General features: G+C 34.0%; 3 protein-coding genes and 1 long non-coding RNA gene across 37 annotated transcripts; 3 read left to right on the forward strand and 1 right to left on the reverse strand.

Annotated features, from left to right (window-relative positions):
- The first annotated feature begins 54965 nt into the window (after window positions 1-54965).
- On the forward strand, window positions 54966-55376 carry LOC125812205 (nuclear transcription factor Y subunit B-5-like). The gene has a single exon (XM_049491729.1). It carries the CDS (start codon window positions 54966-54968, stop codon window positions 55374-55376), a length of 411 nt encoding a protein of 136 aa, XP_049347686.1.
- Window positions 55377-86940: 31564 nt separating this feature from the next.
- LOC125812192 (cullin-1-like) lies at window positions 86941-90978 on the forward strand. 2 transcript variants are annotated; one of them, XM_049491715.1, is made up of 7 exons: window positions 86941-87179; window positions 87404-87503; window positions 87589-87774; window positions 87863-87910; window positions 90158-90361; window positions 90440-90517; window positions 90729-90978. In XM_049491715.1, the coding sequence occupies exons 1-7, from the start codon at window positions 87037-87039 to the stop codon at window positions 90804-90806; spliced, it is 837 nt and encodes a 278-aa protein (XP_049347672.1). In that variant the 5' UTR covers window positions 86941-87036; the 3' UTR covers window positions 90807-90978. The 2 variants fall into 2 exon arrangements, with proteins under 2 accessions (XP_049347672.1, XP_049347673.1); XM_049491716.1 differs by lacking the exon at window positions 87863-87910 and having other exon boundaries at window positions 86972-87179.
- Window positions 90979-103464: 12486 nt separating this feature from the next.
- Window positions 103465-228179, forward strand: LOC125812177 (cullin-1). Of its 33 annotated transcripts, none has more exons than XR_007441977.1 (22): window positions 103465-103560; window positions 105594-105793; window positions 105877-105976; window positions 106691-106876; window positions 107342-107389; window positions 107470-107673; window positions 107797-107874; window positions 108032-108121; window positions 108199-108279; window positions 108361-108423; window positions 112029-112064; window positions 112138-112224; window positions 112327-112476; window positions 112584-112639; window positions 112729-112849; window positions 112922-113083; window positions 113252-113395; window positions 158908-159126; window positions 187284-187316; window positions 203654-203788; window positions 227737-227955; window positions 228049-228179. XR_007441977.1 is itself a non-coding variant. In XM_049491674.1 (22 exons), the coding sequence occupies exons 2-22, from the start codon at window positions 105660-105662 to the stop codon at window positions 218212-218214; spliced, it is 2457 nt and encodes an 818-aa protein (XP_049347631.1). In that variant the 5' UTR covers window positions 103465-103560; window positions 105594-105659; the 3' UTR covers window positions 218215-218377. The 33 variants fall into 33 exon arrangements, 23 of the variants coding, with proteins under 23 accessions (XP_049347631.1, XP_049347632.1, XP_049347642.1 ...); XM_049491674.1 differs by lacking the exons at window positions 227737-227955; window positions 228049-228179 and adding exons at window positions 212758-212976; window positions 218104-218377; XM_049491675.1 differs by lacking the exons at window positions 227737-227955; window positions 228049-228179 and adding exons at window positions 217792-218010; window positions 218104-218377.
- Window positions 112325-211830, reverse strand: LOC125812213 (uncharacterized). Its single transcript, XR_007441987.1, has 2 exons — window positions 211738-211830; window positions 112325-112400 (listed from the first exon to the last, which is right to left on the reverse strand). It is a non-coding gene; the product is annotated as an uncharacterized LOC125812213 (long non-coding RNA).
- Window positions 228180-250140: the final 21961 nt, after the last annotated feature.

Here is a 250140-nt window from a genome sequence, read left to right on the forward strand (position 1 = left end):
CTTGTAGTTTGTTTTTAAGCTTCAATTTCGTGTTTTGGTTTTATTTTGGACCTCAAATTCCTTGATTTTAAAATTTTAAAATAGACTTGTTAGACTATTTGAGGTCTGAATTCACTTTTATCTGCACCCAACTTTGGAGCATGTGATCCTCACTTAGAGGAAAATATAGTGACAAAATTAGTAGGAATCGACTGTGCCATTTAAAAAATTTTCTAATACTTGACAAGTTGCATATTTTTTACACGAAAGAAGCACATGAAGAATTTAAAGTTTTAATACTTTTTATCATTTCCTTCTTCTTCTTCTTTTTCTTTATTGTCAAGCCCCGAGGCTACCCCCTAGACGTAACACGAGACCTAGAATCACAAGTGACCCCAAGTTAACCCTGAGTCTAGCATATCACAAGCATACTTAAAATATAACTAAGCAAGTGGTTGCATAACTGTAAAATAGTCAATACTAAAAGGACTCCAAATGAAAATATAACTGAATAACTAGGGGAAATAACCCCAAAACAACTTAACACTGACTCTATGTCTGAAAGCCTCTAATATTGATGAGTTGTTGGGACAAGTCCCAGCTAACTCTAAAAGTATTGAAAGACTGATAATAAGCTAACTAAACCAAAAGCCTAATGAAACGTCCTTGAACTATGAGGACTCACCATTAATGTTGCTGAGTATGGGCTGGAAGTCAAACTAATCGTGATATGGATGCTAAGCACCTGAACCTACATCATACAATGATGTAGCGCAAAATATGTGTCAATACTTTGAATGTACTGAGCATGCAGGATATGGATACTAAGCTGGGCAATATAAACTGAACAATATAATACTAAACAGTATGGATTGGGCAATGAAATAAGTTGTACTGAAGTATAACTGAAAACTAAACTAGATGCAAATACCAAGTACTAATCATGAAGATAACATGCTGACTAAATATTGAAGTGAATGTTGATAAAATGGTCAATGCAATAAGAGTATGACTGTTGGAGCTACTATTAACTGACATAAACCACGTGAGCTAAATATGGGCCCAATGTATATGCCCCAGCGAGAGAACCCAATATACCTTGACAGGGATATAAAGGCATGATTGTGGTATGATCAGATGCCCAACATAGGGGACTCATAAACCTATGCGGGCACGTAGTTTAGGGACGTAAGGGTACGCTGAATCCTAGTCTAACTCGGTGCTAAGTCTACTCCCAACTGATCAATATATGAAACTAAAATGCATGAAATATTGAGTAGCTCAAAATATTGACATGCAGACTGAGAATGCAACATTTATATACTAAGGATATGGCATTTGAATACTGAAGCATGATTTTCTGAATTATCTACCTAACAAGTATAATTCATGAAATATCTATAAATTTACACAAGCTAGAGTTCTGCATTCTATGCATGGAACTATACTAATTTACCAAGAAACATGTTATTTAGATCAAGGGAACTATAGTAACTAAAATCAAAATGAATCTTGAAAATCTAGAAACCCTAGGTCTGAACAATTTATGGTAAATTGAAGAACTGACTGAATTATAGGGACCTAATGAGTGAAAGAAACCCACTAGTGAAATCCCACATACCTGGTGACAAAAACTATGGAGAACTCCTTTGGATTTCGGGGTTGAACTTGAAGAAGACCTATGTTTGTTCTTGGAAAAGCTATCGCCTCTTTTCTCTTCTTTTTGTTTTAAGTTAGATGATTTTAGGATAATTAGGGTTCTGGGTAGTTTCTGACTAGATTATTAGGCTTAGACTGAGTAAAACAATGTAGTTTAGGCGTCAAATGACGTAGTTTAAGTGCCCAACACATAGGGGGAAAGACCAAAACGACCCTGATTTAAAAGCTGACAGACCTCTCATAGGGCCCATTCACGGAATGTGTGAAGCACCACGGGTCATATGAGAAACTGTGGTTCCTCACAGAAGTCGTGAAGGTGCTGGGTTATTTTTCATGGGCCACTTAACGGCCCGTATGAGGTTCCACGGACCGTCTAGTGGTCCGTGTTTCCTCCCAGAGGTTGGGGTGGTACTGGGTCTTTTTGACGAGACTCTAAACAGATCGTATGGAGTCCCACATACCGTTTAGTGGTCTGTGGTTCTTTACTCTTGGCTGGGGGTTTTTGTGACACTTTGTGTAGAGGTCTGTTGTCCTCCAAACCCCAAACAACCACGATGAGGGTGATGGGTCGTGGTCCTATTCATGACCCGTGGACCCCTTCGTGGTTCCCCTATTTTCTCTTGTTCAATCCTAGTTAGATTTCTGAGGTGTTACAATATCTCCCCCTTGAGATCATTTGTCCTCGAACGAAGACTAAATAAGCTAAGTATTGAGTGGAAAGTTGCAATCCCTACCAACTGAGTACTAAAAACTGATATCTAACTGAACTGAGCTCCATTGACATGTAAAAAGGCTGAAATGCAATGATAATAGAGGGAACAAGATACTGAGACTGAATTTTATACATGATTAACTGAAAGACTGGAGAGGAACTATTATCTCTAGCTGAAACTGGGTCAGAAGGAAATCGGTTAGGATACTTGGCCATCATGGTTGCTTCTTCTTCCTAAGTAGCTCCCTCTACGGACTGACTCTTCTACAAAACCTTTACTGAAGCGACTTTTATTTCTCAACCTACGAACCAGACGGTTAAGAATCTCAACTGGGCCTCTTTATTAGTGATACTATCCTTCATCGCCACACTCTCTAATGGTAGTATCGATGCCGGATCTTCCACACACTTTTTCAACAAGGAAATGTGAAAGACTAGATGAACCGCTGCTAGTACTGCTGGCAACTCTAACTCATAAGCCACATTACCAACCCTTTTCAGGATTTTGTAAGGACCTACATACCTGGGACTGAGCTTTCATTTCCTCCCAAATCTCATCACCTCTTCATGGCTGACACCTTTAGGAAAACCCAATCATCGATTTCAAACTCTAAGTCCCTTCTCCTCACATCTGCATAGGACTTCTGACGACTCTGATCTATCTTTAGTCTATCTTTAATGAGTTGAACTTTCTCCATAGCCTCATGAACCAAATCTGGCCCAATCAAGGTCGCTTACCTGCTTCAAACCAACCAATCAGAGACGTGCATCTACTCCCATACAATGCCTCAAAATGGGCATCTGGATATTGTAATAAAAGTTGTTATTATAGGGGAACTCTATGATAGGTAGGTGATCATCCCAACTACCCTTGAAATCGATCACGCAAGCTCTTAACATGTCCTTTAAGGTCTGAATGGTATGTTGTGCCTGACCATCCATCTGTGGATGAAATGTTCTACTGAGATTTTCCTAAGTACCAAGACCTTTCTGCAACGGCTTCCAGAAATGAGATGTAAAGTACCTATATCTGAGATGATTGACAAATGAACCCCATACAACTTGACTATCTCTTTGATGAAGAGTTTGGCGTAGTCCTCCACTAAATTTGTAGTCTTGACTGCCAAGAAGTGAGCTGACTTAGTGACTCTATCCACTATCACCTAAATGGAGTCATGTTGTTTGCGAGTACGAGGTAAACCCGTAATGAAATCCATTTTTATCACTTCCCACTTCCATGTAGGAATGCTAATCGCTTGAGTCACACCTCTTGGTTTCTGATGTTCTACCTTAACCTTTTGACCGTTAGAACACTTAGCCACAAAATCTGCCATGTCTCTTATCATGTCGTTCCACCAATAGACTTCCTGTAGATCACGGTACATCTTAGTGGCACCTAGAGCCGTCAATATGGGCTAGGCCTGGTGGGCCGACCTGGCCTAACCCGGGATTTAATAGGGCTGTGCTAAAATTTTTGGAGCCCATTTAAAAAAAAGGCTTTTTTGCCTGGCCTGAATAAGCCAACTGGTTTGTGGGGCTTGAGAAATATAGGTAGGACCAGACCGTGGGCCAATAAAAAGTAATTAAAAAATAAAATAAAATATAATATTAAAATTTAAAATTAAAGAGATCTAAACTCAAAATCTATTTAAAGTTTTTTAAGAAATCACTAAGTATAGAAGTTGCATCCACCATGAAAATGTCCAAACACTTGTTGCTACTCAAAACTGGTTACATGATTTTTCTCAAACTAGTAATATATTTTTGTGTACCTTTAAATATTATAATTCTCAATTTAGTTACTTTTTAATATTTAACTAATTGAAACCACATATAAATTGCAGATGAAAATGAAGATGTTAAGACAACCTTCCCACAAGTTGATTCAGATATGCTTGATGAAGATGATCATAAAGTGTTAGATACGCCACAAGTTTCATGAAGTGTTAGATACGCCATAAGTTTCATGATTTTTTAAGGAGTTTATTTTCTACTTTTTTATGGTTGGGATTTTGTCATATTTTTTGTGTTTTATTTGATCATTTTAAAACAGTTAGGTTAATATTTCTATTTAGATATTTATACTTTTACTTGAAAAAAAAACTTAATAAGTATTATAAAGATAATTTTATTTGTGGATTTGATTAACAAGTAGTAACATTAACACCATGTAATATTGTTTTGTCGATATTTATGATAATATTTTAAAATTATAATTTATAATTTAATTTAATAATTATAAAAAAATATATAACTTTTAAAAAAGTGGGCTGGCCCGGCAAGCCTGTAGCCCACGTACTTGTGGGTTGGACCGACCAATTTCTGGCCCACATAAAAAATGGGCTAGCCTGGCCTGACCCGTAAAATGTCAAAGCTTGTACAGGTTAGCCCGGATGGGGTGGGGTAGCCCATATTGACAGCTCTAGTGGCACCCGAATGAATAAAATACCTAGAATTATGGGCTTTTGTAAGGATCTGTTTCTTCAACTCACCCACATTAGGAACATACAAGTGCCTCTGGTAACGAAGTACACCATCTCTCCCTTGGGAGAAAACCTCAACTTTATGCTGATGAACTGCACCTTTCAACTGAAGTAATATATGATCATTATCCTATTTCTCCTTAACCTCCGCTACTAATGAAGATTCTGACCCATTCTGAACTATCACACCACCATCTGACGTGTCTATAAGGCAAAATCCTAAGCGAGAAAGCTGGTGAATATCTTTGGCTAATTTGTTCTTTTCTTCCTTAACATGTGCCACACTACCCATGGATAGTATGCTGAGGGCGCCAACCACTACATTGACTTACCCGGATGGTAGAGCACATTCATGTCATAGTATTTGAGGAATTCAAGCCATCTCATCTGACGAAGATTCAACTCTTTCTGGGTGAATACATACTGGAGGCTCTTATGATCTGTGAACACATTAACATGAACACCATACAAGTAGTGTCTCCAAATCTTTAGGGAAAATACTACGGCTGCAAGCTCGAGGTCATAAGTCGGATAGTTCTTCTCATGGACCTTAAGTTATCTAGAAGCATAAACCATGACCTTACATTGTTGCATCAACACACAACCTAGGCCGACTCTGGATGCATCACAGTAAACCATGAAACAGTCTGAAGTAGAGTCAAGAGAAGAGTTGTAGTCAACTTGATCTTTCGTTCTAAGAATCTTTTCTCACACTCATCTAACCACTGAAACTTGACCTTTTCTGAGTCAACTTAGTCAATAGAGAAGCTATGGATTAAAATCCTTCAACAAACCTTTTGTAGTAACCAACCAAACCCAAGAAACTTTTGATATCAGTCGGAGAGGTGGGTTTGGGCCAGTGTTGTACTGCCTCAATTTTTTGAGAATCCATTCGGATCCCTTCGCTGGATACCACATGACCAAGGAAAGTGACTGACTGTAACCAAAATTCAAATTTGCTGAACTTAGCAAATAACTGACGATCTTTGAGTGTTTGCAGAACAACTCTCAAATGAGTCATATGCTCTCTCTCATTCCGAGAATAAATAAGAATATCATCAATAAAGACAATGACGAACAAGTCCAAATATTGTTTGAACACTCTATTCATTAAGTCCATGAATGTTGCAGGAGCATTTGTTAGTCCAAAAGACATAACTACAAATTCATAGTGACCATACCGAGTCCTGAAGGCTGTCTTTGGGATGTCACTATCGTTGGCTTTGAGTTGATGTTAGTCAGATTTGAGGTCTATATTAGAAAAACAACTAGCACCCTGAAGTTTGTTGAACAATTCATCAATCTTGGGGATGGGATATTTATTCGTGATGGTGACTTTGTTCAACTAACGGTAGTCAAGGCACATCCTAAGAGAACCTTTTTTTTTGCACGAACAACACTGGAGCACTTTATGGAGAGATGTTGAGTCTGATGAAGCCCTTATCTAAAAGGTATTTCAATTTCTTAAGCTCGGATAGATCTATTTCGTAAGGAGGAAACGTAATACATGGGTATCTCGAAGGAGATCTATTTCAAAGTTGATTTCTCTTTCGGTAGAACTCCGGGAAGATCTTCTAGGAACACTTCTGGAAAATTACTTACGTTTGGGATTGACTCAAGAGTTTGGTTTCAGAGTTTGAATCCTTGACCCTAACAAGATGACAGATATACCCCTTAGAGATCATCTTCATGGCCTTAAGTTAAGAGATAAATCGACCTACAGGTACTGAGATACTACCCTTCCACTCTAAGACTGGCTTATTTAGAAACTGAAATCAAACGACCCTAGTTCTACAATAGACTGAGGCATAAAAAGAGTGTAACCAATCCATACCTAGAGTGATATCGAAATCTTCCATTTCTAACTCTACCAAGTCTGCTGAGGTGAGATTCTGAGAAATTGTGACAGGGCAATTTTTGTATACTTATTTAGCTATAACTGGGTCACCGACTGGAGTAGAGACTGAGAAGGGTTCCGAGAGAGTTTCTGGGTTGACAATAAAGTTTATTGCTATAAAGAGAGTTGCAAAAGACAATGTAGCCTCTGGATCCAACAATGCATAAACATTTAAATGCAAGACTTGTATTGTATGAGTTACCATATCAGGAAAATTTTCTTGGTCCTGGCGAGCCTGAAGAGCATACAAATTGTTCTGGCAATGACCAACACCAGTACCAAATGAGGCACCCTGCTGAGTGGGTGACTTGCTGGCACTGCTGAAGTTGTAGCCTGAGCCCTGTTAATGTTACCTCTTTGTCCTTTCATGGCAGTAGGGCAATCCTTTAACCTATGACCATATTAACCGCACCCAAAACACCTCTCTCTACCAGCAAAACACTCGCCTGGATGGTTCTTACCACACTTTGAACTAGATGGAAAAGTCTGGTTACCCGAATCTTTCCCCTAAGACTTAGAGCTTGATGCCGTCCCTTCGTGATCCTGTCAAAACCTGGGGACAGAGCGCTAGCTGATGAAGGCGCTGGGGTCATAGGCCTCTACTGAAATTATGAGCAATTTCCACCGCCCAACCTTTGTTAAGAGTATTCATAATTTCTTGGTCTAGCCTTTTTATTGTCCTTAGCCATTTCCCTAAGCTTATCTTCCTCAACCTACTGCGCATGAGTCCTTATCCTGGAGATATCCATATCTCCTAACACCATAACATTCCTGCTCTCGGTCTTTACAAGATCGGATACTCTAAACAAGAACTTGCTTATTTGCGCTCTCGAATCAGCAACCATATGTGGATCATACCTGGAGAGCTGCGTGAATTTCAGCCCGTACTATTAGGCTAACACTGAAGCCTGCTTCAAATTCATGAATTCTTGGGCCTTAGACTCCCTCAACTCTTTCGGGAAGAACCGGTGAAGAAAAGCTCCAGCAAAATAGTCCCACGTCACCTGAGCTGCATTCTCACCCCTATTTTCTTTCTACTACGTGAAGTAGATATGAGCCACATCCTTGAGTTGATAAAATGCTAGGTCAACACTCTCAGTACCGGTCGTTTTCATTATTCTAAGAATCTTCTTAACTTATCAATAAAGTTTTGTGGTTCCTTACCAACCTTTGACCCTAGAAACTCTGACGAATTCATACGAACAAAGTCTGGAACCCTAGATGTTGTTGATCCACCAGTTGGGTTTGCAGGGACTGGGGCTGCTGATTGGCTACTGTCTAAATCAATAGTTGAATCACATTACGAAACTCTGCATTTGTAACCTCATGGTTCAAGACTGGAGGAACTGCGTTAGCATTGTGTGCATTAGAATTTCGTGTGTTAGCTCTGCGGGCAGACATAATTTGATACGCATAATGATGGATTAGAAATAAGAAGTTGAATCACACCTCACACACGATAAGAATAGCAAAATAAGTGAGGTTTTTCCTAGAACACCTAGTAGTCTCCCCCTCATAAATGTGGCACGCTTCACACCCATTAAAGACATAGTGCAGCTTTGTAATACCCCGAAAATTCTAACAAGAGTCGCATGTCGATAAACCACTGCTTAATTATTACAATATGTTTAATTCTCATTTTGGGAACTTGAAATAATGTTATATTTGCAACCTTGCTTAAAATAATTGTCACCGTAATTTAGTGTATTGTATGGGGGTATTTGCGTAATGTTTTAATTAGAAATATGTATAGCTTTAAAAGGAGGTGAAGGATATATATATATATATATATATATGCATTTGGGGAGCCAAATTTTATAGACAGTTGTGTATATGATAAGCACTTCTTGTGTTACTATATTTTGACACCTCCTCTTAGGAAATTCGTCTCACTTGAAGTATAAGTCCCTTAGAACATTATCTAACCTATTGTTCTTCAAGATCACAAGAGAAAATCTTGGTCCTTTTGGCTGGAAATTGAGTTACACTCTTCTCTTTGGTAAGTGGTAAAACCTGTTTTTAAGCTGGGTAGCGTTTAGTAAATTAAGCATATCTCGTTCTATAGAACTTTGTTTACTGTGAATAAATATAATTTGGAAAGATAATTTGTATATGTACAACTCTTGTGTTTATGTTAAACTCTAATTTAGTTGTTATGGATTCAAAATATGGGACGTATCATAGGACAAGTTCTGTCCAGATTCTGAAGTTTTAAATCCTGTATGGACAACTGTTAGTGTTTTGAATATATCTTGTTATCAAAAATACATTTTGCGGTGATTCTTGGGTATTTGCAACCTTAAGAAAGGTACCTACATCTTTCATGAAGAGTATACAGTCCAGTTTTGCCGTTTGCCATTTCAAATCTTAGTTGCGACATGATGCACTAGGTTGGCCAGAATTTACTATTTGGGAGCATAGTCGTATTTGTACAGGCTAGGCTTACTTGTGATGATAACCCTATTTTATGTCATCATTATTGAGATGCTAGAAAGTAAATAAGTTATTGAATTCGTTTTTTAAGGTTGTATATCCTCGTGTACAAGTTGAAGACTTTGATACACTGCTAGGTCTACGATTTGACTCGTAGAGTTTTGTCGGACTGTTTTTGTGCTAAAGAACTGAGGTTTGTCTATAAACTTATACTTGTACTCTTGTTACCTGCTGGTATAGCTGAAAGTTATCTTGGTACCTTGGTTACCTCTTGTCACTTTGCATTGTCGACTCGCCCACTTGTACGGATTGTTTGATCACTTAGCACTCTTGTTGGGACCTTATCCTTCTTGTGGCTGTGACTTTGTCACTCTTGGTATGCCTCTTGGTTCAGATCATTTGTCAGCTTGACTCTGGATTTTTAGTTCGTCTTAAGAATGGAAGTTGTCCATTTTAAGTACGAACTAGGAAGCCATTTTTTAATATGGTTCTTGGTTCTCTTGATTATTGGGTTTTGGCCCTTCTTGATACCTGCTCGTGCTTGGTGTGACGACATGATGTATATATATTGGTTTAGCCTTGTTATTGAATCTCTTGAAAATTGTGCTCTGAGCATTCTTGACATTTGGACCTTTATATATTGAACTTGATACTCCTTGTATATTGTTTACTTGATTTATTGATTTTGTTTCGATCGTGCTGCCCTTGACTTGAGAATGATAACTTGGTGAATTTAAGGGCTCCAAACCTATAGTTTGTACACCACTAAGTTATATGCTTAGCGATAGTTGTTTCTATCGTAGGGGCTGTTCGCATTGATGCTTGAAGCTGGCCATTGATGATGGAGATTTTGAAAGCCTTAAGGAAGATCACATTTGCATATAGGCATATAATTTTGTATAACCTTGGGACTTGTACATGATCTTTGTGCTGTATATTTACAGGAGATTTTGAGGGCTGATTTGGTCATGTCACCATGGGTTGTAATATAAGTATGGTTATACGTTTTTATCTTTTTAAGGTGTGTAAACCCAAGTCTTGTAATATACTAATTTGCTATATGTCTTGAAAGTTGTGTGAAGCATGAGCCGACTGATTTCGGTACTCGGAAGCTTGTAATATTCTTGTTATTTCACCCTCGAGTGTGAGGTTAACATATGCATGAAGATCTGGTCGGTTAATTGCTTAAATGTTAAATATTTTTTTTGGAGTTCGTTATGAATTTAATCCCTCTACTAGATTAAAATCAGTATGCCCTCATTAATTGGTTTTAAATGTCGCAAGTATTTAATTAGATTTCTTGTTTAAGTAGTGGTATCGTTTTGAAAGGATCGCTACAAGCTTTCAGACACCCTAGGACTCTTGAAACCTGATGCTCTGATACCAAGTTTGTCACGCTCCGAGGCTACCTCTTAGACGTAACACGGGACCTAGGATCACAAGTGACCCCAAGCTAACCCTGGGTCTGGCATATCACAAGCATACTGAAAATATAACTAAGTAAGAGGAAGCATAACTATAAAATGAGTCAAAACTAAAAGGAATCCAAATGAAAATATAAAAGGAATCCAAATGAAAATATAATTGAATAACTAGGGGAAACAACCCCAAATCAACTGAACATTGACTCTATGTCTGAAAGCCTCTAATACTGATGAGTTGTTGGGACAAGTCCTCAACTAACTCTAAAAATACTGAAAGACTGATAATAAGCTAACTAAACCAAAATCATAAAGAAACATACTTGAACTAAGAGGACTCACCACTGATGTTGTTGAGTATGGTCTGACAGTCGAACTAAGCGTGATCTGGATGCTGAGCACCTGAACCTACATCATACAACGATGTTGCGCAAATTGTGTGCCAGTACTTTGAATGTACTAGTATGCATGATATAGATACTAAGTTGAGCAATATAAACTGAACAATATAATAAAGAACAATATGGATTGAGCAATGAAATAGGTTGTATTGAAGTATAACTGCAAACTGAACTAGATGAAAAGACTAAGTACTAATAATGAAGATAACATGTTGACTGAATACTGAAGTGAATGTTGATAACATGGTCAATGCAATAAGGGTATGACTGTGGGAGCTACTTTTAACCGACATAAACCACGTGAGCGAAACGTGAAGTCTGATGTATACACCCCATGAGAGGACCTAATATACCTTGCCAGGGGTATAAAGGCATGACTGTGACGTGATCATTAAAACTGATGCCCAACAGAGAGGACTTATAAACCTACCCAGACACGTAATTTTAGGACGTGAGGATATGTTGAACCTTAGTCCAACTCGGTGCTAAGTGTACTCCCAACTGAATATATGAAACTAAAATGCATGAAATACTGAGTAGCTCAAAATATTGACATGCAGACTGAGAATGCAACATTTATGTACTGAGGATATGACATTCAAATATTGAAGCATGATTTTCTGACTGATCTGCCTAGCAAGTATAATTCATGAAATATCTATAAATTTATACAAGCTAGGGTTCTGCATTCTATGCATAGAACTATACTAATTTACCAAGAAAGATGTTATTTAGATCAAGAGAACTATAGTAACTAAAATCACAATGAATCTTGAAAATCTAGAAACCCTTGGTCTGAACAGTAATGAGAAATTGAAGAACTGACTGAATTCTGGGGACCTAATGGGTGAAATGAACACACTAGTGAAATTCCACATACCTAATGACAAAAACTACGAAGAAATTCTTTAGTTGCCAGGGATGAACTTGAAGAAGACCTCTGCTTGTTCTTGGAAAAGCTATTACCTATTTTCTCTTCTTTTTATTCTAAGTTAGATGATTTTATAGGAGAATGAGGGTTCTGGTTAGTTTCTGACTAGATTATTAGGCTTATACTGAGTAAAACGACGTAGTTTAAGTACCCAACGCATAAAGAAAAATACCAAATTGACCCTGAATTTAAACCTGACGGACCTCTTTCACAGGCACATTTAGGGACCGTGTAAAGCACCATGGGTCGTATGGGCAACTGTGGTTCCTCACAGAAGTTAGAGAGGTGCAACTTAACGGCCCGTGTGAGGTTCTACGAACCGTCTAGTGGTCTGTGGTTTCTCCCAGAGGTTGGGGTGGTACTTGGTCATTTTGATATGCCTCTTAACGAATCGTGTGGAGTCCCACAGACCGTCTAGTGGTCTGTGGTTCTTCACTCTTGGCTGGGGGTTTCTGTGACACTTTCACGAGCCACCTAATGGCCACTGTAGGGTTTCACGGCCTGTGTAGGGGTCCGTTGTCCTCTCAACCTGGCTGGGTGCGAACCACGATGAGGTTGACGGGTCCTGGTTCTATTCACGGCCTATGGACCCCTCCGTGGTTCCCCATTTTTCTTTTTCTCTTTCTTCTCCAAAAAACTTTAAAAGAGACACCACTTACACATTTTAGAACTCACCACCATAATATTTATACACTTAACGCCTATCTTCCCTTGACTTCATACACTTCTAATGCATATTCATATGCTATAAGTTCTCTTAACTATTTCGGTGACAATGTCTGATAGAAATCTTAAATGAATTTCTCGTCATTTTCATTGAAGAATAAAGAATGAATTCTTGCATGCATTCTCTTCAAGAACTTGTTATCTTTGACTTTTTGAAGTAATATTGTTATCTAAATGCATATTTAAAAAATTATAGTTTTTAAAAATATATTGTCAGAAAAAATATCAAGAAAATTCAAGATGTTATTTAAAATTCAAGATGTTATTTTTGCAACCTATGTTCAAGAATTTGTTTTTACTCTATCGGAACTTCACACTCTAGTGGCACATGTTAGAGTAGTCCATCATATTGCTACTATGAATTATCCCGATGACGTTGTCCGATATAAATCCTAAACGCTCAACTAATACTACTTCTCTTCCCATTTTCTTGGTATTCTTCCATTCATTAAGAAAAAACATATTGGAGTTCTTGCATGCATGCTTTTAAAGAAAAAAAAATCAAGAACTTGTTAGCTTTTTGAATTTGTTGGTATTCTTATTTGTTCAGGTGACCATGTCCAATCAAAACCCTAAATCTACACCAATTTTTCCATTGATATTCTACTGCTCTTCTTATCATCTTGATATTCTTCCATCCGTTAAAAATAAGGAAAATTCAGGAAATTGATATTGTATGTTGAATTTTGATATAATATTGATAATAATAAATTATAAGTAACTTTTTTCTTATCAACTAATTGAAAAATAAAAATAACAAAATGAAAAAGGCATTTATTGTATGGAGTAAAATTAAGGTTAAATTCATTGATATAGACTTAAAGTTTACATTATTTTTTTAAACTTAGACATCCAAACTAAGACTTGTCCCACTTAAAAATCTAGAGTAGGAATCGAGTGTCTCATTTTAAAACTTTTCGAATACTTGACAAGTTACATAATTTTTTACACGAATGAAACACGTAAATAATATTTTTTTTTCTTCCTCTTCCTCCTCCTCTTCCTCTTCTTCTTCTTCTTCTTCTTCTTCTTCTTCTTCTTCTTCTTCTTCTCTTCCTCCTCCTCCTCTATAATCATTTTATCTATCTTCTCCAGATATTGTAAAAGAGACATCACATGTGTTGGGTTTAATTTAGGTTAGTTGTTCGTCCTTCCACCAGGTGATTTTGTATGGGTGTCACTCACGATGTTTTGGGCCATGACAATGGCTATAAGAAGTTCTACCTAATCACATAATATAGGATGCCATTACCATTATATATATATATATATATATATATATCAAATTTATAGTTGAAAGTACAAAAAGATATTATTTTCATCCTAATTTATGTGAGTTAGTTTGATTTGGTACCGAATATTATACATATATAGTCGGGCAGTGCATGAGAATTTTTATGACTTGGTCCGGTGAGTTACACCGTGCAGCGCATGAGAATGTTTTTTTCTTAATTATAAGACTCGAGTTCGACCCTGAGTGTAGAAAAAATCCTTGGAGCACTTTTTCCAAAATGGGGTCATACACTTTGCAAATTCAAATGTAGTTGTGCTCCAATACGGATATCAAATACTAAATGAATGTAATAATCACAGTAGTCCCCTCATGAAACCCACACCCAAACTATTAGGGTGTCGGAACGTGACACCCGATCCAATATACATGAGTTGGAACGTGACACCCGATCCAATATATGTGTCGGAATGTGACACTCAATCCAATATATGTGTCGGCATGTGACACCCGATCCAATCTATGTGTCGGAACGTGACACCCGATTCAATATATGTGTCGGAACATGACACCCGATCTAGTCAGCACAATCACACCCATAATGAACAACGTTCATAGTCATAAAATCAAGTATTGATTTCATGGCATGTAATTGTTCATATATACTCATTTGCATTAGATTTGATTGACATTCCCTTATTCACATACACACATGCATACAATGAAGCAATTAATCGGCATATATCACACAAACATGAAATCAAACCATCACCTACCTCGAAACCAAGCTTGAATCCTCCTAAGACACTTGAGCCTTCCCTTTACGGATTCTTTCCGCTTGTTATTAGTCTAAAAATAGTTAAGTAACGCAAGGATCAATAAACAAGGCCTAATTTACCAGGATAATAATCAAACTATCAATCCTAGGCCAAACCTAAGATCCCAATACTCAATTAGGGCTTTTTCCACCATAAGCTTCAGGCCAAAACCCTCCCCCAATGATAATTACTCAAGATTCTAAGTTCTAAGAATCGAATTACGGATTAGGGGAGTAATTATATTACCTTTAGCGTAAAAAATTGTGGAAAACTATCAAAAACACTGCTTTGATTCGCCTCTTAGCTCTCAAGAAGGAAGTTTTGCAGAAAAATAATTATTTTGGGGTTTTTCCCCGACTGTCCCGCCACAGCGGGACCCAACCCACCACAACGTCCCAGTCCTGGCGGAACTAACCCTGCTCTGGCGGTTTTCGGAGACAGAAGCTCGGAATTTGAGTTTCAAGCTCCCATTTCACAACACACCTTCAAACCTGGACGTTCCAAAACTACCCTTCCATGCCAAGATCAGTTTCAGGAGTTCTACTCACTTGAATTTGATTCTGTAAACTCGTACATACTCCTTAACGTCTTGTCTAACCACTCATGTGATCAAATTCATAATCAACCCCCCCCCCATCTATTACCAGATTTCCCTAAACCTCACCTGACTCAAATTTCGTCCAAGTCTGGCCTAGGCTAGAAAATTTCAATTCACTACTTAAAAGTTTTCTGGCTCAATTTCTTTCCCCATTGGCTTTTCCATAACGATGGGAACATGTCGTTACAATAGATGCCAATTTACCCATCACTCATCCCAGAGTGATAAACTAGGAGAACTAGCTAAGGTAAAAGTAGAGTAGTATCTGAATCATTGAATAACTGGGGATACTTGTCTCGCATGTCCTCGGTTTCCCAAATGGATTTCTCAATTGGACGATGCTTCCATTGAACTTACACTGACTTTATCTCCTTGGTCCTCATGATACTTCTTCAACATATACACATAGAACACTAGATGGACTCCAGATAGGCTACACAGTAAAGCTAACCTATAAGCTACTGGCCCTACACAGTCAAGAATCTCAAATGGCACGATGTATCAAGGACTAAGCTTGCCTTTCTTGTCGAATCTCATCACCCCCTTTATGGGTAACACTTTTTAGAAGGACTTGCTCACCAGCCTGAAATGTCATGTCCCTTACCTTACGGACTGCATACTTTTTTTGTCGACTCTGGACTGCTAGAAGCTTAGCTTGGATGCTTCTCACCTTATCTTGAGCATCTTTCACCAAATAAACCCCCTAAGGGTTTCACTTCTCCAACCAATTGAATACCTACACATCCTCATATGCAATGCCTCAATGAAGTCATATCAATACTCGAGTGATAAATATGGTTGTATGTAAGCTTAACTAACAACAAAAGCGATTCTTAATAACCACCAAAGTTGATCGTACACACGTCTGCAACATGTTATCAAGGTACTTGACACAATCATCAGGACAAGTCATTTCTCACATAAGTATGATAAAATTCCAAATCAATATTCACTACAATTAGAAGTGAACCTGAACCAACCAACACACACTCATAATACCCAAACAATCATAGTTCTTCACAACATCTCCATCCCATAACATAAATTTCCATGATCTTAAGTTATAAAAATTTGATCTTTAAACATCAGATACTCATCGAGAGATATGTCCAAGCATACAAACTCCCTAACAACACTATCGAAATGCTAGATTTAGTAATTGTGACTGTAGATTACCCTTAAGAACAGTAGAATTGGACCCAATGATCCCCACATTCTACCAAGAGAACATCGCAGGATCGGTACACTTGATCCACCACTAAGGATCCACCCACCAAAGTGAAAACACACGTGAGCATAGATAGTGAATCATACTCACAACCATGTATAAAATGAAATAGATGGTCACATAAGAATTTATGGAATAATTATTGAATAACACTAAGGGTTTTTCTTCTGAAGAGCCGATACCAATCCTTTCCATTCAATTGACTCCACATACTCTTCACATCATTCCATTGAAGCCTACACTCTCAATACCAGCAACCATCATAAACACTCCGACCATTTACCTTACTATAAACCAATACTTTTTAAATGAAGACCTTTTTAGGTACTTAACAATCAACATTAATAAACTTTACGACTCAACCCAAATGTAGTTCCTTTCTATGGATTAATAGCTGATACAATTGATCAATTCTCAGCTTGCCAATTCATACCTTGACAAAATATATCACCACGAATGTAGACTTACAATGAAAAATGTGAATTGTAAATTCAATCGTATAACACAATCCCTTTATTTATCAACATTAGCTTGTACATTGGAGATTTTTATGAATTCATGGATCCTCACTTATCATTGATCGCGTCTCTATCGATCTTACAATATCTTTCGCTAAAAAATCAATCGTACTCATTACTAAACTCAAAAACAAAAACAAAGCACTTATGATGACACTCGAGCTAATGTATGTACACTCATTTCTCAAGTATTTTTCAATAGTTTTTAAGCAATTTGATGCACCCGTGACATTATTACCATAGCCACGTCAAAATGAATGAAATCACGCATCTATGAACCCAATTATCTACCATTTTGAAGATACCTCTTTAGCCTTTGCAATAAAATAAATTATTCTTGCTCTCGCCTCTCTCTAAAGGTTGTACTGCATCCCACTATTTTTTTATTTTTTTCTTCATTATGACTCTAGGTCTTTCAAATTCTATTCAAATGGTGTCTCACCATCTCTTAAATCTTTCCATACTACCACGTTACTCACCAAATATTAGAAAAGCACAACCTTAGATACTCGCAAGTCGTAATTACTATACAAAATTTGCTTAACCAACAATCTTATTATATAGTTGCATCCCATCACAATCCATCATGAACCCTTATTACCATTATGCTCAGTTAGCCCTGGCTATCACTACAAAGTCAACATTTTCATCAATATGACACCTCAAACTCATGTATACTTGTCAAATTCAAAGGACTAACCCAATTTTATACACACTTTGTTACTAAAATCTTTAATTTCCTTCACCCAAGTATACTCAATGGGACTTTCTTTATCCATAAGCTTGTCATTCCAATATCAATCCACTCCTTTATGGCTTAAGATAAAATTACCAGTCCTCATGCTACCATCATTATTCTTAACAAACAAGACAAGAGCACCCCACGGGGAAGCACTATGAAGAATGAAACCTTTATCAAGATGCTCCTGGATTTGAGCTTTAAGCTCTCTCAATTATGTCGGAGCCAGGTGATAAGGAGGAATGGAGATGGGGCGAGTGCTAAGTTCCAAATCAATGCAGAAATCTAAATTTCTATCTGGAGGCATACCAGGCAAAACGGTAGGAAACACCTCCTTGAATTCAGACACTACATGAATAGAATCAATAGAGGGAGGCTTAACATCAACCTCTTGAATATGAGCAAAATACGCCAAACAGCCCTACCCCCCCAGTTTCCTAGCCCGCACGAAAGATATGACCTTAGCTGGCTTATGCTTGTACACCCCTTCCCACTCTAACTTTTCCCTACTCGAGATCTCTAGAGTCACAGACTTAGCATTACAATTAAGCACAATATAATAGGGGGACAACTAATTTATGCCTAAGATTATATCGAAGTCAGTCATATCCAAATTAACAAAATCAGGCCAAGTTTGAAAACCCATAAATAGAATAGGACAAACACAATATACTTGGGTGACTATGACTGACTCTCCAACTAGGGTAGAAACATAGATGGGGGCATCAATCATATCACAAATTGCATCAAATCCCAAGGTAAATTGAACTAACACATATGAATAAGTAGAACCCGAATAAAACAAAATAATAGACATTCGATCACATACAAGAATAGCACATGTGATCAATGCATCAGACATTTCATCCTCAGTCTTGCTTGAAAAGGCATAAAATTGAGCCATGTCATCTTGACGGGCAACCTCATTGCTTGGCGACACTACTCCCCTACCTGCATTACCATTTCTTCGGCCTCCACAGCCTCGCTAATTTCCTCCTCATATTCCCAGGTTCTCCACAATTGTAACACACTTAATAACTTAACAAAGTAAGCATTGTTTCTATTATAGTAGTCTTATCATGACCCTCTTTGATATACACTCAAACTAGGAAATCGTAGTAGAGATTCGAACCTTAATTGGTGCAACATAATTTCATCATTTACTAAGAAACTCATACATGTTATGACAACAATACTAAATGCATTTTCCAAAGTAATGGTGTTCATTATCTAGCCTTCCCTTACAAAACTTCTTGAATGTTGTCACCTTGGCAAAGTCTTCTGACTTCACCCCCTTCTACCTCCGTTAGAAAATCAACCACTTCCTGAAAAGATTTTGCTAAAGCAACCACCTATAAGCTTGAATCTACAAATCTGACCTTAATCATTTCATAAGACGATGAATTTGCTCTTTTAAACTGAAGCAAAGTGGAGTACCATATTTAGATATAAACACAAACTTTTGAATTAAAGGTTGCAACAAATATATTATGTTGCTTTTTATTCAGGAACTCATGTATCCTCCTATCCCTCAAAGTTCAGGGTTTATACTTCTCCATACAAAAAGCTATAAAATATTTCTCAAGTCACGAGCAGTGCATTTACTAGTCGGCACTCAAAATGAGACCATCATCACATTTAGGTGCCTCCCTTGAACTAGTATATCATAAACTCAACGCCAAATCGCTCTACCGTATCCATCTTATGAAGCAAACCATGAAAATCAACAATAAAATCATAAGAATCTTCATGTTCAGTACCCATGAAGAATGAAGGTTTCAACATTAAGAACATAATTAAAACCTCATGTTTGTCACTAGTCATTACATTCCCACATTGAATCGGGGAAACATGCTTATTTGGAAGGACACATCCTCTCTTGCTAGTGTTGGTGTTACCACTTTTGTTGCTCTAGTTCTGACCATAGAGTGAAGGAGGAAAGATACCAATTTGTATCACCCACATACCAATTGGATTCAAGTAAATCACGAAGAAATAAAGGAATGAGTTTTCCTAAAGTCCTATTGCCTCTTGAAGAAAAGTACAAACGTCTCTGTACCGTTCCACAAGACTCTACTAGTCTCGTTTGGTACAATGAGATCAACGAACCTAGGGCTTTGATACCAATTTTTTCACGACCCAGACCGTCGTGATTGGCTCCCACACTAACCCTCCGGTGGGAGAACCATTACTACAACCCAACTAAGAAATTTAACTTAAAACTAACCATTTACAGATACAGAAACAGGTTCAAATGACTAAATAAAATATGGAGTTCCCATAAACTCTGAAGGTCTAACAAAACAACTAACCAAAACTCTTTTTAACCAACAAGTCTAAGGAAAGGAGGTGCAACCCCAAATTTTAAACAGAACAACCTAAAAAGATAATCTAAGTCTGAAAAGAGTGGACTAAACAAAGAAGGATCCCTGGCAGCCTGAAAGAACTAGCTCACCCTTGAATCCAGTCTCGATCAATAATCTCTTATCTGAGGTCTGCCAGTAGCCGCCTGAAGATGCCCTTTACTCAACAAAGAAAGAGCAAGTGTAGTATCAGTACACAACCACAATGTACTAGTAGGATCACATGGCCACCCCAGTAAGTTGTCACGCCCCGAGCCTACACCCCGGACGTGGCTGGCACTTAAGAACCATTGTTGGCCCTAAGCGAACCCTTGGCCTAGCATACTTAACTCAGCGAAATACTCTATGCATATTTATAATAATCAAAAACACTATACTCACTTGAATAATAAAATACTGAGAATGCTTAAACGTCAAACATTCAACCTGGCCAAAATGGCAACTCAAGTCTTAACATATGAAATGACAATGAAAATACTAAAGAACTAACATATGACTGTCTATGAAGCCTCTAAAACAACTGAGATGGATGTCGGGATAAACCCTCACGACATGCTAATGAACTAACAAAGTAACTGAAAACAATATAAGGAGTCCTTCGAAATGCAAGGAGGCTCACCAACTGACTCTGGAGTGATCACTGGATCAATGATACGCTAGATGCCGATCCTAGTTACTTGTGTCTGTATCATACTAAGATGCAGGCCAACTGGCATCAGTACATTGAATGTACGAGTATGCGAGTTGGAATGCTAAACACAACATAGGCTTGAAAAGAATCTAAAGAACTTACCTGGCTCAACTCAACTCAACATGATTGAACTCATTTTAATATAAAGCAGTTTAAAACAAGTGCAATATAAAGAAAAGTTGTTTAAAACATTATGTCAACTCTGTGTGTATGCAAAGATACATATAACTCTGAAATGTATGTAAAAATACAATAAACTGTGTATATAAGAATACAATTACTTATGTGGGAGTTTCTCTAACCGACAACCATCACGTAAGAGCTATTGTGATGATACAACATTTTGCCTCACGCTGCCATGGCCTCTTATACCTTGTCGGGGGTATAGAACCTAAACTACTAAGTGGATCCACTAGTCTATGCTAAAAAGCACTAAAGGAATCATCTAAAAAGTGTGACCCTTTTCTAGCCATGATGACTACATGGTTTATGGAGGCTGTGAGTTGTCTGAACTCTCCCCCATATTGGTGCTCAATACTACTCCCAAAAAATGATATTAGCTCTTATATTTAAAACATACTTCTTTCTGTGATTTGAGATTAGTGCTCAAAAACTTATCTCAAAGGCTATCTTGGAAATCAAAGTTTCCTCTCTTGCTTCATTTAGAAAGCGATTACTCTTTTCTGAGAATTAGCCTAAAGGCTTTTTGGAAATTGAGTTTTCCTTTCTTGTTTAAATGTGAAAGCAATTTAAACCCTTTGGGAATACATAGTCCTCATATACTTTTGAAGAAATGAACTTCAAACTTTACTCTTTAATCTCTCCTCAACTTGAACTTTAAGTCTTAAGACAAAGTTAAAACATTTGGAAAAGACTTTTTGAAAACTTTAAAGAACTTCTCTTGAATTGCTTCTTACCTTCTAACTTGACTCTTAATCCTTGAATTGAATTATGGATTCAAGGATTGTGATTTGTGATAGGAAAGATCTCATGATGTTTAGGAATGATTTTAGATAGCTAAACATGAGAAAAGATCAAGAAATCACTATTTGACGGTGGGTCCGCGACGCGGAGAAGTATTTAAATTTTTGGTTCGAAAATGACTTTTGAGGCAGAACGGTCAGTGAGTGGCTGCTCTATGATGTGAAAAGATTTTTCCCAAATCTGGGGAGCAGGTCCGCGACACGGAGGCACTGCCCAGATTTGCCTGACGAAAATTCCTTCTTCATTTTCCAGCTCTAAACCCTCTAAACTCCGTTGGTTTTACCCCCAAACACTTACAATCATTTATACCCTCAAATAACATCAGATTTTACTCGAAAACACAACTATAAACGTGAATCAATCTCAAGAAAACTCCAACAACACAACCCACAAGGATTCAAACGAACTTCATCAAGAATTCAAGGGATTTACTTTCAAATCAATATACTTTGCTGAAATTGAATCAAGTTGGGTGCGTGGGTGAACTAACCCAATGCTATGTGATCTCACATACCTTGTAGGGATCACCCTCGACGAAATCCACAAGCTAAACTCGACGATCTTGACGAATCTTGCTTCTCTTCTCCTATCTCCTCTTCTTTTCACTTTTCTCCAAGCCCTAGCGTATTTTGGTAAAGGCATAAACTGATCTAATTCTGATTAGACCCTAACTTAATTACCAAAATCGAAATAAAATAATTGGTCAAGGAAAAAATCAAACTACCCTTTCAAAATCCGGATTGGACTTTCCTTATACCAACAACCCAACTTCCAAAGGACATAATTACCTCATACAAACTCGGAATCACGCAAACTCAACGGTGTTTTAAAGATAATTCCAAGAGCTTTCCTACCATATCTGGAAGTACCTCTAACTCATTCTGAGCTAGAAGTTATGGCCATTTGAAGTTGGCCAAAACTCAACTTATTCTAACTTAACAAAATTTCCAGATTTTCATTCTTTCCAAAAATGACTATTTCCAATTATTAGCTTCATCCGAGTTATTTCAAATTGCAAGATCTTACATAAGCGAAACATAGGCAAGCAATTACAACACAGTAAACACACATATACTGAATACATATATCAATTATCATTTTAGGAGTAACATGCAGTTCCCAATATCAACGACAAGTAGACATAAATATAATAATCATAGTGGTCCTCTCATAGAACCCACACCTAAACTGTTAGTGTGTCGGAACGTGACACCAGATCTAATATACATGTATCAGACCGTGACACCCAATCCAATATATGTGTCGAAACGTGACACCCGATCCAATATATATGTCGAAACGTGACACCCGATCCAATCTATGTATCGGAATGTGACACTCGATCCAATATATGTGTCGAAACGTGACACCTGATTCAATTAGCACAACCACAATCACAATCACACCCTTAATGAAGAACACTCATAGTCATACAATCAAGTATTGGTTTCATGGCATGTAATTGTTCATATATACTTATTTGCATTAGATTTGATTCGCATTCCCTTATTCACAAACACACATGCATACAATGAAGCAATTAACCGGCATATATCACACAAAAATGAAATCAAACCATAACTTATCTCAAAACTAAGCTTGAATCCTTCTAAGACACTTGAACCTTCCCTTTCCGGATTCTTTCCACTTGTTCTTGGTCTAAAATAGTTAAGTAATGCAATGACTAATAAACAAGGTCTAATTTACCTGGATAATAATCAAACTATCAATCTTAGGCCAAACCCAAAATCCCAATACTCAATTAAGGTTTTTTCCACTATCAACTTCAGGCTAAAACCCTCTCCCAATGATAATTACTAAAGATTATAAGTTCTAAGAATTGAATTACGGATTAGGGGAGTAATTATCTTACCTTTAGCACTAGAAATAGTGGAAAACTTTCAAGAACTGCTATGGTTCACCTCCTAGCTCTCAAGAATGAAGTTTTGCAGAAAATAACAATTTTAGGGTTTTTCTCCGACTTAACTCATGATTTCGTCCAAGTCTGGCCTAGGCTAGAAATTTTCAAGTCACTCATCAAAAGTTTTCTGGCCCAAATTCTTTTCCCATTGGCTTTTCCATAACGACGGGAACATGTCATTACATTTTGTGACGAATTTTGAAGGGATTTATGTGCTAGATCAGTTGGGTAAGTGCTCTTAATCCTAAACCTTCATTTTTCTTTGATTACTTATGAGTTTTAACATCAAAATATGAGGGTTTGATCGGTAAATGATGAAGTTTTTCAAGAACCCAAGTTCTTAGCTAAAATGGAGATTTTAAACTGATTTCAAGTTCTATTTCGAAATGATTTTCCCTAAGGATTTTCTAAAGCCTTGATTAGTGTTTTCAAGTATTAAATTTCGAATTCGAACCTTAATTTTTGGAGTTGGGTATTGTGTTGATTGACTCCCCTTTCAAGGGAATTATTTTGGGTGTTGTTGTTTTCAAAAAGTGATTGTAAATACTTGTTTGTGCATAGATTATATGGATTTGGAGGTTATTCGAAAGGGGAAGACTCAACTATTAGAGTAATTGTTGATTGATTTAAGGAAAGTGGCTTCCTAAAGCTTGTATTCAAGTTGAATTCGTATGCTTCCTTTGTTGATTTTATGTTGGGAGTAATGGAAATGAGATGAAGGGTTTAAATTGTCCACTTGTTATATCTAAATGAATAAAAAAGGGTTGAAATGAAAAAGTTTATATGATAAACATGATAATATGAATAGCCTTATTGTGACCCTTGATGATTGATTGATGAAATGCTTGAAAGCGTGGTTTGTGGACTTGAATTGTATGAATTGTTGTCTCTTAATTCCATGTGGGATAATATTACTTGTATGCATTGATTGTGAATGTCGTGATGACACATGTGATGAGTTATTATGTCGAGTTCTTTGTCGGTGAGTGTTATGATGTCGAGGTCTTTACTGGCAAGTGTTATGACGCCAAGGTCTTTGTCGGCGAGTGTTATTATGTCGAGGTCTTTATCGGTGAGTGTTATTATGTCGAGGTCTTTATCGGTGAGTGTTATGATGCCGAGGTATTTGCTGTGAGTATTATTATGTCGAGGTCTTTATCGACGAGTGTTATTATGCCAAGGTCTTTGTCGTTGAGTATAATAAAGCCGATCAGAAATGGTTCCGGCTAGATATTGATCATTGTGACTTGATGAACTTGATGTTTATGCATGACTTACTTGGGGATTGTGATTGATGTACTTGTTATGTGTTGCTAAACTACTTGTCGTTGAGATTAACTTATTTGATTTGTTTGACTATTGAATTATGAAGATCAGACTATGAATATTGGGTATGTGAGCCATGTATTACAAAATTGTTAGGTTGGGTTGATTTTTGTGCAAGTTGTAGTTTGAGAAGGTTCGGTTGGAGTGTAAGGGGTATTCGATTTCTAGCTAGTTTCTTTGTTTAGTAGGTTGCTTGTTAGGTACTGTGTTGTTGGTACTCACCCCTTGCTTCTACACTTGTGTAGGTTCAATGCCCGGGCCCATGTGATCTCTTTCTCCTTCTATTGATCTCGAGGCTCAAGGACTTGAAGAGGTAGTCGTTTGTCAATCAACGACCCTTTTTTTCCGTTTCTTACACTTTGCTCTATTTAAGAAACAAAGATTGAGACTTGTATCTATTTCTTAATTCCGCACTTATGTATTTAGTGGCTTGTATACGTGACAAGTAGATTTTGGGGTTTTAATAGAAGAATAAGTTTTTCACTTTATCTTGTTCTTGTTTTTATTGTGTTTCGCTTTTTTTATTTTCGTTGGGTTGAGGCTGACTTGTCTTGGTGGAAAAAGATAGGTGCTATCACATCCATTTTTTTATCGTGACAAAGGAGCTCATTGTTGGAATGTATGTGTCCACTAGCCTAGATGGGACCAGGTCCTTAACACAGTTACAATAACAGAAAGCAAACTGAATGCTGAAAGTAAAGATTGCACACACAACTTTACATGGAAACCTCCTTGCTCAAGGGAGTAAAACCACGACCTGTCTCACATGACTTTTCAAACTGCTTTTGCTAGTCTTCTCAATCAAAAGTAAAAACCAGTTTACAAAATGAGATTAACGTACTAATCTCCACACTAAGCAATACCTCCTATCACTTAGACGAGCCAAAGCAGATACAACACTGCCCACTATACTAATCCTAACAGATTAATATAGACTTTGACGTAAGACACTAAGTTACTTACAACTTAAGTTCTTACAATGATTCATACAAACTTGAAACATTTCAAACAAAGAGAAATGACTCCTACAATATAAGCACGATTACAAGCAAACGAAGTAGCAGTTGGTACAGGAAGCACTTGAAACAATCTATCAGGTCCTTGCTGTTTTGAAGCTTTAAATATCTCACTTTGAATGAATGATCCTATTGTTGTTCGTGAGCTGAATATATTAGACAAGAATAATTGTTATCCAATGTACAAATACCTTCGTCGCTTCTGATTGGTAGAGTACTCTGCAACTCCACCAACTTTCTGACGCAGACAACTTTTACAGTTGTACAACATATTCAAACTTCCCTTTTTTGACATCATTGAAAAGGTGAAGCAGTAAACATATTCAAGTTAAATCCAAGGCAATAAAGAATTTAGGGCCTTGGGCCACATAGAACATGTGTATGTAAGCATAAAGAGAATATTAAGACATATATGAACAGGGTAGAAACATAAATAGCATTAGATCACAAATACTGACCACTGTAGTCAGTCAAAACAACATAAAGCCACAAGAGTTTTAATCAGGGTTGAAGAACAAAGAGGGAAACTAGGAAAACAAGACTCGTCTAGGACGGAGGGGGAATGGGATTGAGGTGCGCATAAACAGAGACAAACACTCATTTGCATCCTCATGAGCCGTGATAAGTTTCCTGTTGAGAGCCTTAACTTCCTCACATAGTGAGTCATTTGTCTTCAGTAGCATTTCATTTTCATCCCTAAAATTTTGCAACACCTGCTCATTTCCATCACTGGTACCAGGTCCCCTCGAAACCGTCTTCTGTAATTTAGACTTCAATGTAGCAATTTCAACCTCCTTGTCATTCAGAATCTCAATAAGATTAGTAACTTCCCGTTTAAGAGTAGCCTGCTGCTCTAGAACATGTGCCACTTGAGATCTGCCCCTAGCTTTTCTTTGTCGCTCCTTCTCAGACATAGTAGGTTCAGCAATGTGGTCAACTTCAGGAGAATTGTCAGCAGTTTCTAGAGCTGGTACACCAACTGTTAAGGTGTTGGCTCTTCGTACCCCTGTTCTGTTTCATTTCAGGGGAGGTTTTTCCTTCTCCTTTTCAGTTTCAACATCAAAAGACTTGGGAGTTTGGTCAAAAATTGGTTCAAGACTGAGAGGGACATCTTCCTGTGATTTATCATCTGGTTCTAAAGAGTTCGATTGAACATCTCCTCAAAGTGAAGTCAAACTTTGCGCAGCCACTAGTTTATCCCCTGCTGCTAGAATGCTCGACTCAGGACCCCTTCCCTCAGGCAAGACTCCCTCAAAAAGTTTTCCAGACATTGCGGAGGATACACCCCTAGAAGCCATACATCTTCAGTATTAGGTCCGTCAATAGCCTTCGCAACAGATTGTTCCTCTGAGTTTTGGGATTTTTCACTGGACAAACTACAATGGGGGAACAGGGCAGAATTTTCTCAGAAGGAACTGCAAGAGATGTCACAACTTCAGTAAGGGGAGTGGTGGATTCACCCATTTGACCAACTCCACAAACTGGAGTCGAAGGAGTTTCATCTGGAAGGGGTATGGAGAAGTTGAAGGAACTAGGGTTTTCAACTTCTTGGGAGATAGGATTCTGGGAAGAAGAAATGGAGTTAGACATTTTGTGAGAGGAAATAAGATACTTAAAGAACAATTAGAGAATCAGAAGGAAATACTTGAAGAGATTTGAAGAATTTGATTCTCTAGGAACTTAGTTTTAAATAGAGTCAAAAGGGTATCGGGTCCCCAGTAGTGGTGACCTTTGGTTTTTAAAATGAAAAGACACTAGAAACTGACACGATGAATGGGCGAGAGACACGTGGCAGTGATGTTGATAGACATACAGTGTAGCGTAAGTGATACTAACCTCATGGGGACCAGGTCCCATTTAGTATGTAGCCCTGCCAGTATGACTTGATCTTCCCTTTAGCTAACATACCATGAGTGTATACCTACATTAAGGTATCAGAGGTGAATTCCCAAATGACATGCATTATAATAAGTATAGATACCTGCTCTCCTAAACATAATCAATTTGAAGATTTTGTGCAAACTTGTCAAGAATTCAAGTGATCCTGTGCATCCCCAACCTCAGCCTATTTTTGATGAAACACTCTTTAATCAGAGGTTTTGTAAAGATATCAGCCAGTTTATCTTCAATCTTGCAGATCTACATGATGCCTCACATCTATGTGTTTTGTCCTCTTGTGTTGTATAGGATTTTTGGCCATATTCATTGCACTGGTGTTGTCACATATTAGAGGAATGGTGTCTGTGAGAATACTAAAATCCTCCAGTTGTTGCTTGATCCACAGAAGCTGAGCACCGCATAAAGCATCAGCTGCATATTCTGCCTCTGTTGTAGACAATGCAATTGAATTCTGCTTCTTTGTCCCCTGAGATATCAGTGATGATCCAAGAAAATGTGCCATGTATGACGTACTCTTTCGATCAACAATAAAACTTGCATAGTCAGCATCAACATAGCCAATTAGATCAAGTGAGTCACTTGTTGGATTGAAGAGGACCAGGTCCTGAGTTCCCTTCAAGTATCTCAGTATTCGTTTAGCAGCCTTCAGATATGACTCATTTGGTGCAGCTTGAAACCTTGCGTACATCCCTACACTGAAGACTATGTCCAGCCTGCTTGCAGTGAGATACAAAAGTGACCCAATAATTCCCCTATACATGGTCTGATTAACCTCAACACGATCTTCATCCAAGTCAAGTTTCACACTTATGCTCATATGAGTATCAAGAACCTTTGATTCAAGTAAATTAAACATTTTGAGCAGTTTTTTTTATGTATTTATCTTGACATATAGATGTGCCTTGAAAGGACTGTTTGATTTGCAAGCCTAGGAAGAAAGTGAGCTCCCCCATTCACTACTCACCAAATCAGCAAATTCTTTATACAATGAATCTGTAGTGGCTCCAAAAATAATGTCATCTACATATACCTGCATAATGACCAACTCCTTACCTCTGGATTTTAAGAACAAGGTATTATCAATTTTACCTCTTTTGAACCTATTTGCAAGGAGGAATTTTGACAGGCGTTCATACCAAGCTCTGGGAGCTTGTTTCAACCCATACAGAGCCTTGTCCAATTTCAGCACATAATTTGGCAATTCTGCATCTTCAAAGCCTGGGGGCTGTTTGACATACACTTCTTCTTTCAGATTCACATTCAAGAAGGCACTTTTGACATCCATTTGAAATAGCTTGAATTCCATGTGAGCAGCAAATGCTATCAAAATTTGATGGCTTCCATTCTGGCTACAGGATCAAAAGACTCATCATAGTCAATCCCCTCCTCTTGGTTGTACCCCTGCACCACAAGCCTTGACTTGTTTCTAGTAATGGTTACATGCTTATCAAGTTTGTTTCTGAAGACCCATCTTGTTCCGATAACTATTTTGTTAAGAGGTCGAGGGACCAGGTGCCGCACTTTGCTCCTCTCAAACTGATGAAGTTCTTCCTGCATTGATGTTACCCAATCTGCATCATGTAGAGCTTCCTTGATGTTCCTTGGTTCAATGGATGACATAAAGGCTGAATATGCAACTAGATTTCTTGTCCTGGATCTAGTTTGAATTCCAGAGTCAAGTGGAGAGATGAGATTGTCCAATGGATGTGAGGATTGATGTTTTCATCCGAACTTTCTGATCACCTCTTCTTTGATTTCAGCATCAGATTTAGCATCATCATCTTCATGATTTTGAGATGGAACCTCCTAGGTAGTATCAGAGGGACCAGGTGCTCTTGTGAGATCTACAACAATTTCCTTTGTAACCTGTTTGTTTCCAGGGTTTAGGATATCCTTGTCTTCCATTTCCTTGATCAGCTCCTCCATCTCATGGTCTCCCTTTTGATCATAAATTTTCTCAGATTCATCGAATGTCACATGAATGCTCTCTTCGACACATAGAGTTCTTTTGTTAAACACTTTATAGGCCTTGCTGGTAGAAGAGTATCCTACAAACACACCTTCATCACTCATGGCATCAAACTTACCCAAGTCATCATTTCCATTATTTAGTACAAAGCATTTGCACCCAAATGGCTTAAGGTTAGCAATTGAAGGCTTTCTATCGTTCAACAATTCATAAGGTGTCTTATTTATCATAGATCTGATAAGGCACCTATTTGTAACATAACATGTTGTGTTGACGGCTTTTGCCCAAAAATCATAGCAAGCCCTGAGTCAATCAGCATAGTCCTTGCAATATCAACCAATGTCATGTTCTTCCTTTCAACCACTCCGTTTGGTTGAGGAGTTCTTGGTACAGAGAAATTGTGATTGATTCCATTTTCAGCACAAAAACTTTCAATTTGAGAATTTTCAAACTATGTGCCATGATCAGACCTGATACTAGCAATCTTGGAGTTGACCATCAGTTGAATAGCTTTGGCAAAGGTAATCAGAATTCCAGCAGTCTCATCCTTTTTTCGCAGAAACATATTCCAGGTGTACCTAGAGAAGTCATCAACAACTACAAGACTATACTTCTTACCTCCCATGCTTGGAATTCTGACAGGTCCACATAGATCCATGTGGAGAAGCTCCAAAGGTCTGGTTGTGCTCACTCCCTTCTCAGCCTTGAAGGATGATCGTGTTTGTTTCCCTCTTGCACAGACATCACAAACTCTATCATTTGAAAATTTCAGTTTTGGTATTCCGCGGACCATGTCCCCTACAACAAGCTTGTTTAGTAAAGAGGAACTTACATGACCTAGTCGTCAATGCCAAAGATTTGCATCGTCAGCTTGAGCACTCAGGCATGAAAGGTTGTCCCATTCAATAGAATCAAGATCAGCAATGTACATATTATTGACTCTCTTTTGCAAACATCACAATTTTCTTGGTTGCACAGTTTGTAACAACACACCCATCAGACATGAATTTGACTTTATTTCCCTTGTCACAAATTTGAGATACAATTAAGAGATTGAACTTCAGACCATCTACATAGTGTACACTGTCTATGGAGTGATCTTTTCTTCTTCATATCTTGCCAATACCAAGGATAAAACCTTTCTTTCCACCGCCAAATGACACACCACCACCTTGGTATGCTTCCAAAGAGAGGAAGTTTAGAGTGTTTCCAGTCATATGCCTGGAGCATTCACTATCCATGTACCACTGACTGATCCCTCTATTCTGCACAAGAATCACTTATTAGACTTAGGAACCCACTTCAGATGGAGCTCCTAAAAACTGTCAAAAGGCTTAATGAGAAGCGTTCATGTCCATGGGGGTAAAGTATTCTTGCTAAAATGGTAGTTAGGACCAGGTACCCTTTTATGTTTCTCAACAACTTTTCTTGACTTAAGAAACTTCTCCTGACTTTCTTTTACTCTTATCAGCTTCTTACACTTCTCTTTCATATGACCATTTTTGCCACAGTGGGTACACAGAAGGTTGTTTGAGACTGACACATATTTACTATGTGGATTGTAAGGAGGCTCTATCTATCTACAACCTAGCCCCTTTCTGTTGTTGAACTGTTGGCTTGCTAAGTTAGTGAAGATCTTAGATGAGAGAGTGGTTCAGTTCTTCTTTGATCTTACTTAAGTCCTTCATTAGTTGAGAATTTCTTTCTAGGGAGGCAGTTAACTTAGATTCAGAGCCCTTAAGTTTCTCTTCTAGTTCAACTTCAAAGTTACTGAGCTTTCGCTTCCTACCCTTAGAGGTACCAGGTCCATCATTGGGTTCTAGACTCTCAGTCTCAAGGATACCTATCCTAACACTCAGTTCAGACATTTGAGAGTTAAGAGCTGAGTTTTCATCCTCACACAGACTCAACATTTCATTTGTTGTCAGGTTTTCAGAGGTTAGTTCATCAACAGAGTCAATCAATAGAGCATCAAGTTTTCTCAATCTATTGATAGGAAGAGTATCTAGATCATTTTTTAGATCAAGAAGAGTTACCTCATTTAGATCCTCTTCATCATCAGATTTTTCCATTAGAGAAAAAATAGAGTTGTAGACCGTCTCATCATCTTCTACAGCCATCATTGAGACATCCTCTGAACTGTCTATCTTTTCTTCAGACTCACTTGATGCGTTACCCCACACTGCCCAGAGCTTTCTTCACCAGTTGATCAACATGAACTTTTCTCTTGGCATAGTCTAAGACCTAGTCCCTTCTGCGAGGTCTGAAATCTTGAGTTTCCTGCCTCTGACTGGGGCAATCCCTCATAAAGTGACCAGGTTTGCCACATTTGTGACAAAGATCATTTGCATTTGTAGCTCTTCTAGTTGAAGCTTTCTTTTGAAAACCTCTATGCTTCTTGATGATCTTCTGAAACCTTCTTATGACATAGGCCATTTCATCATCCTACTCAGTCACATCATTTTGAGAAGTTTTCAAAGCGATGGATTTCTCATTCTTTCCTTCCTTCATGGTCGTTCCCTGTTGCTTGTTGAGTTCATAGGTTTGAAGATTGCCAATCAGTTCATCCATGGCAAGTGTCTTCAAATTTTTTGCTTCAGTTATAACATTCACCTTGCTTTCCCAAGACTTGGGAAGAACTTTGAGAATCTTTCGAACTTGTTTGCTCAAAGGAATAGGTTCATCAAGACATCTCAGCTCGTTGGTTATAGCAATGAATCTTGAGTTCATCCCGAAGATGGTTTCACCTTCCTTCATACAGAAATTCTCGTACTGAGTCGTAAGCATATCAACATTCGACTCCTTCACTTGTGTAATTCCCTCATAAGCAGTTTGAAGACAGTCATATATCTCTTTGGCAGTCTCACAGGCTAAGATTCAGTTGTATTCATCTGATCCGATTCCACATACTAGAATCTTCTTTGCCATATAATTCTTCTATATCTTCTTCCTATCTGCTTCATTGTACTCTTTTCTGGTTTTGACAATTGTTGTAGTGAGCTATCCATCTTTCACTTCCTTCGTAGGAATGTATGGTCCGTCAAGAATCACGTCCCACAACTCAGTGTCTTCAGCATTGATGTAATCATGCATGCGATTCTTCCACCACCCATAGTAATGTCCATTAAAGCGGGGTGGTTTGGTAGATGATTGCCCTTCTTCCATATTGGGTGGAGCTGTCATTCCTTCAGGATCTTTTCTTTTCTTGGTGTTAACCAAACTGAAAAATCATGCTCTGATACCACTTGTTGAAATGTATGCGTCCACTAGTCTAGATGAGACCAGGTCCTTAGCACAGTTACAATAACAGAAAGCAAACTGAATGCTGAAAGTAAAGATTGCTCACACAACTTTACGTGGAAACCTCCTTGATCAAGGGAGTAAAACCACGACCTGTCTCACAGGACTTTTCAAACTATTTTTACTAGTCTTCTCAAGCAAAGGTAAAAACTAGTTTACAAAATGAGATTGACCTACTAATCTCCACACTAAGCAATACCTCCTATCACTTAGTCGAGCCAAAGCAGATACAACACTGCCCACTATACTGATCCTAACAGATTAATATAGACTTTGACGTAAGACACTAAGTTACTCACAACTTAAGTTCTTACAATGATTCACACAAGCTTGAAACGTTTCTAACAAAACAAAATGATTCCTACAATATAAGCACGATTACAAGCAAACAAAGTAACAGTTAGTACAGGAAGCACTTGAAGCAATTGATCAGGTCCCTACTGTTTTGAAGCTTTAAATATCTCACTTTGAATGAATGATCCTATTGTTGTTTGTGAATTGAATATATTAGACAAAAAGAATTATATATTATCCAATGTACAAACACCCTCGCCGCTTCTGATTGGTGGAGTACTCTGCAACTCCACCAACTTTCTGACGCAGACAGCTTTTACAGTTGTACAACATATTGACAATGGACGAGCATACTCTGTAGAGGACCAGGTCCTTGCACTTGTGAGGAGATCATCAAAACATCTAGGAGCGTTAGCACTTATCACTCCTTAAAACAAAGATTCAAGTTGAAGGTTTCAATAACATTTTTTCAATTTTTTTCAATTATGAAACTACACCATTATAAGATATTTAAACGAGTTGTATCTCATATACAACATTTACAAAAGCGTGATATATATAAACAAGTATAAACATTGCAATAATTTTTAAATGTGAAAACTATCAGGCAGTACGATAATATATTCCAATGCTACAACCTTTATGATTTTTTTTTCTAGAAACACAATACATGTCCAATTTAAACAAATGAGTCATATAAAAGTATAAATTTATGTAATTGAACCCCACATTCGACCCACGTGTTTAAATAACCAATAAATATTTTGATATCATATATCAATATAGAGCCATAAATGACATAAAATAGCAAAATAAAAACTTGCATCAGACAGTCATTTATCTTGAAATCTCTCTCTCAAAATAAATAAATAAATAATCGCTATCTCAAATTATCTCCCCAACTTTCTCAATTTGTAATCACAAATTTCTCAAATCATGTTCATAAAACTTGTTATCAGTCTCGGTATCAATATGTCGATATAAAACTGATTATTTACACTATATCAATATCCACAATTTTCTCTATCAATATTTTGAAGACAAGGACTTGAAAACACCAATAAAATTTTGTCTTGAATTTTTCGATTGGTATTGAAATTTGTTGAAATTATCTTAAGGAACTTGAATATCAATTTTAGAGGTGTTAGGAGATAATTTGAGGTGTATTGAAAATATTCAAATTGAAATTTAGACTACTGAATCTCTGTATCCCATATATATGTATATATAAGTGGATATCACACTGTATACCTAGTTATTTCTTGTATATCATGCATATCTATGTAAATTCATGAAACAATGAATATGATATACATTGGTATACACGATATACAATATGATTATATTAAAAAAATATTTACCATTTATAGCAGTAACATTTTTTTTTTCACTTGATCACTTTTAATACATTTATAATACAGTCTTAATACATATTACAAAGAACAATTTATTATTCACATATAATACAAGTTTTATTGATGGTTAATACATTTACCACACATTTTAATACACTTATAATACAATGTGTCAATTTCTTACCAAACAAGCATAATATATTTTAAAAGACTGTTGTAATACGTATATATTGCATACATAATTCACTTTTAATACATATTGCAGATTTAACATAGTATTGCTATGTATCGCTATAAATGGTAATAAATAAAAAGTATCGCTAAAATCAGTAATTATTTATTAAAAGGTACCATTCCAAGTAATTTTTCCTTCATAATTACAATATGATAGATTCATATCACAGTACAATTAATGAAAATATGTATTTCATATATTTGATATACACATATTGTAAAAACATTTTCTAGGTCTGATTTTCCTCTTAAAACAAATTTAAATTAGCTTATTTTGTATGTCAGTCACACTTGTTCGATCAAACAAAGAAGAAGGGGGTTAAAATCTATGTAGTTTTCAAATTTGAATTCAATTCAAACCAAATGACAACTTTGTTTGAGATAACTTTAATAGAAGAAAATATAATCCTCATTGATTACTATCACAAAGAAAAATATTATGCATTTTGTGTGTCTTAGAAATGTTATACTGAGCGTAAAATTGAAAAAAAAAATATTTACCTTCCATGTAAATTGTCGATCATAAATGTAATTTGCTACACAATACTAAATTTTAGGGTTAATTACTAAACCTAATCCTTAGCTTAAAAACATACTGATAAATACTTAGAATAACACATAAGCCTCAGTTATAATTTGATAAGTTTGTTATGGTTAGAATCTAAGCATATTCAGTGCAAGGTTAATTAAAATAAAAAATCGCCACCTAATTATCTATGGTTAATTAAAACACCTAAAAATTGATCAATATTGAACTTTGTTTTAATCTTCTAAACTTATAAAATTTTAGATAAGAGTCCAGTTAATTAAAAGAGAATATATAGGACATTCTTTGGTGTCCTGGTATAAGAATAAATAGTCTTCGAATAAAAAAAAGTCCTGGGATAAAATTTTAGTGTCTTGTTTAGTTGTCATGTTTGGAATAACTTATCTCACTATTTATACCATAGTGATGGAATAAGTTATCATATATACATAGTGGGATAACTAATCCCAAGATAATTAATCCTGGAATAACTTGTTCCCAAACAAATGACCGATCTATTTAAACGGATTAACCGATTGAACATAAATAAATAATTAAGGCAACGTGTCAAAATATTTAAGCTAGTTTTATCAAGTCCCATTCTAACACCAAATGATAAAGGAAAATGGGCTAAATATAGAATGTATTAAAATATTATTTTATTTTGTAAGTAGGTAAATATGTCTGCTTTGGCAGGTAAGGTCATTTTAGTTATTCCGACGTGGTTTCTTCATTTTAATTTGTTGACTTGTTTTTTAAGTTTTTGTATATTTAAAAATTAATTAAAGTTATTATAAATCACAATAATTAAAAGATATTTAAAAGAATTATTGACTTTTAGAACTTTATCAGTGCTACATAAATTGAAACATAGAAAGTAATATGTATTATTTGAAAATGACGTAAAAAGTATTATAAATCTCAATAACTTATATCTTGAAATGTTTTTGAAAACATATTTTAAAAAAATTGGCTAACTCTTGAAATTTTATTTATGCCACATAAATTGGGATGAAAAGAATAATATATATTATTTAAAAATTACGTAAGAGGTACTATAAATAATAATTAACAACTTCAAATATTTAAAAAATGTATACAAAAATTGATTGACTTTCAAAATGCTATGTGTCATACAAATTGGGAAAGAAGAAGATAGCATATAGTATTTAAAAACTATATAACCGATACTATAAATCACAATAATGAACCACTTAAGATATTTAGAAGACATGTAAACATTCGGTTGACTTTTAAAATTATGTCACTGTTGCATAAATTGAAATAGAGAAGATAACAAATATTATATAAAACGAAACTAGCATTAATATAAATTGCACTAACTAACAAATTAAAATATTTAAAAATTAAGACGACCACATAATTTAAGAGAGAAAGAGTAACATATATTGGGTCCGTGCTAGCACGGGCTCCGAGGTCTAGTTTTTAAAGAAGAGGCTCTCATAGAAAAATGTATTGTTATAAAATATAACATATTAATTATATATTTATACACACTATATACACTTGTTATGTACTTGTTGCCTCCACCGTCATTGCATACAATATATATATATATTGTATTTGTTTATATTTATTGAGTATGCATTGAGTATACAATAATTATACATTATATATTTAAATATATAATCGGGATGCAATCACCTATTCATTCGCAACAAAAAACGTATACTTAAAGCTCCAACCTCAATTTCCAACTATAAACACCATTAAAGTCAATATATCAACAACAATAACATACCCAGTGAAATCCCACTAGGTGGGGTCTGGGGAGGGTAGAGTGTACGCAGACCTTACCACTACCTCGTAGAGGTAGAGAGGCTGTTTCCGGGAGACCCTCAGCTCAAGAACATCAAATCTAAGTGACAGGAGAGCTATATATAAAACATAACAACCAATCCAAAAGATAGTGTATAATCAACAAATGATACAATAACATCAAAAAAGTAATGTGAGGAGTGAAACGCAGTAAACAGCAATACGGCTAGGACTACTCCAAACGCTAATAGCCCATACCCTCGCGAGGGACGGCAACACGCTAACCCTACTAACCTTCCACCTTAATACGCGACATCCACTCCTTCCTATCTAGAGTCATGTCCTCGGTAATGTGAAGCCTAGCCAAGTCCTGTCTAATCACCTCTTCCCAATACTTCTTGGGCCTACCTCTACCCCTCCGCGTATCCTCTACCACCATTTCCTCGCACCTCCTCACTGGGTCATCTGCGCTCTGTCTCTTCACATGTCCAAACCATCTCAGTCTCGCTTCCCTCAGCTTGTCCACCACAGAGGCCACTCCCACCTTCTCCCGGATAACCTCATTCCTAATCTTGTCGCTCCTAGTGTGCCCACACGTCCATCTCAACATCCTCATCTCCGCAACATGCATTTTTTGGACATGTGCGTTCTTGACTGGCCAACACTCCGCTCCATACAACAAGGCTGGTCTAACTACCACTCTGTAGAACTTACCTTTAAGTTTTGGTGGAATTTTCTTATCACACAGTACTCCAGAGGCAAGCCTCCATTTCATCCACGCAACCCCAATGCGATGTGTGACATCATCGTCGATGTCACCACTCCCTTGGATTACAGCCCCAAGATACTTAAAACTTTCCTTCTTAGGAATGATCTGAGTGTCAAGTCTCACTTCCACATCTGTCTCATCCAACACTTAAAATCAATATATCGGTATATACATTATATAAACAATGTACATACACATATTACACAATATATATAGAATATATACAGATTTATACATTGTAAATATACTATATATATAATTTTTATACATTGTATATATATAATGTATACACAACTTTTATACACTACAACAATATATATACACAATCAAAATACAAGCATCGTCCAACTACCATTAAACCACCAACCCACCATCAATATCCACCACAAAAAATCTGTATTCGAGAAATCATCAGTCCCTTAGAGTAGTTATCCCTGGTATTTATCGTTTGTAATTTAATGAATTGTGATACATCAATGTGCTTGGTGTAAGTTGACAGACATCCCCACGTTTCATTTCATTTTGGGTGTGAAATTTATCACATGTAAAGCTTGTTTCGATGGTTGTCATATGGTTTCATAAAATATTGTATCGTATTGTACGGTATTTTTTATAAACATAATGTTTGAATAGATTTTATCATTTTTAAAAGTTAAAAGTGTCATATAGGGGTGTTAAAAATGAGCCCAACTATAGTTAATTCGCTTAATCCGTCCGGAATTTTAAGGGTTGGGCTCAAGATAATTTGAATTGGGTTCAATCTCAATCCATTCAAGTCTTAACCCATTTTAAGAAAAAATTTAATTGAGTCCAATTTAATCTCCAATTTTTAAGACTTTTTATTTGCATCGATGTAATGTATATTTCTATATTGAAGGCATGAATTACTATTATTTTATATCTTTTAGGATTTATCTATCCATTTGTAACTTCTTCTTTTTTAAATTTTCTTTAGTTGAAACTCAAATTGTGGATATAAAACTTATATATTAAAATTATTGAGATAAAGCGGATCCAATTGGGTGGTTCAAGACCCAATCCGTTTTAAAGCCCATTTGAGCCCAAAGTAAACTTGGACGGATTATGACCCAACCCAATTTCTATTTCAACCCATTTTAATATCTCGAATTTCAACCCAATCCGCCCATTTGACACCCCTAGTTCCACATAACAACAAAGAGAAATAAGATACAAGGTAGCGTTATTATAGACGAGATAAGATAGATTATTGAATAAAAAATAAAAAACAGAATAAGAGAGGAAAAGATAAGGTAACAATGCAATCATAATGAATTGGTCATTAAATAAAGGGAATTTTTTCAAAATGTCAATATTTTAACATTTAATAGGACTCATTGTCAATACTTTCAATATTTAGTAAAAATGTCAGAATTTTAGTTCAATATGTATCTTATTTAAGTTTTTATTATTTGTTTTATTTAAAGAATACAATTATTAAATAATAGAAAGGAGAAATTTAGGGGAGAGAAATTTTTAAAAAAGGAATAATTGCTTAAAAGTCTCATCAGTTACAAAAATTCAAAACTAAATACAAATTCAAAAAAAAAACACAAAGAACTCATCCCACTTGTTCATCAAATTTCTAGTATCGATTTTTAAATTTTCATTGATAATACTCAATTTCTGTTGAAATGAATTTGATTAAATCGCGTTTTTTTTATATCCTACCATGGCTTCAACAGATCAGATTTTAGAACCAAAATCGACTTTCGTGAAGAAGAAGAAAAAAAGAGAGAGAATCGGAGAAGAAGGTTGCAAAGAATGAGAGAATGAAGAAGGAGGTTGCAAAAATTGTATTCATATTAATTTTTGTTTCTCAATTGTTTTTCTTTTACTCAACATTTATATTTTTATTAAGAACATTGTAATTTTTTTTAGTTTGTAGTCATTCCAGTTGGTATGCCAAATTGATTTGTATTTCTTAAACATAGATGTATCATATTTCTTTCACAGTCAATTTGTATTTTTTTTAGAATATTGTATCATTAATTCCTCAACAGATTGTATTATTCTTATTATGTATGGTATTCTTTTATCAGAATCTTGTATCTTTCTTTAAACGTATTCATATGTAATGATTAGATTATATTGTGATACAATGAATAATATTTTTGTAATACGAATAAAAGAAAAATATAATTGGCAGTTATGTAATACAATTTTGATCACTGGAATACAATTTTTAGTTTACACTATGAAAGTAAAATACCAATTTTAATTTGAATGGTAAAGTGAGCACATAAAATACAAAAGTTGTTGATATACAATTATGATGAAAACATAATAAAAAGAAATACATACTTGTTGTCATTGAAATTGAGATTGAAATACGAAATGAGCACAATAAATACTCACATCAATTGAAATACAAAATTAACTTTGTTGGTATGTCATTATGATGAACACAAAAAAAGAAAAAATACAAACTTTTCTGAATACATTGTGAGAGTTAAATACAAAATGATCACAGTAAGATACGCACCACAATATGATATTCAATTTTAATTTGAATGGTAAAGTGAGCACATAAAATATAAAAGTTGTTGGTATACAATTATGATGAAAACATAATAAAAAATAAATATATTGTCATTGAAAATTGAGATTGAAATACAAAATGAGCACAATAAATACTAATTTCAATTGAAATACAAATGTGACTTTGTTGGTATACCATTATGGTGAATACAAAAAAAAAAGTAGAACTTGTTTGTAGATAAAGTGATATTGAAATACAAAATAAGCAAATTAAAATACAAAATTGTCGTCATTTGTGTTCTAAGTAGAAAATTGTGATATTGAAAAATAGAAAATTGTTGATTAAGTTGGATACCTCTAGTAATTCTCTTAGATTCTGCCATTTGAGTGTGATTTAGAGTTTATCAAATCCTAAACGTGATTTCAACTACAGACAACAATTTTAAACAATAATAAAATCATAAAATAAATCTTAAAAAACGAATAAAGATGCATACCTCAATAAAAGGGATTGTGTGAATATCTTTATAAATATATTTTTCAATTTCTGGAAAAAAAAAAAAGGAAGAGAGAGGCGGATTTTGAAATGGAGAAGAATTGGAAGATGTAAATATGTTGCAAAAAAAAAGAAGAAAAAAAGAAGAAGATGAAAATATGAGAGAGAGAAAATATTCCCTTTATTTTAAGCATATGGTAGAGGATCAATTGGGAAATGTGTAATTAAGGTAAGATAAAATAGGAAGTAAATTAGGATACACAAGCTTTTCTAAAATAATGACATTTTGACATTTTTACTAATATTTATAAAATATAGAGGTTTTTACTAATTAAGTTAGACTTTTTGACTAGTTTGCTAATTTTTCCTTAAATAAAGGGCAAACCACATAAATCTCACTAGTTTAGGTCTTAATTATTAAGATTCTCAATAGTTTCAAATATTATTTTATGTACCATATTTATGCTTAGGATACATGAGTCTGAATCCATGAGATACATGCAGTATCTGCCGAATTTTAAAATTGAGATACAAAATTTATTTATTTAAATTAATTGGTTGGGACTAATTTCCTTAATTAGAGGAGTAATTGAGGATTTTCAAAATACATAGATAATTAATTTCATTTTATTATTCTTTGAAATAGTAAATTCATTAATATTATTAATATAAGATAAAAACATGTATATCTTGGTAATGCAATTTGATTAATTTCAAATTATTACTCTTAAAATAATAAATTCATTAATTTGATGTATCTATATCAATATATGATGTATCCAACAAACTAAACACTTAGATACATGAGTGTCCTGCAAGTACGTTCATATGTATCATAGAAGTATCTAGCATTAATTTCATGTATTTGTTATAGGTACCTAGTATTAATTTTATGTATCTATTTATATATAATATATAATATTAATTTCATGTATCTTTTATATGTATCTAGTACTAATTTGATGTATCAAGTATCAATTGCATATGTTTTATCCAAAAACATGTATCTCAAATACATAGTAAGCATATACATCTAATTATGTGTATCTAAATATGGAATATACAAAAAGAAGAAGCATATACATCTAATTATGTGTATTTAAATTTCATACGTTATATCCAAAAACATGTATCTCGAATACATAATAAGCATATACATTTAATTATGTGTATCTAAATATAAAATGTAGTTGAATCACATGAATTTAGGAAAAAATCACGACTGTAGAGTATCTGTCGTATCATTAATATCATCGTGTTGTTTAAAATCATGTATCCAAAATTTAATGGTGGATACATATACATGGTCAGACACCCCATTACTAAAAATACAACTCAGCTCTTAATTAAGATTACTACTTATTGGATACACATGTTTCAAGGGCTATATCAAAGTAATATTGGTACTACCAAATCCATGTCACGGTAACCAAAGAAAGCCTTAGAAGAACACCAGCAAACAAAAACTCTCTACAATAGTCCCTTTGATCCTTTTGCGTTGTGGCATAACATAATCAAAACTAAGATCCATTTCTTCCGGAGACAAACAATCAAGACCCACTCTGAATTAATGTTTTCTCTGTAGCAGTTACTTTGATTTGATCTAGTTATAAATGAACAATACAGAATAATATTTAGGTTCAGGAGAATTTGTCGGCCATGGTGATGATATCTTGAGAAGAAGAGAGTAGATTAGCTATTGTTGGAATGAAATTGTACGATGAAATTCCTGAATCATAAAGGAGGAGACATAATTGAGTGATAAATATGGGAGGGGAGAATTAAGAGATAGTGGTTGATTTGGAGTGAAAGAGTTAATTAAGCAGATAATTAATCAATCCTAGTTTTAAGGTATGTGGGTATCTAATAATCTAATTGTATCTTCAAATAATATATTAATATATGGTATAAAATATTAAAAATGGTAATATATGTAATTGTTTGAAAGTAAAGATAATATTAGTATATATAGTAGTGATGTATGTCTAATAAGGTAATTTATCCTTAAATAAAATAAGACTTTTTAACATTACATAATAATGAATTTAATAATATGACAAAGTTTAAGTAACCATCAAAACAAACCTCGTATAATATGCCATACAATACAATAGGCAACAACTACCAAACAAGCTGTTAAACACTTAACTTTTTAAGTCACGCTGAGTTTTATGTTGGTGAATTCAACACTGACTAAGCACTTAATTAGCCACAAAACAAACTTCTATGCATTTTATCAAACATTTAAGAAACACGAAACTTTTTAATTTAAAAATCTTAAATAGTAAGATAGCCTTAACTTATAGTGCAAACTCACCTTTCCAAGCTATAATCACTATGGTGCAAGAAGATAAATAAATAATCCTAATAGGCCCAATAGTCTAATTTATCTCAATAATTCGATGTGAGATATGATTAAACTATGAAAATCACTCAAATCATCAATTTTTTGTTGATTTGAGTATCTAGGCCCTAACCGAGTCATAGAATAGTGTACTCCTTCTTTGTCTTTAAGTTCAAAACATTTATATTGTTTGAACGAGCGCTGAACTGTGCACGGCGCGTTGGCCATCACACTAATTCAATCATCGCGCACTGATCAAAGGCGGAGCTAGTAGGTGCATATGGGTTCGATAGTACTGAGTAAATTTTGTTCAAACAATATATTTGTGTTAATAAGTTCATTAATATATACAAATATATAATTTAGAACCTAATTATTAGAGTATTATTTAAAATCGTTATTATAAAACTTTGGAAACCATATTGAGGTAAGTTTTAAAAGTCAGTTCATGGTGGTCCTAACTCCTTGATTATTGAAGAGGAATACAACTAATGGTAACATAATAAATAACTAAACCCCTTTTATTTAATTGATGAAACAAAACTTTAACACTACTACTAATTGTAGTAGGTAGACAAAACAGTATTGTATCTGATTCTCTAGCAAAACAAGGTTACATATTCAATTTCATCCACTAAACTTTAATTTAAATATCTCTAATCATATTTTTTTTACCGTGAAGTTTAGAAAATATAACTTACTAGATTACTTTTGAATAAAAAAGTATTCATCCATATTAAGTGAAATCCTTAAAATAAGTACAAATTTTTTAGGTAAAACTAATTATTATTTTTAATTCGTAATTAAAACTCTAGCTCACTCTGGCATGAATGATAAATTTATTCTTCTATGTGATCAAAATTATTAAGAATTGTTGAACATGTTTATAAACAAACTATGACTTCACCTAGAATTTCTTAAGCAATAATTGTCAATCGGGTTTGTACGTATGAAATGAATGAATTAATCAATTAACTACGCCTCAATTCAAATTGATTAGAGAGATATGAATATCGTCAACTAAAGATTAATTTGTTGTGTGATTTATTAGTACAATATGGTACTTTTTCCTTCTTCTTTTTTCGTTTTCAAACAATTGGGCCATATTCTTCTTGAATAGATATCTAAGATTCAACCTCAGACAAGAATAGCCATTATATTAAAGGAGAAAATAGTCTCGTGGACCACCAGAATTGTTGAACTTAATGAACCATTAATTTGCATTATATAAATATATTTTTAATTACTTTGCAGGACAATAATGGAAGGATGCTATTTATCATAATATGGTACGTACAACATAACATGTATATATATATAAATAAAAAGTAAAACTAGTGTATGGTATGGTGGGAATAAAAATCAATAAGAATTGGCAAAAGCAGCATCACTATTTGTTGTGGAATTGAGAAGGGTGTGGGCCTCAAATAATGAAATCGTGGCAAAATTAGCAAACTAGTCAAAATCACTAACATAGTTATTAAAAATATCTATACTTTAAAATAATTATTTAAAATGTCAATATGTCAATATTTTAGCAAATATAATGTATCATAATATAATTAATTTCCTTTCCTTTTATTTCTCAAATCAATGCCTCATTGAACTCATTTTTATCACTACCTAGTGAAAAAGTAAAATAATAAAAAAATCTTGTTACCCACTTTCACCTCTTTCTAGATTTTTACTCCAAATTTCTCCTTTCTTTCTCCCTCTCTCTTTGATATGTAACGTTTTTTTTTCAATTATTTTCAAAAATCTGTAAAAATATCTCAAAAGATATACACAACAACCCATTGTTTTAGCCACAACTGAAATGTTCATCATTTTTGTCAAGTAAAAAATGGGCATTTTCTGTTATGATTTAGCACCACGTAATCCCATCAAGTTTTTCTAATTATTGTGCTATAGACTAAAGCAAAATTCATTTTGGAAGATATGTCAAATCCTTGAAAACTTAATTGATAATACTATTTTTTTTCCATTTTTTTTAATCTTGAACAGATCGTGGCTTAATGAACAACTTCATAAAGTTTTGGTATCTTATTTTCATTTTGTTTTCATACTATGAATTGGATACAATTTTTGTAGTTCATAATCTAATATTTTTGGGATTCTATGGAATACAACATATTTTTGTTTTTCTTATATTTGTATGCCTGTTAGTTTTGTAGTTATGTCATCAAATTGTATTCATCCTCAGAAGTGGATACAAAGTTAGTAGTTCATAATAGTATTTTTGCAGCTGATTGTGTGGAATACAACATAATTTTTGTTTAGATACAATTTTTGTATAGTACATAATATTTTTTTGTGGGAATTATGTGGAATACAACATATTTTTTGTTATATTGCTTCTTATTTTGTATTTATTCTAACTGTATGCCTACTAGTTTTGTATTTTTATCATCAAATTGTATTCAACCTCAACAGCGGATACAAAGTTAGTAGTTCATAATAGTATCTTTCTAGTTGATTATCTGAAATGCACCATAATTTTTGTTTGTATTTATTTTTATTTGCTTTCATTCTAATTGTATACCATCAAAAGTTTTGTATTTCTGTCCTCACAATGTATCTCAATATCTCTCTATTTAAATTTCAGTTTAAAAGTTCTTAAATTACTCTCTCCCATGATTTTCTCCTTTCTGTTATTAACTAATTGTCTTCTTTAAAATTAAACAAATGAAGAAAAAAAAAACATAATCAGCCCTATAACAAAAGAAAAATATTAACATTTTTAATAAATATTAAAAGTGTGGCTAAGGGGTCCTATTAAATGCTAAAATATTGACATTTTAAAAAATTTCCCTTAAATCATTGGGTCAAAAAATCCTATTCAAAAGCAGCTAAGACTAGAAATATAACCAAACTCTTTAACTATAGTTTACTTAATTATGATTTGTAGCTACATGTTAGTAGGAAGAGAGGTGCGAGTAAGATCTGGGAAAAAGAGGAGAGAGCTAGATATGATTGATTTGTATATCTGATCGATAATTGTATCATAAATATAGTTGATTTGTATATAAATAAAAAACTAACTACTAGAAGGAGGAGAAATGCGAGCGAGATTGGGAGAGGGAGGAGAGAGGCGAGCAAGGCCTGGAGGAGAGAGAGAGAGTGGAGAGAAGAGAAAGGTACAATTGATTTGTATAGCTGGTCGATAACTGTATAATTGCTATAATTGATTTGTATTAATGAATACATGAGTTGTATCAAAGACTATTGTATTCAATTTGTGATGCAAATCAATTGTACCAAGTGTATTAACGAATACAATTTGGATCAACAAATACAATTGTATTGTTATTGTAATTCGTAATATCTTGTATTTGTATTCAGGTGCATTTGTATTAATTTGTTGCCTTCTGTATTGTATTTATGTATTACCATATGTTTGTGTTACCATTTGTATTTGTATCATTGACCGTTATCATTTGTATTTGTATTGTAAAAAAAGAGGAAGAAGCGAGAAAGAAAGGGTAGAGAGAGGAGAGAGGCCCTCTGTACATCATAATCTATATGATTATATATTATTTATACAATATCGATACATTATACATATATATGACCATTTCTATTAGAAAAAAAATTGTTGCATGTACCGTTACCTAAGAAGCCCCTAAGAATTATACAAACCTAGCGAGGTGCGGAAAAGCAAGAGTTTATTAATTAAATTTAGGGTGTGTTTGGTATGGAGGAAAATCCAATTTTCTCATGTTTGGTTGACTTAAATGTTTGGAAAATGTTTTTCAAATTAACTCATTTTCCTCAAATTTAAGGAAAATGACTTCACTTCCAAAATTAAGGAAACCATTTTCCAAAACTCTACTTCATCCTTCAAATTTTTTTTCTTACCCTACCCATATCCCGTACCCGACCCTCCCCATTCAAAAAAAATTAAAATTTTTAAATTTTCTTATTTTTAAAAATTCAAATATATTTTTATCACTACCACCAAACCAACCCCCCCTCCCACCCACCCACCCACCCAAAAAAAATATTCATTTTATTTTTACGCCCCCTCCCCCCAACAAGGCCACCCACCCAGGCCAACCCCCATAAAAAATATTTATTTTTTTTGAAAAATATTTTATTTTTAAAAAAAATCATTTTTTATGTCACCCCCTACCCGTTACCCCGTCAATTTTTATTTTTTTTAAAAATTAATTTTGAAAAAAGATTTCCTGGGTCAGATCCTGAGTCAAATCTCATGGTCGAATTTTGGAACGGTCAACGGGTCTTATCCTAGTTTGGGTGTCGGGGTCGGGTCCTAGATCAATTATCGAGGTTGATTTTCATATCAGAAATTATTTTCCTAAAGAGTATATTTTAGTCTCAAGCCATAAATAAAAGAAATTTTCTGGAAAATATTTTTCATTCACCAACCAAACATTAAAAAATATTTTTTTACTCACCAACCAAACATGAGAAAATAAGTTAGAAATCAACTTGTTTTCCAAGAAAATATTTTCTAATTTTTTTTTTCATGAAAAACATTTTCCTCCGTACCAAACACACTCCTAATTAAATGAGTTGTCCTAATCTACGCGAAAATACATGAAAAATAAAGATGGACTGGATCAATTATATATAGAAAATAGTTTTTAAAGTTCAAAATAACGAAAAAATGAGAAACATGATTGATTTTCCATTAATTTCTATGACCAACCGAGTCCTTCATTTTTCTAGATTCATTTTGGAGCAGTTTTTAGTAGGGATGTTTATGGTCCTGATAAAAATTGATTTAAACTGAAAAATAAAATCAAGTCAATTTTATTGAGATTTAGTTTGGTTTAGTTTTAGATTTTTAAAAATTGATAATATTTAGTTTGATTTTGGTTTTGTTAAAAAAAAATAGAAGAAATAACAGAACTGAATCGACAAATTATATACATATATTTTATAACTATATATACATGATATATTATTTTTATGAATAATTTTAAATATCTTCTATATTTTTTCATTCAAATTTAGTTATAATTTATTTATGAAAGCAAAAACGCTCAAGACGAGCAATTATCTTATTGGTTTCATGTATATGAGTGTCTATGGTAATTCCTGACGGGGCTAGGAATATCAGTGTCTCTTACTTGTGTAGGCCAAAGTGGTGAATTTTGAAGCTTTATTTACAGTAAATTCAGTGGTCGAAAGATTTATAATGCCGATTATTTTAACTATTTTTCTTTTTGAATGAATTATTGTCTTTTTTCCCGTTGAATGAATCACGTCTTTTATTTTTGTGTATGGTTAACAATTGAATAGCCGAGTTAAAACCGATAGCAATCAAACCACTAAATGTATATTTTATTTGGTTCGATTTGACTAATTGAAAAACTGATTAAATTAATTTAATTTTAATTTTAATTAATAATCGATCTAAACCGACCGGTGAACACCTATTTTTTTAATGGACCCACTCCACGACGAAAATTTTGTGTTGGTATTAACCAATTGAACTAGCCAGCGGAGATAAACGCATTATAAGGAATGGAATCTTTCAAACGCATGAGATACAAGGTACTATATAGAATATTCTGTATATTCTAAAGTATCGATGACTTTAATTAAATTAAAATATGTAATTAAGTACTGTTTAAAGTTGAATTAACTTGAATAATTAGGAAATTAACAAGTAAAGGACAACCACAGGAAGACCAAATTGCTCTAATATAAAATTCCTCAATGTGTGGAATGACAAGTCAAAACCCTAGACGATTTCTCAAAGAATAAGATGAACACCAGTTTGTATTTTTAATATTTAAGCCTGACATTATAATTATTTTATTTAAGATGTTAATCTAATATTAATTAATTGATTAATCAATAGTGCCTTGTCGCTAACCTCATTGAGAAACATAAGTATGTCTTTTCTTTTGATCTGGCATGATTTATAAACGAATCTTTAAGCTATAATTGATTTATAGTTCCGACAATCTTGGATAACTTAAATACTCATTAAACTTATTAAATAAATAAACATGTTATTTTCTAATTGTCAACCCATACTTTGTTATCGAGTAATTAAATAATTTTTGAGATATAGCCAAATGTTGAAAGATGAAAAAAACCAATTAACTACGTTAATGAAATTTGTGTAGAATATAATATACGTAGCCTGATGATGAAAAAGAACAAATAGAAATGAGTATCAAGTCTCACAAACTAATCAACCCCTAAAACTAGTTTATGAGAAAATGTTCAATACACACCAAGACAACAAATCCGCATTCCGCAACTGATGTGGGACAACCCCCGCGGCAACACCCTCACCCCTCATATTAGATTTGTTGAACAACGTAATATGAGGATCTAACATCGAATAAATTAACATTAAGAATTAAGATAAGTCTAACTTTAATCACGATAAAAAATAAAGTTTAAATTCAACTCAACCTCATTCACTACCTAGCTCATATGGTGAGTGTACTTAGTCATGTATTTTAATTTTTCCTACAAAATATTGAAGCACAAAATTACCTACTACTGATTTTTTTATGTATAGATTAGACTCTGACGTCTTATGTACAAAGAGGTCAAAAATGATGTCCAATAGAGAGCAACTGTATAATAAAACTCGAAGGTAGATTTAATTAATTAATCAGTTATTTGTCTTCAAATGTTAGTAGTTAGTAGCCCTCCAAGATAGAAGAATTTTGTCTAACGTTAGGTGAAGTAACTAGGAAATTTTAGTACAATTAGGAGCCACATATTAATTTGAGAAAATTGTTATGATGAATAAGAATTTTTCCCAAGACCTTTGACTGAATTCAGCCAAAAAAGAGGAAAACAACAAGAAGAAGTTTCATAGTGCTACTCCATTAAAGTACAATGTTTGTTGAAAGTTGACAAGATGTTCAAACCCTATATCTCTCAGAAAGTGAGTCAAAGGAAGCATAATTTGAATTTATAATACTCACAAAGAAACAAATAAATTTAGTTATGTCATTTCATGAAATGCCATGGAGGACTCATATTTTATAGGTTTAATACGTACATATATTGCCTCGTGAACTTGTCGCGTATTTCATTTAGACAGTTCAACTAAGTTATATTTTAATTGGTTACCTTAATTCCTAATAAAGGATTTTAATTTTGATTCAATTTTTTTTGCTTTTGTATATTCTCATTGGCCTATTAAGTGGTTAAGTAACTGCATAAAATATGTTATCTCTTTTAATTATATCATTCGCCTCAATAAATAAAAAAAATCATATATTTTCTACTTGAGATTGATATATATAACTGAATTAGTTGATGTCATATTTTATATAGTTATAACATATGAATGAAAACACGCACAAAAGTTTTTCTGAAATTTAAATCGAAAATGTCTAATATTAAATCATTTTATTAGAAATTGAGGTATTCAATTTGAATATCTAAATCAAATTTAAGAGACTGACTAGTAACTATATATTAAACCTATTTTATATGTACTTACAATTTTTGGAAGAGCTTGGAGGAATTTTCTTGCTTAAAATTATAAAGATCCTCTCTCAAGTTCTGAATTTGAAGTGTCAAAATAATATATTAATCTTTGTCAGCATCTAAAATATATTTAGGGCATCCAAATATTGTCTCATGTTTGGATGAAAAGGATTTCATCTTCTTCCCTTCTTTTTTTTTGAAAAAATAAATAAATTACCATTGGATGAAAGATAAATAAGGAGCCGTTTGAGTACCACGTGAGTTATCCACTTCTTTGGGAACACTTCTTTAACGTTTTTTTATTTTAAGGTTTCAATTTGTTTGACTGATTTTTATTTGACAAGAAGTCTAGGTAAATTTTATTTTTTGATATTAGTATCTTAATATATAAAATATTCTTTGATATAATATTAAAAATATATATTTATTTTTAATAGATTAAAAAAAATTAAATTAAAACGAAGAAAATAATTTGTAAAATCGCTCTAGTAGCAGTAGCATTAGTAGCTATTGAATGGATCTGGCAGAAAGGCAACAAGAGGACCCCACCATTACTCTGCCGAGGAGTAGGCATTTTCAGATGTCACAATAATATTCTACAACTAAGACACCACGTGGTCGCTTCATATATACATGTACTTTTTTTTTCATCCGTTGGAGTCTATATTGAAGCTCAGATTAAATTCGAATCATGTATAGCAGGATTCGTTCAGAATGATACTTTCATTAGGATCTTGTCTATATTCATGGCTCGAATTCAAAACTTCTAATTAAGAGTGAAATAATTCGATCACTGCACTACAACGTATGTTAGTAACATGTACATGTACTTCACTTCCATCTTTATGAAATATATATATAACACTATTTGTATTTATTTCGCACATAATATAATTTACATTTGAGCTCTTAATTAGAGTGTCTTCATGAGTCTGAGTCCTCTACGATACATCAGGACTAGTTAAAAAGTTACATATCTTTGAAAATGGAAAACAATATTTTAAAATCATCAATAGATAAATGATACTATCACGCCAATTACTTTTTATTTATTTTGTATAAATTTTATATGCAATGCTTATAAAGAAGGTTGCAAAAGTTTGTATTGGGTGCGACATTCAAAGAAGTCGATTTTGTAACATTTCAAAAATTTCTAAGTTAAGATCTGAATCATTCTTCATTTGTGTATAAGGTCGTATCAAGTGATTCTTAAATTGTTTTTAGGTGTTAAGGTCAATTTTTTAGTGTGAAAATGAATTTGGATATGAATTAAAGGTTACAAGAATCCCTTAGCACAAACTTGAGTTGAAAGCTCCCATATTGATTAAGTTTTGATATAAGATTCCACTTGGGTCAACTCTAAACGATCATATCTCTCAGCACATAATGAATTAGGTTGCCCATGACCTATCAAATTAAAGGTCTATGAGTCTTCTTTCCAACGTCAACAAGTTTGCCCTGGTTTGAGTTCGAAGTAAAAAATAATGCCCATTTTAGTGAAAACCTGTCAGAAAGTCGAAGTTCTACGGATGACAACTACATACAGTGGAATGTTCCACGAACCGTAGAGCCATCTGTGAAGGCTTGTTGCAAATTTTTTTCAGCAACTTCCTGCATGCGTTCCAGGGTTATTTAGTCCTTTCCCAAGCTATTTAACCCTATTTTAAGTCATTTTTAGTGTTTAATTAACGGAGTATATCATTCAACTAACTAGTTTTCCTATCAAAATCATCAATCTAAACATTGAAGTATCTAGAATTCTCTCAAAACTCACCTAGGGTTCCTCTTCTCCATCAAGAACCCTAAAACTTTCATGTTAAAAATTCAATACAAAGAGAAACTTTCCATCCAAGACTTTCCCAAGTTCTTTCACTCAAAGAACATCATAAAAGAGATTCTTCTCTCGTGATCAATCCCAAGATTTCAAGCTCAAAGATTTCCTCCGAGAAGCTAATGTTCTGCTTTTCTCCACCAAAGTTTCTAGTTTAAAAGCTTCATAATCAAGTATGTAAGGTTATTCATAGTGTTGGACTAGTTTGTTCTCACACCCTACATCTCAATTCGATAAGTAGCAAACTGAATCTAGGATTTCGCCCTTAGTTTTACTATGAGATTGTGATACTTTATGCATTGAAATTCTTGAATTATTATTCATGATTGTAGTTCCACATGAATCCTATATATTGAGTTTTACTAAAAGTATTTCGATCCAGTAATTTTCCTAACATTGATTTTGAAAACTAAAGCGAGTTTAAGAGAAAAGTTTAAAGCATTATTTTCAAAAAGAGTTTAAGGCAACTTAAATGTTCCGAATGTATCATTTTTACATTGAAAAAGAGAGCACTATTTTCATAAAAGTATAAAGAGTTTTCAAAAAGATAGTACAACTTCAATTACCTCTTAAAGAGGCCTTTTGAGAAATTATCTCAACTCAGAGAATACTTTTAAATGAGCAAACATTTATATTTTAGGATTAGTATTGATCACCGATTTGGAGTAAGAGTTAAGATAACTCGAACTCCATAATCTACGCCGCCAACATAGATAGGATCGCACTGCAAGACGAGCGACTCCTTTCTTGCCTCAAGAAGCTTTTTTAGTAGATCCATCAGTTTAGTTGCGTTCTATACTCTAACAAGGTATAGGGAGGCTATGGCAACGTGGGTAAGACGTTGTATCATCACGAGGCTCATAGTGATGGTTGTCGGTTAGAGAAACTCCCCAATAAAGTAAAGTAAAGCAAAGCATATATATATATATATATATATATATATATATATATATATATATATATCAGTTTAGTATTTGTTATTATTGCATCATTACAGTAAGAGCTTAAATGATTTTTCGTCATGATATATAATATATTTTTAGTTGAGTTACCTTTAGACTTTTCGTTAAGTTATTTGTTATTCAACTATATTACATACTCGATCATTCAATGTACTGATGTCATTCAATCTGCATCTTTTTAATGATGCAGATTCAAATACAATTCTGTTGAGATCACTTCATCTGCTCGTCAGCTTTTAGTGAGGCCTCCTTGCGTCTGGAGGGCTCCCGTTTTATGAGTTGTTGATAGTAGCTAGCATTTTGAGGTATCGCAGGTCTTGTCCTAACACTCATCTTTATACAATAGATGCTTAATAGATAGACAATTTCGGAGAATCTTTCAGTTTCAAAGGTTTTATTTAAAACCTATGTTTCATACTTAGTATATTAAGAGAGTTTTGAGATTGAGTAAATTATTGTTAAATGTTTCTTTCAGTTTGATACTTGTGTATGCTTGAGTTAGTCTTCCACTTGTAGTCAGCTAGGATGAGAGTTCACTTGGGGACCATCAATGATTCTTGAGTGCCGACCACATCTAGGGTGTAGGCTCGACAAAGATACCCTTCACAATTATGATGAGAAAAATATTAAATAGATTTTGAGGGGCAATGGTCTTAAACCATGCTCATGCATGCATTAAAATCCCTCACATTACTAATACCTAGAAATCCATGATATTAGCTATACACACCTTAATACACAATAGAGTGTATAACTAATAATAACATGAAAAAGTGTACCAAACAAAGTATTACTAATACACAGAGTTAAAGCATGCATTGTTTTTACTAATACACTCTACCAAACGACCCCTAAGTATTTGTCTTATAGAATTTAATTGCTAATAACTGAATCTAATGAGTTAAACTACGACGCGTGTATTTGACCTCATATACAAATTCAACTATACCATTTTCTGGATAAACGAGTTAAATTTATATCCTGAATCCGACTCAATCTAATCAATTGATTGGTTAAAGCAACACCATTATTCAACACTACCTATTTGAAAGTGATGGGAAAATAGATTTAACTAAAATGAAAGTCCAATTGGCCACCTTATTACATACAAACAATACTTGGAAAACCAAGTTTGACTAGAATATAGTTATATATATTATACAGACGTCTCTCTACCATTTGACACAGTACATACAATAATGTCTCAACAAAACATAGGTGGTGCAAGCTCTTCAAACGATGAAGGAGCAGGTAGCAGTAGGGAACAAGACCGTTTGTTGCCTATAGCTAACGTTGGTCGCATAATGAAAAATATTCTTCCACCAAATGCAAAAATATCAAAAGAAGCAAAAGAAACAATGCAAGAATGTGTGTCTGAGTTTATTGGATTTGTGACTAGTGAAGCATCGGATAAGTGTCGGAAAGAGCGTCGGAAGACGGTGAATGGCGACGACGTTTGTTGGGCTTTAGGAACATTAGGGTTTGATGATTATGGTGGAGCATTGAAGAGATATTTACATAGATATAGAGAGAGTGAAGGTGAAAAAGTTAATCAAGAACAAGCAGGAGGAGGATCAGGATCTCATCAACCAAGAAATTATCTTGATTAATTAGGGTTTTAATTTCTTCTTGATTTTTACTAATCTTTGTTAATTAATTACAAAGATTTGAATTTGTTTAAATGGAATCAAATACAATAAACACATCCTTGATTTTCAAAGTTTGATTTCTCTTTTGTTGATTTTCCTAACAAGTTTGATTTCTTTATAAGATCAATTAAAGTTGTACTTTTTTTTGGGTATGGGTTCAATTGATATTATCTACACCTTTTTGTACTATGAACGGAAGCAGGAGAGAAATGATTTTCTAGCTCTTTACAAAAAAAAAAATGGTTTTATGTTCTTTTTTATTAGAGATCTTCGTTTTTAGATACAAGAGATCTGAAAAAGTCATTTTCTTCTATTCAAATTGTAAGAGCGCCAGAGATCTGAATTCCTCCTGAAGTATACCAGGTTAGTAGAGATCATAGTACTTATAGATTGAACTATGTATTTGGTAAAAGGAAAATACTTTTTAGAAATTAGTTTTAATTTTTCTAGTGATTAAATATCCAAAAATATTTTACGTTAAAAGGAGAAAAATGATTTTCTTCCCTTATATTCTCTCCAATAATAATAATAATCTATATAAATGTTTCTAAGTTTTACAAAGTGTTTGATAACAAAGATATTTTCCTTCGTACCAAACACACCTATGGTACTGGTTTTATTTTGTCTCAATTAATTAGAAAATTTTCTACTCTATGTCATTTAAGTGTTGATGAGAACTAATTTGGTCCTTAATTTAAGCTAACTTTCCCTTTCTTCCTTATTGTACTGTTTGTTTTAAAGTAGGAAATAGGAAAGTGAAAGAATACAAGAGCAAAATTTTTATATCTAGTGTTTCGATATATTAACATTTCTTTTCGTTTCAATCCTAATTAATGAACATGTTATTTTCAATATTATAATGAGTCCACATATATATAGAGATTTAATTCAACCACATCAATTATTCATCTAAGAACTTGAAAGGTCATTTTCCAAAATTACGTGAAGGAGTAGTTAAGTATGATCCTCCAAAATTGATATATAGTTGAAGAAATTGGAACTTGGCTAATATTAGACTTAGATACTGATATATGAGATAGAAAGTTTAGTTAAATGATCTGTGGACCCATTGTTAGTGACTCATATACTAGTCGGAGAATTAATATATATCAACATTTATGATCATGCCCTTTAAATGGATCCAAAGAAAAGAAGTTGGATAGGGGTGTGCATATAGTTTTTCAATTTTTATTTTTCTGAATCCAAAACTATACTAAAAAACCAAATCAAATAAATTATTAACCCAATAATAAACCAAAAAATAATCCCAACTAAAATTTAATTTGATTTGATTTTTTGATTTAATTCGAATAGTGCAAATCTATGATGTTAGATATATATTAACACTTCACTCATGTAGCTCATAGGGTTATTAGGGTTTCCCAAATTTTATACATTAGTATATAGGTACTTTAATAATTTGGTCATGACCATTATACTATTCAACATTTTAATTGGAGAATGGAATCAATTCCCAAGGGATTTACTCAAGGTAAATATGATGTTGATTGGAACATGAAGGAGACAAGAAGGTGGCAGACGAGCAAGTCTAGGAATGAAAAACCAATGACAAGAGAGAAAATATTTTGTAGAACGAGAAAGTTGGTCATTATCCTATGTATAGCCAACTATGAAATATAGCTAGCTAGCTAGCCTACAATTGTCTCGTGATAGAGGTGAGTTCACTTTTTGAATTTTTTTGGTCATTTGAATGACTCAGTTGGTTTGGAGGGTGCTCATCCACACGAATGATCTGAGATCGATCCTTCCTCAATGCCTTCTGAGTCGAATATGTCATATAGGGCTTACCTAGTGCGATTTACATCTCCGGTGTGGTTTGCAGGCTATTACACAATGAGGGGTTTATCTAGTGCGCACAAAGTGCTCACAACAAAGTGCTCACCCGAAGGGTAGAGGACAAAGGTTGTTGCGGTTGCGGGTTATCCTGGGGTTCAAAATAAATAAATAAACATTTGAAAGATAAAATTATTGAGTTTGATTGAACTCGTGAAATACTTTATTGCGCATGATGAAACTATAGTCATTAATGACATTCAAATTTAGAGGATATAAATTCTCAATGGTAAGATAACTTTTATTTATATTTGTTTTCACGTATCTATATAAAGTTTGATTCCAAAAATGTTATATTTTCAGTAGGTTACATATTATGAGTTCAAGATACACTCGTATGGTGAAATTGATAGACATGTTATTTTTTAAAAGTGGCATGAATGATGAGTGGCACTAACATTGAATCATTTATAATTTTTCATTAGTGAAACTGTAGTTGACTGTACTTTGAGAATTAATTCATGTGTTAAGATAGATTCTAAGAAATTATTAAATTTGTGGAAAATAGTTATCTGATTCATAGTAATTAATTTTGCCAACTTCAAGAGCTCAAATTTGTATTGCGCGAAAAATTGAGGTACTAAGTTGACATGAGGAATATGCTCTCCTAATTCATCGTGACCTAACGACTTTATCGGTCGCCTCTCAATCAATCTCGGTGATAAACAATCTTCATTTACTTTTATTCAACCACCTTTTATCATTACCATCTCAAGCACTCTTGATACATTTGTCACATTTCAAAATCCTACTAATAATGAAGGAGACCTACAATCTCGATCATCAATTTTATATTATCACAATCTATTAAATTCTAATTTTTTTTAAAAATATCATTGTACCTACACAAGAATATATTGCTTCTATCCCTCTGAGACAGGTAGAATTCATCAATAATGTCTCAGTAGTTACATAAATAAAAGCACAAGTCAATCGTATAACGTAATCGAAAACTTATAATATTACTCTAATCTTCTACTTATTTTTTTCTTTTGTTTCATGTACACAATCCAAAAGCTGGAGTTTCATTTTGGAACTTGTTTGGGCTCAAAAACATGCTCAAGTCAATAATTATTAGGATTGTCATCACAGTAGGAGTCGTCTAAATTAGAAGTCCATCATTCCTTTGCCTTTAATTTCTTTTACCGTTTTGATTATGTTCTCTTGATACATTAACTGATTTTTACATATGTTTGCACATATTTAAAGTTCAGAACAATAAACTAATTCTTTGCCTTTTATATAGAATTATTTGTGTGAAATAACGTTATTTATTAATGAATTCAATAGCGTGTTACAAATCTTCGATAGAGTTTTCAGAATCAAGAATGAAGAAGAGTGTTATATATATATATATATAATGGGTTAATGTTATCAATTTACTTATCAATACCCACTTAGGCGTTTGAATTGAGGAAAAGAGGAGCAAGAAAATTTATAGCTTGAAACTCCCAAATGTGTTTAAAACTAGCTAAGTTTAAGGGTGTGTTTGGTATGAAGAAAAACATTTTCCAAATGTGTTTAAAACTAGCTAAGTTTAAGGGTGTGTTTGGTATGAAGAAAAACATTTTCCAGAAAATGTTTTCAGATTTTCTCATGTTTGGTTGACTTAAATGTTTTGGAAAATGTTTTTCAAATCAACTTATTTTCCTCAAATTTAAGGAAAATAACTTCCCTTAAAAAACTTAAGGAAAACATTTTCCAAAACTCTCTTCTTCTTTTTTTTAAACAATTTTTTGGTGGTTGTTACACCGTTTTATTAATTACCAAAATTAAATAATACAAATCTCAAAAAGCATTAAAAAATGTTTGACCCAATCCACTATGATCAGCTCTATCTATTCCTCTGTATGCTTTCCTAATTTTGGATATCTTTCTAAATTCCTCAACAATCCCAAGGTGTTTCCATTGTCACCGGCTGGCACCTCTCGCCGGCACCTCCATTTCCTCCGCTTCCTCTTGTGGCTTCACCATCTATTTTAATCCATTTCACTTACGGATCTTCACTGAACCAAGGTACAAATTTCATCTTCACTTCTCTATCTTTTTTCTTTCCTTCTTTGTGATACCTTCCTCTTTGTATTTGCAGTTTCTTCGCTTGCATATGACTTTGCAGGGGGCAGCCGTTCGTAACGCAGCTTCTCCAGTTAGTCGCTTTAATGTTTGTGTCTTTGGCATACCTTTTTGTATTTAATACTGTTGTTGAATCTCGATGCGTTGCAATCCCTTTTATATTCATACACTTGACTTTTCTGATATGTCATGGTTGTTGTGCAGTATTCTTTCTTGTTTTTACCCTAATCGTTGGTATTTGATACTTGTCTACATTAAGAATCTTTTTACCTTTGATAGGTAGTTCTTTAAAACTGTGAAATTCCATCCTTCTGCCTTCCTCCGCTGCATGATTATCTAGACAATCTGGTAGTTGATTGCCCTCTCTGAAGATATGTTATGGTTTTATACCTTGTTTTGACACTCCCTCCTTGATCTTCCACCACCTCTACTACTTCTCAATGCACTTTCCAGACTTCATTGATGATATTAATCATCACAAGGGAGTCTGTTTCTATGATTTTCTCTTCTGCAACTATCGTCGCCAAGAATCTTAACGCCTCCAATATTGCCTTCGCTTCTGCTTGCATATTCGTAGCTTGTCCTAGTACATTAGCTTGCTTATAACATAAATCACCATGATGATTCCTTATGCAGAACCCATAAGAACTAAGTCCAAGATTTCCTTTACTTGCCCCATCTGTATTGCACTTGATGCCACCTTGTACTGGTAATTCCCATTTCACCACATAATGGTGCAGCTTGGGCTTATATATCTTTCCAAAGTGTTAATTATCTCCTTCCAATCATGTCATTGTACTCGCAACCATAGATATAAACCATTAAGCATATGGTGTATAGCTGTCTGAATGTGTTGCACCATTACACAAAAAGTTGTGTATTTTTCATATTTCCTAGTGTTCCTTCTCTTTCACAATTCCCAGATAATTAAGGCTGGAATTGCCTTATGCCTCAGCTTATATGTGTGTCCACACTCCACCACACCTTGACCAGTTGGTGTAATTGAAGTCCGTCAATATTTATCCTTGCAAAATTAGCAAACTGCTTCCATAGCCTTACAATTATGGGAGCTGTTAGAAAAAGTTGGCTTATAGTTTCCTGATTGTATCCCTCACAACACCAGCATCTTGACACCATATTAACCCTCATCCTCTGCAGATTATCATCTGTAGCAATCTTCCCCTTTTAAGCTCTCCATAGGAAGAAATTAATTTTAAAAGGAATCCCAGTCACCCATACATGTTTGTATACCTCTTGTACCTCCTTCTTGCTCCTAATAATACCCCAAGCTGATTTTACTGAGAATCTTCCATTCGTATTCCCCATCCACCATGTTTTTCTACAAGTTCCTCATTCTCTGAGGGAGATATGTTTTCACAAATATAGTCCACCATTTCTGATGTCAGATATTGTTCTAATTTTGCTCTATCCCATCCCCCATTATTCACAAACATCTTCACCTCAATTTCCTTCTCTCCTTCCCTATCCATCTCCACAAAATATAAAGCTCCCAATTTTGTCCAGTTATCAAACCAAAAACTAGAATTAACTGTTTTGACTTGCCACCAAATGTTATGTTCAACTTCTTCATTTATCTTGATCATCTTTCTCCAGCTATGTGATACCCCTGACCCATGAGCCAATACTGGATGTCACTTCTTACAATACTTATTCCACATGAATGCACTCCTCAGAGAGTTTGAAGATGTCCTAAAGTTCCACCAAAGTTTTGCAAAAAACGCATCAACAACGTAATGTAATGATCTAAAACCAATTCCTCCCTCCTCTTTGGGTATACATAAATCTATCCAAGCAACCCAGTGTTTCCTTTTAGCACCTCCTGAATACCCCAAAAAAACTTAGCCATATTTCAATGCATCTGATCAATAACTCCTTTTGGAGGGTTCATTGCTGACATTACATAAATTTGCATGGATTGTAATACATATTTTATTAGTGTATATCTTCCCCCATATCTGAGTAATTTGTTCTGCCATGACGTTATTTTGCACATAACCTTCTTTACCATATTCTCAAAATGCATTTTCACTCTTCTCATTCTTGAGTTCACTAGCATGCCTTGGTGACAAATCACATTTATTACATACATCCTTGATGTTCTCATGTATGTCCTCATCTTTTTTTTCATCCCTACACCCTTCTTCCATGTTGTATTGCGAGCTTGCAGTCCCTGCAGTGTCACTCTCATCTACCATGAGTTTTCCTCCTCCCTGACCTTTATTTGGCCCCTTTGGAGGAAGAATTATATTTAGTGAGTCCACTTCCTCTTTTTCCCTATTAAAACTTTCGCCCTGCTCCAAGATTTCTTGGTTTTCCCTGACTACAATTGACTGTTTTTCAGTAACTTGTTGTTCTTCCCCTTTTGTAATCTTCTCATTATTGTGTTGCCCTTCGTTATTACCATCACTGTCTGAGTACTTTTCATTATTTTTTCTACCTTGTCCCGACTGATGTCCTGTTTTCTACCCCTTTCCTCCATACTTTTGTTATTACTGGTATCTTTTTATTTGTGGAATACTTCTGCTACCCATTTTTTTGTATTTTCCTTCTGTGGACATTCCTCACCTATTTGATCCTTATCTTATCTTCTTGCCCCCTTTTAGCATCATCTTCGACATTGAGAACGTCAAACTTATTCCCAGTAGCTAGGATATTTTCTATATGATTCTCTTTTTGATTCCATCTATGCGCCAATCCTCCTCGTTGTATGTATATGCCCCTCCCGTCACCATATCTATGTCTTTGTTCTTGATATTTTGTATTCTTTAGGGGATCCTTTAATCTTCTATCTCCTTTTACCTCTTCCCTCCCTTTTGATTATTTTTATCCTCCTCCTCAATTTCCTCTTGTTTCTCCACCTTTTGCGTACCTGTAAATAACTCAGGGTGTAAGACAAAAGACTCCTTTTCATTGTGCCCCTGTAACGTACAATTTTTACAATATTTTGGCAAATAATCATACTTTATCGTGAACCACTTGGCCAATATTTCCCCACTTATCTTCGTGATTCCAGCGCTCACTCTTTTTGGGAAATCCATCATTAAATCCACTTCTACATTTACTCGTGCACAACTTGGTCTTGTTTTGTTGCTAGTAGCCATATCTACTTGTAAAGGCTTCCCCACTGCTGCAGCAATTGAAAAGATTGTCTCTTTTCCAAAAAAAAAATTTGGAGGTAGTGAAGGTAAAGAAATGCACGCAATTGCTACTGTCGTCTCCTCCTTTGGATCGAAGAGAGGATACCACTTTAAGGTACTCATTGGATAATTCCAATTTTTATGAGCAATGTAGAAGATTGGCTTTGATAACAGATTCACGTAATCCTCCATTCTAGATGCTTTAATCAACACATATCTATTACTCAACAGCTCAATATTCACTTTTCCCTTCAAATCACATTGCTTTGGGATTAGTCTCCTGAGATCCTGTATGTCTGGACATCTGTATGAGAACTTTCCTACCACCGTAAATTCCAATTCTTCATTCATAATCATTTGTGTTACCTCCTCCTCCTCCCATACTACTCTAGGCTCCGCATGCAAATATGTGGTCGACTTTAAGGGGTAGGGGAACATGTTTAAAGGTATAAGGTTGTAATGTTGCTGCATAACTCAGTCCTTTGTCGTTCACTGTTTGAGCAGCCTCCGTCGGAGGCTGCCCAACGCCCGTTAAAGCCATGGTGGTCATCGAAACAAGTAGGCAAAGTCAGGGTTAGTGGCTAGGGTTTTGAGAGCTTTTTTGACTCTCTTCCAATCTCAAATTACAATTTGTTTTCTTACTCCACCCGTACTATGACCCTCCCCATTTAAAAAATTAAAATTTTAAAATTTTCTTTTTTAAAAAATCAATTTATTTTGTCCCTAACAGGCTCCCCCCCACCCCCCCCCCCAAACCATCCCCTCCCCTCAACCAAAAAAATTAACAAATTAAAATTTTATTTTTGAAATATAATTCAATTTTTTTCACCCCGCCCAATCTCTGAGAATTTGGGTAAAAAACATGAGAGAGAATTGTGGGTAATAAAGTCAAACTTAGCCAAAAGTGGACCTCAATGGAGAAATAAAAGGAATTATATTATGATACACTTTATTTGTTATATATAATTAACATATTGACTTTTTTAATAATTATTTTAAACCGTAGTTATTTTTAATAAATATGTTAGGAATTTTAACTAGGTAGCTAATTTTTTCCTTAAACAAGGATGATATTTGGGAATAATATTTTACTTTTCTTATAAAACTAATATAATTGTAGAATGAGTTTAATAGCAGGCCCATTTCAGATTTTCTAAATTGATCCGCTTATCAAAATCTGATTGTTTTTATGTTTTTTTATCAAATCAAATATAGTTCAAGTACTTTACTAAGTTCTTAATATGTTGTCCAAGATTTCAGTTTTTAGCAAACTTCAAAACACAAGGTATATACATATATAGGAAAATTGTGCAAAATAGCAAATATTTAAATCATATTAAATGTTATAGATACCATTTAGGGAAATTTTAATTCACAGTTATAGTTTCCCCCAATCTTGTTATTCGCCTGATTTGTATAATTCACATGATTTGTATAATTCGTCTGATTTGTAAAAGCCAGAATTTAGATAATTTGGTTCCTGATTGTATAAATCCAAAATTTTGTATATACTTACCTCAATTATTTTTATACGATTTATGAATAATTTATAATAAATGGCCATGTTTGTATATTGGCAAGCGAAATATACAAATAGAATTCTAAAAAAATTCATAAATGTATAAATACAGATTTATACTTACCCTATTTGCATATTCACAAGAGAAATATACAAACATGCAGAAATATACAACCACAACCTCCATAGCAAACAAATTTATAGCTATGGACCGCAAATATCGACACTATAGCTATAGAGCCTTATTATGTTTGTTATTTATGAAATTTTCTCAAAAATTGTGTTGAATATCAAACAATTAAATCATATTAAATGTTATAACTACTGTTTAGGGAAATTCTAATTCACAACTATAGTTTCGCTCAATCTTGCTATTCGTCTGATTTTTATAATTTGTCTGATTTGTATAAATTTTGAATTTGTATAATTTGGTTCCTAATTGTATGAATACATAATTTTGTATATACTTACCTTAGCTATTTGTATACGATTTATGAAAAATCATAATAAATTACCATGTTTGTATATTGGCAACTGAAATATACAAATGACGTTTTAAGAAACTCCTAAATGTATAAAAACAGAATTTATATATACTTATCATATTTCTATATTCGCAAGCGAAATATACAAACGAGTAGAATTATACAACCGCAACCTCCATGAAGAACGATACTATAGCTATAAAACTCAATTATCAAAATTATAGCTATAGAGTCTTATTATGTCTATTATGTTTGCTAATTCTGAAATTTCTCTGCGTATATATATATATATATAGTCACACCCCGAACTTACACCCTGGACGTAACTGGCACTCGAGAACCATTGTTGGCCCCAAGTGAACCCTAGACCTGGCTCAACTCTCAGTGGAAGACTCACTAAAAAATAAATGTATATATATATATATATGTCACCCCCCGAGCCTACACCCTGGAGGTAATTGGCACTCGAGAACCATAGCTGGCCCCAAGTGAACCCTAGACCTAGCTCAACTCTCAGTGGAAGACTCACTAAACAATAAATGAACCTTAAAAGTAACTCAACTCATAACAACATCATTACTAAAATCAGTTTAGCTAAATATAGTTTGAAATGTTCAATAACATAATTGTTTAACTTAACTCTTAAACATTTTACAAAGAAATGGAAAAAACTCCTCAAAGCACTACTATATGAAGCCTTTAATGACAATGATAGAAGTGAAGACAAGACCCACGACATCCTAACGAAATTGAAAAGTAAATGGGAATCCTCCGGAAGCAAGGAGGCTCACCAAAGCAACTCTAGAATTGCAAGTGGTATCAACGGTGCGCCTGTTGATGACCCTGAACTCCTGTATTTGCATCATAAAAGATGCAGGCCAAATGGCGTCAGTACATGGAATGTACGAGCATGCAAGGGGAACTCTAAAGCACAGACATAAGCTTGAACTGATAAAAGAAGAAAATACTCACCTCATCTCAACTCAACTCAAGGATACTCAAACAAAGAAATACTCAACTCAGTTCAATATAAAAACAACAATAAAGATGCATTATAAAGAAAGCTTTTAAAACATTATATAATAACTCAATGTATTTAAAAATACAATAATAACTCTTTTACTCTTATTTGGGAGATTCTCTAACCGACAACCATCACAATGAGCTATGTGATGATACAACGTCTCGCCCATGCTTCTAGAATTATCTTATACCTTGCTGGAGTATAATAAATCCTCAAATAAGTGGATCTACTAAGCTATGCTTAAAAAGAAATACGGAATCATCTCAAAAGTATGACCCTTTTTACCCACGGTGGCATACATGGTTTATGAGAACTTTGAGTTGTCTGAACTCGTCCCCATTTCGGTGCTCAATACTACTTCAAATAATATAACTTATCTCATATGTTTAAATCATTTCCTCATCCTTAAAATTTGAGACTTTTACTCAAAAGGTTCTCTTAAAAGAGATGGTGCTCAAAACTCCTCATGAACTCATTTGGAAATAGAAGTTTCCTCTAATTTTAAATGTAAAAACATTTACTCTTGGAAGTACTTAGTTCCCATATATTCATTTTGAAAAAATGAAACTCAACTCTCCTCATTCTCAAACTCAAGTACTCAAGTCTTAAAAGTTTGTAAAAGACTTCTCAAAAAGACTTGAAAGGCTCTCTCAAACTTGACTCTAAATCTTTTCTTGAATTTGAATTGTGAATTCAAAAGTTATGATTCATGATATAAATGATCTCTTGATGATTAGATGCAGTTTATAATAGTTACAATCAGGAAGAGAGTGAAAGTACTTTTTAAAAGAACTCACAAGGGATGAACGATAGAAAAGGACGAGGGCAAGTGACCCTAGCTCACTAAGTGGCACGGGGAGCCAGACCTTCAACTACATAGCACTATTTCTGGCTCACTACTGGTGCGGCGCACCCCCCCCCCCTCGGCGCATCGCCCAACCCCTGCCCAGAAAACCCGAAAAATTTTCCTCTTCAATTTCTGGCCCTAATTCACCTATAATCGAGTGGTTTCTTCAAAATTTCCTTAGATTCATTTACCCAACACAATTTCATGAAAATATACTCGAAATTTCTCAATAACAGTGGCTCATAAACAAGATCCTCACCTCAAGAACTCAACAAAACCCCATTATCAAAAAATGAAGCACAAAACCTCAAGAACTCATCTTGAACTCAAATAATTCAAACACAAGAACAAAATTATGGGTGAAAATCACATGATTGGCGTGTGGGTGAACGAACCCAACACTATGAAAACTTACATACCTCGAAAGGATTGGATCCTTGGCAAAACTCCTCAACGATCGCAAGAATCTTGAAAGAACGCTTGAACTTTTCCCTTTGTCTCCTCTTGAACTTCTCTCTAAAACCCTAAGCGTATTTACGATTTGTAAAAACTGATCTAAGTCAGTTTATACCCCTGAAATATTACTAAAATTGAGTTAGGCTAGTGGGGTAAGGAAAAGATGAAAATACCCCTCTTTAATTCGGATGAACTTTCCTTGGACAGACTGAACTCAAACTGGCATATCTCCCTCATCTGAACTTGGAATTTAGCATTCTCGGTGGTGTTGGAAAGAGAACTCAAAGATCTTTCATTTGATTCCTTACAGGCCACCTATCTCATCCTTTACAGAAAGTTATGATTGTTTGAAGTTGACCCAAAACTCAATATTGAAGACTATCTTGCACAAATCTCAAATTAGCTCTTTCCAATCTAGTTCCTTCTAAAATTAGCTCATTCTAAGATCGAGGTGTTACAATATCTCCCCCTTGGAACATTCGTCACGAAAGGGATTCCTCTAAGTAGAACTAAGGGTGGCAACATCTAACACCCAACATGCAATTTAACACAACATAACAATCAATTAAAATAGTGTTTTACAAAAAATCATTACCTTGGTCTGGAATTTCTCTAGAACAAAAGAGATGTGGGTATTTCTTCTTCATATCCTCCTCAGCCTCCCAAGTAGCTTCCTCAACAAACTGATTCCTTCATAAGACCTTGACTGATGTTAGCTATTTGGTTCTTAACTTGCGAACTTGACGATCAAGTATTTCAACAGGTACTTCCTCATAAGATAGGTTGTCTTTAATACCAATATTTTCAGTAGGTATAATATGTGAATGATCGCTTATACTTTTCTTCAACATTGAAATGTGGAATACCGGATGGACTGCTGCTAACTCTGGCGGTAGCTCCAACTCATATGCTACATTGCCAATTCTCTGGGATATCTTGTAAAGACCAATATACCGGGGACTGAGTTTCCCCTTCTTACAAAATCTCATAACACCCTTCATGTGTGAAACCTTCAAGTAAACCCAATCATCCATCCCAAACTCTAAGTCTCTTCTCCTAACATCTATATAGGATTTCTGACGACTTTGCGCTATTTTCAACCTTTCTTGAATAGTCTTCACCTTCTCCATAGCTTGATGAACCAAGTTTGGTCCTATAAACCCAACTTCACCAACCTCAAACCATCCAATAGAAGATATACATCTTCTACCATAAAGAGACTCATAGGAAGCCATTTGGATGCTAAAGTGATAAATGTTGTTGTATGCAAACTCTAATAGGGGTAAGTGATCATCCCAATTATCCTTGAAATTGATCACACACGCCCTCAACATATCCTCTAAAGTCTGAATCGTACGCTCTTCTTGACCATCAGTTTAAGGATGAAAAACAGTACTCAAATTTACCTTGGAACCCAAACCTTTCTGGAAAGACTTCCAAAACTATGCGGTGAATTGCACATTTTTATCTCAAATGATAGAAACAGGAACTCCATGAAGTCGGACTATCTCTTGAATATATAATTTGGCATGATCCTCTGTTGTATCGGTGGTTTTTACCGTTAAGGAATGGGTTGATTTAGTCATCTGATCTACAATCACCCAAATCGAATCATGATGTCTACGAGACCACGGCAAACCAGCAATGAAATCCATATTAAACATATCCCACTTTCATTCTAGAATATCTATGTTCTGAGCTATACCACCGGGCTTCTGGTGCTCTACCTTGACGTATTGGCAATTCGAGCATTTAGCAACGAACTCTGCAATACCCCTCATCATACTACTCCACTAATAGACTTCTCTCAAGTCACGATACATCTTTGTGGAACCAGGATGGATAAAGTATATGAGCTATGAGCTTCCTCCATGATCCTCTCTTGGAGTTCATCCACCTTTGGTACACACAATCTACCTTGATACCTCAATACACCATCTTCCCCTTGTTCAGAAGCCATCACTTTTTGCTTATGAACATTTGCCTTCAATTCAAGCAAAACAAGGTCTTGGTCTTATGTCTCTTTCACTTCGAACAGTAGTGATGATTCAACCTCATTCATCACCACTACTCTTCCTTCATTGGAATCCATTAACCAGACTCCCAATCGTGCAAGTCTGTACACATCCTTGGGTAATTCTTTCTTGCCTTCCTTAACATGGGCAGTGCTACCCATAGATAATCTGCTCAAGGCATCAGCAACAACATTAGCCTTTCCTGGGTGATAGAGAATACTCATGTCATAGTCCTTGAGTAACTTCAGCCACCTCATCTGTTTGAGGTTAAGCTCTTTATGACTGAAAACATACTAAAGACTCTTGTAATCGGTGGACACATCTACATGAACACCATAAAGATAGTGACGCCATATTTGTAAAGCAAACACTACAACAGCCAACTCTAGATCATGGATTGGGTAATTCTTCTCGTGAATCTTAAGCTGTCTGGATGCATAAGCTATAACTTTGTAATTCTGCATCAATACACAACCTAGTCCAACTCTGGACCCATCACAATACACAACAAAGCCTTGTGTACCTTCTGGTAAAGTCAACACTGGGGTAGTAGTCAACCTAGTTTTCAATTCCTGAAAGCTCTGCTCACAAACTTCGGACCATTGAAACTTTGTTTTCTTCTGAATCAACTTAGTCAACGGGGATGAAATAAATTAAAATCCCTCGACAAACCTCCTTTAATAGCCAGCCAATCCCAAGAAACTCCTAATATCAGTTGGAGCTGTGGGTCTAGGCCAGTTCCGCACTCCCTCAATCTTTTGAGTGTCAACTCGAATCCCATCACCAGAAAAAATGTGGCCTAAGAATGCCATCAACTCAAGCCAAAACCCACACTTGGAAAATTTGGCATACAACTCTCTATCTTTGAGAGTTTGGAGAACTACTCTGAGATGAATAACATGATCCCCCTCATTCCTCGAATAAATCAGAATGTCATCAATGAATACAATAAAAAAACATATCAATATAAGGCTTAAACACTTTGTTCATAAGGTCCATGAATGTTGTGGGCGCATTAGTCAAACCAAAAGACATGACAAGAAACCCATAATGACTATAGCGGGTCCTGAATGTTGTCTTAGGGAAGTCACTTTCTCTTACTCTCAACTGATAATTGCCGGATCTGAGGTTTATCTTACAATAACAAGTAACACCCTGAAGTTGATCAAACAGATCATCAATTCTCGGAAGGGGATACTTATTCTTGATAGTAACCTTGTTAAATTGGCGGTAATCAATACACATCCTAAGTGAACCATCTTTCTTCCTCACAAATAAGACCGGAGAGCCTCAAGGTGAGACACCAGGTCGAATAAATCCCTTATCAAGGAGATCTTTCAATTGTTCTTTAACTCTTTTAACTCAGTTGGAGCCATTCTATATAGTGGAATAGAGATAGGACGAGTTTCAGGAAAAATATCTATACTGAAGTCTATTTCTCTCTCATGAGGGACTCCGGAAAGATCATCTGGAAACTCACTCATAACTGGAACTGACTGAATATGTGGTGTCTCAACACTAAAGTCATTAACTCGGACTAAGTGATAGATGCACCCCTTGAAAACTAACTTTCTGTCCTTAAGGTACAAAATAAAATGACCCTTAGAAACTGTTGAACTACTCATCATCCATTCAATAACTGACTCATTAGAAAACTAGAACTTAACTACTCAAGTTCTACAATCGACTGAGGCATAACAAGCATGAAGCCAGTCCATACCTAGAATAACATCAAAGTCCACTATATCTAACTTGACTAAGTCAGCCATAATGTTCATGCGATTGACAAAAATGGTACAATCACCATAAACTCTCTCGGCTAGACTAGACTCACCAACAGGTGTGGAAACACCGAAGGGTTCAAGAAGTCACTCAGGAAGGATAACAAATCTCATAGTGATATATGGAGTCAAAAAAGATAGACTCACACCTGGATCAAGCAATGCATATACATCAAAAGTAAAGACTTTGATCATACCAGTGATAACATCAGGTGAATTCTCTTGCTCTTGACGACTTGTGATAGCATACAGATGGTTTAATCCTCCGCATATCCCTAAAGTAGCTCCTTTATGTGCAACCCTATCTGGCGGAGCTGCTGAAGAAGATTGGGCATTATTGCCCCTATTACCATTTCCCTGCCTATTCATAGGGCACTCTCTCATGAAGTGACCTACCTGACCACACTTGAAACAACCAGTGGAGCCATCATGACATGCTCTTGGGTGGTTCCTACCACACTTAGCACATGTAGGAGTCCAGTTGGCCCCTTCTGCCACACTACCTTGAGATTGAGCAGGCCTAGCTCTGAAGTTCTGTGAGTTCTGGTTTCTGAAATCACCTATGTTCATTGATGCAGGTGCACTAGCAGATGATGGAGCATGTCTATTTGGCTTTTGTTGAAAAGATGATTGGTTCGCATTACTCTTCTTTTGCCCAGACTCAATACCTGCTGTCTTAGCCTTCTTGTTGTGAAATTCTTCCATATCTATCAACTTGTCCTTCTCAACTTGTTGCACATGGATCAAAAGCCTTGCTATGTCCATGTCCCCTATCAACATCACAGTCTTACCCTATTTGCTTGACAGAAGACAACCCAGACACAAACAAGCTCATCCTGCTCCTCATATCAGCAACCATCTCCAGAGCAAAATGGGACAGTTGAGTAAACTTGAGGCTATACTCATGCACACTCATGTGTTCCTGCTTCAAGTTAAGGAATTCTCTTACATTCGCCTCCCTCAGCTCACGAGGAAAGAAACACCCCAAGAAGGCCTCTTCGAACACAGCCCAAATCACAATTGGTGCCTCTTCAACTCTACTATCCTTCCATTGGTTGTACCAGACTCTAGATACACCCTTCAGTTGGTATGTAACTAGTTCCACACGCTCAGCATCAGCAACATGCATCACCTCAAACATTTTCTGCAACACTTCTACAAAGTTTTTCGAATCCTCAGTGACACTTGAACCGGTGAAGTCTGTAGGATTCATCATTAAGAACTCATGGATACTTGATGTATCAGCCACATCTTGTCGATTCCCTCTCTGTTGTCCAGCTTGGTTGGTCACAACTTGACTCAGCATTCAGATAGCATCTCAGAACTCACCACTAGTGACCTCTTCTTGGGGTTGCACTTCTGGTGCAATGAGTACCCCTTGATTCTGAAGATCAACATTTCTCCTAGCAGGACAACCTCAAACAACTCTTCGTGGAGGCATTATCTGAAAGATACGCACAAGCACGAATTAGAACGAAACTTTTATAGAGCTGAACTCTATCACACGAAAAGAAGTATGAAAGAAATGAGATAATTCTTAAATGTCGTAGCCTCATAATTATAGATGTGACGTACTTCACACTTATAACTAATACTCTATAGACATGGCTTTATAGACACCCTAGGATTCTTGAACTGTGTGTTCTAATACCAATTTTGTCACTCCCCGAGCCTACATCCTGGATGTAACTGGCACTTGAGAACCATTGTTGGCCCCCACACAAACCCTTGGCCTGACTCAAGTCTCAGCAGAAGACTCACTCTACATTAAATGAACCTCAAAAGTAACTCAACTCATAACAACATCATTACTAAAATCAGCTTAGCTCAATATAGTCTGAAATGTTCAATAACATAATTGTTTAACTCAAGTCTTAAACATTTTACAAAGAACTGGAAAAGACTCCTAAAAACACTACTATTTATGATGCCTGTAATGACAATGATGGAAGTTGAGACAAAACCCACGACATTCTAACAAAACTGAAAAGTAAATAGGAATCTTTCGGAAGCAAGGAAGCTCACTAAAGCAACTCTGGAACTGCAAGTGGTATCAACAGTGCGCCTGTTGACAACCCTAAACTCTTGTATCTGTATCAGAAAAGATGCAGGCCAAATGACGTCAGCACATGAAATATACGAGCATGTAAGGGGAACTCTAAAGCACATACATATGCTTGAACAGATAAAATAAGAACATACTCACCTCATCTCAACTCAAGGATACTCAAAGATATTCAAAGATACTCTAACTCAGAAATACTCAACTCAGTTCAATATAAAAGCAACAATAAAGATGCATTATAAAGAAATCTTTTAAAACAATAGATAATAACTCAATGTATTTAAAAATACAATAATAACTCTTTTACTCTTATTTGGGAGATTCTCAAACCGATAACTATCACTATGAGCTATGTGATGATACAACATCTCGCCCACGCTTACAGAATTGTCTAATACCTTGCCAGAGTATAATACATCCTCAAATAAGTGGATCTACTAATCTATGCTTAAAAAGAAATAAGGAATCATCTAAAAAGTATGACCCTTTTTACCCACGTTGGCATACTTGGATTATGAGGACTTTGAGTTGTCTGAACTCATCCCCATATTGATGCTCAATACTACTCCCAATAATATAACTCATGCTCATATGTTTAAAAACATTTCCTCATCCTCAAACTTTGAGATTATTACTCAAAAGGTTCTCTTAAAAGAGATGGTGCTCAAAACTCCTCATGAACTCATTTGGAAATCAAAGTTTCCTCTAATTTTAAATGTAAAAACATTTACTTTTGGAAATACTTAGTTCCCATCTATTCATTTAGAAAAATGAAACTCAAGTCTCCGCATCCTCATACTCAAGTACTCAAGTCTTAAAACAAGTTTTAAAAGTTTGTAAAAGACTTTTAAAAAAGACTCGAAAGGCTCTCTCAAACTTGACTCTAAATATTTTCTTGAATTTGAATTGTGAATTCAAGAGTTATGATTCATGATATAAAGGATCTCTTGATGATTAGATGTAGTTTACAATAGTTACAATCAGGAAAAAAGTGAATGTACTTTTTAAAAGAACTCAAACGGGACGAACGACGGAAAAGGACGGGGGCAGGCGACTCTGGAGCACTGAGTGGCATGGGGCGCCAACCCCTAAACTATAGAGCACTCTTTCTGGCGCGCCAGCCCCTCTGGTGCATCAGTGGCACGTCATCCCAGCCCCTGCCCAGAAAATCTGACAAATTGTCCTCTTCGATATCTGGCCCTAGTTCACCTAGAATCGAGTGGTTTCTTCCAAATTTCCTTAGATTCATTTACCCAACACAATTTCATGAAAATCTACTCGAAATCCCTCAATAACAATGCTCATAAACAAAATCCTCACCTCAAGACCTTAACAAAACCCCATTATCAAAGAATGAAGCTCCAAACCTCAAGAATTCTTCAAGAACTTAAAGCATTCAACCTCAAGAACGAAATTATGGATGAAACTCACATGATTGGTGTGTGGGTGAACAAACCCAATACTATGAAAACTTACATACCTTAAGGATTAAATCCTTGGCGAAACTCCTCTACTATTGCAAGAATCTTGAACGAAAGCTTGAACTTTTCCCTTTTTCTCTTCTTGAACTTCTCTCTAAAACCCTAAGTGTGTTTAGGAATTATGAAAACTGATCTAAGTCAATAGAACCCTAAAATATTTCTAAAAATGAGTTAGTCTAGTGAGGTAAGAAAATACCAAAATACCCTTCTTTAATTCGGATGAACTTTCCTTAATCAGGCAGGCTGAACTCAAACTAGCATATTGTCACGACCCGGGATCACCCCCTAGTCGTAACCTGCGTACTCGACCTCGAAGAGGTCTAATACAAGCCTCTTAGCAATTCATTCATCGCATAGACACTAAAACCGTAAGGAATTAAAAACTTTTTTTACCAAGAAAACATTTCATAAAAAAAGAAACAATAGCAAGCGAAAGACTTTCTAGACTTTATACATGATGTCTCAAAACCATCTAATACTTTAGAGTACAAAATTTGGGACCAATCCCATACACAACTTAAACAATACTAAAAAGACATAAAAGAACATATGGGGTATTGTCCTCGAATATATGAGCACTCACCAAGTCTTCATCTTCAACACTTAGAAACCTATCAAATAGCCATGACATGTCATCATCTCCAAATCCCTACACTTTAGTCCAAAAAGGGAAAGAAAGAGGTTAGCACAATTAAGTACTAAGTATGGAGACCATGCAAAAACATGCCAAAAAGGACATTTTCAAGGAAGTAAATGCTTTCATATCATTTGATAAAACCTTTCATTTACAAGTATAAGAGACATAATGCAAGTCAACATTAACATATAAGACCATAGCCAACCATACATATACTCAACATATGTCCATATACAACCCATGCTTAACTTTAAAAGAACACATGTCATTTCATTACCATATGACCTCTACCTAATATAACCTTAAGACACACTTGAGTGAGACAAGAAGTGACCGCCCATACAACCTCTTCAAGCACACTTAAGTGTTCCTCAAGATTACCTTAGATAAGGACATTTCCTTTACAACATAACATCAATAGACCAACATTCTTTAAGAAACCATTTTGGAGACATTCAAGCACATAAGGGGACTTTCACATAATAGTCGTTAGACTTAGGGAACTCACTTTAGTATCTTCAAAGCCTACTCGTGCCATGTGTAGATAGCATCCCATACTACTACCTACACGTTGTAGAACCTATCCAATAACTAGAGTGCACATCCCACATAATGGGAATAGGCATTAACCGACATAGACCATGCGAGCTAGACATGGAATCCGGTGTCATAAAACCCTACACCGTGGAAGGTGTTCTACTTGCCAAGGGTAGAACTAGGACACATCTCATGTAGGCACATGGTTTAGGGGATATCCAAAGATGTTCATTGTACTCTTGCCTCATACTCGGGAGAGCTACCATCTTAACCATATTCACTCGATGCTTAGACTTAGTTCCCATAAAGTAATTTCATTCACATGTATGTGCTAGAGAGGGCACCATCATTAGGTCTACCGACCCATAGCACATCTACTAAGAAGGGCACCACAAGGATCTACCGATCAAGGTTCATTAAGGATAGCTCATTAAATCCCCCTGGAAAGGTGCCTTAGGCCTACCGATTTTTCATTAAGGGTGCCTTAAGCCTACCGGTCCAAGGTTCATCATTTCACACATGAGAAGGGCTACCACCATTAGGTCTACCGATTTCATGGTTTTACATTTACTTAGGAAAGCTAGACTTACGAAAGGGCACCATTTCTTAGTTTTGCCAATTCAAGTCTTGGCCTAGAATTCCTCTTTTAGCATTTATAGAAAGGGCACCATTTCTTAGTTCTGCCCACTTCACACATTTATGCATTCAAGACTTTAAGTAACAAGGAGGGACAATTTAGTCTACCAACCAAGTCACAACATTATCATCTAAGGATACTTCATAATCCAACATCATTTCATATATACATCATGAGAAGTCATACTTTAACTCACAATGCTACCCACTTTTCATAGGATCATCACAAGATCACATAAAACTCATTCACATCATACATTCACATATAGCTCCACATAAAACTCATTCACATCATACCTTCACATATAGTTTCACATAAAACTCATTCACATCATACCTTCACATAAAACTCATTCACATCATACCTTCACATATAGCTTCACATAAAACTCATTCACATCATACCTTCACATATAGCTTCCCATAAAACTTTACATATAGCTTCATATAGGACTTTACATATAGCCTCATATGTGTATAATAATACAACAATATAATAACATTTATATAATGCCCTTCATGGCCTCAATTCACAATAATACAACAAATAACCACCTCCACCAAAGGTGGATCAAACCAACCAATAACAATTATATTAATACTAAGAGATCAAGCCATCTTACCACCCTTTTCAAAGGTCATAAGCCACAATACTCAATTTCATGCCAATTATACAATATTTATCAAGTTTGATCAACTTACCCTCTTTCAATGGCTATCTTCATCATCCTCATATTCCAACAATTAACAATACAGTAACAATGATAATAACAACATTCAACTATACAAGCTAAGCTAAGCATAAGCCAATAATCAACATGAAGACCAATTCACAATTTTGTCCATTCAAGGCTAACATCCCACATCCTTCAATTCACTAACAATTCTTAACAATTCCACATAGATAAATACATATATGAACAGTCCACAACAATCTACACAATAATCGTCCATCAATTACACAAAATCAATACACCCACTTTAGGCCAAATTTAGAGAATTTGAGAAGACATGGGTTCATGGGAATTTCTTTCTTAAAACCATTAATAATCATTAATAACCATATAAATCATCATTTAAAACCTTTTTATGCAAGAACCCATGCTAGAATCGAAATAGGTTTTTGTGTGTATTTGAAAAACCTTGAAAACCTTTTGATTGGGTTCCTTGAAAGAAAGAATAATCAAGGATAAGGATTCCCATACCTCTAAGTTGAAAACCCATGAAAATTGAAGAAGAAGCACTCGAAATCTTCAATCCTAGCTCCAACTCCTCTTCTTACTTGAGTTAGAGAGAAATATATGAAAGGAGATGGGTTTCTTTTTAATTCTAAGAGGAGTGGCTTAAATGAAAGGAATTAAATCATAAAAAGGTCTTATAGTTGCTAGGAAAATAATAAAATAGCATAGGGTCAATTTTGGAAAAGAACTAAGGACCCATAAAGTCTTAACTTAAAAATTCTGCCCCTTCCCGTCTTAGTTCGCCCTTTTCTTCAGCCTGACAGTGCTTCAATATTACGGGCATAACTTTTTACTCCAAGGTTGGAATTGGGCAAACTCGGTGGCGTTGGAAAGAGGACTCAAAGACCTTTAATTGGATAGGTAAAGGTCCACCTAATTCATTTTGAGCTAAAAGATATGACCATTTAAAGTTGACCCTTACAACTCACTAGTTCAAATGACTAGTTTCCGGACGTCATGGTCATTTCTCATCATTTCATCAAGTTCTCAACTCCAAACTCACATGTGAGGCTCTAGTTTCACTAGTTCGTTTTTAGGGTCGTTACACATATCTCCCTCATCCGAACTCATAATTTAGTAAACTCAACGGCGTTAGAAAGAGGATTGAAAGATATTTCATTTGATACCTTATGGGCCACCTATCTCATCATGTACAGAAAGTTATGTTTATTTGAAGTTGACCCAAAACTCGCAATTGAAGACTATCTTGCACAAATCTCAAATTAGCTCTTTTCAATCTAGTTCCTTCAAAAATTGGCTCATTCTAAGACTGAGGTATTACAATATATATATATATATATATATATATATATATATATATATAATATTGTTTCATACTAGGTATACTTCTTATACTACTTTATCTCTAGTAACACCTAATTTTGGCCCTCCACAATATAGATTAACTATCGAGCTTCTTTAATTGCAAGTGATTTGAAATAATTTATTTAATAAATTCAATGTTTTTCAAGTTATATTTTAAGTAGTTTTGTCACCTTTTATAATTTAAAGACAATATTAATTCTATGTAATTATATATATAAATTCAAAAATTGTTTCAAAAAAATTATTTTTAGTTAAATATTTTGTTTATTATGTTAGTTTAGTTAGTAGATTGTATGTTGGAGTCAATTGGTTTTTAATTAAGTTAACTATTTTATTTCGTTAAGATTAAGAAGCTCATTAATTATATTAATTTGTCTTATTCAATTTCTAGCCGAAATCACTAATTAAACCAATTTGGCTACATTCTTAACTATATTTGGCTATAATTGAAATCCATAAGCCTGAAAGAAGTAGCTCCCCCTTGGATTCAGATATCACGTGTCTCATAGTTGAGGTCTCGAAACAGTCGCATGAATATGTCATGTACTCAATAAAAAAAAAAGCAAGTGCAATATTTGTAACCAATCATAGTATGCTCATAGGATCATCAACTAGTTCAAAAATAAGAAATGTGAATCAGGCAGCCAAAACTTAGTAAAACAGACAACCTACAATTACAACAAAAGTACAACATTGCCTAGACTCCCAGTCCTTATCCTAAACCGTTATGCACAATAAACATGGACAATCACAACACAACAACTCATTTTGATTCTCTCATGGAACCCATATGTAAACTATTAGCATACCAGTGTGGTACTTGATCTACTCGTTAGTATGTAACGACATGGTACCATATCCACTTATTAGTAAATATCAATGTAGTACCCGATCCAATCATTAGTATGTACTGGTGTGTTACCCGATCCAATTATTAGTATGTATCGATGTTGTACCTGATCCAATCATCAAACATACATCACAATCACAATCACAAATAATAGCAACAACACTAGTACCTCGAAGTGAACACTTTCATTACATGCGATGAATAACACCCAATATTTCACATCATCTCTTTTCTTTTTTTCCTAATCATTTATCATGCATGCAATACTAACAAAGCAGTTTAGAAGAAATATAACATAAATGGGAAACAAACAACTATCATCTTCCTCTAATCAAACCTTGGAAAGTCTACAAAACCTGACCTTTCTATCACGATCCAAAGTACATTCTAGACGTGACATGACATATATATAAGACCCCGAGAGATCCTAAGCAAGTCATTTGACATGTATACAACATAATATATGTTATACAAGAAGAGTTTAGGTAAAGAAGACTGATATCATAAAAGAGTTTGAATCATATAGCGGAAATATAACTATGTCTTGACATGCCTTTCTAATACATCATAATAGTGGTTGGGGGCATAACTCATACACCACATTCAAAGTCTATAATAAAAGACATAAAATCAAAAGATAAGCTAAATCATTATGAGACATGTACTCGGAGAATGAAGACTCACCAATCTGTAGGTAAGAGATAACTATCTGAATCTAGCCACGAGCGGGAGGATAAGAAACATCAAACTCTATATCATAAGATAATGTAGACATGAGTATGTATTAGTACATAAACTGTACGAAGTATGAGGAAATGCAATATAATATGAAACATTATCATATGGGGATATAAAATGTGGTATGCATGATCAAGCTAAAGTATAGTAAAAACCTTTAAAGAAGAATTGTGAATCATGAACATGGTTAGTACATCTTAAAATCATTAATGAGAGCCTCATAAAACCTTTCAAGGAAAACATAGTTCATTTTATTTTGTGGGATATGAGCTTTAACTGACATTAGACGATGTGAGCTATAACATGAAATCTGGTGTAACTTCCACACCAAGAAGGGAGAATCTACTTACCAAGGTAAAGCTTCATATCATTCATTCACATGCTATTTGTGGATCCACTATTTAGGTCATTTAAGACAATCATACGAGGTCACGTAGTTTAGAACTAGAGGTTGCTGCTAGAGACTATCCTATTTGAGCCTCCACCTCAAAGTTCTCTCGGTGCTAAGTTAAATTCCAACGGAATAGATAACGTCAATTATCAAAGCATAGCATTAGGATAGACAATAATAAACATACCTATCTGAATCATAGAGTAACTCCTTAAATCATTATTCAATGATGTGTGAGAAAACTTTCACCAATCGTGATTTCCTAATATGTGAGAAAACCTTTCACAATTTCATTGATGCTCATCTTAAAGCAACCTTAGTTCATAAAACATCTTTTTTCATAAATCAGCATTCACAAGTTTATAGCTTTCTTCATAAATTCATAGTCAAAATCATGAATAATGCATGAGTCCATATGAAACCAATTAAAAAACATATAACTGAATCAAATCATGCATAATAAGATTGAAATTAAATAATTGAATCATAACACATAGGACCCATGGAGAATTGAGTGAAACCCTAACTAGTTTAGATGAAATTGAATTGGAAACTTGGATATCTTTTGGGGCCCAATGGATGAATGAAATTCATTGGAAAATTTTCACATACCTTGATGATCAAAGCTCAAAAGTAATGGAGGAAGAGGGAGAGTTGAAGCTTGAACCCTAGATTTATTGCTTGAAGTTTGAGAAAATTTGAAGAGGATGAATGTGGATGAGATTTGGGAATTTGAGAGAAAGGGAGGGTTTGGGTAGATTTATGAATGAAAAATCAGTTATATGGGTATTTATAGGTCCAAAACGACATAGTATATGGTTAATTGGATAAGAAAAGACCAAAACACCCTTCATTAAAACTATCGAAAGTGACCTACGACCCATACTGGTCAACTGTAGAACCAACTTCAGAAACCTAAAAATTCAATATCATTTCCCACGAGACTTTTCTACAGCCCGTCGTTCCATCTACGGTCTGTAGTCCTCTTCCGTAAAACACAAGTTCAAGTTTAAAATTTCATTAAGCTTGGTTTACTTCTACAAAACCTTCTTACGGCCCGTAGAACCAACTATGACCTGTCAAATCCTTTCATAGGTCTGAGGTCTTAAATCAAATCTCTGAATCATTTTTACAAAAACCATCTACGACCCGTTAAATTTCCTACAGCTCATCCTGTCAAGTCGTAGGTCAAACTTCAGAAACATGAAATTTCCAAAGCTCAACTCAACTTCTGCGATAGCCTTTACAATACCCCTAGGACTTCCTACAGTCCATAGATTGGACTCGTTGTTCATTGCTTCAGTGAAGTTTTCTGCACTTTTCCTTTTCAACTTGACTTTTCAATTTTTGAGATATTACACTTTCTCTTTGTAATTATGAACTTCGGCTTGTTCTTGGTCTAAAACAAAAAAAAAAAAAACACAATCAATGAATAATGGCATAACAATACCCGGATTATTACAAAATCCTAAACCCCAAGTCATTCACATGATCACCCCACCCAAAAAAAGGTTTTTCCACTATTAATTCTAGTCAAAACCACCCATAAGTCAACCATCATTGATTTTAGGGAAAAGGCTCAAATATGTCATCGAACTTTCAGAAAATGCTCATTTATGTCATCCGTTAAAAGTTTGGCTCATCTATGTCATTGTTGTTAAAGAAAAGGCTTATCCATGCCATTTTTTTAACTCCGATTATGCAAAACCATTTTTTATATTCGAAACAACTTTTAACACTTTTCAATTGAAGTTTTTGGATCAAATGTACTCTTTTTGCTTGTTCTTCCTTAAGAACACCAAGAACACATAAAGAACATTAACAATTTTCAAACTTCTTTAATTTTTCACGAAATTACCTCAAATTTCAAGAGTAGTTTCCTTCCGAGCTAGATACCAAAACTCAATATCTTTTGAGCGCGAATTCAACCAAACTCAACAAGATCCACTTGAAATTTCTTCAAAGTTTCAAAACTTCAACATTCTTTGATGGTAGAGTTCTCCACAACTTCAAATCATTTGAAATTTTAAACATAGACTCAAAAAATAGTAGGGAACAAAGATTTAATGTCAAAAACAACTACAAAAACATGAAACAAAGCAATTTTTTGAAATTTTGGGACTGATTTTTGTTTTTATGGAATATTTTTTTAAATACGGGTGAATTATTTTAACTCTACAAATAATTTTAGAATTTTAATTTTTCAAAAAAGTAACTAATGATGTAGCTGGAATTTGAGATGATTTCGTGAAGTATTGAATGTGTTGAAAAGTTGGGAGTTATTTATATTTTTCATGTGTTCTTGGTATTCTTAAGGAAGAACAAGCAAAAAAGTGCATTTGATCCAGAAACTTCACTTAAAAAGTGTTAAACCTTGTTTGGGTGTAAAAAGTAGTTTTGCAAAATCGGAGTTAGAAAATGGCATGGATGAGCCTTTTCTTTAACAACAATGGCATAGATAAGCCAATTTTTTTACGGGTGGCATAAATGAGCCTTTTTTGAACTTTGATGGCATATTTGAGCCTTTTCCCTTGATTCTAAGGTTCATGAATTGGGTTACTATATTAGGGGAGTAATGAACTTACATTTATCAAAGAATTTGACGGGAAACTTGCAGAAAATGCCCTAGGTCGCCATTACTCTTCCCAAAAGTGAGTTTGCAGAATAATGGTGGTTTTGAAACGTTTCTACATAAATTCATGACTTATCCCGATCCAACCTGTTATAGGGGTCCAACCCGTTATTGCGTATCCATCATATTGGGACCACCTGCTAAAGCGGGAATTAATTCCCCTCTATAGCGACATGACACCAGCTAAAGCAGATTGCATGGGATATGAATTCAAAATTCTCTTCGAAAATCTCCATTTCACAACACACCTTCAAACTTTAATGTTCTAAACTAACCCCTTCACCCAAGTCCAATATTGAGAGTTCTACTTACCCGAATTTACTTACGAAAAGCCCTATGAATTTCTTAATGTCTTAGATAATAGAAAATCCAATTCAAGCTTAAACATTTTACCCAATTCATTCCCGAATTTTTCTAGACCGCACCTTGCTTAGACTTCGTTTGAGATTAGCCTAGCTCAAAATTTTCAAGTCATTATTCCAAGAGTTTTCCTGCCCAATGTATTTCACCCAAGACTTAACCATATGGACTAGAAGGGGTTGTTACAAGCAAACTAGAAACATTCGAAATCTACCATTAACTTTGATCGTTAGACTTTTTATGAGTGATTCTTCAAAATAACATTTGTGTAAAAGAGAAAAATCGGGCAACTAGGGTTGATTTGTGTGAATTAAGAGATTAAATAAAAGCTTTTGAAAGAAGGTAAATATTAGAGATGGTGCGTACTATTTATTTATATGGACATCCACATCCATCGCATTTCCAGTGTGTCATGCGCATATATACACAATTAATTTAAGCATTGCAGGTGTACACGACGGTTGTAGAAATAGGTTCTGAGAGTACTTAATACAAGTGATAGTTTATGTGTTCACTACATAAAAAGCTACGAGCTGAGGGGGGGAGGGCTTTAGTATTTCTGCCTTTCTTAAATCATCTCTTAGATCATACTAACAAAGAGGAACATAAAATAAAATAAAGATCTAAACTTTACAAACCTCATAACCACAAGCATCCATAATTTGATTGGAGGCTACCAACTTTAACTTGTAATTAGTGACGGATCTAGGATTTTAAGGTTGTGGGTGCTCTGAAAATGGCGGAGTCAAAAATGTAAAAAATACATGTTAATAATGAGATTCGAACTTGGGCTCAACAACACCACCAAAAGAGCCTTAAGCACCCACCCAAGAGTCAATGGGCCAATCAAATCATTTATTCAATGGGTGCTCTATGTTAATTTTATACAAATACCTCTTACTTTCTACATAGATATATATATTCCGAGACGAGGTTAATGGGTGCCACATGGGTCCGCCCCTTTTTGTAGTACATATAATTGTTTACATGCTATACTTTAATTTGGACACAACTCTCTCTCTCTCTCTCTCTCTCTCTCTCTCTCTCTCTCTCTCTCTCTCTCTCTATATATATATATATATATATATATATATATATATATATATATATATATATATATTAAATTATATTAAAATCATGTCTTAAATATTAGAGAAGTATTTAAATGATTATTTCCGTATACTAAAAAAATAATTATATTACTTTTTTGTCTAATACAAACCCTATGCTAAATTTAAGAAATATCACTCATAAAAAAATATTTACAGATATATCTCTCTTATGATAGTTTGAATCTTATTAAAACTACTAAAATAACTTGGAGACATTTTTTCCCCTACTAATGCACGCTAGGAACCAAAATTATTAGTATCCTTACTCCTTAGTTTAATTAAAAAATAAAATTGTATCAACCGAATAAAATTAAATAATTATTTGAGGAAATAATGTAGAAGGCTTTTTCTAATTCTTCTTTTCATATATTTTAGGAATTTATATTCATTCTTTTAATACCTTGTAAGATATATTTTAGTATTTTTATATTTTTTTCTTTCTATATATTTTAGGACTCGATATTATAATCAATACTATAAAGATTTTAACCCGTTCTGCATCACAAAAATCCGTAGATGGTTCAGCGGCCAAGAAGGCTCCTTTCCTTAGCATGGATCAATACCTTATGGGTGGGTTTAAATCTTTTCGGGTTAAAGCCGAAGCGGCCCGCAACCACCTCATTGCCATCTCTATTGAGACTAGATAATTTGAGGTCCGTGATACAGGCCCAATATAATTTCACATATTTTGTTGGAAAACTTACATAAATTCATAACTTAAGCTATTATAATCCTCTCTCGGATACATCTATTCCCTCTCGGATACATACCTATCCCCTCTCGAATACATCCCTCCCCCGAAGTAATATGCCATTTGCAATGTATTGGACAACCAAGGAATGTATCCGAGAGCAATGAAAAATTTGAGATTTTTGTAATTGAGGAAACTTCCCGGATATGATGTAATTAGCCTCCAAAGATATGATATTTTTGTACTTTATACTATTTTTTTCTTTAGTAAACAACTTCAATATATTACTTCATAATCTATTTCAAATGGTCATACGACATAAATGTGTCGTTTACAACCTAAATTAAGAAAGTTGAATTTTAAAAAATTCTATGCAGCAAGGAAATATATAGAGAATTGTGTTAGATTATGAGTTAAAATATTTTGTGTTCGAGGAATATATAAAATGTTGATATCTTTGAAAAAGTTCATCGATCTTCATATATATTCGCAAGTGGTATCTATTTTCCACAATGTTATTATCTTCGTTTTGTAATATTTGCACCATAAGCTTTGCATCTGATAAAATACTAATCATTGATCAATCAATTCATAAAGATCGATTTAAAGTCTTTCAAATCTCTATTGCTTCAACTTAAGTATATTGTGTTTGTAATTGGCTTTGTCGATGAATTTTGTGATACATTTTATTATTGTCTTCAATAAATAGAAATACTTAAAAAATTGATTTCTAACTTCACAACAATAAAAATAATCAAGAAAGCAACTTTATTTCTATATACAATAACAATTATCGTAATGTTATGGTCTAAATATTGAAAGTATTTATTAAAAAATTATGTTTTAACTTTTATCTCAAAAAAAAAATTTATGTTTTAACTCCACAACAATAAAAAAACAATCATAAAAGAAACTTTATTTCTATATACAATAACAATTATCGTAATGTTATATTCTAAATTACGTTAATTTATTTTTTTTATACTACACTCTTAATATCATGCCGTAAAGAAAACTCCAAATCTTACCCCCACAAAATAACCAATATACTTTTTTTCAGGTTGTTTTTCCCTAATTTATTTATTTTTAAGTTTTTTTCTTCCTCTATATTTCTCAACAAAGTCTTTTTCTATTGACATTTTCTTTTGTTGTTCTTTATTTTTTAACTACTCATTTTTCTTTAGTTTGTATTTTAATATTCATTAGAATTTGAATGTTAAATGTTTTCCTTGTCAAATTTTCTCTGTTAAGAAAATATCCTATATAGAAATGAAAATTTTATATTTTTTAATCTTTCGATGAATACATTATCAAATTATTAATTTCTTGATAGTTAAACATTGTTCATTCTTTTAGTCACGAAATTTGATATTTTCTTCAAACTAATTAAAAAATATTGATACGTCATTTTAAAGATTATTTTAATAATTAAGATACGAATTTAGTGGTCATATTATGTAACATAATATTAAAAATACGTTTACGCAATAATCCTTGAAAGTATTTTTAGGAACAAAATATTAACTATTCAAACACATTTTATTTTAATTAGTTCAAAATTTTCTTTCTAAAATATGTCAAAACAAGCTTAGCATTTATTATTGTTTGTAAGAAGTTAACTAATAGAAACTCTTCATTTAAACAAAATTACAATAATATCTTTATGGGCCCATAACAAAAGTTAAGACATGTATGGATTGTTCTAGATTTTCATTTTAATTATTAATTATACAGTTATTATTTTGCCCTTAAATAATGTTAAAATTACTAAAATGTCATTGGTCTTCGTTCTTTCTTCTATATAATAGATAGAAATTTAAGGGATCAATTTTGTCATTTCCCCACCTTATTGCTATCTCTATAAGGACTAATATTGTCATTTTCTTGACTTGGCCAAAAGAAGTCTATAAATCTTCCAAGTTGACTTTGACATTGAATAACAACTATGACAAGTTGTTGAATAATATAAACTCTTTTTGGTATAGTGGCTCCACCGTCATAAAGCTCTAAGTCTAAAAAATTGCAATGTATTGATTGAGAATCAAAGTTGGAACCTTCTCTAAACTTTCCCATTATATTAAAATTTCGAAGTTGGAAACTTCTCCGAAAGCCTTCACATTTTTCATGAACTATAAGTTGTATAATAGCAAAGCACTTTATAATTATTTCCTCATCATCAATCAATATCAAAATATTTCTTAATTGGAGTAAGCATGAGTAATTTGAAGCCCACGTTGAGTTTTGAACAAGGATGGCCTATATTGCAAGATGAAGCTATCAACAAAGTTATCCTCCTTGTTGAAGAAGGCCACACTTCCAACCAATTCACTTCTGAAGAGTATATGCATTTATACACGTATCCTATTTTCATACTTTTACTATACTATCCTGCATTCAGAATTTGAAGTTTATGTGTTCCCTGCAAGTATTTTAAATTTATTCAAAATTGTATATTGGCTAGTAGTATCTTAAGGTTTTATTGTGGGCAACTCCTCTCTTAACCAGAGGTCTCGGATTCTTTAATCCGAGCCTGAGTATGGAAAAATTCTTGGACTTGTATTTCCTAATTGAATTAACCAGAACAGTGTATAGCATGTGTGACAACAATCCAGCTGGCCCTGAAGCTCAAAAACTGTATCAGCAGTATAAGAAAACAATGGAAGGTTATGTCTCCTCAAAGGTAAGTGAAACTTTTGAGAGTTTTACATACATGATTGTTACTTCTTCTTTTTTTCGTTTTCTTGATATGATCATCGATGTTACAGGTAGTTCCATCTATTCAGGGAAAGAAAGACGACGTCTTGCTACACGAACTTGTTAAGAGGTGGAATAATCACAAAATCATAACCAGGTGGCTTTTCAGATTCTTTCATTACCTTGACAGATACTTAGTGCCTAGAAGGAGCCTCCCTTCGCTTCAGGAAACTGGCCATTTGACTTTCTATGAATTGGTTAGTTACGAGTACTTATCCATCGATATGTTGGATCAAATAGACGAATAATGTCAGTGTTTACATGGATTTTAATAAATTGTTGTAGGTCTATGGTGAAATGAATGATGGAGTGAGAGATGCTGTGATATCTTTGGTAGGTTTACTAAAAGAAGTCTCATGTACCTTAACTGGATCTTTGAATTTTGGTATCTATTTAATTTATAATAAGCTACTATGACTGTTAAAATAAGTTAATTATTGCCCATTGCACATGGCTACTTGTGTTAGCAATATGTTAAACTAGTAAAATCACCCGCGCATTGCGCGGTAATTTAATATCATGGAATTTATAATTTAAATTTAAAACATATCAGTCATTAATGAAGCTAAAATACTATATTATCTTATACAAGATTACATAGTAACAAATATTTATAATGTATAGAAAGATGATAATTATAACATCTTATCATTTATCTTTCAATCAATCATCTTTAATTTGCTTTTATAATTTATACTTTTTCTTTTAGGAAGTGTTACTATTTGATATTTTTGGAGAATCAAATTAACTTCAACCAGAGATATTAAATTATCATTGGTGAAGGGATGGATAAATTTTATAAAGGCTGAAAAAAGTGAACAAATATTTTAATTTTAACGTGTAGAAAGTTCAGCCCTACCTTTCACTTTACATCTATCATTTTAAAGTTCTCCATTTAAATGTATCATAAGTAATTATTAAAATGAAACATTAAAGGGAAAATGTATCATATTGGACAACAATTAAACTTATTATATATACTTGAAAGGGAAAAATGTTACACAAAACTATTAAGTTTGTTTGGGTATTTTTTTAAAATCAACATACCAAAGTGATGAAGTTCAATTTGTAACTACACAAACTTGAGAATCTTTGCATACTTCATATTGAATATGAGCTATTAACTTACTGTGTAGTTATCTATGTCTTTGGGATTAAAAGAGGCTCCAGTCTAGTCATATTCCTCTATAGGTCATCCGGCACATCCTTTAACACATGTCATAAGTTTATTAATTCTTGTCTTCTTTTCTAGGTTCACTTTGCACATCAAGGTGTGATAAAGTTTTTAAGGTCTTTATGTCCTTACAATGACATACCAAATTTGAATTTGTCTTCAAGAGAAGGTAGTATAGATCTTTAAGGAATTTTTTTACGGTACCTTTAATAATTTCAGCAGATAAAACTTGTGTGAATACTTAATTAACGTGTGTTATTTAATTTTTACTAACAAATATTTATCACAATAACTTTGCAGAAATATAAACAACAAAGTTTAAAACATGTACTCAAAAACAACAATTAATAACATAAGCATAAATTAATGACTGTAAAAAACATACCAAAATCTGTAACAATAAAATGAAAGATAAAGGAAAAAATCGAGCCCACTAAATGCACAGTGTCCCCTTAAGATATTATTCTTCTCTTGTACCCGAGGTTTAAAGGAATAGATCCTCTCAGGATAGAACGATTCTATTTACAAGTATATTGATACAAAAACAATTGTATAGTGAGCCACTCAACAGGAACAAAGTACACAAATATTTAAATGTGCAGAAGAAGAAGAAGAGGTTTAGAATTTTCGTTGTTTTAAAATGAGAGGAAATCCATCCATTTATAGACAACAAAGGATAGTGTGAACAAATGTTTATTGTGCCTTATCGGAAAGGTCACAACTCTTTGGAAAAGTTACAATCCTTCGAAAAGGTCATAACCTTTCATAAAAGTCACAACTTTTCATAAAAGTCACAACTTTTAATGAAAGGGGAAGGCTAGTTTTGAAAATATATAAATTAAAAGGGAATCTTGATTTGTGGTGGCGCCACATAGGCGGACTTAGCAACTTACATTTGGCTAATGTGATTAGCCTGTAATATTCTTGTTCATTTATGTTCACTAGTCCTTTAAATTCGAATGATCTAGCTAGATCGCCTTTTTCTCGGTCTACTGGTTCTTTCCATACTCCTCTGAAATAGTCTAGTATAACAACGATGTATACTTCCATAATCAGGGGTAGAGCATAGTGCCGAGGGGGTTCAAATGAACGCCTTTCGGCTGAAAAATACACATTTGTATATGGTTAATATAAGTTTTGTGTATAAAGTAGAAGTAGAAGTTGGACCTCCTTCTGCTTCTTCGTGAGTTTACTTCTTCATATTTTGAACCTCCTTAATAAAATTTTTGGCTCTGCCACTGTCCATAGTCCAGAAACACATTTCTCCTGTTCTAGAACTTCTGCTCGATTTCATATTTCTCTGGCTTCCTGAGGCCATATTGGACAGTTCTGTTTTTCTCTTTATAATCAATTCTATGTATTATATTTTACACTTAGTTTCTCTTTTACTTGTTACCATGATTCAGATTAATAGAGAACGCGAAGGAGAGCAAATAGATCAGGCCTTAGTGAAGAACATTTTGGATATATATGTAGAGATAGGTGGAGACACCATGAAGTATTACGAGAAAGATTTTGAAGAATCGATGCTGAAGGATACTGCTGTATTCTACTCTAAGAAAGCCTCAGATTGGATTGCAAGCAAATCTTATGAGGAGTACATGCTGAAGGTTAATTCTATTTCGCTTGCTTTGCATATTGAATAAACTAAATAGTTCCATTACATACCAAATGTTGATGAAATTCAGGTTGAGGAATGCTTGAAGGACGAGGAAAGGAGGGTTCAAAGTTATTTGAAAGACATAAGCAAACATAAGTTATTGGAGGTTTGTAATAGACTGCATCGTCGTATTCTTTATATTCTGATGCATATTGCAGAGTTAGTAGATGTTTTTTTTTTTTTTTATAGTAGATGTTGTTAAGACTATCTTTGACATATCTATAAATGCAATTTTTATCAGCCATTAAGTGTTTTTGGTTCTTTTCTTAGTAAGTGATTTTGATCATGATGTGATTAAGTACTCACTCTAAATGCAGGTTGTAGAATATGAGTTCCTTACTGTACATGCAAGCAAACTAGAAGAGAAGAAACAAATCAATCTTGGAGCTGCTTAAAAATGAAACACTTCTTGAAGAAGAGGTTGTGCCTTTATGTGATTTGAGTGTGACTACTATTTGATAAGTCCTAAATATTCATTTTCACCTAAACAAGTTGTTGTACTTTATTTGCTTTTGCTCTTTCAATCCTTTATATAAATGTACCTTGGGGATAGTGAATGCATTTTAATTGATATAGTGAAGTGTTTTAGTTTGATTGTGTAATAAAGTTACAAGAACGCGAAGAATTTTTTGAATTTTATAGTCTTAAACTATATATAATATATCAAAGTATACTATTTGAATTTTTTGTAGTTTTAAACATGTGTCATGTTATTCCTATATAAGAGTGCCTTAAAGGTGTATTCAATATGAAAGGAAAGTATTTTCCATGAAAAAAATATTTTCTTGAAAAGAATTTCTAAGAAAATAAGTGAGTTTCCTACCTTATTTTCTTGTGTTGAGTACATAAGTAAAAAAAACATTATCCTAAATCTTTTTTAGACAAACACTATGTTATAATATTCTTTTAATATTATAACATGATTGGATCATGAATCTAACACCAAAGTCTTTTCTTTTTTTTTTGCGTTAGGGCTAAATTTGGGCAAATGTCCAATTGACCGTGGATTTTAAATCAAAATCAAAATTTTATCATGGATTTGGAATCTTAAGTTGTGAGCTTTGTAGGTTTGGCGTGGGTTGATCAGAAGTTGACTTGATGACTAGAATTTGGCGTGTGTTTGGGGCAGATTTGGGGTGGGCTGATCAAAAGTTGACTTGATGACTAGAATTTGGCGTGTGTTTGGGGCAGATTTGGGGCGGGCTGATCAAAAGTTGACTTGATTGACTAAAATTTCAACAGATTGAAAATGATTATTTTAGGCCAAACATATATGCACAGTACTTAAACTTGTCTCTAAATTTTATTTTCGCATTTCAACTCAATTTTATTTCATTTTAATCCTTTACCTCCAATTTTCATGTTCCATAGACACTTTTAAATGATGTGGTAGAATGTGTGCATCACACTTTTTCTAAGAGAATAAAAGTCAAGAAAAAAAAATATTTACAGAAATAATAAAAGATTAACCCTTCAATTCTATTTTTTATGTATCGTTTAAATACAAAATACTAATTTTATGATTTCTTTATTTCTATATATGTTCTTCAACTGCAATTTTCCATTTTAAAAATCGGCGTACGTCCGTTATTTATCGTAAAAAATTAAAAATTGACGGATGACCATTGATATTTTTTTTTAAAAAAGTAACAATTTCTTTTTGAGAGATTCTCTATACTTTTGCGTGAAAAATAACTAACGAAAGTGTGTCAATTTTCTTTTATAAAAAAAAACAATGACAACTCAACGAAATATGTCGAGTTTTAGCGTTTTTAAGTAGTGTTATTAATTAGCAATGAACATGAGTTTTTTTTACTCGTATTTAGTTGAATGAAAAATTAGAAAGTTAGTATTTGAGTTAAATCCAAATAGACTGGATATGAAAAAAAATATGTGGTGCTATTTAATTAATTGCTTAAGAAAGAAAATCGACAGACTTTCGTCGGTTATTTTTTCACAAAAAATGTTGAGGAACTCTAAAAAATATTTTTTAAAAAAACAAATAAATTGAAAAAAAATTGATGTTCATCCGTTAATTATTTTTTTAAAAAAAAGTTGTAGTGTTGATTTTTAAAATGAAAAAGTGGAAATGAAGAACATAAATAAAAATGAAGATATCATAAAATTAGTATTCTGTGTTTAAATGGTATATAAAAATAGAGTTGAAGGGTTAAAATAGAACAAAACTAAGATAGAAGAGTGTCAAAATGAAAAACCAGGGCAAGTTAGAGGAGTTGTGTATGTGTTTTTAATTGACTTTTGTGTCATGTCATGGCATGTGAAGTAGACACATTCCACTTTGTTGATTCTTTGGAAATAAGTGTTTAAATGAAACATTGAAGAATTAAAATGGAACAAGATTGAGTTGGAGTGCCAAATGAAACTTAGGGACAAATTTAAGGATCTCAATATATGTTCGGCCATTATTTTAAGATATTTGGTCGTTTGAGTATGATTTTGAATAGAAGAAGATCATTGGATCATTTGGAGCGGTAGCATTTCAAGTGAACTAAAGTTTCGAGGCTAGTGAGGGTGTTTGGAGTGATTTGTTTTAATTGTTTTTTATTTTTAACATTTAAGATAGTTGTGTATATTTGAAGAAGCCACAAAATACGAGTTTGAAGTTAAAAGGTTAACTTTTTTTCTTCAAAAAGTATAAACGGTATATCAATTTTTTTTTAAATCAAAAGGGTAAAATCGATATCTTTTGCACATAATTAACTCTGTCTACTTCGTTAAATTTTTTTGATTAAAATCACTGCCCCAGCAGCGATTTTGTCAAAAAAAAAAAATCAGCCTCCCAGGAAGTCGCTGCCAAAGCAGCGATAATTTTTTTAAAAAAATAAAAATTAGGGAGAATATTTGTTTTCTGCCCGCTAAAGCTGCCAATGATTTTTGTTTTTTTTTTCAAAAAAAAGTTAATCTGAAAATTGGTGCTGGAGCAGTGATTTTAACCAATTTACTTTTAAGAAATCGCTGTTGGAATAGCGATTTTAATTTTTTAATTTTTTTTTGAAAAAATTGCTGCTCCAACAGTAATTTTCAGATTAATTTTTTTTAAAAAAAAATAAAACAAAAATCGTTGGCAAAAGAAATACGGGCAGAAAAAAAACATAATCTCGCTAATTTTTTATTTTTTTGAATTATCACTGCTTTGGCAGCGTTTTCTCCTTTTTTAAAAAAAATTTCGCTACCCCTGAAGCGATTTTAAACAATAGAAAATTTACAAAGGATATCGCTCCTGGGGGAGCGATTTTGCCCTTTCGATTTTAAAAAAATTGATATATCGTTTATGCTTTTAAAAAAAATAAAGTTATCCTTTTGACTCCGGACTCCATAAAATACTGCCGATGAGGAAACACTTGTTAACAATGGGAGCCAAGGAAAAATGAAATTACCCCATGACCAACAACAATTGACTTTCACATGACCTAGAAATTTGATGGACATCTTAGCGACAGAAGTTGATACCATATATTGATCATTATCGTCAGAAGAAGAAGAGCCAAAGTGAAGAAATTTGTTCTTATTTGTTACAAATGCTCAACTATTTTATTTTATTTTATAGGCTAAATAATTATAAACAGTTATAAAAAATGAATAGTTTTTATCCTTTCATCTTCCATTTTCATTTACTTAAATCTATATTAGTGTAATGGATGTTATAAAGGGCATAATTAATCGGGTATGACATAAATACTTTTTTTTAAAATACAAATAAAAAATACAAAACAAAGATAAAATGTCGAAAAAAAAGAAAAAAAAGATGAATAGAAATACTGGTCATAGAGAGATGCCACATCAAATTGTCAATATTCAGCTTTATATATACATATATAGGTTCATGCCCTTAGATGTTATTTTATTACTTTAGCTGACATCGACATTTTTGTAAATCTGATATCTACTTGGGAACATTTTATAATGTGGCATAGGCTGACAATTGAGATCATAAATTTAAAATAATAAAATTTAATTTATTATAATACTAATATCAATATCATAAAGATATATATATATATATATATCATTTAAAAAATATATAAAAAGTATTATAAATTGTAATAATTAACCGCTTTATTTTTTTTAAATCATATAACTAATTTGATTTACACTCCAAAATTCATAGGTGTCACATAATTTACACATTAATTCTTCATTACTTAATATATGTAATTATATCAATGACATATAAATTGAAATAAAAAAATTACATATTTTATTTGAAAATCACGTAATAGTACTATAAGGTATAATAATTAACAACTTAACATATTTTAAAATTTTAGTTGACTCTCCGAATTCCATATGTCTCATGTAATTGAGACAGAGAAAAACATATATTGGTTTAAAATTAATAAAAATATTATAAATTATAATAATTAACAACTTAAAATTTATAAAAAAAAAACCTTTAAAAAAATTTAGTTGGCTCTCCAAAATTAATCGGTATTACAATAATTAAAACATAGAAATTAACATAGATTGGACTCCTGCTGACATTTATGTTTCCTTTTTCTAATTTTTTTCTTTTATACTTTATATAAATAAATTTTTTATGTAAAAAGTATTATAAATCATAATAATTAATAGCTTAAAATATTTCAAAACATATAAAAAGTTTTTGTTAACTTTCAAAATTTCATCTATACCGCATAAATTGGGAGAAATATAGATATATAGATATTTTAAGTTGCTAATTATTGTGAGTTATAGTATGTTTTATGTAATTTTCATATATATTACTCGCTTTGTCCTGATTTATGTGATACAAATGAAATTTCAAAAGTCAATGAATTTTTTATAAGTTTTTTTTTATATTAACTTTTTAATTATTGTGATTTATAATATATTTACGTAAATATATTATAAATCACAATAATTAAAAAGTTAATATAAAAAAAAACTTATAAAAAATTCATTGACTTTTGAAATTTCATTTGTATCACATAAATCAGGACAAAGCGAGTAATATATATGAAAATTACATAAAACGTACTATAACTCACAATAATTAGCAACTTAAAATATCTATATATCTATATTTCTCCCAATTTATGTAGTATAGATGAAATTTTGAAAGTTAACAAAAACTTTTTATATGTTTTAAAATATTTTAAGCTATTAATTATTATGATTTATAATACTTTTTACATAAAAAATTTATTTATATAAAGTATAAAAGAAAATTTTTTAAAAAGGGAACATAAATGTTAGCAGGAGTCCAATCTATGTTAATTTCTATGTTTTAATTATTGTAATACCGATTGAATTTGGAGAGCCAACTAAATTTTTTTAAAGGATTTTTTTTATAAATTTTAAGTTGTTAATTATTATAATTTATAATATTTTTATTAATTTTAAACCAATATATGTTTTTCTCTGTCTCAATTACATGAGACATGTGGAATTTGGAGAGTCAACTAAAATTTTAAAATATGTTAAGTTGTTAATTATTATACCTTATAGTACTATTATGTGATTTTCAAATAAAATATGTAATTTTTTTATTTCAATTTATATGTCATTGATATAATTACATATATTGAGTAATGAAGAATTAATGTCTAAATTATGTGACACCTATGAATTTTGGAGTGTAAATCAGATTAGTTATATGATTTAAAAAATATAAAGCGGTTAATTATTACAATTTATAATACTTTTTATATATTTTTTAAATGATATATATATATCTTTATGATATTGATATTAGTATTATATTAAATTAAATTTTATTATTTTTAAATTTATGATCTCAATTGTCAGCCTATGCCACATTATAAAATGTTCCAAAGTAGATATCAGATTTACAAAAATGTCGATGCCAACTAAAGTAATAAAATAACATCTAAGGGCATGAACCTATATATGTATATATAAAGCTGAATATAGACAATCTGATGTGGCATCTCTCTATGACCAGTATTTCTATTCATCTTTTTTCTCCTTTTTTTGACATTTTATCTTTGTTTTGTATTTCTTATTTGTATTTTTTTAAAAAAATATTTATATCATACCCGATTAATTATGCCCTTTATAACATCCAATACACTAATATAGATTTAAGTAAATGAAAATGGAAGATGAAAAGATAAAAACTATTCATTTTTCATAACTGTTTATAATTATTTAGCCTATAAAATAAAAAAAATAGTTGACCATTTGTAACAAATAAGAACAAATTTCTTCACTTTGGCTCTTCTTCTTCTGACGATGATGATGATCAATATATGGTATCAACTTCTGTCACTAAGATGTCCATCAAATTTCTAGGTCATGTGACTTTTTTAACAAAAGAGAAAGAGATAATATCTCATGATTCTTGTGAAGACATTGATGTAAAGAAAGAGATTATGTCACAAACAGTTCTTTTCAAAATAAAAGACTTTTTGAAAAAATGTTTATTCCTCCTACAAGGAGAGAAAATTCATTGTGGTTGACAAATTTATAAGAAGGCTGATTAGTGTTTCAAAGGGTAAGAAAAATTATTTGGAGAAAAAATCATTCTATTTATGGAATTCACATCAAATTAAGAGGAGAACAAGCAAAAATTGATTTTGTGATTTGAAAAGAGAGAAAATTAGATATTATTTCTTTCAACCTCATTATTCTTCTAATTTCTTTCTTCTTTTATTTTGTCTTGATTTTTTGTATCTTTAAAGTTTTTTTTTCTTATTTATCTTTAATTAAAGTTTATATATATTTTCTTAAAAAAGAATTTAAAAAGATGATCATATTTAGTTCCTTTCCTCATCAATGCTATTAATCTCATAATTAGTGTTATTTATATTATTTTCTTAATTACTTTTTTTCCTTTCATTTAATTATTCATTTGAAGAAATTAGCTATTATAACTTTATAAGAATTACACATGTATTTTTACATAATTGATTTGTTATTTTAAAATTTTTTGGATCATTCTTCATCTTAAAGTTTCTATCTATATGTAATAATAAAGCTAAAATAGAAAATGTGGGATGACACCTTCTTAGCAATAGATACTTATTTATTCTTATCAATGTTTCTGACATTTTTTGTTATTTTTTCCTTAAAATAATTGTTGCCTCGATTTTTAGTTTTTTTTTTTTTTTAGCATTTTCTAATTTTAAAAGACTGAAAAATTTATATTGAAAATTTACAAAAAATAAAAAATGATTTATTTAACTCCTATCATCATCAATATTATTATTAATTTGTTTTACTTCTTTTCTTAATCTTCATTTCATCATTAATGTAATTTATATCATTTTCTTAGATATATATATATATATATATATATTTGTGACATTTCTTAGAAGTTAGGATTATTATTTATTTAATTTTTTAAAATTTTGAACTCTTTTGTCATACTAAATACAACATGTTTTATTATAATTACATTTAATATATTAATGAATATGTTGTACGAATGAAAAGAAAATTATCATTTCACAAAAACAAAGGTTAAAATATAATTTATTATGATTAAGGAAAGCTAAAATTATTATTCCAATATCCATAACCATATATAATACATTAAAAATTAATTGAAAAGCTATAAATGGAAAAAAAATCACCATTTAAGAAATCATTATTTTAAAATTTTTGTATCATTTCTTCTTCTAAAAGTTTCTATCCATATGTAACAATAAAGTTAAAATAGAAAATGTAGTGACACCATTCTTAGTAATAGATACTTATTTATTTTTATCAATTTTTTCTGACAATTTTGGTTATATTTTTCTTTAAAATAATTATTGCCTCGATTTTTTTTTTTTAATTTTTAATTTTAAAAGATTGGAAAATTTATGTTAAAAATTTAAATAATAGAAAAAATGATTTATTTAACTTTTATCATCATCAATACTACTAATTTGTTTGACGTTTTTTCTTAATCTTCATCTGATCACTAATGTTATTTATATAATTTTCTTAAATCACTTATTTTTTTCTTTTTTAACTGTTTTATATATATAAAGTTGGATATGTAAATGATGATGTGACATTTCTTAGAAGCTAAGATTACTATTTATCTAATTTCTCAAATTTTTGAGTTCTTTTGTCATACTAAATACAATATGTTTTATTATAATTACATTCAATATAGTAAACAATATGTTCTAGGAATTAAAACAAAATTATCATTTCAGAAAATAAATGTTAAATTAGAATTTTATTATGATTAAGGAAAGATAAATATATTATTTCAATATCCCATAACCACATTCAATACATTAGAAATTAATTGGATATAACTGTAAATGAAAAATGAATCACCATTTAAGGAAAATAAATGTTTGCAATACCATAATAATTAAGGAGAGAGTAAGATATTATTTTAATATCCTAATTCGGAACTTTTAATCTACTACTCAATTAAAAAGAAAATGCATTTAATAACATTAAAAAGTTATTAGTTTAATATTTTTTCTCATTGTACTAATTCAATTCAATCAAACTTAATTTTAAAGATAAAATAACAACTTCATTTTAATTGTTATCAATATATTTTAAAATATTATCGTGAAAAGGCTTTTCTTGCACCTTATTTTAATTTTCATATACTATTATTATTTTTTCTGTCATTTTTCAATGATTTTTTATTTCGATTTAAAATTTAATGTTTATTCTTAAAACTCTGATGGTACAATTAAGGTGGAGTAGAATATAATAAATGATGATTCTTCTACTAAATAAGAAGATATAACGAAATTGAAAGGGTGAAGTTTTTTTTTTTTTTAAATGGATAGGAAATTCTATTAAGGTATCATTACGTCATCATTCAATATATTTTTAATATAAATTTCATTTGCTGATGCATTTGTTTAGTACTCCCTCTGTCCCTAATTACTTGTTCACTTTTCCTTTTATAGTTGTCTCTAATTACTTGTCCATTTTGACAAATCAAGAAAGAACATTTTTTTTTACCTATTATACCCTCAATTAAATGACTAATTACTTTGAAAATTGCAGAACTTTTCATCAACTTCATAATTAATAGGGGTAAAATGATAAACTCACTATGTCATTAATTGATTTCTTAATAAATGTGTCAATTTAAAAGTGGACAAGTAATTAAGGACAGAGGGAGTATTACAGTGTTATTTGACATTATGAGATATTTCTTAGACATTTAAGGAGAATGGTACACCGAAATATATATTATATATTAAAGGATCAACTTCATGCAATGGAAAAATTTGTTATTAGCAAATATATTTTAACTTATTTGATAAAAAATATATTCTTCCTCATTTAATAGATGTAAAATTTGTGAAGCTTTATTTTTTTCACAATCTTCATATTATTAAAACAAATAATAATATTACGATTAAACAACAGAGTAAATATAAAATTAATCAAAAATATTTAATTTTAATGATCGTGCGAAGTGCGGCCAAGTTCTCTAATTTAAAACAAAAAAGTCAAATTTAAATGGGTCTACTATAGAATTCCTACAAATCCAACTTCAAAAATTATGTTAAAAATGGAAACTAAAAAGTGAAATAAATTTAATTGAGAGTTATCCTTCGTCTGTCCCATTTTATGTGACACTTTTTATTTCTCAAGAATCAAATAGTTTAAGTTTGACCATAAATTTGCGTATGATATCTTCAATTTTTTTAAAATGAAATTTATATATTTGTAAACTACGCAAAAATCAAAACATTATAATTCATAATAAGTAATGATTCAAAATATTTTAAAGATGTATGAAAAATTTAAGATGAAAGATAAACTAAAGAGAGTAAAAGGGGAGAATGGAAAGTGGAAAAAAAGAATAGTTCATCTTTTTGGTGGGCCTCAATGTACAATTTCTATAGCTTTTAGTCCAACTCTTTAGTGTAATATTGGTCCTCCCAAACTCCCATTTCTAAATAGGAGTAAAATAAAAAAAAGAGACAATTAGAATAGTGAAGACATTGAAAATTGTAGGGAATTATTTGTATCTAAAATATTGAAACACATGCAATCCACATGTTGATTCAACAATAAAGTAGGCCAAACATATATAGTACAATTCATGATCCCTTTTGTACAATTTAATAGTGCAATGTTGGTAAACCTCAACTCTCACTTCTAATAAGTCAATAAAGTAGGCCAAACATATATAATACAATTCATGATCCCTTTTGTACAATTTAATAGTGCAATGTTGGTACACCTCAACTCTCACTTCTAATAAGTAGTAAAGTAAAGTAAATCAATAAAGTAGGCCAAACATATATAGTACAATTCATGATCCCTTTTGTACAATTTAATAGTGCAATGTTGGTACACCTCAACTCTCACTTCTAATAAGTAGTAAGTAGTAAATATGAGCAATATAATAGAAAAATATTATATTTCTCAAGGTTTCATGATTGGTAAAGACAATCATAAATATACCAATAACTTGGATGACAAGTTTTTTTTTCTTTTTTTTGAGATTTTAATTTTATTAGTTTAAAAAATTAAGATATTACGGAAATTAAATATGCTTAAAATTTACAAATAACAACAATAGATATTCAATGTAATCTTACAAAATGAGATTTAAAAAAGATAAAATATATGTAGATCTTACTTTAATATACGCAACAACATGTTTAATATATGTTCTTTGAAAAGTTTATTTCAGAAATTAGAACATAAAATCTAGAAAAAATTAAAACGACACAAAAAGAGAAAATATTATCATTTTAGGTGAAGCAACAGTTGCTACTTCCTTTTTTTTTAAAAATAAAATAAATAAAAATACATTATCTACCCACAACATAATTTTCAAAAACTTCCTCATAAAACTGTCCAGAAAATTACAAATTATTCATCAATTAATAATTTGTTGGAGTCAACTACAGTCAAATTTCTCTATAGTGATAATATTTATCTGAAAGTTTTGTAGTATTTGACATGGTTTCTATAATGAAGTGTTATATATATACACAAATACTGACATTCGACATTTAGATCTCATTTAGCTGTTATAAACAAAATTATGCAAGATTATATATATATATATATATATATATTATAAACAAAATTTGTTAAATTTAAATTTAATGTTAATTGATTTTCATAATTCATTCATTAATAATTCAAAAGACTATTACATTACTAATAATCCATATATTATTACCAAAAATAAATAAATTTCCATTACTAGTTACACCATACCACAAAGAATAAAAGTCTAAGAAATATATGCGTTTAAAATTAATTAAAAATTTAAAAGTTTCTAATTTGATATAAGAATTCTATAATTGTAGGTTGTTTCGTAAATTTCAATCTTTTAGTGACAATATATATACCACTTGAATTGAATTGGCAAACTTGTTCAAACATTTAGGAAAAAAGTACATTTTCCTTAAAGACTGTCTAAGAGTTTACTAATTGATCCTTTATATCACCCAAAGTAGTAGTAATTCGAGGTTGTTCATCAAAACTTTCGTATTTGTCTTCTACATCTATTATCTTTTGTTCTTCCACTTCAATGACCTGTACAATTAATATAATCTTTTTATCAGGATAAGTTTCAACTATAGAAAAAGTATTAAGTGTAAAAAAGACAAACATCAACGGGTTTTTTTTAAAGTTATGATTACATTTTGATGACATAATACATAAACATGTTCTTTAACTTGGCCTTAACTGATGTCTATGCTATTCAACTTTGGGTATACACAAATAAGCACTTAAATTTGTATAAAATTAAACAAGCAGACACATGTGTCTTATGTGACACAATACACGAAGGACATCACGTAGGTCGTGAATTGCCACGTATAATACCATGTAGAACACATGCATTTAGTTGTTCAACTTTATACACATTTAATGTCTAATTATGTGCACTTAAAGTTAAAGGGCATAAATGATAGCTAAAGTCAAATTAAAGAGCATTACCATTTATCTAAAGCCTATTTTGATGTACACCATTTAATACATATTTATTTTGTTACTTTTAGATATTTTTACTTAAAATTTACTATGTGCCTAATTTGATGATGATTACATGGTGATTATTTTTTGAAATATTTTATTTTATACCTAGTATATTTCTTATAAAAATATTATTAGATAATATTTGAGTATAACTATAATATATGAGTAATTTTATTAACAAAAGGTTCTACTATAATGAATGACATTTTTGTTATAGGTAGAATGTTGTTATATAAAAATAAAAAGTAATAAAATATAATATGGAAAATCGATTCTAGAGAAAATCATGTCGTTATAGTGAAAAATGTTATAACGAATGACCTTTATAAAAAGGTTTGGCTATATATGAATGAATATGCATTCACTAAAGGGTGTACTCGGTATGAAGGAAAATATTTTCCATGAAAAATGATTTTCTAGCATATATTTCTTGAAAAATAAGTGAGTTTCTTACTTATTTCTAGTGTTTGGTAAGTAAGTGAAAAATGTTATAACGAATGACCTTTATAAAAAGGTTTGGCTATATATGAATGAATATGCACTCACCGTGCTTTATTCACTAAAGGGTGTACTTGGTACGAAGGAAAATATTTTCCATGAAAAATGATTTTCTAGAATATATTTTCTTGAAAAAACAAGTAAGTTTCTTACTTATTTCTAGTGTTTGGTAAGTAAGAAAGAAATTATTATTCCAAAAGAATTTATATATTATCTAGCAAAACACTATTGAGGCGAGATATGATAAGAATAGTGGTTCAGGAGTGGGATGGTCAAGTAGTGGGATGCTTGGATTGGTAAGAGGAGATAATAAAATTGAAATGTCATTTATGTAACTCGTTTTTCTACATTCATTAGAGAACTCATTTTCCTAGAAATTCTTTCAAATATTTTTACCAATCAAATATGAAAAATTGAAAAACATAAACAACATTCTCAAAAAAAGAAAAAACGAAAAAAGAAAAAAGAAAAGACTACTCAAAAATGCATAAAACCCAAAAATAATAGATACAATAACCCACAATAAAATATCAAGAAATTAACACGGTAAAAATGAAAATTGTTAGAAGTGTGAGGGGTTTCCAAGGAAACAAGAAAAAACACATAAAAGGGAAAATAGTGATTCACATCTCACCGAGTATTCTTCTTCTCATCAATGGTTCCTAGCTCCGTCTTGTGCCCTCATCGGGTCTAGATTCTCGATCACCATTTCGGATATTCCCTCGCTCTCAGGTGACATCATAGGTACGTTTTCCGGTTAAATTATGAGCTCCGATTCGATGTAAACAGTTCACATGTATACCTATGATGCATAGTTGATGTGGTGGTTTTGGTCTAATTGTTTCTTCGTTTGCTTCGGATTGATCCTGTTGTTGATTTTGTTTCCAGTGGTTATAGAAATTGTGCTGTTTTATTGTGGTTGATTTTGCGATCTTCAGAGCTGTGATTGATGGACTAGTTTTATGTTGTTTTTTATTTCTCTGTAATTGATTCTGAGCATGATTGTTTTGTCCTTTTGAAGTTAGGTGTAGTGGAGGTTTAGTGTTCATTACTGCGGTTTGAGTTTAATTTTTGGTTCATTCTTTGTTGTACAACTGACGGCATTCATTTAAACTAGAAATTCAATTCGAACAACTGATTCCAGAACTTTGTTTTATTTCGTTAACTGCCTGAAAATTTAGACTTTTCAGCTATGTTGCTCGGACTCTTCAAAAATATCGACAAAAATGTACGGGTGCATGTCTGATCCTCCAAAAATTGTGTATTTTTGAAGGATCCGAGCAACTTAGCTTTTCAGTGTCTTCGATGTGTATTTTCTTTTGGTATTCTCAGTTTAATTTACTTATTTATTTATTGATAGAACCCTGAAAAGATTTTAAGCTCATGGCTTTTAGGGACAAGTGTGCAAATTTGGTAACTCTAGTTTATCTAAATAGAACTTAGAGTAGAATTCCTTATCACCGAGCAATAAGCATGAATAAAAAGTAAGCTCACATGAATATTGTGTTATACTTGTGAGTTGTTTTGTTATGAATCATGAGCTTGGATGATTTGTTGGCAAGTAAATATCAATAGCGGATGAGGTAATTACTCGGGTTTTTATTTTGGCTCAATGTTGGTAGTCTCTACTGCACATTATTGTACTCTTGTGCAGTGTTATCAAAGGCGCGCTTTAAGCGCGCTTAAGCCCTGAAGCAAGGCTCAAAACGTGTTGAGCACTTCGCGTCACTTTATGTGCGCTTCAATGTCGTCATCAAGGTTCTAAGGCAAATGTTTCCTTGCCAATGAGCCTCGTATGAAGAAGTGACTCTAAATAATTGATATTTCACTTTATCATAATTTTTTTTTCAATTTCTTTGGTCATATTTTTGTCATTCATGTTTATAATTATTAGTCTTGGGCTAAACATATATATTTGTATTCTTTTCTCCCTTTGCGCCTTTTTTCATTAAAGCCCACACTTTATTTGCGCTTAAAGCCCTCACGGACCTTAGAGCTTTTTTGTGCATTTCGCCTTTGATAGCACTGCTCTTGTGAAGCTCTCTCGAAGGCTTATTTTTTTGTGACATTTACTTTTACTTTACGCTTATCTTAGCACTTCTAAAATTTTGGAGTTTGGACTTGTTTAGTTACATAAATGGTTCATTTGTCCTTGATAATTCATTATACTGAAAGTCCTATACACCCAACTAAATATCTAATTCAGAATGGTAAAGAATCTTTAGAAGACCAAGATCACACTGAACCAATAAAAAAACCCACTAACTTTTCCAATTGGGCACCTATAACTGCGGTAATTTGGAATATTTCCAGTTAGTGAACTTTGATTCGTTCCTTTATTATCGGATTTTATTCTTGTTCTCCTTTATCTTCTCTCCTCTTTGTATTACTTGAATTTAAGCCTCCAATTTGTAATCCTGTTTCCTGTTCTTGATTTTTAGTCATATTCTACTACCCTTTCTATAGTGAGACCCAGAAATGGCTCAAGGTACTTGCGCGATTCTTAGTATGAATCGCTCCTTAACAGCCCCTCACTTTGAAGCCTTGAAACCCAAGTATTCTGGTCCATATTTCAAGGATAAACCCAAGTTTGTTGCCTGTCCAACATCAGATTTTGGTAATTAATAAGAGCATTCTTTCTGTCATTTGTTTGTTTATTCTTAACAGTAAAGTCAAGCATTAATGTGATTTGATTTTCTGGCTGGCTTAAAAGTTGCTTAATTTTCTTACTAGCTTTTGTTGAGTTTAGTTGGTGATGTTATTTAGTTTGGGAACAGGACCACAGGTGTTTGGAATTTGTGTAGGGTTGCATTCTGTTAAATTGTGAAGATATTGAAATCACAATGAACCAACGTAGCACAATCGATCTGGAACATGGATGGGACTTCATGCAAAGGGGCATTACAAAGCTGAAGAACATTCTAGAAGGGCTGCCTGAGCCTCAGTTCAGCTCAGAGGACTATATGATGCTGTATACGTATCCTTTTAGACTCCCTCACTGTTAGGCATGTAGATAACTTGGATTTGATTCACCTTTCGTTTCCTTAAGTCTACTAACAGGACAATTTACAACATGTGTACTCAAAAGCCCCCACATGATTATTCTCAACAGCTGTATGACAAATATCGTGAAGCTTTTGAAGAATATATCACAACAACGGTAAGGGTAACTGCAGTTTACATTCACATTTCACTTTAGTTGAAATTAAACAAGGTACTACAATAAAACAAGAAAAATAAGAATTGAAGAAGTATTATTCTTAATTTTTCTTTGATGTTTGTTATATCCATGCATGTACCATTCTTGATTGTCTGCTCTCTTTGTATCATTCTGGAATGTTTGGAACTTAGAAAAATGATTTCTTTAATAAAGAAAAGGGAAATCATTAGTCTGGTAAGCCCTTTGTTACTCTTTTATTTTTCAATTTTAGCCATGTAACAAAGAGGGCTTAGTATGGGTAGTTTCCTTGGTGCCCTCTGTGATTCTATTTTGTGCCCTCAATGATTTTATTTAATAAGGATCCATGTGCAAGTATCAACATTTTTTGGGGATCTGAATGTAATTCAGGCATTGCTTTCCCAAGAGACTATATCTTTTAGTTTTATTCCCACTATTATAAGATTCAAATTTAGAAAGGCTGCTTCTTCATCCCATAGAATATTAAGAGAAGGATAAGGGGAAAAGTGGATAGAAGTTTCAAAACACAGCTAAATTACATGGATTTTTTGTATGTTATTTTAGGCATGCAATTTTTCTTAGGAGTTTAAAATGATGTAAACTCAAATTTAGCTTAAAGTTTGTTTACCCAATTTTTGTTTCTCCAAATAATTCTACCTTCTCTAAATTTCACACGGCAATTCAATTTCAAAATAGGTATTGCCTTCTTTGAGAGAAAAACATGACGAGTTCATGTTGCGAGAGCTGGTAAAAAGGTGGTCAAATCATAAGGTCATGGTCAGGTGGTTGTCGAGATTCTTCCATTATCTTGACCGCTATTTCATTGCCCGGAGATCTCTGCCGGGGCTTAATGAAGTTGGATTAACTTGCTTCCGTGATCAGGTAATTATGGTTCTCCTTCTCTTTTCATCAAAACTTTGTTTCTATGGTCATCTATTAAAACATCTCCACCTGATCCCTTGGTTAAAGCACTGAGTTCAGCTGATCGCTTCTATATTTATTTTTTTAATTTTATTTTCTCGGTTTTGCCTCTTTTAGAATTTGGTTTTCAGTTAGACAGTATACTAGTCAACTGCTGCCACATCCTTTTACGAAAAGATGTTATCATTTGGTCCCTCCATCCCAATTATGTGAAGGTGATTGACCGGAGTTTAAGAGAAAAAGAAAGAATTTTGAAACTTGTGGTATAAAGTAAGCTATAGAAACTTAAGTAAAACAAGAAGTTCGAAGTTAAATTGTTACTAATATGGAAAGATGTCCCTTTTTTGGGGACTAACTAAAAAAGAAAGAGTATCACATAAATTGGGACAAAGGTAATATCTTACGGGCAACTGTTTTCTATTTCAGGTCTACCAAGAGTTGAATGGAAAAGTCAGGGATGCTGTTATATCTCTGGTATCCCTTTTGTCTTGCTTTGAGTTCTCACTACCATTTCTTTTTTCCTTTTAATTGAGCAACGACATTCCTCTAACCAGATTGATCAAGAGCGTGAGGGAGAGCAAATTGACAGAGCCCTACTAAAGAATGTGCTAGATATATTTGTTGAAATTGGAATGGGATCAATGGATTATTATGAGAACGATTTTGAAGCTGCAATGCTCAAGGATACAGCGGCTTATTATTCTCGCAAAGCTTCTAACTGGATCCTCGAAGATTCCTGTCCAGATTATATGCTGAAAGTTAGTATACTGCTTATGCAACCCCTTAATTCTGCCATTCTTACCCTGTTGCTTCTTCTGTCTGTCCTTTTTCTGGTTAAAGTCCATATGTTAACCTACATAATCATGTCAATGTTCCTTTAGGCCGAGGAGTGCTTGAAACGGGAGAAGGATAGGGTTTCTCATTATCTCCATTCAAGCAGCGAGACAAAGTTGCTTGAGGTTCTTTCCAGCTCTTAATCTTTATTCTTTACTGGAACTTTAGCCTTCAAAATGGAGGATGTTGCTATCAGTTTTTATTGTTCACATCTTCTTTTTTCTGGATCTAGCCTATCAACTTTAAATTAGCTGCAACTTTACTACTCTCACCTTTCTGCAGAAAGTGCAACATGAGTTGTTGTCTGTGTATGCCACTCAACTTCTTGAGAAGGATTACTCTGGATGCCATGCGTTACTAAGAGATGATAAGGTAGTTAGCAGCATCTTAATGACCATGTTTCTGAATTTTTTTTGCAGTAATTGACACAATCATGATTATTTTATTAGGTTGAAGATTTATCAAGGATGTATAGGCTCTTTTCTAAGATCCCTCGAGGCTTAGACCCTGTGGCCAATATTTTTAAGCAGGTTTGTGATCTCATGACCTCATATTCTTGATTGTATGCCTATAAGTTACTTCATGTATCCTTCTTTTTAATCTGAATGCAGCATGTTACTGCTGAAGGTACAGCTTTGGTAAAACAGGCTGAAGATGCTGCTAGCAATAAAAAGGTTTGTATAATCTATCCCTTTCTCAAATTCTTTGGTCTTGAGAAATTTGGTTCTTCCTTATTTGGCGCTTATACACTTTGAGTTGACTTGGAACCATCAAACTAGAAGTTTTTGCTATTTTAATATGCAAAGTTACTTGTGCTCAAGTGTCTGATCAACTTAATTTCATATATTAACACACCATTTTGTCATCAATTGTTATGAATCTTTAGAGAAGGATCGATTCATAGGGCGATCTGCCATTGTTGTGGGTCCTTCACTTTCATTACATCGATGTGGATTGCCTCGTGAAATAGCAATAGAACTTTTCCAGACATTTGTAATTCGTGGTCTAATTAGACAACATCTTGCTTCGAAAATAGGAGTTGCTAAGAGTAAAATTCGAGAAAAAGAGCCAATTGTATAAATTCAGCTCGTTAAAGGGAGGCTGAACCTTAGAGTTCATTAAAAAGAGAGAACCCCGATCTCTTCAGCTCTTCAAAGGGAGACTGAAACCTTTGAGTTCAATGGAAGAGAGAACTCTGATCTCTTGCTCTTTGCAGACGTATGACTTACTGTTTTATTCATCAAAAGCCCCTTTAAATAGGAGTCTTATTACATCAATAGGAAGTTTAATTCTTATGTAAGTAGGAGACCTAAATCCTGTACCAAACTAATAACTATAGGTTAACCTAATCCTTATGAAACCATGAAACATAAACCCCATTCTAGAATAATAAAGTTACTAAATTATAAATAAATAGTAAATTGATCTACTTAAAAATATAATTAAATACTTAAAGTTAATTGACTTCCTCACATCCACAACATCAATACTTTAAGTTTAAAAGCTATCTACTCTAGCACCCAAGTCTTAAAAACTACAAAATAGTCCCTACCACCAAAATTTTAGAAAATACAAACTAACCACTTTCTATAAATATTTTATATCCCTATTTAAAAATTAAAAAAAATAATCACAAAATCCATTTCTTTCCCTCCAAAACCTCTCTGAGTAAATGATCAAAATGGTCCTTGATGTATAAGGGTTGTTTTAAGTTGATCCTTAATATATTCCACATGATCCATATGGTCCTTAATATATTATAAAAGAGGATCAATTTGATCCTTTGACCTAAAAGTAACAGATACATCAAAAAAAATCTGTTAACTTTAACACTGACCCCACGTGCAAAAATTAAAACACTCAAAAGTTTTCCCTTTCCCCTTCTTTCTCTACATTTTTCCAATCTGTTTCAGAAGAGCTTGTGGATTTTATTTTTTTTGCTCCTCACCCATTAAAGGGAACTTCCCTCTTCTCATCTAACACAGAGCTACTATTTTTTACTGCAAAATGTCAAGAAAGATGAAGTTTTTCTCTTTTTAGTTCATCTCTGAATCCCTAATTGCTACTCCAATTCAAAGATGATAAGTGATTTCTAATAGAAAGCAATTTTGGAGGTCTTTCATTGTTGTGTAAAAAATTGATTGTATTTGAAGACACATACAGAAGATCTAATCAAAGCCCTATTTGAAGGTGACAAAATTGATTCACGATCAATGCTTTTGATTTCGAAATTAGTAAAGAAACTAAGTTTAGCTGAAAGTATATTGAAAGTATTTTAAATTGGACAGTAGCATTATGCGATAGCATTAGTTGAAAAGGAAGATTGAGACAGAGTCGATATCTCTAGATTAGAAATGAGCTTGAAAAAGAAAACAAAAAGGTGAAAAAAAGGAAGAGCAAATTGGTTAATGCCAAAAGTAGAGAGAATGTGTGTTGGTATATTATCTTGTATGACTCTACTCTAGATTTGATATCTAAATGCGACTTGATCTTTTGAATCATGGTGCAAGTCAGTTGCCATAGGTTGATCTGTAATCTTTAGTGTATGTAATTGTATAGACAGCTTCTTTTTTCAAAAATATGGTGCTTTAGCTCTAATAATTGAAGTGCAGATTTTATATTAAAAATTTGGTCCCTTGTAATAGTAGAATCTGGTGCATATTTTATTGAGAATACCTAGTGCATCAATTTTGAGAATTCTAATGTAAATTGAGCATATGCGCTTATAATCAATGCAAAAATTTGGTGCATTGAAACATTTTATTAGCACATCTGGTGCACTTCTAATGAGCACACTCATGTCTAGTGAAGTTTGGAATGGATACGATGTACGTAGATCTTATCCTTACCTTGTAAAGATAGAGAGATAGTTTCTGATAGACTCTAGGCTTAAACAAAAATTACTTCAAAGCAGATACATCCAAGGTGAAATAACTATGATACTTGATGTTGTTGTAAGGGCAACAAACAATGATAACTAACAAGGAAGTGATGCAATTTTTGAAGATTTGTTTGCTTGCAAAACAGTTTACGTAGCTCTGGTGCTTATCTAGGGTTGGGACCATTTGTCTAACTCCAAGATTCTTATTTCAATTTTTATACGAGAACATCTTTCTCATATCGATCAAGGCTTTCTTTGAGTTTGAAATAAGGGGACAAGAAGTAAGAGCATAAACCCTTTAGATTCAACGTCAACCATGCTTCAACCTTAGTAGCTGTGTGAAAGCCGCTTAACTTCTCACTTGGTAACATTTCTTTAATTACCAAAAATAAAGAATGCAAAACATGTAGATTGTTATCCTTCACTAGCTTAAAAGTAAAGACATTAATTCTCCCTCTTCCCCTGTAATCCTATCATCTGGCCATATCAATATTAAGCTGGAGTATACCTCTTTTTTTCTTTTGTGTAGAAAACATAATTAAGAACCTCTGTCAACTGTAATGAGGTTTTCCATAACTGTATGCCAAGCTACAATATTAAGAATGAATAGAGAACAAAAGTTGCACATGATTTTAATTTCAAAGAAACAAAAAGATAGTATGGAAGACACATAGCCACTCAGACATGAAGTACACAACAAGACTTGAAGCTCAATCAAATTTGCAGATAGAAGTTAAAAATCGAAGCATAAGTTGAACTTAGATTGATGGAACAATAGCTGGTGCATATTGAAGTTTCTAATCACAAGTCGCAACTTATCAAAATCACATTACATGAGTTGATTCAAAAATATGAATAATGAGTGCTGACCACTCTATCACAACCCTTGTTCGTAGCATATTGCTATTCTGCTTGTTTTGATTTCCAGTTTGTGCTTTTAATGAGTTTTGTTCAGAGATTTCTTGTTATCATATCTTCTCTTTTGTATCAAAAGCATGAAGTCACAAAGTTTGACTTCATCTCAGTGATTGTTTTGTTTCATTTACTTTATTTGTTCTTCAGTACATGTTCATTGATAATTTGGTGGTTGGGAATGTTACTTCAAAGAGATGGTAAAAGTTTCTTTAAAGCAGAACCCCTCACCGAATTCTGTACTTATCTTAAAGAAAGAGCATGAGCAGTTGCTTAGGGAACCAAGACGTGCTTTTTGTCGCATTTCCTTCTTTTATGTATCTTAAATTCTCCACTTCTGCTGGTTAGAACAATGTCAAAATTAATTCATCTCATCTTTTTAGGGATGATTCTCTAAAAGATGAGACTCGTATTTCTCTGTGAATGCATTTAATATAATTGCTCAATGTCTTGCATTCTTTCTGATCAACTAGTGTTCTTCAACAGGCAGAGAAGAGAGATGTGGTTGGTTTGCAGGAACAGGTAATCCCTTAGTAAATCTGTTATCTGACCCTTGAATATGTTTTCAGTGATGAACTTACTTCTGAATTTTCAGGTTTTTGTTCGGAAAGTGATTGAGCTTCATGATAAATATTTGGCGTATGTGAATAACTGTTTCCAAAACCACACACTTTTTCACAAGGTATGTGTTGGAACGAAGGATAGTTGTCTAATTTAATTGTTCTACTCTGTGCATTAGGGTAGAAGTAAATTGCTAATATTTATCCCCTTTGTCATTTTCTAGGCACTTAAAGAGGCTTTCGAACTTTTCTGCAACAAGGGTGTTGCTGGTAGCTCAAGCGCTGAACTTCTTGCCACCTTCTGTGACAACATTCTCAAAAAAGGCGGGAGTGAGAAATTGAGTGATGAAGCCATTGAAGAGACGTTGGAAAAGGTGAGCTCTTGCTCTATAGATCCCCTTCCCTTCTTTTCCTCTAGAGCATTTACTTTTTCTTCGTACTACTGGAGCAGGAGAAAGCTGATAATAGATCTCACTTGCAGGTGGTAAAGCTGCTAGCTTATATTAGTGATAAGGACTTGTTTGCAGAATTCTATAGGTAGAGTTACCTCTACTGTGCATCTCAACTACTTGAATAGTATCTTCTTCTCTGTTACAAGTTTATGACTTCCTTTTTTTTTTTTTCAGGAAAAAGCTAGCCCGGCGGTTGTTATTTGATAAGAGTGCCAATGATGAACATGAGAGAAGTATCCTAACAAAGTTGAAGCAGCAGTGCGGGGGGCAGTTCACATCAAAGATGGAGGGAATGGTAAGCTATCCAGAGCATTATACTGAATTTGAGGCTATGTTCTCTGGTGACATTCTACTTCTCTTTCTATAGGTCACAGATTTGACATTGGCAAGGGAAAATCAAGCCAGCTTTGAGGAGTATTTGAGCAATAATCCAATAGCAAATCCAGGAATTGACTTGACAGTGACTGTCTTGACTACTGGCTTCTGGCCTAGCTACAAGTCTTTTGATCTCAACCTCCCAGCTGAAATGGTATATCATATCAATATGTTAATTGGCATTATGCAGTTGATTTTATCTTTGTTTGACCCTTATTCCTCTTGCTGAAGTTCTTCTCTTTAGACAAAGAATGATGCATGTTGAATCATTTTTCTTCTCAAACGTCCTGTCATTGATTCATTTTATGCCGTGCATTGTCAGGTTAGGTGCGTTGAAGTATTCAAGGAGTTCTATCAAACAAAAACAAAGCACAGGAAACTTACGTGGATATACTCTTTGGGAACTTGCAACATAAATGGAAAATTTGAGCCAAAAACTATTGAGCTCGTTGTCACTACTTATCAGGTTGATTGCTGTTGTCTTACTTTTTGAAATCGGATAGGCTTAGTTAATTTGAAATATTTCTATTACGTTATTAATGAGAAAACGAGATTGAGACTTCTTCCTTTTCGTAGGCTTCTGCTCTGTTGCTCTTTAATGCTTCAGATAGATTGAGTTATCAGGAAATCATGACGCAATTAAACCTATCAGATGATGATGTTGTTCGGCTTCTTCATTCCCTTTCATGTGCGAAGTACAAGATTCTCAACAAGGAGCCAAGCACCAAAACAGTTTCTCCGACTGATGTCTTTGAGTTCAACTCAAAGTTCACTGACAAAATGAGGAGGATCAAGGTACAATTAATGATGAGTACGGTTAGCCTTTGTACTATGAATTGTTGCACTACATTACTGACCCCTTGAGGATATTGCTGTAATGGGTATGCAGATACCTCTCCCTCCTGTTGATGAGAAGAAAAAGGTAATTGAAGACGTTGACAAGGATAGGCGGTATGCTATAGATGCTTCAATTGTGCGTATTATGAAGAGCCGTAAAGTATTGGGCTACCAGCAACTAGTCATGGAGTGCGTTGAGCAGTTGGGACGCATGTTTAAGGTGGTATCCTTTGTGATGAACTTCTACTTCTCAATTTTAATGTTATTTATTCAAGCTCAACTGAGCTAATTACTTTGTTTTGAATACTCCATAGCCTGATGTCAAAGCTATCAAGAAGAGAATAGAAGATTTGATAACTAGAGATTACCTAGAGAGGGACAAAGATAATCCAAACCTGTTCAAGTACTTGGCATGATTTGTGCAGATCATAGTGAATGAGTGATGTTTATATGAACTTCTGCAATCGACGTAGGAGGAGAAACATGCCCCACAAGATGAGGACAGATTTCTTTAACTCCTACCTCCCTGGACCTTTGATTGCCTTGCACCAGGAGCTTGAAACATTTTGTACAAATGGTTAAGATCTCAGGAAAAAGTAGAATTGCGTCTCAGATACTTGAGATGAGATTGCCTTAACTTCTTCCAATCCTATATGGCCCTTTAGCTTGCTCTATTATGTGTTTTGTCGGCTACCTGTTCGAGTTTGAGTAAATGTAATATTCTAGTCAACAGCAACTTATAGTACATTCTCTGCAACCCGACTTTCTTGGTTCTTTATAGATTGTGATTTTGACCTTGGTGGTCCTTATGGGGCGCTTTCTTTCAATCTTGTGCAAGTTTATTGGATTCGGACCTTCATGACTGGTCCTTATGCTTTCTTTCAAACTTTGTGGACGTGGAAAACTGGTAGCTTGGGGATGGCATTCAGGCCAGAATCTAGATTATATAGCTTTGTAGATTCGAAGATACCAGCTCGATATAGTAACACTCTTAGGGCCTGTTTGGAAAGCCACCTTGGTAATTGGATTTGGTGTAATTGGGTGTAATTACAATGTATGTCCTGTTTGGTTGGACACGTAATTACTTGGTCAGCAGGTAATTTGTGTAATTGGCCGGGGGGTAATTACACTCTCCAATTCACAGGGAGAGGATGTGAATTGTTGGTAGTTACATGGTGTAATTTTATTAGTATTCTAATTTTTAAATTAAAATAGAGTTTATTGTTAAGTATGGTTATAGACTTACGTTTTCTTTTTTTAAAAAAATAAACATAAATCATATTTATGTATGCTATGTTGAAATTTGCGATAAGAGTATTATGTTAAGAAAATTGAATTTATAACTTATGTTATATTTTCAGTTTCATTTGTATTAGTAATATTGAATTCACTTTTTTTAATTAGATTTGATAAATTATCTTCTTGTCAAACATTTTAATGATTTATGACATTTTATTTATATATTAATCTTTTTATCAAACATGCATTTATAATGTTCTAGAAACTTCATACTTTTAGTTTTTATGATCAATTCAATTACAATAAATTAATTTGAAAAAATATAAATCAATTATTTTTTCATAATATTAGTTAAGAACATATGTTTATTAACTAATATATTTTCAAAAAATAATATATACCTTAAATATTTAATTTAATATCATTTATAAAATTTCTTAGTTGTCTAGTATAAATTTTAAATAATTAATTTTTATTTTTAAATTTTAATATAATTTTATGATTCCAATTGTGCATCCAAACAGAACATGTGTAATTACACTTTGACATTCAAACATGACATGTGTAATTACACTGAGACAACCAAACAGGTCAGCGTAATTACTAGACTGTGTAATTACTAGGCTGGTAATTACACCAATTCCAATTACCAGGTGGCTTTCCAAATTGACCCTTAAAGTTACTAAAATATGCTATTTAAAATTGCAAAACTAGCTAGTATTAGAAATTATGAGAAATATCATTGTTTACATAACCTGGATAAGTTTGTTATGGTCTCTTGACACCAATCATCCTTGAGCCTAGAGCCAAATTTTAGGCTTGTGAAAGATGATGATAGAGGCCTTTTAGGTGGCATAATAGCCTTTATGCCCTAGTATCCGTAACTTATTTACCCTTTAAGTAAGCATTTACATGAGAGAAGAAGACATCTCATCTTCACTAATAAAATACAATTTCATTTCTTAGTTTTGAGAATATGGAAAAGATCCTGAATCTTGTTATTTTCTTGCTTTTGTTATTATATCAATTTCATATTCTAGTTCTTATGGGCATAGTCAAAAAATGTTTCTTCATTATTGTTTCGTCGACTTAGTCTCCCCCTCCACCCCCACCCCAAAAAAAAAAATAGAAGGGTGAGATCGATATTAATTCACTTGTTCTTGATCCCCAATTTTACAAATTTAACTATTAGTACAAACACATGTTTAGCTAAACAAATTTCTTCAAACATGTCATTTTTTCTTGAATGGCAATTCAACATTTGAAGGGTAGAGCAATAATGATTAGTATATGAACTGTGAAGGTATGGTGTCTCCTGTCATAATATGTGAAGCTTGGATTAAGAAGATAAATAAATGAAAGTTCTTCCCTATATAATACAATTCTTCCATATCAATTTGTTTGATCTACTTTCCTTTTTAGTCCATTTAAAAAAGATTGAAATTTTCCTTTTTTAACAATTTTTATTTCAACTTTCCACCTAACATGTTTAAGTCCACAAAATTAAAAAGTATTTTGATACATTTGAGAGATCTTTAATTTTTTATCACAAGATTAAAAGGTCACTTAATTTGAAACAAAGAGAGTGCATGTTATGAAATATTAAGATGATGGATATTAATGTCCATATGCACTTGTATTTGGTGGATGTCAATGTTCATTTGCACTAATAAACTTGACTTTCCAAGTTACTTGAGACTTGTAAATAACTTACATTGTGTATGAAAATTGATAGATACAATTGGAAGTATATGAAAGCTCTTCTTTCTTCTCCCTATTTCTATTGCTCTCTTATAGTAGTATTTGTCTTATTTTGCTTTGATTTTATAACATGTTACCAACATGAGTTTCTAATTTATTCTAAAGATATGCATGACATGAATAACAAAAATGTGAGATCTTCCTATAAGTATCTGGGTATGTATTTTACCAATCATTTACTTACAAACAGGATTTATGTCATAATATCACCTTCCCTTGTTATATAACATTGATTTGATAACCAAAATTCTTAAAAGGTTGTCTGAATCTTATTGCTGCTATGTTTAAGATGTTTATGTTTGCATTATTGTTGACATAATTGTTGCATCAATTGTAAATGAATCTTAGTTTCTATTGTCATTGCTAGTAACCTAATTTTTAAGAATTTGTTCTAGGGAGGATCCTCTGATCTATCAATAAAAAGATATCCACGTGTGGGGCGATAAATAATCCTAAAAAAGTTTGATTGAAACTCCCTCCACATCCCACGAAGATCTCTACACACTTGTCTAGGACAAGTGAGATCTTCGATCTGCGTGCCTGAGAGCAGCTCAAGCAAACTATTTGGTGTGGTCTGAATTCAAACATGCTAGTCCGTCTGCTGCTAGGTCAAAAAATGACGTTGTGTGAGGGCGCCTTTATGCCCCTTAGTGAATCAAATGGTCATTTGATCTTTGTTTGATTTCGACGACCTGCATAGATTTCATGAGATCGGTCCACTATTATTACGAAAAAAAATCCTACCCTCTCTTTACAGTTAAGTGACTTTCAGTTCCTTCGCTTCGCTATTAGGAAAGTAAGCAACTTCTATTAGTGTTGGATCTTAATAAGACTGGGCACCACATCGGAACGGGACCATCAGACCGAAACGAACCGGTACTGGATCAGAATGGGATGGTTTGACCAGGTCGTTGATCGGTACCAGAATGAGCCGGACCGAAATTACCGGAATGGAGGCTCGGTTCCGTTCCATCCCACTATATATCAGGATAGAACCGGAACAGACCGGAATGGAACGGGATGGGATAAACAGGACGACACATATAGCTATTTTAAAAAATAATAATTTATTTGAGTTATTTTGAATTACGAAAATATGAATGTTTTTTAAATTTTTCTAAGTTTAATAGTTTTGAAACTTATAAGGTAATTTTACTTAAGTTTATTTTAAAGATATTTTTTTTTAATTTTTACTTAAATAAGTTCGTAAGTTAAGTTTAATAAAAAAAATTTAAAAGTTTTTGAGCTTAAGTTTTCAAGTTTATAAGTTATATGTTATAAGTTATACTTATAACTTGTAATTTAAATAACTTGATGCAGGCCTATTTTTAATTAATTAAAAATAATTTATCGAGACCAGATCATATCGAAATCGAGATGAACCAGTATCAGTATACCGGTATCAAATCATGATACCATTCCATTCCGAGTACCAATTCACTGTATCCCATTCCGTTTTGAATACTACCGGATCGGAATGGAACCGAAAATCTTAAGTCAAATTGATTGTGTCATATGCAAAGTCTATCAATGATGATTCATTAATGTCTATTGATTTCGACTCCTCTCCCTTCTTAATTATGCGCTTAATGTTTCATTTTGTGTGTGTTTTTAATAATACATCTTATGTGTACTTATATAGGAAAATAATAAGGTCAACTTAATAATCCTAATGAGACATAAAAGTACCCCTCATGGGTATATTCAATTTTCCTACATCTCCCACTCACAAATAATGAGAATGTCTTTTCAGTCTGAGAACATATTCTAATCTCCACAATTATTCATATAGGGAAATTAGACTATGAGACCAACAAATTGTGAGAGCTAAGTGATATATATGTTAGGAATATATAACCTCTCTTCGAGTTTAAATATGCAAGTAGATAGTATGCAGTACCTCATGTCATATAAATTACATTTGATATATTCTCAAGATCTCATATATCATTATTTCTTGTATTCAAAATTATAACTCATAGGTTATATCTGGTGCAACGATGAGCACAAATCAATGAAATTTCATTAATGAACTTCCTCTTCTCATGATGGTTTAATTGTTTTTCTAGATATACTCCTCTAAATCGAATATGTATTCATAAGCTTTTAAAAACATATTAAGATAGTAAACATCAAGTATCTAATTAAAGTCACTAAGGGCACATATTTTGAGCCATTACTTTTGGGTCTCATACAACAATACAATTAGAATGGGCTTACGTTAAATCCAATTGGTCGATGTTAGCACACATGATATGAAAAGCATGCTACAACATTTTCTTATTTACCATATGCCGTATATCTTTGTATTTTTAAATAATGTTGTAAATATGATATTTAGACACCATTTATTCAAAGTTTGAGTTCATTGATCAACCTTATCATTTTTCACCTTGATGACCTTATGTCATTATTTATGCGACATTCAAATTTAAGTTGATTGCTTTCAGATTATTTATTTGATAATTTTACTTAAAATTCAATCTTATCTCTACTTATCACTAAGACAAGGAGAAAATTATCTATGTGAGAAGGCTAACATCATGTCTACTCAACATAATTATAAAGAAAAAAACAAATAGCTGAATAAGTAAGGAGTGCTCATAACATTCAATAATTAAAATATGTATTGATACAAATAAACTTTATTGATAATTAAAGAACATCTGTTTTGTGAACATGAGAATAAAAAACAATATGAAGTAACTCAAATTCTGCTAAAGTCTTGAGACCTCGTGTGTATCATAAATGCATCTCCAGTCAATTGATTAGTCAATGAATCTTCTAATATATCTCTTACATTCTTGAGTTAGTATCTGTTTATTATGAAACTTTAAACACTTTATCTTTTGTTATTGCTTTCATATTGGAGTTGAGTTGAGGTGAGTTTGTCTTCCCATATTATCAGTTTAGTTAGCTATGTTTCAGTTTCCCCTTACACGGTTGTACATTCAATGTACTGACGTCATTCGACCTGCATCTTATAATGATACATATACAAGCTGACAAGATTATGAACAAGTGCTTCGTTGAGATCATTTGACATTCCAGTTAGCTTTGGTGAGCCTTCTTGTATTTCGGAGGACTTCATCTTTACCTTACAGTTAGTATTTTTCAGATGCCGTGGGTCTTATCCTGATATCCTTCTATAATACTAGAGGCTTCATAGATAGATAGAGTTGGGAAGTTTTTCAGTTGTTACTTTCTTTGAGTTGTTTTACAAACTATAAGTATTTCTATTGAGTATTGTTCAGACTTTTTGAGTTGAGTATTTGAGTTTAACAGATTTAATTCAATTTTAAGTCTATTATTGCTTGAGTTAGTTTTCTGCTTGTAGTCCGCCAAGACAAGGGTTCATTTGGGGACCAATCAATGGTTCTCGAGTGTCGGTTATGTCTAGGGTGTAGGCTCGGATCGTGATAGTCCGAATACAAAGCACTTGATATATAAAGCTTCTGTCTGTTACGCTAAAAAGGGATCAATCAATTTACAATTCCATAAAACACGCAATCACTGCTAATCAATCCCTCATAATGTGTATCAACTTCAACAATTCAAAATTGTTCAAGCAGATAGTCCAACATCCTTTCAACTTTGATTCAAAATTTTCACAAATTTGAAGAAGATACATCGTGAAATATATATCAATTTTGCTAAGATATTCAGGAATCTGAAAAAATTTGAAGTAAGGTATAAATGATACAAAAGCGATAGAATCGTTGTTGGAAAAATATTTCATTTGTGAATCTAAAATTAGCATTGCAACTGAATTGAGGAAAAAACTAGACATTAGATACATCATAAAAGATAATTTTAATGCATGACCAAACACACCTAAAGACACTTAATACAAAGTTGATATTGAATTCTGATAAATAACCATATGTATTGTGTTAGCTTTGTACTAGGGTGTTCAGTTATGTATTCGATACATAACAATAGGTGTTGTATGTATCAGGCAAAATTAATGAATTGAGGAAAAAAATAGACATTAGATACATCGTAGAAGATAATTCTAATACATGACTAAGCACACCTATATAAATCTGATAAATAAATTCTAATGCATAACCATATGTATTGTGTTAGCTTTGTATTCAGTGTGTTTAGTTATGTATTTGATACATAACAATGAATATTGTATGTATCATGTATTAAAATATAATGAAAGCTTGCATAGTTATGTATCAAATACATAACTATAAACAAGATTCATACTGATTTAAGTTTGAAATAATTGAGGTTATGTATCAACAATAACATTTGTGTCAAATACATTATACACAAACAAAGTTGTAATGTATCTAATAGTTGAAACATAAACATGATACATAAGTAAACACACATCAACCAGTTACATTAAAAATTTGAATCTTGGGTAGAGAAGACGTATAGTAAAACCATCGATTCCCCCCCCCCCCCCCATTTTTTTGAAGGTCAATACTAAACTATGGAGCAGAATTCATATGTATCAGAACTTTAGGATGAAGAACAGAAAATTAAAAAAAGAGTCAAAATCTGATCAACTGAAAGCAAACAAAGGTGATGAAGAAATCCTTTTACTTTTTAAAGAACTTGAGACTAATGGGAAAAAAATCGAAATAATACGGTTGTAATTCAAAAATGGTGACTTGGAGGAAATTGTTGATACATGCCATGATTTTAGGCATTAAATTGGGGAAGTTACATGTGAAGAGTGATGCATCCGAGAATAAGAGAGATGGTGAGGAAAATAGGACATTTTGTAATTTTTTCAAAATGATACGAAATTTTAGAGAATATGGTAAAAAAGTTGCGTAGTTGGATATTTTTTCCTTAAAATTATAAGGAGAAACTACATTAATAGGCTACAAAATATAAAAGGACAAATTACTTAACTACACTCCTTTACTTACCTTAATATTCATTTATCCCTACTTATTTCAAAATTTTCAAAAATCCCTTATTTACCTATGTATCCCGCATGTATTCCGTGCACAACGCTATGTATCCCTCTATGTGGAATGTATCAAACGCTATGTATCCCGTGCACAACGCTATGTATCCCGCTATGTGGAATGTATCAAACCTAATGTATCCCGTGCACAACGCTATGTATCCCGCAAACATCATTTTTAAGGGATTTTTGGTAAATAGAAAACTAGAAAGGATAGGATGTTATTTAGTACTTATAATATGTGGTTCCTATAATTTATACAATATAAAATAATAACAATTTCATAGCCCAATCCAAACTAATTCAGCAAATACTTATTCTCCCAAAATGAATTACAATCCATATCCCCCCTTTAGTTTAGGCCAAATTTCCTTTCAACCCCTTTAAATTTAGGCCCAATTTCACCCTAACCCTTTTAAGTTTAGTCCCAATTGGCCCAACCCAATTTTTTTGTCCTATTATTTTGTTCTTTTTTGGGAAAAAAACATAAGTAGACACTTTTTTTATAAATAATTACATATATATGGCAATATTCAGTGAATAGCAATTATGACATATTTAATATTTACTTCTATAGCCTTTTTACATTCTGAATAAATCATGAGTAAGATAAAGTAGAGATTCAAGGTACCACAAACTCTGCAGTTCCTTTATTTATGCTAACAATAACTACCTTTTATCTATAACAATTCTAATACATCGATGATCTCTTCCTTCTACATATAAAGCGAACGATTATTTACTAAGAGTTTGTTTTTCTTTCTCAAACTGAAAAATACTCATATTAACCAATATAAATTTCTGTCATGGAAGAAGAAATTGTAATTTTGGTTCAACACAGCGGTGGATGGGATAATGAACACAATTTCAACCATTTCATAGTTGATGGCTTGACACTAAAAGAGAGTTCGAATTTGGATACCTTTCTTGATGAAGTAACGAAGATACTTGGTATTTATGCTTCTATGGATACAATTGAAATTAAATATTCCGTGAAGCAGAATTATACTCCAATGAAGATATAGAACGATAGGAGTTTGAGATGGTACTTGGATTGAAAAAGTTGCTTCACTGATTTTTCCTCTATGTATAACATTGAAGGAGAAATTGTGACGAAATTTTGTCAAATTCGATTCCTAATAATTCAACTTCAAATTCTAGCCAAGATATGCAATTGGTACAACGTGTTGAACTCACTCAATCACTTATGCCAGTACATGGAAACTACTCCCTTGATGAAATAGAAATTGACGAGGATGGTATAATTGACAACAAATTTCATAAATACATTAGAGAAGGTCAGTTGTATATGAAAAAGGAGATACTCCAAGATGTTGTAAATCACATTGCCATCGAGGAGAATTTTCAGTTCAAAGTTAAGCGTTCAAGTTCGACAAGGTAATATATGAACTTCAACTAATGGTAACAAGTGTTTTTATAAGTTGGTGTCAAATTCATATTATTACTTGTTATTGTGTTTGTTGTCACCGTACTTAAACTTTAGTATATAATATTTGGTAGCTTAAACTTTTTGGTATAGAGTACTTGGTATCTTAAACACTTAGTATATAATACTTGATATCTTAACATTTAGTATATAATACTTGGTGTAAAGCATATTCTAGTATATAATACTTGGTATCTTAAACATTTGCAGTTCGAAGTTAAGCGTTCGACGAGGTAATATATGATCTTCAACTAATGGAAACAATTGTTTTTATAAGTTGGTGTCAAATTCCTATTATTACTTGTTATTGTGTTTGTTGTCACCATACTTAAAATTTTAGTATATAATACTTGGTAGCTTAAAGTTTTAGTATAGAGTACTTGATATCTTAAACATTAAGTAGATAATACTTGGTATCTTTAACATTTAGTATATAATTCTTTGTATCTTAAACTATTAGTATATTATACTTGGTATAAAGTATATTCGAGTATAAATACTTGGTATAACAAAGTTTCAATTCAGATGAAAAATCTTCTTTCGCTATGTTTCAAATACTCTGTATAAAAATAACCAATGCACATCAGTAAAAATACCAAACTGATAAAACCAAGATCGTCCAAATCCTAGATAAGAAATATGCTATATACCAAGTATTATATACTACAACTATATCAGTTTACTATGGTATCGAAATGTTGACTGCGTATTGATCGATTTGTCCAGCGTTTACCTCCAAGCATATTCCTTGTGTCTTATTCATAATATGTGCTTGCATTAATGTGTTTGATAAGGTATTGTTCTGTACTTAACTTTCCTCACCTACTATAAAAGGTAATTAACATTTGGTCAGGTACAAGTATGTGATAAATGAAAAGCACCAATGTACTGTCTCTCGTTGCAAACTAAAATTTCTTAATAGTAGTTTAATGTTAACAAAACCAGAAAATCATACTTTCATTGGAACTAACATGTTTTTTTCAATTTTACCAAACTCAAGTTTAGTTTCTTTTTCATATATCTAATAACCAGATATACCAGCATAATACATATAGAAATTTGAGTTGGAGAAACTCATCCTTTATAGGTGACACCATATTGTACTGAAAAATAACTTGCAAATAGAACTTCTCAAGTTAAAACATTTATAATCTACTTAAGCATCTTCCTTATGTCTTAGTCGTAATATGTTACAATTACGATATGATACCATTCAATTTTGCAGGTATTATCTTGTATGTGTTGATGATCAGTGCTCATGGTATTTTAAGTCTTCCAGCCTTAATAACTCAAGTATATTTAAGGTAAGAAAATTTTGCAATGTTCACACATGTGGAAATGGATCAAGGTTTTTTACACAACGGCATGCTACTTCAAAGTTTGTTGGAGGATGACAGTATGTGATTTGTTCGTGATATATCATTTTTAATACATTGTATAAACGTTGATTGTTCTACCTCTGATAATTATTTTTAAATTGTAGGTAACTCCATCAACATAATATTTGTATACAGTTTATGATGGCGGAAAACGACATGTGGTGAATATGCGTGAAAGGATATGCACGTGTAGGCGATTTCAAATGGATGTTATGCCGTGTAAGCATGCCTTGGCTATTGTGAGAAAATACTACATGAATGAATATGAATATTGCTCAATATACTACAAGAAAAATAACTTACTGAACACCTATGAAGTTCTAGTGTATCCTATTCCTGATGAGACTATGAGAGTATATGGGAAATTCCTCTCGATGTCATAGCGGATATTGTGCTACCACCCAAAGGAAAAATCAAACCTGGCAGGCCACAAAAGATACGACACAAAAATAGTGGTGAATCAAGGCGAAAGAAATCAAGAATTACATGTGGGTTGTGTGGACAACAAGATCAACAATAGGCAAACATGCCGAAATATTCCACAAGCAACTTAGCTTTTCAAGTTTATTTCTTAAATTTTATATCTGACTTCTTCTTCTAAAACATAGTTGAATCTTATGTTTGGATATTTTTTTTCCGTTTTGTGTAACATTTGTTGTCTGTTAAAACTTATATCATGTATATCTATTAGATGTCATTTGGATAAGACTATTCACTTCCTGATTATACGAAATTGCTATCTTGAAATGTTGATGACAAAGCTCTTGTTCACGGTCATATGAATAAGAGCTGCTAGCATACATTTTTAAAAAAAAATTGATGACACCTCTTTAATTGCCTGCTACTTTGCTAGTTTTAGCAAATTGAAAGTGGTTTACAATTGCCTGCTACCTTGCTAGTTTTAGCAAATTGGGGATTAACAATTTAGTACAAAGAGCTATGTAAGTGTAATTTTATGATTCCACATACTCATACCAGACAATATATACTCCAGCCGATATACAACGTGACATTAGAAATCAATATGGTGTTAATTTGAACTACATGAAGGCATGGAGGGGAAAAAAAAGGCATGATTTGACTATTGTGAGAAAATACTACATGAGTTAATACGAATATTGCTCTGTATACTGCAAGAAAGATAACCTACAAAACACATATGAAGTTTCAATATATCTTATTTCTGTATATGGTAAATTCTTCCGGATGTCTAAGTGGATATTATCCTACCACCCAAAGAACCAATTTAAACACTAAGGCCTTCTGGTCCTAAGGAATTCCCAGTTCTGAAAGTGACACAAGCATCAATTGTCTCGATACACACATCTCGATTTTGAATACATCACTTAACGTTCTGATACATCATGTAAATCTCCTATTAGAGATGGGTGCAGACAAGATGTTGAACAGAACTTCCAATACAGACTTTTTAATAACAGATCGATGATTTGAAGTTAATCTTGAAAGCCCTGAAACAAATGGGTCCTGTAATCATTAGAGTGCTCCTGCTTTATGTTTGTCTATAATATGACCGTGCGAGGAATTGATAATACTCTCATGTAAATTCAAATGAGGTGATAAGAGTTTTGCAAACTATAGAGTGAAGGCTATATTAAGTACACTGCAAACACAATCTGGTATAATTATAAATTTTATTGTTATTTTACCGAATAACTTATACTAAGTATGCAGGATGACGTTAGCTGCTACAATATGCTATTTGAAGAATCTGTGAATCAAATTAAACTTTAAGAGTGAAAAGACATCTCGATAGTAAAAGTCTATACAGTCAACATCAAGTCGCTTTAAGCTAGCCTCACACACTGCTCTTACATAGACTAGATCATCGTGCACTTCTCTATTTCCTCTATGCTCATCTCTTATCATCTGATGCTAAAACAACCCCAAATTTTGTTGCTAACACAACTCACTCTCTTATCCCTCCCTTCAAAGCCTACATAGATACATAATTATCCGAGCCGAAGGGCATTGTTGTAAACCTTGGAAACTACCGTTCAAATCTTAATAGCGACAAAAATCAAGGTTGCTTATTCCATATGTTTAAGATCGGTGACACAAACAGAGGAACTATAATTATATATGCACATAGAAGATAAGTTTACTGGAGGTTTGAACTCCTTTACCAAATTAATTAGTTTGGGTCGATGATTGTTAGATCTATCTAGCAGTTACAACACTCCTACAATTAAGGTACAAACTCCAGCAGATGCCAACATTGGTACTTTTTTTTTTTTTTTTTTACCGTGGTTTCCGGGCGTCGCTTTGCGAACCCGACTATGCCAACATTGGTACTAAAGCAGCATTACGCCAGATGCTGCAGGGTAGGAATAATATTCCTCACTTATCACGTAAGAAACCATTAAATTAATTAAATTAAACAAAGAACTGTACTAGTTCAAAACTTAATTCATAATACCAACTTAACTAGGAAAGATCGGTGAATCAAACACACACAATGGACAAGTCTTAAATTCCCATTCCTCTTAATTTCATAAGACATAAGCTAATTATTATAACGCTTTACACGATCCATTATTTTCATTATTCCCGACGATTAAGATTCACTAGTAATATGTATCTCTAGTTTCAATAGCTTGCCATACTTCCACAACAACGAGCCAAACTTGATGGGATGTGTATTGACATCACATTCATTGTCAACCACATTACTACCACATATGAATCTTTTCTCAAACAGTGCAACATAAATGCCACGATCCCTGTAATAAAAGAAAAAAAAATAACATCAAAGGTTAAAAATTTAAAAGAGCTTATCCATGTGTATTTTAGTAATTTTAGAAATAAAAGGCACTTAAGCAGCTAGTTGTGACGGCAAATCTTTAATCATCATAGCATTGAAAGGATCAACCAATGCCTTATTCTTATATGGTCCATTGTTTAATTGATTATCATTCCTTTTCCCAAAAAAAATCAAAATCAAGAGGAAGAGTGGAATAATAAATCTATACGCATCAACAGAACTGCGAATTTTGGCTCTGAAAGCAGCATCACTCATCGAATCATACACATATATCAATCTATCTTTAAAAGATAATCTTGCCATCACCCATTGTTCATCAACACAAAGAGGAAACAATAAGTGATCAACAGTATGCCACGACATATTAGAAAGCACAAATTCAGCAAGTATGTACTTGGCTATATCATGTTCCGGCTTTACCACATCACTATCTCCATTATTTTCAATGAATTTCTTATAAAGAGCTTGTATCTTGAGATCAAATAGATAATCAGTTGTAGTGAACTTCACTGGAACATCATCATACATTCCTTTCTTTCTTAGATAATAGAGGATAACATCCAAATGTTGTCATGGAATTCCAAATATCACTTATAGTTTATAACCAAATAATCTATCACATAAAGACCTCATTTTTTCAAAACTAATTATACACAATTATTTCATATTTACATACCGAACTTTCCAAAGATTGACCACCAAACGCAAACTTGTGGAACCAATCTTTCTTGTTGATAGTCGTCTTTCCAAATTCAAACGGAGGATTGAGAGTATTGTCCTTTTTAATGTAAGGATACTTCCTATTATTATAAGATTGTATATTAAAACACGTTATAGTATTTAACAACACGAACACCTATAAAAATAATGGAATACTAACTTGTTGCGTGGTTTGTGGCCTTCATTCATCCATTCTCTAAATTCACCCATCTCCTTGAAACAATCATCATCCATGGTAAAACTACCAAAAGGATGAACCCACGTTACAATACTCTTGGAAGAGGCTCCTCCATTCATATTGTCACCTGATCCAATATTATTCAGATATGGAGATTGGTGTAATGGGACGGGATGCTTATTTCGTGTGAGATGTCCTATCATAATGTTTTCTACCTCTGAATAATAAGACTTATCAATCTGTTTACGTGCCACTCGACATGTAAATGGATGAATCTGAGACTCTGGGACATCAATATAATCTGATGATAAGAGTTCAGGAGCTAACTCCATCGTTTCAACTTCGCCAACTGAAATGTATAACAAATAATACTTGTATAATTTTACAATATCGTCAGTAGTTTCTTATTATAAGATCATATATAAAGGATACAATATTAAAATGAAAAAAAATACCTAGTATAGATATCTTATTGGTATAAAGAACCCATCACATTCAAATAAAAGTACATCTAATTTACCTGGGATAAGCTACTATTAATAACATTACTTATACTTGGTATAAGATTTAACATACCAATTTTGGCTTCATTGTTGGAATCTTCATTGATGGTTTGAATATTGTCTAAGTGAAGAGTAACATGTTGGTCACAATTGACATTATTTTTATAATAGTCGTCATCAAAATCAACATTCATGCCTCTGCCTCTAAATTCTTCATACTGATTAAATAAAGATACATAAGTAATAAATAAGATTGTAACAACCCTCTTAGTCGTTTTATGAATTTTTCTCATTATTTTTATATTAGCCCTTTTTAGTAGCTTTTATAAATAATTTATTACTTATAAGAATGAGTGACATGATTTTCAGATTTAATAAAAGATTATTTTGTTGCTAATAATAATAGAAAAGAAAAATAAATAAATAAATAAATAATAAAAAATAAATAAAAGGGTAAATGTTGCTGGCAGTTGTGAACAGCAGCAGTTCACGCAGCCGAGAAAAAAAAGAAAATAGAAAGGGTTGGAATACTCACCTCCGCCGTCGATGCACTTCGTCCAGGTAATGACCATAACTTAATAAGGATGCAATTGTTCATCTCTTTTATAATTAATGAACAGCTATGATTGTTTAGAATTAATATTATTATTAATATTGGCTATGAAAGATAATCAAGGAAGGTGGGTTTGACAAAAAAAAATATATTTGAAATTGGAATATGAGTGAGTGGAAAAATGGGTTTAGAATGCAATCATTGAATAATGATTAGGTGGTAATCATTGTACAGTGAGTGGTCCTTGGGAGATTTAAGTGAGGAATAATGGAATTTAAGTAGTAGACGTACTAGTTGGTTGCTGGACACATATTTTTCCTTCGTTCTTCCTGCGACTCCAATTAAAAATATGGTACCACATTATTATCAAAGTTGTGATATATTGATAGATCTAATTAAATACTATCAGTATTGTATTATTTGAATATTATTAGATTCATGATACTGGAGATTTTAGAATATAATCCTATACCTGAAATTTGAAAATATGAGAGTTGACATGTTAATTGACATCAAGATTTAAGATCTTGCTTATAGGTTTGGGTGAGTTCTTGGGTCTAGGCTAGACATATAATAATATGGATGTTGTTAGTTTTGAAATCTTATTGTGGTCATTTATTTGAATATATGACATTGAGTTGGAAGTTTAACGAAAGGGGAAGACTCAAGTCCCGGAGTTATTGTTCGATAGATCGAAGCAAGTGGATTTCTAAACCCTTGTTAAGTGTATGAAATTCATGTATTTCCTTGTAATATGTGTTTAGGGTAATGAGGCTTGGTGATGGGTTGACTTGTCCACATTGATTAATTCTAATGATGAGAAAGGGATAATAAAAGGCAATGTGATCAAGTGTTTGTGTGATGTGTTGAGAATTGTTTGAAAGGCTTGTTGAATCATTGTTGATGTTGTATCCTGATTGAGTTGTTGTGAATTGTGCAATGTTATGAAAATGGTCATCTCTTCATTATTTGTGTGAACATGTCATTTGCATTGTTCTGAGACATGGTTGTGACAAGTGTTATGTGCATTGAGAAAGAATAAGAAAATAAAGAAGATGTACCATTTCGAAGGACGTATCGCGCGCTGCGATGGATACTATGTTTCGAGGGACGTGTCGCACGCCGCGACGGATACTATATTTCGAGGGACATATCGCGCGCCGTGATGGTTACTATTATCGAGGGTCGTATCGCGCGCCGTGATGGATGCATGGACATATATGTCCCCCATGGATCCCGGACTGAGAGACAGCGGGTGTGTATCATTAGGTCAGACATGCATCACTATACTTGACATTGCATTTCATTACATTGCACTTCTTTATTATTGGTGAACTTGATTTTGTGTGTTGCTGATCTTGCGAGTGCCTTTCTATGAAACTTGTGACTGATAAATATTGGGCTTATTGTTGAAGATATGCAATTGTTAGAGTGTTGTTGTTGAGGATATGAAATTATTAGAGTGTTGTGTTGAGCTATGTGCTTTGTGAACTGTTATGTTGGGCTAGTACTAAGCAGGTTGTAGTTGTGAAGGTAGTAATTGATAAATATTGAGCTTGTTGTCGAGAATATATGATTGTTAGAATGTTGTTGTTGAGATATGTGCTTGTCAATTGTGAACTGTTAGGTTGGGCTGATTTTATACAGATTGTAGTTGTGAAGGTTCGGTTGGGGTGTAAGGAGTACTTGTATTCTATCCCCTTAGCTCGTGTTTAGAGGTTTACTTGCTGAGTACCGTGTGGTTTGGTACTCACCCCTTGCTTCTACAAATTTTTGTAGGTTACGAGCCTGGATTTTTGTGGTACTTGTTATTCTCTTCTTTTCCAAGGCTTCTAGGAGATTTGTGAGGTAGTTGTTTGTCTTTTCAGCGATCCTTCTTACTCCTGTTTATGATCTTGTTCTACTCTAGAAACAATGTCATATGAGACTTGTGTTTTCTTTTGAATCAATTGTAATACTTTAGAGGCTTGTACACGTGACAACCAGATTTTTAGGGGTATTTTTGAGTTGATTATAAAACTTTCGCATTTTATTGTAACGGTTGAGTTTTAGGCTGACTTGTCTTGGTGGGATAAGGCGAGTGTCATCACATCCATTTTTGGGTCGTGACAAAGATACACATAAACACAAACATATTTTGATCTAAAAAAAACTAGATACTAATTGAATACCTCATAATCATTATTTCTTTCAACTTTCTTGCTTAAAGCTTCAATTGCGTTGGAAATTTTTGAATCAGATTCTATCATGAGCTTCTTCAAACTATGAACTTCTTATTTTACCTGATCAACAAATAACATAATCAAAGCACTTCTCACGAATATAGTATATTAATAATTAAAAAAGGGATAATTAACATACTACTTGAAAGTCTTCCCTTAACTCCTTCTGCCCATCAGATATGCGCCTTATCTCATCAATCAAATTCATATTATTCATAGAAGGTATAGATTCAGGTTTTTTTTTTGTTTTGCTTGAGACAGGAGGTGTTGTAGTAAAGTCGTCATCAACTAATAGACTTGCAACTTCGACTCCATTTGATTCATCGTTCACCACAACGTCCTCAAATAAATCATTCAAATTCATCGTAGACTTCTCAAATGGAGTTGCTGAAATATTCCTCACTTTCAACTACATTGTAATTTAACAGCAATACAAATTAAATATATAATTATTCATAATTGTAGTTCATGAAGTATAAAAAAAATCACCTTTGTGGCAGAGAGCATCTCTGAAACCTTGATTGAATTTGGGCTAGTTAACACTTTCCAACTTAAAATTCGTGGAATTCTTTTTCCAATCATAATAGCAAATTGTTCATTTGATTGCGCACAACATTCATAAAACCAATCTTGAAATGCCAGAGGAAATCCAAACAATTTACTAAATTTCTTTCCGATCTTTCCTCTTAAAACTTTTTTCAAAGATGCAAAGGTCTCATGAAATACTAATTTTCCCCACGGATAAGTTTCATACTCACCAGACTCTACCACTTCAAAATGCCAATTAGGTACTTTATTTTCAGGGAGGTCACACAATAAAAACGTGTTGATAAAATGAAGAATCAAAATTTTGACAGTGTCCTGATCAGTTGTCCAACGTTTACCTTCAAAAAAATCAACTATTGTTTGAACAGTAATCTTGTTAATGCCAGCAAAACAACGATCGATCAAGTCATTTTTTTTCCCGTGAAATACAATTTTCTTGTACATTTTAGTCCTGTCATAATGGCAAATTCACCTAACCCCAAATGTATCAATGAACCATTCACTAGTAACCAAATCTCATCAGTTTTTTCTTGAACAACCTCCATCATCAATAAGGAATGTATCAATTGTGTTTGAAGCATCACTGGAGGCAACTTGAGAAAAATCCAAAACATGTATCACTAAATATTTGTAATTGACTCTTGGTCAACTTCTCTTCAAATGATTTGACGAAATCTAGATTAGGAGCACCAAGCTTAGGTTTTTTATGTTTGCCAACTTCAAAATAAAATTCCCAATTCTGCACAATACAAAGTTGAAAACTTTAAAATTAATAGTGACAGTAGTATAAAAGTTACATGGCTGCAATTAGTATGCTCTTATGGAACATATGCTCGTAAAAGAATTATTTGTTCATAAAGACAATTCACCCATATTAAAGTAACATACACTTGTTGGTGAATATTACTAAACAAGCCTCAAAATTTAATAAAAAATTTTAAAACTACAAAATACTTTTCTACGCCTAAGTCTCATGAATACAATACCTTCAATTTAGATTTTTGTGATGCAACTTCAATAAATTTTCTCCTTTTGACGTTGACACTCCGATCTTGATCTTCATGATCAAATGCAATAGATTTTCCCTTTTTGATCTCCTCTAACTTTCTCCTTCTTAGGTACTTCTTTGACCTCTCCTCATTTCGTCGATCAACAACACTATGATCAACTGTCGGTAATGGCAAAACGCTAACACTTTGGATGTTACAACAATTTGAATGAGACACAGGTGTTGGAGACAACAAACGAAAGTTAGGCTCACCAACTGGTGTTACCATCTCAACAAATTCATTGTGTAATTCCATTTCATATGATGAATTTTCCTTCGCCATTTTCAAACTACTGTGTACAAAAAGAAACAATGTACATCAATTACTACAAAAAATGAAGCTTACCGCAAACAGTGTACAAAAATAATTGAATGAAACTCACAACATTGAATACTATTCCTACCTGAAGTATGTGAAACAAGTTTTATAACTGCCCAAATAGTGTGAACCAACCGTATTCTTTTTTATTTAATAAATATAGATAATTAATATATCTATATATATTAATAATTATTATTATTATCTTTTCAACTTCTTTAAACTACTATTTATGTAAAAAAAACTTTCTATTGTAAAATGAGAGCAAAATATAATAATACTAAACAAGTAAGGAAGACAAATTGTGATGAGAAGTATTTCCTTTAACCAAATACGTTAGTACAACTATAATAAATACAATAAATACATACATTATGATAGAGATGAATTAAGAGAAACATCCACACAATTAAGTGGATTTGTAACACTCCCCCTCGGATGTTTATAGATAATGTGCCTCGTTAAAACCTTACTAGGGAAAACCCAGTGGGAAAATCCTAGTGAAGGAAAAAGAGTACACACATCTTGTAATACGCCTTGAGTGTTACCTTATTAAAAACCTTACCAGGAAAACTCAGTGGGACAAAACCTTGGATAAGGGAAAAAGAGTACAACGCGTATTTTACTCCCCCTGATAAAAAAATTATTTGAGATCTTGGAGACGACGCATTCCAATCTTGTATCTTAGCTTCTCAAATGTTGATGTTGGCAATGCCTTAGTGAATAAATTTGCAAGATTATCACTCAAATGAATCTGTTGAAGATTTATCTCACCATTTTGTTGAAGATCATGTGTGAAAAAGAACAGGTGAAATATGCTTTGTTCGGTCTCCTTTGATATATCCTCCTTTTAATTGAGCTATGCAAGTAGTATTATCTTCATACAATATTGTTGAAATCTTCGTTTGCACAAAAAGACCACATAATTGCAAAATGTGTCTAGTCATTGATCTCAACCATACACACTCTCGACTGGCTTCATGAATGGCTATTATCTCTGCATGATTTGAAGAAGTAACAACTATTGTTTGCTTCATGGAACGACATGATAGACATGTACCTCCATATATGAATAAATAGTCTGTTTGAGATCTAGCTTTATGTGGGTCAGACAAATATCTTGCATCTGCATAACCGATCAATTCTGACTTGGATGTATTAGAATACAACAACCCCATATCAATTGTTCCTTGAAGATATCTGAATATATGCTTAACACCTTTCCAATGTCTTCTTGTTGGACATGAGCTGAATCTCACCAATAAACTTACTGCGAAGCAAATATCTGATCGGGTATTGTTGGCAAGGTACATTAGTGCCCCGATAGCACTGAGATATGGTGTTTCATCACCAAGAATCTCTTCATCTTTTTCTTGGGGTCGGAATGGATCTTTATTTATATCGAGAGATCTCACAACCATCGGGGTACTCAATGGGTGTGATTTATCCATGTAAAATCGCTTCAAAACCTTTTCAGTATATGTTGATTGATGGATAAATATTCCATTTGCCAAATGTTCAATCTGAAGGCCAAGACAAAATTTTGTCTTACCGAGATCTTTTATTTCAAATTCTTTCTTCAAGCACTCAACATATTTTGAAAGCTCTTTAGGAGTTTCGAAGATGTTCAAGCCATCAACATAAACAGATATTATTACAAATTCAGATTTTGACCTTCGTACAAAAATACAAGGACAAATAGAGTCATTCTGATACCCTTCCTTTAACAAGTTTTCGTTAAGACGATTATACCACATTCGCCCTGATTGTTTGAATCCATATAAGGATTTTTGAAGCTTTATTGAACAACTTTCTTTTGAATTTTTATATGCTTCAGACACTTTTAGTGCTTCAGGAATTTTCATAAAAATATTGTGGTCTAGTGAGCCATATAAATAGGCTGTGACAACGTCCATTAGATGCATTTCAAGTTTTTCATGAACTGTCATATTTATTAGATACATGAAGGTAATTGCATCTACCACAAGAGAATATGTCTCCTCATAATCAATGCCAGGCCTTTGCGAAAAACCTTGTGCCACAAGTCGTGCTTTATATCTTACAACTTTACCATTTTCATTGCGTTTTCGCACAAAAACCCATTTGTGCTCCACTGGCTTGACACCTTTAGGTGTTTGGACTATTGGTCCAAAAACTTCACGTTTTTCAAGTGAAGCCAATTCCGTTTGAATTGCTTCCTTCCATTTTGGCCAATCATTTCTCTGTCTACATTCATTGACAGATCTTAGTTCCAAATCTTCATCTTATTGCACTATTTCAACTGCAACATTATAGGCAAAAATATTATCCACCACAATATTATTTCGATTCCACTTTTTTCTCGTCAAGACATAATTTATAGAGATTTCCTCATTCTCATGATTTTCAGGTACATGGACCTCCTCTTTGGTGTCATCATTTATTATGTCTCGGAGCTCTTCATGAGCAATTGCCTCCATAATATGATCATCTTGATAATTTATTCCTTTCCTTTTCCGAGGATTTTTATCCTTGGAACCAATTGGTCTACCACGTTTTAATCGTGGTCCAGACTCTTTTGCCTTAACATTTTGTCCTATTGAGACATCAACTCGAACTTGAGCATTAGCAGCTGGGATATATAATTTAGTAACCCGTGAAAGGTTAGTAAATGCATCCGGCAGTTGATTTGCAATATTCTGCAAATAAATTATCTTTTGAACTTCTTGCTCACATTGATTTGTTCGAGGGTCTAAATGAGACAGTGAAAGTGAATTCCAATCTATCTCATTTCCCATATGCTTTTGTTCTCCCCCTAATGTTGGGTATACTGATTCATCAAAATGACAATCAGCAAACCTTGCTGTAAATAAATCTCCAGTTCTAGGTTCCAAATATTTTATAATATAACGAGATTCATACCCAACAAATATCCCCAACCTTCTTTGGGGACCTATCTTTGTGCGTTGTGGTGGAGCAATTGGAACATATACCACACAACCAAAGATTCTAAGATGGAAAATGTTTGACTCTTGACCAAAAACCAATTGTAATGGGGAAATGTCATGATAACGGGTTGGCCTTATGCGCACAAGTGCCGCTGCATGCAAAATAGCATGCCCCCAAATTGAAACAGGCAACTTTGTTCTCATCAACAATGGTCTAGCTATCAATTGAGTATGAACATATGCAACAGGATGTTCAACTGTTATTCCAGTGGACAAACAATAATCATTAAATGCCTGAGATGTAAACTCACCAGCATTATCAAGACAAATTGTTTTTATTGCATAATCTGGAAATTGTGCTTTTAACCTTATTATTTGAGCCAACAACCTCGCAAAAGCCATATTGCGAGTTGATAATAAGCACACATGAGACCATCTTGTAGATGCATCTATCAAGACCATATAATATTTAAATGGTCCATATGCAGGGTGAATATGTCCACATATATCACCCTGTATCTGTCCTAGAAATGCAGGGGATTCCACTCCAACCTTAGCCACTGATGGTTTGATAACCAACTTTCCTTGTGAACAAGTGGCACAAGAGAATTTCTTTGATTGAAGAACATTTTGGTTCTTCAAAGTATGCCCATGTGAATTCTCAATTATTCTGCGCATCATATTATAACCGGGATGGCCCAACCGATCATGCCAAATGATAACATCATTAGAACCAGTAAACCTTTTGTTTACCACGACATGTGATTCAACTGTACCAATATTTGTATGGTACAACCAGAAGAAAGTGCAGACAATTTTTCATGCACAATTTTCTTCTCTGCATTTATTGTAGTAATATAAAGGTATTCAACCTTTCCTTCATTCGCAGTCTCAACATGATAGCCATTTTGGCAAATAACCTTGAAACTTAACAAGTTTCTTTGAGACTTACTACAATACAATGCATTATCAATTACCAATAATGTTCCTCCAAGTAGTAATAAGGCCGCTCTTTCAGAGCCCTAAATCAATTTTGTACTACCGGATATTGTATTAACATATGCCTTTTTCATTACCAAATGAGAGAAATATTTCTTTTCTCTTAGTATCGTATGAGTTGTGGCACTGTCCAGAAGGCACATATCTCCATTACTCATCTTGGATCCAACTGAAGACTGAAAAGCTTTATTTATCATCATAAAAATAAAAATGCATAATAAGAAGTACGAAACTTAACAAAAGAAATCTTAATACATAAATTTTAATTAAGACATTAAAAATACATAAAAACATTATTCATTTCCAGTTCAATTATCAATCTTCAGTTGCGATCCCCAAAGAAGTTCTCAGCTTCTAGATGAGTAATATCATCGAGCCCATCAAAAACATCATCTTTCAATGCTAAATTTGCCTCAACATTCTCATCATATTTTTGAGAAGATCCTTCCTTAACATCATCTTTGAGAGTCAAATGTGACTCTACTCGGGCATTAGAAGAGGAGGTACCGCCTTTATTCCTTTTCCTTTTGAAGGAATTTTGATACAGCCTGACAAAATGCTCAGGTGCCCAACATTCATTGTTCCAGTGACCTTTAAGGCCACAATGATGGCAGTGATCGCCCTTGCCTTTTGAAGGATTATTTTGAGAACCCATATTGTTCTCCCTTTTGTTATGACCACCACCTCGACGATTATTATATCATTTTTTGCCTTTGCCACGCCCGCGCACATTATCATGGCCCCGATTATTTTGTCTTATTTCAGACTGGCCGTGTGCTTCTACCCCGTGTGCCTCAGGTAATGGAGCACTTCCAGTGGAACGAGCTTCATGGTTTTTCATTAAAAGGTCATTATGTTGCTCAGCCACCAAAAGACATGAGATTAATTCAGAGTATTTTTTAAAACCTTTTTCACGGTATTGCTACTGTAATATATATTTGAGGCATGGAAAGTAGTTAGTGTTTTTTCCAACATGTCCTCATCTTTTATAGTTTCCCCACATAATTTCAGTTGGGAAGTTATTCTAAATACAATAGAGTTATACTCAATTACGGTTTTATAATCTTGAAACCGTAAGTGTTTCCACTCATAACGAGCCCTTGGCAATATCGTTGCCTTGATGTGGTCATACCTCCCTTTCAAACCTATCCACAATTCAAGTGGATCTTTCACTGTTAAGTATTCAACCTTCAGGCTTTCATCAAGATGATGACGAAGGAAAATCATAGCTTTCGCTTTATCCTGACTTGATGCCTTATTTCCTTCGATTATACAATCACCAAGACCCTTAGCGGTAAGGTGAAGTTTCAGCATCAAGTACCCATGACAAATAGTTCTTTTCAGAAATGTCAAGTGCCACAAATTCAAGCTTTGATAAATTCGACATGATGAAAACTATCATAAAATAGTTGAGTTAATAACATGATTTTGATTTCTTTATAATGAAAGATAAATTAATATTTCAAATGATTAAGAATTAGTATAAAATATATCATATGCATGAACATGGGATGTTACAAAAACATGTAAACTCATAAAGTATGAAATAGTATATTTAATATATATTCTAATTATTTTACAATATTTATTACTAGTTCAATAGTTATTAACGCCAAAGTTCCGTAAGATTTTTAAGTCATATTTAATATAATATTATTATTCTTTATGACACACCAATATTTATCATAAATTTATGACAAGAAATTAAAATACTTACGATTATTCTAACTAGCATGTTATCATATATCCTAGTATTTAATTTAGAGTTATAAGTTACTAGCATTTAAACAACATAAATATATAAACCTGAAACGTATTGATTATTATGCCTAGTAAAGTATCATACAAATACCTAAAGCAAGTTATATATGCAGTAATTAAATCGTTGATCAAAGACTTATGTAAGTCCTATTAGATATGTTATAAACATATAAATGTATACCTGACTCGGAAAGAAAATTGATTAACTTTTAGGAAAAAGATAATTCCGAATTAAGTATGTCTTAATTGGTTAGAAACTCGTGCTGATAACGTGTTGTAAAATGAGAGCAAAATATAATAATACTAAACAAGTAAGGAAGACAAATTGTGATGAGAAGTATAGAGTGGAGAATATTATTTAAAACTCTTCAAGTGTGTTTTCACAAGGGTGAAAAGACTACCCCTTTATAGGATTTAGAAAACACATGTTTTCATCCTTTAATCAAATACGTTAGTACAACTTTAATAAATACAATAAATACATACATTATGTTAGAGATGAATTAAGAGAAACATCCACACAATTAAGTGGATTTGTAACACTTTCATATTTGTAATACTGAATAAGTACTATTAGTTATGTAGTTAAGTCTTAAGGATGGTCTTTTCACGTAATTTTCCCTTCTTTTTTCTCATTTTTTATTTTATCCTATCATTAATTACTTTTATTCTTTCTCATTTATTATTTTTATTATTTCTTTTATTATTTTTATTCTTTTTATGTTATTCTTTATTAGAGATATCATTTAATTTTTTTTAAATTTTTTTTTGTTAGTTTATCTTCTTTTTAATTTTTTTTCTCTTTCTATAATTTTACCTTTTTAAGAAAATAAAATAAATTACTTTTGTTATTTTCTTATTTATTATTTTAATTTTATCTTTTATTCTTTTCTCATTTATTATTTTTATTCTTTTTTCCATATTATCCTTTATTAGAAATACCATTTGGTAACATTTTTTTCTTTTTTGTATTAGTTTATTTTCTTCTTTTTCTTTTTTTTTCTTTGTATATTTTTACCCTTTTAAGAAAATAAAATAAATTATTTTTGTTCATCACTTTTTTTTCTTTTTATTTTCTTTTTTTATTTTCTCATTAATAATTTTATTCTTTTTTTCATTTTATCCTTTATTAGAGATACAATTTGATAATATTTTTATTATTTGTTTATTTCTCCGTCTTTTTTTTTTTGTCCTTTCCCCCTTTTTTGTTAGTTTATCATGTTTTAATTTTTTGTTCTCTTTTTATATTTTACCTTTTTTAAGAAAATAAAATAAATACAAAAAACTACTTTCATAGTAATAAAAACAAACAACTAGACTACAATAATAACTAAATATGAAAAATACATAATTATGTGATTTTGGGTCTGTATAAACTACATTTGACATTTAGTGTGGTTTTCTTAAAAATACATATAGAATTATGTGTCGTTTTACTTTTCTTCCCACAACATTCGGTATTTGATTTTTCTGCTTCCGTCCTAAATGATACCATATCAGTATATGATATGTTGTGATGAAATCATTGAGAAATGAGTTGGTTGTACATGAATAGTTGTCGGAAACCTTAATAATACCATAACAATATATGAATATATGAAAAGAGTACTCAATGATACCATAACAATATATGAATATATGAGAACAATACTTAATGATACATGTCAGTATATTATATGTTGTGATGGTATCATTGAGGAATGAGTTGGTTGTACATCAACAGTTATAGGAATCCTTAATGATACCAAATAAGTATATGAATATATAAAACAATCCTTAATGATATCATATCAGTATATGATATGTTGTAATGGTACCGTTGAGAAATGAGTTGGTTGTAGGAAACCTCAATGATACCATAGCAGTATATGAATATATGAAATGGTTCTTAATGATACCATGTTAATATATGATATGTTGTGATAGTATCATCGAGAAATGAGTTAGATGTACATGAATGGTGGTAAGAAACCTTAATGATACCCAATATATGAATATATTCTTATGGTATCATTAAGTAATGAGTAATTTTGTAAATGAATGAATGAAATAAACCTTAGTGTTGCCACAACAATATATTCATATACTATAACAATATTATACATGATCTAAGGTGTGTTCCAATATATTAAATAGTCATTCATTCTACATATGTTGTGATGGTATCATTGAGAAATCATGAATTCATCCCTCGAAGGACTGTTCACTAGTCTATGATACCATGCTATTATATATATAATGTGTTGGCCTAACCCATTGATTGCCCCCTAAAGTTGGCACAATGTTTCACTTTGACACCTTAACTGAGCGATATTCATTTTAGACACTTCAGGTAGAATCTCACAGTGTCATTTTGACACTTTTTACTTACATGGCATAATGAGTGTGATACACTCATTGGTAGGCGCGTGAAGTGGTTATTTAGTTACTTTTTAATTTATTATTTCTTTTTCTCCATTTTCAACCACCATTTTTCTCCAAGTTAAATCTCATCCATTGTAAATGAAGGTTTCAACAAAAATGATGGAATTATTCATTAAATTCTTTGTGCTGGGGGCAGTCGGGGGATTATTTGGAGATAAGAAAAAATCAACTGGTTGCACAATGTTCTACAAAAAGGGGTCAGGTATTTGGAGGAGAAAGCGTTGGGGGTGGTTGCAGAAGGCGATCGGGTTTGGGGTGGGGGTGGGCGGGGGGGGGGGGGTTTGGAGAAGACGATGGGGTGGGGATTTGGAGTTGTGGGGGTAGTTTAAATTTTATTTTATTTTGTTATTATTTGGGGTGTTTATTTTATTTTGTAATTATTTGGGGAAAAATAGTACGTGTCATTAATTTAATGGTCAGTTTTTATTTTTATTCAACATTAATTATTTAAAAATTACTTTTGACATAAATGATAAATGTCGTGGTTTAATTCGTCACTTACACATCATCTACGAGTGTAATATATACACATTATATGATTTTGTTGATATTAAAAAAGGTGTCAAAATGACACAGCGGAATCCTACATAAGGTGTCTAAAATGAACATCGTCCAGTTAAGGTGTCTAAGTGAAACATCGTGCCAACTTTAAGGGGCCACCGATGGATTATGTCTTATGGGTTGGTATCATTGAGGAATGAGCTGGTTGCACATGAATGAATGTAGAAAATCTTAATGATACCATATGAGTATATGTATATATTGTTATGGTATCATCAATGAATGATTAGTATAGTGAATGAATGAAGGAAGAAAGGAAATATTAGTTTTACCAAATTACTTTAAAAGGAACTTTCACAATAGCCACTAAAATCATTTTAATTAGGTTTCATAGTTATAGTTTGCTAATTACGATTCGTAGCTAGTAGCTACATATTAGAGGGAGAAGAGAGGTGAGAGATATTGGGAGAGGGAGGAGAGAGGCGAGCGAGAGAGGGCAGACAATGGAGAGAGGCGAGTTGTATATGTATATCTATCAGATAATTGTATATATGTAACCGATGTACAAATATATTTGTATATCTAGTGAGTGAGATTGGGAGAGGGAGGAGAGAGGCGAGCGAGAGAACGCATAGAATGGAGAGAGGCAATTGCATTAGTATATCTGTCATATAATTATATATGTATATGTATAATTTGTATTTGTATTTGTATATGTATAAGCGAGGAGAGAGGCGAGAGATAGGAAGAAAGGAGAGAGACACACGTAATTATAGCTACAATTGAGTTGCGAATCGTAATTAATTCAAACTATAATTATATTAGCTAATTAACTAGTATATGTTTGATCATCCGCGTAATTTCCCCTTAATTTAATCAGGCCATTAGCCCAATCTACAATACTTCTGAAAGTGGGCCTTCTGCCTATTCATTAAGGGCAAATTACAGAAATTACATACTTTTAAGATATAATTACAATCTATCCCTTAAAAGTTTATAATTACAGAAATCTCTCAAACGAATACAATAATATAAGTGTTGATACATTAAACTGATGAGCGAGATACATTAATCGTTAAGTAAGATACATTACATTTTATACATGATACACTAATCTGATGTACATTTTATACATGATACACTAATATGATGCGCGAGATACACTAATCTGATGCGCGAAAATGAGGGATTTTGGAGATTTGTAAAACTTATAGGGGATAATGGTAATAAATAAACTAAAAGGTGAGATTTCTGTAATTTTTCCATTCATTAATGTAACCCTCAAAAATTAAATGGGCTTTAAGCCCAAATGTTTTAATGTTTAATCAGGCCATTAACCCAATTTACAATACTTTACCTTCTGCCTATTCATTATGATAGCCTTCAAACATTAAGTGGGCTTTAAGCCCAAAATATTTATCTTAAAAAAAAATAAATGCATATATGCAGTTGCTTAGGGAACCAACAAGTTTTATGTATTTTAAAAACTTTTCCCCTTGTGCTGGTTAGAACAATTTCAAAATTAATTCATTTTTCATAGATGAGACTGGTACTTATTTCTTTGTGAATTCATTGAATATAACTGCTCAATGTTTTGCATTCAACTAGTGTTCTTCCTCAACAGGCATATAAGAGAGATGTGGTTGGTTTGAAGGAACAGGTAATCCCTTAGTTCCTTTAATATGTTTTCGTTGATGAACTTACTTCTGAATTTTCAGTTTTTGTTCGGAAAGTGATTGAGCTTCATGATAAATATTTGGACTATGTGAATAACTGTTTCTCAACGATAGTTATCTAATTTAATTGTCCTACTCTATGCATTAGGGTAAAAGTAAATTGCTCTATAGATCCCCTTCTCTTCTTTTTCCTCTAGAGCATCTGCTTTTTCTTCATAATACTAGAGTAGGAGAAAGCTGATAATAGATCTCACTTGCAGGTAGTGTAGCTGCTAGTTTATATTAGTGATAAAGACTTGTTTGCAGAATTCTATAGGTAGAGTTACCTCTAGTGTGTATCTCAACCACTACTTGAATAGTAGCTTCTTCTCTGTTATTTGATAAGAGTGCCAATGAGAGAAGTATCCTAACAAAGTTGAAGCAGCAGTGTGGGGGGCAGTTCACATCAAAGATGGAGGGAATGGTAAGCTATCCAGATCAATTATGCTGAATTTGAGGCTATGTTCTCTGGTGACATTCTTCTTCTCTTTCTATAGGTCACATATTTGATATTGGCAAGGAAAGATCAAGGCAGCTTTGAGGAGTATTTGAGCAATAATCCAATAGCAAATCCAGGAATTGACTTGACAGTGACTGTCTTGACTACTGGCTTCTGGCCTAGCTACAAGTCTTTTGATCTCAACCTCCCAGCTGAAATGGTATATCATATCAATATGTTAATTGGCATTATGCAGTTGATTTTATCTTTGTTTGACCCTTATTCCTCTTGCTGAAGTTCTTCTCTTTAGTCTTTAGGCAAAGAATGATGCATGTTGAATCATTTTTCTTCTCAAACATCCTGTCATTGATTCATTTTAAGCTGCACATTGTCAGGTTAGTGCGTTGAAGTATTCAAGGAGTTGTATCAAACAAAAACAAAGCATAGGAAACTTACATGGATATACTCTTTGGGAACTTGCAACATAAATGGAAATTTTGAGCCAAAGACTATTGAGCTCGTTGTCACTACTTATCAGATTGACTGTTGTCTTACTTATTGAAATTGGATAGGCTTAGTTAATTTGAAACATTTTTATTACGTTATCAATGAGAAAATGAGATTTGACACTTCTTCCTCGTAGGCTTCTGCTCTGCTACTCTTTAATGCATTAGATAGATTGAGTTATCAGGAATTCATGGTACAATTAAACTATCAGATGATGATGTTGTTCGGCTTCTTCATTCCCTTTCAAGTGTGAAGTACAAGATTCTCAACAAGGAGTCAAACACCAAAACAATTTCTCCGACTGATGTCTTTGAGTTCAACTCAAAGTTCACTGACAAAATGAGGAGGATCAAGGTATTGATTAATGATGAGTACGGTTAGCCTTTGTACTATGAATTGTTGCACTACATTACTGACCCCGTGAGGATATTGCTATAATGGTATGCAGATACCTCTCCCTCCTGTTGATGAGAAGAAAACGGTAATTGAAGACATTGACAAGGATAGGCGGTATGCTATAGACGCTTCAAGTAGTGGGGGTGGGGGATTGGGTGGGTAAGAGGAGAAAATAAACTTGGAATGTCGCAGTGTCACTTATGCAACTCGTTTTCCATATATTCATTAGGAAAGTCATTTTCCTAGAGAAAATATTTTTCAAACATTTTGACCAATCAAATATAGAAAATGTGGAAAACATACACAAATTCTCACTATTTCCATTTTTGCCAAGGTAATTTCTTGGTTTTTCATTCAGGGTTATTGCAAATTTATCCCTACTATTTTTGGGTTTATGCATTTTTACCTCAACTGCTTGAGTACTCGTTTTCTTTTTTTGTTTCTTTTATTGAGAATGTCGTCTACTTTTACCTCACGACATTCTCAAAAAAGAAAAAGGAGAGTACTCAAGCAGTTGAGGTAAATATGCATAAAACCCAAAAATAGTAGCGATAAATTTGCAATAACCCTGAATGAAAAACCAAGAAATTACCGTGGCAAAAATGGAAATAGTTAGAAGTATAAGGGGGTTTTTGAGGAAACAGGAAAAACACATAAAAGGGGAAAAAGATTCACAAATCACCCTATTCTTTTCTTGTCATAAATGGTTCCACGCTGGATTTACAGGTTGTATTTTTCCCGTTAGTCCATAAGGATCGGACACCCATATTTTGGGACCATACAGGCCTGTTACATGAAATGCACCAAAACCAAAGCAAGCCACCTCTGATAGAAATAAATGAATTCCAAAGATCTTTGGCAAATCCAAAGAGGGTTTTCCTATACATTCATCACAAAATAATTCTAGATCCCAATACACCCAATGCCAGATAGCTGCCAACTCCGTCTTTTTCCCTCATCAGGTCTAACTCTCTGATCACCCTTTTCGGAAAATTCCTTCGCCCTCCGGTGACATCACAGGTATATTTTTCGGTTAAACTGTGAGCTGCGATTTGATGTACATTGTTCCCATGTATGTATATACCTATGATGCATAGTTGATGTGATTGTTTTGGTTTAATTGGATCTCCCTTTGCTTCAGATTGATCCTGTTATTGATTTTGTTTCCGGTAGCTATTAAAATTGTGTTGTTTTGTTTAATTTCAAAAAAAGAAATTGTGTTGTTTTGTTGTGGTTGATTTTGCGACCTTAAGAGTTGTGATTGATTGACTAGTTTTATGCTTTTTATTTCTCTATAGTTGATCTGAGCATGAGTGTTTTGTCCTTTTGAAATCAGGTATAGTGGAGCTTTAGTGTTCATTACTGGTAGGGTTTGAGTTTAATTTTTGGTTCATTCTTTGTTGCAACTAACGACATCCATGTAAACTAGAAATTCAATAGGAACAACTGATTCCAGAACTTTGTTTTATTTCGTTAACTGCCTGAAACTTTAGATTTTTCAGCTATGTTGTTTGGACTCTTCAAAAATGTCAACAGGTGTGCGTCGGATCCTCCAAAAATAGTGGTTTTTGAAGGATCCGAGCAACTTAGCTTTTAAGTGTCTTTGATGAGTGTAATTTAATGGAAGAGCTTTTTCTTATTCCAGTAGGTGAACAATGAATAAATACAATACATAAGGTGCTAACTAAGGAAAGAAATTAAGAGTGATTCCTATAGATCTGCAGTGATCCCTATAAATCTGCTGCCCATATATAGCTATGTATATTACTAAGATTAACACTCCCTCTCAACCTGGAGCATATATGTTGATCATGCCCAGCTTGTTACAAAGATAATCAACTCGAGTTCCATTCAACGCCTTTGTGAGCAAATCAACTACTTGCTCTCCTATCTTTACGTAGCTAGTGGAAATCAAGTTTTCCTGAATCTTCTCACAAATAAAATGACAGTCAACCTCAATGTGTTTAGTTCTTTCATGACACACCGAATTTGAGGCAATATGTAGGTTAGCTTGATTATCACACCAAAGTTTTGCTGGTGTGTGATGTTCCAACCCAATTTCAGTTAGCAGATGATGTATCCACAAAATCTCACACGTAGACTGTGACATAGCTTTGTACTTAGATTCTGCATTGGATTGAGATACAACACTTTGCTTCTTACTCCTCCATGAAACTAGGTTCCCTCCAACAAAGACATAATAGCCTATAGTTGATCTCATGTCAATTTTGGATCCAACATAGTCAGCATCTGCAAAACACTCAACACAAGTATGCCTGTGATTGCTATATAAAGCCCAAGTCCAGGGGCTCCTTTCAAGTAACATAAAATTTGTTCCAAAGTTGCCCAGTGTTTGACTATAGGCGAGGACATAAACTGGCTAACAACACTTACTGCAAAAGCAATGTCTGGACGAGTCATAACAAGGTAGTTTAACTTCCCAACTAACCTCATGTATCTCTCAGGATCATCAAAGGGGTCACCGTCATCTTTCATAAGCTGCACATTGGGAGCCATTGTAGTACTGCAAGGTTTAGTTGCCAACTTTCTAGTGTCTGCAAGAAGATCAAGAATATACTTTCTCTGAGACAAAGATATTCCCTTCTTGTTTCTATTCACCTCTATACCCAAAAAGTATTTCAACTGACCCAAGCCTTTCGTATGAAACCTAGTATGCCAGAAGGATTTGAGGGAAGAGATCCTCGCATAATCACTTCCTGTGATGACAATGTCATCAACATACACAACCAGCGGGATAGCGCCAACTTTTGATTGTTAGTAGGAAGACTGAGTGATCACATTTGCTCATTTTCATCCCAAACTCCAGGACTACCTTACCGAACTTCCCAAACTAAGCTCAGAGACTCTGTTTCAAGCCATACAAAGACTTCTTCAAATAACAGACTCTCCCATACTCCCTGAGCAACAAAACCAAGTGGTTGCTCCATATATACTTCCTCTTGAAGATCACCATGAAGGAATGCATTTTTGATATCCAACTGATGTAAAAGCCAATTCTCAGAAGCAGCTAAAGAAATGAACAAGCGGACATAAAGTTTGGCAACTGAAGAGAAAACGTCTGAATAATCCACTCCATAAGTTTGAGCATACCCTTTAGCCATAAGCCTAGCCTTAAGTCTTGCCACAAAACCATCTAGATTAACTTTAACTGTGAACACCCACTTACATCCCACTAGTTTCTTCGTGCTAGGTAAATCCACCAAATCCCACGTGTGATTTTCCTCTAAGGCGTGTATTTCCTCAAACATCGCATCATACCATCGAGGATGGTTCAAAGCTCCTTCACTGTTTTGGGTATAGAGATGGAGTCTAAAGAAGCAACCAAGGACCTCGACATAGAGGATAAGCAATCATAGAAAACAAAATTAACAATGGGATATGTGGATTGTCAAGTCCTTTTATCTTTGCGAAGAGCAATAGGGAGATCCAAATTCTCTGAAGGATCGGGTGAAGAAAGATTTGATAACAGAGGAACCGGTGCAGAACATGTATCGTCGATCTCTCGTCTCCTCGAATAAACTTGCACAATTGGTGGTCTTGCTGGAGCAGAAGTTGTAGGCCCAATAGTCAATTGGTGTTCAATAGGGGAACTAGGAGATTGAAGAACATTATTTGATTGTTCTGTCAAAACCCAAGCAACCTCATAGACTAACTACTCATCTTCCTCCTTTTGAGTTGTAGAAATGGGAGGTGGATAGAAGAATGGTGGTCTCTGAAAATACCACATCATTTGACACCAAGTATTTACCAAGCTTAATAGAATAACTTCGATACCCCTTTTGAAGGCGTGAATAACTCAAGAAAATAGACTTCAATGCCTTAGGATCCAACTTGGTAACAAATGGCCGAACATCTCGAACATAACACGTGCTTCCAAATACCTTAGGCTCCACCGAAAATAGTGACTTGTTTGGAAAAATAACATTGTAAGGAACATTACCAACAAGAATAGTCTATGGCATGCGGTTAATCAAAAAACAAGTTGTAGAGATTGCATCAGCCCAAAATTGTTTAGGAACCTTCATTTGGAACAAAAGTGCTCAAGCTGTCTCAAGTAGATGTCTATTCTTTCTCTCAACAACTCCATTTTGAGAGGGTGTATCAACACATGAAGTTTGATGGAGAATACCATGTTGTCTCACGTAGGATTGAAACAATTCTGACATATATTCTTTAGCATTATCACTCCTTAGACTACGCACTGAAGTATTGAACTGAGTTTTGACTTCAACACTAAAAGCACAAAAGTGAGTAAACACTTCAGAACGACTCTTCATAAAGTAAATCCAAGTCATTCGAGAGAAATCATCCACAAATGTGACAAAATACTTATGTCCAGTTTTGGAAACAACAGGACAAGGTCCCCAAACATCAACATGAACTAACTCAAAAATCGACTCCACCCGCTTATTAACCCTTGTATTTGTTGAGCTACAATGGTGTTTGACAAATTGACATGACTCACAATCTAGTGAAGGAATGTTCTGAAACTGAGGACAGAGCTTCTTCAACATATGCAAAAAAGGATGCCCTAATCGACAATGTGCCTCAAATGGAGACACGACACAAGAGTAGGCAACAAATCGAGGCTCTCAATATTCATCAAGAATGTAGAGACTATCAGATACATGTCCTTTACCAATAACTTTATTTGTCTTCAGATCACGAAACAAACAATGACCGGCAAAAAATGAGATATAACAGCCTAGGTCTTTGGTAAGCTTACTAACAAACATCAAATTAAAGGCTAACTTTGGTAGATCTAATACATATGACAAGGTAATGGAAGAAGTTGGTTTTACAGTCCCAGATCCTATAATATTACAGATTGAACCATCAGCAACTCTCACAGGAGAGAGTGCTCCATGTGATCGAAAGCTAGAATATATGTTAGGATTACCTGTCATGTGATTTTCGAAGAGGATATAAGATATGCTTTTCCTGACTCAACAAGGGTAGTAACTGAAATAGATTCTTTTTGTAATTTTTGATATTGTGAGAATTTTGCAAACTCTTTCGCCGAAATCAAAATTCTTTTATCCGAAGACATATGAGTCACAATTTTAGTCATTCTCTCCAAATATTTTAGCAACACAAGAACTCATCAACAAAAAATATAACCAAAAGAGTGTATGTGACCCGACAAATACAGATGAACAAAGTCTAAAAATGGTTTTATCAACTAAGAAACCAATTGTCCACCCAAAATAAAGGAACTGAGTACTTTACCAGTAGACAAGAGCACATAGTGAACAATCAAATACCCAAGCAAGTAGTTCAGAGAAAGAAATCCTGAACCGCAGCTTATGATAAAAAAACACCAATTATATGAAATGTAAGTAGAAGCTAGAAGCCACAAATCACAAACCAGATTCAGTGTCGCAGAATAGAAACGAACCTGGAAGTGATGAACGAACTTTCCAGATTGTATTTTAACACCAGAATAGACCTGAGAAGGGACGAACAGACTTTCCAGATCGTATTTTAACACCAGAACAGACTTGACATTCGCCAGAAATACGTTTCTAGATTGTATTTTAACACCAAAACAGACCTGAGAATCGCTAGAAATACATGCCGATGCCGGAAATTTAAGACCCAATCAATTCAGCCAGACACGCACCTTCACGTGCCGGTGCGTGATGAACAAAAGAACTGTATGAGCGGTGCATGGCAACCACTCGCTTCACAACCAGATGCCGGTGAAGACTGGTTTGGCCGGAAAATATACTCCGCCTCCTTCTGTGGTGGTGATAGTAGACTGACCACTTTAAATCAGTGGAATAGAAATCCAAACTTCTTCCGTAACACAGCCAAAACGAAACGATCCTATAAGCTCTAATACCATGTAATTGAATGGAAGATCTTATTCTTATTCCAGTAGGTGAACAGTGAACAAATACAATACATAAGGTGCTAACTAAAGAAAGAAATTAAGAGTGATTCCCATAGAGCTGCAGTGATCCCTATAAATCTACTGCCTATATATAACTATGTATATTACTAAGATTAAGTCTATATACATTCTATAACAATGAGTATTTTCTTTTGGTATTCTCAGTTTTATTTACTTATTGATTTATATACATTATTGGAAAATGTTGTATGCGTTTTTTTTATGCAACCCAGAAAAGATTTTAGAAGTACATGTCTTTTAGGGCAAAGTGTGCAATTTTTGTAACTCTAGTTTATTTAGGTCCTAGGAATCACTTGGTGAAACTTAGTTCTTGTGGAATTCCTATCAAGTCAGGGTCTTGGGGAACCACAGAACCGTGAGGAATCAATCAATTACGTTGAATGTGCTTAGAGATGTATCATATGATACCAGCCGACATGTCTCATGCCACCAAAATGTTGTTACCGTGTGGGTACTGGTCCAATAACTGCAGTTTCCTGAAAAGTGCCTCTTTCCAGGGCAAAAGACGTTAATAGCTTGCAAAACAATTGCTGAATCAATCCCTAAATAGTACTTAGAATAGAATTTCTTTTCACCGAGCAATAAGCATGAATAAAAAGTAAGCTCACATGAATATTGAGTTATACCTGTGAGTTATTTTGTTATGAATCATGAGCTTAGATGATTAGTTGGCAAGTAAATATCAATAGCGGATGAGGTAATTACTTAGGGTTTTTATTTTGGCTCAATGTAGGTAGTCTCTGCTGCATATTATTCTACACTTGTGGAGCTCTCTCGAAGGCTTTTTTTTGTGACATGTACTTTAACTTTATGCTTATCTCAGCACTTCTAAAATTTTGGAGTTTGGACTTGTTTAGTTACGTAAATGGTTCATTTGTTCTTGATAATTCATTATACTGAAAGTCCTATACACCCAACTAAATATCCAATTTAGAGTGGTAAAGAATCTTTAGAAGACCAAGATCACACTGAACCAATAAAATACCCACTACCTTTTCCAATTATCTATAGCTGTGGTAATTCGGAACATTTCCAGTTAGTGAACTTTTATTCGTTCCTTTATTATTTATTCTATTCTTGTGCTCCTTAATCTTCTCTCCTCTTTGTTTTACTTGAATTTAAGCCTCCAATAGTAGTCCTGTTTCCTGTCTTGATTTTTAGTCATATTCTACTACCCTTTCTATAGTGAGACCCAGAAATGGCTCAAGGTACTTGTGCGATTCTTAGTATGCATCGCTCCTTAACAGCCCCCCACTTTGATGCCTTGAAACCCAAGTATTCTGGTCCATATTTCAAGGATACAGCCAAGTTTGTAGCCTGTCCAACATCACAATTTGGTATTTAATAAGATCATTCTTTCAGTCATTTGTTCGCTTATCTCAACAGTAAAGTCAAATATCAATGTGATTTGATTTTCTGACTGGCTTATAAATTGCTTGATTTTCATACTAGCTTTTGTTGAGTTTAGTTGGTGATGTTATTTAGTTTGGGAACAGGCGACAGGTGTTTGGAATTTGTGTAGGGTTGCATTCTGTTAAATTGCGAGGATATTGAAATCACAATGAACCAAGGTAGCATAATCGATCTGAAACATGGATGGGACTTCATGCAAAGGGGCATTACAAAATTGAAGAACATACTAGAAGGGCTGCCTGAGCCTCAGTTCAGCCCAGAGGACTATATTATGCTGTATACGTATCCTTTTAGACTCCCACACTGTTAGGCATGTAGATAACTTGGATTTGATTCACCTTTTGTTTCCTTAATTCTACTAACAGGACAATTTACAACATGTGTACTCAGAGGCCCCCACATGATTATTCTCAACAGCTGTATGACAAATATCGTGAACCTTTTGAAGAATATTTCACAACAACGGTAAGGGTAGCTGCAGTTTTCATAAGCATTTCACTTTAGTAGAAATTAAACAAGGTACTACAATAAAACAAGAAAAAAAAGAATTGCAGAAGTATTTTTTTTGATGACAAGGGAAACCCGCAGCCGCTACCCTTTGGGTGCGCACAAGGTAAAACCCCCGCTCCTATGCAATAGCTCGCAAACCACATAGGAGAGAATTGAAGAAGTATTATTCTTAATAATTCTTTGATGTTTGTATATCCATGTACCATTCTTGATTGTTTGCTCTCTATGTATCATTCTGGAATGTTTGGAACTTATAGAAATGATTTCTGTACTAAAGAAACAGAAAATCATTAGTCTGGTGAGCCCTTTGTTGCTGTTTTATTTTTCGATTTTAGCGATGTAAACAAAGTGGGGTTAGTATTGGTAGTTTCCGTGGTTCCCTCTGTGATTTTATTTTATGCCCTCTATTATTTTATTTAATAAGGATCCATGTGCAAGTATCAACATTTTTATGGGATCTGAACGTAATTCAAGCATTGCTTTCCCAAGAGGCATATTATCTTTTAGTTTTATTCCCTCTATCATGAGATTCAAATTTAGAAAGGCTGCTCTTGCTGCTTCTTCATCCCATAGAATATTAAGAAAAGGATACGGGGAAAGTGGATAGAAGTTTCAAAACACAGCTAAATTTCATGGATCTTTTTGTATGGTATTTTAGGCATGCAATTTTGCTTAGGAGTTTAAAATGATGAAAACTCAAATTTGGCTTAAAGTTTGTTTACCTAATTTTTGTTTCTCCAAATAATTCTACCTTCTCTAAATTTGACATTGCAATTCAATTTCAAAATAGGTATTGCCTTCTTTGAGAGAAAAACATGACGAGTTCATGTTGCGAGAGCTGGTAAAAAGGTGGTCAAATCATAAGGTCATGGTCAGATGGTTGTCGAGATTCTTCCATTATCTTGACCGCTATTTCATTGCCCGGAGATCTCTGCCGGACCTTAATAAAGTTGGACTAACTTGCTTCTGCGATCAGGTAATTTATGGTTCTCCTTTTCTTTTCTCTTTCAATCAAACTTTTGTTGCTATTGTCATCTATTAAAACATTCCACCTGATCCCTTGGTCAAAGCACTGAGTTCAGCTCATGGCTTCTATATTGATTTTTTTTAATTCTGTTTTCTGGGTTTTGCCTATTCTAGAATTCGGTTTTCAGTTTGCCAGTATACTCAACTGCTTCCACGTCCTTTTACGAAAAGATGTTACCATTTAGTCCCTGCATCCCAATTATGTGAAGGTGTTTGACTGGGCATGCAGTTTAAGAGAAAAAGAAAGAATTTTGAAACTTGTGGTATAAAGTAAGCTATAGAAACTTTGTGAGTATAAAGTAAAACAAGAAATGTGAATTTAAATTGTTACTTATTTTGGATAGATGTCCCTTTTTTGAGGACTGACTAAAAAAGAAAGAGTATCACATAAATTGAGGCAGAGGTAATATCTTACTGGGCCACTGTTTTCTATTTTAGGTCTACCAAGAGTTGAATGGAAAAGTCAGGGATGCTGTTATATCTCTGGTATCCCCTTTGTCTTGCTTTGAGTTCTCACTACCATTTCTTTTTTCCTTTTAATTGAGCAATAACATTCCTCTAACCAGATTGATCAAGAGCGTGAGGGAGAGCAAATTGACAGAGCTCTACTAAAGAATTTGCTAGATATATTTGTTGAAATGGGAATGGGGTCGATGGATTATTATGAGTACGATTTTGAAGATGCAATGCTCAAGGACACTGCTGCTTATTATTCTTGCAAAGCTTCTAACTGGATCCTCGAAGATTCATGTTCAGATTATATGCTAAAAGTTAGTATACCGCGTATGCAACCCCTTGATTCTGCCATTCTTGCCCTGTTGTTTCTTCTGTCTATCCTTTTTCTGGTTAATGTCCATATGTTAGCCTACATAATCATGTCAATGATACTGTAGGCTGAGGAGTGCTTGGAACGAGAGAAGGATAGGGTCTCTCATTATCTCCATTCAAGCAGCGAGACAAAGTTGCTTGAGGTTCGTTCTAGCTCTTAATCTTTTTTCTTTACTGGAACTTTAGCCTTCAAGATGGAGGATGTTGCTATCAGTTTTTGTTGTTCACATCTTTTTTCTGGATCTAGTCTATCAACTTTAAATTAGTTGCAACTTTACTACTCTCTCCTTTCTACAGAAAGTGCAACATGAGTTGTTGTCTGTGTATGGCACTCAACCTCTTGAGAAGGAGCACTCTGGATGCCATGCGTTACTAAGAGATGATAAGGTAGCTAGCAGCATCTTAATGACCACGTTTCGAATTTTATATTTGTAGTAATTGACACAATCATGATTATTTTATTAGGTAGAAGATTTATCAAGGATGTATAGGCTCTTTTCTAAGATTCCTCAAGGCTTAGACCCTGTGGCCAATATTTTTAAGCAGGTTTGTGATCTCATGACATCATATTCTCGATTGTATACCAATAAGTTACTTCACATATCCTTCTTTTTAATCTGAATGCAGCATGTTACTGCTGAAGGTACAGCTTTGGTAAAACAGGCTGAAGATGCTGCTAGCAACAAAAAGGTTTGTACAATCTATCCTTTTCAAATTCTTTGGTCTTGAGAAATTTGTTTCTTCCTTATTTGGCATTTATACACTTTGAGTTGATTTGGAACTTGTCAAACTAGAAGTTTTGCTATTTTAATATGCTAAGTTACTTGTGTTCAAGTGTCTGATCAACTTAATTTCATATTTTAGCACACCATTTCTGACATCAATACTTTAAGTTTAAAATCTATCTACTCTAGCTCCCAAGTTTTAGAAAATACAAATACCCCCTACCACCCAAGTTTTAGAAAATACAAACTAACCACTTACCATAAATATTTTAGAAATTTTTAAAAAATTACAAAATCTGTTTCTTACCCACCAAAATCTCTCCTTCCTTGCCAATTTTCTGTCATCCAGCTTGTTTTCCCGCAAAAAATTGAAGCATTTCACTGGAAAATTACTCCACATGAGGAAAATCTCCTCAAGATCAGCCATTGTAGTTCCCCATTGTTGTAGAAGCTCGAAATATTTCATCCATTGTAGAAGAAGCTCATTTTTCTAGCAGCTCTTTCCAGTCGTTCTCCAGCGACATTTTGTTTTTACATTTCACAGCTCATCTGACCTGTAAGAGATCTATCCCCGTGGTTTTCTTTTTTCTAGTATTCTACAATCATCAAGCAGTGAGCAGTAGCATCGACCATTACTGGTTTATTACGTCGTTTGCTGAATATAGTGGTGATTATGGTGGTGAATGGGAGGAGACTTCAAAATGTTGGAAGTGGAACTCTCTGAGTAAGGTGACAGTGTCCATTGTCCTGCGTTGCAATGGTACATATGACGACATGGTTGAGGGAATTATTGAATGCAGGGAATTAAATTGTGAACCGAGCAACTTGATCATTAGTTATGGATGAATGCTAAGGGCAACATCCATCCATCTTTCATAATAAATGATAGGCACGTGGGGTTGTACATGCTTGATGTTGTCCCTGATGGTTCTAGACTAGTTTTCTGGGTTAAAGTTGTTGAGAGGCATGAAAAAGAAGAAGGTTCAACTCCATTAGGGTGGCTTGGGTGGGGGGTTTTGTCCCTAGAAAATGCTTGATATAAATATTAGAGAAAGGGAAATCCATTCATTAGAAAGCTCGTGCTGCTTCACAAAACATCAAGAAAAAAGTGATTGTAAACTCAGTGAAAAAAGTGACAACAAGTTCAGGGAGCTTTCTCAAAAAACAGCAATCCCTTGAAAAGGGGAGATGACTGCTAGAATATATTGTGTATCATATCTTGAGTTGTCAGTTTGTGAGACTAGGTATTTATTGCTGATTAGAGCATTTTGCTTCGTTTTTTTTTGGGGGTGGGGGTTCCCACCCAGTGTTCAATACCCGCATTTGGGGCTCGAGTAAATCCGGATTTGCACCGGAATGTCTCACAGTGGGGTAAAGCGCTCCGTAATAAATGAGACTCGGTAACCAAGGGAACTCGAACGGAGTCCTGATTAAGGAGTAAGGAGTACATAGCACTCCACCATAACCCTTGTTCGTAGCATATTGCTATTCTGCTTATTTTAATTACCAGTGCTTTTGATGAGTTTTGTTCAGAGATTTCTTTTTAACATCATCTCCTCTTTTCTATCAAAAGCATGAAGTCACAAAGTTTGACTTCATCTCAGTGATTGTTTTGTTTCATTTACTTTATTTATCCTTCAGTACATGATCATTGATAATTTTGGTGGTTGGGAATGTTACTTCAAAGAGATGGTAATGTTCTTTAAAGCAAAACCCCCCCATCAAGTGCCTTTTGTTGCATTTCCTTCTTTTATGTATCTTAACTTTTCCCCTTATGCTGTTTAGAACAATGTCAGAATTAATTCATTTTATCTTTTTAGGGATGAGACTGGTATTTCTTTGTGAATGCATTTAATATAATTGCTCAATGTCTTGCATTCTTTCTTATCAACTAGTGTTCTTCAACAGGCAGATAAGAGAGATGTGGTTGGTTTGCAGGAACAGGTAATCCCTTAGTAAATCTGTTATCTGGTCCTTGAATATGTTTTCGGCGGTTAACTTACTTCTGAATTTTCAGGTTTTTGTTTGGAAAATGATTGAGCTTCATGATAAATATTTGGCATATGTGAATAACTGTTTCCAAAACCACACACTTTTTCACAAGGTATGTGTTGGAGCAAAGGATAGTTGCCTAATTTAATTATTCTACTCTGTGCATTAGGTCTGTGCATCAGGGTAAAAGTAAATTACTAATATATGTCCTCTTTGTCACTTTCTAGGCACTTGAAGAAGCTTTCGAACTTTTCTGCAACAAGGGTGTTGCTGGTAGCTCAAGCACTGAACTTCTTGCCACATTCTGCGACGTCATTCTCAAAAAAGGAGAGAGTGAAAAATTGAGTGATGAAGCCCTAGAAGAGATATTGGAGAAGGTGAGCTCTTGCTCTATAGATCCCCTTCTCTTCTTTTTCTCAAGAGCATCTGCTTTTTCTTCATACTAATGGAGCAGGAGAAAGCTGATAATAGATCTCACTTGCAGGTGGTAAACCTGCTAGCTTATATTAGTGATAAGGGCTTGTTTGCAGAATTCTATAGGTAGAGTTACCTCTACTGTGTATCTCAACCACTACTTGAATAGTTGCTTCTTCTCTGTTACAAGTTTATGACTTCCGTTTTTTTCCAGGAGAAAGCTAGCCCGGCGGTTGTTATTTGATAACAGTGCCAATGATGAACATGAGAGAAGTGTCCTAAGAAAGTTGAAGCAGCAGTGTGGGGGGCAGTTCACATCAAAGATGGAGAGAATGGTAAGATATCCAGATCAATTATACTGAATTTGAGGTTATGTTCTCTGGTGACATTTTTCTTCTCTTCTTATAGGTCACAGATTTGACATTGGCAAGGGAAAATCAAGGCAACTTTGAGGAGTATTTGAGCAATAATCCAATAGCAAATCCAGGAATTGACTTGACGGTGACTGTCTTGACTACTGGCTTCTGGCCTAGCTACAAGTCTTTTGATCTCAACCTCCCAGCAGAAATGGTATATCATATCAATATGTTAATTAGCATTATGTTGATTTTATCTTGGTTTTGACCCTTGTTCCTCTTGCTGAAGTTCTTCTCTTTCGGCAAGGAATGATGCATGTTTTTTGCTTGAATCATTTTTCTTCTCAAACGTCCTTTCATTGATTCATTTTATGCTGCGCATTGTCAGGTTAGGTGCGTTGAAGTATTCAAGGAGTTTTATCAAACAAAAACGGACAGGAAACTTACGTGGATATACTCTTTGGGAACTTGCAACATAAATGGAAATTTTGAGCCGAAGACTGTTGAGCTCGTTGTCACTACTTATCAGGTTGATTTTTGGCTTACTTTTTGAAATCAGATAGGCTTAGTTGATGTGAAATATTGCTATTATGTTATCAATGAGAAAATGAGATTGAGACTTCTTCCTTTTTCGTAGGCTTCTGCTCTGTTGCTCTTTAATGCATCAGATAGATTGAGTTATCAGGAAATCATGATGCAATTAAACCTATCAGATGATGATGTTGTTCGGCTTCTTCATTCCCTTTCATGTGCGAAGTACAAGATTCTCAACAAGGAGCCAAGCACCAAAACAATTTCTCCGAGTGATATCTTTGAGTTCAACTCAAAGTTCACTGACAAAATGAGGAGGATCAAGGTATAATTAATGATGAGTAAGGTTAGCCTTTCTACTATGAATTGTTGCACTACATTACTGACCTTTTAAGGATATTGTTGTAATGGTATGCAGATACCTCTCCCTCCTGTTGATGAGAAGAAAAAGGTAATTGAAGACGTTGACAGGGATAGGCGGTATGCTATAGATGCTTCAATTGTGCGTATTATGAGGAGTCGTAAAGTAATTGCCTACCAGCAACTGGTTATGGAATGCATTCAGCAGTTGGGACAGATATTCAAGGTATCCCCAGGATAAACTTCTACTTCTCAATTTTAAAGTTCGTTTTTCAAGTTTAACTGAGCTAATTACTTTGTTTTGAATACCCCATAGCCTGATGACAAAGCTATCAAGAAGAGAATCGAAGATTTGATAAGTAGAGAATACCTAGAGAGGGACAAAGATAACCCAAATTTGTTCAAGTACTTGGCATGATTTGTGCTGATCATAGTAGTTGGAGAAACAGGCCGCCCGAGATGAACTTCTTGGACTTTTGATTGCCTTGCATCAGGAGCTTGAAACATTTTGTACAAATGGATAAGAGCTTGAAACTCTCATATACTTGAGATGTGATTGCCTTAACTTCTTCCAATCTTATATGGCCCTTTCACTTGCTCTATTCTGTGTTTTGTTGGCTACCTGTTTGAGTAAACGTAATATCCTAGTCAACAGCTTACCCTCCCTAGATTCAGCACAATGGTATTTACTTTTAGTACATGCTCTGCAATTGTACTTTGTTGGTTCTCTGTAGATTGTGATTTGGACCTTGGTGGTCCTTATGGGGATATCTTTTAACCTTGTGCAAGTTTATTGGATCTGGACCCTTATGTTTCAACAGTTCTCTCTCTTGAATGAATCACTTCCTAATTTTTAGGTCCATTATCCCAAACTTTGCAGACGTGTAAAACTTGTAGCTTCGGAATGGCATTTAGGTCAGAATATAAATCGTATTGCTTTGTAGATTCGAAGATACCAGGTCGATATTGTAACACTCATAAAGTTAGTTAATTATGTTATATATAATTACAAAACTAGCTAGTATTAATACTATAAGTTTACATAAGCTAGGCAAGTTTGTAATGGTTTTTGATCTGACACCAATTATCCTTGAGCTTAGAGCCAAATCTTAGGCAGGTGAAAGTAAATGAGTATTGGAGTTGACAACCTTTTTAGGTGGCAAAATGGCTTTTTGCGTAGTATCCGTAATTTTTTTACCCTTCAAGTAAGGAAAAAACTTACCCGCACCGGGTGTTTACATCAAGACAATGCAATTTTTATTATTACGTGATTTAATGAAGTAAACACATGTAAATTAATTATGGTTAAGTAAAATGAACTATAAATTTAAACACATGGCATGCATGTATTGGTTTGGTGTAAACACCCGATGCGGGTAAGTTTTAAGCCTTTAGAAGAAGAAGGTATCTCATCTTCACTAGTAGAATACAATTTCATATCTACGTTTTGAGAATGTAAAAAAGATTCTGAATGTTGTGAGGGTGAGATCAATATTTATTCACTTGTCCTTAAACTCCTATTTCACAAATTTAACTTTAACTTTACTACATACACATTTTTCGGCCAAACAAATGTCATCAAACATGACATTTAATCTTGAATGACAATTCAACATTTGGAGGGTAGAACAATAATGATTAGTTGGAACAATGAAGGTATGGTGTCTCCTATGATAATATGTGAAGCTCAGCTCATCAAATTACCATCTGACAAAACTCGGAAGTATGTATTAAGTAGATAAATAAATAAAAATTCTTCCCTATATAGTATAATCCTTTCGTTTCAATTTGTTTGATCTACTTTCCTTCTTAGTTTGTTTAGAAAAAAAATGACTTTTTCCTTTTTTAGCAACTTTTATTTGAACTTTCCACATGACATGTTTAAGACCACAAGATTAAAAGATAATTTTGACATACTTGACAGATCTTTAATTTTACGTCACAAGATTCAAAAGTCTTTTTTACTTAAACTCCATATCAAGTCAAAATAAGTCACTCAATTTGAAACGGAATGAAGTATATATTATGAACTATTAAGATGGTGGATCTTAATGTGCATATGCACTAGTATTTGGTGAATGTCAATGTTAACATACACAAGTTATAACTTACATTGTATATGAAAATCGATAGATACAATTGGAAGTATAAGAAAACTCTCTTTTCTTCTCCCTGTTATTACTCTCTTGTAGTAGTATTTATCTTATTTTGCTATGATCTGTGTGGCATGATAAAAAATCTTTAAAAAGATTGATTGAGACTCCCTCCACGGTTCCACGAAGATCTCTAGATATTTGTCCAGAATAAGTATGATCGATCTACGTGCCTAAGAGCAGCTCAAACAAAGAAGAGTCTGGTGCTGCCTGAATTCGAACCTCCAAAAATGGCGTCGTGTAAGGGCGTCGTTGTACCCTGAATTGAATGGTCCTTCGACCTTTGTCTGATTCTAATGACCGGCTCATATTTCATGAGACCGGTTCACTATTACTTTGAAAAAAATCATGCCCTCACCTTATAGTCTAGAGACATTAAGCTCCTTTCCTCGCTGTAAGGAAAGTAAGAAACTTCTATTAGCGTCGAATCTTAAGTCGAATTGATTGTGTTATGTGCAATGTCCATAAATGATGATACATTAATATCCATTGATTTAAACTCCTCCCCCTTCATGACTATGCATTTAATATTTCATTTTTTGTGTTTTTTAATAATACATCTTATTTGTACTTATATAGGAAAATAATAAGGTCAACTTAATAATCCTAATGGGCCATAAAAGCATCCCTTACGGGTTGATCCGAATTTTTTACGTCTCTCACTCACACATAATGAGAGTGTTTTTCCAATTTGAGAACATATTTTCGTCAACCAACATATTGTGAGAGCTAAGTGATATATATCTGTTAGGAATATATAATCTCTCTTCGAGTATAAACCTGCAAGTACATCATAAAGTATACAGTACTCCATGTCATATGAATTATATTTGATACAATCTCTGAGGTTTTAGGGTATTGTTTGTAGAAGAAGCAAGAAAAAAGAAGAAGTTACGAGCAAAAAAGAACAAGATGAAGGTGGATGGTAAAGACAAGAAGAAGAAAGGTGCAAATGAATTTCAAGTTGGGAAGAAAAAATTGAAGACAAGGATGACTCCATTAGCCAAAGCTAAAGCTACACAAGCAATGGAGATTGAAAAAATAAGATTTTGTTGTAATCAATTCAGGTGTATTTGGTAACTTAAATTGAAGTTGTTTACGTTTTTCTTCTGCAATTTATGAAAAAACATGAAATTTGTTACAAAAAATATCAAAGAATGTGGATTGGGGTGAGTCTTCGAATCCATTGAAAAAAAGAGCAACACCGAAAGATGATTCAGAAATTCTCAAGTCTAAGAAGGACAAATTCTATACCAATTTCATGTCAAAAGTAAACACTGGTTCATATCATATTCGTACCAAAAGAATACCAATTTCAAATCAATTCTAACTAGTAATTTTATTTGTTATATAAATAGTATACCAATTGTATATACATTATTTTTATCAATATCTGTACCAATTTTATATCAAGAGTGAATATAACACCGTCATACCATTATTATGTAAATATTATTTAATAGGAACTAACAATATACCACTTCATACTATTATTATGTACTAGTTTTTGAGAACGTGTGTTGTACATTTGTCTCATATAATTATTATCAAACAATTCTAATGATCAACCATTTCAACAACTTTTTGATCTTCTTCATTCTTTAACCTCTGCATGAAATCTAACAGTGAAAGGTAGAAATGAAGGTAGAATATTGAAGAGGAGCCAATCTTTAGCTGCTTCCAACATTACAAGACATTAGTTAAGATATAGAAACCTGAATTCATTAACAAAATGTTATATCACCACAATAATAATTTTGACAGTGTTTGCTAAGATTAGAGCCAATAGAACTTGGGACAGAATAGCCTTGTAAAAAGAGCTCAAACTATAAAAACAAAAACCTTTTCTACCACTTCATTTAGCTAAGAATCATCAAAAGAATGCAAATATTTTGGGACGACATCCACATGTTCTTAGCAAGAGATTGCACACTGAATATAATAACAAGCCACGAGCAAATCTTTTATCTAATAACATGGCACCAAAGACGCCGAAGATGATGGCTATGAAGCCATAGTAATCTATAGGAAGATCTTGTGGACCAACCAACGAAGGCTTGTACGGTTTCGTCGTCATATTCGAGTAAAAAGATTCATTGAGATTTGAAAATTCAATTGCTCTTTGAGCGACTTAAATAAGGGACCTTAGGTAAGGGAAGATGAAAAGAATCAAATTATTAAAGATTTTTTAGCCAAAAATTAAAAAGGCACATCAATTTCGAACTTAATTGTTTGACCTTTGATCTTCATCAGTTTACTCACAAACAAGAGATGAAGAAGCAATTGAAGAAGTATCATGCCTCGAGAAAAGGAAGAGTCTATTGACTTAAATCATAATTATAAGTATTTTTAATGCAATATTATTAATGTAGAACAAATAATTGCTTCTTTAATATATATATAAAGGGTAAAACGGTAATTCAATTTTTGACTTGAGTTCTTCCCACTTATAATATAATAATATAATATGATAATATGATACTTCTATACCAATTTCATGTCAAATTTAAACACTGATTCATATCAGATTCGTACCAAAAGAATACCAATTTCAAACCAATTGTAACTAGTAATTGTGTTTTGTTATATAAATAGTATACCAATTCCATACAAGTTTTTTGCCAATTTCATACTAAGAGTGACATTAGTTCATACAAGATTCATATCAAGAAGAATACCAAATTCAAACAAATTAATTGTAAACACTCTTTAATTATAAACAAATTTGACCTTTTTAGACGTGAAAAATTTAGAAGGATCTCCACTGCTAATAGAATGTTATGCAGTTCTTTTCGCATAACATTAAAAAATTGTGCCCTTTTTTTTTTTCCATATCATTTTTTACTGTTTTGTTGGTATAAAATTAGAAGGAAAAATTATATGCAATGATGACTATTGTTTTGAGATAAGAGAGAAAAAGACAAATATTGAGTAAGAGAAATATCTGTAAAAAAATCTGTTTTGAAAGATAATTAACAGGTGAGAGAAAAGGCAGTAACTGTTTTGAAGTAAATAAGGAAAATAAATATTCTTTTTGTTATGGCTCTTCTTATTTTTTGCCTATTATTAATTATTATTGCTATTTTTAATTTGTTTGTTAATTTATATTCCGTTTTTTCTATCTTTTTTTTATTTAACAAAATGGTATATCCCCTAATTGCTTAATGTTAAAACTTAAAAAATAAAAAATAAAAAATAATGTCATTACTCATAACTAATACTCCCTCCGTCCCTATTTAGTTGTCCACTTTAGAAATGACACACAAATTAAGGCAACAATGATTAGCATAGTTAAGTTACAATTTTATCTTTATAGTACAATTTATAATTCCAAAATAAATTCACTCAAGATAACTAATCAATGCTGGGAAGTTCATAAGTTTATTTACTTTATTTATGACAACTTTTTATTTCAAAATTACAGCCACTTCTTTGAATTCAAGTGAAATAAATTGGAGGGAAACAACATACACTTTTACAATTTTTTGTAACATTTAAAAATTTCCCACCAAAATATTTTGTTATAAAAAAATGCTTCAATGAAATGAGAAAACAAACAACCAACGGATACAAGACAAAATAAATCAAGTTCAATGAATGAAATAGATTAAATATTTCTGTTGAAGTGGATCTTCAATCAATATAAGTGAGCCTTCTACTTTAATAGGAGTATTAGTTGAAACTTCAACTTTATTTCTGTCCATTTTTTTAGTAAAAAAATTGTTCAAAATTTTTACTCATAAACTAACAAAATGCTTTATGGGTAACTTAAAGGACTGTGTAACTCCCAAGCATAATAGATGTATTGTTTGGTTCCAAAAAGGATGAATTACAACTTAATAGAAATTTTCAAGAAGTTTAAATAAGGGTATAATAGGAAAAATTTTGTAGTCCTTTCTTGATTTGTCAAAATGGACAACTAAATATGGACAACTAAAAGAGGAAATATGGACAGCTAAATAGGGACGGAGGGAGTAATAATTAGTTTTATATATGTCAATTATGTTATAAAATCAAGCTCAGAATAATATATTTATAAAGAGAAGAAGGCAAGAAATGTAGATATAAGAGAGAACTTTTCTTCTTATTCAAGTGTGTCTTTCAAATGGTGAGTGATATCTCTATTTATAGTGTTGAGATATCACTCCCAAAAGTCATCTAACTAGTAGATACATAGTTATCCTAAATGTTCTTATCACCTGGAAGCACCCATACATGAATCCAATTAATTATTGGATACGTCTAATGGATAATTCACATAATACAATGGATTTATAACACTCCCCCTTGGATGTCTATAGATAATGTGCCTCGTTAAAACCTTACTAGGAAAAATCCAGTGGGAAAAAGCCTAGTGAAGGAAAAAGAGTACACATCTCTCATAATACGCTTTGAGTGTTGTCTCGTTAAAAACCTTATTAGGAAAATTCAACTTGGGACAAAACCATGGTTAAGGAAAAGAGTACAACCGTATTTCACTCCCCCCCCCCCCCCCCCCCCCCCGATGAAAGCTTCACTTGATATCTCAGAAACGATGCATTCCAATTTTGTATATCAACTTCTCAAACGTTGATGTTGGCAATGCCTTAGTGAATAAATCAGCAAGATTATCACTTGAACGGATTTTTTGAACTTCTATCTCACCATTTTGTTGGAAATCATGTGCGAAAAAAAAACTTTGGTGAAATATGTTTTGTCCGATCTCCTTTGATGTATCCTCCTTCCAATTGAGCTATATATGCAACATTATCTTCGTACATTGTGGTTGGTATATTCTTTTTCAAAGAAAAATCACACATTTCCTGAATATGGTGGCTCATTGATCTCAACCAAGCGCACTCTCGATTTGCTTCATGGATGGCTATTATTTCTGTATGATTTGAAGAAGTGGCTACCAACGTTTGCTTCATTGATCGCCAAGATATTGCGTGTCTCCACACGTAAACAAATAGCCTGTTTGATATCGAGTTTTATGCGGATCACATAAATATTTTGTATCTGCGTAACCAGTCAGTTCTGACTTGGATTCATCGAAATAGAATAAACCCATGTCTATGATCCTCCAAAGATATCTAAGTATGTGTTTAACATCATTCCAATGTCTTTTTGTTGGGGAGGAATTGAATCTATCCAGTAAATTTATTGCAAAACAGATATTTGGTCGAGTATTGTTATCAAGATGCATTAGTGTCCCGATTGCATCAAGATATGGAGTTTCATCACCAATAAGCTCTTCATTCTTCTTTTGAGATCAAAATGAATCTTTATTTGTTTCAAGCGATCTCATAATCATTGGGGTACTCAATGAATGTGATTTATTCATGCAAAATTGCATCAAACTTTTCTATGTATGTTGACTCATGGACAAATATTTCATTTGTCAAATTCTTACCAAGACCTTTTCATTTTAGATTTTCTTTTCAAACACTTAACAACTTTTGAAAGCTCCTTAAGAGTGCTAATGATGTTCAAGTCATCAACATACACAACTATTATAACAAATTTAGATCCTGAAAAAATTGCAAGGACAAATAGAGTCATTTTTTTTAACACCCTTTCTTCCTTGATTATTGCAATCCATATAAGGATTCTTGAAACTTTATTGAAAAAGTTTCTTTCAAACTTTTATATGCTTCAGGCACCTTGAATGCTTCAAGGATTTTTATATAACCTTCATTGTCTAGCTACTAGACATGACAATTATTCATTATATGCATTCAAGTTTTTCATATGTTGTTAGATCAAAACAAACCTCATTGCATCCACCATAGGAGAAAATATCTCCAATTATGTCAGGAGATCTGTGAAAAACCTTTATGCCCGGAAGGCCGAGGCACAAACAGTACTTGATATCTTACGGTTATACAATCGCATAATAATTTATTTGTACCCTACTAACAATATACCTTGATTTATGGACTATCAGTCCAAAACATCACTTTTCTATGTGAAACAAAATATACTTGAATTTGCACTTTATTTGGCCAATCATTTATTAGTCTACACTATATGACATATTTGAATTCAAAATCCTCGTCACAATTTATATCATTGAGCGCTACTTCACATCAAAGATACCGTCAACGGTTATTTGATATAGATTCCAATATGACATAACTTATCGAGATCTCTTCATTTTTCAGGTACCTGAACCTTTTCCAAGGTTTTATAAAGTGTTATCTCGTGGTGCTCTTTTATAGCACTTGCCTCATTATCATGATCATATTGATCATTTGCTCCTCTCCTTCTTCAAGGAATTTTACATTTGGAATCGATTGGTCTATTACGCTTCAGGCATATCATAGACTTTGTCCTTCAAGGACTTCTCATTGAAGCATTTGTAGCTGAATTATAACACTGGGTTAGTAAATTCATCTGACAATTGATTTGCAACATTATGCAAATGAATTATCCCTTGAACTTCAAGTTCACATTTTCTTTGAACGAGGATCTAGATAATTCATAATTAACCTCACACATAATTTTCAGCTGTCAATATCATCTCTCCCCATAATGTTAGAAAATTTAATATTCATAATTTTCAAGTTCACATTTTCTTTTAACGAGGATCTAGATAATTCATAATTAACCTCACACATAATTTTCAACTGTCAATATCATCTCTCCCCATAATGTTAGAAAATTTAACATTCATCCCAACCTTATTTGGGAATTCATCTTTGTGCGTGGTGGAGCAATTAAAATCATAACCACACATTCAACGTTTTAGATGAAAATTATTTGGTTCCTGACCTTGAACCAATTTTTATAGGGGACCTTTGTTAGCTTGATGCGTACAAGTGTTGCTACATGTTAAATAAATTCATCTCATATCAAATTTCTTTTGGGAGATTTGTTCTCGTAATCATTGGTTTAGTTGTAATTGGAGGCATATAATTTCTGCTAAACCAACCAGCATTATCAATATAATTTCATAGTTTGAAATTGTCCTCTTAATTTAACAATTCGAGCAAATAACCTTACAAACACCAATTTGTAAGTTGACAACAAAACACATGTGGCCATCGCATAGATGTATCTATCATGTGTTGCAAATGGTGCACATGGCAGGTGAATGGGCCCATATTCACCTTTTTATATGTCTCAAAAATCTCAAGGAGTACAATCTCAACCTTAGCTGGTACAATGATATAATGATCAAATTATCAGAGAACAAGCAATATAAGAGAATTCTTGAAGAATTTTTTATTTCTTCATCATATAAGCCAAATGAATTCTCAATTATTTTTGCATCACATTTAAACCAGAATGGTCAACCGATCAGGCCAACTGATCTTTATTTCAATACACTTATAATTTACTTTTGCATGTGATTCCATCAGCATGCCTATGTTTGTGGGCAACAAACAAGAGGAAAAAAATGGGTAATCTTTTACATAAATATTTATAACCCGCTTCGATTGTAGTAATATGAAGATATTAAAACTTTTCATAATTTATACTCTCAATATTTCTTTTCTATTCATCCGAAACTTAAAAAGTTTCTTTTGAGACTTACTACAACCCCAATATTATTACTCTGATAATAACACAACTCGTTAGAGCTTGCAATTAATTTTGTGTACTATCACATATTTCATGACACCATCCGTATTGTGAACATCTCCTTCAAGGAGAAAATTATATTATTATTGTCATGGTCAAAATTATTACTTTACTTTTGTCATACCATAGGTACACAATCAATGACAAATTTGCATTGCCACACAATAATATTAATTTGGTCATGGTCACAACCTTTATAGACAAGAATTATTTCTTTTGCCCTTTCGATAGTTCACAAACATACCATAATATTTATGACGTATAAACGTACACGACCATTGGCTATTCCTGCCAAATAAAATTTATTTATTTCTCTCAAACCTTCCGTAGAGATGAGTTGTGACATATATCCAATCCATAATATTTTTATCATATCTTGACTCATTCACTTTCAGAATAGTCGAGCATTCATGATTCTTATCACAAGTCACATTCTCTTCAAGGAATGGACCAATCATTTGTATGTGCTTCATAAATCTGCATTATAAGCTTATTGTCATACCTTTTGAAATTTTTCATTTTTGCATAACACACCTCAACATCACTTTGAAAGGTCAAGTCTACACACTTTATCTTCCTTTCTTTTGATGCAAAATTTATAAACTTATCAAATTGTTAGTCAACAACCTTTCATACCATTTTGATAATAAAAATTACCTTCACATTTTGAAGGACTATTTGGAGAACCCACAATGTTCTTCATTTAGCCATAGTGATGTCTATCATGATTTCTTTTTTCTCATGCCCATATTCATTGTACAATCACAATAATCATTGTCATCTTTCAGACTTATCATGTACTGCTACCACATTCACATAAGAGAATGGAGCAAATCAATTGGGCAAAATGCATGACTTCTCATAAAAATACAATTAGTTTATCATAGTCATCATTAAATCATCATTATGGTGCATTAGAACTTAAATCCAATGTCTTAGGTCATAAATCAATGGGACATGAACCCAACATATTATCATCATGGTGCATCAAAATTCAAATTGATATCGTATCCTCTTGGTGCAATAGAACTTTAATCTACCGTCTTACCCTCAAACATTTTTTTCATTATGTGCATCCGAACTTTAACCTGATGTCTTACCATTTTAGTGTGATGAGACTTGAATCCATAGTTTTACCCTGAATTAATAAATTATAGTCCAAAATGAAATGGAATTAACCTCTTATGTCCCATCACATCGTTCACGTCACTGCTTACCAGAGACAAACATATGCCTTTCCCAATTTATTTATTTTTTCAAGCAAAAAGAAATTGTTTTCTCCGGTCTACTCCAAAAAAATGAAATTAATCTCATAGTTTAGAGTAATGATTAATAAAATAATAATAGAAACTAGAAGCATAGTTTTCTTCTTAAATGGCAAATTAAAACCTTTTTTTTTTAGACGTATACGCTTAGTGAATGAAATAACTGTGCAAAACATATAAGCATACACAATTTATTAAACTTAGAAAAGGAAAACAAATAAAAAGGATGACAAAACATCATTCATTAAACAAAACATAACAAATTATAAAAAATTTTCTTCATTATTGTAGCCTTCAAACATTAAAGAGCTTTAAGCCCAAATATTTTGATAACATATGAGCAGTTGCTTAGGGAATGGAACCAACAAGTGCTTTTTATCGCATTTCTTCTTTTATAACTTTTTCCCTTGTGCTGGTTAGAACAATGTCAAAATTAATTAATTTCACTTTTTTAGGATGATTCTCTAAATGATGAGACTGGTATTTCTTTGTGATCAACTAGTGTTCTTCTTCAACTGGCAGATAAGAGAGATGTGGTTGGTTTGCAGGAACAGGTATATGTTTTCAGCGGTTAACTTAATTCTGAATTTTCAAGTTTTTGTTCGGAATTTGGGATATGTGAATCTCTTGCTCTATAGATCCCCTTCCCTTCGTCTAGAACATCGCCTTTTTTTTTCTTCCTACTACTGGAGCAGGAGAAAACTGATAATAGATCTCACTTGCAGGTGGTTAAGCTGTTAGCTTATATTAGTGATAAGGACTTGTTTGCAGAATTCTATAGGTAGAGTTACCTCTACTGTGTATCTCAACCACTACTCGAATAGTAGCTTCTTCTCTGTTATTTGATAAAAGTGCCAATGATGAATATGAGAGAAGTATCCTAACAAAGTTGAAGCAGCAGTGTGGGGACAGTTCACATCAAAGATGGAGGGAATGGTAAGCTATCCATATCAATTATGTTGAATTTCAGGCTATGTTCTCTGGTGACATTTTTCTTCTCTTTCTATAGGTCACAAATTTGACATTGTCAAGGGAAAATCAAGCCAGCTTTGAGGAGTATTTGAGCAATTATCCAATAGCAAATCCAGGAATTGACTTGACGACGACTATCTTGACTACTGGCTTCTGTCCTAGCTACAAGTTTTTTGATCTCAACATCCCAGCAGAAATGGTGGAGGATTGGGTGGGTAAGAGGAGACAATAAACTTAGAATGTCACTTATGCAAATCGGTTTCGCTATATTCATTAGGAAAGTAGTTTTCCTAGTGAAAAGATTTTCCAAACATTTGACCAATCAAATATAGAAAATCTGGAAAACACAGATTACATTCTCAAAAAATGAAAAAAGTAAAGAGTACTCAAGCACTTGAGGTAAAATGCATAAAACCCAAAATTAGTAGGGATAAATTTGCAATAACCCTGAATGAAAATCCAAGAAATTACCGCGGAAAAAATGGACATAATTAGAAGTATAAGGCGGTTTTCAAGGAAACAGGAAAACCACATAAAAGGGGAAAGAGAGATTCACATCTCACCGGTTACTCTTCTTGTCATTAATGGTTCCTGGCAGCTCCGCCTTGTGCCGTTATCGGATCTAGACTCTCCGATCACTCTTTCGGCGAATTCCTTCGCTCTCCGGTGACTTCACAGGTATATTTTCCGGTCAAATTGTGAGCTCCGATTCGATGTACACTGTTCCCACGTATGTATATATCTATGATGCCTAGTTGATGTGATTGTTTTGGTTTAATAGCTTCTTCCTTTGCTTCAGATTGATCCTATTATTGATTTTGTTTCCAGTAGCTATTGAAATTGTGTTTTTTTGTTGTGGTTGATTTTGCGTTCTTCAAAGCTGTGATTGATGGACTAGTCTTATGTTGTTTTTTATTTCTCTATAGTTTATTCTGAGCATGACTGTTTTGTCCTTTTTGAAGTTAGGTATAGTGGAGATTTAGTGTTCATTACTGGTAGGGTTTGAGTTTAATTTTTGGTTCATTCTATGTGCAACTGACGACATTCATGCAAACTAGAAATTCAATACGAACAACTAATACCAGAACTTTGTTTTCTTTTGTTAACTGCCTGAAACTTTAGACTTTTCAGCTATGTTGCTCAGAATCTTCAAAAATGTCGACGGGTGCGTGTCGGATTAGTAAATTTTTGAAGGATCCAAGCAACTTAGCTTTTCAGTGTCTTTGATGTGTATTTTCTTTTGGTATTCTCAGTTTTATTTACTTATTAATTTATATACGTTTATTGGAAAATGTTGTGTAAACGGTTTTTTTTATGTAACCCTAAAAAGATTTTTATTAAGGAAAAGTGTGCAATTTTGGTAACTCTAGTTTATCTAGGCACTAGGAATTACTTGGTGAAACTTAGTTCTTGTGGAATTCCAATCAAGTCAGGGTCTTGGGAAACCAATTCAGAATCGTTAGGAATCAATCAATTACGTTGAATATTGTGCTTAGAGATGTATCAAATGATACCAGCCGACTAGTCCAATAACTGCAGTTTCCTGAAAAGTGCCCCTTTCCAGGGCAAAGGAAGTTAAGAGCTTGCAAAAGAATTGCAGAATCAATTCCTAAATAGAACTTAGAGTACAATTCCTTTTCACTGAGCAATAAGCACGAATAAAAATTAAATAGTAAGCTCGCATGACTATTGAGTTATACCTGTGAGTTATTTTGTTATGAATCATGAGCTTAGACGATTAGTTGGCAAGTAAAATCAATTGCTGATGAGGTAATTACTTAGGGTTTTTATTTTGGCTCAATGTAGGTAGTCTCTACTGCACATTATTGTACTCTTGTGGAGCTCTCTCGAAGGCTTCTTTTTTTGTGACATGTACTTTAACTTTACGCTTATCTCAGCACTTCTTAAATTTTGGAGTTTGGACTTGTTTAGTTACATAAATGGTTCATTTGTTCTTGATAATTCATTATACTGAAAGTCCTATACACCCAACTAAATATTTAATTCAGAGTGGTAAAGAATCGTTAGAAGACCAAGATCAAACAATAAAAAACCCACTACCTTTTCCAATTAGGCATCTATATCTCTGGTAATTCAGAATATTTCCAGTTAGTGAACTTTGATTCGTTCCTTTATTATTGTATTCTATTCTTGTGCTCCTTTATCTTCTCTCCTCTTTGTATTACTTGAATTTAAGCCTCCAATATGTAGTCATATTCTTCTACCCTTTCGATAGAGAGACCCAGAATTGGCTCAAGGTACCTGTGCGATTCTTAGTATGCATCGCTCCTTAACAGCCCCCGCTTTGAAGCCTTGAAACCCAAGTATTCTGGTCCATATTTCAAGGATATAGCCAAGTTTGTAGTTTGTCCAACATAGACTTTAGTATTCAATAAGAGCATTTTTTCTGTCATTTGTTTGTTTATTCTCAACGGTAAAGTCAAATATTAATGTGATTTGATTTTCTGACTGGCTTAAAAATTGCTTGATTTTCATACTAGCTTTTGTTGAGTTTAGTTGGTGATGTTATTTAGTTTGGGAACAGGGCCACAGGTTTTTGGAATTTGTGTAGGGTTGCATTCTGTTAAATTGTGAAGATATTGAAATCACAATGAACCAACGTAGCGTAATCGATCTGAAACATGGATTGGACTCCATGCAATGGGGCATTACAAAGCTGAAGAACATTCTTGAAGGGTTGCCTGAGCCTCAGTTCAGCTCAGAGGACTATATGATGCTGTATACGTATCCTTTTAGACTCCCACACTGTTAGGCATGCAGATAACTTGGATTTGATGCACCTTTTGTTTCCTTAAGTCTACTAACAGGACAATTTACAACATGTGTACTCAGAATCCCCCACATAATTACTCTCAACAGCTATATGACAAATATCGTGAAGCTTTTGAAGTATATATCACAACACCGGTAAGCGTAGTTGCAGTTTTCATTTGCATTTCACTTTAGTAGAAATTAAACAAGGTACTTCAATAAACCAAACAAAAAATAAGAATTGAAGAAGTACTATTCTTAATTATTCTTTGATTTTGTTATATCCATGTACCATTCTTGATAGTTTGCTCTCTATTTACCATTCTGGAATGTTTGGAACTTATAGCAATGATTTCTTTAATAAAGAAACAGAAAATCATTAGTCAATTTTAACCATGTAAACAAAGAGGGCTTAGTACGGGTAGTTTCCTTGGTGCCTTCTGTGATTTTATTTTATGCCCTCTATGATTTTATTTAATAAGGATCCATGTTCAAGTATCAACAATTTTTTGGGATCTGAATGTAATTCAGGCATTGCTTTCCCAAGAGGAATATTATCGTTTAGTTTTATTCCCACTATTATAAGATTCAAATTTTGAAAAGGCTGCTCTTCCTGCTTCTTCATCCCATTGAATATGAAGAAAAGGATATGGGGGATAATTGCAAAACTTTTGGCAGAAAGACTGAAAAAAGTGATACATAAGCTAGTGGATAGACAACAAATGGCTTTCATCAAGAATAGGCAGATCATGGATGCAGCATTGATAGCCAATGAAAGTGTAGACTCCAGAGAGAGAGACAAGAAACCAGGGATCCTATGTAAACTGGATATCCAGAAGGCATATGATCATTTGAATTGAAACTTTTTGATGAATCTTTACAAAGGATGGGATTTGGAACAAAATGGCTAAAATGGATTAGACAGTGCATAAGCTCAGTGAAATTCTCTATTCTGATCAATAGAAGCCCATGTGGCTTCTTCTCGTCATACAGAGGTCTGAGACAAGGGGACCCCTTATCCCCTTTTCTCTTTATCTTGGCCATGGAAGGACTAAACAACCTATTTCAGACAGCAAAAGTAAAGGTCTGGATCAGAGGTTTCCAAGTGGGAAATAATACAAGAAATAATCTAGAGATTACTCATCTACAATATGCAGATGACACTCTAGTTTTTTGTGATGCAGTAGAGGAGCAGATGCTGATTTTGAGGGTCATCTTCAATATTTTTGAGGCTTTTTCAGGTCTGCACATAAACTGGAGCAAGAGTTTCATCTATCCAATCAAACACAGTGATAAATATTGAAGACCTAGCCAATACACTAGGAGGGAAAGTGGATGAATTACCAACAACCTACTTGGGAGTGCCTTTGGGGTCTAAGAGCATTTGGGGTCTAAGAGCAAGTCAAAAGAAATATGGAGTGGAGTAATTGAGACATGTGAAAGGAAGCTTGCAAACTGGAAGTGTCAATATTTATCGTCAGGTGGCAGACTAACTCTAGTTAACAGTGTCCTGGATGCCCTTCCCTCGTACATGATGTCATTATTCCCTATACCAGCCAAGGTAACCAAGTGGTTGGATGCGATTAGGAGGAACTTCTTATGGCAGGGAAGCGAAGATAAGAGAAAGTACCATTTGGTCAAATGGGAGGAACTGTTGGTAAGTAAGAGAGGGGGTGGACTCAATATCAGAGAGCTGAAAACCCAAAACAAGAGTTTGATGATGAAATGGTTGTGGAAATTTGTCTCACCAAAAGTATCTCTGAAGGAAGTAATAATAGAAAAATATGGCATGGAGGATAAATGGATGACAGAGGTGGTCACCAACCCGTACAATTGTAGTGTATGGATGTCTATCAGGAACCTATGGCAGCTGGTCAAAGAGAGAACAAGCTGCAAGGTGGGCAATGGAGAAAAAGTAGCTTTTTGGAATGACATTTGGTGTGGATAGGAAGCACTCAAACATGCCTTCCCTGTACTACATAGTCTGAGCCAAGAACAAGAAGCAGAGTTATGGACAAGACAAGGGTGGAACCTGTTTCTAAGAAGGGGACTAAATGATTGGGAGATGACAACCATAGCAAGATTTTATGATACAATGCAAATGGCTACCAATCTGACAGGAGAGGAAGATAGACTAGTATGGAAGGGGGAGAGAGGGGGAGAGTTCACTGTAAAATCAGCATACAGAGAACTCAGGTCTACGGAGGAGCAGCATGCAGGATGGCCCTGGAGGATGATCTGGAGAACAGAAATTCCCTACAAGGTGAATTACTTCACATGGCTCTTGGCAAAGCAGGCAGTCTTGACACATGAGAACTTAAACAAGAGGAAACCCAATCTATGCTCTAGTTGCTATCTATGTGAAGAACAGGTGGAGACAGTCAACCATCTCTTTTTACACTGCAAATGGACTGATCAATTGTGGCAGATGTTTATCCAAAAGAGGAAGATTAAGTGGACAAAGCCTGGGAGTATTAAAGAAGTCCTACAATGCTGGAACAGGGATGGAAATGCAGGAAAAAATGAGAAGAGATGGAGGATTGTCCCAGCTTGCATTTGGTGGACAATTTGGAAGGAAAGGAATCAAAGATGCTTTGAAGGAAGACAGAAGAATATCCAGAAGATAAAGACCAACTGCCTAGGGCTTTATTATTTTTGGTGTAAGCAAGTAGTGATAGAAGATGCTGAAAATGTGTTTAATATTATTGATTGGTTGTAACTAGAAGATCCTAGGAATGATGTAAGTAAAACTTTTTGGAGGGGGACTACACTTTGATGTAGTATACCTGTGGATATATAGAAGTAATGTTACCTTTCTCAAAAAAAAAAAGTGGAGAGAAGTTTAAAAAACACGGCTAAATTTCATGGATGCTTTTGTATGTTATTTTAGGAATGCAATTTCGCTTAGAGGTTTAAAATGATGAAAACTCAAATTTGGCTTAAAGTTTGTTTACCTAATTTTTGTTTCTCCAAATAATTCTACCTTCTCTAAATTTCACTGTGCAATTCAATTTCAAAATAGGTATTGCCTTCTTTGAGAGAAAAACATGACGAGTTCATGTTGTGAGAGCTGGTAAAAAGGTGGTCAAATCATAAGGTCATGATCAGATGGTTATCAAGATTATTCCATTTTCTTGACCGCTATTTCATTGCCCGGAAATCTCTGCCGAACCTTAATGAAGTTGGACTAACTTGCTTCTGTGATCAGGTAATTTACTGTTCTCCTTCTTTTTCCAATCAAAATTTTGTTTCTATGGTTATCTATTAAAACATCTCCACCTGATCACTTGGTTAAAGCACTGAGCTCAACTCATGGTTTCTATATTGATTTTTTTTAATTCTGTTTTCTGGGTTTTGCCTACTCTAGAATTTGGTTTGCAGTTTGAGAGTATACTCAACTTCTACCACATCTTTTTACGAAAAGATGTCACTTTTTAGTCCCTCCATCCTAATTATGTGAAGGTGTTTGACTTGACACGAAGTTTAAGAGAAAAAAAAGAATTTTGAAACTTGTGGTATAAAGTAAGCTATAGAAACTTTGTGGCTATAAAGTAATACGAGTCCGGAGTTAAAAGGGCAACAAAATTGAGTTTAAATTCCAAAACAGGAACAAAAAATAAGGTTGAAACCAAAAGGGAAACATTTGGACGGGAGGTCGACGCCGTGAGTTTTGTGGAAGGATGTGTAGGTTCCCATGCGCCTTATAAGACGCAAGGCTACACAGTATTTGTAAGACGCAGGTCTGCCTGCGCCTTGTAAGGCGCATGGAGCCTGCGCCTTTCTCATGATGCAATATATTTAAAATCAAATTAGATTAGGTGTTTACTTGGCAATTGACATGACTTGATTACCTTAAAAATGATGATATGAAAACTTCTAGAACCAATAAAAAGATAAAGAATATTACTCTCATAGTGTTTTATTTTCATTCATTCATTTTAACATTTGGAAAGAAAATTATTTTTTCATGGTTACTCTTAACATTAGTTATTAATTTTTTAAAATATTAATAATAGTTAGTATAATAATAAAATATACAATTCATTTTTTTAAAGTTAATTACGAATACGTACAAGTAGAGGTGTACACTATTTGGATTAAACCGAAAAACCAAACCAAATTGAACCGAATACTGATTTGGATTGGTTTTTTTGGTTTTAGATTAATAATTTATTTTGTTTGATTTTTTAATTTGGTTTCGGATTTAGAAAAATATAAACCCAAAATCCAAATAATCGAAATATATATATATATATATATATAATCGAGAGTACTCATCATGATGCAAGAAAATATCTCAAAAGTGTTTGAAAACTCAAATTAATTGGACCTGGAAAAGCCCCCATTCTCTTGGAAGCCCAATTGCCTAAGAAAGACCCAACTCTGTTGGAAACGGAACCTTTTGTTGACAACCTCTTTTCGACAGAGAATAGTTCCTTTTCGAGCTCGAGAATATTAGAGATGGAGATGGGGTTTGGAGTGAGAACCGAAGCATCTTTTGCTAAGGATGATGTGGCAACTTTCGATGGATCAGAAGTATTGAGGGATGAAGATAACAACATGCCTATGGTTATCTATGATACCGAGGAGGTAGGAATTAATTCAGTAGAAACTGATAAGAGAGAACTTCATCAGGGCAGCTGCTCTTCTGAGCAAATTACATTATTTGAAGATCCTCTTCTTCTTCAAAGTAATGATAGTCTCTTAGAACAAGAAATTGAAGACAAAGCTTCACTTTGGGTACAATCCAATGTACTTAAACTCACCCAACACTTTAGGGTTGCTTTTGAAGGATGTGATAAGGTGGCTTTTGATCTATTTTTGAGAATTGATCAAAAGAGGAGGGAATTGAGGCAGAAGAAAGTGGAGACAACACCAATCAAAGCAAAGAACACAATCCCAAAGAGGATGAAACGAGGTCCTCGGTAACGCGACATAAAGTCTCCTTATTCTTATTTAGTATTTCGAATGAATTCTTATTTCTATTTATTTTTTATTGAATTTTATTTTACAGAATAAACCTAAACTAAAAGAAATATGAAATTCCATGTTAAGTTTAAAGAAGGGGAGTCAAGAAACAGGGGGAGAATAACAAACACAAATCTCCAATGAAAGTCAAAATCCCTTCTTGGAATGTAAGGGGGGGGGGGGGTAAATGGAGAAGATAAAAGGGGGATAGTCAGGAGATTAATTCAACATTGGGGGGCTGATATTTATGTTCTGGTTGAGACAAAATGGGAGGACCTGAGGTGAATGTATTCAAACAATTAAGGCAAAATAGATGGATGGGGGAATTTCATTTGGATTCTATAGGCAGAAGCGGTGGTATCATAGTAATGTGGGATAAGAGGGTGTGGAAAGGAGAGCTGGTGATAGCAGCAAATCAAATGGTAACCTGCAAGTTTGAAGGCATTAATCAGGCATTCTCATGGTTTCTCTCAGCTATGTATGCTTCCTGTGATCCAATGATTAGAAGAGAACTTTGGCAAGAATTCATCAACATCAAAGAACTGTGTAATGGGCCTTGGGTAGCTTGTGGAGATTTTAATGCCACAAGATATCCAAACAAAAGATCAGAAGGGCACAAAATTACCACTCCAATGACTGAATTTTCTGAATGGATCAATGAGATGGAGTTCATCGATCCTCCTTTATTTGGGGGGTCTTTCACATGGAGAAGGGGGCACAGCCACATGTCTGCCTCCAGAATTGATAGGTTTTTATTTTCCTAGTGGGATGAGACCTTCACACGAATTAAACAGAACATGCTTCCCAGAATAGGCTCTGACCACAATCCAATTATGCTTGAATGCGGAGATTTAAATTTGAAGAAGTTTACTTCAAGTTTGAACAATAGTGGTTAAGGGTAGAGGGTTTCTCAGACAAGGTTAAAGATTGGTGAGCATCTTTCAATATCACTGGTACGGGCTCTTATGTCCTAGCTTCCAAGTTGATGATGCTAAAGGGGAAGCTAAACGAATGGAAGCTCGAGAATAGGAATCAGAACAAAGAGGAAATTTTGAATCAGCTGTCAATTCTAGAAAAGACTCAGGAGTTGAGATTACTATCAGTGGATGAGTTACTTCAGAAAGTACATCTTTCAATGGAGTTTGAAGATGTTGCAAAAAAATGAGGAAATAGCTTGGAGGCAGAGGTCTAGAGTACATTGGCTCAAACACGGAGACAAAAATACCAAGTATTTCCACAGGATGGCTACAACCTGTAAAAGATCTAACACTATTGACAAGTTGATGGTGGAAGGGGTTACAGTATCAGATTCAAAAGCAATTAAAGGATACATAATCAGTTACTACCAAAATCTTTAGAGTGAAATAGAACAATGGAGGCTAGATTTTAATCTACAGGGAGCGGAAAGCATTACACAAGAGGAAAATGAATGATTGCAGTGGCAATTTGAGGAAGATGAAGTTTTTAATTGCATAAAATCATGTGTCAGTGATAAGGCCCCGAGACCAGATGGCTTCCCAATGAGTTTTTTCCAAAACTTCTAGGAGATACTGAAGACAGACTTCATGAATGCAGTGAGACAATTTCACAAAAGACGATGAAATAGAAAAGAGCCTCAACGCCACCTATGTGGCTCTAATTCCAAAGAAGACATGAGCTATGGAACTTAGGGATTTCAGACCCATAAGTCTCATTAGTGGTGTGTACAAGGTTTTTGGTAAGCTGTTGGCCGAGAGATTAAAGAAAGTGATAAGAAGTTAGTGAACAATCACCAAATGGCCTTCATTCAAGGTAGGCAACTTATGGATGCCGCGTTAATAGCTAGTGAGTGTGTGGACTCAAGGATTAAAGGAGAGATCCCAGGAATAATGTGCAAGCTTGATATAGAAAAGGCATATGATCACGTCAATTGGGAGTTTCTACTTAATAATCTGAAGCAAATGGGATTTTGAGACAAATGGCTTAAATGGATAGGTTTTTGCATCAAAATTGTCAGGTTCTCCATAATTGTTAACGGAGAACCTGCTGGTTTCTTTCCTTCGAAGAGAGGACTACGACACGGAGATCCTCTCTCCCCTTTCCTATATATCTTAGCTATGGAGGGTCTTAACAGTAGGATTAGAATGGCCAATCTAAACAACTGGATAAAGGGTTTCAACATAGGTAACCAGTCAGGGGTTGATTTGCAAATATGTCACCTTTTATATGCAGATGACACAGTAATATTTTGCGATGCAAAGGCAGAACAAGTTAGTTACATTAGAGTTGTTTTGGTGATTTTTGAGACTATTTCCGGACTGGCCGTGAACTGGAGGAAAAGCAGCATCTTCCAAATCAAGGAAGTGGCGAATATACAGATGTTGGCAAGCATCTTGCAATGCAAGATAGAGCACTTACCAACTACTTACCTGGGAATACCTTTGGGGAATAATCATAAGGAGCTTGAGATTTGGGATGGAATCATTGAGAAGACAGAGAAGAGGTTGGCTAATTGAAAGGCAAATTATCTATCTCTGGGAGGAAGAGTCACTCTGATCAATTCGGTTCTTGAAGCATTGCCTACATATGTTATGTCACTTTTCCCTTTTACCAGCAAAGGTAGAAGAGAGGTTAGATAAATTGAGACGTGATTTTCTATGGTCGGGGAATAAAGAAGGGAAAAAATACACTTAGTTAAATGGCAAACAACCTTACTAAGCAAGAAGACAAGAGGTCTTGGTATAAAAAACTTGAGGGTCCAGAACAAAAGTCTACTTTCTAAATGGCTTTGGAGATTTGTCGTTGAAAATCACGCATTATGGAGAAGAGTAATTCTCAACAAGTATGGGCAGAACGAGGAGTGGGTGTCTAATGCAGTAGATAGCATGTATGGAGTATCAGTATGGAGATCAATCAGAAATTTATGGTCTAGTCTGAAGGAGAATTTGGTGTTCAAAGTGGGAGAGGGTAACAAAATATTTTTTGGAAGGACAAGTGGATTGGACAAGAGTGTATAAACTTGGTCTTCCCAGATCTCTTTTCATTTTGTACCAATCCTGATGCTAAAATTGATGAGATTTGGTCTCCTCAGGAATGGAACCTCACCTTCAGGAGCAATCTAAATTTTTGGGAAGTGGATAATATTGTTGAACTGCTACTCAAATTGGGTGAATTCACAGGCCTTAGATAGTATAAGATGGAAACACGACTCTGATGGCAAGTTATCTGGGAGTAGACTGTTTAAGAGAGAGATTATGACTCAATCAGGGGGAATTCTTGGTCCATGGAAACAAATATGGAAGGGCAACACTCCAACCAAGGCGAAATGCTTCACCTGGTTGGTCTCCAGAAGGGAATGTCTCACTTAAGTAAAACTCAAGAAAAGAGGTTTCCAGATTGTCTCCAGATGTTTTTTTTGTCATGAGAAGGAAGAAACTAACAACCACTTATTCCTACACTGTAAGATTACTCTTCAGGTGTGGCACATGGTTCTCAGCATTTCTCAAGAGCCCTGGGTGATGCCAGAACATACCGCTGATCTTTTGAGTTGTTGGATGAGGAGGGAGGGGGGGGGGGGAGCAAGACCCAAAAAAGATAGTGGTCTATAGTACCTATCTGTGTCTGGTGGGCTATTTGGAGAGAGAAACCTCAGGTGTCATGAGAATATCACTAACACTATTCAGAAAGTTAAAGAAAGTTGCATTAACTTGTTGTTTTTTGGTGTAAAGAATAAGGTATAGAAGAAGTAGAACAGTTGGCAGATTTCCTAGGATCTATGTAATTATGGATATATCTTGTAACTTTTTGGAGGTAGCCAGCATACCCTTAATGCTGAAGAATACAACTTTACCTTTATCAAAAAAAAAAAAAAACCAAACTAACAAAATTGTAGGTTGTGTAGTTTCCCATTATCATCTTTTTACAAATAATAGAAAGGTCCCCAAAAAAAGTTAATGGTCCTGTTCATTTATGGGCGCCTTTTTTTTTTCTTTTTCTGATGAAGCGCCTTACAAGGTGCAGGCACACCTGCGTTTTACAAGTACTGTGTCGCCTTGCCTTGCGCCTTGTAAGGCGCATGGGAATCTGCACCTTCCTCCACAAACTTACGGCGTCACCCTTTTGTCCAAATTTTCCCTTTTGGTTTTAACCTTATTTTTTATTGCCCTTTTGGAATTTTAACTCAATTTTGTTGCCCTTTTGGCTCCAGACTCAAAGTAAAACAAGAAATGTGAAGTTAAATTGTTTCTAAATTTGGAAAGATGTCCCTTTTTTGGGGACTGACTAAAATAGAAAGAGTATCACATAAAATGGGACAGAGGTAATATCTTACTGGCAATTGTTTTCTATTTCAGGTCTATCAAGAGTTGAATGGAAAATTCAGGGATGCTGTTATATCTCTGGTATACCTTTTGTCTTGCTTTGAGTTTTCACTACCATTTCTTTTTTCCTTTTAATTGACCAATAACATTCTTCTAACCAGATTGATCAAGAGCGCGAGGGAGAGCAAATTGACAGAGCTTTACTAAAGAATGTGCTAGATATATTTGTTGAAATTGGAATGGGATCAATGGATAAATATGAGAACGATTTTGAAGATGCAATGCTCAAGGACACTGCGGCTTATTATTCTTGCAAAGCTTCTAACTGGATCCTCGAAGATTCATATCCAGACTATATGTTGAAAGTTAGTATACCGCGTATGCAACCCCTTGATTCTGCCATTCTTGCCCTGTTGTTTCTTCTGTCTGTCCTTTTTCTGGTTAACGTCCATATGTTAACCTACATAATCATGTCAATGTTACTTTAGGCCGAGAAGTGCTTGAAACGTGAGAAGGATAGGGTCTCTCATTATCTCCATTCAAGCAGCGTGACAAAGTTGCTTGAGGTTCGTTCTAGCTCTTAATCTTATTTCTTTACTGGAAATTTAGCCTTCAAGATGTAGGATGTTGCTATCAGTTTTTGTTGTTCACATCTTCTTTTTTCTGGATCTAGCCTATCAACTTCAAATTTGCTGCAACTTTACTATTCTCACCTTTCTACAGAAAGTGCTACATGAGTTGTTGGCTGTGTATGCCACTCAACCTCTTGAGAAGCTGCACTCTGGTTGCCATGCGTTACTAAGAGATGATAAGGCAGTTAGCAGCATCTTAATTACCACGTTTCTGATTTTACTTTTTGCAGTAATTGACACAATCATGATTATTTTCTTAGGTTGAAGATTTATCAAGGATGTATAGGCTCTTTTCTAAGATTCCTCGAGGCTTAGACCCCGTGGCCAATATTTTTAAGCAGGTTTGTGATCTCATGACATCATATTCTCAATTGTCTACCGATAAGTTACTTCATATATCCTTCTTTTTAATCTGAATGCAGCATGTTACTGCTGAAGGTACAGCTTTGGTAAAACAGGCTGAAGATGCTGCTAGCAACAAAAAGGTTTGTACAATCTATGCTTTTCTCAAATTCTTTGGTCTTGAGAAATTTGTTTCTTCCTTATTTGGCGTTTATACAGTTTGAGTTGAGTTGGAACTCATCAAACTAGAAGTTTTTGCTATTTTAACATACGAAGCTACTTGTATTCAAGTGTCTGATCAAACTTAATTTCATATTTTAACACACCATTTCTGACATCAATACTTTAAGTTCAAAAACTATCTACACAAAATACCCCCTAGCACCCAACTTTTAGAAAATACAAACGTTTACACTTACTATAATTATTAGATCCCTATTAGAAATTAAAAAAAATTCACAAAATCTGTTTCTCTCCCTCCAAAACCTCTCCCTCCTTGCTGATTTTCTGTCCTCCAGCTTCTGTATCACATCTAAATTTTTTTTCACAAAAACAGCAATCCCTTGAAAGGGGGAGATTACTGCTAAAATGTATTGTGTATCACATCTTGAGTTGTCAGTTTGTGAGACTAGCTATTTATTGCTTGATTAGAGCATTTTGCTTCTTTTTTTTTTTTGGGGGGGGGAGGGGGTGGTTCCGCCCGGTGTTCAGTACCCGCATTGGGGCTCGAGTAAATCCGTATTCACGCCGGGATGTCTCACATTGAGAGTAAGGCTCTCCGTAATAAATGAGACTCGGTAACCAAGGGAACTCGAACCGGAGACCTGATGAAGGAGTAAGGAGTACATAGGCACTCCACCATAACCCTTGTTCCTAGCATATTGCTATTCTGCTTATTTTAGTTGCAAGTTTGTGCTTTTGATGTGTTTTGTTCAGAGATTTCTTTTTAACATCATATCTTCTATTCTGTCAAAAGCATGAAGTCACAAAGTTTGACTTCATCTCAGTGATTGTTTTGTTTCATTTATTTATTTTGTCCTTCAGTACATGATCATTGATAGTTTGGTGGTTGGGAATGTTACTGCAAAGAGATGGTAAATGTTTCTTTAAAGCGAAACCGCCATCAAATTCTGTACTTATCTTGAAGAAAGAACATGAGCAGTTTCTTAGGGAAACAACAAGAGCCTTTCCTTCTTTTATGTATCTTAACTTTTCCCCTTCTGCTGATTTTTACAATGTCAAAATTAATTCATTTTATTTTTTTAGGGATGAGACTGGTATTTCTTTGTGAATGCATTTAATATAATTGCTCAATGTCTTTCATTCTTTCTTATCAACTAGTGTTCTTCAACAGGCAGGTAAGAGAGATGTGTTTGCAGGAACATGTAATCCCTTAGTAAATCTGTTATGTGATCCTTGAATATGTTTTTGGCGGTTAGCTTACATCTGAATTTTCAGGTTTTTGTTCGGAAAGTAATTGAGCTTCATGATAAATATTTGGCATATGTGAATAACTGTTTCCAAAACAGCACACTTTTTCACAAGGTATGTGTTGGAGCAAAGGATAGTTGTCTAATTTAATTGTTCTACTCTGTGCATTAGGTCTGTGCATCAGGGTAAAAGTAATTGCTAATATCTGTCCTATTTGTCACTTTCTAGGTACTTAAAGAAGCTTTCGAACTTTTCTGCAACAAGGGTGTTACTGGTAGCTCAAGCACTGAACTTCTTGCCACATTCTGCGACGACATTCTCAAAAAAGGCGGGAGTGAAAAATTTAGTGATGATGCCATTGAAGAGATGTTGGAGAAGGTGAGCTCTTGCTTTATAGATCCCCTTCTCTTCTTTTCCTCTAGAGCATCTGCTTTTTCTTCATACTACTGGAGCAGGAGAAAGCTGATAATAGATCTCACTTGCAGGTGGTAAAGCTATTAGCTTATATTAGTGATAAGGACTTATTTGCAGAACTCTATAGGTAGAGTTACCTCTATTGTGTATCTCAACCACTACTTGAATAATTGCTTCTTCTCTGTTACAAGTTTATGACTTCCTTTTTTTTTCCAGGAAAAAACTAACCCGGCGGTTGTTATTTGGTAACAGTGCCAATGATGAACATGAGAGAAGTGTCCTAACAAAGTTGAAGCAGCAGTATGGGGGGCAGTTCACATCAAAGATGGAGAGAATGGTAAGCTATTCAGATCAATTTATGCTGAATTTGAGGCTATGTTCTCTGGTGACATTCTTCTTCTCTTCTTATAGGTCACAGATTTGACATTGGCAAGGGAAAATCAAGCTAGCTTTGAGGAGTATTTGAGCAATAATCCAATAGCAAATCCAGGAATTGACTTGACGGTGACTGTCTTGACTACTGGCTTCTGGCCTAGCTACAAGTCTTTTGATCTCAACCTCCCAGCAGAAATGGTATATCATATCAATATGTTAATTGGCATTATGTTGATTTTATCTTGGTTTTGACCCTTGTTCCTCTTGCTGAAGTTCTCTTTCGGGAAGGAATGATGCATGTTTATTTTTCTTGAATCATTTTTCTTCTCAAACATCCTGTCATTGATTCATTTTATGCTGCGCATTGTCAGGTTAGGTGCGTTGAAGTATTCAAGGAGTTTTATCAAACAAAAACGAAGCACAGGAAACTTACGTGGCTATACTCTTTGGGAACTTGCAACATAAATGGAAATTTTGAGCAGAAGACTATTGAGCTCGTGGTCACTACTTATCAGGTTGATTGTTGGCTTACTTTTTGAAATCAGATAGGCTTAGTTAATTTGAAATATTTCTGTTACGTTATCAATGAGAAAACAAGATTGAGACTTCTTCTTTTTCGTAGGCTTCTGCTCTGCTGCTCTTCAATGCATCGGATAGATTGAGTTATCAGGAAATCATGACGCAATTAAATTTATCAAATGATGATGTTGTTCGGCTTCTTCATTCCCTTTCATGTGCGAAGTACAAGATTCTCAACTAGGAGCCAAGCACCAAAACAATTTTTCCGACGGATGTCTTTGAGTTCAACTCAAAGTTCACTGACAAAATGAGGAGGATCAAGGTATAATTAATGATGAGTAAGGTTAGCCTTTCTACTATGAATTGTTGCACTACACTACTGACCCTGTGAGGATATTGCTGTAATGGTATGCAGATACCTCTCCCTCCTGTTGATGAGAAGAAAAAGGTAATTGAAGACGTTGACAAGGATAGGCGGTATGCTATAGATGCTTCAATTGTGCGTATTATGAAGAGTCATAAAGTATTGGCCCACCAGCAACTGGTTGTGGAATGCGTTCAGCAGTTGGGACGGATATTCAAGGTATCCCAGGGATAAATTTCTACTTCTCAATTTTAATGTTCGTTATTCAAGTTCAACCGAGCTAATAACTTGGTTTTGAATACTCCATAGCCTGATGTCAAAGCTATCAAGAAGAGAATCGAAGATTTGATAAGTAGAGAATACCTAGAAAGGGACAAAGATTACCCAAATTTTTACAAGTACTTGGCATGATTTGTGGTGATCATAGTATTTGGAGAAACATGTCGCCCAAGATGAACTTCCTGGAACTTTGATTGCCTTGCATCAGGAGCTTGAAACATTTTGTACAAATGGATAAGATCTCAGGAAAAAGTAGAATTGCCTCTCAGATACTTGAGATGCGATTGCCTTAACTTATTCCAATCTTATTAGCCCTTTCACTTGCTCTATTATGTATTTTGTCTGCTGACTATTCGAGTTTGAGTGAACATTGGTATTTACTTTTAGTCCCCCCCACCCCCACCCAAAAAAAAAAAAAAAAAGAATGTAAGATCGATATTAATTCATGTCCTTAATCTCCAATTTCACAAATTTAACTATTACTACAAACACATTTTTTGGCTAAACAAATGTCATCAAACATGTCATTTATTCTTGAATGACAATTCAAAATTTGGACGGTAGAACGATAATGATTAGTATGACCTATGAAGGTATGGTGTCTCCTGTAATAATATGTGAAGCTCAACTCATCAAATTACCATCTGAAAAAACTCTGAAGTATGTATTAGGAAGATAAATAAATAAAAATTCTTCTCTATATAATATAATTCTTCCGTTTCAATTTGTTTGATCTACTTTCCTTTTTAGTCTGATTAGAAAAGAATGACATTTTTCCTTTTTTAGAAACTTTTATTTCAACTTTCTACATGACATGTTTAAATTTATAATTTACTATTATATGAGCAAATTTCAATTTTATTACTCTGAGAGTAAATTTCGAATTTATTTCTTTTCAATTACTCTACCTCATTTGGAGGTGAGTCATGATCCCATTATGATAAAATGCACATATATACTAGTAAGCTTTATTTTGCACTATCACATTCACTATTGGGTGTATTCAACCCCAATCGATAGGCAATAATCATTTAATACTTGGGATTAAAACTCTATAGAGTTATCAAGGTGAATGAACTTAATCTGATTATCACGAAACTATGTTCATAAGCATATTATTATGCCAATAATCTTGCAAATGCCAAATTGAGGCAGACATAAAACCATTTAGAAGAAACATTTGTTAGGACCATGAAGTATCTAAACGACCTACTAGGTGGGTGAATAGGTCCACAAATATCCACATGTATACATTCCAAGAACGCGGGAAATTCAATCTCAACTTTCTGATGATTTCACCATTAACTTGCCTTGATAACAAGTAGTACGAGAAAATTCACTATTTAAAAGAATCTTTAGGTTCTTTAATGGATGTCCATTTGAATTTTCCATAATTCGTCTCATCATTATAGACTCAGGATGTCCCGGACGATCTGAGAATTGAAATTAGTAATCTTTTGATTTACTATAGAATGTGTCTTAATTACACTAATTTTTGTCCAATATAAATCAGAAAATAAAACAGAGAACTTTTCTATAACACATGTCTACCCAGAGACATTCTTGTTCATATCATGTCTACGACCAAGATCACGACCTTTTCCACCCCTAGCACACCTCATCTACTTCAGAGAATGAATATGTATTTTTTGGCATTTATCAAAAGTTTTCATTCTTCATGAATGGAACACAATCATTTAAGTATATCAAATTATGATAACTTAGTAACTCATTTCATATTCATGTGCATTGTTTAATCACTCGTCTTCTTTCATACATATTAAGGACTGCTACCACATTCACTTTAAGAGAATGAAGCGGTTTTAATGGGCTATGTTTCATGACTAATTTTCATCAAAAACACATTATTTTGTCTTAGCCGTCATTGTTTCATCATTACGGTACATTGAGCCTCAAACCCAACGTACATTGATCCTCAAACCCAACGTTTTATCTATATAAAGGCGTTTTAGGTCATAAATCTATGGGACTTAAGCCCAACATCTTATAATCATGGTGCACTTGGACATAAATTTGATGTCTTACCCTCTTGGTGCGATCAAACATGAATTCATTGTATTACCCTCTTGATGCGATTGGACTTGAATCCATCGTCTTATCCTTTTAATGCGATTGAACTTGAATCTATCGTCTTACTCTCGATCAATTACATTTTGTACCTCTAAGAATTTCATATAAAATATAAAATTAAATTAAGAACAAGATTAATTAGAAACAAGCAATGATGACCACATTTAGGCTATTCCTTATACAGATATGTATTAGTCTGCATCTTGTTTCAAGATTTACTTTTCAAAAGTGTTCGGTCAGAATACTTTAAAGACACATATGCTTAATAAATCTTATCATACCTTAGGGATGATTTTGTAGCACACAGAATACAATCGACAGTTTTACCTTACTATCTAATTTCTTTATTGATTAGAGTCACGTGCTGATATATATAAAATAATGAGAAGAAGAAGGGAGAAGAGATATGACTTATTATCTCTCTAAAATGAAGGCAACCTCTCTTATTTACATGACATGGAAGTGAGGCTTCCTAAATTTTGTATGAAAGATAAACATTCACTATATATATAACACAAATCATGATTTGATTCAAATATGATTTTTGGAGAATTTAAATTTTATCTCATTGTATGAAATTATGAGATTAAATCAATTGAAATCGCATGACCAAAAACTGATTTTCCATATCAATTTGCATATCCAAACGCTACTTAATTATTCTATTCTGTGCGTTAGGTCTATGCATTAGAGTAAAAGTAAATTGCTAATATGTGTCCCCTTTGCACTTTCTAGGCACTTAAAAGAAGCTTCCGAACTTTTCTACATTGCTGGTAGCTCAATGGCTTCTTGCCACATTCTGTGGCAACATTCTAAAAAAAGGCGGGAATGAGAAATTGAGTGATGAAGCCATTGAGGAGACGTTGGAGAAGGTGAGGTCTTGCTCTATAGATGCCTTTCCCTTCTTTTCCTCTAGAGACACTGCATTTTCTTCGTACTACTGGAGCAGGAGAAAGCTGATAATAGATCTCACTTGCAGGTGGTTAAGCTGTTAGCTTATATTAGTGATAAGGACTTGTTTGCAGAATTCTATAGGTAGAGTAACCTCTACTTTGTATCTCAACCACTACTTGAATAGTAGCTTCTTCTCCGTTACAAGTTTATGACTTCCTTTATTTAATAAGAGTGCCAATGATGAACATGAAAGAATTAACCTAACAAAGTTGAGGCAGCAGTGTGGGGGCAGTTCACATCAAAGATGGAGAGAATGGTAAGCTATCCAGATCAATTATACTGAATTTGAGGCTATGTTCTCTGGTGACATTCTTCTTCTCTTCCTATAGGTCACAGATTTGACATTGGCAAGGGAAAATCAAGCCAGCTTTGAAGAGTAAGAGTATTTGAGCAATAATCGAATAGCAAATCTAGGAATTGACTTGGCACGCGGTGAGGGTCTTGACTACTGGCTACTGGCCTAGCTACAAGTCTTTTGATCTCAACCTCCCAGCAGAAATAGTATATTATATCAATATTTTAATTCATTTTTCTTCTCAAACGTCCTGTCATTGATTCATTTTATGTTGCGCATTGTCAGGTTAAGTGCGTTGAAGTATTCAAGGAGTTTTATCAAACAAAAGGAAGCACAGGAAACTTACATGGATATACTCTTTGGGAACTTGCAACATAAATGGAAAATTTGAACCAAAGATTATTGAGCTCGTTTTCACTACTTATCAGGTTGATTGTTGGCTTACTTTTTAAAATCGGATTGACTTAGTTTATTTGAAACATTTTTATTACGTTATCAATGAGAAAACGAGATTGAGACTTTTTCCTTTTCGTAGGCTTCAGCTCTGCTGCTCTTTAACGCATCATATAGATTGAGTTATTAGGAAATCATGACGCAATTAACCCTATCAATGATGATGTTGTTCAGCTTCTTCATTCCCTTTCATGTGTGAAGTACAAGATTCTCAGCAAGGAGCCACACACCAAAAAAATTTCTTTGACTGATGTCTTTGAGTTCAACTCAAAGTTCATTGACAAAATGAGGAGGATCAAGGTACAATTAATGATGAGTAAGGTTAGCCATTCTACTTTGAATTGTTACACTACATTACTGACCCCGTGAGGATATTACTGTAATGGTATGTAGATACCTCTCCCTCCTGTTGATGGGAAGAAAAAGGTAATTGAAGACGTTGACAAGGATATGCAATATGCTATAGATGCTTCAAGTAGTCGGGGTGGGGGATTGGGTGGCTAACAAGAGACAATAAACTTGAAATGTCACTTATGCAACTCATTTTCCCTATATTCATAAGGAAAGTCATTTTCTCAGAGAAAATATTTTTCAAGATCAAATATAGAAAAATTGGAAAATATAAACTACATAATCAAAAAAGAAAAAGAAAAGACAACACACTTGAGGTAAAAATGCATAAAACCCAAAAATAATAGGGATTGATTTGCAACAACCCTGAATGAAAAACCAAGAAATTACCACGGCAAAAATGGAAATAGTTAGAAGTATAAGGGTTTTTTCGAGGAAATAGGAAAAACACATAAAAAGGGAAAGAGAGATTCACATCTGTCCCAATTCTCTTCTTCTCATCAATGGTTCCTGGCAGCTCCGTGTTGTTCCCTCATCGAGTCTAGACTCTCCGATCACTCTTTCAGCAAATTTCTTCGCTCTCCGGTGACATCACAGGTATATTTTCTGGTTAAATTGTGAGATCCGATTCGATGTACACTGTTCCATGTATGTATATACCTATGATGCATAATTGATGTGCTGGTTTTGGTTTAATTGCTTCTTCCTTTGCTTTGGATTGATCCTGTTGTTGATTTTGTTTCCAGTAGTATTGAAACTATGCTGTTTGGTTGTGGTTGATTTTGCGATCTTCAGAGCTGTGATTGATGGACTAGTTTATGTTGTTTTTTTATTTCTCTATAGTTGATTCTGAGCATGAGTGTTTTGTCCTTTTGAAGTTAGGTATAGTGGGGGTTTAATGTTCATTACTGGTAGGGTTTGAGTTTAATTTTTGATTCATTCTTTGTTGCAACTGACGGCATTCATGTGAACTAGAAATTCAATATGAACTACTGATTCCAGAACTTTGTTTTATGTCATTAACTGCCTGAAACTTTAGTCTTTTCAGCTATGCTGCTCGGACTCTTCAAAATTGTCGACGGTTGTGCCTCGGATCCTCCAAAAATAGTGTATTTTTGAAGGATCCGAGCAACTTAGCTTTTTAGTGTCTTTGATGTGTATTTTCTTTTGGCATTCTCAGTTTTATTTACTTATTAATTTATATACGTTTATTTTATTTTTTAAAATATAAAAATCCTCGATAGAAATAAGTACAAGCAAGGGGGGCAAGGCCTTACCTTGTCAATCCTAATGAGGCAACGAACCTCTACTAATTAACAAGCATGACAAAAATAAGAGGTAGAGAGAACTAGGTATTCTATGATCATCACATAATTTGTAATATACTCTATGATGATATTACAAATGAGAATACTTGAAAAATGCACAAATATAAAATCCAAAAAGAAAGTTGAGTAATCAACCTCAAACTTACTTTTACAAATGCGTGAATTAAAAATGATAGATAAGTAACCTGAAGTATTTTCATCTTGTCTTCTTCAAATCTGTCCAACAAAACTTGATAGTTCATCATTTCTTCTTGGATGTATTGGATCTTGTTGAAGCTATTGACACTGTCGTATGATTCTGCTTTGCCAGTCGCATCGGTAGGTGCCTTGGAACAAACTCTCTTGTCACTTTACCATCCCACCTGTGCTGCCTCCCATGTGTCTTCTTTTTGTTTTTGTTGCTTCCACATCTTTGACGCCGAGGTGAGATATCCCCATCCCTAGCCACTTTATCAAAGCATACATCCAACATATTTTCTTCCTCATCCTCATTAAAAGAATCATCGCCCAAATCACTATCATAACCCCTAGTTGGACTTAATTCTGATGCTAAGGCCTCTTGTTCATTCTTCTTTGCAATTATACTTTTAGGTACAAATTCCAAAGCTTATGGACTTAATTTTCTATTCAAAAGAAGTGGTGAAACATGCTCTTCTTCATCACCAAATCAGCCCACGTAGGAGTACTCATCTCCCTTTGTTTTTCTTTCAAGTCCTCATGAGCTGAGGTGTTCGATGTGACCATGGGTGACTTGATCGCTGAATTGGGTTTGAGCAACATGGCAGCCTCACTTTCTTGAATAATCTTAGCTACTTCAGGATTAGAGATATATAATGTAGGACTCATAACTCTATCATTTTTTTTGGTCTGCATGCTACATACTCCAGTTGGCGCGCTAGCTGATTGTATATTATTATCAAAATCGACTCGAACCAAAGTTTGCTCCTTCGTGGGATTAGAATCAACTAACTCTAATTCTTTCTCCACCTCGAGTGCTTCGAATGGATTTGTACAAACAATGTCCTTCGGTTCATTAGATTGCACTACTACATTAGTAGTTAGCTGCTGCTTATTTTCAAGGCATGGAGATTTACTTCGACTTGCCGAGGAACCAATACACATAGAAATTGATTTTTTTTGTGCAATTGTGTTCCAATTCCCAGTTGCATTCTCATCACGACTAGAAATTTCAACTTGCAAATCGATAGGTTCCAAAGGTTGCAAATCACCACATCAGATTTTGGCGTCTGTATAGCATCGTGAAGTTTCTCAGGAGTATGCTTATCACCTTGCCTCATACTTGAATTTTCAGCAGCAACTTCATTCTCTTTTATCTCGTTAATTTTTTGTGCAAATTGTGCATCGTTGGATTGATTTGTATCCACAACGAGTTGCTCTTCAACTTCAACATGATCAGCTGAATTACAACTTTGTTGGTTGGGAGAAGTATTTTTTTGCCGTGAAAACTCATCAGTTTGAGGAATTAAGGATAACATTCGATTCCTGGAAGAGTAGTCGTCTAACACTGCTTTGCCCAGACGCTGGCCAGAATTTTGGTGCACCAAATTTTGATCTTTAACGCCACTCTTTTCAGCCCCTATCTCTAAATCTTTAGTTGTTCCTTCGTCATCCTTTTCACCAACTTCCAGCCTATTTGAATCAGCTTTTTTAGCATTGAGATGAACACGAAGATGACCTTGAAATTTTTCTCCTTCAATATGATTTTCACTGACCGTGGCATCAACTTGACCATCAGTGAGAGTTCGACAATCAGCTTCTCTATGCCCCTGATGTTTACATCTCTTACAATAAATAATATGGTAAATAATCATACCTGATTTTTTGAATTGAACTCTAATTCTTTTTGGAAGCGTCCTTAACAGATCCACTCGACTTTTACCCTTGCAGTACTAGGTCGTGTTTTATCATTGGTCGCTCGATCCACATCAAGAGGTTGTCCAACTGCTGAAGCCATTGAAAATAGAGCATTACGAGCAAAATATTGACAAGGTAAACTTGGGAAAGAAATCCATGCCATTGCAATGGAGGTTTCTTCCATAGGACTAAAAGAAGGAGTCCACTTTTGGATTCTGAACGGTATAACAGTACCGGCAAACTTAATCGACCTACTAGTTTTAGAAAAGATTGCAATATAATCTTCCTTCAAAGTGAACCACAACAGCACATGTCGACTTTCTAATAACCCAATGTTACATTCACCCTTAAATCCTAATTGTTGAGGCAATATTTTCCGTAAATCTGGAAGTTCAGGCCTTCCATGTGAGAATTTGGGCTATGAGAGTGTATTTTAGATTCTCCTCCGTGATAAACGTTTCAAGGTCTTTGGAGTCAAAAACCACCAGGGGTTCTCCATGTAAAAGACTGACTGGTTTGAGAGATTTCTCAGTATATTGTTTGATTCTCGCTGATTGATGAAGCATATGTGCGACCTGTATTAGGGTTGGCGTTTTTCTCTCCCACACCATAGGCTGGGGAGAGGGCGAAGCAGCCATGGCTGCTATTCACGTCATATTTCGATTGAGAGAGAGAGAGAAGAGAACTTTTGGGTTTAGGGTTCCCCGATTTTATTGTTTTATATACGTTTATTGGAAAATGTTGTTTACGGTTTTCTTTTTTTGATGGAACACTGAAATTTTTTTAAAAGTTCATTTATTTTAGAGCCAAGTGTGCAACTTTGGTAAGTCTAGTTTATCTAGGTCTTAGGAATAACATGGTGAAACTTAGTTCTTGAAGAATTCTTATCAAGTCAGGGTCTTCGGGAACCAAGTCAGAATCGTTAGGAATCAATCAATTAAGTTGAATGTGCTTAGAGATGTATCATATGATACCAGCTGACATGTCTCATGTCACAACAAAAATGATGTTACCATGTGGGTACTAGTCCAATAACTACAGTTTCCTGAAAAGTGCCCTTTTCCAGGGCAAAGGATGTTAAGACCTTGCAAAACTATTGCTGAATCAATCCCTAAATAGAACTTAGAGTAGAATTCGTTTTCACCGAGCAATAGGCATGAATACAAAGTAAGCTCACATGAATATTAATGTTCAAAAAAAAAAAAGTAAGCTCACATGAATTTTGTGTTATACCTGTGAGTTATTTTGCTATGAATCATGAGCTTAGATGATTTGTTGGCAAGTAAATATCAATAGCGGATGAGGTAATTACTTAGGGTTTCTATTTCGGCTCGATGTAGGTAGTCTCTGCTGCACATTGTTGTTCTCTTGTGGAACTCTCTCTAAGGCTTTTTTTTGTGACATGTACTTTTACTTTAAGCTTATCTCAGCACTTCTAAAATTTTGGAGTTTGGACTTGCTTAGTTACATAAATGGTTCATTTGTTCTTCATAATTCATTATACTGAAAGTCCTTTACACCCAACTAAATATCTAATTCAGAGTGGTATAGAATCTTTAGAAAACCAAGATCATACTGAACCAATAAAAACCCACTACCTTTTCCAATTAGGCATCTATAACTATGGTAATTCGGGATATTTCTAGTTAGTGAACTTTGATTCGTTCCTTTATTATTGGATTCTATTCTTGTGCTCCTTTATCTTCTCTCTTCTTTGTATTACTTGAATTTAAGCCTCCAATATGTAATCCTGTTTCCTGTTCTTGATTTTGTGTCATATTCTACTACCCTTTCTATAGTGCGACACAGAAATGGCTCAAGGAACTTGTGCTATTTTTGGTATGTATCGCTCCTTAACATCCCCCACTTTGAAGCCTTAAAACCCAAGTATTCTGGTCCATATTTCAAGGATAAAGCCAAGTTTGTAGCCTGTCCAACATCAGATTTTGATATATAACAAGAGCATTCTTTCTGTCATTTGTTTGTTCATTATCAACAGTAAAGTCAAATATTAATGTGATTTGATTTTCTGACTGACTTAAAAATTTCTTGATTTTCTTACTATATTTTGTTGAGTTTAGTTGGTGCTGTTATTTAGTTTGGAACAGGGCCACAGGTGTTTGGAATTTTTGTAGGGTTGCATTCTGTTAAATTGTGAAGATATTGAAATCACAATGAACCAACGTAGCACAATCGATCTGGAACATGGATGGGGCATCATTCAAAGGGGCATAACAAAGCTGAAAAACATTCTAGAAGGGCTGCCTGAGCCGCAGTTTAACTCAGAGGACTATATGATGATGTATTCGTATCCTTTTAGACTCCCACACTGTTAGGCATGCAGATAACTTGGATTTGATTCACCTTTTGTTTCCTTAAGTCTACTAACAGGACAATTTACAACATGTGTTCTCACAATCCCCTACATGATTATTCTCAACTGTTGTATGATAAATATCGTGAAGCTTTTGAAGAATATATCATAACAATGGTAAGGGTAGCTGCAGTTTTCATTCACATTTCACATTAGTAAAAATTAAACAAGGTACTACAATAAAACAAGAAAAATAAGAATTTTTGAGAAGTATTATTCTTAATTTTTCTTTGATGTTTGTTATATCCATGTACCATTCTTGATTGTTTGCTCTCTATGTATCATTCTAGAATATTTGGAACTTAAAAAATTGATTTCTCTAATAAAGAAACAAAAAATCATTAGTCTGGTGAGCCCTTTGTTTCTATTTTATTTTTCAATTTTAGCCATGTAACAAAGAGGGATTAGTATGGATAGTTTCCTTGGTTCCTTCTGTGATTTTATTTTGTGCCCTCCATGATTTTATTTAATAAGGATCCATGTGCAAGTATCAACATTTTTTTGGGATGTGAATGTTCATGTAATTTAGGCATTGCTTTCCCAAGAGGCATATTATCTTTTAGTTTTATTCCCATAATTATATGATTCAAATTTAGAAAGGCTGCTCTTGCTGCTTATTTATTCCATAGCATATTAAGAAAAGGATATGGGGAAAGTGGATAGAAGTTTCAAAACACAGCTAAATTACATGGATTTTTTGTATGTTATTTTAGGCATGCAATTTTTCTTAGGAGTTAAACTCAAATTTAGGTTAAAGTTTGTTTACCTAATTTTTGTTTCTCCAAATAATTCTATCTTATCTAAATTTCACATTGCAATTCAATTTCAAAATAGGTATTGCCTTCTTTGAGAGAAAAACATGACGAGCTCATGTTGCGAGAGCTGGTAAAAAGGTGGTTAAATCATAAGGTCATGGTCAAATGGTTGTCGAGATTCTTCCAGTATCTTGAACGCTATTTGATTGCCAAGAGATCTCTGCCGGGACTTAATGAAGTTGGATTAACTTGCTTCCGTGATCAGGTAATTTACAGTTCTCCTTCTCTTTTTTCTTTTCGTCAAAACTTTGTGTTGAATGAGTAGGCAGATTTAGTCATAATCTGCTCCACCATTGAGCTGGCAGATTTGATTATAATCTGCTCCACAAATAAAGCTGGCAGATTTGATTAGAATCTGCTCCTGTGAATATGGGATTAGAATATATTATTCTAGGAAAATAGTTTAGAAGAAATCCCTTGATTCAAGGATTTCCTAAGAATTAGGGATTGATTAGTTTATTTGGTCTTTACTTGTTCTCTTATAAATACTGTAGAAACACTATGAATAAAATATACTTTTCCAGTATCTAAACTTTCACTTTGTTTCTATTGTCATCTATTAATACATCTCCACCTGCTCTCTTGGTTAAAACACTGAGTTCAGCTCATCACTTCTATATTGATCTTTTTATTTCTATTTTCTGGGTTTTGCCTCTTCTAGAATTTGGTTTTCAGTTTGACAGTATACTAGTCAACTGCTGCCACATCCTTTTACGAGAAGATGTTATCATTTAGTCCCTCCATCCCAATTATGTGAAGGTGATTGACTGGGCACGAAGTTTTAAGAGAAAAAGAAAGAATTTTGAAACTTGTGGTATAAAGTAAGCTATAGAAACTTAAGTAAAACAAGAAGTTTGAAGTTAAATTGTTACTAATATGGAAAGAGGTCCCTTTTTTGTGGACTGACTAAAAAAGAAAGAGTATCACATAAATTGGGACAGAGGTAATATCTTACTGGCAACTGTTTTCTATTTCAGGTCTACCAAGAGTTGAATGGAAAAGTCAGGGATGCTGTTATATCTCTGGTATCCCTTTTGTCTTGCTCTGAGTTCTCACTACCATTTCTTTTTTTCCTTTTAATTGAGCAACAACATTCCTCTAACCAGATTGATCAAGAGCGTGAGGGAGAAAATTGACAGAGCTCTACTAAAGAATGTGCTAGATATATATGTTGAAATTGGAATGGGGTTAATGAATTATTATGAGAACGGTTTTGAAGCTGCAATGCTCAAGGACACAATGGTTTATTATTCCTGCAAAGCTTCTAACTGGATCCTCGAAGATTCATGTCCAAATTATATGCTGAAAGTTAGTATACCGCGTATGCAACCCCTTAATTCTGCATTCTTTCCTTGTTGCTTCTTCTGTCTGCCTTTTTTCTGGTTAAATTCCATATGCTAACCTACATAATCATGTCAATGTTCCTTTAGGCCGAGGAGTGCTTGAAACGGGAGAAGGATAGGGTCTCTCATTATCTCCATTCAAGCAGCGAGACAAAGTTGCTTGAGGTTCATTCTAGCTCTTAATCTTTTTTCTTTACTGGAACTTTAGCCTTCAAAATGGTGGATGTTGCTATCAGTTTTTATTGTTCACATCTTCTTTTTTCTGGATCTAACCTTTCAACTTTAAATTAGCTGCAACTTTACTACTCTCACCTTTCTGCAGAAAGTGCAACATGAGTTGTTGTCTGTGTATGCCACTCAACTTCTTGAGAAGGAGCACTCTGGATGCCATGCGTTACTAAGAGATGATAAGGTAGTTAGCAGCATCTTAATGACCATGTTTTTTTTTTGCAGTAATTGACACAATCATGATTATTTTATTAGGTTGAAGATTTATCAAGGATGTATAGGCTCTTTTCTAAGATCCCTCGAGGCTTAGACCATGTGGCCAATACTTTTAAGCAGGTTTGTGATCTCATGACCTCATCTTCTCAATTGTATGCCTATAAGTTACTTCATGTATCCTTCGTTTTAATCTGAATGCAGCATGTTACTGCTGAAGGGACAGCTTTGGTAAAACAGGCTGAAGATGCTGCTAGCAATAAAAAGGTTTGTACTATCTATCCTTTTCTCACAAAATCTGTTTCTTTCCCTCCAAAAAAAACTCACAAAATCTTAAAAAATACAAAATAGCTCCTTGCCGATTTTCTGGCCAAAAATTGAAGCTTTTCACTGGAAAATTACTCCACATGACAAAAACCTCCTCAAGATCAGCCATTGTAGTTCTCCATTGTTGTAGAAGCTCGAAATATTTCATCCATTATAGAAGAGTTCGTTTTTCCAGCAGCCTCTTTCCAGTCGTTTTTGCAGCGACGTTTTGTTGTTACATTTCACCATTCCAGTAGCTCATCTGACCTATAAGAGATCTATCCCCGTGGTTTTCTTTTTTCTAGTATTTAAAAATCATCAAGCAGTGAGCAGTAGCATCGACCATTACTGGCTTATTATGTCGTTTGCTGAATATAGTGGTGATTATGGTGGTGAATGGGAGGAGACTTCAAAATGTTGGAAGTGGAACCCTCTAAGTAAGGTGACAGTGTCCATTGTCCTGCGTCGCAATAGTACATATGACGACATGGTTGAGGGAATTAAATTGTGAGCCTAGCAACTTGATCATTAGTTATTTGATGAATGCTGAGGGAAAAATTCATCCATATTTCATAACAAATGATAGGCAGGCAGGGTTGTGCTTGTTTGATTTTGTCCCTGATGGTCCTAGACTAGTTTTCTGGGTTAAAGTTGTTGAGAGGCATGAAGAAGAAGAAGGTTCAACACCATTAGGGTGGGGGTGGGTGGGGGGATTGTCCCTGGAAAATGCTTGATATAAATATTAGAGAAAGGGAAAATCCATTCATTAGAAAGCTCATGCTGCTTCACAATACATCAAGTAAAAAGTTATTGTAAACTCAGTGAAAAAAGTTAGAGACAATAAGTTCAGGGACCTTTCTCAAAAAGCAGCAATCCCTTGAAAAGGGGAGATGACTGCTAGAATATATTGTGCATCACATCTTGAGCTGTCAGTTTGTGAGACTAGCTATTTATTGCTGATTAGAGCATTTTGCTATTTTTTTATTTTTTTTTCAGCTTACCACCCGGTGTTCAGTACCCGCATTGGGGCTCGAGTAATCCGAGTTCGTGCCAGGATGTCTCACACTGGGGTAAAGCGCTCCGTAATTAATGCGACTCCATAACCAAGGGAACTCTAACCGGAGACCTGATTAAGGAGTAGGGATTACTTACCACTCCACCACAACCCTTGTTTGTGGCATATTGCTTTTCTGCTTTTTTAATTTCCATATTGTGCTTTTGATGAATTTTGTTCGGAGATTTCTTCTGAACATCATATCTTCTCTTTTGTATCAAAAGCATGAAATCACAAAGTTGGACTTCCATCTCAATGATTGTTTTGTTTCATTTACTTTATTTGTCCTTCAGTAAATGATCATTGATGATTTGGTGGTTGGGAATGCTACTTAAAAAAGATGGTAAACGTTTCTTTAAAGCAGAACCCCCCATCAAATTTGATACTTATCTTAGAGAAAGTGCATGAGCAGTTGCTTAGGAAACCAACAAGTACTTTTTGTCTCTTTTCCTTCTTTTATGTATTTTAACTTTTCTTCTTCTGCTGGCTAGAACAATGTCAAAATTAATTCATTTCATCTTTTTAGGGATGATTCTCTAAAAGATGAGACTGGTATTTCTTTGTGAGTGCATTTAATATAATTGCTCAATGTCTTGCGTTCTTTCTGATCAACTAGTGTTCTTAAACAGGCAGATAAGAGAGATGTGGTTGGTTTGCAGGAACAGGTAATCCCTTAGTAAATCTGTTATCTGATCCTTTAATATGTTTTCGGCGGTTAACTTACTTCTGAATTTTCAGGTTTTTGTTCGGAAAGTCATTGAGCTTCATGATAAATATTTGGCATATGTGAATAGTTGTTTCCAAAACCACATACTTTTTCACAAGGTATGTGTTGGAAGGAATGATAGTTGTCTAATTTAATTGTTCTACTCTGTGCATTAGGTCTGTGCATAAGGGTAAAAGTAAATTGCTAATATCTGTCCCCTTTGTCACTTTCTAGGCACTTAAAGAAGCTTTCGAGCTTTTCTGCAACAAGGGTGTTGCTGGTAGCTCAAGCACTGAAATTCTTGCCACATTCTGCGGCAACATACTCAAAAGAGGCGGGAGTGAGAAATTGAGAGATGAAGCCATAGAAGAGACATTGGAGAAGGTGAGCTCTTTCTCTATAAATCCCCTTCCCTTCTTTTCTTCTAGAGCATCTGCTTTTTCTTCGTACAACTAGAGCAGGAGAAAGCTGATAATAGATTTCACTTGCAGGTGGTAAAGCTGCTACCTTATATTAGTGATAAGGACTTGTTTGCAGAATTCTATAGGTAGAGTTACCTCTACTCTGTATCTCAACCACTACTTGAATAGTAGCTTCTTTTCTGTTAATGACTTCCTTTTTTTTCAGGAAAAAGCTAGCTCGGCGGTTGCTATTTAATAAGAGTGCTAATGTTGAACATGAGAGAAGTATCATAACAAAGTTGAAGCAGCAGTGTGGGGGGCAGTTCACATTAAAGATGGAGGGAATGGTAAACTACCCAGATCAATTATTCTGAATTTGAGGCTATGTTCTCTGGTGACATTCTTCTTCCCATCCTATAGGTCACAGATTTGACATTGGTAAGGGAAAATCAAGCCAGCTTTGAGGAGTACGTGAGCAACAATCCAATAGCAAATCCAGGAATTGACTTGACGGTGACTGTCTTGAATACTGGCTTCTGGCCTAGCTACAAGTCTTTTGATCTCAACCTCCCAACAGAAATGGTATATCATATAAATATGTTTAATGTCATTATGCAGTTGATTTTATCTTGGTTTTGACCCTTGTTCCTCTTGCTGAAGTTCTTCTCTTTGGGCAAAGAATGATGCATGTTTTTTTGCTTGAATCATATTTCTTCTCAAACGTCTTGTCAATGATTCATTTTATGTTGCGCATTGTCAGATTAGGTGCGTTGAAGTATTCAAGGAGTTTTATCAAACAGAAACGAAGCACAGGAAGCTTACGTGGATATACTCTTTGGGAACTTGCATTATAAATGGAAAATTTGAGCCAAAGTCTATTGAGCTCGTTGTCACTACCTATCAGGTTGATTGTTGGCTTACTTTTTGAAATCGGATAGGCTTAGTTAGTTTGAAACATTTTTATTACCTTAGCAATGAGAAAACAAGATTGAGATTTCTTCCTTTTTGTAGGCTTCTGCTCTGCTGCACTTTAATGCATCAGATAGATTGAGTTATCAGGAAATCATGACACAATTAAACCTGTCAGATGATGATGTTGTTCGGCTTCTTCATTCCCTTTCATGTGCGAAGTACAAGATTCTCAACAAGGAGCCAAGCACCAAAACAATTTCTCCGACTGATGTCTTTGTGTTCAACTCAAAGTTCACTGACATAATGAGGAGGATGAAGGTACAATAATGATGAGTAAGGTTAGCCTTTCTACTATGAATTGTTGCACTACATTACTGACCCAGTGAGGATATTGCTGTAATGGTATGCAGTTACCTCTGGCTCCTGTTGATGAGAAGAAAAAGGTAATTGAAAACGTTGACAAGGATAGGCGGTATGCTATAGATGCTTCGATTGTGCGTATTATGAAGAGTCGTAAAGTACTGGGCTACCAGCAACTGGTCATTGAATGCGTTGAGCAGTTGGGACGGATGTTCAAGGTATCCTCAGGGATAAACTTCTACTTCTCAATTTTAATGTTCGTTATTCAAGTTCAACTGAGCTAATTACTTTGTTTTGAATACTCATAGCCTGATGTCAAAGCTATCAAGAAGAGAGTTGAAGATTTGATAACTAGAGATTACCTTGAGAGGGACAAAGATAAACCAAACTTGTTCAAGTACTTGGCATGATTTGTGCAAATCATGGTGATGAGTGGTGTTTACAGGACTTCTGCAATCGACATAGGAGGAGAAACATGCCGCCCAAGATGAAGACGGATTCTGCAACTCCTACTTCCTGGACCTTCTATTGCCTTGCATCAGGAGCTTGAATCATTTTGTACAAATGGTTAAGAACTTAAGATCTCAGGAAAAAGTAGAATTGCCTCTCAGATACTTGAGTTGAGATTGCCTTAACTTCTTCCAGTCATATAGGCCCTTTCGTGTGCTCTATTCCGTGTTTTGTCAGCTACCTGTTCGAGTTTTGAGTAAATGTAATATTCTAGTCAATAGCTTACCCTCTCTGGATTCAGCACAATGGTAATTACTTTTAGGATATGCTCTACAATCCTACTTTCTTGGTTCTTTGTAGATTGTGATTTGAACCTTGGTGGTCCTTATGGGGCTTTCTTTCAGCCTTGGCCAAGTTTATTGGATCTGGAACCTCATTACTCAACAGTTCTCTATTGAATGAATCACTTGCCCAAGTTTTAGGTCCATTATCCCAAACTTTACAGATGTGAAAAACTTGTAGCTTCGGAATGACATTCAGACCTGAATCTGAATTGTATGGCTTTGTAGATAGAAGATACCAGCTCGATATATTAACACTCATAAGGTTACCAAAATATGCTATATAAAATTACATAACTAGCTAGTAATAGAAATTATGAGAAACACCATATGTTTACATAGCCGGGTCAAGTGTGTAATGGTCTCTAATCTGACACCAATCATCCTCGAGCCTAGAGCCAAATCTTAGGCATGTGAAAGTACACAAGTGTTGGTGATAATAGCCTTTTTAGGTGGCAAAATAGCTTTTTGCCTAGTATCTGTAACTTTTTTACCCTTTAAGTAAGCCCTTACATATGGAAAAGATCTTGAATCTTGTTATTTTCTTGCTCTCGTTGTTATATCGATTTCATATTAATGTTCTTATGGAATAATCAATATTCGTTCTTTATTATTGTTTCATCGACAGCCCAAAAAAGGAAAGGAAAAGAGTTTGATCGATATTAAAATTCACTTGTCCTTGAGCCCTAATTTGGAACACTTTTATTACATTATCAATGAGAAAACGATATTGAGACTTCCTTTTCGTAGGCTTCTGCTCTGCTTCTCTTTAATGCATCAGATATATTGAGTTATCAGGAAATCATGGGCCAATTAAACCTATCAGATGATGATGTCGTTTGGCTTCTTCATTCCCTTTTATGTCCGAAGTACAAGATTCTCAACAAGGAACCAACCACCAAAACAATTTCTCCGACTGATGTCTTTGAGTTCAACTCAAAGTTCACTGGCAAAATGAGGAGGATCAAGGTACGATTAATAATGAGTAAGGTTAGCCTTTCTACTATGAATGTTGCACTACATAACTAACCCCGTGAGGATATTGCTGTAAATGTATGCAGATGCGTCTCCCTCCTGTTGATGAGAAGAAAAAGGTAATTGAAGACGTTGACAAGGATAGACAGTATGCTATAGATGCTTCAAGTAGTGGGGGTAGGGGATTGGGTGAGTAAGAGGAGACAATAAACTTGGAAAAAGGAACCATTGATGACAAGAAGAGAATCGAGTGAGATGTGAATCTCTCTTTCTCCTTTTGTGTTTTTCCTTTTTCCTCGAAAACCCCCTTGCACTTCCAACTATTTCCATTTTTGTCACGGTTAAGCCCTAAAGCAAGACTCAAAACGTGTTGAACGCTTCAGCTTGCTTTATGTGCGCTTCTATATTGTCATTAAGGTTCTAAGGCAAACTTTTCCTTGCCAATGAGCCTCTTCGGAAGAAGTGAAACTAAACAATTGATATTTCACTTTATCATAATGTTTTTTTTCAATTTCTATGGTCCTATATTTGTCATGTTTGTTTATAATTATTAGTCTTAGACTAAACCTATATATTTGTATATTTTGTCCCTTTGCGCTTTTTTTAATTAAAGCCCACACTTTATTTGCGCTTAAATCCCCAACGACCTTAGAGCTTTTTTGCTCTTTTCACCTTTGATAACACTGATTCATTAGGAAAGTCATTTTCCTAGATTTTTTTTTTTTTTAAAGCATTTTGACCAGTCAAATATTAAAAGTATGGAATACATAGACAACACTCTCAAAAAAGAAAAAGAAAAGAGTACTCAAGCACTTGGGGTAAAAATGCAAAAAACCCAAAAATAGTTGGAATATATTTGCAATAACTCTGAATGAAAAACAAAGAAATTACCCTGGCAAAAATGGAAATAGTTAGAAGTATAAGGGGATTTTCGAGGAAAAAGGAAAATCACATAAAAGGGAAAAGAGAGATGCATATCTCACCCGATTCTCTTCTTGTCATCAATGGTTCCTGCCTTCCTGGCAGCTCCATTTTGTGCCCTCATCGGGTCTAGACTCTCTGATCACCCTTTTGGCAAATTCCTTCGCTCTCCGGTGACATCACATGTATATTTTTCGGTTAAATTGTGAGTTCTGATTCGATGTACACTGTTCCCACATATGTATATACCTATGATGCATAGTTGATGTGGTGGTTTCGGTTTAATTGCTTCTTCCTTTGCTTCGGATTGATCCTATTATTAATTTTGTTTTCAGTAGCTATTGAAATTGTGCTATTTTGTTGTGGTTGATTTTGCGATCTTCAGAACTGTGATTGATGGACTAGTTTTATGTTGTATTTTATTTCTCTATAGTTGATTCTGAGCATGAGTGTTTTGTCCTTTTGAAGCTAGGTATAGTGGAGGTTTAGTATTCATTACTGGTAGGTTTTGAGTTTAATTTTTTGTTCATTATTTGTTGCAACTGACGGCGTTCATGTAAAATAGTGTAATTTTGAAGGATCCGAGCAACTTAGCTTTTCAGTGTTTGTGATGTGTATTTTCTTTTGCTATTCTCAGTTTTATTTACTTATTAATTTATATATGTTTATTGGAAAATGTTGTATATGGTTTTCTTTTTTGATGGAACCCTCAAGATTTTAAAAGTTCATATCTTTTAGGGCCAAGTGTGCAATTTTGGTATTTCTAGTTTATGTAGGTCCTAGGAATAACTTGGTGAAACTTAGTTCTTGAGGAATTCCTATCAGGTTAGGGTCTTCGGGAACCAAGTCATAATCGTTAGGAATCAATCAATTGTATGGAATGTGCTTAGAGATGTATCATATGATACCAGCCGACATGTCTCATGCCACCAAAATGTTGTTATCGTGTGGGTACTAGTCCAGTAACTGCAATTTCCTGAAAACTGCCCCTTTTCAGGGCAAAGGACGTTAAGAGCTTGCAAAAAAATTGCTGAATCAATCCCTAAATAGAATTTAGAGTAGAATTCCTTTTCACCAAGCAATAAGCATGAATAAAATGTAAGCTCACATGAATCATGAGCATAGATGATTTGTTGGCAGGTAATTATCAATAGCGGATGAGGTAATTACTTAGGGTTTTTATTTCGGCTGAATGTAGGTAGTCTCTGCTGCACATTATTGTACTCTTGTGAAGCTCTCTTGAAGGTGTCTTTTTTTTGTGTGACATGTACTTTTACTTTACGCTTATCTCAGCACTTCTAAATTTTGAAGTTTGGCCTTGTTTAGTTACATAAATGGCTCATTTGTGCTTGATAATTTATTATACTTGAAGTCCTATACATCTAACTAAATATATAATTCTGAGTGGTAAAGAATCTTTAGAAACAAAGATCACACTTGAACCAATAAAAAAACTCACTACCTTTTCCAGTTAGGCATCTATAACTGTGGTAATTCGGAATATTTCTAGTTAGTGAGCTTTGATTCTTTCCTTTATTATTGGATTTTATTCTTGTGCTCCTTTATCTTCTCTCCTCTTTGTATTACTTGAATATAAGCCGCCAATATGTAATCCTGTTTCCTGTTCTTGATTTTTAGTCATATTCTTCTACCCTATCTATTGTGAGACCCAGAAATGGCTCAAGGTACTTCTACGATTCTTAGTATGCATCGCTCCTTAACAGCCCCACACTTTGAAGCCTTGAAATCCAAGTAATCTGGTCCATATTTCAAGGATAAAGCCAAGTTTGTAGACTGTCCAACATCAGATTTCGGTATTTAATAAGAGCATTCTTTCTGTCATTTGTTTGTTTATTCTCAAGAATAGAGTCAAATATTAATGTGATTTGATTTTCTGATTGGATTATAACTTGCTTGATTTTCTTATAAGCTTTTGTTGAGTTTAGTTGGTGATGTTATTTAGTTTGGGAACAGGGCCACAGGTGTTTGGAATTTGTGTAAGGTTGCATTCTGTTAAATTGTGAAGATATTAAAATCACAATGATCCAACATAGCACAATCGATCTGGAACATGGATGGCACTTCATGCAAAGGGGCATCACAAAACTGAAGAATATTCGAGAAGGGCCGCCTGAGCCTCAGTTCAGCTCAGAGGACTATATGAAGCTGTATACGCATCCTTTTAGACTCCCACACTGTTAGGCATGTAGATAACTTGGATTTGATTAACCTTTTGTCTCCTTAAGTGTACTTGCAGTACAATTTACAACATGTGTACTCAGAAGCCCCCACATGATTATTCTCAACAGCTGTATGACAAATATCGTGAAGCTTTTGAAGAATACATCACAACAACGGGTAAGGGTAGCTGCAGTTTTCATTCGCATTTTACTTTGGTAGAAATTAAACAAGGCACTACAATAAAACAAGAAAAATAAGAATTGAAGAAGTATTATTCTTAATTTTTTTTTGATGTTTGTTATATCCATGTACCATCTTGATTGTTTGCTCTCTATGTATTGTTCTGAAATGTTTGGAACTTATAAAAATGATTTCTTTAATAAAGAAACAGAAAATCATTAGTCTGGTGACCCCTTTGTTGGTATTTTATTTTTCAATTTTAGTCATGCAAACAAAGAGGGCTTATTATGGATAGTTTTCTTGGTGCCCTCTGTGATTTTATTTTGTGCCCTCTATGATTTTATTTAATAAGGATCCATGTACAAGTATCTACATTTTTTTGGGATCTGAATGTTTATGTAATTCAGGCATTGCTTTCCCAAGAGGCATATTATCTAGCCAAGAATGCTGCCTTTGACATTTTTATTGGGTACAGTAATGTTTCAAAGGCGTACAAAATCTTTCAACTTGAAGGTGAGAAGATAGTTATCAGCAGTGATGTCCACTTCATGGAGAATGCAGAATGGGATTGAGATGACTCAAGGAATTCCGTCTAGAAAACAAGCTCGTGGTTAAATGAAAGGGACGATGATCCACCAATTAGGGGAACTCGATTGCTCTCTAATATATATGAGAGATGCTATGTTGCGATTCGTGAACCTGCTAACCCTAAAGATGCTCTCAACAACCCCAAGTGGAGAAATGCAATGGAGAAGGAGTTGTTTATGATCGAAAAAATGATAAGTGGCAGCTTGTTGACAAACCTCACGGCAGAAAAGTAATTGGGGTAAAGTGGGTGTTCCGAACCAAGCTAAATGTTGATGGTTCAATCAACAAGCATAAAGCAAGGCTTGTCGTTAAGGGTTATGCGCAGATTTTTGGTATAGATTACTCTGACACTTTTGCTGCAGTTGTTAGGCTCGACACGATCAGATTGCTTATAACTGTTTTTGCACAACGTTGCTGGAAAGTGCATCAGATGGATGTCAAATCAATATTTCTTAATGACATTCTTGAAGAAGAAATTTATGTTGAGCAACCTGAAGGGTTTGTATAGATGGAAAGGAAGATAAATTCTACCGACTACATAAAGGTCTTTATGGCTTAAAACAGGCACCAAGAGCTTGGTATAGTCGAATAGATGATTATTTGCTCGGCCTCGATTTTGAAAAGAGTCTTTCAGAATTCACACTGTATGTTAAACATAATAGCAGTGAGATTCTTGTTGTTTCTCTATATGTGGATGACCTTTTGATTACACGGAGCAGTGAAAACCTAATTGATGAGTTCAAGCAAGATATAATGCAAGCTTTTGAAATGTCTGATCTTGGTCTTATGACATAATTCCTTGGAATGGAGATTACACAAGGAAAAGATGAGTTTTCAGTTTGCCAGAAAAAGTACGCAAAGGAAATTTTCAAGAAATTCAAAATGGAAAATTGCAATGAGATTAGTACTCCCATGAACCAAAAAGAGAAACTAAGTAAAGATGATGGAGCCGAAAAGGTGGTGGAGACATACTTCAGAAGTTTCATTGGTGTTTAATGTATCTTACAGCAACAAGACCCGATATATTGTATGTTGCAAGTGTTTTGTCAAGGTTCATGCATTGTACCAGTGAAATACACTTGCAGGCAGCCAAAAGAGTTGTGCGATACATCAAAGGAGCCATCACCTATAGAGTCAAGTTTCAGAAGAGTCAATCTGTGAAGCTTTGTGAGGACTCCGACAGTGATTGGGGCGGTTCCGAGGATGATGCAAAGAGTACTTCAGGGTACTGTTTTAGTCTTGGTTCTTGAGTTTTCTCATGGAGTTGTAAGAAACAAGATATTGTGGCTCAATCTACTGCCGAAGCTGAGTTTGTGGCAGCTGCAGCAGTAAATCAAGCATTGTGGCTGAAGAAAATTCTAGTTGATTTGCATATGGAACTGACTGGAAGCATCAAAGTGTTCGTGGACAATGAAGCAGCAATAATTATATCTCACAATCTTGTGTTTCATGGAAGAACTAAGCACTTCAAAATCAACTTTTTTTCTTGAGAGAAGTGCAAAAAGATGGACATATAACTCTTGCCTACTGCAAGATGGAAGAACAATTGGCTGATATATTCACTAAGCCTTTACCAGTCAGCAAGTTTGAGCTTCTCAGACAAAAAAAATGGAGTTTGCAGTTTCCAAACCAAGCAGGAGTGTTAGGAATTTGCTTTTTTTCAAACTGCAATTTATTTACTTTTACTGCTTTATTATATTAAATAAGAGTTGTTGTTAGCCATATATTCCTATTATTTAGGAGTTAGTGATTTAGGGAAACTCCTAGTCGTGTGTTTAATGCTTTCTATTTCATTCTAGTCTAAATGATGTAACCGTGAGAGAAGTGTTCTTCTACTGATATTCTTTTTGACTTCTCTGCTCTCTATATCTTGTAATTCTGAAATTTACCTACAGAACACCCCTCCCCCCCCCCCCCCCCAAATCAAATTCTGTACTTATTTTAATGAAAGAGCATGAGCAGTTGCTTAGGGAACCAACAAGTGCTTTTTGTCGCATTTCCTTCTAATTTGTATTTTAACTTTTCCCCTTCTGCTGGTTAGAACGATGTCAAAATTAATTCATTTCATTTTCTTTAGGGATGATTCCATAAATGATGAGACTGTATTTCTTTGTGAATTCATTTAATATAATTGCTCAATGTCTTGCATTCCTTCTGATCAACTAGTGCTCAACAGCATATAAGAGACATGTGGTTGGTTTGCAGGAACAGGTAATCCCTTAGTAAATCTGTTATCAGATCCTTTAATATGTTTTCAGCGGTTAACTTTTGAATTTTCAGGTTTTTGTTCGGAAAGTAATTGAGCTTCATTTGGCTTATGAGAATAACTGTTTCCAAAACCGCACACTTTTTCACAAGATATGTGTTGGAGCAAGGGATAGTTGTCTAATTTAAATGTTCTACTCTGTGCATTAGGGTAAAAGTAAATTGCTAATATCTGCCCCATCAACTTTGTAGGCACTTAAAGAAACTTTCGAACTTTTCTGCAACAAGGGTGTTGCTGGTAGATGAGGCGCTGAACTTCTTGCCACATTCTGCAACAAAATTCTCAAAAAATGCAGGAGTGAGAAATTGAGTGATGAAGCCATTGAAGAGACGTTGGAGAAGGTGAACTCTTGCTCTATAGATCCCCTTCCCTTCTTTTCCTCTAGAGCATCCGCTTTTTCTTCGTACTACTGGAGCAGGAGAAAGCTGATATTAGATCTCACTTGCAGGTGGTAAAGCTGCAAGCTTATATTAGTGATAAGGACTTGTTATCTCATCCACTACTTGAATAGTAGCTTCTTCTCTGTTATGTTACAAGTTTATGACTTCCTTTTTTTTTTCAGGAGCCAATGATGAACATGAGAGAAGTATCCTAACAAAGTTGAAGCAGCAGTGTGGGGACAGTTCACATCAAAGATGGAGGGAATGGTAAGCTATCCAGATCAATGTTCTCTGGTGACATTCTTCTTCTCTTCCTGTAGGTCATAGATTTGACATTGGCAAGGGAAAATTAAGCCAGCTTTTGAGGAGTATTTGAGCAATAATCCAATAGCAAATCCAAGAATTGGCTAGACGGTTACTGTCTTGACTTCTGGCCTAGCTGCAAGTCTTTTGATCTCAACCTCCCAGCAGAAATGGTATATCATATCAATATGTTAATTGGCATTATGCAGTTAATTTTATCTTGGTTTTGACCCTTGTTCCTCCTGCTGAAGTTCTTCTCTTTGGGCAAAGAATGATGCATGTTTCTTTGCTTGAATCATTTTTCTTCTCAAACGTCGTGTCATTGATTCATTTTATGCTGCGCATTGTCAGGTTAGGTGTGTTGAAGTATTCAAAAAGTTTTATCAAACAAAAATGAAGCACAGGAAACTTACATGGATATACTCTTTGGGAACTTGCAACGTAAATGGAAAATTTGAGCCAAAGACTATTGAGCTCGTTGTCACTACTTATCAAGTTGATTGTTGGCTTACTTTTTGAAATCGGATAGGCATAGTTAATTTGAAACATTTCTGTTACTTTATCAATGAGAAAACGAGATTAAGGCTTCTTCCTTTTCGTAGGCTTCTGCTCTGCTGCTCTTTAATGCATCAGATAGATTGAGTTATAAGGAAATCATGACGCAATTAAACCTATCAGTTGATGATGTTGTTTGGCTTCTTCATTCCCTTTCATGTGCGAAAAACAAGATTCTCAACCAGAAGCCAAGCACCAAAACAATTTCTCCGACTGGCGTGTTTGAGTTCAACTCAAAGTTCACTGACAAAATAAGGATGATCAAGGTACAATTATAGATGAGTAAGGTTAGCCTTTCTACTATAATTGTTGCACTACATTACTGACCCTGTGAGGATATTGTTGCAATGGTATGCAGATACCTCTCCCTCCTGTTGATGAGAAGAAAAATGTAATTGAAGATGTTGACAAGGATAGGTGATATGCTATAGATACTTCAATTGCGCGTATTGTGAAGAGTTGTAAATTATAGGGCTAACTGGTCATGGAATGCGTTGAGCAGTTTGGACGGATGTTCAAGGTATCCTCAGGGGGATAAACTTCTACTTCTCAATTTCAATGTTCGTTATTCAAGTTCAGCTGAGCTAATTACTTTGTTTTGGATACTCCATAGCCTGATGTCAAAGCTATCTAGAAGAGAATCGAAAATTTGATAACTAGGGATTACCTAGAAAGGGACAAAGATAACCCAAACCTGTTCAAGTACTTGGCATGATTTGTGCAGATCATATGAGTGATGTTGGTATGAACTTCTGCAATCGACATATGAGGAGAAACATGCCGCCTAAGATGAAGACGGATTTCTTTAACTCGTACCCCTCTGGACCTTTGATTCTCTTGCACCAGGAACTTGAAACATTTTGTACAAATGGTTAAGATCTCAGGAAATAATACAATTGCCTCTCAGATACTGAGTTGTGATTGCCTTAGCTTTTTTACCCTTTAAGTAAGCCTTTACATGGGATAAGAAGGCATCTTCCATAGTAAAATACAATTTCAATTCTAAGTTTTGAGAATATGGAAAAGATCCTAAATCTTGTTATTTTCTTGCTCTCGTTATTATATCGATTTCATATTCTTGTTCTTATGGCATAGTCAATATTCGTTCCTTTGTTGTTGTTTCATCGACAACCCAAAAAAGAAAAAAAAAAGAGTTTGATCGTAATTAATTCACTTTTCCTTAATCCCTAATTTTACAAATTAAACTTTGCTATGAACACATTTTCGGCTAAACAAATGTCATCAAACATGTCATTAATTCTTGAATGACAATTTGCTGGTTAGAGCCATAATGATAGTATGAAGTTATGGCGTCTCCTGTGATAATATGTGAAGCTCAGCTAATCAAATTAGCATCTGATATAGTTCGGCAGTATGTATTAAGAAGATAATTAAATGAAAATCATTTCCTATATAATATAATTTCCTGTGTCAATTTGTTTGATCTACTTTCTTTTTAGTCCATTTCAAAAGAATGATCCTTTTCTTTTTAGCAACTTTTTATTTCAACTTTCTCCGTGACATGTTTAGGACCACAAGATTAAAAGATATTTTGATAGATTTGACAAATCTTTAATTTGAGACCACAAGTTTCAAAAGTCCTTTTTTACTTACTTAAACTCCACATCAAGTCAAAACATAGATCATTCAATTTAAAACAGAGGAAGTATTAGTTATGAAATATTAAGATGGTGGATGTTAATGTCCATATGCACTAGTATTTGATGGATGTCAATGTTCATATGCACTAGTAAACTTGACTTTTCAAGTTACTTTAGACTTATAAATAACTTACATTGTATATGAAAATTGATAGTAGATATAATTGGAAGTATAAGAAAGCTCTTATTTCGTCTCACTATTTATACTGCTCTCTGGCAGTAGTATTTATCTAATTTTACTTTAATAATAACATGTTATCAGCACGAGTCTCTAATTTATCCCAAAGATATACATGATAAGAAAAGCAAAAATGGGAGAAATCCTCCTCTAAGTATTTGGGTATGTATTTTACCAATCATGTACTTATAAGCAAGATTTATGTCATACTATCACCTTCTCTTGTTATATAACATTAATTTGATAAACAGAGTTCTTGAAGGTTGTTTGAATCTTATTAGGACTATGTTTAAGATGTTTATGCTTGGAATATTATTGATATAATTGTTACATTGATTGTAAATGAATTTTAGTTTTTATTGTCACTGTTAGTAACCTAATAAGAATTCGTTCCGGGGAGGACCCTTTGATCTATCAATGAAAATATCTCCTTGTGTGGTGTGACAAAGAATTCTATAAAAGATCCATTGAGACTCCATCCACGGTCACACGAACATCTCTTCGTACTTGTCCAGGACAAGTGAGATCTTCGATCTGTGCGCCTGAGAGCAGCTCAAATTAAAAATAGTTTGGTCTAGTTTGAATTCAGGCATGCTCGTCCGTCTACTGCTATGCCCGAAAATGGTGCAGTGTGAGGGCATCGCTATGCCCCTTAATGAATTGAATGGTCCTTCGACCTTTGTGTTTGATTTTGATGACCGGCATAGATTTCATGAGACCCGGTCCACTATTACTAGAAAAAAAACCTCCCTCTCCTCACAGTTAAGTGACTTTCAGCTTCTTTCCTTCGCTATTAGGAAAGTAAGCAACTTCTATTAGCGTTGGATCTTAAGTCGAATTGATGGTGTCATGTACAACATCTTTCAATGATGACTCATTAATGTCCATTGATTTGGATTCCTCCCCCCTTCTGAAATATGCGCTCAGTATTTCAATATTTTCGGTGTTTTTAAATTATATACCTTATGTGTATTTATATAGGAAAATAATAGGGTCAACTTAATAATCCTAATGGGCCATGAAAACACCCTCTATGGATGGATCCAAATTTTTTACATTCCCACTCACACATAATGAGAGTGCTTTTCCTATATGAGAATATATTCTCATCTCTACAATTATTCATACATGCAATTAGACCATGCGACCAACATACTGTGTTAGAGTTAAATTATATACATCTGTTAGAAATATATAACCTTTCTTCGAGTGTAAACCTGGAAGTATATTATAAAGTATGCAGTACCCCAAATCATATAAATTACATTTGATATAATATCAAGATCTCATAAATCATTATTCTTGTATATATTCACAATTATAACTCATAAGTTATAACTGGTGCACCGACGAACACAAATCAATGAGATATTATTAATGAACTTCCTCTTCTCACAATGCTCTTAACATTAGTTTAAGTGCTTTCTAGATATGCTCCTCTATACTCATGATCTTTTGAAAACATATTATGATAGCAAACACCAAGTTAAGTCTCAAGTATCTGACTAAAGTCACATATTTTGAGCCATTACAAAAGCTCTGGGTCTCACACAACAATTAAAATATGTGTGCATACAAATCAACTTTATTGATAAGTAAAAAACATCAATTTTGTGAACATGAGAAAACAAAAAAACAATATGAAGCATCTCAAAATCTACGCATGTCTTGAGACTTTGTGTGTCTCATAAATACATCTCCAATAAAAGGATTAATAGTCAATGAATTTGCTAACATATCTCTGGTAGACATATACTTTACGGACACATACTCTTTACGTTCACTACCTCACATCTAATCATATCTCTCCTATAGTTGTACTTGATATCTAGTTTGATTTTACAAAGAAATTTGGGACCTAGGTTGAAGACGATATAATAGCTTTGTTGTCACAATAGACTTACACTGTTCAATTTTTTCTGCAATATTTGATGTGTTTCAAGAACTTTTTTCAACCAAATAACTTCGTATGCTGCTGATGCGGAAGCCACATATATTCGACTTTCATCATAGATAATGATATACACGATTATTTTTTACTACTCCGTGATATGACACTATCACATAGTAAGAAACCATATTTTGAGGTAGACTTCTTCTCATCTAGATATCCTCCATGATTATTATCAATAATATATCTAACTAATTACAAATCTTTGTTTCCTTGGTAACAAATAGCATAATCAACTGTTTCCTTAAAATATCTCATGATTCTCTTTACTGCTTGTCAACATGTTAAATCTAGTTTGATTTGATATCTACTTACTAAGTCTAGATATCAGGTCTAGTACATACCGTAACGTACATCATACTTTTGACTACGCACTTATAAGGAATTCAACTCATTTTTCCGACTCTTCAGGAGTCTTAGGACACATATGATTAACCATGTAATTGATTTCAAATTTTTCCAAAAATATTTACCTATTTTTTAAAAAAAATTAATTTTACCCATAAGTTTTAAAAATTATTAAAACTACCCATAAATTTATATTATCATTTTATAATGAATATGTTCCGTTAAAAAATAACTTTGTAACATAATTGATAACTATCAACAACAACAAAACAACAATATATGCCAGAACAATACATTAATCGCATACTCAAATTTGTCAGTGATTCAATTATAATTATAATCAATCAAAAATAAATTGTTCTTTTTTCTCAATTTTATCACTCAAATTAGACTTCAACTTTTGTCGGAGGAGGTAGTAAAAAATATTACTTGAAATTAATAAATGATGAGTATTTTTTTATAAAATTTAAAATTTAGGATAATTTTTGAATTTTTAAAAATTTTCAAATATTAGAACTTAGCCCAAATACTAGTTTTTTCTAATGTTTGAAAACTTGGGATACTTGATAAATATATTTGCCAAATTATATGACCAAACACCACTTACCGAATTTTCTCAAGTTTTTCTCAACTTTTTTTGATAAATAAGGGTGTACGTGGAAGTCTCTATATTTCGGAAAGTGATTGAGCCATGATAAATATATGACACATAACACCAAAATCGTAGTTTCTCACAATGTATGTGTTGGAGCGAAGGATACCAAATTGTTCTACTCTCGCTCCGTGCATTAGGGTAAAAGTAAATTGCTAATATCTGTCCCCGTTGGAGAAGGTGAGTTCTTGCTCTATAGATCCCCTTCCCTTGTCCTTTAAGCCCTAATTTGAAACATTTTTATTACCTTATCAATGAGAAAACCAGATTGAGACTTCTTCCTTTTCGTAGGCTTCTGTTCTGCTGCTCTTCAATGCATCGGATAGATTGAGTTATCAGGAAATCATGACGCAATTAAATTTATCAGATGATGATGTTGTTCGGCTTCTTCATTCCCTTTCATGTGTGAAGTACAAGATTCTCAACAAGGAGCCAAGCACCAAAACAATTTTTCCGACTGATGTCTTTGAGGTCAACTCAAAGTTCACTGACAAAATGAGGAGGATCAAGGTACAATTAATGATGAGTAAGGTTAGCCTTTCTACTATAAATTGTTGCACTACATAACTAATACCGTGAGGATATTGCTGTAATGGTATGCAGATACCTCTCCCTCCTGTTGATGAGAAGAAAAAGGTAATTGAAGACGTTGACAAGGATAGGCAGTATGCTATAGATGCTTCAAGTAGTGGAGGTGGGGGATTGGGTGGGTAAGAGGAGACAATAAACTTGGAAAAAGGAACCATTGATGACAAGAAGAGAATCGAGTGAGATGTGAATCTCTCTTTCCCCTTTTATGTGTTTTTCCTTTTTCCTCGAAAACCCCCTTATACTTCCAACTATTTCCATTTTTGTCGCAGTTAAGCCCTGAAGTGAGGCTCAACGTGTTGAGCACTTCAACTCGCTTTATGTGCACTTAAATATCGTAATCAAGGTTTCCTTGCCAATGAGCCTCTTCGGAAGAAGTGAAACTAAATAATTGATATTTCACTTTATCATGATGCTTTTTTCAATTTCTATGGTCATATATTTGCCATGGATGTTTATAATTATTAATCTTAGACTAAACATATATATTTGTATATTTTGTCCCTTTGCACTTTTTTTAATTAAAGCCCGCACTTTATTTGCGCTTTGTGCTTAAAGCCCCAATGAACCTTAGAGCTTTTTTGCGCTTTTCTCCTTTGATAACATGGATTCATTAGGAAAGTCATTTTCCTAGAGAAAATATTCTTTAAGCATTTTGACCAATCAAATATAGAAAATGTGGAAAACATAAACAACATTCTCAAAAAAGGAAAAGAAAAGAGTACTCAAGCACTTGAGGTAAAAATGCATAAAACCCAAAAATAGTAGGGATATATTTGCAGTAACCCTGAATGAAAAACCAAGGTATAACTGAATATTTATGTGAGCTTACTTTTCATTCATGCTTATTGCTCGGTGAAAAGGAATTCTACTCTAAATTCTATTTAAGGATTGATTCAACAATTTTTTTGCAAGCTCTTAAGGTCTTTTTCACTTGAAGGGGGCACTTTTCATGAAATTGCAATTATTGGACTAGTACCCACACAGTAACAACATTTTGGTGGCATGAGACATGTCGGCTGGTTTCATATGAAACTTTCTAAGCACATTTAACGCAATTGATTGATTCCTAACGATTATGACTTGGTTCCCGAAGACCCTGACATGATAGGAATTCCACTAGAACTAAGTTTGACCAAGTTATTCCTAGGACCTAGATAAACTAGAGTTTCCAAAATTGCACACTTGGCCCTAAACGACATGAACTTTTAAAATCTTTTCAAGGTTCCATCAAAAAAGGAAATCATATATAACATTTTCCAATAAACGTATATAAATTAACAAGTAAATAAAACTGAGAATACCAAAAGAAAATACACATCAAAGACACTGAAAACTAAGTTGCTCAGAACCTTAAAAAAAACACTATTTTTACATGAATCCCGTCAGTTGCAACAAATAATGAACCAAAAATTAAATCCAAACCCTACCAGTAATGAACACTAAACCTCCACTATACCTTACTTCAAAAGGACAAACCACTCATGCTCAGAATCAACTATAGAGAAATAAATAACAACATAAAAGTAGTCTATATATCACACTCTGAAGATCGCAAAATCAACCACAACAAAACAACACAATTTCAATAACTACTGGAAACAAAATCAATAACATGATCAATCCGAAGCAAAGGAAGAAGCAACTAAACCAAAACCACCAAATCAACTATGCATCATAGGTAAATACATATATGGGAACAATGTACATCGAATCGAAGCTCACAGTTTAACTGGAAAATAGACCTGTGATGTCACCAAAGAGCGAAGGAATTTGCTGAAAGGGTGATCGGAGAGTTTAGACCCGATGAGGGCACAAGATGGAGCTGCCAGGAACCATTGATGTCAAGAAGAGTATCGGGTGAGATGTGAATCTCTCTTTCCCCTTTTATGTGTTTATCCTTTTTCCTCGAAAACCCCTCTATACTTCTAACTATTTCCATTTTTGCTGCCGTAATTTCTTAGTTCTTCATTCAGGGTTATTGCAAATTTATCCCAACTACTTTTGGGTTTTATGCATTTTTACTTCAAGTGCTTGAGTACTCTTTTCTTTTTCTTTTTTTGAGAATGTTGTCTATGCTTTCCAGATTTTCTATATTTGATTGATCAAAATGTTTGAAAAATATTCTCTACGAAAATGACTTTCCTAATGAATCAGTGTTATCAAAGGCGAAAAGTGTAGAAAATCTCTAAGGTCCATTCGGGCTTTAAGCGCAAATAAAGCATGGGCTTTAATTAAAATTTCTTAGAGATTTTTTGCACTTTTCGCCTTTGATAACACTGATTCATTAGGAAAGTCATTTTCGTAGAGAATATTTTTCAAACATTTTGATCAATCAAATATAGAAAATCTGGAAAGCATAGACAACATTCTCAAAAAAAAGAAATGAGTACTCAAGCACTTGAGGTAAAAATGCATAAAATCCAAAAGTAGTTGGGATAAATTTGCAATAACCCTGAATGAAGAACTAAGAAATTACGGCAGCAAAAATGGAAATAGTTAGAAGTATAGAGGGGTTTTCGAGGAAAAAAGATAAACACATAAAAGGGGAAAGAGAGATTCACATCTCACCTGATACTTTTCTTGTCATCAATGGTTCCTGGCAGCTCCGTCTTGTGCCCTCATCAGGTCTAAACTCTCCGATCTCCCTTTCAGCAAATTCCTTCGCTCTCTGGTGACATCACAGGTCTATTTTCCGGTTAAATTGTGAGCTTCGATTCGATGTACACTGTTCCCATATATGTATTTACCTATAATGCATAGTTGATTTGGTGGTTTTGGTTTAATAGCTTCTTCCTTTGCTTCGGATTGATCATGTTATTGATTTTGCTTTCCAGTAGCTATTGAATTGTGCTGTTTTGTTGTGGTTGATTTTGCGATCTTCAGAGCGTGATATATAGACTACTTTTATGTTGTTATTTATTTCTCTATAGTTGATTCTGAGCATGAGTGGTTTGTCCTTTTGAAGTAAGGTATAGTGGAGGTTTAGTATTCATTACTGGTAGCGTTTGGGTTTAATTTTTGGTTCATTATTTGTTGCAACTGACGGGATTCATGTAAAAATAGTGTATTTTTTAAGGTTCTGAGCAACTTAGTTTGATGTGTATTTTCTTTTGGTATTCTCAGTTTAATTTATATACGTTTATTGGAAAATGTTCTCTACGGTTTCCTTTTTGATGGAACCCTGAAAAGATTTTAGAAGTTCATGACTTTTAGGGCCAAGTGTGCAATTTTGGTAACTCTAGTTTATTTAGGTCCTAGGAATAACTTGGTGAAACTTAGTTCTTGTGGAATTCCTATCAAGTCAGGGTCTTCGGGAACCAAGTCAAAATCGTTAGGAATCAATCAATTGTGCTGAATGTGCTTAGAGATGTATCATTTAATACCATCCGACATGTCTCATGCCACCAAAATGTTGTTACCGTGTGGGTACTAGTCCAATAACTGCAATTTCCTGAAAAGTTCCCTCTTCCGGTGCAAAGGACTTTAAGAGCTTGCAAGAAAATTGCTGAATCAATCCTTAAATAGATTTTAGAGTAGAATTCATTTTTCACTGAGCAATAAGCATGAATAAAAAAAAAACTCACATAAATATTGAGTTACACCTGTGAGTTACTTTTTTATGAATCACGAGGTTAGAGGATTTGTTGGCAAGTAAATATCAATAGCGGATGAGGTAATTACTTAGGGTTTTTATTTCGTCTCTATGTAGGTAGTCTCTGCTGCACATTATTGTACTCTTGGTGAAGCTCTCTCGAAGGTGTCTTTTTTTTGTGACATGTACTTTTAATTTACGCTTATCTCAGCACTTCTAAAATTTTGAAGTTTGGACTTGTTTGGTTACATAAATGGTTTATTTGTTCTTGATGATTCATTATACTGAAAGTCTTATACACCCAACTAAATATCTAATTCAGAGTGGTAAAGAATCTTTAGAAAACAAAGATCACACTGAACTAATAAAAAAAACCATTACCTTTTCCAGTTAGGCATCTATAACTGTGGTAATTCGGAATATTTCCAGTTAGTGAACTTTGATTCGTTCCTTTATTTTTGGATTCTACTCTTGTGCTCCTTTATCTTCTCTCCTCTTTGTATTACTTGAATTTAAGCCTCCAATATGTAATCTTGTTTCCTGTTTTTAATTTTTAGTCATATTCTACTATCCTTTCTATAGGGAGATCCATAAATGGCTCAAGGTACTTGTGTGATTCTTAGTATGCATCGCTCCTTAACAGCCCCGACTTTGAAGCCTTGAAACCCAAGTATTCTGGTCCATATTTCAAGGATAAAGCCAAGTTTGTAGCCTTTTCAACATCAGATTTTGGTATTTAATAAGAGCATTCTTTCTGTCATTTGGTTGTTTATTCTCAACAGTAGAGCCAAATATTAATGTGATTTGATTTTCTGACTGGCTTATAAATTGCTTGATTTTCTTACTAGCTTTTGTTGAGTTTAGTTGGTGATGTTATTTAGTTTGGGAATAGGGCCACAGGTGTTTGGAATTTATGTAGGGTTTCATTCTGTTATATTGTGAAGATATTGAAATCACCTAGAGAGGGACAAAGATAACACAAACTTGTTGAAGTACTTGGCTTGATTTGTTCATATCATAGTGAATGAGTGATGTTTGTATGGACTTCTGCAATCAACGTAGGAGGAGAAACATGCCACCCAAGATGAAGATGGATTTCTGTAACTCCTACCTTCCTGGACCTTTGATTGCCTTGCATCAAGAGCTTGAAACATTTTGTAAAAATGGTTAAGATCTCAGGAAAAAGTAGAATTGCCTCTCAGTTACTTGAGATGCGATTGTCTTAACTTCTTCCAGTGTCTTATATGGCCCTTCCGTGTGCTCTATTCTGTGTTTTGTCGGCTACCTATTCGAGTTTGAGTAAATGTAATATTCTAGTCGACAACTTACCCTCTCTAGATTCAGCACAATGGTAATTACTTTTAGTACAGGCTCTGTAATCCTACTTTCTTATAAATTGCTTGATTTTCTTACTAGCTTTTGTTGGGTTTAGTTGGTGATGTAATTTAGTTTGGGAACATGGCCACAGGTGTTTGGAATTTGTGTAGGGTTGCATTCTGTTATATTGTGAAGATATTGAAATCACAATGAACCAACATAGCACAATCGATCTGGAACATGGATGGGACTCTAGAAGGGCTGCCTGAGCCTCAGTTCAGCTCAAAGGACTATATGAAGCTGTGTACGTATCCTTTTAGACTGCCACACTGTTAGGCATGTAGAGAACTTGGATTTGACTAACCTTTTGTTTCCTTAAGTCTACTAACAGGAGAATTTACAGCATGTGTACTCAGAAGGCCCCACATGATTATTAATCTCAACAACTTTATGACAAATATCGTGAATCTTTTGAAGAATATATCACAACAACGGTAAGGGTAGCTGCAGTTTTCATTCACATTTCACTTTAGTAAAAATTAAACAAGGTACTACAAAAAAATAAGAAAAATAAGAATTGAAGAAGTATTATTCTTAATTTTTCTTTGATGTTTGTTATATCCATGTACCATTCTTGATTGTTTGCTCTCTATGTATCATTTTGGAATATTTGGAACTTATAAAAATGATTTCTTAATAAAGAAACAGAAAATCATTAGTCTGATGAGCCCTTTGTTGCTATTTTATATTTCAATTTTAGCCATGTAAACAAAGAGGGCTTAGTATGGGTAGTTTCCTTGGTTCCCTCTGTGATTTTACTTTGTGCCCTCTATGATTTTATTTAATAAGGATCCATGTGCAAGTATCAACATTTTTTTGGGATCTGAATGTTTATCTTTTAGTTTTATTCCTACTATTAGCTGCAACTTTACTACTCTAACCTTTCTACAGAAAGTGCAGCATGAGTTGTTGTCTGTGTATGCCACTCAACCTCTTGAGAAGGAGCACTCTGGATTCCACGCGTTACTAAGAGATTAAGGTAATTAGCAGCATCTTAAAGATCACATTTCTGATATATTTTTTTTGCAGTAATTGACACAATCATGATTATTTTATTAGGTTGAAGATTTATCAAGGCTGTATAGGCTCTTTTCTAAGATTCCTCGAGGCTTAGACCCTGTGGCCATTATTTTAAAGCAGGTTTGTGATCTCATGACCTCATATTCTCGATTGTATGCCTTTAAGTTACTTCATATATCCTTCTTTTTAATCTGAATGCAGCATGTTACTGCTGAAGGTACAGCTTTGGTAAAACAGGCTGAAGATGCTGCTAGCAACAAAAAGGTTTGTACAATCTATCCTTTTCAAATTGTTTGATCTTGAGAAATTTGTTTCTTCCTTATTTGGCGTTTATACACTTTGAGTTGACTTGGAACTTGTCAAACTAGAAGTTTTTGCTACTTTAATATGCGAAGTTACTTGTGTTCAAGTGTCGGATCATCTTAATTTAATATTTTAACACACCATTTATGACATCAATACTTTAAGCTTAAAAGATATCTGCTCTAGCTCCCAAGTCATTAAAAATACAAAATAGCCCCTACCACCAAAGTTTTAGTAAATACACACTAACCACTTTCTATAAATATTTTATATCCCTATTTAGAAATTTTTAAAAAATTCACAAAATCCATTTCTTTCCCTCCAAAACTTCTCCCTCTTTGCCGATTTTCTGGCCAAAAATTGAAGCTTTACACTGGAAAATTACTCCACATGACGAAAACCTCCTCAAGATCAGCCATTGTAGTTCCCCATTGTTGTAGAAGCTCGAAATATTTCATCCATTATAGAAGAAGCTTGTATTTCCAGCGACGTTTTGTTGTTACATTTCACCATTTCAGTAGCTCATCTGACCTGTAAGTGATCTATCCCCGTGGTTTTCCTTTTTCTAGTATTTTACAATTTTCAAGTAGTGAGCAGTAGCATCGACCATTACTGGTTTATTATTTCGTTTTCTGAATATAGTGGTGATTATGGTGGTGAATGAGAGGAGACTTCAAAATGTTGGAAATGGAACTCTCAGAGTATGGTGACAGTGTCCATTGTCCTGCGTCGCAATGGTAGTACGGTACATATGACAACATGGTTTAGGGAATTATTGAATGCAAGGAATTAAATTAGTTATTTGATGAATTCTAAGGGAAAATTCATCCATCTTTCATAACAAATGATAGGGCCATAGGTAGGTGGAGTTGTACATGCTTGATGTTATCCCTGATGGTTCTAGACTAGTTTTCTGGGTTAACGTTGTTGAAGACGGTTCAACACCATTATGGTTGGGGTGGGTGGGGGGATTTTCCCTAGATAATGCTCGATATAAATATTAGAGAAAGGGAAATTCCATTTATTAGAAAGCTCATGCTGCTTCACAATACATCAAGTAAAAAGTGACTGCAGTAAGTGACAACAAGTTCAGGGACCTTTCTCAAAGAACAGCAATCCCTTGAAAAGGGGAGATGACTGCTAGAATATATTGTCTATCACATCTTGAGTTGTCAGTTTGTGAGACTAGCTATTTATTACTGATTAGAGTATTTTGCTATTTTTTTTTGGTTTCCCACCTGGTGGTTAGTACCCGCATTGGGGCTCAAGTAATCCGGATTCGTGCCAGAATGTCTCACATTGTGGTTAAAGTGCTCCTTTATAAATGCGACTCCATAATCAAGGGAGAGTACTTACCACTCCACCACAACCCTTATTCGTAGCATATTGCTATTCTGCTTTTTTAATTTCCAGTTTGTGCTTTTGATGAGTTTTGTTCAGAGATTTCTTGTTAACATCATATCTTCTCTTTTGTATCAAAAGCATGAAGTCACAAAGTTTGACTTCCATCTCAATGATTGTTTTGTTTCATTTGTCCTTCAGTACATGATCATTGATAATTTGGTGGTTGGGAATGTTACTTCAAAGAGATGGTAAACGTTTCTTTAAAGCAGAACCCCCCATTAAATTCTGTACTTATCTTAATGAAAGAGCATGAGCAGTTGCTTAGGGAACCAACAAGTGCTTTTTGTCGCATTTCCTTCTTTTATGGATTTTAACTTTTCCCCTTCTGCTGGTTAGAACAATGTCAAAATTAATTCATTTCATCTTTTTAGGGATGATTCTCTAAATGATGAGACTGGTATTTCTTTGTGAATTCATTTAATATAATTGCTTAATGTTTTGCATTCTTTCTGATCAACTAGCGTTCTTCAACAGGCAGATAAGAGAGATGTCGTTGGTTTGCAGGAACAGGTAATCCCTTAGTAAATCTGTTATCTGATCCTTTAATATGTTTTCGGTGGTTAACTAACTTCTGAAATTTCAGGTTTTTGTTCAGAAAGTGATTGAGCTTCATGATAAATATTTGGCATATGTGAATAACTGTTTCCAAAACTGTACACTTTTTCACAAGGTATGTGTTGGAGCAAAGGATAGTTGTCTAATTTAATTATTCTACTCTGTGCATTAGGGTAAAAGTAAATTGCTAATATCTGCCCCGTCAACTTTGTAGGCATTTAAAGAAGCTTTTGAACTTTTCTGCAACAAGGGTGTTGCTGGTAGATGAAGCGCTGAACTTCTTGCCACATTCTGCGACAAAATTCTCAAAAAATATGGGAGTGAGAAATTCAGTGATGAAGCCATTGAAGAGACATTGGAGCAGGTGAGCTCTTGCTCTATAGATCCCCTTTCCCTTCTTTTCCTCTTGAGCATCTGCTTTTTCTTCGTACTACTGGAGCAGGAGAAAGCTGATAATAGATCTCACTTGCAGGTGGTAAAGCTGCTAGCTTATATTAGTGATAAGGACTTGTTTGCAGACTTCTATAGGTAGATTTACCCCTTCTGTGTATCTCATCCACTACTTGAATAGTAGCTTCTTCTCTGTTATGTTACAAGTTTATGACTTCCTTTTTTTTCCAGGAAAAAGCTATCCCGGAAGTTGTTATTTGATAACAGTGCCAATGATGAACATGAGAGAAGTATCCTAACAAAGTTGAAGCAGCAGTGTGGGGGGGAGTTCACATCAAAGATGGAGGGAATGGTAAACTATCCAGATCAATTATGTTGAATTTGAGGCTGTGTTCTCTGGTGACTTTCTTCTTCTCTTCCTATAGGTCACAGATTTGACATTGGCTAGGGAAAATCAAGCCTTGAGGAGTATTTGAGCAATAATCTAATAGCAAATCTAGGAATTGACTTGACAGTGACTGTCTTGACTTCTGGCCTATCTACAAGTCTTTTGATCTCAACCTCCCGCAGAAATGGTATATCATATCAATATGTTATTTGGCATTATGCAGTTGATTTTATCTTGGTTTTGACTGTCGTTCCTCCTGCTGAAGTTCTTCTCTTTGGGCAAAGAATGATGTGTGTTTCTTTGCTAGAATCATTTTTCTTCTCAAATGTCCTGTTATTGATTCATTTTATGTTTCCCATTGTCAGGTTAGGTGTGTTGAAGTATTCAACGAGTTTTATCAAACAAAAACGAAGCACAGGAAACTTACATGGATATACTCTTTGGGAACTTGCAACATAAATGGAAAATTTGAGTCGAAGACTATTGAGTTCGTTGTCACTACTTATCAGGTTGATTGTTGGCTTACTTTTTGAAATCGCATAGGCTTAGTTAATTTGAAACATTTCTATTACGTTATCAATGAAAAAAAGAGATTGAGACTTCTTCCTTTTCGTAGGCTTCTGCTCTACTGCTCTTTAATGCATCAGATAGATTGAGTTATCAAGAAATCATGACACAATTAAACCTATGAGATGATGATGTTGTTCGGCTTCTTCATTCCCTTTCATGTGCCAAGCACAAGATTCTCAACAAGGAGCCAAGCACCAAAATAATTTCTCCGACTGATGTCTTTGAGTTCAACTCAAAGTTCACTGACAAAATGAGGAGGATCAAGGTACAATTAATGATGAGTAAGGTTAGCCTTTCTACTATGAATTGTTGCACTACATTACTGACCTCGTGAGGATATTGCTGTAATGGTTTGCAGATACCTCTCCCTCCTGTTGATGAGAAGAAAAAGGTAATTGAAGACGTTGACAGGGATAGGTGGTATGCTATAGATGCTTCAGTTGTGCGTATTATGAAGAATCGTAAAGTATTGGGCTACCAGCAACTGGTCTTGGAATGCGTTGAGCAATTGGGACGGATGCTCAAGGTATCCTCAGGGATAAACTTCTACTTCTCAATTTTAATGTTCGTTATTCAAGTTCAACTGAGCTAATTACTTTGTTTTGGATACTCCATAGCCTGATGTCAAAGCTATCAAGAAGAGAATCAAAGATTTGATAACTAGAGATTTACCTAGAGAGGGATAAAGATAATCCAAACTTGTTCAAGTACTGGGCATGATTTGTGCAGATCATATGAGTGATGTTTGTATGAACTTCTGCAATCGACATAGGAGGAGAAACATGCCGCCCAAGATGAAGAAGAATTTCTTTAACTCCTACCCCTCTGGACCTTTGATTGTCTTGCACCAGGAGCTTGAAACATTTTGTACAAATGGTTAAGATCTCAGGAAATAGTAGAATTGCCTCTTAGATACTTTAGATGCGATTGCCTTAACTTCTTCCAATCTTATAAGCCCTTTTCGCTTGATTTATTCTATGTTTTGTCGGCCACCTGTTTGAGTAAACGTAATATTCTAGCCAACAGCTTGACCTCTTTGGATTCAGCACAATTGTAATTACTTTTAGTACTTGCTTTGCAACCCTACTTTCTTGGTTCTTTGTAGATTGTGATTTGGACCTCGATGGTCCTAATGGGGCTTTCTTTCAAACCTTGTGCAAGTTTATTAGATGTAGACCTTCATGTCTCGACAATATTAAAAATTATGAGAAATATCATAGGTTTACATAGTCGGGGCAAATTTGTAATGGTCTCTAATTTGACACCAATCATCCTAAAGCCTAGAGCCAAGTCTTAGGCACATGGAAGTACACGTGTATTGGTGGTAGTAGCTTTTTAGGTGGCATAATATCCTTTCCGTAACTTCTTTACCTTTGGAGTAAACCCTTACATGGGAGAAGAAGGTATCTCATTTTCATATCACAACCCAAAAATGGGCATGATGACACTTGTCTATTATCATCAAGACAAGTCACCCTCAATCCAAACGAAAAGAAAGAAATGCGGAAAATAGTAAAAACAAGAAAAAGAAAAAGCAGGAAAACTAATTCATTCTGAACATTACCTCAAAGCATGGTTGTCACATGTACAAGACAATAATGAAAATATAGAATTCGAAAGATACATACAAGTCCTAATCTTTGTTTCTCAAGTAGAACAAAGCATAAAGAAAATGGAAAAGAGGGCCCACCAGGATGACAAACAACTATCTCTCACAATCCTTGACTATCAGGAGAAGAAGAAGATCACACGAGTCTGGACTTGGAACCTACAAAAGTGTAGAAGCAAGGGCTGGGTACCAACAACACGGTACCCAACAAGCAACCTACTAAATAGAGCAACTAGCTAGAAAACGAATACCCCCGACTCTCCAACCGAACCTCCTCAAACTACAACCTGCACAACAATCAACCCAACCTAGCAAATATGGCTCACAAGGCCCAATACTCACAGCTTAATAGTCACAATTCAACAATCAAACAAATCAAGTAAGTCAATCTCAATGTCAAGTAGTTCAGTCACACGCACAAGTCATCAATCTCAAGTATCAAGAAAGTCACGCATAAGCATCAAAGGTGTCAAGTCACAATTCAAGTTCACATTCATGCTTTCGTCAATCAATCAATAAGGCACAATAAGACAATTTACATCATCATGTTCATCACAGTCTTTTTCATTTCGACCCTTTTTTATTTATTTAGATAAATCAAGTGGACAATTATTAAACTTTTCACCTCATCCCCATTACTCCCAACACACAAGCAACGAAGGAAGCATAAGAATTCAACTAGAATACAAGGTTTAGGAAAGCACTTGCATTAAAGCAATCAACAATCACTCCAAGAGTTGAACTTTTCCCTTCCGAATTACTTTCAAAGCCAAACAATCTAAAATAATCAAGTATTCATAATCACCCATCGGAAACAACACATCCCGCATCAATTATGTAAAGAAATGGGTCAATCAACTCAAAATCCAATATCAAAATGGAGGTTTGAATTTAGAAAAAAATACTTGAAAAAATGATGTTTAAGGCTTTAGGTACTCATTAATGAAAACCATTTTGAAAAAGGAATCAAAACCACTTCAAAATCACCATTTTAGTAATATGTTTTCGGTTCTTGAAGATAACCCCAAATTAGTCATTTCAAAAGCTTGATTTGAACACATAAATTCATATTGAAGATTTAGAGTTAAGAATCATTACCAAAAATATTTCCCTAGAAAATCTGGTCCAAATTGTCATCCAAAGCTCCCAAAACTCAAAAATGGTGAAATAAGGTTGAAACCCCGATTTTAAAAAACATTGTTACCCATGTCTCTAATGCTCATCGTGACCACGACCCAGACTCATGCGATTGCGATGAGTAAGGCAGTCAACTCATTAAAGTTGAACTTCGCGATCGTGGAAAGACTTTCGCAATCGCGATGCACCCCAATATGATGCTACACGATCACAATGACCAACATGGTTATGCACCAGAACTAGAAATCAGCCAAACTCAAAATCATCGAAAGGACCCTCGAAATTCATTCGGAACTCCGTACACACAAATCACATATGCAAATCAACTAAAATCGACATTCTGGACTCAATGAAACTATCAAAACACGAATTTGAGGTCTCCTTGAACCGACATCCGTGAAAACCACAGGAAACTAACTCACTCCTAAAAAGTCTTAAACAAGTTCGGAACCTCTCAAAAATCAACCAAGACCTCACCTAGGCCTAAAATCATCCCCCGAATCTAACGGAACTCTCAGAATTCCAATCTAAGTATTCAAACCCCAAATGTTGACCAAAGTCAACCCAAAGGCTAAAATTCAACAATTTCACAACTTAGGACCTCAAAATCCTCAAAAACTGAAACTGACAACTCTCACATCTCAAATTTCACATTCCGGGACTAATGGAATCGGTGGAACACCATTTCGACACTCAAAATTCCAAAAGACCCTAAAAACAACTTTCTGAACAACTTAGCCTTTAAAACTCACAAACTTACCAAATTCTCAACTTTTAACTCAAAGTTCAAAACCAACTATTCAAACTCAAACATAAAAGACTCAGGGGCGATATCGGGAGGGGAAAAATGGTAAATTCATAAAACTTTCCAAAATGACCGACCGGGTCATTACATTATCCACCACTAAAAACCATGTTCATCCTCGAACATCAAACAAAAGAAACTATCTGGAGCTTCGAAAAGTTGAGGATATCTAGCACGCATATCTTACTCTATCTCCCAAGTCGTCTCATCAACTGAACGATGCTTCAACTGTACCTTCACTGAAGAAATCTATTTGGTCCTAAGCTTCCAGACCTGTCTATCCAAAATGGTTGTAGGCTCCCATTAAAAGATGAGCCTGGACCCAATACAACTAAATCAAGGAAAAGTACATATGACTCATTCGACACGTGCTTCCAAAGCATGGAGACCTGAAACACAAGATGCACAATTGACAAACTAAGTGGCAAGGCCAAATTATAGGCCATCTTTCTCATACGACTTAAAATATCAAAGGGTGCAATGAATTTAGGGCTAAGCTTGCCCTTCTTTCTGAACCTCATAACATCCTTCATGGGTGACACTCGAAGCCAAACATGATCACCCTCCAGAAAAGGCTAGGGCTCGAATCTTTAATCTACATAACTTTTTTGTCGACTCTAGGCTGTCAACAGTTTACCGTGGATCATACGAACCTGCTCCATAACATCTCTAAGAAAATATGTATCCAATGAGTCCATCTCAGCCAAATCAAACCATCGTATCGGAGATCTACATCGTTGTCATACAACTCCTCAAAAGGGGCCTGATAACGTTCAAATATACTTCTTGAAAAGAAATATAAACGATCGTATGCAATATATTTACCCAACTATGAGTCGGGGTCGATCCCACAGAGAATATGGAAGAATATTGTCAATAGTAAATATTTAACTCGATAGTCGTTATAAAAATGGGGGATTTAAATTGAAATAAAATAAAATAAAAATAATAAAAAGATAGCTTTGAACTAAGTATTTATTTATATTCAGATTATGAAAAGTAACTAGGAATGTGTTCCCCATAAGCTCATAACGCGGTAATCCTAATAATAGTAATTCTTTTCTAGTGTATTACATGCAAAGTGATAAGTTAGGTATCTCTAAATCCTTGGTCCGGCATCTAGAGAATTTCACCCCGCACCTTGGTCCGGCTACGTGTGTATAATTTACTAACCCTTACCTTTACCTCATATTAGACATCATAATCGATGTTTGGCTTAGTTATTACTTCGCACCAATCGACACTAGCCTATTAGATAGTATCACACTAAATCTATGTTGATAATTCTTTTCTTGTTAATTACCTCCTTGGTCCGGCAAGTAGTAACAAGGCGAGTTCTAACGTTGGTCACCGTTAAAAAGACTTCTAAACGAAAGAATTATCAATGCATGCAAAATACTAGTCAAGAATTGCTTATTTACTATTCATACTTTGTTAATCGCTCATGGTTCCCACAACCCTAGTTATGAAAGTTAGCTACTCATTATCTCAAAAACACAATCAAAATTTATTAAAATAAATATGTTTGTGTTAATCATAAAAAGTTAAGAACAATAGCTAAACTATCTTTTATTAATCACGAATATAAATAAATAATAAAGGAGAAGAAAGAATAAATCACAATTCTCCGGCCTCCACGGCGGCTCTTCCAAAGTTCCTAAGCTAGAAGAAAATTTATATTATGTCTTGTATCTTGGTTCTTGGCTTTCCCTAATAATTATTTCCATGCCCTATTTATAGATGTAGGAAACCCTAAATAAAATAATTGAGTCCAAACAAAATTAGGAAATCAAAACCCGAAAGGAATTGGATTCCCTTTTTTTTCGCCGCGTGAACAGTGTTGCCGCCTCAATATATTTTTGTACCATTCCCTTACTGCCACGTGGCAGCAGCAAGCAGCAAATTTGAATTTCCTCAATTGCAGCCGCCTTTTTCCATATATAAAAATATATTATTTTATTCACTTTAATCCATTAAGCTGTCTGCTTGATTTCCTTCTTCAACTTTCCATCTTTAATTCGTTTTATCTCCAAACTTCTTCATTTTTTTCATCAATTTAATCCTACAAATAAAATACACAATTTAGCACAATCCATAAAATTTATGCTCATAAAGGACAAATATAAATACTAAATGTGAGGCAAATAATGATTAAAAATATGTATTTTGACCTCACATCAACACCCCACACTTAAACTTTTGTTCGTCCTCGAGCAAACATTAAAACTCATCCAAAAAAAATCATATTAGCAATGTCATCACTTTGGTTAATACAAACAATTAGGCAATATACCAATTTCAAAACATCAAGTAGACTTCTCAATCATTATGCAAGACATTCAAATAAACAACAAACCTCTAACCTCCTAACCTCAAAGAAGGACTTTGAACTCATGAAATTTAAGTTTGCTCACCTACTCTCATCAAAGAAAGTTAATAAAATCACCTATCTATCATGAAACAAGTGCCCTCACAAGAAGAAATAGTCCACACACTCAAATCAAAATATTGAATATAAATTAAGGACTTGGCATCAAAGAATACTCTCACACTCGCAAAGAAAATTCACATGTATGCACAAAGAACCATATGCTTGCCCATTATGTACATCTCCACTAATTAAGCATGCTTGAATAGAATCAAATAGGATTTTAACGGGTTGTAATGTAGGCTAGGGGATAGGTAGGAAAACTATATAATAGTGACTTACACTTTCTTAAGCACTTTGCAATTTTAGACTTCATAACCCATTATTTTCTTCTCTTTATTTTCAGCCCTCTCTTCAACAATTATTTCATAAGTAATTCTCATCCTCTCAAAAATGTTTCAATCCTTTTCTTTTTTTTTCTTTTTTCCTTTTTTTTTCTTTTTTTTTAAAAAGTTTCCCTTCATAATAGCCACCCTCAACTTACGTATTTTACATGCGTTAAGGTGCACAATATCCTTTGAAGGACCAGGGCCATCATCAAGGTAACTTCTCTATTCTTTTTCATATCACATTCTTTCAAAGAAGATTTTTAAACACTTTATAGCTATCATTGATTACCTTTTCACTCAACCATCCCTTTTTCTCATAATTGATAATTAGAATAAGTCTATGATATAATGCTCAAGGAAGCAAGGTGCAAAAACTAGGGATTCAACAAAATAGTCAAGGGTAAAATATGGCTACCAATAAAAGGCTACAGGCTCAAAAGGGCTAACTAGTGATAAAATATCTGAAAAGGCTAAAATTTACCAGACAAAGCAAAGAAAACCTATTATCATCTCCTAAACAAAGCAAAACTTTTTATTTCGTTTCAATAACATGCAGGGCAAGTTCTAGACTAAGATGCAAAACATGGAATAAACAAAGTCTAACCACACATGGCACAAGTATCGATCAAGATGGATCAATTCCACTTCTAAGAGAGACAAGATCATAACAAACTACAAAATAAAATAAGCTATATACAAAGTCACAACCATGAGCTTAGATGTCAAAGAGTCTACAATTTTTTTTTTATCAAGCATTCACAAGAAAGTACTACTCAAAAATTAGGCCAAAATAGTAAGTATCACATAACTCAAAAGGGTTTTTTTTTTCTCTCCAAAATAAAAATAAAAAATTAAAATAAAATTTATTCCTAAAAAAATAAAAGACACTCGGTTCAAAGGGACTATCCTCGGGAAAAGAACCGAAAACAAAAGCCAAGGAACCCATCCTAATAAAAAAAAAAGACTCAATAAAGCAGTAAAAACTAGGAATTTATTCCTCCACCCCACACTTAAAAAGATGCTATGTCCCCAAAGCATTAAATAAAATTTAAAACAAGGGTTAGAAAAACTCCCTGAGGTCTCATGACCTAGCTAGTAGCATGTCCTCTTTATTTTCATCAAGGGTCGAACGCACCCCACAATTAAGCTCAAACATGTTCCTTGGCTCAAACTTACCCTAATCTACAAAAACAAGAAAAAAAATGATAGTAATAAAATAAAATAAGAAGTTAAACTACTAATTGGGTTGCCTCCCAATAAGCGCTTAATTTAACGTCGCGGCACGACACCATCAATTTTACTATTTTTCCTTCCACTTTGAAGATATGAATTGCACCCCCAATTTTGAATCAATTTTTCTATTACGGTCAAGAGGTGGTGGTATAAAAATAAAGGTCTCAAGCAATAGATATTGCATTATGCACTTCTTGGATCCAAAGTGAGGAATGTAATTCTCCGATCTTGGAACAATAAATTCAAGAATATAGACACATTGTTCCTCCTCCATACACTCTTCTATAGGCTCAGATGGCTCGATTAATTTCTCATCATCTAAACATAATGTAGAAAAATGATTGGAATGAGGTCCAATGCGCCCTACTTTATGAATTGCATTATTTTTTACATCCTCATATTTACACATACTAGAGTTTTTAAAAATAATATTATCTACTTCATTACATAACTCTAGTGCACTCTTCTCAACAGTGACAACATCAATAACAGTAAAATCAAGCAATTGCCCCTCCACTCTTAGCTCTTCAAGTTGACTTATAAGTATTTTTTCTTCCTCACACATATTATTACTAAATTGTTGGGTTTCATATGATTTAATCTTTGCACTCAACATCTAAATAATAGAGATCAAATTCAAATTTATATTCAGAATTGCGCTTACATATTGATTTATAGCAAAGTATTAACAAATCTTCCATGTCCCCATACAACTCATCTAGTTGATAAAAAAAAACTAACTTATACGAACCCATAAAATCAGAAGGGCAAGAATTGCAAGAACACTTTTCACTACATATTTTTTCAGATGACATCTCAAGAAGAGTAAAAGAAATATGATAATAATAATTTTAAAAAATATATTTTTAAACTAATCCTAAGAAACAAAAAAGGACTATAAGTCAAAATAAATACTAAAGACAATTTCTAAAGCATATTCCCCGGCAGCGACGCCATTTTTGATAACGTTCAAATATACTTCTTGAAAAGAAATATAAACGATCGTATGCAATATATTTACCCAACTATGAGTCGGGGTCGATCCCACAGAGAATATGGAAGAATATTGTCAATAATAAATATTTAACTCGATAGTCGTTATAAAAATGGGGGATTTAAATTGAAATAAAATAAAATAAAAATAATAAAAAGATAGCTTTGAACTAAGTATTTATTTATATTCAGATTATGAAAAGTAACTAGGAATGTGTTCCCCATAAGCTCATAACGCGGTAATCCTAATAATAGTAATTCTTTTCTAGTGTATTACATGCAAAGTGATAAGTTAGGTATCTCTAAATCCTTGGTCCGGCATCTAGAGAATTTCACCCCGCACCTTGGTCCGGCTACGTGTGTATAATTTACTAACCCTTACCTTTACCTCATATTAGACATCATAATCGATGTTTGGCTTAGTTATTACTTCGCACCAATCGACACTAGCCTATTAGATAGTATCACACTAAATCTATGTTGATAATTCTTTTCTTGTTAATTACCTCCTTGGTCCGGCAAGTAGTAACAAGGCGAGTTCTAACGTTGGTCACCGTTAAAAAGACTTCTAAACGAAAGAATTATCAATGCATGCAAAATACTAGTCAAGAATTGCTTATTTACTATTCATACTTTGTTAATCGCTCATGGTTCCCACAACCCTAGTTATGAAAGTTAGCTACTCATTATCTCAAAAACACAATCAAAATTTATTAAAATAAATATGTTTGTGTTAATCATAAAAAGTTAAGAACAATAGCTAAACTATCTTTTATTAATCACGAATATAAATAAATAATAAAGGAGAAGAAAGAATAAATCACAATTCTCCGGCCTCCACGGCGGCTCTTCCAAAGTTCCTAAGCTAGAAGAAAATTTATATTATGTCTTGTATCTTGGTTCTTGGCTTTCCCTAATAATTATTTCCATGCCCTATTTATAGATGTAGGAAACCCTAAATAAAATAATTGAGTCCAAACAAAATTAGGAAATCAAAACCCGAAAGGAATTGGATTCCCTTTTTTTTCGCCGCGTGAACAGTGTTGCCGCCTCAATATATTTTTGTACCATTCCCTTACTGCCACGTGGCAGCAGCAAGCAGCAAATTTGAATTTCCTCAATTGCAGCCGCCTTTTTCCATATATAAAAATATATTATTTTATTCACTTTAATCCATTAAGCTGTCTGCTTGATTTCCTTCTTCAACTTTCCATCTTTAATTCGTTTTATCTCCAAACTTCTTCATTTTTTTCATCAATTTAATCCTACAAATAAAATACACAATTTAGCACAATCCATAAAATTTATGCTCATAAAGGACAAATATAAATACTAAATGTGAGGCAAATAATGATTAAAAATATGTATTTTGACCTCACATCAACACCCCACACTTAAACTTTTGTTCGTCCTCGAGCAAACATTAAAACTCATCCAAAAAAAATCATATTAGCAATGTCATCACTTTGGTTAATACAAACAATTAGGCAATATACCAATTTCAAAACATCAAGTAGACTTCTCAATCATTATGCAAGACATTCAAATAAACAACAAACCTCTAACCTCCTAACCTCAAAGAAGGACTTTGAACTCATGAAATTTAAGTTTGCTCACCTACTCTCATCAAAGAAAGTTAATAAAATCACCTATCTATCATGAAACAAGTGCCCTCACAAGAAGAAATAGTCCACACACTCAAATCAAAATATTGAATATAAATTAAGGACTTGGCATCAAAGAATACTCTCACACTCGCAAAGAAAATTCACATGTATGCACAAAGAACCATATGCTTGCCCATTATGTACATCTCCACTAATTAAGCATGCTTGAATAGAATCAAATAGGATTTTAACGGGTTGTAATGTAGGCTAGGGGATAGGTAGGAAAACTATATAATAGTGACTTACACTTTCTTAAGCACTTTGCAATTTTAGACTTCATAACCCATTATTTTCTTCTCTTTATTTTCAGCCCTCTCTTCAACAATTATTTCATAAGTAATTCTCATCCTCTCAAAAATGTTTCAATCCTTTTCTTTTTTTTTCTTTTTTTTTTTCTTTTTTTTAAAAAGTTTCCCTTCATAATAGCCACCCTCAACTTACGTATTTTACATGCGTTAAGGTGCACAATATCCTTTGAAGGACCAGGGCCATCATCAAGGTAACTTCTCTATTCTTTTTCATATCACATTCTTTCAAAGAAGATTTTTAAACACTTTATAGCTATCATTGATTACCTTTTCACTCAACCATCCCTTTTTCTCATAATTGATAATTAGAATAAGTCTATGATATAATGCTCAAGGAAGCAAGGTGCAAAAACTAGGGATTCAACAAAATAGTCAAGGGTAAAATATGGCTACCAATAAAAGGCTACAGGCTCAAAAGGGCTAACTAGTGATAAAATATCTGAAAAGGCTAAAATTTACCAGACAAAGCAAAGAAAACCTATTATCATCTCCTAAACAAAGCAAAACTTTTTATTTCGTTTCAATAACATGCAGGGCAAGTTCTAGACTAAGATGCAAAACATGGAATAAACAAAGTCTAACCACACATGGCACAAGTATCGATCAAGATGGATCAATTCCACTTCTAAGAGAGACAAGATCATAACAAACTACAAAATAAAATAAGCTATATACAAAGTCACAACCATGAGCTTAGATGTCAAAGAGTCTACAATTTTTTTTTTATCAAGCATTCACAAGAAAGTACTACTCAAAAATTAGGCCAAAATAGTAAGTATCACATAACTCAAAAGGGTTTTTTTTTTCTCTCCAAAATAAAAATAAAAATTAAAATAAAATTTATTCCTAAAAAAATAAAAGACACTCGGTTCAAAGGGACTATCCTCGGGAAAAGAACCGAAAACAAAAGCCAAGGAACCCATCCTAATAAAAAAAAAGACTCAATAAAGCAGTAAAAACTAGGAATTTATTCCTCCACCCCACACTTAAAAAGATGCTATGTCCCCAAAGCATTAAATAAAATTTAAAACAAGGGTTAGAAAAACTCCCTGAGGTCTCATGACCTAGCTAGTAGCATGTCCTCTTTATTTTCATCAAGGGTCGAACGCACCCCACAATTAAGCTCAAACATGTTCCTTGGCTCAAACTTACCCTAATCTACAAAAACAAGAAAAAAAATGATAGTAATAAAATAAAATAAGAAGTTAAACTACTAATTGGGTTGCCTCCCAATAAGCGCTTAATTTAACGTCGCGGCACGACACCATCAATTTTACTATTTTTCCTTCCACTTTGAAGATATGAATTGCACCCCCAATTTTGAATCAATTTTTCTATTACGGTCAAGAGGTGGTGGTATAAAAATAAAGGTCTCAAGCAATAGATATTGCATTATGCACTTCTTGGATCCAAAGTGAGGAATGTAATTCTCCGATCTTGGAACAATAAATTCAAGAATATAGACACATTGTTCCTCCTCCATACACTCTTCTATAGGCTCAGATGGCTCGATTAATTTCTCATCATCTAAACATAATGTAGAAAAATGATTGGAATGAGGTCCAATGCGCCCTACTTTATGAATTGCATTATTTTTTACATCCTCATATTTACACATACTAGAGTTTTTAAAAATAATATTATCTACTTCATTACATAACTCTAGTGCACTCTTCTCAACAGTGACAACATCAATAACAGTAAAATCAAGCAATTGCCCCTCCACTCTTAGCTCTTCAAGTTGACTTATAAGTATTTTTTCTTCCTCACACATATTATTACTAAATTGTTGGGTTTCATATGATTTAATCTTTGCACTCAACATCTAAATAATAGAGATCAAATTCAAATTTATATTCAGAATTGCGCTTACATATTGATTTATAGCAAAGTATTAACAAATCTTCCATGTCCCCATACAACTCATCTAGTTGATAAAAAAAAACTAACTTATACGAACCCATAAAATCAGAAGGGCAAGAATTGCAAGAACACTTTTCACTACATATTTTTTCAGATGACATCTCAAGAAGAGTAAAAGAAATATGATAATAATAATTTTAAAAAATATATTTTTAAACTAATCCTAAGAAACAAAAAAGGACTATAAGTCAAAATAAATACTAAAGACAATTTCTAAAGCATATTCCCCGGCAGCGACGCCATTTTTGATAACGTTCAAATATACTTCTTGAAAAGAAATATAAACGATCGTATGCAATATATTTACCCAACTATGAGTCGGGGTCGATCCCACAGAGAATATGGAAGAATATTGTCAATAATAAATATTTAACTCGATAGTCGTTATAAAAATGGGGGATTTAAATTGAAATAAAATAAAATAAAAATAATAAAAAGATAGCTTTGAACTAAGTATTTATTTATATTCAGATTATGAAAAGTAACTAGGAATGTGTTCCCCATAAGCTCATAACGCGGTAATCCTAATAATAGTAATTCTTTTCTAGTGTATTACATGCAAAGTGATAAGTTAGGTATCTCTAAATCCTTGGTCCGGCATCTAGAGAATTTCACCCCGCACCTTGGTCCGGCTACGTGTGTATAATTTACTAACCCTTACCTTTACCTCATATTAGACATCATAATCGATGTTTGGCTTAGTTATTACTTCGCACCAATCGACACTAGCCTATTAGATAGTATCACACTAAATCTATGTTGATAATTCTTTTCTTGTTAATTACCTCCTTGGTCCGGCAAGTAGTAACAAGGCGAGTTCTAACGTTGGTCACCGTTAAAAAGACTTCTAAACGAAAGAATTATCAATGCATGCAAAATACTAGTCAAGAATTGCTTATTTACTATTCATACTTTGTTAATCGCTCATGGTTCCCACAACCCTAGTTATGAAAGTTAGCTACTCATTATCTCAAAAACACAATCAAAATTTATTAAAATAAATATGTTTGTGTTAATCATAAAAAGTTAAGAACAATAGCTAAACTATCTTTTATTAATCACGAATATAAATAAATAATAAAGGAGAAGAAAGAATAAATCACAATTCTCCGGCCTCCACGGCGGCTCTTCCAAAGTTCCTAAGCTAGAAGAAAATTTATATTATGTCTTGTATCTTGGTTCTTGGCTTTCCCTAATAATTATTTCCATGCCCTATTTATAGATGTAGGAAACCCTAAATAAAATAATTGAGTCCAAACAAAATTAGGAAATCAAAACCCGAAAGGAATTGGATTCCCTTTTTTTTCGCCGCGTGAACAGTGTTGCCGCCTCAATATATTTTTGTACCATTCCCTTACTGCCACGTGGCAGCAGCAAGCAGCAAATTTGAATTTCCTCAATTGCAGCCGCCTTTTTCCATATATAAAAATATATTATTTTATTCACTTTAATCCATTAAGCTGTCTGCTTGATTTCCTTCTTCAACTTTCCATCTTTAATTCGTTTTATCTCCAAACTTCTTCATTTTTTTCATCAATTTAATCCTACAAATAAAATACACAATTTAGCACAATCCATAAAATTTATGCTCATAAAGGACAAATATAAATACTAAATGTGAGGCAAATAATGATTAAAAATATGTATTTTGACCTCACATCAACACCCCACACTTAAACTTTTGTTCGTCCTCGAGCAAACATTAAAACTCATCCAAAAAAAATCATATTAGCAATGTCATCACTTTGGTTAATACAAACAATTAGGCAATATACCAATTTCAAAACATCAAGTAGACTTCTCAATCATTATGCAAGACATTCAAATAAACAACAAACCTCTAACCTCCTAACCTCAAAGAAGGACTTTGAACTCATGAAATTTAAGTTTGCTCACCTACTCTCATCAAAGAAAGTTAATAAAATCACCTATCTATCATGAAACAAGTGCCCTCACAAGAAGAAATAGTCCACACACTCAAATCAAAATATTGAATATAAATTAAGGACTTGGCATCAAAGAATACTCTCACACTCGCAAAGAAAATTCACATGTATGCACAAAGAACCATATGCTTGCCCATTATGTACATCTCCACTAATTAAGCATGCTTGAATAGAATCAAATAGGATTTTAACGGGTTGTAATGTAGGCTAGGGGATAGGTAGGAAAACTATATAATAGTGACTTACACTTTCTTAAGCACTTTGCAATTTTAGACTTCATAACCCATTATTTTCTTCTCTTTATTTTCAGCCCTCTCTTCAACAATTATTTCATAAGTAATTCTCATCCTCTCAAAAATGTTTCAATCCTTTTCTTTTTTTTTCTTTTTTCCTTTTTTTTTCTTTTTTTTAAAAAAGTTTCCCTTCATAATAGCCACCCTCAACTTACGTATTTTACATGCGTTAAGGTGCACAATATCCTTTGAAGGACCAGGGCCATCATCAAGGTAACTTCTCTATTCTTTTTCATATCACATTCTTTCAAAGAAGATTTTTAAACACTTTATAGCTATCATTGATTACCTTTTCACTCAACCATCCCTTTTTCTCATAATTGATAATTAGAATAAGTCTATGATATAATGCTCAAGGAAGCAAGGTGCAAAAACTAGGGATTCAACAAAATAGTCAAGGGTAAAATATGGCTACCAATAAAAGGCTACAGGCTCAAAAGGGCTAACTAGTGATAAAATATCTGAAAAGGCTAAAATTTACCAGACAAAGCAAAGAAAACCTATTATCATCTCCTAAACAAAGCAAAACTTTTTATTTCGTTTCAATAACATGCAGGGCAAGTTCTAGACTAAGATGCAAAACATGGAATAAACAAAGTCTAACCACACATGGCACAAGTATCGATCAAGATGGATCAATTCCACTTCTAAGAGAGACAAGATCATAACAAACTACAAAATAAAATAAGCTATATACAAAGTCACAACCATGAGCTTAGATGTCAAAGAGTCTACAATTTTTTTTTTATCAAGCATTCACAAGAAAGTACTACTCAAAAATTAGGCCAAAATAGTAAGTATCACATAACTCAAAAGGGTTTTTTTTTTCTCTCCAAAATAAAAATAAAAAATTAAAATAAAATTTATTCCTAAAAAAATAAAAGACACTCGGTTCAAAGGGACTATCCTCGGGAAAAGAACCGAAAACAAAAGCCAAGGAACCCATCCTAATAAAAAAAAAGACTCAATAAAGCAGTAAAAACTAGGAATTTATTCCTCCACCCCACACTTAAAAAGATGCTATGTCCCCAAAGCATTAAATAAAATTTAAAACAAGGGTTAGAAAAACTCCCTGAGGTCTCATGACCTAGCTAGTAGCATGTCCTCTTTATTTTCATCAAGGGTCGAACGCACCCCACAATTAAGCTCAAACATGTTCCTTGGCTCAAACTTACCCTAATCTACAAAAACAAGAAAAAAAATGATAGTAATAAAATAAAATAAGAAGTTAAACTACTAATTGGGTTGCCTCCCAATAAGCGCTTAATTTAACGTCGCGGCACGACACCATCAATTTTACTATTTTTCCTTCCACTTTGAAGATATGAATTGCACCCCCAATTTTGAATCAATTTTTCTATTACGGTCAAGAGGTGGTGGTATAAAAATAAAGGTCTCAAGCAATAGATATTGCATTATGCACTTCTTGGATCCAAAGTGAGGAATGTAATTCTCCGATCTTGGAACAATAAATTCAAGAATATAGACACATTGTTCCTCCTCCATACACTCTTCTATAGGCTCAGATGGCTCGATTAATTTCTCATCATCTAAACATAATGTAGAAAAATGATTGGAATGAGGTCCAATGCGCCCTACTTTATGAATTGCATTATTTTTTACATCCTCATATTTACACATACTAGAGTTTTTAAAAATAATATTATCTACTTCATTACATAACTCTAGTGCACTCTTCTCAACAGTGACAACATCAATAACAGTAAAATCAAGCAATTGCCCCTCCACTCTTAGCTCTTCAAGTTGACTTATAAGTATTTTTTCTTCCTCACACATATTATTACTAAATTGTTGGGTTTCATATGATTTAATCTTTGCACTCAACATCTAAATAATAGAGATCAAATTCAAATTTATATTCAGAATTGCGCTTACATATTGATTTATAGCAAAGTATTAACAAATCTTCCATGTCCCCATACAACTCATCTAGTTGATAAAAAAAACTAACTTATACGAACCCATAAAATCAGAAGGGCAAGAATTGCAAGAACACTTTTCACTACATATTTTTTCAGATGACATCTCAAGAAGAGTAAAAGAAATATGATAATAATAATTTTAAAAAATATATTTTTAAACTAATCCTAAGAAACAAAAAAGGACTATAAGTCAAAATAAATACTAAAGACAATTTCTAAAGCATATTCCCCGGCAGCGACGCCATTTTTGATAACGTTCAAATATACTTCTTGAAAAGAAATATAAACGATCGTATGCAATATATTTACCCAACTATGAGTCGGGGTCGATCCCACAGAGAATATGGAAGAATATTGTCAATAATAAATATTTAACTCGATAGTCGTTATAAAAATGGGGGATTTAAATTGAAATAAAATAAAATAAAAATAATAAAAAGATAGCTTTGAACTAAGTATTTATTTATATTCAGATTATGAAAAGTAACTAGGAATGTGTTCCCCATAAGCTCATAACGCGGTAATCCTAATAATAGTAATTCTTTTCTAGTGTATTACATGCAAAGTGATAAGTTAGGTATCTCTAAATCCTTGGTCCGGCATCTAGAGAATTTCACCCCGCACCTTGGTCCGGCTACGTGTGTATAATTTACTAACCCTTACCTTTACCTCATATTAGACATCATAATCGATGTTTGGCTTAGTTATTACTTCGCACCAATCGACACTAGCCTATTAGATAGTATCACACTAAATCTATGTTGATAATTCTTTTCTTGTTAATTACCTCCTTGGTCCGGCAAGTAGTAACAAGGCGAGTTCTAACGTTGGTCACCGTTAAAAAGACTTCTAAACGAAAGAATTATCAATGCATGCAAAATACTAGTCAAGAATTGCTTATTTACTATTCATACTTTGTTAATCGCTCATGGTTCCCACAACCCTAGTTATGAAAGTTAGCTACTCATTATCTCAAAAACACAATCAAAATTTATTAAAATAAATATGTTTGTGTTAATCATAAAAAGTTAAGAACAATAGCTAAACTATCTTTTATTAATCACGAATATAAATAAATAATAAAGGAGAAGAAAGAATAAATCACAATTCTCCGGCCTCCACGGCGGCTCTTCCAAAGTTCCTAAGCTAGAAGAAAATTTATATTATGTCTTGTATCTTGGTTCTTGGCTTTCCCTAATAATTATTTCCATGCCCTATTTATAGATGTAGGAAACCCTAAATAAAATAATTGAGTCCAAACAAAATTAGGAAATCAAAACCCGAAAGGAATTGGATTCCCTTTTTTTTCGCCGCGTGAACAGTGTTGCCGCCTCAATATATTTTTGTACCATTCCCTTACTGCCACGTGGCAGCAGCAAGCAGCAAATTTGAATTTCCTCAATTGCAGCCGCCTTTTTTCATATATAAAAATATATTATTTTATTCACTTTAATCCATTAAGCTGTCTGCTTGATTTCCTTCTTCAACTTTCCATCTTTAATTCGTTTTATCTCCAAACTTCTTCATTTTTTTCATCAATTTAATCCTACAAATAAAATACACAATTTAGCACAATCCATAAAATTTATGCTCATAAAGGACAAATATAAATACTAAATGTGAGGCAAATAATGATTAAAAATATGTATTTTGACCTCACATCAGGGCCATCTGAAGACTGGAATGATAACTGTTGTTATAGGCAAACTCTACTAAAGGCAACTGTTGATCCCAACTAACATCAAAATCAATCATACAAGCTTGGAGCATATCCTCCAACACATGAATCGTCCGATCGAACTGACCATCTTTCTGAGGATGAAAAGTTGTACTCATATCGAACCGAGTATCCAAACCATGTTGCAAGTATTTTCAGAAATGGGAAGTGAACAACAAATCTCGATCAAAGAAAATAGAAATTGGGACTTCATATAGTCACACAATCTGACTGATATAAAGCTCGACTAACTTCTCCATCGTATACTTCATCCAAACTGGGTTGAATGAGCGGACTTGGTCAACCTATCAACAACCATCCAAATAGAGTCATAACCACCCACGGTGGTAGGTAGTCCCACAACAAAGTCCATAGTGATCCGCTCCCACTTTCAAGTAGGAATAGACATCCTCTAAGATATACCTACAGTCTGTTGGTGCTCACACTTGACCTATTGGCAAGTCAAACACCTCGAAACAAAATATGCATTATCCATCTTCATACTACACCACCAATAGTGCTGGCTTAGGTCATGATATATCTTCGCCGCACCCGGATGGATGAAATATGAGGAACAATGAGCCTCCTCAAGAATCAGTCTAACCAACTCACCTACCTTGGGCACACAATTCCTACCTCCAATCCACAAGACCCCATCCAAATCAAAGACAACCTCATTGGCTTTCCCTCTCATCACGTTGTCTTGAATGAGACATAGTTTCTCATCATCAAACTGGTGCTCATGAATCTTCTCAACTAAGGAAGAACGAGCCTCAATGAAAGCAATCAAAGCACCCGTCTCCTTAGAAATCCATAATCAGACGAGACTGTTAGCTAACCTTTGATCATATATGGCCAATGGTCTCTCTTTCACACTAATAACGGCAAAACTCCCATGCTAGAAGTTTCTTACTCAAAGCATCGGCCACCACATTGGCCTTCCCTAGATGATACAAGATGGTGATGTCATAGTCCTTCAATAGCTCAATCCATATGCACTACCTTAAGTTCAAATCTCTTTGGCTGAAGATATACTGAAGGCTCCGATGATCTATGAAAACCTCACAATGAACTCCATACAGATAATGTCGCCATAGCTTAAACACAAACACTACAACTGCTAACTCTAAATCATGGGTAGTGTAGTTTCTGTAACATCCGGTGAGTTGAAATAACTAAGAAAAGGCTTAGAATTGGAAATTTTTAATTTTTGGAAGGAATTTGAAAATCTGGAAAATTTTGACTAAGTGTGGAAAAAAAATGAATTTTTGGCCAACTTTGAGCAGTCATAAATTCCAGCTCAGGATGAGTTAGGAGTAGTTACAGTTATGGTTGTGAAGCTTGTGGAGTAATCTTTCCAACGCCTCCGAGTTTGCTCAATTCTCAGTTCGTATGAGCGAGTTATGACTTTTAGAAGTTGGGCAGTTGGCAGGGAAATCTGTCCGGAAAATTAAGGGCATTTTGGTCTGTTCCCTAGCTATTTCTTTTGAGGTTATGTTGTTGAGTTAGGCTGATACTTGGATCATTTTGTTCCATTTTAAGAGAGTGAAAGCTAGGATTGAGAGTGACGAAGAGAAGAAGAAGACAAAAAGGAGAAGAAGAAGAGAAAAAGGAGAAGAAGAAGAGAAGAAGAGGAGATCAACTAGTTTCCGTCAAAGTTCTGTCGTGGAAATCATCGGGGGTGATCCCTATCAAGATATGTGAGTTATTTGTGTGGGTTGATCCTTTCCCCCACACACCAAGCTCATTTTATGATTTGAGAAAGGATTGGATATGTTGTTGAAGTTGTTAGTTGTTGTTGATGTTGTTGATTGTGTTGTTGAAGTTCTTATTGGTTGTGAGACATGATTTGGTTGTGTTCTTGAGTTGAAATCTATTGTATGTTGAGAGATTGATGATCCCTAGTGTTTGGGGTTAAATCCACTGAAGTAAGGATGGTTTAGAGTTGAAGAAAAATGGGAGAAAAGTCGAGTTTTCTGGGCAAGGGGTCGGCGCGTCGCGCCCCAAAAGGGGCTCTGAGGTTTTCCCCTTGGGGCGGCGCGCCACTCAGAGCGCCAGCAGGTGACCTCTGACCTTCGAGGGCTGGCGCTCCGCGCCTTGCAGAGTGCCAAGGGCGCCAAGTTTCCCCCATTCTTTCACACTTTCTCATGCATGTTCCTAGGTATTATACCTATGTTTCCTAGTTGTTTCCAACGCTCAAATGTACATTTAAACCTCCCGAACTCATCTATAAACATGCGATTATATGTCTTGAATCCATAATCCAATTCAAGGCGAGTTAGTATCAAAGTCAAGGGAAGTTAGAATCAAGTCAAGAAGTAAGTTCAAGCAAGTCTTTAAAGCTTTTCAAGAGTCGTTATTGAACGTCTTAACGTCGCTTCAAGTTTTAGGTCAAGTAAAGAGTTTAGAGTTCCAAGTTAAGTAAAGAGTTTCAAGACAAGAAAAGGGTACAGGGTCTCAATCTAAGTGAAGAGTCTCAAGTTTCAAGCTAAGACAAGAGCATAAAGTCTCTAAATGTTTTTACATTTAAGTAAGAAAGGAACCATGTTTTCCAAAAGAGCCTTTGGGCTAAGTTTTGAGTAATTATCTCAAATCAAAGAAAGAAGTTAATTTAAAAGCATGAGCCAAAGTATTTTTGGGAGTAGTATTGAGCACCGAATTGGGGACACGAGTTCATATTAACTTAACTCTCCATAAGAACCATGCGCCAACATGGGACTTGACGTATCATTCTTTTTAAATGATCACGTAAGATTAGGCTAGTGGATCCACTAAGCAAAAGTAAGGTCCTATATCACGGCAAGGTATAGGATGGTCCTCGAGCAACGTGAGGTAAGACGTTGTATCATCACTAGGGCTCATAGTGGTGGTTGTCGGTTAAAGAACCTCCCACAAAGGTTATATTACTTTAAATAATTAAAGTTGAGTTTGTTATTGTTTTATCATTAACGGGTTAAGTTGTTTACACTGTTTTACAAGCTAATTATGTATTGCATGTGTCTTATTGCTTTACATATTTGAGTTTAGTTTTTCATGAGTCGAGCAGAGTCAAGGTAAGTGTTCTCTTGTACTCCTTTCAAGCTTAAGTTGTGGTTCAGCTTTCCAGCTCGCATACTCGTACATTCCATGTAATGATGCCAGTTGGCTTGCATCTTGTTATGATTTAGCTACAGGTACCCCAGATCAGCATCCTGCACGTCGTTGATCTAACTGAGCACTCCAGAGTCAGTGGTGAGCCTCCTTGCATTCCGGAGGACTCAATTATTTTGTGTACTTAGTTTTGTTCTATTAGGATGTTGCGGGGTCTGTCCCAACATCCATCTCAGTATATGAGAGGCTTCATAGACAGTCAGTCAGTTAGTTTGGAGTCTCTCTTCTATGTATATATGTAAATATCTATTTTGAGATTCGAGATGCCCTTGTGGCCAGACTCTTATAAGTTAAGTTGTTGTGTAAACTTGCATTGCTTTAAGTTATTCTGTTGAGTTAGGTTTCCGCTGAGTGAAGAAAGCCAGGCCAAGGGTTCGCTTGGGGCCAACAATGGTCTGCAAGTGCCGGTCCCGCCCAGGGTGTAGGCTCGGGAGGTGACAAACTTGGTATTAGAGCACAGAGTTCAAGAGTCCTAGGGAGTCTATGAAGCCGTGTCTGTAGAGTCCTAGTTATCGGTGTGAAGCGCGCCACATCTATAATTGGGAGGCTACAACATTTATGATGATATCTCATTTCTTTCACACTCATCTCGTGCGTTAGAGTTTATCTCTAAAAAGGTTTCTTTCTAATCTGTGCTTGCGCGTATTTCAAATAGCCATGCCTCCACTAAGAGTTGGTAGAGGGCGTCTTCCTAGACGTTATGTTGATGAGCAAGAGTTACCCTACGCACCGGAAATGCAAGATCAAGGGGAAGTTTCTAATGCCGAGTTCAAAGAGGCAATTAGGATGTTGAGTCAAGCTGTAGCTAATCAGATGGGTCAGCAAAGGGGAGCTCGACATGAAGGAGCTGACACTTCTAGAATTCGTGAGTTCTTGGGGATGAATCCTCCAAGTTTCATGGGTTCGAGCACTACGGAGGATCCAGAGAACTTCATTGAGGAGTTGAAGAAGATTTTTGATGTGATGCAT

Source organism: Solanum verrucosum, unplaced genomic scaffold (genome assembly GCF_900185275.1).
Source record: "Solanum verrucosum unplaced genomic scaffold, falcon-dt-bn FXZP01000115.1, whole genome shotgun sequence".
NCBI lineage: Eukaryota > Viridiplantae > Streptophyta > Magnoliopsida > Solanales > Solanaceae > Solanum > Solanum verrucosum.

Bases quoted from the DNA above. Each gene is read 5' to 3' on its own strand.
- LOC125812205 (XM_049491729.1), top strand. From the start codon at position 54,966: ATGTCTCAACAAAACATAGGTGGTGCAAGCTCTTCAAACGATGAAGGA.
- LOC125812192 (XM_049491715.1), top strand. From the start codon at position 87,037: ATGAGTAATTTGAAGCCCACGTTGAGTTTTGAACAAGGATGGCCTATA. The intron at 87,775-87,862 runs GTTAGTTACGAG...AAATTGTTGTAG, and splicing joins ATTTGACTTTCTATGAATTG to GTCTATGGTGAAATGAATGA. The intron at 90,362-90,439 runs GTTAATTCTATT...GATGAAATTCAG, and splicing joins ATGAGGAGTACATGCTGAAG to GTTGAGGAATGCTTGAAGGA.
- LOC125812177 (XM_049491674.1), top strand. From the start codon at position 105,660: ATGAACCAACGTAGCACAATCGATCTGGAACATGGATGGGACTTCATG. The intron at 105,977-106,690 runs GTAAGGGTAACT...ATTTCAAAATAG, and splicing joins AAGAATATATCACAACAACG to GTATTGCCTTCTTTGAGAGA. The intron at 108,280-108,360 runs GTTTGTGATCTC...ATCTGAATGCAG, and splicing joins TGGCCAATATTTTTAAGCAG to CATGTTACTGCTGAAGGTAC.